Source organism: Nuphar pumila, chromosome 11 (genome assembly GCF_984573655.1).
Source record: "Nuphar pumila chromosome 11, dmNupPumi1.hap1.1, whole genome shotgun sequence".
Lineage (NCBI taxonomy): Eukaryota > Viridiplantae > Streptophyta > Magnoliopsida > Nymphaeales > Nymphaeaceae > Nuphar > Nuphar pumila.
This window is the reverse complement of record NC_143259.1, coordinates 77977580-78265937: the sequence shown is the minus strand read 5'-3', so window position 1 is coordinate 78265937 and position 288358 is coordinate 77977580. Positions and strand designations below refer to the sequence as shown.

General features: G+C 40.0%; 1 protein-coding gene across 4 annotated transcripts; it reads left to right on the top strand.

The window, feature by feature from the left end:
- Positions 1-46666: 46666 nt before the first annotated feature.
- Positions 46667-262206, top strand: LOC149822440 (vacuolar acid trehalase). Of its 4 annotated transcripts, XM_089981480.1 has the most exons (8): positions 46667-46880; positions 47979-48052; positions 69278-69319; positions 117862-117903; positions 192467-192550; positions 232193-232280; positions 261683-261780; positions 261863-262206. In XM_089981480.1, the coding sequence occupies exons 1-8, from the start codon at positions 46709-46711 to the stop codon at positions 261887-261889; spliced, it is 627 nt and encodes a 208-aa protein (XP_089837606.1). In that variant the 5' UTR covers positions 46667-46708; the 3' UTR covers positions 261890-262206. The 4 variants fall into 4 exon arrangements, with proteins under 4 accessions (XP_089837606.1, XP_089837607.1, XP_089837610.1 ...); XM_089981481.1 differs by lacking the exon at positions 117862-117903; XM_089981484.1 differs by lacking the exon at positions 192467-192550.
- The last annotated feature ends 26152 nt before the right edge of the window (positions 262207-288358 follow it).

Below are 288358 nucleotides of genomic sequence, written 5' to 3'. Positions count from 1 at the left end.
TTTTATATAAGCCCCTTTTCTTATTTTTATTTTTTTCTAAAGAAATCTTTCGTTATGATTTTATTCTTCTGCATTTCTCTGTCATCGTAAGGCATTAGAGGCATGATTGACCTGCATATAGCAGGATCAATCTACCTCTTGCTACAATCTTCGGTTTATGGTTTATTTTTCTCCTTTGATTCCTTTGATTTGCTTTTATTTCTCTCGTCTTGTTCCCATTGACGCACATCTTGTAAACTCGATTCACATATAGCAAATCGGATTACACAGTGCAACAGTAAGGGAACAAATGGTTCCAACAATTTTCCTCCTGCTTCTGTAAATTCTATATTCATATGCTTTATATTTGCGTTACAATTCTATGATTATGCTCTACAATCATTTTTTTTAGTTGTCTCGTATCTTTACATTTCTCATTTTTCTGCAACTTGTACAAGATTTATCATCTTGGATTAATGTTTATCTTGCTTCTTCTACTTCCATTATTACCATTTGATCAAACAGTAGATTTGTAAACTCACTAGTTTCAGATCTGTTCATTTTTATGTATCCTTTTAGTTATTTCGTTTGATTAAAGTTGTTTAATCCCTTCTCGTCTCATGATTTTCTTAGTTGATTTTGCCCTGGTTAGGGTATCACCTGCAAAATCATGTTTATTCAGATATGATTTCCCTTTTAAAACTCCCTTTGGTTTAATCTTTGATGCTTGCATTCATGCTTGGTCATCTCATATCCCATTTTACTATTTTTTCAATCTGCATCGTTTCAGCATCTCTTTTTGGTTTTAAGTCATATTTGTCGTTTAATTTATGTTACATTTATATTCTGTTCACTTTTTTTTTTTGAGAAAAGGGGGGGGGGGGTATGACAGTGTTTCATCCCTGCATTGGTTCTCTCTCTGATCAATTGGTCATTTAATCCTGAGATTTGAGTTTTGTTTTTGTGTGACTTTCTCTTGAAAGTCAGTTCATGGCTTTACTTCCCCTGACCACTGTTGAATCCTCTAAACAAGAGGATCTCCTTACTGTTATTGAGGTGAGGTATTATAAAGGCGATAGAGGTTTTGATCAGTTGCCTCTGAAAGCAATTTGATGCTTATCCAATTGAAAAATCCCATGTATCCCCCTTTGCATTCAGCTTCTTTGCTTTTGCTATGTCACTACAGTCACGAGCACTTGCACAGTTCATTTTCCATTTAATTGGATTCTATCAGCATACCATTTCCCATGCAACAGTCTAGATGTCGATCCCGACCAGCGATACATAACGTTGTTGGCAATCTCCTCAAAATTTTCCAGTCACTAAATTCTCATATCTATGAGAGGAAGATGCCCTTTGATGATCTTGCTAGGTTCCTTGTGAGATACCAGTACTTTGCGCTTTATCCTGTGATGTGTTTTTGGTAGGCTCAATCTCTTTGCAGAAGGCACTTGCATTCATTCTGTCCAAGAAAATGGTGCTCAACGGGGCGGGGAGCTCTTGGAGATCATGTTGTTCTAGATTTGGTACCTTTGTCTGATCTCATAATCACCAAGTTAGAAGCAAGAGATGCCAATGGGGCTCCTGGAAATCTCTGGTGGGAAGCTTTTAACATCCATGGCTGGGAGTTGGTAAGGTTTTCATATCTGGCTGGTACTGTCCTTTTCTGCTCTGTTACTTTTTTTTTTTACCAGGAGTTTTGAATGATGAAATGTTTGTAGGTAAAATATGCCAAGGGATGTTTTTCTTAAAAGATTTTGTGAATGGAATCCAGGAATGATAAGTTATAAAGTTTGGTAGAGAATACGTTAAGTTGCAATTGCCCTTGTTTGCTGAATTAGAACTTCATGTTTTGGTACCTTTGATAATGAGCATATTGCCATCTTAAGTTTAAGCATGTAACTTGTTATAATACAGACTGGGTTCCTTTCATTTTGTCTTGTAATTTTCCTTCTCGTAAATATTTATTTCGTTATTTTAAAGTCATCCAAGGTAATTAATTTTCATATGAAGGCCATACATAGGTATGTCTGGCACCTTTATCCGGTTAGAAGTCAAGGAACAAGATGTGAATAATTGGTAGTTCTCATTGCATGCCATCTGTAGGATATACATTTCACTATAGGCAGGTAGGCAATATATAGTAAGGAATTATACCCAGATCCCATCCACCAATGAAGCATCAGTGTACAAGCCTATGAGAAAAGATGATTTTTTGCAAAAACTGTGAATAAAGCATTAGTTGATGGATACAGACCATATCCAAACTCTGGTGCTTTTTGAAATCAACATGGATCGATTTTCTCAATTTACTGAAAGGACAAGATCTACACTATTCATACCCTTGCCATCTACCTATATACCCCTTTCACTTACCTCTTGATTCCACAGCAACCCTCCTGCTAACACCTTGCTACATGGCACATCATTACAATACTGTTGCACCTTTCTTCACAGTACAACCTCCCTTCACATTAACCCAATATATACCTTGCTACATCCACCTTACATATGTATATTTTCCTGCAAATACTTCCAGTCACTGTGTGTCATACTACCACATTGCTACAGCCTCATTACAGCCACATTATTCCACCCCACTACATTTCTACTATGCATTTCCCCATATTCTGCATATATAACCCCTATGCCACACCTTCAGATACACTATGCACCTATGCACACTCCACCACTCACTAGGTATAAATTTCTCCATTAGCTCAGGTACATCATTTTAGTATTACACTTCCATTTAGAGGGTACATGTATATTCTAACTAACTCAGGATATCATTCATACCTTTCAAACAAGCCTACTTCAGGTTCATTATTACTTTAGGATATTACATTTAGGATGTTACATGCATATTGTAATACTCACTCAACATATGATTTGTCATTTACATTGCATTTTCATTAGTATAAGATATATGATTGAGTATTTCATTAGTTACATCTTAGGTCCAATGTGATATATGTGAATTGTTTTCTATATATATCTTGTGCTAACTTGAATTTTACAGGGATTAGATAGAAATTGTTTTCTTCTTCTTAGTTTTAGAATTTGAATTTCAATCCAAGTCAAAACTTGTAATAACTCGATATTAATGAGAACCTTACATGTCTAGCTTAAATTAGAATGTATGAGCATCGTAGATATCATAAATTGCTTGTTTTATACTATTTTCCTCTTTTATTTCAAAAATTCACGAAGGGAAACACGAATGGCATGTGCACCATTTTAATAAAAGGTGATTAAATCCTAAGTTGACAATTTGCATCAATGGTCATAGTTAAGATGTGAACAAAACTTAGGATTTTCATCTTTTATGGAATAACATTGGATCCACGCTGGATCTCTTTTTCAAAAATCATCATATTTTTCCAAATATTTTCCTCCTTTATCAGAGTTTAACTTAAAATCAACTCAAAATATATATCAATGGCCATAGTCAGGATATATTGAGAGTTAATTTCATTTTAAACTCTATAAAGGCACCAAAATGTATTTTATTCTTCAAATGAATTTAAATACGATTATTATATAATACATTTTATGACCATTGTCAAGGATGTATTATATTTTCAATCTTATTTCAATTTATTTAAAGAATGAAATATGTTTTTCAAAAACCAAAATTTCAAAAATCTTTAATTCATTCATCATTTAGGATAAAATTACATCATATTTTCAAAAAAAAAAAATTTCAAAATTCAAATGATTCTGAGATGATTCTTCAAATATCTTCTTCACTTCTCAAATCAATCTTCAATTCTTATAAATTCAAATTCATCTTTCTATTCTCAATTCTATCTCATTTCAAAATTCAAACTTCAAATTTCAAAAGTCCAATTTGACTTTGAAATTTCAAATTCACTTTTATATTCAAAATTCAATTTTCAATTCAAATTCAATTTCAAAGTTCAATTCAACTTTGAAAATTCAAATTCATTTTTCATTTTCAGGATTCAATTTCAAATTCAATTTAACACTCTAGATCAAATTTCAAAGTTCAATTTAACTTTCAAATTCCCAGATTCATCACCTAATTTCAAAAATTCAAGTTTTAAAGTCAAGTTTTATTCTTTATTCTTCAATTCAGGTTCCCAAATCTTCCGGATCATCTTATGATTTTAGAATTCAAGCCTGAATGCAAGATTTATTCTTTATTTCTCAAAATTCCAAAATTCTAAGTCTTAAATCAGACTTTAAAAAATCAAAACTTGGTATTCACTCTGAAAATCGATTTTTTTCTAAATTTCATCTCCCTTTCAAAATCGAGTTAGGATTTCACAGATCCAATTCCGAATTTCATCTGAATTTTCAAAAATCCAAATCCCATTTTTTGAAATCCATTTCCCATTCCAGATTTCGGATCCAATTTCATATTGGATTCCGAATTTTAAATCCCATTCCACCTTGGATTCAAATTTTAAAATCCAATTCCATTTAGGATTCCAGATTTCGGATTCAATTCCATCTTATATTCCAGACTTTGGATCCAATTCCATCTAGGATTCTAGATTTCAAATCCAGTTCCATTTCTAATTCCAAACCCAATTCCATTTCCAAATCTCACATTGTTTTTTCAAATCTAGATTCTGATTCCAACTCTATTTTCAAAATTCACTTTTCCCAAGTCTAAATTTAACCTCCAAATTCAGTTCTTTTTTCAGGTTCTGAATTTAAATTCAAGATCAAAAATCTCTTTTCAAAATCGATTCTTGAAAATTGATTAAAATTCAAAGTTCATTTTAAAACATTGAAATTTCATTCTTACTTCAAATTTTACCTTAGTTCCTAATTCTCATTTTTCTCTTCATTTCTTTAAATCTAAGAGCTATTTTCCAATCTTTGATCATTCCAAAACTTAGAATTTCAAGTCTCTTCTTCTAGATCTATTTCAAATTCTGAGTTAGATTCAAAATCTAACTTTTTCAAACCAATTTTCAACCCTTTGAATCATTTCTTCACTACATTATCAAATTTATTTCAGAATCACTTGAAAAATCCCAGAATTTCTAAACTATTTTCTCAAAAGCATACATTTCTGCATTTGCATTGCACAAGCATGATTCTCTGTGCATCTTTAGACTTAGAATAAATTCTTAGACAATATTTAGGCAAAGCAAAAAGGCATAAATTTGATCCTTGGTTCGATTACCCGTGGTAAAGGCGCCAGGAATGGTCGAACCTCGTACCGACTAGCGAATCCTGTTTCTCCATTTTCCTGCAAATTTTCCAAATGGAGGCGAGTAATTTTCAAATATTTTCAAAATTAAGGTCAAGTGAGACCTTTGCAAAAGAGTTCCACTCTCTTGTTTCTTTTTTTCTCTCCCTTCTTTTTTATCTTTTATTCTCCTTCAAAAAGGGAATAGAGGCTAGAAAGGCAAAGAGAAGGAAAAGAGGAAACAAGAGAAAAAATTTTGCAATGATCACAGATTTGGCGACCGTGATGGGACTCGTCTTCGTCCGGTTGGATTTATGCCTTTGCTTTGATTTTATCTAAGTCTTTATTCTACAAATGTCAACTTCATTTTCATGCAAACCTTAGGAGCCTAGACTCTGTCCTAGCTGACATAATGCATATAGGATCCAAGTATGGTTTGGTAGGACCATATTGAGGAGATTATTGCATGTTCACTTAGACTTAGGTTTGAAATACAACTCTCCTCAATTCTAGGGATTGAATGCAAACAATATATGCAAGTGTGTGATTCTCTTCATTTAAATTCTCTCTCTTTAGGACTTTCATTAGAGCCATTTGATTTATTGCATGTTGAACATGTTTTCGAAAACATCCCTACCTATATTGTCTCGGTCTTCACATTGCTGGGTTGTCTCACTAAACCATAGTTCGGGAGAGAGCCTCACAACTAGACCACTTATTTGGGTTAACGCCCCCCTACCACGTACTTAAGGGCCATAGTCCGAAGTATATCGGTAGGTTCTCAAGGATGTTGGGAAGCCATTACCTTAGAACCGAAGAAATATTTTCTATGCCACGTACTTCGAGCTTCGGCTTGAGTATATCGGCCTACCTTGATTGGAATCAGATGACCTGAACCATAGAGTTAGGATTAGGGGTCTTACAAGCCATTTTCAAATATTGCATTTAGAGTCAGCTTTAGGGAGTGTTGTTTGTGCATCCTTGTTTGTACGACTATGATTATGTGATGTCTTGTATTTCTCTATATATCATTTTTTTTCGAAACCCTGGGTATATTATTCAAAATTCCCACTTATTTTTAGAAACCCAGGTGTATATTTCCTTTCCTTCTTCTGATTTCTTCAATTCTTTTTTATCCTGTTTGCAATTTTTTAAATTTTCGAAATTTACCATCTATTTTCAAAATTTTCTTCTATGTATCTTCTAATTCTATTCCATGCCTTTTTTTTCAATAAAAATCTCTTTTCAAGAGATGTCCTTTTCAGTTGGTTATATTCTAAATTGTTTATTTCTTCTCACGGAGAAACAATACGATTGTCGTACCTACCGTGCAGACTCAATCCCTAATAATGGGATATCTTTTTGTCAATTTGATTTCTTCTTTTATCAAAATTTCCCCCAAAATCTTTCTAAAAAGTCCCACTCTGTCCTACAAAGAGCATTTGGCATTGTCGGATGGTTTAGACAAGATCAAAGACCACACCACTCTAGCACCTCAGTTACAAGCAAAAAGTGAAAAATGGATTCTCAAAAGTTTGCCAGAGAAGAAGTTCAGGATAGCAAGAATGAGATTGATCCCGCTATATATCGGTTGTTCAAAAAGATTATGGTTGAGATATTATCTGAGCAAGCTGAAGCCAGTTTCGGAAAAGCTCCCACCAAAGAAGAGGCATCTGTCGCCTTCCCAATGAACAAACACAGCAATAGCAGTGCAGGAAGTTCCAAACCCAGCAGGGCCAACAGTAAAGACAACCCGAGCAATCAAAGCAGCAATTTGGAGGAATCTAGAGGCTAGAAGGGAAAGTTCGGCAAAACCCAGGACAGACCGCTTCAATCTAGTCCTCAGCAAAATGGCAAGAATCAGGAGAAGCCGAAGCGCAAAGACTGGAGCAGGGATCGAGACTTCACTCCTTTAGATAAGCCGCTCGACAAAATTCTAGAGTACATGCTGACCATGGGATTAGTCAGGCTCCCAAAAGCCACGAGTCCTCCCATGATCATGGGAAGATTCAGCGACTAGTCCTGCAAATTCTATCGAGCAGTGGGGCATGACATTGATCATTGTTTCGTCCTCAAAAATATTGTCCAAGATTGCATTGATAAAAATCTCTTTCTTGAAGACGAAGAAAAAGAGCATCCGGTGGTCTTAACTGAGCAAAGTCAGTCCAACTCCCAGAAAGGGGTCAGCACCCAACAGAAGTCAAGCAAGCCAAAGAAAATAAAGCATGATGGTTGGGGTTATGATCGCAAGTTTACCCCTTTAGGTCAGCCAATCGAGAAAGTTCTCGGATACCTGCTTGTGAAGGATATGATCGAACTCCCAAGAATTGTTGATCCTTCTGTCACTATGGGAAAATGGAAAGAGTGTTTCTGCAAATTTCATCGAGCAAGGGGGCACGATACAGCGCGTTGCTTTGTCCTCAAAAACATCATACAGGATTACATCAACAAAGAAATTTTGGTACCAGAGGAAGAAGAGGAGCAACCTGCAGTTCTGACCAAGACTTTTCCGGACCACTCAGAAAATTGATGTTGCCAAAGTTTTTTGTTTTCTTCCTTTTTTTACAGTCACCTTGTAGAGGCAAGTCAGCCCCAGTCTTTTGTGACCTTTGGTCAAGTGCTTGTAAATATACAATCTCTTGTTATTAGCTTTGCTTATCACAAGCAATGTCAATTTTCTTCATATCTTTGATATCAAATGCTTCTCTCTTTTGCCATACTGGGCATTTATTTTTAAAAATTATATTTTCATTTCAAGAATCTTCCTTGCCATCGGCTTCTAGTAGGCCACATTAAACTCTTATTCTTTTCAGAATGAAGAACAATCCCAACATCATTCATGAGAGAAATAAAATTACCTATGAGGGTTTTTCAAAATTGTGAAATTTTGAAAATTTTCTGCAAAATCTTTGTTATGATCACCAAGGGTTCAATATTTTGGTTCAATCTTTTTCAAAATCAAACATCGCGGTGTTCTTCTTTCCCTAAATTGGTTTTGAACCATTGTCTTTGAAGGGGGCTTAGGTTTATACCCTTATCCTGATTGGGAGGAAAATGGAATACTTCTTTGAATGAGGCTCAGGTTTATACCCTTATCCTGATTGGGCAAAAAATGAATGGAATGATGGAACCTTCGAATTTTGCACAATAACTTCGATAGGGGTTTTGCAAAAGGAAGGAAAATGGGGTCCCTAAAGCTTGAAAATGGATTGATTTTGGGTGTCTCATTGCTGAGACTAAATAGCTTTTGAAATTGCCTTTTGCGAGAAAATGATTGGTGGTTCGACCTCGAACCGAAATGGGACTGTCTATGGTGGGACAGTGGGGAAACAGGGAAGTGTGCAAATTTGAGAGCTCACACTCTCAAAGAAGGGAAAAAATCAAGTCCTTAAGAGGGATTTAAAATTAGTGTCAGGATGTATCAAAAACGGACATCAAGCTCTCACTTTACGCCAGGATAGCTAGAAAATATCATCAAAATGTTGACAATTTTGTTGTTGATTCAAAATATTTGAAAATGATGCATATCGTTGCAAAGGTATTCCTTCTTTTCTACCTGAAGCATAACCTCCAAACGAGCTTCACTTCGTAGAATCAAGATTTTGGAATCCAAATTGCTTGCAATTGACCTTCTTTAAGGAAGCCATCCATTTCCTTGATATGAACAGGAAAGAGAATTTGATATTATGAAAAGCAATTGATGATAGGATATTGATAATAGAATTTCACAAATTTAAAGAGGATTCTTGATAGATTTGGTAGCTTTGATATCCTGAGTGCTTCTCTCATGATAATCTTTCTGCACTCTTTTGGCTTTCTTGGGTTTTGGTCATATTCTCCTTCATTTTGAAGATGTTCTGACTTTTTCTCTCTTTCTTTTTCCTCTCCTGCTCTCTTTTGGAAGGGTACGTCACAAACTCCTTCAACTTGGAGATGTTTTGATCCTTCTTGGACGATGTTGGCTCATGGGTTTAGAGATCTTTGGATGATAGCTGAAATTAAATATCTTTTAGGGATTGTCAAGAGGTTCATCGCAGATGCCTTCATCTCGACAGTGCTTTGGACTTTTCCTGAAAGGATCCGTCACAAACTCTGTCATCTTCGAGATGTTTCAAATCTTCTTTGGCCCTGGGGGTCTACTCGCTTAATTCACCTTCATCTTGGCGACAATTGAGAGATCCCTTTTGCGGATATTTAATGGCAACTTGGGTGATTTTGAGGAGACAGGGCTTGGGTGAATTCTCTCTTTTTCTAACGCTCAGGATATTTCCACTGTCTCATCTTTACAAGAATAATCTTTAGAGATGTGTCATAATTGCGATCAATATCAATCATCTATGGTCTTGCGATAACGTTGAATCTTCTTTTGTGACCATATCGAGGATTTATCCTTCATCCTTTGTTTGGCCAATAGAAAGAATTTGAATTTCGAATCTTTTTTCGCAAAAGCTTCACTCTTTTGGAAGTAATGCTAAAGGTAAACCGAGATAGAGATTTGTGCAAAAAAGACACTGAAATCAACGAATAATTTGATTGACGAATTGACAACATGTTCTTGAAATCCTGGGTGAAAGAGAGCGTTTGAGGTCCGGCTCGACACATCCGTGACGAAAATTCTCCTCTCTTTTTCCCCAAAAAGAGAGACTCAGGCTTAGCCCTTACCTGAATGGGAAATAGGAAATAATCCTCTCTTCCCTGAAGAGGAGGTGTTTGCAAAACGAACTTTCGAAGAGAAATTAAGCTTTCGTCAAAGCTCCCTAATATTAGGCTTCTCTTATGAAAGGGGGCCGATAATAGTGAGGTCTGAAAATTGGGTCATGAAAGGATCGAGTCCGTCACACTCTCCCTGGAAAGCGGGTCCTTCATGAGGAAAAATGGCCCAGTAGAAAATTGGGTGGGCCACAAGAAAAGCAAGTCTTCGTTGAGCCTCTCCCTATAAAAGGGTTCCTTGTGTGAAATTGGAAATTGTTTTGCAAACGGTTCACGAAGACGCGAGTTCCTTCAAACTCTTCCTGAAAAGAGGCTAAGTGAACGAATTGGATAGCATGCGAAAAGAACGAGCTCCCTCGAACTCTCCCTAAAAAGGGTCTCTCGCAAGAGAAAATGATTGAAATTAGATATTGAAATTGATTGACCCAAAGGTTGAAATTGGAAATTGGAAAATTGATTGTTTGGAAATTAGATGACCCGAAGGTCAAAATTGGATGACCTGACGGTCGAAATTGAGAATTTGGTTGACCAAAAGGTCAAAATTGTGTGACCCGAAGGTCAAAATTGAGAATTGGTTGACCAAAAGGTCGAAATTGTGTGACCCAAAGGTCAAAATTGAAAATTGGTTGACCAAAAGGTCGAAATTGTGTGACCCAAAGGTCGAAATTGAGAATTGAGTGACCTGAAGGTCGAAAATTGGAATTTGAATGACCTGGAGGTCAAAATTGAGAATTTGGTAATTGGAATTGAGAATTGAAATTTTGAAATTGGAAATTGGAAATTGGGTGACCCAGGGGTCAAGATTGGAGAATTGAATGATCCGAAGATTTGAATTGAAAATTGGTGGGCAAAATATCAAATTTGAGCAATTGACAAACCCTAAGGATCGAAATGACTTGGATTAACAAAGGAGAATAAATGGCTCGAGTCGGAGCTCGAATAAAGTAGAGAGATCACGAGTCGGAACCCGGATCAGTAAAGGAGATTGAAGAGCTCGGGTCAGAGCTCAAATAAGGTAAAGAGATCACGAGTCGGAACCTAGATCAGCAAAGAAACATGAAGAGCTCGAATCAGAGCTTGAATAAATAAAGAGATCTTGAGTCGGAACCCGGATCAACAAAAGAAAGTGAAGAGTTCGAGTCAGGGCTCGAATAAATAAAGGGATCTCGAGTCGGAACCCGGATCAACAAAAGAAAATGAAGAGCTCGAGTTAGGGCTCGAATAAATAAAGAGATCTTGAGTCGGAACCCGGATCAACAAAAGAAAATAAAGAGCTTGAATCTGAGCTCGAATAGGGTAGAGAGATCACGAGTCGAAACTCGGATCAACAGAGGAAAATGATTTAAGATAACACCCGAGTCAGAATTCGGATCAGCAAAGGAAAAAGTAATTTAAAGGAAAACCCGGGTCGGAACTTGGTTTTTTGAAAGAAAACATAGACTTACTTGGAAATTGGATTTGAAATGATGTCAGTTCGAGCACTGGATTTTGAAATAATACCAGTTCGAGCACTGGATCTTGGTTCAGTATTAATTATTGTTTTTCGATTTTGAATAACAATTAAGAGTTGTGATGGGAGTGTTTGTTGAAATCCCAATACTAACCAAATTGTTATTAATGCAGTTGAATGCAAATTGATGCACATGAATGCACAAGTGTGTGTAAATGAGGAATTTTTCTTCTGCTTGCATACAGACTAAAATTTTAAAAATGCCCCAGTGTAACTGGGAAAAGAAAGTTTGATCATTATTTGAAGAAAATAGGAAGATTACAAAGGAAGAATAGATGCTTCAAGTATAGAACTTTTTCAAATGTCGAGCATTAATGGGATCTGGTAATTCTACTCCATCGGCGTTGATGAGTTGATATGAGTTGCGAGGTAATGCTTCTTTGACGACATATGGACCTTCCCAATTTGGCGACCATTTGCCGCCAGGATGATGCTTGAGATAAGCAGTGGATCGAAGCACTAAATCATTGACTTTGAATCTCCTTTCGATAACCGACTTCGTGTACTGCCTGGCTACTCTCTGGCGATAGGATTGGGCATGCTCTGCTGCTTTTAGCCTTCTCTCATTGAGCAAATCTAGTTGTACCAGTCGCTATTGCTGGTACTGATCAAGAGGTAATTCTAAAAGTGATGCAAATTTCAAAGCGGGCTTCTGAACATGTAGCAGCAATACTACTTCTGTTCCATAGACCAATTCTGATGGAGTAGCATTCGTTGGTGTACGAATGGTGGTCCGGTAGGCCCATAGTGCATCGTGAATCTTCCCATGCCAGTCACAGCCTGTTTCCATAGTTCGCTCCAAGATACGAATTAAGATCTTGTTGGTGGCCTCTGTCTGACCATTCCCTTGAGGATAATATGGAGCGAAAAAATGATGATAGATCTTGAACTTTGAGCAGAATGTCTTCATCTTTTCATTCTTAAAATGACTGCCATTATCTGACACGATGTCATGCGGGATGCCGAAGCAGCAAAGGATGCTCTTGTGAATAAAAGAGACCACGTGTCGGCCTTCTACTGTGCGCAGAGTGATAGCTTCTACCCATTTGGTGAAATATTCTGTTGTGGCAAGGAAGTATTTGCGGTCATTTGAAGCAGAAGGAGTGATGGGACCTACGACATCGAAGACCCACATAGAGAACGGCCATGGAGAAACAACAGATTGCAAATATGTTGCTGGAGCATGAATAGAAGGTGCGTGTATCTGACATTGAACACAATTCTTCACAAAATAATAGCAGTCTTGCTGCATGGTCTTCCAATAATAACCTGCTTTGACGATCTGCTTGACAAGGGTTTGGTAGCCGACGTGGCCACCACAAATGCCTTCGTGTGCTTCTCGCACGACTTCTTTGGCTTCGTCTTCGTCTAAGCATCTGGAATACTCTGCATTGAATCCACGACGATAAAGAACGTTGGCCAGGAAGAAATATCAAGTAGACATACGCTGGATTGCTCACTGCTCTTTCTTTAAGAGTTCTGGAGGAAATTCGCCGGTTTCTATGAAAGTTTTGATGTTGTAATACCAAGGCTTTTTCTTTTGCTCAGCTTGGTTTACTTGTTCTGTTGGAAGGAAGGCAGGTTGGTCAAGTCTGCCAATTTCGAAGGAACGACAAGATTCTCCATTCTTGAATGCCATAATAGAGCCTAAGCTGGCTAGACTATCAGCCACTTGATTAAAATCTCTCTTGATATGAAAGAGCTGAAATTCTTTAAACTTGCTGACAAGAGCTGAAACGATTTTCTGATAGGGAAAAAGCTTTTGATCTTTGACTTGCCATTCGGCTCGAACTTGATTGACAACGAGTAATGAGTCATCGTAAGCATGCACTCTCTTGACATTGAAGTCTAGTAGAATCTTTAGACCTTGAATCAGGGCTTGATACTCAGCCATATTATGGGTGCATCGAAAATCTAATTTGAGGAAAAATGAAATCATCTCTTTCTCAGGAGTGATTAATAAGATTCCAATGCCTATTCCAGCCATATTTTTTGAACCATCGAAAAATAAATTCCAGATAGGATACTGCTGGATATTGCATATTTGTTCATCAGGGAGGTCATCTTCGGCTTTCACTTCTTCTGCCAAAGGGAAGTCAGCCAACTGATCTGCAATTGCTTGTCCTTTTATTGATTGCTGCGAGACATATTCTAAGTCATACTGCATCAGTAAGACTTGCCATTTGGCAACTCGTACACTGAGGAAAGGTTGCTCTAAAATGTACTTTAGAGGATTGAGTTTGGACAAGATTTTGACTTCAGATGCTAGCAGGTAGTATCTTAGCTTCTGACACATCCATACTAGAGCTAGGCGGGTCTTCTCTATTTGAGAATATTTCTTTTCATAGTCTATGAAAGTCTTACTCACATAATAAATGGTGTGCTCTATCAAGCTGCTTTCTTTATATTGTGTCAAGAATCTGCCGCATGCGACTTAATTTACTGAGATATATAGCAAAAGAGGTTTTCCCAATTCTGGTGGCTTTAAGATAGGAGGATTGAGGAGATACTTCTTGATCCGATCGAACGATTGCTAACACTTTGGTCCCCATTCGAACTTCACTCATTTTCTGAGCAAGTGATTGAAAGGCTCTCATCTCATTGCCAAGTTGGAAATAAATCGCTGGATCGATTGCATGCATCCCTGAAGGCTACGCAGTTCTTTGAGATTCTTCGGGGGTGGCATATCAATGATAGCCTTTGCTTTGGCTGGGTCAACTTCAATTCTCTTTTTGCTGACCAGAAAACCCAACAATTTGCCTGATACAACTCCAAAGACACACTTTTGCGGGTTAAGCCTTAATTTATAAAGGATGAGTCGCTTGAACACTTGGTCAAGAGCTTCGAGGTGATCTTCTTCCTCTTTAGATTTCATGAGGATATCATCAACATACGCATCCATGATTTTGCGCATCTGATCGTGAAAGATAACAGTCATTGCTCGTTGATATGTTGCTCTAGCATTCTTGAGCCCAAAGGGCATAACTGTATAGCAGAAAGTGCCCCAAGGCGTAGTGAAGAAAGTTTTGGATTGGTCGCGGGCGGACAACTTAATCTGATTGTAGCCGGAATATCCATCCATGAAAGATAACATGGCATGTCCTGCCGTGTTGTCGACTAGAAGATCGATGCTTGGAAGTGGATAATCATCCTTTGGAGTCGCTTTATTGAGGTCTCTGAAGTCTACGCAAATCCTTACTTTGCCACTTTTCTTTGGAACAACTACAATATTGGTTAACCAATCTGGGTAATCAATAGTCCGAATGAATCCTGCTTTAAGCAAATCTTCAAGTCCTTCCTTGACTTGTTGTTCTATTCTAGGATCCGTTTTTCTCAATTTCTGCTTAACTGGCTTAGCATCTGGCTTCAAAACGAGGCGGTGTTCGACCAATTTGGGGTCTAAGCCTGGCATATCTTCATATGTCCATGCGAACACTTCTTCATGTTGTTTGAGGAAATTTGTGAGCCTTTCCTTCTCTTTCGGGCTCAAACTGGTTCCGATCTGGAGAATTTTGGGATTCTCCTCTGAACCGATATTGACGTCTTCAGTTGGATCTTGTACTAAAGGAGATGGTTCATTCTGCTTCTGAACTGAGGCGAACTCTGATAATTCCTGAAGAGACCGATCATATTCTGCATAATCGTCTGACTGCTTTGCAACCTTGCATTCTTCGGTGCTTGCTTTGACTCGATGAATTGCTGCCGACTTCTGGAAAGCCTTTGGATTGAGAACGAGCTTCTTGATTGCTCGGGAAGACATTCTGAAATTTTGGATAAGAAATTGGATTCAGGAAAACTCGTCCATCATACGACAAACAATCATTTGAAAAGAATCATGCATAAAATGACATTGAATTATAAAATGAAGAGATAGACGGAGAGGAGACAGATGGCATCCAGATAGACAAAGGAACTTGAAATGTTATTGATTTTTTAATGGATCCAGAACATTAATAAAATGAGACATTTATTGAAAAGAGTGGAAAGAAAATAATGAATGGCTCTCAATGTGCTCCTTTGACAAAACAGTCTTCTTTGGTGAGCTTCCGCCGGAAAACTGTAAACACCATAAATTTTCATTCACCTCTCCAACATTTCCACCAAGCATCAGCATCCAGCATCTGAAATCGTAGATGGCAAAATGGTCATTTTCTGAGCCCGAACCTTGCAAAAGTCTAAATTTCATCTGCAACTCTCAAAATTTCTCTATTTTTAGCTCAGATGTTCAAAATTTTATTCCTGACAGAAGACAGGAATCTCCAAGTCTTGGTTCAAGATTATATTGCAGAAGACATGGTATTGCATATCATTGCATGAGCATCTCATAGCACTGCACTGCACAGCATGTCATTTCGAGGTCCAGAACTCTTGATTTCAAAATTTTCAATCCAAATTCGAGTTTCAACTCTTTTCAAAATTGATTTCAAAACCCTGGGTCTTCAAAATTATCAATTCTTTCCATTTTACCCCCATGACTCTAAATTTCAAAATAGTTTCTCAAGAAAACAATCTGGATAGTTTTCAATATGGATTTCAATCACTTCACCTCAGATTTTGCCCCTTTGTCAAACTATTTCAACTATCATTCTTTTACAAAATCGCCCTACAGGGGCCAACTCTTTTTAAAAAAAATAATTTTTTTTGTTTTATCAATTAGTCCAGATTTTATGAAAATTCCAAAAAGCGGTTGTTGTCTTGTCCTTATTTCAATAAAGAAGCAATGTGGGACCCACACTGAGGTGGTGTCACACAGGCTTTTTCTTTTGAAAAACCTGAATTTTGGAAAACCCAAAAAATATAGGAGCCTTGTCCTCTGGATTGGCGCCACTTGTCTTTTCTCTTTCCTCCCATTTATCTGCCAAGTGTCAGTGTGGGGCTACCTTAAGAAGCCGCCACATGTCATTAGACATCCTCCTCATTCCATGCCACGTGTCAGTATCCACCCTGCGCCATGTGTCATTCCAAGGTCACCCTGAGAGGCCAAGTGTCATGTGTTGTCCTATCCAGAAAAAGTAAAACTTGTCTCCTCTGAGGTGGCGCCATTTGAAGTGTGTCTCCTGCAGATGACACGTGTCAATCTCTCCCTCCTTCAGAAAAGTAGACTGACACATGTCTCTCCCTACTTTTCTCAGAAAAGTAGGAGACACGTGTCGCTCCTAGCTTCCTCTAGAAAAGTAGGGTTGTCTCCTTCTGAGGTGGCGCCATCTGAGGTATTCTCTCCTGTAGCAAATGACACATGTCATTCTCTGCCCTTCTCAGAAAAAGCAAATGACACATGTCATTCTCTGCTCTTCTCAGAAAAAGCAAATGACACATGTCATTCTCTGCTCTTCTCAGAAAAAGCAAATGACACATGTCATTCTCTGCTCTTCTCAGAAAAAGTAAATGACACATGTCATTCTCTGCTCTTCTCAAAAAAAGCAAATGACACATGTCATTTTCTGCTCTTTTCAGAAAAAGCTAAAATTCAAATATTCAAATCCTCCCAGAGGTGGCGCAAATCCTGAACTTCACCTTTTCTATTTTGTCTGAGATGGCGCCACATGGCTTGGAACTCCTTTTCCTCCCTCTTGCCACATGGCACTGTAGGAGCCACCCAGGAGAGGCGCCACATGTCCACCCTCCATTCCTCCAAAGCCAACCCCATTTGAATTTCAAATCTCCCTCTAAGGTGGCGCCATTTGAGAAGACTCCTCCAGACAGCTGACACTTGTCAAAAGCATAATCATCCTGAACTGCCACATGTCCAGACCTCCCTACAGCAGAAAAAGCAGAAATTTGAACTCCTCTGAGGTGGCGCATTCTGCTTCTTTCATTCCTGTCCTTCTGACACGTGTCAAGAGCTCCTCAGAGTTGGCGCCACATGGCATGCTCCTACTATTTCCAACTTTACACCTCAGAATCTCTTTGAGGTGGCGTCATTCCATAGCCCCACTTGGCTTCATTTCTTTTTATTTACTTTATTTTTTTAATAAAAGTAGCCTCTGAGGTGGCGCCATAGGAGGACCTTCAGAAAAGTAGGAGTTTGAATTTCAAACTCCAAGATGACACCCTCTGAGGTGGCGCAATTTGGGAGCTTCCTGCAAAGAAAATCAAGCAAACCCCAATTTTGAAAATTTTCAAATTCTGCTGAGGTGTCTCACCCACAAATTTCCCATTTTATTTTCTCAAAAAAATCAAAATAGCACCCTCTGAGATGGCGCCACATGGAGGGCTCAGATTGAGCCTGTTTGAAATTCAAAATTTTCAAAGAATGCTACAAATACAAGTGCTCACGCCCAGCTTGGGGAATCCAATTTTGGATTTTGAACTTCAGCCTAGATCCCTTTTAGAACTCAAGGGTATTCTTGGAATTCATGCCCCCCTTGGGCTCAGTGGAGAAGGTGTAGTGAAGCACATACATTGCTCGTGCCGTGGCCGATTTGACCCAAGCATAGGTCGATCTTCGTGAATCATTTGAAGCTCGGATCGAAGGATGAAAGAAGCCGTGGGTAGCCATCCATTTCAAGAGTTTCAAAGCTGCATAAAAACACAAGGTGCACCTCCTTTCCTCTTTATTTCATAATATCATGATTTGATGTGTATTGTCGCTTGAAGAAAGAGCTCATCCGAGGGATGGATTGAGCTATTCTCACAAAACGACGTATATCAAAAAAATATAATTATGATTCCTTGATGATTTTTAGCATGCATGCATTTAGCTAAATTTAATTTGTATTTTATTTCATTAATTTAGCATGTTTCATAAGTTAATTAGGTTTAGTTTGGCATTTATTTTAATTCTGCTCAGTTTCAGTAACTCTCTGTTTTTGTCAGTCAATCCACACGTCATTTCATGCATTTAATTTTCGTTAAAAATTTTAAACAAATTGTGGTATGCGCCCTTGGGTGTCCCTAGAAATGTTCCAAAAATTCGAAAGGATTTGAATTTGTTTATTGTGATAAACATTCAAAATGATAAGTCGGGTTTTGTTACCCGGGATGCGTTTTAAAAACTCATTTCTGACTTGTAAAATCGAGATCGCTCTCGTTGAAGGTCTGCTTTTCGATCCGAAAGATGTTCTGAACTCGAGATGATGTCTAGTTTTTAACATGATTTTCTCAGATTTTTCAGATTTTTTTTTATGTTAGACAAAAATCCGAGAGTTCGGGACACGTGTCAGAGCCTGATTTGGGCCTCTGAGATTTTGGATCGACTTAAGGAGATGGGTTCGCTTTGGGTATTGCTCCAAATCCAAATCTGTAAAAAATGAATGTTATGTTCGAGATGTTCTCTCTTTTCATCTGAAAGCTTCTGATTTTTAGAACAGTTTTAAGATCTGTTTCGGATTTTTCTTGTCAGTCCTATGTTTTGTCACATTTGTCTGTTTTGTTGCTTCAGGCATGAAAAGTTGTAGTTTTTATTCATGTTTCTGTTGATCAAATTCTGAAGTCATAAACATGAAAGTTGTCCCTGTATGTGTTGTGAGTAGCTCAGTTAAATATCAGAAATTTTTATGACTGTTTTCTATTGTTTTAGCATTTTATATTAGATTAGGTCAATTTTACCTCCGTCAGTACCAAATGCCCGTTACCGAACTCACCGTAGTTCAAATCCCAAGGTTGTAAAAACCAAAAATGTTCAATTTCGGGTCCTTTAGCAGTCTGCAAAATATCCGAGGTTTCTATGGTGTAATGTTTGCATTATCATATTAAGCATTGTATTTAGTTCGGGTCCATAGGCGAAATTCGTCCATTTTAGGATTTTCTTTAAATTCTAGTATCTAAACCATGTCATTTCGTGAGTTTTAGCATTTTAGGCTGTTTGTCAGGATAGGTAGATGCTCTATACTGAATTTGACAGCATTTGGAATTTATTTGAGGCTTGGTTTAGCCATAATATCAAAACAGGGCCCCGCGGGACCCAAATCCAAGCGAAAAACAAGCGAAATTCGTTATTTTGGATAAATTGCAAAATGTCAAATTCTGATTTTACAGTCTTAATGTGTTTAGCAGCATGTCATAATGTCTCATACTGCATTTCATCATCATTTGATTCAATTTGAATTTCAAAATCTCAATTTTACCAAAATTTCCTTCAAAAACCCTGATTTTAAAGGTATAACTTTAATATTAGGGGTATTTTGGTAATTTTGACCCCAATTTCGAATTTCAAACTATTTTCTACTGAATTTCTTGCATTTTCATCATTTCAAATATCAAGGAAGCATGAGAATAGAGTTTACATCCAATTAAGTCCAATAATTTTACAATATTATTGGAAAATCTTGGAAAAACTCACATATTTGAGCTAACCTTGTTTCAAGTTTGGCAGAGACATTCAAAAGAAGGAGCTGAAGTCTGCAATTTCTATTTATTTCATTTATTTAGTGATGTAATAATGTAAATTTTGGAATAAGAGATTTAATTTTCTGCTTAGACTATGATGCATATCATATAGTTTGAATTTATGCAATATCCTGTTTATGTGATTCATGCACATTATTTCAAAAGTACTATGGATGTACACGAATGGCACGTGCACCAACTCTTAGGGAGTTGATGAACTCGGTGGAATCCATATTTACGGCCCTAGTCGGAATATGGACGAGACCCAGATCCATTATCTTTCTACTAGTCACATTGAGCCTACACTCTTAGGCTATCTTAAAATGCACATCATATTTCTAATATTTTTAAAGTATTGTGCATTAAATCAATTAAACTCTGAACATATTCATGGCCACAGTCAGAATATGTGAAGGATTTATTTTGACTTAATACACATTTTTCCAACAAATTTCTTAGAAAATCTTTCAAAGTGCATTCATTCACTCATATCATTTGCATCATGAAATCATTGGTTTTCTCGTGATTTTCTTAAAAAAGTTTCATTCTCAAGAAATCGATTTCTCAAGAAACTCTAAGAATTTTTCAAAATCGGTTTTTCAAAGTCAAGTTTTTTCACAGTTTTCCATGGAAAAGGTTATTTTCTCAAGATTTTCAAAAGAAGTCTCTCACCTTTCTCAAAGATCAAAATCGATTTCCAAGTATTTCAAGGCTAAGATTCTCAAGATTTCAGTTTCCCGAGTTTCAATTCTCCCTCTCCAAAGAATTTTCCAATGAATTTCAATCATTTTCCAAAGAAAGCTTTCAAAACTTGAAGCTTTTCCTGACAAGCATTTTTCCTTCAAACGTTTACCTTTTTCTCAAGAATTCTTTCCATTTTCTCAGGATTTCCATCATTTTCCTAAGAAAAATCTCAAAGTCTGAGTTTTTCTGAGAAGTGTTTCCCTTTTCAAATGTTCACCTTTTCTCAAGAATCACTTCTATTTTCTCAGGATTTTCATCCATTCATGATTTTCCCACATCTTCATGAACTTTCTCGTGATTTCAAAACCTCTTTCACATGAGTTTTCCTGAGAAATTGATTTCCATCATTTGCCTTAGAACTATTTCCAACTCCAAAACCTTTTCTGAGCATACATCATGTCTTTTCAAGTTACATTTTACAAAACTTCATAGTATATGCCTGAATTCTTTGTGCATTTAGGATAGAACATGATTTTGGTAATTTAGCTAAGTCAAGCACAATTTTGGTCCTTGGTTTGATTACCCCTGTTAAAGGCGGCAGGAACGGTCGAACCTCATACCGACAGGTCGAGCCCCATCCCATGGATTTTCCCACAAATTTTCAAAAACGGAGGCGAGTATTTCAAAACAAATTTCCAAAATCCGGTCAAGTTTGAATCGCGAAAGCATTTCCCTCTCCCTTTCGCAAGGTAGGGAAGACGGGAAAAATTTTGCGAGGATAACAGGTTTGGCGACCGTGATGGGACCTGTCCATGTCTGGTCAAAATTGTGCTTGACTTAGTTTAATTATCAAAACTGTGTTCTCAAAATGTCAGCTCTTTACTTTCTAATATCATGCGAACCTAGGAGCCTAGATTCTGACCTAGCTGACATTGACTGCATATAGTTTAGGCATGGTTTGGTAGGACCAGATTGTGGAGATATTTTCATATTCACATAGACTTAGGTCTAAATACAACTCTTCTCAATTTAGGATCTGAATGCAAACAATGTATGCTTCTTCAAAGATTTTCAAAATCTATCTCTCTAGGATTTAGAGCCCTCTATTTCTTGCATGTGATCATTTTTTTCAAACCTCCCTTACCTATCTTTACCCAGTCTTCACGTTGTTGGGCTCTCTTCCAGAACCCTAATTCGGGACAGAGCCTCACAACTGGGCCAATTATTTGGGTTAACATCCCCCTACCACGTATCGCGGGCCACAGTCCGAAGTATATCGGTAGGCGCTCAAGGATGTTGGAAAACCTTACCTTAAAACCGGAGTTGAGATTATATTGCACGTACCTCGGATTTCGATTCGGGTATATCGGCATAACTGGATTGGACAAAGATGATCTGAACCTAGAGTTAGGATTAAGGTCCTACAACTGTTTTCAAAATGATGCATCTAGAGTCAGCCTTTAGGGAGTGCTGAATGTGCATAAATGTTTGTGCAGGATGTGATTGTTTGTATGCTACCTCTATTTTCTTATATTTTTCCAAAATATTTTTAAATACCCATATTCTCATCTTTTTCCCTTTATTTTCTCAAACCCTGGATGATTTTCCCAAATGTCCAATTTCTTTCAAAACTCCAGGTGGTTTCCATTCTCCCGTTCTACTGGATCTCGGATTTCCAGCCTTATTCTGTTCCTGCCTGCAAATTTTTGAAATTTTAGATTTTGCTCATGTCTTCAAAAACTTCTTTTTTGGTACATCTTCCAAATTTTATCCAAAATTTTGTTTGTCATTTGCTTCCAAGATTGCCTGATCCCATCATTTGTTTTTCTCTCAAGATTGTTGCTTTCAAAATTCTTTTTTCCATCATGCTAAACATCCCACGTGGTTCTGCAGAGGGCATTGGCGTGGTTGTGTGATCCAGACGAGATCAAAGACCGCGCTACTTCAGCATATTAGTTACAGACAGTGAGTGAGAAATGGATTCTATAAAGTCTGTCAAAGATGGAGCTCAGACCATCAAGGAGGAGATTGATCCCGCTATATATCGGTTGTTCAAAAGAATGATGATTGAGATATTATCCGAGCAAGTTGAAGCCAATTTCAAAAAAGTTTCTGTTAAAGAAGAGGCGTCTATTACCATCCCTATGAGCATCATTGGCGACCATAATAGCGGAAAAGGTTCTAAACCCAGCAACAACAAAAACAGAGGCAATCAAAGCAGCAATTTGGAAGAGCCTAAGGGTCAGAAGGGAAAGTATTCCAAAATCCAGGATAGACCTTTTCAATCCAGCCCTCAGCAAAAGAAAAAAAATAAAGAAAAACCAAAGCATGGAAACTGGAGCGGCGATCGAGATTTCACTCCTATAGACGAACCACTCGACGAAGTCCTTGAATACATGTTGATCAAGGGATTAGTCCGACTCCCAAAAGCCACAGATCCTCCCACCATCATGGGAAGATTCTTGAACCAGTTTTGCAAATTCCATCGGGCAGTAGGGCATGACAATGATCATTGTTTTGTCCTCAAAAACATTGTGCAAGATTGTATTAATAAGAACCTCTTTGTTGAAGGTAGAGAAGAAGAACATCCAGTAGCCCTAACCAAGCAAGTTCAGTCCAGTTCCGAGAAAGAAGTCAACATTCAACAGAAATCCAGCAATCCGAAGAAGATAAAGCATGACGGTTGGAGTTATGATCGCGAGTTTACTCCTTTAGGTCAGCCAATCGAAGAAATTCTTGGATATCTGCTCGCGAAGAATATGATCAAACTTCCAAGGATTGTGGATCCTCCCATCACCATGGGGAAATGAAAAGATTGTTTCTGTAAGTTCCATCGAGCAATGGGGCACGATATTGAACGCTGCTTCGTTGTCAAAAATATTGTACAGGACTACATCAATAAAGAATTTTTGGTGCCGGAAGAAAGAGAGGGACGCTTTGCAGTCCTGACCAAGCCTTTCCCAGATCACTCGAAAGGATGACAATGACAATGCCAATGCCTTCTCATTTTGTCATATTTATTTTTGTCAGGACAATATAGTCCTAGTTGTTTTCCTTTTTCAAGTTGTCATCCCTTTTAAGGCATCAATAAAATCATCAACTTTTCTTATTTAATTATGACATTCTTCTTTTGGTTGTTCTATTTTTTTTATTATTCTCTCTTCCCCATTACACTGGGGCATCTTTTTGAAAATTTGTTTTCAAACGTTCTGTATGCAGGCAGGATCAAAATAAAATCCTTCACCATTCATTTGCACTTCATTTGCATTTCATGTGCACGTGCATTGCATTTGCATTAACTATGCATTTCCCATTCAGGATAAGGGATAAATCCTGAGACTATGAATGATTTCCCATCTTAATCATCAATCTCTGACTCCAATTTACAATCTCTGTTGATTTTTCCTCAAAATTCTTCAGATAGAATCCTCTTTTCAAAAATCCAGTCCCCGCACTGACAATTTGCAAAAGTTTGATCCCCTAATCGGGTTCTCTTCTGAAGATCTGAATTCAGATCCAAGCTCCTTTTCTTTTAAACTCCAACTTTCGAGTTGGTCCATATTTTTCTTTTATTCATTCGGGTTTCGACTCGAGATCTCTCTATTCATTTGAGCTCAGATTCGAGCTCTTTATTTTCTTTTGTTGATCCGGGTTCCGACTCGAGATCTCTCTATTCATTCGAGCTCAGATTCGAGCTCTTCATTTTCTTTTGTTGATCCGGGTTCCGACTCGAGATCTCTCTATTCATTCGAGCTCAGATTCGAGCTCTTCATTTTCTTTTGTTGATCCGGGTTCCGACTCGAGATCTCTCTATTCATTCGAGCTCTGACTCGAGCTATTTATTTTCTTTTGTTGATCCGGGTTCTGACTCGAGATCTCTCTATTCATTCGAGCTCTAACTCGAGCTCTTCATTTTCTTTTGTTGATCCGGGTTCCGACTCGAGATCTCTCTATTCATTCGAGCTCATATTCGAGCTCTTCATTTTCTTTTGTTAATCCGGGTTCCGACTCGAGATCTTTCTATTCATTCGAGCTCAGATGCGAGCTCTTCATCTTCTTTTGTTGATCCAGGTTCCGACTCGAGATCTCTCTCTTCATTCGAGCTCAGATGCGAGCTCTTTATTTTCTTTTGTTGATATGGGTTCCGACTCGAGATCTCTTTATTCATTCGAGCTCAGATTCGAGCTCTTCATTTTCTTTTGTTGATCCGGGTTCCGACTCGAGATCTCTCTATTTATTTGAGCTCAGATGCGAGCTCTTCATTTTCTTTTGTTGATCCGGGTTCCGACTCGTGATCTTTGTATTTTATTCGAGCTCTGACTCGAACTCATTATTCTCCTTTGATGATCCAAGCCATTTCGATCCTCAGAGTCTGTCAATTGCTCAAATTTGATATTTTGCCCTCCAAATTTCAATTTAAATCTTCAAATCAGGCAATTCTTCAATTCCGACCTTCGGGTCACCCAATTTCCCATTCTCAATTTCAATTATCAATTTCCAAATTTTCGACCTTTGGGTCACTCAATTTTCGACCTTCGAGTCACTCAAATTCCAATTTTCGACCTTCGGGTCACTCAATTTCCAAATTCTGACCTTCGGGTCACTCAATTCTCAATTTCGACCTTCAGGGCACACAATTCTGACCTTTTGGTCAACCAATTCTCAATTTCGACCTCCGGGTCATTCAAATTTCCAACAATCAATTTTCCAATTTTTAATTTTGACCTTTGGGTCAATCAATTTCAATATCCAATTTCAATCATTTTCTCTTGCGAGAGACCCTTTTTAGGGAGAGTTTGAGGGAGCTCGTTCTTTTCGCATGCTATCCAATTCGTTCACTTAGCCCCTTTTCAGGGAGAGTTTGAAGGGACTCGCGTCTTTGTGAACCGTTTGCAAAACAATTTCCAATTTCACACAAGGAACCCCTTTAAAGGGAGAGGCTCGACGGAGACTCGCTTTTCTTGTGACCCCCCCAATTTCAGTAAGACTACAACCTTCAACGAGCTTAGTCTACAAGTACTAAATATGTAATAAATAAATACATGAACAAATGTCCAAAACCCCCCGACGGTTTTCGTACCCTTACTCGCACGGTAAAGTTGATTGTGCAAGTGTGTGAGCATAACAACACCCCATGCCCAGTTGTCAACTTCAGCTAAGTCTTCCAGGAACTGCAGCCACAAGTAACTTATTATCGAACCAGAACAATAAAAAAATAAAGTCCAAAAAGATAAAGAAGAAAGTCGCGCAACTCTTGGTCAGCCGCTTCAGATACACATGCAGCGGACCGACCTTCCCATTTATTATGGAAAAAATGAACTTTCATCGATGAGGAATTGCTTCAACCAGAAATACACTCACGTTATTCCTCCATCGACTATCCTAGAAGAGTCGTGCACTTGTCCCTTGGGTTATAGTTTGAATCTCGTGTTAGGACAACACTTTCATGGCACTTAAGACCTGTAATCCGTGCCACATCTTCTAAGGTCATGGTGATCTCAAAATCCCCAAACTGGAACGTGTTCGTCTTATGGTTCCACTTATTGACCAGGTGGGTCATGGTGTTCCTGTAATTTTCAAAATAATGTTGGTCCAGAAGGCCGTCGAAGTGCATTTTTCGTAATCAGTCCTTTTGATATTCACTCAGCTTTCTGTACCACGACAGAACTACAGGCCACTAACACCGACCTTTCAGTTTTTCACCTACTGCTTTGCTTCTCTTCTGACCTGCTTGTAACATAAAATATCAAATCAAAATTAGTCTCATTATATATAGTAATCGCTATAAATAATAATCGCTATATATAATAATACCTATCACAGTAAATCGGGCCGAGTGGAGCGATTTGCGTATCAAATCACTTTTAACAAACATCATTTCATTTGCTCGTATCATCGCTATACGATTTAGCAAACTTAAGTATAAATCGTGGTAACCTCATAATCGCTATATATCGTAATCGTTGTCATCATAATCGCTATCATAGTAATCGTTGTCATAATAATCGCTATCACAGTAATCACTATACATAGTAATCACTATACATAATAATCGCTATATAAAGTAAACGCTATCGCAGTAATCGCTATACATAGTAATCACTATACATAATAATCACTATCACAGTAATCGCTATACAGAGTAATTGTTATTCTAGTAATCGCTATACATAATAATACATACAATAGTACATCGCGATATACAGTAGCGATTAACGTACCTTGGTTACACTTTTCTCCTCTTCATTCCCTCCCTTCCTCTGCTTTTGTACTTCTTCCTTCCTTCGCTTATTCACATCCATCATCTGCTTTTTCCTTTCCCTTTTCTTCTCTTCCTCCTCCTGCTTCTTCCTTTCTTTTTCCTTCTCTACCTCATCCTCCTTCTTCTTCCTTTGTCTTTCCTTCTCTTCCTCGTCCTCCTTCCTCTTTGTAAACAACCCAAATTTTTCTCATTCATTTTCAAATACACCCCTCATGCAGTGCCAACTCTGGTAGGTCAGTGTAGGAGTCCAACCCCAAGTTTGTGTCAGAAAACTATCATTTTACCCACTTTCATTAGGAAAATTATCATTTTACCCCTAGGTCATTCCAGACCCCAGTCAGTCGGAGTCAACCAAGCTCATTGGTCAGCTTAGAACAGTTAGAATGTCAGTCATTTTAAGCCCATCTAAGCTCACGATGAACCAATCATTTCCATTTCTGACCATTTCTGCCAAAATGGGATCATTTCTTCATAAATGAGCTCATTTCTCACTTAAATCCAAGCCAATTATCTCTGAATCAGTCATTCCCAGTTAGTCATATTCCCTCGAGTCTAGCTTAAGTTCACCAGGAGTTCAAGTGCTCCAGTTTCAGTTCAAAACCATTTCCAAGTGTCTAGGAGCCCATTTCAGCTCTTTCAGCTGAAATTGAGCTGAGTCTAGTCAGTTGAGATAGTATTCGAGCTTCAATTTTTGTTATCTCAGTATTACCGATCTTTATCCCAACTCAAACCCAGCTCTAGTCTGTAATTCATTTCACTCCAGCGACCATTCTGCACCATTTCTCTAAAAATGGTAGCTTTTCTTGAAAATTTATTCGGGGAGTTCAGTTGAGTCAGTGTCTTGACAGTCCAGTTGAGTTTTGAAACTCTAAAACCCAGCTTAACCTAGTTCATTTTAGTTTAAATCAGTTCAAACCCAAATTTTCAGTGTCACTCTGGCCAGGTAGAGCCCGAAAACCATTTCTTGAACCATTTTGCAAATTTTATCAATTTTAACACTTTTTGAACTAGTACGAGTGTCAATCAAAGTCCAAAATCCAAAATTCTTCATTCAGGGTCTGCATTTTGCATAGCATTTCATGTCATTTCTCATCATTTCATATCATTTTTCAGCATTTCATAACATTTCATTTCATTTTCCAGATCTAGAACTCCAGTTTTATAAATTCCAATCCATATTGAGTTTTAAAAGTTTTCATAAATCAATTTCAAACCTTGGATTTCCAAAATTGATAGTTTTACCCCCAAGATTCTAAATTTAGAAATATTTTCTCTAGAAAAACAATCCGGATTTCTTTCAAACTTAATTTTTTAAATTCTACACTGAATTTGCTTCGCAACAGGGTATGAAACTTTAAATTCTGAGCTCGTTTCAAAAACTGTCAAAAATATCTCATTTTATCTGGAAACTTTCTAAAAAGACTATTCTACCCCTATGATTCTCAAAACGAATTTCAAATTTAGAAAGTGAGCCCACTCTGTGATGGCTCCTTCATTTTCATTTTAAAATAAAAATAAATAAATATCTTTTCCTTTTTTCTGTTTTCTTTTCTTTTCTTTTCTTTTCTTTTCTTTTTTTTAAATTTGTTTATTTTTTTATGAGAGGAGGTGGGACCCACAAGGGGGTCGACCCCCCTTTCCCCCTTCTTTCCTTTTTCTTTCTCTCTTTCTCTTTCCTTCTTCTTATTCCTTTCTTTTCTTTCTTCTTCTTCCCTTTCTTTCCTTCTTCCCTTCCCTTCCTTCCTTTCCCTCTTTGGTCCAGCCCATTCACGTACACTCATTCCCCTTTTCATTATCCTTTAAAAACCCTAAGTCTATTCCAATTAAAACCTAAGTTTCCTGGTGAAAAAAAAAAGAAAAAAAAGAGAGGAAGACCTCATAGTGGGCTCTCATTCTCTCTCTCCCAAGGCACATACGGTGGAGTCTCCTCTCTCAACCCCTTTAGCTCTCTCTCTCTCTCTCTACCTCTCTCATTCTCTCTCCCTCACCATAGTAGAAACACCTTCAGCCTCCTTCTCCATTGCTTCAACCACCACTTCAACTATCACTTCAACACCACACCACACAGCTAAGGTTCAGCCTTTACCACCGACCTCCTCCTTGGCAGCATCTTGGCCCAGCCGGTCCAACCGTGGAGCAGCCCGTCTCCTACGGTCAGCATAGCCTCCAGTAACATCAAGGTTGCAGCCCTCCACCGGTAGCAGTCGTCAACCACCAAAGCTTGCACCATAGCAGCTCCTTTGTTGCAGCCATCAGCACTTCCAGCCATTGTTGCAGCAACTTCAACTACAGCTACAGCCTCACCACGTGCAATAGCCGTTCCCCTTCAACTGTTGCAGCGCCACCTCTAAGACCCCCTTTTCCAAGGTAAATACAAGATGAAGTTAAATAAAACTGCATTCATGATGGGAAAGGATTTTGCTTTATGGATCCAAACAATAGGAAATCTCAGTTTTGTCGTGGCAAGGCATTGCAAATGAGGCGATCCATCCGCTGAATGGATCGAATCCCTCATTTCAATAGCCAACATTAAATAAAGGTTATATTTCCCTAGTCATTTTGATTTTAGCATTATCTCATGTAGAGTGCATGTCTTAAGTTTTGTATTTGGCTTTATTTTCATTCATAGTTATAGGTTTTTATCTCGTATGCACAGTTTAGTCATTATTTCATGTTTAATTTTTTGTTAATAAATCCTGAAATTTTTGTTATGGATGCATTTGTTTGTCTGTGATTTACAGCTAAAAACTTAGTTTAATTTGGGTCCTATATCTTCATTAGAAAATTCATAGATAAAATTGAGTCTTGAACACTCCAAAAATTCCCTATTCTATTTTAGCAGACTTGAACACCCGAAATCTCCCAAATGGACAATCTAAATTTTCCTCTAAAAAATACAATGGATCCCTTTTAAAATCTATTGTTTTTTAGTATTTTTTTAGATTTTTATAATAAGGTTTAGTTTTTGCTAAAAATCGAGTTTTTTCAAAACCTGTAAAAATCTCAATTTTTCCTTGTCAAGGTCTACACCGACCCTAACCCACTGTGATGCTTCAACCTGTAGGTTAGATGTCAAAACTTATAATAGTGAACTTATTCCTCACTGTTCCCTCTATCATTTCCTAAATTTTGAGAATTTTAAGAGCATCTCAAGTATTTTTCCTAGAATTAATTTCCCTGTCTGTTAAATTCCAATGTCTGAGAATTACAGAGATCAAGATCTCTGATAATCCTCTGCTCTCTCCCAAACCATAACCTGAATTCTAATACTGTAAAAAAAGGAAATTTTCCTCTATTTGTTAGAGACATTTTTTCAGAATTTAAGTCATTTTCTTCACTGTTTTCTATTTTTTCCATAATTTTTTTCGAAGTCTGTCAATCTGCCCTAGATCCTAGAGTCGTCGGATTCCGATCCGACTTGCTGGAGCTGTCAAGCTCCGACCATAGGTCAAAACCAGAATCTAGAAAAGGAAAAAAAAATTGCCTAACTGTCCTCTGTCACCCCATAAAGTTTGGAAATTTTTATGGTAGTTTAGTACCCAAAATTTAGTTTAGAGTTAGCATTTTAGGCAAAATCTTGATTTTTAGGATTTCTAGCTAATTTTCCATATTAAAAAATATCAAAAAAATATATTTTCAAGTTCCATTCTGTTTTATGGTTAGTATAGGTGTCTATGCCAAATTTGGCTCAATTCCAAGTTTATTTATCTTGTATGTTAGTTTACTTTTAAATTCAGAAGAAAAAATCAGGCGAAAATCAAGTTAAATTCAATAATTTGTGATATTTTTGCCATTTTAAGGTTTTTATCATGTAAATAAGCATGTCATGTCATATTAAGGTTAATTGCAGCCTCATTTGCATTTTAATTTCCTATTTTTGCAAAATTTATTTCAGAAAACCCTAGTTTCAAGGCCATAGTCTTGTTATCAGGGGCATTTTGGTCATTTTGACCTAAATTTCTAAATTTTAATTTTTAATTCTCTAAATTTTCATGTGTATCATCATATTGCATCATCTTATGTTTAATTTTATTTCATTTGATTTTCAAATTTTCAAATTTTACAAAAATTCTTTCAAAAAAACCCTGATTTCAAGGTCATCAAGGGTATTTTAGTCATTTTTACTCTAATTTCGATTTTTCAAGTTTATTTTCAAATTTAATTACTTATTTCTCATGTTTATATCAAAGGGAGGTATGAATTTGGGTTTATATCTGAATAATATCTGATAATTTCCTTTTTGGGTAAATTCAGATAAACCTACATTTATGTGCTAACATGTTTTCTTGTTTTGCAGAAATATCCAGGAAGAAGACTTTTATTTTCTTTTATTTCAATTCAATGTAATGTCAGAAGTAATAATTTGGAATAAGAGTTATTTTTTAGCTTAGAATAGGACTGCATTGCATATAGTTTAATTTCTGAAAATTTCAATATCTGATGTATCATTCATGCACATTTTTCTCAAAATCACTATGGTTGACATGAACCGTATACAAGTTCTTAGGGAGTTCACGAACTTGGTGGAATTCGTATTTTTGGCCATAGTCAGAATATGAAGGAAACCCAGATTTGTGATCTTCGTATTAGCCACATTTAGCCTCCACTCTTAGGCTAACTTAAAAAATGCACTGCATTTCTCAAAATTCCAAAAGGATTTTCTCAATTCCTCAATGAAATATCTTTTAAATTCATATTCATTCATTCAATTTGCATCATTTTTAAACTCTTTTCCCAATTCCATTTTAGAGAAATTGATTTTCCCAAAAATTTCCTAGTCTTTCTCAGGATTTGATTTTCTCAGAACTCTGAATTTTCAAATGTTATTTCAAAGTATTTCCCAAGTTTAAATCATGATTTCCCAAGGTTTTCACATTCTCAATTTCATTTTAAAATCCCAAAATTGATTTTCCCAAAAACTTTGAATTACTTCTGAAATTGATTTTCCCAGAATTCTCAAATCCTATTCAGAAACCGATTATCTTAGAAAAAGCAATTCCAATCTCAAAAATCGATTTTCTCAGAGTTTCCATTTTCCTTAGAATCCATTTTCCAATACAAAGTCTGATTTTCAATGAAATTCAATGATTTTCTCAAGAATTCCATTTTCAAGCACTTTTTCAGTCATTCTCCAAGTACATCTCAATTTTTTAAAGCAAACATTATATTTCTCAAACTTGCTTCTTCTCAAAATTCTATAGCACATGCTTGATTCTTTGTGCATTCTAGGAAAATAGAACATGATTTAGATATTTGAGTCAAGTCAAAACACATAATTGATCCTTGGTTCAATTACCCATGGTAAAGGCGCCAGGAACGGTTGAACCTCGTACCGACAGGCGGATCTCATTCCACAGAATTTTCTCGCAAATTTTTAAAATGGAGGTGAGTAATTTTCAAAACCAATTTTCAAAACTTTGGTCGAGTTTGACTCGCAGAATCATTTCTCTCTCTCTCACAAAGGGAGGGGGGAAATTTTGCGATGATAACACTCTTCCTTTGCCATTTCTTCTCTTCCTCGTCCTCCTTCTTCTTTCTTTGTCTTTTCTTCTTCTTCCTTTGTCTTTTCTTCTCTTCTTCGTCCTCCTTTTTCTTCCTTTGCCTTTCCTTCACTTCCTCATCCTGAATCTGCTTCCTTTACCTTTCTTCTTCCTTCTTCTTCAATTGTCTTTGCTTCTCTTCCTCCTCTCCTTATTTTTAATTGTCTTTGCTTCTCTTCCTCCTCCTTCTTCTTCTTCAATTGCCTTCGCTTCTTTTCCTCCTTCTTCTTATTCTTCCTTTACTTTTTCCTCTCCTCCTCCTACTCCTCTTTCTTTTGCCTTCGCTTTTCTTTCTTTTTCTCCTTATTCTTCCTTTGCTTTTCCCTCTCCTTCTTCTCCTTTTGCCTTAGCTTCTCTTCCTCCTCCTTATTCTTCCTTTGCTTTTCCTTATCCTCCTCCTTCTTTTGCCTTGATTTCCTTTGCTTTTTTTCATTATCCTCCTCCTTCATTTGCTTTTGCTTCTCTTCATCATCCTTCTTCTTTTTCATCTTTACTTCTTTCTCATCATTCTCCGTTGGATTATCATCTTCAATATCTCACGGATTAGGCTTTGCTTTATACTTTACCAGCAATTGCTCCCTTTCTTTATCAATCTCAAGTGTCATTATTCTGTAGTATGCTTTTAATTGCTCATAGAAATCATATTGTTCGACAATTTCATCGAGTCATCCCCTCTAACATCAAAGTGTTTTGCTCTTACGAATGTAAGCCATTGGTAACCTGCTGTAGGACCCGCGGATTTTTCTAAGAAATTCACTGTTTGCATAGAGTTGAGGTGTATACCTTCGTATGTTTACAAGGTTGTAGCACGCATAATTAAATATTAATCGAACTAGGCTTTGAATTTCGGATCATAATGAGCGAGACCCGAAATCGCGTAAGTACAATATATGAGTAAGAAGAGCCCAATTCTGGATGAATTAACCTCTGAAAACTTAAGGGTAAGTGCATAATATATGTATTTAGTTTGTCCTCGAATTTGGGACCTATACGATGAAAAAACACCGTCAGTGCATGTGAATTACTGAAAATTACATATCGATAATACGTGAATCGTAACGAGAGTATTTATCGCAAATGATAGAAAATTTCTTAAAGGAGCTTTGAGCATTTCATGTCAATCAAGAATTTGAAAATGAGTATATGATGTGTTGAAGTCAAATTTTATTTTAAAATCATTAAATGAGCATTTGTTTTTACAATATTACATTATCGTTTTTGGATCTAGAGATGACCCAGACCCATGGACAACCCAGACCCTTTCTCCGCCCTTATAGGTGGACGCTTGTGGCCATGAGGACCAGCTGGTCAATGGTTGACCAGTTGGGCGGTGGCAGGGGTGTAAAAACCCCAACTTTGATTTGAATCCCAGCCATGGGTTAGCCAAGTGGGCGGCAACCCATGGCAGTTTTGAAAAGTTTTTAGTGCAGCCAAAAGGGTGCACATGCACTGGTTGTAGGGGGCGGCAACCCTAGTACATCCCCTATAATTTAGCCAAAACGTTAATGGCATTTTAAAACCTCAAGGAGTGGCATTTTTGAAAGATCTTTTTAAAGTTTTGAAAGGAGGTTTTTGATAGGAGGAGTGAAAGGCTATGGGGGCATGGATCACCCCAGCCCTCCATCTTATCTAGGCTAATCCTAGCCACCCATTTGTTTAACGTAGGTATTTATACCTTTAAGAAAGAGAGAGACCCATTTTTGGCGATTTTCTTGGAGTCCATCTCTCTCTCTTCTCTTGCTCTCCACTCTCTTCTCCTCTCATTCTCTCAACCGTGGGACTCCACCATTGGAGTCGTGCTCCTCCCTTGAGCTTAGGTGTAGTGGTGGGTACCAAGCCGAGACTCCCTTCTACACCACGAGCTAAGGAGCGTGTTTCCTTCTCTCCCGTTTTGGCACGCAACGAATGTGAGATTTCCTCCTTCTTCCACTAGCTCATTGGTATTTCATTTTAAAAATATAAGTGCGGTCATGTTTTGCATATGAGTATAGCATTTGTTTCTGCAATCTTTTCTTGGGTTTATGTTTTTATACTTATTTATGTTGGAAGGGTTGGACATAGGCGTGGTCTGCTGGTTTTTTTGCAACTACCCCACTCAGCGGAAGGGTGGCAGCAACGCTGCCATCTTTCGCTGTTGTGTTCGGGTGGTGGTTCGGGCTTGCACCTAGCCGAACCTTCCATCTCTCTTTCTCTTTCGGTCTGTCTCAGTCTGAACCAAGTTACCTTGGGCACCCTGGTTTGTGCACAGGGCCCAGTCAGGTTGGAGTGACTATTGGAGTGCCCAGATCGACGACCGAGTGATGGACGCACTCGGTTGACCCTGTAGCGCTGGTGCTTATACACTAGGCGTTGGCACTTTGTGGCAGGCGCTGGCTGCAGTGCCCTGCCCCTTTCTGTTTGGTGCGACCAGCACCCTAGCTGGTCTGGACACCTTTGTCCAGACCAGTGCTCAGGGCCTGAGCATGGGCTCAGGTATGTACCAGACCTGAGCCAGACGCTGCAACACCTGAACCGAGCCCAGTTCAGGTGGTGCATGTCGAATGCGGATTCGAGTAAGTCTGGACCGAAAGTCCAGACTTGCTGCCAGTTTTTCTAGGGACCATCAGGTCCATTGGGTGGGTCTGGATCTTTGTCCAGACCAGCAACTGCGGGACCCAAGGGTGTGGTAGCCCCCTTGCGCAGGTCAGTTGGGAGGTGTCTCTCCCAAAAACCTTGCTAGGTTAGCCAGCTGTGGTGTTTTGGTTGGCGGCCTGGGCTATGGATGTTCAGTTCACTGCCGGAGCATGGCCTTGGGGCAAACCTTTTTGGATTATTATTACAGCTATTTGGGGCAGCATGCTGCTGGCCTCCCTCCTCGTTATCTTTGTGGTTTTCCCATGTTGTTGCCTCAATAGCCAGTTTATGCATCCCCAAGCATTGCTCCTTTTTGCATCAACTTAATTTAGCATACGTTTTCTCCTGTCGTCATGGAAACGTGTATATACATATATATATATATATATATATATATATATATATATATATATATATATATATATATATATATATATATATATATATATGTATAATTCTCGTGTGCACATTATGCCACTTGCGTGCATCATAGTTAGCACTTTACGCAAATATGTGGTTCGCGAAATATGTAAAGCAAATTAACCTTTATGAAATGATATGATTCAAGAAAACGAGGAAGCCATTGGCTTAATGATCTCGCACTTAATTGGAATTATTTGAATGCACTGGTTTGACAATTCAGACACTATGTTTCCCATTAGGTGTCTATGCCACTTGACACTTACACATTTTCTCAGTGCGCATTAGTTTGGTTTCGTGTTTATGGTAAATGCTCGATTGCATGATAACATGAGATAATGACTTGTGATGATCATCGATGTCGTATTTGCTATGTCGATGCGGTTGTTGTACTCATGTCTTTGAAGACTTATAGGAAGTTGGAACTCCTTGGCGAGTTATCTTGGGCAACTGACCCACCCAGTGAGACGAGCTCACTAAAGATAACAACGTAATGTTACTTACACTTTTCTTGCTAAGTGAACCTCGTGCAATGTATGTTCTAGAGAGGCTTTGCCTTAGATTGTTAGTTCTTATTGCGATTAAAGACTATCACAACTACACTTAGTTCCTCTCTTTAGATATGCTAAATGGCATCACTACAATGCACATATATGTATGCACACACTGTTTAAGTTATTCTACCTGCTTCAGTTATGGTTAAGTTCCCTTAACTCGTTAATTACAATAATACGTTTCTAATGCCTATTGTGATCAAGATGTTAGTGTTGTATACTACCGTGGCTAAATGTTTCTAATTGTCTTATCATAACGCACATTGTTTCATAGGGTTACATTATTGGTTCTCATACTTGTCACAACATGCACATATATGTCCACTTGTATCTATGCACAGTTCACAATACCTTATCTCTTCTGCATGACAAATTCCATTGGGTTCTTACATTGGTCGATTATGTTCTATGATGCATGTCTTGTTATAAATGCTATGAATTGTGCAAATGGATTGTTGTGTCTTTTCTCACCAGCTCGCAAGAGTACTGACCCCGTTTTATGGGGATACAGGTGTTTGCTTCTAGGTGTGCGATGGAGCTCGATGTGCGGCGAAAGATTTGAACCCACACTTCTAGAACCTCAAGATCTTGGCAATGTTTTTGTAAAGGGAATTGTTGTACTATTTGTGAAATGTGATAAATAAAAGATGTTTCATATCCTTCTTGTTTACCCTGTGATCCACCCAGAGTTTTCCACTTGTTTTTTCCTTTCTGGTCTTTTTCCCGCTTTGCGCAATGTGTTTCAAAAAAAAATTACTTTGAAAATCTAAAGGATTTTTCGAGTTGGAAATTCTGGGGCGTCACATTTGGTATCAGAGCCATGTTTTAGAAGTGTGGTTCAAGTCTCTGCACGCATCGACCATCGCACTGTAAGTATGCTTAATTTAGTAGAATTGTATTTTTGTTGTTTAATTGCTTCTCCTGCACGTTTAGATCAAATTCTATGATATTTCGGGTGTCATCCGATGTGAGACACAATTTCGTGTTTAGGCCTTGTATATCTGGCATAAGGTATTGGATATCGGAACCAAGGGGTTTATTTACGCTTATAGATATAGTTTCCCAAGCTAATTTGAGTTGACTCCTGCGAGAGTTGAAGTTCTTGACTGAGACCTAGGGAACTACTTGCGTAAGTTTGCCCTTCTCGTTCCACATTGTGTTGATATAGACGATTGAATAATCGTAGCGACGATCAAAACTTTTACACTAATCGTGTTAAAAACTATGTAATTTGATATAAATTATCGTGTAAGGCTCTAAGCGAGTGTTTTCCCTCTTTTCCAACTTGTTGGAATTGTTCGTGACTCTGCCTTTGATGAAGGGTATCTTTTTGGATATGACCTTTTTGGACAGAAGGCTAAAGCCTTGTCTGTATCAGTTGTGCCTCTGTGTCTCCCATTGGAGGATACTGTTGATCCCCAGTTGGTCTTAGTAATGAGAACACATACGATGTTTTGCCCGTAGCATGTTGCTATGTGTTGTCGGTGATGGCATTTGACTCCTGAGAGGGTCGTATTTTGGGGATAGCGTAACATCGATCTTCAGAGTGTTGTTGCTCTTGAGAGAGCGTTGCGGGGATTTTTGTTTTCCCAACCACTGTCGGGAGGATTGTGATAAGTTGGCTCGGGTGGTGATTTCTGGTAGTGCCAACAATGCCGTTAGAGTGGTGATTTTCTGACGATGCTATTGGGGTGATGATTCCCTAATGATGCTACTGAAGTGGTGATTCTTCAGTAATGCCGTTAGGGTGGTGATTCTCTAACGATGCCATTAGGGTGGTGATGCTCTAATGATGCTACTGGAGTGGTGATTCTTTAGTAATGCCACTAGGGTGGTGATTCTCTAGCGATGCCATTAGAGTGGTGATTCTCTAATGAAGGTCGTTGGAGTGGTGATTCTCCAGTGACATCGTTGGAGTGATGACTCTTCAGTGATGCCGTTAGAGTGGTGATTCTCTAACGATGTCGTCAGGGTGGTGATTCTCTGACGATGCCATTAGGGTGATGATGCTCTAATGATGTTGTTGGGGTGGTGATTCTCCAGTAATGTCGTCAGGGTGGTGATTCTCTAACGATGCCATTAGGGTGGTGATTCCCTAATGTTGTTGTTGAAGTGGTGACTCTTCAACAATGCCGTTAGAGTGGTGATTATTTAATGATGTCGTCAGGGTGGTGATTCTCTGACAATGCCATTAGGGTGGTGATTCCCAAATGATGTTGTTGAAGTGGTGACTCTTCAACAATGCCGTCAGGGTGATGATTATCTGACAATGCCGTTAGGGTGGTGATTCTCTAATGGTGCCATTAGAGTAGTGATTCTCTAACGATGCCGCTAGGGTGGTGATTCCCTAACGATGTCTTTTGTGTAACGATTCTTTTTGTTTTGTTGTGTTAGAGTGGTGATTCTCTAACGTTGGTTGTCTAGAATGGTAACTTTCTAGTGATAGCGACCTCGTGTGTGTCACTTGAGGTTGTTCGAGGAACGTGTTTATATGTCGTGTTGTTGCACGATTAAGTTATAGTGTATTTTGCTTGAATTATGTGTAGTGTGCCCGATGATTTTTGAATGATTGTTGCGATTATCATTTAACAAGCATGGTTGTCAGACCTATCGATTAATTATTATTATGTCTTTTTGTCATGATAGATGACTTGGAAGACCAGATGCAACAATATTATGGGCACTGTGAGCAACCTTGCAGAGATTGTGCAACAACAAGTGGTTGCGATGCAACAGATGGGTGCGAACCTTCAACACGTAGCCCAAGGTGGGCAGAACATAAGTACGGTTACCTATAAGTGTTTCATGGAATTGGATCCTCCTGCTTTTGTAGGCAAGACGGACCCTGAAACTGCGGAGTCATGGATACGTGAGATAGAACGTATTTTTCGCGTTTTGGATGTACCAGAGGAACTGAAGGTGAACTTCGGTACCTATCGTTTGAAAGACCACGCTGAAAAGTGGTGGGACACGATCTCATCAGTTAAGTTCAAAGACACGAATGTTACGTGGGATGAATTTGTCAAAGTTTTTAACTCGACATATTTCCTAAGCATGAACGAAGTAAGAAGATGCAAGAATTTTTGGACCTGCAACAGGGGACGACGACCCTGTCTGACTATATTACTAAGTTTCGTTGTTTGGAGCGATATTGTCCAAATGTTTACGTTGTAGAGAAAGAACGAGCAATGAAGTTTGCTTCTTGGTTTGAGGCCTACTCTGAGAACCAAAGTGTTCACTAGCGAGCCAAAGTCGCTCGAGGCGGCTATTGAGGTAGCTACTCTATTGGAAGAAGACCAAGCCGAACAACAGACTAAGGTTTTTGCGATTGTGAGTGAGAAGAATCCTAGTAGGAAGGAGCCCTCGCCACCTATTAGAGAGCGGAAGTGTCGAAAAGTGCATCAGAACCGCCAACAAAGGCAATCCCAGCGACCGAATGTTCAGCGGAGGTGTCGACGATGCGTTAAAGATCATCCTCTTGGAGCTTGTCCTCTCTATGATGGCAAGTGTTTCAAGTGTGGACAACCGGGGCATATTGCCAAGTTTTGCCCAAGAAAGTCTATTAAAGACTTAGTTGTTGCCGATTAGGCGCCGTCAGAGGAGCTCTGACCATTTTTGTCGTTGTTTGATGTTTTGTGATTTCGCGGATGAAATCCTTTTTAAGGACAAATTTTTCTAAGAAATTCACTGTTTGCATAGAGTTGAGGTGTAGCACGCATAATTAAATATAAATCGAACTAATCTTTGAATTTCGGATCATAATGAGTGAGACCCGAAATCGTGTAAGTACAATATATGAGTAAGAAGAGCCCAATTCTGGATGAATTAACCTCTAAAAATTTAAGGGTAACTGCATAATATATGTATTTAGGTTGTCCCCGAATTTGGGACCTATATAATGAAAAAACACCATCATTGCATGTGAATCACTGAAAATTACATATCGATAATACGTGAATCGTAACAAGAGTATTTCTCGCAAACGATGGGAAATTTCTCTAAGGAGCATTGAGCATTTCATGTCAATCAAGAATTTGAAAATGAGTATATGATGTGTTGAAGTCGAATTTTATTTTAAAATCATTAAATGAGCATTTGTTTTTACAATATTACATTATCGTTTTTGGATCTGAAGATGACCCAGACCCTTTCTGCACCCCTATAGGTGGACGCTTGTGGCCATGAGGACCAGCTGGTCAATGGTTGACCAGCTAGGCAGTGGCAGGGGTGTAAAAACCCCAAGTTTGATTTGAATCCCAGCCATGGGTTGGCCAAGTGGGCGGCAACCCATGGCAGTTTTGAAAAGTTTTTAGTGCAGCCAAAAGGCCGCACATGCACTGGTTGTAGGGGGCGGCAACCCTAGAACATCCCCTCTAATTTAGCCAAAACGTTAATGGCATTTTAAAACCTCAAGGAGTGGCATTTTTTAAAGATCTTTTTAAAGTTTTGAAAGGAGGTTTTTGATAGAAGGAGTGGGCGGCTATGGGGGGCGTGGAGCACCCCATCCTTCCATCTTCTCTAGGCTAATCCTAACCACCCATTTGTTTAACCTAGGTATTTATACCTTCAAGAAAAAGAGAGACCCATTTTTGGCAATTTTCTTGGAGTCCATCTCTCTCTCTCTTCTCTTGCTCTCCACTCTCTTCTCCTCTCATTCTCCCAACCATGGGACTCCGCCACCAATTGGAGTCGTGCTCCTCCCTTGAGCTTAGGTGTAGTGGTGGGTACCAAGTCGGGACTCCCTTCTACACCACGAGCTAAGGAGCGTGTTTCCTTCTCTCCCGTTTTAGCATGCAACGAATGTGAGATTTCCTCCTTCTTCCACTAGCTCATTGGTATTTCATTTTAAAAATATAAGTACGTTCATGTTTTGCATATGAGTATAGCATTTGTTTCGATTCATGCCTTGCATGTAGCATGATCTTTTATTTCGGTATTTCTTCCTCATATGCTGCGATCTTTTCTTGGGTTTATGCTTTTATACTTATTTCTGTTGGAAGGGTTGGACCTGGGCATGGTCTGCTGGTTTTTTTGCAACTACCCCACTTGGTGGAAGGGTGGCAGCAACGCTGCCATCTTTCGCTGTTGTGTTCGGGTGGTGGTTCGGGCTTGCACCTAGCCAAACCCGCCATCTCTCTTTCTCTTTCGGTCTGTCTCAGTCTGAACAAAGTTGGTTCAGACTGGACCTTGGGCACCCTGGTCTGTGCACAGGGCCTAGTCAGGTTGGAGTGGCCATCGGAGTGCCCAGGCCGACGACCGAGTGTTGGATGCACTCGGTTGACCCTGTGGCGCTGGTGCTCATGTGCTAGGCGCTGGCACTTTGTGGTAGGCACTGGCTGCAGTGCCCTGCCCCTTTCTGTTTGGTGCGACCATCACCCTAGCTGGTCTGGACACCTTTGTCCAGACCAGTGCTCAGGGCCTGAACATGGGCTCAAGTCTGTACTAGACCTGAGCCACCCAGTTCAAGTGGTGCATGTCGAATGCGAATTCGGGAAAGTCTGGACCGAAAATCCAAACTTGCTGCCAGTTTTTCTAGGGACCATCAGGTCCATTGGGTGGGTTTGGATCTCTGTCCAGACCAGCAACTTCAGGACCCAAGGGTGTGGTAGCCCCCTTGCGCAGGTCAGTTGGGAGGTGTCGCTCCCAAAAACCTTGCTAGGTTAGCCAGTTGTGGTGTTTTGGTTGGCGGCCTGGGCTATGGACGTTCAGTTCACTGTCGGAGCATGGCCTTGGGGCAAACCTTTTTGGATTATTGCTACAACTATTGGGGGCAGCATGCTGCTGGCCTCCCTGCTCGTTATCTTTGTGGTTTTCCCATGTTGTTGCCTCAATAGCCAGTTTATGCATCCCCAAGCATTGCTCATTTTTGCATCAACTTAATTTAGCATATGTTTTCCCCTGTCATCATGGAAACGTGTGTATATATATATATATATATATATATATATATATATATATATATATATATATATATATATATATATATGTATGTATATGTATGTATAATTCTCGTGTGCACATTATGCCACTTGCGTGCATCCTAGTTAGCACTTTACGCAAATATGTGGTTCGCGAAATATGTAAAGCAAATTAACCTTTATGAAATGATATGATTCAAGAAAGCGAGGAAGCCACTGGCTTACTTATCTAGCACTTAATCGGAATTATTTGAATGCACTGGTTCGACAATTCATACACTATGTTTCCCATTAGGTGTCTATGCCACTTGACACTTACACATTTTCTCAGTGCGCATTAGTTTGGTTTCGTGTTTATGGTAAATGCTCGATTGCATGATAACATGAGATAATGACTTGTGATGATCATCGATGTCGTATTTGCTATGTCGATGCGGTTGTTGTACTCATGTCTTTGAAGACTTATAGGAAGTTGGAACTCCTTGGCGAGTTATCTTGGGCAACTGACCCACCCAGTGAGACGAGCTCACTAAAGATAACAACGTAATGTTACTTACACTTTTCTTGCTAAGTGAACCTCGTGCAATGTATGTTCTAGAGAGGCTTTGCCTTAGATTGTTAGTTCTTATTGCGATTAAAGACTATCACAACTACACTTAGTTCCTCTCTTTAGATATGCTAAATGGCATCACTACAATGCACATATATGTATGCACACACTGTTTAAGTTATTCTACCTGCTTCAGTTATGGTTAAGTTCCCTTAACTCGTTAATTACAATAATACGTTTCTAATGCCTATTGTGATCAAGATGTTAGTGTTGTATACTACCGTGGCTAAATGTTTCTAATTGTCTTATCATAACGCACATTGTTTCATAGGGTTACATTATTGGTTCTCATACTTGTCACAACATGCACATATATGTCCACTTGTATCTATGCACAGTTCACAATACCTTATCTCTTCTGCATGACAAATTCCATTGGGTTCTTACATTGGTCGATTATGTTCTATGATGCATGTCTTGTTATAAATGCTATGAATTGTGCAAATGGATTGTTGTGGTTGTTTTCTCACCAGCTCGCAAGAGTACTGACCCCGTTTTATGGGGATATAGGTGTTTGCTTCTAGGTGTGCGATGGAGCTCGATGTGCGGCAGAAGATATGAACCCACACTTTTACAACCTCAAGATCTTGACAATGTTTCTGTAAAGGGAATTGTTGTACTATTTGTGAAATGTGATAAATAAAAGATGTTTCATATCCTTGTTGTTCACCCTGCGATCCACTCAGAGTTTTCCACTTGTTTTCTCCTTTCTGGTCTTTTTTCCGCTTTGCGCAATGTGTTTCAAAAAAAAATTTACACTGAAAATCTAAAGGATTTTTCGAGTCGGAAATTCTAGGGCGTCACACCTGCACAACACAAAAACATTGTTGTAAGATTTAGCAAACCTATGTACAAATCATGGTAACTTCATAAATCATAAAAACACATAGTTACACGAAACTCACCAAGACGGCAAAGGGTGCTTCAATGAAAGCAAACACCGATAACGATTTTTTGTGGAACGTTTTGGGGGAAATATTGCGAGGAGCTCCTTTTGTTGCAGAGGAGTTTAATGCTTATGGGACCCACCAAAGATTTTATAATAAAATAACATATACCTTTAAGTGGTTTAACAAACCGAGGAGTTTAATGTCATAGTATAACGCAAATCGATGATCAAATATCATACAAATCGATATGAAATTCATGTTGATAGCTTATAAATCAATATACACAATCAGCATACAAATCGAGGGTTTAGGGTTAGGGTTTAGGTTTAGGGTTTACAATTGAGGTCTAGGGTTTAGGGTTTTAGGGTTTTAGGGTTTGGGGTTAGGGTTGTGGTTTAGGTTTAGGTTTAGGTTTAGGGTTTAGGGTTTAGATTTTAGGGGTTAGGGTTTAGGGTTAGGGTTTAAGTTTAGGGCTTAGGTTTAGGGTTTAGGTTTTAGGATTAGGGTTTAAGGTTGGGGTTTAGGGTTTAGTAATATATTAAGGGTTTAGGGTTTAGCGTTAGGGTTTAGTAAGATATTAAGGGTTTAGGTTTAGGGTTTAGGGTTTAGGGTTTAGGATTTAGGTTTAGGGTTTAGGGTTTAGGTTTAGGGTTTAGGGTTAAATTCATGTTCTTAGATATTTGTAGTATGTAATTAAAACTTGTGCGTGAGGAATTTACACTATAGCGACATGATGTGACCATTTGTGTATTCAAATAGTTGTTCATTTAGCAAATTTTATGGAAATTGCTTCAAAGCGTCGTACCTGTAATTAAATAATTGTCACATGAATCGCTGTTGTCAACAAGTATAAATCGCTATTGCATCAAATGTATAAATCATTCCTGCTTTAAACGTACAAATTGATGCTTCGAATGTACAAAACAATGTAGAAATCACATCCTTCATAAGTACATATCGGTGTAACGTTTAGGCTTCAACAGTAAACATCATTGTACGATTTAGCAAGCTTGAGTACAAATCTTAGTAACTTTATAAATCATAAATCACTATTGTATTAAATGTATAAATTGTTGTTGCTTTAAATGTATAAAACATAAATCGCCTCAACGATTTGCCTTTGTTACGAAAATATGTGTCATTCATTTAGAAAGGAAACGTCATTTCACATCTCGCTTATTGTAAAAAATCAATATACCTTGTGAGACCTGGATTCCGATTGACGATTTATGCGATTTACGCAGTGACCTTTATGTCGGCCACAATGATTTGCCTTTGTATAGAAAATATTGGAATAATATAACGCAAATTGCGGTTATAGTAATATATCATCAATTTGCGAGATATTGTTTTATTTGTTAATATTGATTTGTAAGCTATTATGCTGAATTTTCGTATCGATTTGTAATATATTATGCGATATGTATATCGATTTGTAACATATTATGTGTTTGCTAGTGTCGATTTGTAAGATATTTGTATTATGATATTGAAACATGTGCGTACGGCATTTACATTGTTGCGTGATTGCGATAGTGATTTGCGTATTCAAATTGTTGTTCATCTAGCGATTAAAATTGAAATCACTTCACAGCGTTGTAGTTGTCATTAAATCGCTATCACGTGAATCACTATCGTCAACACACATATACGATAAGTCATTTCTTTATTTGGTACGGTAAATAACAACTCGATGCATAGTATAGTGCGATGCAACTGACGATCATGACATATAACATGAAGAATGATGTGCATGTAGATTTAATTTTGCATGGTCGTCAAGAAGAAATCCATTTGCCACATAAGTGCACGTAGTTTTCATTCTCCTCCTCCTCCTTCCTTTGCTTTACCTTCTCTTCGTCATTCTTCTTCTTCTTCATCTTTAGTTATTTCTCATCTTTCTTCGTTTTCTTTTCATCTTCAATATATGATGGATCAGACTCCGCATAATAAATATCCAACAATTTGTTCTTGTCTTTTTCATTCTTAATGTTCATTATATTTTGGTACTTTATATAACCCTCATATATATCGGATTTCCATATAATTTTTCCAAGAGTCATCCCCTCCAACGATACAGGTTTTTTTGTCTTACGAATTGCAGTCATTGCTAACCTGCACAACACATAAATTTAACTGCATCATTATATGTTGCAACCGCCTCCCCAAGTATATATTATTATAAATTATCGCATTCGTTACACAATCACCAACATTACAAATTGTCGCAATATTTGGCTTCATAAGTAAACATCGTAGTACGATTTAGCAAAATTAAGTATAAATCGAGGTAACTTCATAATTACACATCGCTATTGCATCAAACGTATAAATCGTTGCGGCTTCAAACGTACAAATCGTTATACAAATCACACCCTTCATAAGTATATATCATTGTAAATCGTAAAACATAAATGTATAAATCGTGAATCATAAATCGCTACTGCTTTAAACGTATAAATCATTGCAGCATCGAACAAATCGCTACTGCATTAAATGTATAAATCATTGTTAAATTCAAACTTACAAATTGTTGTAGAAATTTAGCCTCTATAAGAATATATCGTTATAATGTTTGACCTTTATAAGAATAAATCGTGCTAACTATTTTTCGATGCCCAGAAAGTGGATAGGTACAAATCGATTTGTTTCAGTATGAAAATATGTGTTATTTAGCATGAATAGTACAACCAATTGTAAGATTTAACATTCAGATTTACAAATCGATTTATTTATATAACGAATCCTTACATAAAACTCAACGAAAGACACAAGTTTTGCTAATCCGACAGTGAAGGAGAAACACCTAGAAGGTAGATGCAATCGATGGTGGCAACAATGCTCCAATTATGCTTCGACGACAGTAGATGACAAAAAGGGGTGCTCCAACGGCAACAGACGATGACAAAGGGTGCTCCTGCGGCAGCAGACGACGTCAAAGGTTGCGTCGTCAAAGAAAGCTCCTGTTACAACAGATGGTGCATCGTCAAAGGGTGATCCAGAACATTTAGGGTGACATAATGCGAGGAGTTTCTGTTAAAGCAAATGAGTTTACTCCTTAGGGTGAAAACGATGATGATTTTATCCTTTACTCAAAATGTCATTTTATTGTGCTGATGGCGAAAAAAGGGTACTTAAGTCTTTGCAAATACACCGGACTTTGATGCTAAGTGATGCTGACACATATGGGGAAACGAGCTCCACATGCTTACATAGGTGGCGCTATATAACCTGTTTCTACGTTGTATAACTGGTGTGTCTGCCTAACCCCAGCAGTGAAAAGATCAGGTACAAACAAATATTTGTGCATTAAACACCTGATCACCCTCCATCTTGAAGACAGGGGTGGGGCCCAAGACCTGATGGAGGGAGTCGGGTGCTTAATGCACAATTATTGTGCAATCATATTGCACCCGATCCGGACTCACCCCAGCTGGCCTTTAAATAAAAAAAACCCCACTGTATCAAACATATATCCATAGATCTAGAGATAGCTTCGTTAGTCGTGGGCACGAGGACGATGGCTTCTGCTGCGAGATTCAGCGTTTCACATCAGGGGTTCACTGCCACTCACTCAAATGGCGCTCGTCTCCCACTCAGGCTTCCCAAGCCACCACCCTCCTTCATCTCGACGCACCATAGGGCGAACAGATTGGTTGTGGTTCCCCATCGCCTCGGATCGTCGTCGCAAGGTCTGCCATTTGCTTACGCTCTTGCTCTTCTCATACATAACTTGCTTATACTATTGCTCTTATCATACATGGCCACCTCCATGGTTTCGCACCTCTCTCTCTCTCTCTCTCTCTCTCTCTCTCTCTCTCTCTCTCTCTCTATCTCGCGCTCGCGCGCGCGCTGTAGTTCGGCGTCGAATTTTACATTTTGAAACAATGACAATTTCGTGTGGAGAGGATGGTGGTCTTCTTTAAAACAGTTAACCGTTGTCTTGTTCTTCTTTTGTATGAGCCATCGAAACCATTCAAGAAGCTCTAAGGCTCTGTTTGGGAGACTTGCGCGGTTGAGATGGAAACACCAATTTCATTTGTTGCCAAGATATGGTTTTGCGAAAAATGTGGTGTTGAGGATGGAGTTGCCAAAAACGTCCTCTTGTGAATGGTGTTGAAATGTGGTGTTGGGTATGTCAACTCCATTCCCAATGCAGCGTTTTGGCAACACCACTTCTCCCAAACAGCAGAGAGCACGAGAGCGTGAGATTAACAAGGAAAAACCTGATATATTCTATATTCATTACCTTTCTGAGTGCCTAACTCTTGCACCTGATGAAATATAAGGAACGTCAAGTCCAATGTTGGAAACCATTTATAACCTGCAGAAAAAATTGAGCCGTTTCGATGGTTTGGGCAGAAAGTTTCCTCTATCCATCACTAGATGAAAAACTAAAGTTATACTTTTAATATTCTAAAAGACCCAAATCATTAGAGAGCGAGAGATATTGGGTTCTTCCATTTTCTAGAGACAAAAAATTAACTTGAGCAGAAAGTTTCCTGCCAATACATCACTAGATGAAAAGCTAAAGTTATATTTTTAATATTCTAAAAGGTCCAAATCATTCCTGTCCTTTAATTTAAATACTCCATTAGGAGCTACAGTTTGGCTAGTGTGTATATGTATATAGAGGTAAAACATACACGTGAGAAGACCCAATAACTCATTTGTTAAAATCATATAAGCTCTCTCTTTCTCTCATGGAGTTGATATTGCACAATCTGTTGTACTTTGCTAGAAAATTTATCCTTCTATTTCTCATTAGTAGTTTATGTTCAATGTTTCAGAGCTTTCAAGTGAGCTGATTGAAGACCCGAAGTTTGTTCCATTGAATGCTGATGATCCAATATATGGTCCACCTGTAAGCAGAATTTCACCATTTTGATCTACATAACTTTATAGTAGATCCGTCATATTGATTTAGTGTAGAATGTTTGCAAACTAGTTTTGGTAATCTAGGATTTTTTGCAAAGCCACAGGGCAAGTGTCATATGAAAATCACATTAGTGGAAACATAAGGTTTTATGCATTTTTTTACTTCTGTTTTTGTCTTATTGTTGAATAGTGTTTTACCATCTCCCCAATTTGTGCACATCTTTTTATGCACTTGATCAAACAAAATGCTTTATTTTGAATTCTCTACATGATTGATGGCTGTAATATTAATGTGATTCTTTATCTGATATCTAGCATTGCTTCTTTATCTGATACTTGGGGCTTCTAGTCTTCTGATTTGCAATTCCTTTCAGCGTCAACTACATCCACTCCATCCCAGCAACTTTCAAGAAATGGTTAGAATTTATCTAAATCCGTTGCGATCATAGGTTGCTAGATAAAATTCTATTTTAATTTGTCCAGCTTGACTTTGTTTTTCTTGAATTTTTTTTATCTTTTGGGCTCATGATCCACATGATTGGGAGTTGTTTCATTTGCATTTACAAACCTTTGCTAAATCATGATTCATCATGTTTGTGACTCTTGTCTTTATTTCTAGTGCTTCATTTGTTCTTTTTAGGACTTAATATTATTTTTTCTGCCTTCACATGTTTCAATTTGTTGGATTTTTTATATGCCATCATCGTAATTGTGAAGTGTCACCTCATCTGCATAGTTTCAGCTTTCCAAGTTATGCTGTTTCATTTAATTCCTGACTAATGCTACACCATGTGTAACTTTCTCGTCTCTGTTGCCATACCCACTGTCTTCCATCCCACTCCGCCTTTTCTTGGCACCCTGGACTTGTATCATCCTGGGTTGCATGTTTTGCTAGGCTATCCTCTCCCCCATTAACTGGAAGTCCAGAATCATGGTTGCAGCACAAAATTGATCAAGCTCTTGAAGAGTTGCATAAGAAGGTAGAATACGGGAAAAACAGTGTCTAGTGGTTTGAGAGGTTTTTCTCTTGGAAGACAACAAATCTGGCAGTTCATATGAGTGTCTCAAATAAATGATTCATAACAATGAGGTTTATGTAAAATTCTAATAGCCTTATTCACCTCCCATTCACATGCTATTCAATTTTTTGACAAGAAAAGTCTAGAATGAAATGGTTGTGCTGTTAAGAGATTTCAAATACCAATCATCAATAAAGCAAAAGAAAACATTGTTATGCACTGTAGTTAAAGTGCTAGGTGGTGTCTAGTTGTCAAACCCCATAAAGCCTAGTTGGCACCCAGGTGACATCTAAGCATCAACTAAGAACCCAAACATTTTTTAAAATAATAATGCAATGAAACTAAGATGATAGCATCAAGTTAGATGCTATTTGAAATATGCAAGAAACTGAGTTTTAGGGCACTGGAATGTGGTGGTGAAAGAAGGTGGGAGAGAGAGTAGGCACCTCCAAACCAACTTCCAAAATTCTCATTCATTATTCTTCTATTACAACTTCATTAGGTTTATATCCCCCCCCCCCCCCCCCCCCCCCCCCGCCCTAAGACTGATCTACACATTATGCCCAAAACATGGACTTTTTCCAAATTCCTTAAGATTCCCTTCATTGTGGGTGTCAAATGTCTGTTTCCCATACATTTCAACCCATGCCCGAGATCGAACTTAAAACCATTATACATTTTCATTATCTACTGCTGTCAACTCCACCCCCCTTGAGACACACCTTGTCCTCAAGGTGTGTAGAAGCAAAACATTGCTGATGCAATGAGTCAGCTACAGCGAGGGTTACTTGCACACATCTTATTCTTTGCAGCACATCTCTCTTGAAGGAGACCAGGAACATGAAGGGCATGGTGTTGCTGGGTTCCACGAGAAGTGGGGGAAGCCAATCCTGCAATAGGGAAGTGTGAGTGAGGAAAGACTCCAACCTGAGCACCATATGCCCTTGCTACACTACCCATTCTTGGTAATTGCATGTGGTCCACGAGTTGGCCATTTGCAATTGCTGCTGACCACACATGGTCACTGTTTTGATGCTTACAACTTCATCAGTACTACTGTCAGCTTTACCTCCCGGTTGTTGCTTCACCCAGGTGAGAACTTTTTGGGTAAAATCAATTGATGGGAACAATATTGTGCATCTTGTAGCACCTTGGAGCCATGTAAGGCTTGAACATAGCAAATTTAGAAATAATTTCCTTTGCTTCTCAACACACAAATGGTAAGTTAGAGTCATAGCAACATTTAATGAAGTATAAATTGTTTTAGCACATTTGAGGTCAATATCTGAAGTTAGCAGAGAATCATAAATTGATGTAGAAATTTCTGTTAGGTATCCCTTCCTGGTATATTTATCTTTTCATCAGGAAAAAGCCTCAATTGCCAATCTGTAGTTTGGTATTCCTTGTCAGTAGTTACTCCATAGAAGTGGCTTAACACATACTCCAGACTGTTCCTCTCCAGCTGCAAAACCTTTGAAGTTTTACACCAATACATATCCATGAGACTTTAAGATAAGGAGTGTCTGAATGACAAGAATGGGCCCATTGATTCCTGAGAGTACAACACCTAAAAAGACATTCATCTACATCTCTACCTCCGTGATTGTGTAAAGGAAGAAGAAATCTTCTAGCATGAACCAAATGTCCACCAACAATTCCAAAGTGGACTAGAACAAATGCCAACAACGGCACACTCACAAAATGCTCTAAAGAGAACACACTTCACAAATGCCTCTAAGGGCTTGCACAAAAGATAAAAAATATTAATTTATTGGATCATAAACATGCAAGATGTATAACATTGAATGAGGGGGATAACCCCTTTTTATATACACATGAGGGTCTCAAATAGACACGTTGGAGCTACTCCAATAGCTCTATTTGTAGCCGTTAGACTAGCTCCAACGGCTATTTAAATCTGGTCAACATTGTGTTGACCAGTCAAACCTAATAAAAAGAAAGGGAAAATATATTTACAAAAATGTATATTTAAAAAAAAATATATATATATATATATATAATGTAAAATCCAAGAATTTTCTAAGCATTTCCATGATTATTTATAAACAAAAGTGGAATTTCTACCTAAATATGGTTGACAATTTAATTGATATTTAAAGTGCATTTAAGTTATTTTTGTGGCATTTAATTGTTGAATATATTTAAATTGACATTATTGGTTAATTATTGGTATAATGCCATTTACTAGTTGATTATATTTAAATTAACATTTGACTTGTTAATTATATTGGCATTTAAGTGTAAATAGTTGTTAATTTGCCATTTTCTCGCTAATTATGATTTAAGTGGCATTTATTAGTTAATTGGCAATTATTTTGCTAATTTTATTTAATTACTATTTGTTTTATTATATTTAATTGGCATTTAATTGTTAATTAGATTTAATCATCATCTAAGTATTAAGCATATTTAATTGACATGGGTGGTACATTTATTTAAATTGACATTTTAAAATTTGTTAGGGAAATTAACAATTTTAAATTGAGGATTTATTTGCCCAATTGGGGTTTTTGGACCCACTTGGACTTGGACCACTTGAAATGGGTCCAAGTGGGGGTCTGATTTTTTTAGAACTCTATAAAAGGTTATAGAGAGAATCAAGGGATGGAGAGGGACATGGTAGTGGCCAAGTGGGCCAAGTATTGGGGGAATATGCCAAGAATATTTTTTCTACTACCTCCACTATCTCATTTCCCTTGGCCGACCTCTCTTCTCTCCCTCCATTGTGTAGAACCTTCTAGAAAATTATAGAAGATTCCCTCCTCCACTCACATGGGCTATAAATAGCTCCTCACCCCCCTTACTCTCTCTCTCTCCATGAGTTTTGGAAGGAGGCCCTCCCTCCTTCTCCCAAGTTTCTCTCTACCTCACCTTGTTCAAAAGTTGAAGTAGGAGGACTCTCTCAAGCTCCCTCCCTAGATCGGTTTTGGAGAAGAGGACTTCCATTGCCCTCTCTCTCTCCCATTGTTCATCTCTTTTCTCTCTCTTGGTTTTGAGAAAAGACTCCATTAGAGCTTGGCTCTCAAGCTCACACTCTCTCTCTCGCTCAAGGTGGTGAAGGAGGCTCTCACGAATTAGAGAAAGGCCTTATCTCACGAAAATTGGGGATTTCTCTCTGTTAAAAATCCACCTGTACCTGCATTGAGAAAGAGAGAGAGGGAGAGACGAAGAGAAGAAAGCAAGAAGGGGTCTGTGCCTGTCACGATTTCTATATTGAAATCGTGACCTAAAATAATTCATTTATAACTTTACTTTACACAGGTATGGATCCGGGTCTGGTGTATTTAGACCCAATTAAAAAGAAGAGAGGTATAACGTATACTGTACACAATCTTTACATGGATCGGGTCAGATCCTTTTGCACCTTTTTCACCCCCCTCAAGTTGATCATGGTTTTGGATCATGAACAACTTGCCTTTAAGCATCCAAAAATGATCCTTTGTTAACTCTTTGGTAAATATGTCTACAACTTGTCTTTCAGTACTGATGAATTCAGGCTCAATCTCTTTTTCTTCAACCTTCTGTCTCACAAAGTGTTGGTCAATCTCAATGTGCTTAGCACGACTGTGATGTACTGGATTGAATGACATGTTGATAGCACTTTGGTTGTCACATAGCAAGGTAGTGTGGGAGATCTTTTCTCCTACTTCAGTTAGTAGATGCCTGATCCATGTGACTTCGGCGGTAGCAACAACCATAGATCTATACTCAGCCTCAGTGCTTGATCTAACGATAGCCTTTTGTTTTCTACTGCTCCAAGAGACTAAATTTTTTCCAATGAAGACACAATATCCTGATGTAGATCTTCGTTCGTCAGGATCTCCTGCCCAGTCTGCATCATAATATATAGTAAGTTCGTGCTCATCTTTGCCATATGACTGTGGTGAATATATCAATCCATCCCCAATAGTCCCTTTCAGATATCTAAGGATCCTCTTGACCGCTTCCATATGTCCAGTACGTGGCGCATGCATAAATTGAGACACTTGATTGACTGAATAAACGATGACAGGTCTAGTGAATGTGAGGTACTGTAACATTCCTATTATGCTTCGATACCTGGTGGGGTCATCACATAGATCTCCATCATCAGCGCTAAGTTTTTGACGAAGCACATTGGAGTTCCTAGAGGTTTGCAGTCTTTCATGCCTGCCTTGCTGAGAACGTCTACGATGTACTTATGCTGAGTGAGTGTCAAGCCATGAGCCTGGTTATTAACTTCTACACCAAGAAAATAACGTAGAACTCCAAGATCTTTCATTTTGAACCTCTGACCTAGTAAGTCTTTTACTTCTTGAATATGGGCTCAAGAGTTTCCTGTGATGATAATATCATCGACATAAATTAATAATAGAGTGGTCACAGTCTGACTTTTAAAAATAAATAATGAGTGGTCCAGCATGGAACGTAAAAATCCATGTTTCTGAATCTCTAGCGAGAAGCTATCAAACCAAGAGCGAGATCCTTGCTTCGGACCATAGATAGCTCTGTTTAACCTGCACACATGGGTTTTACAATTTTGCTCTTGATATCCAGGGGGTTGCTCCATGTATACTTCCTCCTTTAAATCTCCATGTAAGAATGCATTTTTCACATCAAGCTGACTCAACTTCCATCCATGTTCAACAGTTAGAGAAATAATAATTCGAATTGTTCCCATTCTTACAACCGGACTAAAGGTCTCATCATAGTCTTGCCCTGCTTCTTGAGTGAATCCTTTTGCCACAAGCCTTGCCTTATATCGTTCAGTGGTTTCATCTGGCTTGTACTTTATTTTGTAGACCCATTTGCATCCGACAACATTTTTGTCAGGTGGTCTGGGAACAACTTCCCAGGTTCCACATTCATGCAAGGCTTGCATTTCATCATTCATGGCTTCTACCCATTTGGTAGAAGTGGTTGCCTGATAGTACATAATGGGCTTATCTTCCTTATTGAGGGCAGTTAAAAAGAGTTGAAGATCCAAGGAGAAGTTGTTATAGCTAGCCCACCTGTCAATAGGATGTCGTATGCGGTTTGATTTTCTAACCTCAAGAGTATAAGAAGGTGCCAGATTGGCGACTGAGACATGATCTGAATGGCTTGATGCTATCGGTCTTTGTCTAGAATAGACAATGCCTTTGTATCTGCCCGGTACTTCCTCTGCATTCTGTGATCTCGACGTCCCAGGGTTCTCAAACATTTCTTCTTCTTGTTGCACGCAATCTGAGGAACATGCTTCATTGGAGCCAACAAAAAGTTCTGAACTCAGCCAAGGATAATAAACTTCAGTTGGCATGTTCATTGCGTCAGCTTCGTGATCAAAATTTTGTTCATCGAAGACAACATTTCTTGAGGTTCTGATGCGTTTGTTGGTGGGATCATAACACCTATGTCCTTTGTAGTCATCTGTATATCCCACAAACCTACATTTCTGGGCCTTGTCCTGAAACTTATTTCTTAGGGACTGATCAATATGCACATAGCAAACACATCAAAAAACACGCAGATCATGATAACTAGGATGAGCTCCAAAAAGACCTATAAGGAGACTTATTTTCCAGAACAACCATAGGCAGTCTATTTATCACATGTACGGCAGAATGGAAAGCTTCTGTTCATAGGTTGATGTGAAGATTACTGTCATGAAGCATACTCATGGCACTTTCAACGATATGCCTATGTTTTCATTCAACAATCCCATTTTGTTGAGAGGTGTGAGGGCAGGACACCCTTCTTCCTATTCCGTTATTTCGGAGAAAAGAAATAAAATCACGGGATGAGAATTCTCCACCTCAATCACATTGGAAAAATTGAATGGACTCAGAAAATTGATTTTTGACCAAGGAAAGAAAATTTTGAAACAAAGAAAAGACTTTCGACTTATTTTTTATGAAATATATCCAAGTGTATCGAGAATAATTATCAACAAAGATTAGATAGTATCTGCTCCCAGATCCAGAGGCAATCGGGGCGGGTCCCCATACATCAAAACAAATTATTTCAAAAGGTTTTGAAGCTCTCTTATTAATGGAATGGAAAGACAATACATGACTCTTGCATGAAAGACAACTGGAACACTTATGACTGCTCTCATCCCCATTGAGACTTTCTTTTGGAATGAGATTATTAGAGACAAGTTTTTCAATAAAATGACTCCCACAATGAGAAACAAGATGGTGGGATCCATCTCCCATGACAATCTTACTTTTTCCAAAATAAGGAATAGGGTTAGAAATTTTACCTACATCGCCTGTCACATGAGTCGCTGCCCCTGAGTCGACAAACCAAGTGCCTTCGTTACTCTGCTTCAATTTCAACTCTGACAAGGCAGATATCAACAGATCTTTAATCTCTCCACTGTCTCTGGTATTTGTGAATCTTCTTTTAGTTTCTGTCTGTGGACCCTTTTCTTTATTCTCTAAATTATGCCAACAGTTCGCCTTGATATGCCTCTTTTTGTTACAAAGGCAGCAAGTCGGGATGAATCTTGGTCCCTGCGCATGGGTTAACATGTTTGGAGTGAGAAGCAGACTACGCCCTCCATATCCACTTCGCCCTTGTCCTCCTCATCCCAGTCCTCTACCATAAATCAGGCCTGTGGCAAAAACTTCTTGAGAATTTGGGTGAATGTGCGTTTCTTCATAGAATCCCTTCAGAGTCATTTCATACTAAGAAGACCACATGGAGCACTTGAGGCTAGTTTTTAAGGTACAACGAGAGACTCTACGTAAAGAGGTCAAAGTGCTCATTTGCCCAACCAAAAAGACTTTTCTTAGGGCATTGGATCAATTTGGCTCGTAACTCATCAAAGGTAGGAAGAACAGGAAGGCACAATAGTGAAGTGACTATCATATTGTAGTCACATCCCAATCCACTAAGAGTTTGTTGCACCATGTCATTGTCACTTATGGCACATCCTATAACTGCAAGCTGATCTGTGATGATCTTTATCTTGTTTAAATATTCCATGATGGTCATGGAGTCTTTTCTTAACAACTGAAATTCCTTTTTCAGAAAAACCATCCTTGCTTGAGAAACCTGCGAATACGTCTGAACCAGTCGTTCCCAGAGTTGTAGTGCCGTATAATTGTCGGGAATGGCAACAAGGACCTCTTGAGACAGAGTTGAGGTGATGTATGCAACAACTGATTGATCTTTCCTTTCCCAATTGAGAAATTCTATATTTTTGACATACACGATCAAACTCGCTCCTTGATCATCTTTCTCTTCTCTCAGAACAAATTCTGGTGGGACTGGGGTGGTTCCATCCAGGTGACCTAAGAAACCTTGGCTCCTTATAAAAGGAATGATTTGTCTCTTCCAAATCAAGAAGTTTGAGGTATTCAACTTTTCAGAAATGAGTTGGTTGAGAAAACTTAAAGAAATATTTGATTGAGAGGAATAAGGATCCATAGAGAGTGAAATTCATTAAGAGTGTTCACGAAGTGCAAGAGTTTTTACGAAATGCTCAACCTTTTTTTTTGCGGTTGTCAGATTCAGAGAATAGAGAGACTGAACCTTTTTCTATGCACTCCAGAAAACTGATATTGACGTAAAAAAAATCATATCATGTAATGATAAAAAATCAGTTTAATAGTGACTTAAAGATATTTAGAACTGATTTCGGAGGAGAGTATCTCTTAAATGAATTCAAGAAGTATCTTGAAGATAGTGATATTGTTCATCAAAGGTCATGTCCTAAAACTCCTCAAAAAAATGGGTTGGTCGAAAGAAAACATAGGCATATCATTGAAACCACTCGAACTCTTCTTCTAGCTCAAAATATTCCAAAAAACTTTTGGGCCGAAGCAGCTCTTGCATCCTTCTATCTTATCAATCGTTTGCTATCTAGAAATTTGGGTAAAATCTCTCTTTTTGAAACACTATATAAAAGGAAACCAAATTCTAACAGTTTGTGAATTTTTGGTTGCAAATGTTTTGTTGACGTTTTTGGAAAATGAGAGTGGTTTTGAAAAGAATGATTCTCATCACGAAAATGTTGACTATTCTTTCCTACTTGACCTATTATCTAGTAATGATGATATGTCTAGTGATGATGAAATATCATCAAACCATGATAATGATAATGATAATGATAATGATAATGATAATGATAATGATAATGATAATGATAATGATAATGATAATGATAATGATAATGATAATGATATTAATGGCTTCAACTCACCTAGTACTCAAGAAGACAGAACAACAAATGACCCTATAACCTATTCGCGTAGAGATAGAAATACTTTCAGAAGTGTAATTGAGCAATATATTGATTCTATTCCCACACATGATCCCAGACGATCTGAAAGAAATAGGAAGCCTCCAACAAGATTTGTCTCTTTTGACTCATTTTCTTCTAAATATAAAGCTTGTCTTAGTACCATTCATTCTTATTTTGAACCAAGAAATTTTGAGGAAGCCAAAAACTGTGTCGAATGACAAGAAGCTATGGAAAACGAACTCAAAGCTCTTAGGAAAGCTAACACATGAGAATTTCAAACTCTAATTTCTGGAAAGAAAACTATAGGTTGTCGTTGGGTGTTTAAAGTTAAGACTAAGAGCGATGGATCTCTGGAGAGGTATAAAGCTCGCTTAGTTGCGAAATGATATTGTTAAGAATATAGAATTGATTATAAAGAGACATTTGCACCCGTAGCACGGATGGTTATAGTCAGATGTCTCATCACTATTGCGTCTATTAAAAAATAAAATATTTTTCAAATGGATGTTAAAAATGCTTTTTTAAATGGTGATCTTAATGAAGAAGTTTATATGGATGCCTCACTAGGTATGAAAGTTCCTAAAGATAAAGTTCTCCGTCTTCGGAAAACTATCTATGGTTTGAAACAGGCACCCAAACCTGGTATGACAGATTTAACAATGTTATGTTAGAAAATGAATTCTCTTCTTGTTATACAGACACTGTATTATTTATTAGAAAATCCAATGCAGGTATTGTGATATTACTGTTATATGTTGATGATATGTTAATAACAGGTGATGATGTCAAAGGAGTCAAGGATATCAAATCTATCTTGATTTCGAAATTTAAAATGTCAGACTTAGGGTTTTTGACATATTTCCTAGGAATTGAGATTGTTTACTCCCAACGTGGTTATTTTCTATCTCAAACTAAACTGACTTGTGAGATTATTGACAGGTCAGGAATCTCAGATGAAAAAATTTGCGAAACTTCTGAAATAGTGGGATAAAAATTAAAGATCGATGGCAGAATTCTTCTAACCGATCCTACTCCTTATAGACAACTGGTAGGCTTGCTAATGTATCTTAGCATCACTTGGCCTGATTTGTCACATGCGATCCATATTGCCAGTCATTTTCAACATGCTCCCACAACGGTTCACATGAGTGTCGTTCTTCGCATCATCAAATACTTAAAGAGAACTGCAAATAAGGGAGTATTTTGGTCTTCATCTTCTGAATTAAAGTTAATTGCCTAGACTGATTCTGATTGGGGAGGTGACCCGAATAACCGTCACTCCACCACAGGTTTCTGTGTTTTCTTAGGTGAATCGTTGGTTTCTTGGAGGTGCAAGAAACAACAAAAGGTCTCTTTGTTCTCCACCGAAGCTGAATATTGAGTCATGACATCCACAACCATGAAGATTGTATAGATTCGCCGTCTTCTCAAAGACATGGGAGTCTATATTAAATAACCAATAAAGTTATGCTACGACAACAAAAGTGCAATATATATTGCCAAGAATCATACTTTTCATGAACGCACGAAGCATATAGAGATGGATTGTCACTATTTCAGGGAAGAATATTTGAAGAAGGTCATTGATCTTCCATATGTGACGTCTGAGTACCGACTAACTGATTTCTTCACTAAGGCTCTTTGTTCGCCTAGATTTCATTTCCTTCTTGGCAAACTTGCGGTTATCGCACTGTAAGTTTGAGGGGGGGTGTTAAAATGTAATCCTTAATTTCGTAATATGTACGTGTATATATATACATATACATATATACTATGTATATATGCATACATCTCTCTCTCTCTCTCTCTATATATATATATATATATCTTTTTTTCTCTTTATTACCCGAAAAGGTATTTTTGTAATTTCCTATTTTATGCATATTCCATTTGGAATATGATTGTATTTTTTTATTCTTTTATTTTTCTCTTTTCTTTTTTTTCTTTTTCGTGGTTTGTGTCGCCTAGGAAGGCTCCCCAAAAAGTCGTTGGGGAGCCTCCAACGGTCACAAATGTGATCGTTGGGGGCTCCCAACGACTCCTTTGGGAGCCCCCTAGGTGGCTCCTCTTGTGTTGTATAAATAGGGGACTTCCCCTTGTATTTTGTTAAAGCTTGTGAGCTCAAGCTCTTGTCACATTTTCAATATATTTTCCTTTTCATGCCTTTGTGCATGATTATATATTTTTATGCCTTTGTGCGTATTTGTTCAAGTGTTATTTGAGTGCCTTTATGCACATCTCTTGTGAGGTATTTGTGCTTGTATGCGTATTGTCTTTTCGTAGACATTTTTACAAGATGCTCAAATGGTTAAAGGCACCAGATCATACTGAATGGGTTAGGAACATATCTAAATAATGAATAATGTATCTACTTGGAATGGGTAGTGTGTGTGGCCTACTAGTATTGGGCACGCTTGGTGGAATATAAACCCTATAATAAAGAGGTCTTAATAACTCATTCAGAACACAATCTACTTGGAGATAGCATGTGGTACAAACTCTGAGAGTCAGCGTTGTTAATATGTTAAGTGAGAATATTGCTGAATCGCGACTCACTTGGTCTTTAGTTCTCGGGTGTTAGGAGACCTGAGACTATCGAATATTATCTTGGGTAGTAGATTCCCATGACTACTGAAGGTAGTATACGATGCATCCTAGTTTGTATGATATCTATGCGAGGATTCTCTTCGATCACTGCCCCCCCCCCCCCCGCGCATTTAGTTTTTGATTCAGTTAAACACTCGAGAAATATAAGAGACATAGCATAATAAACACCCTTGTCTCTTCTGTCTCGAGTAGTTCCATGAGAGCCCGATGAAATGAGTAATAAAGAAATACAAAGACCTTATATATGATTTGTTTTATTTTTCTTAAACTAAAAACATATTTTGAAAAGCTTCTGTCCATAGATTAATGGGAAGATTACTGTTATGAAGCATACTCATGGCACTTTCAATGATATGTCTATGTTTTCGCTCAGCAATCCCATTTTGTTGAGGGGTGTGTGAACATGACACCCTTCTTCCTATCCCATTATTTTGAAGAAAGGAAATAAAGTCACTAGAGCTGAACTCCCCACCTCCATCACATTGGAAAAATTGGATAGACTCATAGAATTGAACTTTTACTAAGGAAAGAAAATTTTGAAACAAAAAGAAAACTTTCGACTTATTTTTTTATGAAATATATCCAGGTGTATCGAGAATAGCTGTCAACAAAGATTAGGTAGTATCTGCTTCCAGATCCAGAGGCAACTGGGGCGGGTCCCCATACATCAGAACATATTATCTCAAAAGGTTTTGAAGCTCTCTTATTAATGAAATGAAAAGGCAATACATGACTTTTGCATAAAAGACAATTGAAACACTTCTGACTGTTTTCATCCCCATTGAGACTTTCTTTTGGGATGAGATTATTCGAGACAAGTTTCTCAATAAAATGACTCCCACAATGTCCTAATCGACTATGCCATAAGAAAGACTTATTACATTCAGAAATACTAAAAACATTTGCAAAAGAGGAAGAACATGACTCTAATGAAGACTTCGAATCTAGATGAGCAGGGGAGACAGAGCTTATTCAAAGACATACATATTGCCTCGTCTCTTTCCTTCAGCGAGTGTTTCTTTCGTGCGAAGGTCCTTGACCTGCACAAAGAAGGGAGTGAATTCAACTGAAGCATGATTATCATCAATAAGTTTGGAAACAACGACAATATTTTTCTTGATGTTGGGAGCATGAAGAACATCAGAAAGTTCAAGGGTGAAATATGACATGGGAATGACAGTTTTTCCAACATGAGAAACAAGATGGTGGGATCCATCGCCAGTGACAATTTTACTTTTGCCAAAATAAGCAATAGGGTTGGAGAGTTTACCTGCATCACCAGTCACGTGAGTTGCTGCCCCTGAGTCAACAAACCAAGCACCTTGATCATTCTGCTTCAATTTCAATTCTGACAAGGCGGATATCAACAGATCTTTAATCTCTCCACTGTCTCTGATATTGGTGAAATTTCTTTTGGGTGTTGTCTGTGAAGCCTTTCCTTTATTTTCTGGATTGTGCCAACAATTCGCCTTGATATGCCCCCTTTTGTTACAAAGGAAGCAAGTGGGGATGGATCTTTGTCCCTGTGCATGAGTCATCATGTTCGGAGTGGAGAGCAAACCACGTCCTCCGTGTCCACTTCGCCCTTGTCCTCCTCGTCCTCTTCCTCGACCGTAAGTCACCCCTGTGGCAAGAATTTCTTGGGAATTTGTATGAACATGAGTTTCTTCAGAAAAACCGTTCAGAGTCATTTCGTACTGAATTAATTTAGCTCGTAACTCATCAAAGGTAGGAAGGGCAGGTAGACACAGTAGTGAAATAACGATCATATGGTAGTCAGATCCCAATCCACTCAGAGTTTGTTGCACCATATCACTGTCACTTACGGCACATCCTATAACTGCAAGTTGGTCTGTGATAGTCTTCATCTTGTTCAGATATTCCATGATGGTCATGGAATCCTTTTTTTAGCAACTAAAATTCTCTCTTGAGAAAAACCATCCTCGCCTGTGAAACCTGTGAATACGTCTGAACCAATCTTTCCCAGAGTTGCAGGGCTGTACAATTGTCGGGAATGACAACAAGAACCTCTTGGGACAGTGTAGAAGTGATATATGCAACTACTGTCTGATCTTTCTTTTCCCAGTTGAGATACTCCATATTTTTAACATACACAATTGAACTTACCCCTTTGTCATCTTTCTCTTCTCTCGTAACAAACTCTAGTGGTACTGGAGTGGCTCCATCCAGGTGGCCTAAGAGTCCTTGGCTCCTTATAAAAGGGATGATTTGTCTCTTCCAGATCAAGAAGTTTGAGGTGTTTAGCTTTTCGAAGACAAGCTGATTTAGAAAACTCGAAGAGATGCTCGATTGAGAGGAATGAGAATCCATGAAGAGAAAGGAGGGAGGAGAAAATTAGCAATAATAATCACGAATTGAAATGCTCAATTTGTTGCCAAGAAGGGTACTGGTCACCATTTTTTTTTGCTTGGCTGTCACTTTTCAAGAGATTGACGATCTGACTCTGTCAGATCCAAAAAAAAATTTTCCTTTCCTCCTTTTTATAAGGCTTATGTTTGAAGTAATAAAAAAATGAACAAATAGCCGACTGTTTTCTGAATACCAAATGAGACAGTGAGAAAAGAAAAGATAGAGACGCTGGTTAGTAATGAAAAATGCCTCAGATCTGCTGTAAAGATGCGATCAGATCTGGATATATCAGACGAAAAAGGAGGAGAGCTGAATATTTGAGATATTTCCAAGTACAAACAATCAGACCAAAACAGATCGACTTTAGGGACTCATGTGAAACGTGAGTCCACCAGAAAATCAGGGAGAGAAACGAGGGATGAGGGAACTGATCCTTTTGGATGTTCCAAAATTTCACGTTACCGTGATGAAATTAGGGATTTCACGTGAAACGTGAATCTACAGAGAGGAGATAAAGGAGAGAAACACGGTTCACGTTACCGTGATGAAATTAGGGATTTCACGTGAAGCGTGAATCCACAGAGAGGAGAAAAATACGAGAAATGAAGAACACGAGAGAGATAAAACCTCAAATCTCTAGTTCTGGTTAAACCCTTCTTTGAAGCCCCTTCGATCTTCGATCCTGGATCTCGGCTCTGATACCATGAAAGTTCGAGAGGCACCTGTGAAAAGAAGAAAAAGGAGAACAAAGGGTGCGGCTGTCATGATTTCAATCAATGAAATCGTGACCTAAACATTCTATTAATAAGTGTAAATGAATCAGTATGGGTCTGGGTCTGGTGTAATGTCCAGACCCGAAAGACCCAAAATAAATAAAACATACAGACTGTACATACAATGGACTCGGACCCGGGTCTTACTATTCAGAATACATTTTTTCAGACTAGTCCAAAAAGAACCCAACAACTTTATTGGGTTTTTGACCAAATAGTCCCTATAAAATTAGAAAAGGACAAAAAGAACAAAATAAAGTAAAAGTACTAATGTACCCTTCATGGGCACACTCTATTACAAGGATTAAAATGACTAAAATACCCCTAATGAGTATTTACCTATTACATCATTATAAATATATATATATATATATATATATATATATATGTGTGTGTGTGTGTGTGTGTGAATACATACAAAGCATATATATACGTATAACTTAACACTCTCCCTCAAACTTACAGTGTGATATACCAGAAGTTTGAAAAAAAAAAAAATCAGTAGGAAGGATCCAAGTCTTCAAGTGTCTTCAATGAAAATCTCTATCTTTATGACATTATTGAATTTCGCAAATACATGTCTTCAAATGTCTTCATTGGTGATCATCCCCAAACGCCTTCATCGACTATCTCCATCTTCATGATGCATCAAAGATATTCATTTCTCAATCCATCACATCTTTAAGAACATGTAGAGAGAACAAAACAAAGGTCCCAACTACACAAAAAAAGGTATTTTAACCAAATAGTTTGAAGTTTCAAAACAAATATATATATATATATATATATATATATATATATTTTGAATAAGAATAACACTCACGTAGAATTTTTCAAACAAAGTAGCAATAATTTTTAGACAATCATTAAGAAAGATAAGATGAGCATACCTCAAAGAGAATTTTTTATGAAATCAATTTTAGACAATCATAAACTCAAAATCAACATATTTTTTAAGAAAACATAAATATTGATCATAAGAAAATTTAATCACTAAAGAACATATAAATTATCAAGAAGAGATAAACAATCATGTATTAATAATATCTCAATTTTTTTTAGAAAAACACTTCAAATAAAACAAATCATCAATTTATACTAAAAACAATATGCATATAAAGTCTAACACTTCAAAAAAAGAACCCGAAAAGAAGAGTTAATTAAATTTATGCATACAACAATGCGAACAAGATAATCAATATGAAACATATATATACAAATTTTTTTAATGCACATAATAATGAATGAGAGCAATCTCATAAATCACAACCCATTAGAATTCACTCACATAGCAAGAAAAATGAATAATGTGCAAAAGAAAACCCCAAATAATATATCCGAGAAGAAGTCCTCTAATCTCTCTAATACAATAAGGAATGACGAGAGACAATCTTTTACCAACGTTCCTAATCTTTTAGCATTCAACACATTAACAAACAGTATTGGCTTCTTAACCCATGAGGGAAACGAAGACAATTGTATTGTAACAAGACTCAAGGTCAAAATGATCAGCTCTTAATGATGGTTTTCCATAAGTGTTATCAAGACCAATCAACTTTTTACATAGAAAATTTGCATCTTAATGGTTTTATGAAAACAAATGGAATGGTAAGGAGCACATTAGATATCTATCACAAGTCATCTAATGCTCATAACCATTAGTGCAAAGACATCTGAAAAATCATAGCAACGAAAGGGAATAAATGTTCTAGAACTATGGAAATTTGATTAATGGGTTTAAGTACATGGAACCAAATAATAATCTTTAAAACATATATATGTATGTTATCAATAAAATGCATGGAATTTTTATCAATAAACATTTTTTTTATACAAGGAAAAAACAAGTAGTAAAAGTTCGGAAATTTCATGGAGAGATTTTAAAAATCCCACAAATATCAAGAAATAATATTTTGCAAATCTCAACAATAGTTCGACCACCGCAAACAATTACTTCACTAGATGTCCAAACCTCAAAATTAAAGTGTATCAGCTACTAGAACAAGTGCACAATCAAAATGCCATTTATGGGCTTAACAAACACACAAAAGGTGTGAATAACCAATAGGTGCACATAAGTGACATAACTCACCACATTAACAAAACATCTCGTCTACATAAAATGATACTTAAATAAGAGACAAACCTCAACATTTAAGTGTAGCAGCTATTAGAACAAGAGCATAATACAAACATACAAAAAGTATGAATAACCAATGGGTGTACGTAACTCACCACAAAATAACATCTCTTGTCTACATAAAATGACACTTAAATAAGAGACAAACCTCAATATTGAAGTGTATCAACTACTAGAACAAGAGTATATAATACATACAAAAAAGTGTAAATAACCAATGGGTGCACATAACTCACCACAAAATAACATCTCTTGTCTACATAAAACGATATTTAAATAAGAGGCATAATAAGAGAGAACACACAAGGTAAGAGAGCTTGTAATGAAAACAAACTAATGTCACTAAAAATAATAAGGATATCAATTTTAACAATCTTTCGAAACACCATAGTTTCAAAAATAGATAGCCATTACAGATAAACATGATTATAAGCATCCAACATAATAATAATGGCCAAGTAAACAAATGAGTAATACAATACACTCATAGAACCAGAGATCAAACAACCGTCAGTTAGATTCGAACTATAAGCCAACAATCTAAACTAACAAAAATGAGGTGCACACAACTCACCCCAACAAACATGTCTAGTTCAACAAAGTCAACATGGATCCAGAGGCCAATCAACTATCAATCAGATTCAAGACAAATGACAACATGTCACTCATAAACCTTGAGAATCTAGACTGATAAGATGACATGAGGTGCACACATAACTCACCTCAGCTGCTAACCCTGATTCAATAACAAGGCAAAACAGAAATGAAATCTGTGATGGACAAACAAATGTCATAAAAAGACAATACATACTCACAAAAATCAATTTCCAAATAATAGTAACCAATTTAAAAAAATAAATTTTCAAATCAAATCTAATAAAAGTAGATAAAACCTTAGAACGAATATAATACAATCATATGTACAACAATATGTCAATCGATGCAATCATATGCATGGTCAATACGAGCAAGTCTACTGTCTACTATGAGACAACAAAGACATACAACATTAAAGAGGGCCAAAACATATATAAAGATTTTCAAAGAACCATATAGGAAACCAAGAGCATACACAAGTACAACTAATCATGGATACTCATAAAAATAAGAAAATTCATGTATATGTAATAATCTTAATAACTTAAAGCCGTATATCATATACAAAAGCTACGAAGAATCACCTAAGATATGTATAAGAACACATTTAAGCATATATGCAAGTAATATATTTCTCTAATGCAAGATATATATGAAAAGTAACATATGATACATGGCATAATTATCCACAAGGGCCACAAAAGAAGGACCAATAATAACATAACTATTTTTAATAATTTTAAAAACATTCATAAAAGTGAATAACTCCCATAAGAAGAATTCATGCTCAATACCTTATGTATAAGGATCATATATCAATATCAAAAAAATATTTCTTCAAATTTAAAAAATAATAAAGTATCCATGATCACTAAGATCCTAACCACATAATTTTTTTTTAATATTTCATAAAATATTTTATGTTTCACATAATAATACATCAAAGCAAAATCTCATAAAACATACTTGTGAAAAACACAACAAACCATTTTAAAATAAATATTTTAAATTATTTTAAAGTACTTGACAATTTAAAAACAAATAAATTTCAATATAACAATAAATACGAACATGGTTTCACATTTATAACCATGAAGTATTCGAATAAAGCATCTAAATGCCAACAACACATGCTTAAGAATACTAGATTTATAGATCATATGTATACATATAAAACAAGTTCAGGAATCTATGATTCAAACTAGATCTCATAAAAGCATGCGCATATATCATTTCATAAGATCAAACAAATTTTATAAACCTTATAAAACATTTAATAAGAATAAATCCAACAATAATTTTGAAAAACATTTAAAGATTAGTTTTTAACAAAAATAACCAATAACTTTTCAAAGATAAGAAAAAAAAGTGTTTTCTCATGCATAATGCATGAGATAGATAACTCAAGTAACACTAAAGATTTAAGATATATACCGGGTCAAGATTTTCCTTGAATCCAAGCCACATAACGATCACAAACCTTCACAAAGCATAAACTTGAACCAAAGAATCTCAAGACCCAAAAGGCAAAATGCCAAGAAAGATTTATTGGCTCTCATACCATGTAATGAAATATGTGAAAATACAAAACAAAGGTCTCTAAGGGCTTACAAGATCATAAACACAAAGTGCACATGCACAACACAAGTCCAACTAAGGGACAATACAAGAGCACAAAGGCACTACACAAGCACTAAGTGCATTCAAGACAACAAAAAATTTAAAAGAGGAACACACAAACATAAAATATATATATATATATTATTGAGCATGAATGCTTAAGAGAAGCATTAAAGAACAAGAGGGGGGTTCACCCCTATTTACACACAACAGGTAGTCTCAACTCTATTGACTAGTCAACTCTATGTTGACTAGTCCAAAAAGAACCCAACAACTGTATAAAAACAGAAAAGGACAAAAAGAACAAAATAAAGTAAAAGTACTGATGTACCCTTAATTGGCACACCCTATTACAAGGACTGAAATGACTAAAATACCCTTAATAAGTATTTACCTATTACATCATTATATATATATATATATATATATATATATATATATATACATACAAAGCATATATATGCATACAACTTAACAGTCCTATTGCATGGTGCCTCTATAAAAGCATATCTTTCAACATCAGCATTCTGTTTCTCCTTGTTGTCATGCAAAAACTTCGATTTTTGATTTCTGTGATAATTTGATGCTATGAGAAGCAACATAGATGATGAAACCTTAGTTAATGTTTTCAGTGTGATTATCTCCATGCATCGAATCTGAAACATTATGATTATATTGAGCATTCTTGGTAGTTCTTTTACCAAAACGATGTACACTGGAAGTAGTTGGATTTGAAGAACAGCACCCTGCAACATTACCAACACTAATTTTTGTTGCTTGAAATATTTGCTCCACTGGTTCTACTGAAGTTTGATACTCCCTTCTCAATCTATGGCTTTGCTTCTTTATATTTTTCCTTGAATCATATAAATTCCTAATGATCAAACCAGATTTGGACTAAGTCATGCCTTGCACTTTTGAGTAGCAATTATCAAACTCCGAAAGTTCTATAGCATTGGTAGTACTATTGAACACATCTGATAACTCTTTTGCTTTCAGGCATAATTGGAAACTTCTTTTTTGGACATTACTGTCAATTGCTGGCGTTTTTTCTCATTCTTACCACCTTGTACTTTTGTCTTTCTCCCTACTTTACTGCCATTTTCCCTTTCTGTTTTTTGTTTTTCAGATGTTGGGTGTATAATCCAAGACTCTAGGCTCCTGTCTATTTTTTACAGGTGTCACTTGCACATAGGTTGCACACCTTTATGAGTGCAAAATATGTGAAATGCTTTTTCTAAATGCATTTGTTGCTGATCATTCTACATCTCCAAATTAGGGATGTATTCATGATGGTGCTGTTTTAGTGGATTCATGCTTTCTCTACTAAGGTCTGGTCTAGCATCAACTGACTAGAAGATGACATTGTGCGTCAAAATAAGCTTAATTTAGTCTTCTTAGTTCCATTGGATGGGCAAAAGATTGTTTTTTTTCCCCCACAGTTTTCCAATCTTCTTTTGTCTTGCAAGTACTTTCTTGTAGGTATGAATATTTTTCACTCTTTCGGGGAGAAATGGTGCTTATTAATGAAAAGACATGGAATCTGAATTCTCTCAGTCACAACTAAGTTTCAGAAATCATGATTTTGAGATGCATTATTTCAAGTTGTTAGAATTTAAAGCTTCCTTTTCAGTGTTTCTTTTAACTTGCACGACAAAGAGGAACTTCCAATTTGCTAAAATAGATGCTAAAATGAGAATGCCTGATCGATCGGCCTGGTCACCCGTCCTCACCTCCCTTTGCTTCCATTCAAGCATTCAGTTTATTTGTGGTTATTCAAGAATTACTATTATATGTCAATTCAATGTCAGTTTATAAATTTTCAGTGACACATCATTTTGTTGTCTTACAGGCTTTGTTACTGCTTGGATTTGAACTTGAGGAAACAGATAAGGTAATGCTTTTCCCAATATTTTGTGTGTGTGCATGTGTGTGTGTGCATGCATATATCTATATATCTATATATAACAGTGGATGGGTAGATCGTACACTGTTAGTCGGACGCATGCAATCAGCGGTGGGCATTTTTTTAAAGTAAAAAAGACATTTAGCGGCGGTCAATGACTGCACTAATTCCCCTTTTTTGTGCAAAATCAATGCGCAGGGGCGCGTTCGACAATAAACCTGTAATAACCACGATTTTTAAAAACTTTTGTGTTATGGGCCTGGGATCCACCTTTCGGATCCAGGATCCATATGTAAATTATATCATATTTGAAATATATATATATATGTAATTTAATAAATTAATAAAAAGATTTATAAGAATATGCAAGGGATCCATAGTTGGATCCATTTGGACCCAGCTTATGGATCCACTTCGCAATGGGTTGCGGGTCCAAACTTGTGGACCCTAATAATCAGGTGAACATGCAGCGGGTCCCGGGTTCGGACCCGAGTCATGTCCCCTGTAGCAGGTAGGTAACGAAAAAATAAATAAATAAAAGTTAATTTAAAAGCAAGGAAAGCCCTTAGACCCAGGTCGGACCCGACTCGGATCCGTAACTCGGTAGGGTTTTTAAAACCCGATATCGGGTTACTGTTTTTTTTTTTTTTAAAAAAGGGGAGTAAGGCAAGAATCGTGCCCTAGGCACGATTCCTGCTGTTTCCAGGAAGGAAGGAAGGGGGGGTCGGCAGGCGTAACCGAAACCCCACGCCTCTCGGCAAGAGGGGGGTTTCGGAGATAAAAGGAAGGTGGAAGAGGGGGGCCTCACCCTCTTCCCTCGTTTTTCTCTCTCTCTCTCTCGTGTGGGCGAGCATTGGGGAGGTGGAGGTCGCCGAAAAACCGCAGCCACCAGCAGCCACCAACAGCCACCGCAGCCACGGTAGGTACCCCTGTCACAACAGCCGCAAGGGACGACTTCAGCCGGCCCTACCCACGCGACTGCATCTTTCGATCGCCGGAGAGTTCGCCGGAAAATTCTTCAAGAGGTACGGGTTTCCCTCTTGATTTCGAGTGAGAAAGAGGGTGCAGATTTGCCTTCCATGGAATATTTTAGGAAAATCGTTAGAGGGGCAGATTTGGGGGTTTGAGGCGTCGGAACCCCAAATCGTCAGATTTGTGAAATTTGATGCTATGGGTTTTATTGGCACCTGTTTGGGTGGGTTGAGGAGGCTATTGAAATCAGTTTTGTGGCTGATAGGCTTGTCTAGCAAAAGTTTTCTCCAGGACCGATAGTCTAGTAATCTGATTTTCAGTTTTCTGTGGTATCGAGTTGCATATGTTGAGATTGTGTGGCTGATTTTAGCATTGTTTTAGCATAAGTGGTGCTATTACTGTGTTTTGTAACTATGTGCAACACTTGGTTGAGGCATCTTTCGTTTCATGTATGCTTCTTGATACCGACTGTTCATACCTGTACTACAAAAAGGTTCTCTGTTGTGTGCACAATTTGTTATATGTTTTCTATTATGTTGGGAGGCCTTTCATGATGTGTGATGGAGAAACCTTTCCAGATTTTGGTTTTGCTGGGGCAGAGGAGTTTGAGGTGTCTATCGTTTGCTTATGAGAATTGGTAACTTGCCCTCAGCATAGTAGGTTGCTATCTGGAGTGCTTTAGTCCATCGTACATAAAATACCTTGATAAGTACAGAGAACATATACCTCAGTTGAATAGTAACTAAAAGTTCATGACTCCACTATGCATTTGAGATGTCGAAAAAAAAAATATATATATATATATATATATATATATATATATATATATGATAACACTCAAAAAGATAATGTGCATTGACCCAATAATCAGTTTATGTTTGTGCATATTGCGTGCCATCTTCTGGCCACATATCAGCATGATTGAATTAGTCTTGGTGTTCCAGGACATAAGATGATGCAGCATGATCTGTAATATTCACTAGGTGTTGGAGAACAAAGCAGACCTTGACACTTTTTCTTCATGAGTCAATGGCAAATCCCCTTAACTATCCATTTGAGATGCACAACAGATACATCATGTAACACCTTTTCTGGTAAGACCAGACCAGAAGACCTTAAAAGAAGTGTCTTGGAAATTTTTGTTTTTCATGGGTTTGTTTGTCCTATTAACAGATTTTCTTTTCACAAACTGTTGAAGTCTGTCTCTAATGGCTAACAGTAGCTGCCTCTGACACATTCAATTTTCCAAATGCCTAATGAATGCTTCGATTCAAGTGGTTTTCATGAGGAGTTTCAGTGCTTCACTCATTTCAGGGAATATTACTAGAAAAATAAAGGTGTTCATGTATATTTACCAATGATTTTCTATGCCCATACTTCATATTTACAAAGGAAAACCTCACTTATAGGTATTATCCACTACAAGCCAAGCACCAACTCTTCTACAGGTAATTGAGATTCTTTGCATGACATGTCATTAAGGAATTGGTTTGGGTGCATGAATAAAATGTTACACGAAAAAAAATAAATCATTTATCTATCTCTATCAAAGTTCACCAGCCTGATCTGAACCCCCAACCGAGTTTTTGCTGAACTCTAGCCAACAGGGTTGGCTAGGCTTGGTAAGAAAAAAAAAATATTACGTGTATACTTTAACACTTAGTGTTATTTTGATTCTAGAGCTAGATCTTTAAAATTGCAAGTTAAATTTCCAGATTTAGTTATATGCATGTAGGGTAATTTTAATACATGTTATGAATGAGATTGTCCATGTGCTTTGATTTGAGCTGACATGCCCAAGTATTATGTTATCGAAAAATTTGTTTAAGTGCATATATATACATGAAATCGATGTGTGTGTAACAGGTACAATACTGCTTGAATGTCCACATGTACTTATGAATCATAAATGAATGCATGTGTATGAAATGATTTCATAAAAGCACATGCACATGAATAGTGAACTCATGCTCATCTTTAAAATTTGTCATACATATGCATCAAAAAGCAGGTGCAAAATTAGGAAGAGAGGCATGTGATTGATGATTTTTGCTTATGAATGCATTGATGGTCAATTGGATCATCAGGGGCTGGGTGAGCCTCGAGAACCAGTTGTTCTCTGTTTTAGTTATTTTGATGCATTGCAACAAATCTGATGTGATAGTATTGTTACCGCACTGTTCTATGTTGTCACGGGCTGTGGTCCCGTGAAAAGCTTAGCATGCTGATGTGCAAGCTTATATTATTAATTCTGCATGTAAATTGCAAATGTAAAAGAGATGAATTAATAATCAGATAAAAGAAAGTAAAAGAACAGTGTAATTCACTTTCTCCTTGATGTCCCTGCTTTAGCGTGGGAATCTTGGATGTTGCGGTTTGGGGAAAACCGTGAGGATACAAAAAAACTCCGTGTGCATTGTTGCCCCTGAACCCGATATTGAGGTTCTTCTCCTGGCCAAGGTTTTAGGGAGAGTCCGCCACTTTTCCTGGGGGTGGTGTGTTTTGACACAGCTGTTGTTATTTGGTATACCAATAAAGTGGCGCCAGTGGATGCTGTTTAACATGGTGTCCCCGACTTTGGATGCTGTTTTCCAAGGTTCCGATAGATGGTGCTGTTTCCTGATATCGGTCGAGGGCTAAGTGTGGAACCCGGTAATAAAATACAAATTGTGTGTTAAGCTACCCCGGGAACCCTACTTCACCTCGGGGACTGTACCCGTTTGGTGTATCCGCGGGCAATGATAAATTAAAAAGAGGAACTTAAAGATTGTGTGCATTTAATAGGACATGCATATGGAAAGAGGGGAGCTTAAATGAAAGATAATATGGGTTCATGCATTATACATAAATCATGCATATTCTTGCTCTGCATTAGTTCATGCATGTTTACCCGTGCACTTGGTTGTTATATATTAATCATTGCATGATGTTGATCTCTTTTGCCTTCAAATGCCTTTATTGATTAAATTATAATCACTGTTACTTACTTAGTGTTCCCTCATGCTTAATGTTTAATTTATTGTTGCATAACTGGTTAATTGCCTTATAATTTGGTTATAATTGTATCCTTCTAAAATATCACATGGATCTTATTTATACTCTTTTTCTTATTTGATTTATTAGGGAAACCTGTACGCAGAATTCTTCGGATTTCTGACCATCTTCTTTTATTGGTTTTTCCCAGACGCAGGTGATCAGTGAAATGGACTCCCTTCTAAGGGGATACGAGGGCCACATTTGTTTCAGACGACTTCACTTACGGACATAGTGGCTCTACTTTTGTTTTCTTTTAGTTCTTATTATTTCCTGCAATTTGTTATTTCACTTTTAACCTTGAATATAAGACTCTTATTGATTAATTAATAAAAGAGTACAGTTGGTTGGTTATGGATGATAAATGTAAGTTTGGTTGTGGTGTTTAGTTATCCAATTAAAATTGGAAGTGTAAGGACCCCAGGTCTCTGGGAAGTTTTCCGCAACTCTTAGAAAATTTTTTTTTTTTCGCATTTTTCAAAGGTATGAGTTGGGGTCGTTACAAAACCCGTTCAACATTATGGGTTTTCCTATATATATATATATATATATATATATATAAGGTGGCAGCTGCTAACCACTTTTCTAGCTAACCGGCCTAATCGGGCTTTTGAAGTTTTTATCATGTTTTCCTTAAATTTGACCGTACATATGTGTTTTAAATGCTTGATATATAGGAATCAACTCTTGGATCATCCTATTCCAATACGGTTTAAAAATCGACAGTCTAAGAATTTCATAAATATTCAAGGCTTAAAAATCATGGTATTAATGAAAAAAACATTGTCAAAGGGTCGTTCCCTAGTAAATTATCCATGTTGAACACATCTATACAATCCGGTTAAAGGAAACATGGGAAAACCTTTTAAAACCTGGTTAGTTGGGTGGTTGCCTAGAAAAGTGGTTAATTGCTACCACCTTCTCTCTCTATCTCTCTCTATATATATTGGTCTTTGTGTATGTATTGTGTATACATACTTACATATGTAGATGCGTGTAACGACCCAAACTGACCCTCGAAAAATAGTGATTTTTTTTAAACAATTGCGAAAAACCTCCCAAGGACCAGAGGTACATCACAAATTTAATATATCCATTTCATAAATCATTCCATGCATAAAGTCAATTAAAAACAATAATTGAACTTCAATTATTTAATCAATAAATCAAAAAGTTCTAAATTTAAAATTGGCTCAATCTAATCCTGCACACATGTCAGAACTTAAGCCACCAAGTCACAAAACCTCGAGTGTAACGACCCCAATCCATACCCTTTGAAAATGATGAATAATTTTTTTTTTCAATGCAGAAACCTTCCCAGAGATCCGGGGTCCTCACAGTTCCAATTTCCATTGGATAGCTCAACCATTACAAACGAAGTTGCAACCATTATCCATAAGAACCAAACTAATTCCTTTATTAATGAACCAATAAGAGTCTCATACACAACTCAAAAGTGAAGTAACAACTGCAAAAATTAAAAGAACTAAAAGAAGCAAAAATAGAGCCACTCTGTCCCTTGCTGAAACTGACAAGCGCAAGTATGACTCTCATCCATCCCCAGTAGCCAGTCCGGCCTCACTGTTCACCATGTCCTGTGAAAAACCAACAAAGTAGGGTGTCAGAACCGAAATTCTGAGCACAACTACTTCTAAAGAAACCAGGTGAGACAAAAAACATGGATAAGATTCCATGCAATGATTTGAGTGAGTGCAAATATAAAATTTGCAGCATTCAAATATCCATACCTACCAACAATTACATATGCTCACCAGTCAAGAACAATAAAGCAGTACCATATATCAAGAACTAAATGACCAAACCTTGCAACATGATTTCAAGCAAGTAAATCATATGCTACCACCAAATCATGTCATGATATAGAGAATGATTCGAACATGCATGATCTAATGCATAACAAGAAAATGCATGATTCTGTGCAATGCATGATTCCTTTTTTGTTATCTTTCTTTTAAGTTCCATCTTTTCATATGCATGCCCTATTAAATGCACACAACTTTAAGTTCTTTTTTTTAATTACCGTTGCCCGCGAATACACCAAACGGGTACAATCTTCGAGGTCAGGTAGGTTCCCAGGGTAGTTTAACACACAATTTGTATTTTATTACTTGGTTCCAACTTAGCCCTCGACCGAATTACCTTCGGAACATTAGACCTCGACATCTAATGTCGGGGACACAAGGGACACCCCACGCCAACAAGTGCCACTTCCTTGGTACCATAACAAACTCACAGCTGTGGCCAACACACCACTTCCGGGTAAAGTGACGGACTCTCTCTAAAACCGTGGTTAGGAGAAAGAACCTCAATATCGTGTTTAGGGGACAAAATTACAGCACACAGAGTTTTTGTATCCTCACAGTCTCCCCAAGACCGGATCTCTAAGATTCTCATACTCTAGATGAGATATCCCAGAATGTATATTACACTGTTCTTATTATATTTGTATTAAAGTTAATTCTTTAAGTTTGCAACACCATATGCAAAAGTAAAGTGAAAACCCGCATCCTCCCTTGCGGGGGCCTTTTCGGGACTCCAGCCCGTATAAACCAGTAGAACAGTGTAGTAATGTGCCAAACCATCTTATGTGGTTTTAGTCATGCAGTTAAAAACATATGAGAAAGAAAACCAATCCCACGGCTATCCATGCCGGTGATGTTCCATTTTAGGCCATCGATGCACCACATAATAAAACCAAATTAGTGTTTCATTCGTAACACTAGGCCAAAGAGCCAAAAGCATGTGCACTTATGCAATCATAAACCCAAACATATGCATGTCATTGCTCATTCATATGCATTTCCACTATGTTGTGTTACCTACATCACATACGAGTATTAACCAATCCATAGTTTCTTTAAGTGTGAGTGCACAATTCAAGTATTCTTACCTAAGAAGAATTATCAATAACTGGATCATGCTCACATTTATGAGTACCATAATCATAACAATAACAATTACATAACCTTCTTAGAAATGACATTCCAACCTGTTCTTGACACCGATATATAGGTGTGCATATGTTCTAAGATTTCCCTTTATTCATATCAAGACTTATATCATACACAATATTTATAAAAATTTGGAACATATTTTCATTAAATCTGATTCATAACAGTCAAGTGAAAGCATAAACCTCCATGGCAAGTGTTTACATACAATCCAATACACAAGCTTTTAAATAACACATGGACTCTAGACAAAAGTATAACGTTCAGTTAGAGACGACAAAGCAATTTACATTACATATAAAATTTCAATTTTATGTGTCCATCCTCCCTAAAGAGTGTAACATGAACACTATTATACACATCTGAAAATTTTCAGGTTATGTTTCAATGATCTCACGCTGCATCTTACAAATTTTGAGCTTAACCACACTCAAGCACCAACTTATGCCAATAGACAACCTACAACAAACATTAGGTAATGCATGCAAGATCCTGTCAGACCTTAATAGTTCATGAACCTAGCAGCAATGTGTCACACTATTCATGCTTTAATGGTTTAGGATTTTGTATATTCATTTATGAAAATAGGAAATCCGATTAACGTCATTCAGCTAACTACGAAAACATATGGAAATCAGCCATGCTAATAGAAATCAGGACATGTGTATATATATAGCTGGAACACAGTCAGCTGGAACACATACTGACTTTTAGTAATTCAAACATCGAATGGTGCTGCATCATCAAACCCATCTATTCCCTGTTTCAGTATACACAACAGTGTTCCATTTTGAGGATAGCAAGATTTCAAAAATCAATTAACAAGAAATTGCCTATATGCATATCATCACATTGTCCCTTTTGATATCAAAATAACCAATATCAAACCGAAATTATGACTTCAAATTTTGGAAATCCAACATTCAGTCCAGCATACAATGCTACATTATGGAAACAACACATTAAGATTTTTGCAGTAAATTTATGAGACCAACTTACTCCATTATCAACAACAACTACAAATCCCAAACATTCTTTATGAACTTGATTTCCAAGATTTCAAGTACTCAGATTCAATTACAGCACATTTCAGGTAAGTAATGATATCAAGACTTAACTCCATACACAAGATCAACTGATTGCATGACTTTAAAGTATCGTTACCCTAGCATATCCAAGCATAGAACACTTGGCAGAGAAAACAATGGAAAATCTCATGGTATATTCTACAATCTGCCATTAATGGGTTATATAATTTTTTTTAAAATCTCCATATTCGAATATATCCCCTCATCCTACCTGTGTTCGTCAATTCATAGCTAGGAAACCCCCCATCCGTGATCCTTTAGGCAACCGAAACCCCCAATCAGTCGATGTGGGTTTTTTGGAAGCCATAACCCCCACCCCACTTTCAGGTTAGGGTTATACACGAGAACCCCCAAAATCTGGGTCGCAGCCACAGAAAAACCCGATACCGTACCATCTGAGGCTTTCCGGCAGCCAAAAACCCCACCTCTTAAATCACTACCCGAAATCGAACTCAGGTTCGATCCCTCACCCAAAATCCAAGAAGCACCGTACCTTTTTGAAGCTTTTCCGGCGATTGGTGGCTGCAATCGCGTGGGTAGGGCCGCGGCTGACGCTTCTTGCTGCTGCCGTGACAGGAGTACTCGCTGCAGTCGATGATGGCTGTTGGTTGCCGCAACTCGCCGGCGACTTCCTTTCCTCCGGCGCGCGCACAGAGACAGAGAGAGAGAGACGGGGGAAGAGAGAGTGCCACTGAGTGAAGAGGGCAAAACCCTCTCTCCACTCCCCTTTATCGCGAGACACGGGGTTGGTTACGCCCTGCGTAACCCCCCTGCCCCTTCTGTTTCCAATTCTTGAAAACAAGAATCGTGCTCTAAGCACGATTCTGTTTTATGCCCCCCCTTTATAAATGAAATCCGGTCTGGGTCCAAACCCGCGACCCGCGACGCTGGGTCCATTTTAAAAATGGACCCGGTTTGCCTACAAGTGACAGATCCTCGGTTGGATCCGTTTGGATCCAACTGTGGGTCTGACCTTATATACTAAAATTTATTTATTTTTTTCTTATAAATACTATTAATTATTTATTTAATTAATAATTAATATTATAAGTAAAATTTAACACCCCCATTGGTGGGTTAGTTACGGATTCTTTTATGGATCCGATTAGGGTAACAGATCCAAGGCCCAAATTTAGAAAAATGCCCATTATTTTCAAATAAATTTAATCAAATGAATTTTTAAAAATTAAGGTTATTACATCCCTACCCCCTTAAAAGAATTTCGTCCGCAAAATTAAAAAGTACTAAATGTGAGTAGTACCAAAATCAATTATCACACGAGTCCTAATGATTGATAACGAAGAAGATACCTTAGACCAGATCAGTCTGATCGTCCTGTGTAGTAGTCGTAACAGGATAAACCCTCCAGTTAGTCCTCCGCTGACCTTGTTGTGGCTGAGGTATCTGTTGCTGCTGCAGTGGTTGTTGTCCTTCCTGAGCCGCTGGCTTGTTAGGACAAAAAGGAACAATGTGTCATGGTTGCCGACACTGATAGCAAATTCCCTTGAACAACGGGCAAAAACCTAGTTGATGGTTCTTGCCGTATTTACGACATGTTAGCGGGGCCTTTCCTTGTTGTTGCCCATTATAGGTCCGCTGCTTCTTGCCACCCTGAGTCCTTCCGCCTGTAGGTGGGTCCCTCTTTCCGCCCGAAGCATCTCCTCCATTTGTGTCTCCCTTTTGTGATACATTCCTAGACATCTTCCAGTCCTTGGTTAGACCAGTAGCCGACTCAATCGCATCGGCCAAAGTAGTAGGTCGACTCGTTAGGACGCGAGTCCGTAGCCCATCCTTTAGTCCATGCACAAACTTCGCCGCCCTCGCTTTCTCATTCTTGAAGAGGTTCGGACAGTACCTCTCGAGATTCCGAAACTTGGTAGTCTACTCTACCAGACTCATGGTTTCCTGAGTCAGATCAAGGAACTCTCGTTGCATCTGTTCCTCGGCGTAAGAAGAAAAATATGCATCCAGAAACTCTTCCCTGAACGTCTCCCAAGGGATCTCGTCCCAATCGGCGAACTTCACCCTTCGCAGGGTGTCCCACTACTTCTTGGCATCGCCCTTCAGACGCTACGTGCCAAAAGGTGTCTTTCTGTCTTCAGGAACAGATAGGACGTCGAACGCCCGCTCAATCTCCTCAACCCAGTTCTCTGCTGCCTCTGGGTCTGCCTTTTCTGAAAAAGTTGGCAGATCCAACTTCAGGAACCTTTCAAATGAAACGCCGCCCGTGTTTGAACCAACTTCAACAGGAGGATCACGCGCAGCTGCCTGCGCCGCCTGCGCTGCTTGGGCTGCCTGAGACACCTGTGCCGCCCGCATAGCTTGTGCAACCTGCAGAGCCTGAGCAGTTTGAGTTGCCAAGGCCGTCATAGTCTCGGTCAAGGTGTGTATGGCCTCCATCATAAAGTCCTGTTCATGCCAGTTTGCGGGAGCAGTAGTAGAGGACGAAGCACCTCTGCGGGTATAATGCGACATCTACAACACACATCCTTTCTACAAATTAGACTCCTACTGATCCTACCCCCTTAAGGTTGATCACGAACAATAATCGTTCATGTAATCACACCAAAGAATATTAAACCATAATCGCAATCAATCACACAAAATTCACATACTTTAAGTAAAAGTATTAAATAGCCATACCAGTGAAGAAGACTGCTCTGGAGGACGAGTCACACTCGTCGACGCTTCAGGACAGGGCTCATATACCAAAAATAAAAATTTAATAATCAAAAGATGACAAAATTGCAAGTCTTTGTGGTGGGCTCTGATACCAAACCTGTAACGACCCCAATCCATACCCTTTGAAAATGATGAATATTTTTTTTTCAATGCGGAAACCTTCCCAGAGATCCGGGGTCCTCAAAATTCCAATTTCTATTGGATAGCCCAACCATTACAAACGAAGTTGCAACCATCATCCATAAGAACCAAACTAATTCCTTTATTAATGAACCAATAAGAGTCTCATACACAACTCAAAAGTGAAGTAACAACTGCAGAAATTAAAAGAACTAAAAGAAGCAAAAATAGAGCCACTCTGTCCCCTGTTGAAACTGACAAGCGCAAGTATGACTCTCATTCATCCTCAGTAGCCAGTCCAGCCTCACTGTTTACCATGTTCTGTGAAAAACCAACAAAGTAGGGTGTCAGAACCGAAATTCTGAGCACAACTACTTCTAAAGAAATCAGGTGAGACAAAGAACATAGATAAGATTCCATGCAATGATTTGAGTGAGTGCAGATATAAAATTTGCAGCATTCAAATATCCATACCTACCAACAATTACATATGCTCACCAGTCAAGAACAGTAAAGCAATACCATATATCAAGAACTAAATGACCAAACCTTGCAACATGATTTCAAGAATTAAATCATATGCTACCACCAAATCATGTCATGATATAGAGAATGATTCGAACATGCATGATCTAATGCATAACTGAAAAATGCATGATTATGTGCAATGCATGATTTCTTTTTTGTTATCTTTCTTTTAAGTTCCATCTTTCCATATGCATGCCCTATTAAATGCACACGGCTTTAAGTTCACCTTTTTAATTACCGTTGCCCGCAGATACACCAAACGAGTACAATCTCCGAGGTCAAGTAGGTTCCCAGGGTAGTTTAACACACAATTTGTATTTTATTACTGGGTTCCAACTTAGCCTTCGACCGAATCACCTTCGGAACATTAGACCTCGACATCTAATATCGGGGACACAAGGGACATCCCACGCCCACAAGTGCCACTTCCTTGGTACCATAACAAACTCACAGCTGTGGTCAACACACCACTCCCAGGTAAAGTTACGGACTCTCTCTAAAACCGTGGCCATGAGAAAGAACCTCAATATCGTGTTTACGGGACAAAAGTACAACACACAGAGTTTTTGTATCCTCACTGTCTCCCCAAGACCGAATCTCTAAGATTCCCATACTCTAGATGAGATATCCCAGAATGTATATTACACTGTTCTTATGATATTTGTATTAAAGTTAATTCTTTAAGTTTGCAACACCATATGCAAAAGTAAAGTGAAAACCCGCATCCTCCCTTGCTGGGGCCTTTTCGGGACTCCAGCCCGTATAAACCAGTAGAACAGTGTAGTAATGTGCCAAACCATCTTATGTGGTTTTAGTCATGCAGTTAAAAACATATGAGAAAGAAAACCAATCCCACGACTATCCAGGCCGGTGATGTTCCATTTTAGGCCATCGATGCACCACATAATAAAACCAAATTAGTGTTTCATTCGTAACACTAGGCCAAAGAGCCAAAAGCATGTGCACTTATGCAATCATAAACCCAAACATATGCATGTCATTGCTCATTCATATGCATTTCCACTATGTGTGTGTTACCTACATCACATACGGGTATTAACCAATCCATGGTTTCTTTAAGTGTGTGAGTGGACAATTCAAGTATTCTTACCCAAGAAGAATTATCAATAACTGGATCATGCTCACATTCATGAGTACCATAATCATAACAATAACAATTACATAACCTTCTTAGAAATGACATTCCAACCTGTTTTGACACCGATATATAGGTGTGCATATGTTCTAAGATTTCCCTTTATTCATATCAGGACTTATATCATACACAATATTTATAAAAATTTGGAACATATTTCCATTAAAACTGATTCATAACAGTCAAGTGAAAGCATAAACCTCCATGGCAAGTGTTTCGATACAATCCAATACACAAACTTTTAAATAACACATGGACTCTAGACAAAAGTATAACGTTCAGTTAGAGACGACAACGCAAGATACATTACATATAAAATTTCACTTTTATGTGTCCATCCTCCCTAAAGAGTGTAACATGAGCACTATTATACACAACTGAAAATTTTCAGGTTATGTTTCAATGATCCCACGCAGCATCTTACAAATTTTGAGCTTAACCATACTCAAGCACCAACTTATGCCAATAGACAACCTACAACAAACATTAGGTAATGCATGCAAGATCCTGTCGGACCTTAATAGTTCATGAACCTAGCAGCAGTGTATCACACTATTCATTCTTTAATGGTTTAGGATTTTGTATATTCATTTATGAAAATAGGAAATCCGATTAACATCATTCAGCTAACTACGAAAACATATGGAAATCAGCCCTGCTAATAGAAATCAGGACATGTGTATATATATATATATAAATATATATATATATATATATACACAGTCAGCTGGAACACATACTGACTTTTAGTAATTCAAACATCGAATGGTGCTGCATCATCAAACCCATCTATTCCCTGTTTCAGTATACACAACAGTGTTCCATTTTGAGGATAGCATGATTTCAAAAATCAATTAACAAGAAATTGCCTATATGCATATCATCACACTGTCCCTTTTGATATCAAAATAACCAATATCAAACCGAAATTATTACTTCAAATTTTGGAAATCTAACATTCACTCCAGCATACAATGCTACATTATGGAAACAACACATTAAGATTTTTGCAGTAAATTTATGAGACCAACTTACTCCATTATCAACAACAACTACAAATCCCTAACATTCTTTATGAACTTGATTTCCAAGATTTCAAGTACTCAGATTCAATTACAACACACATTTCAGGTAAGTAATGATATCAAGACTTAACTCCATACACAAGATCAACTGTTTGCATGACTTTAAGGTATCATTACCCTAGCATATCCAAGCATAGAACACTTGGCAGAGAAAACAAAGGAAAATCTCATGGTATATGCTACAATCTGCCATTAATGGGTTATATAAATTTTTTTAAAATCTCCAGATTCGAATATATCCCCTCATCCTACCTGTGTTCGTCGATTCCCAGCTAGGAAACCCCCCATCTGTGATCCTTTAGGCAGCCGAAACCACCAATCAGTCGATGTGGGGTTTTTGGAAGCCATAACCCCCACCCCACTTTCAGGTTAGGGTTATACACGAGAACCCTAAAATCTGGGTCGCAGCCATCGAAAAACCCGATACCGTACCATCTGAGGCTTTCCGACTGCCAAGAACCCCACCTCTCAAATCACTACCCGAAATCGAACTCAGGTTCGATCCCTCACCCAAAATCCAAGAAGCACCGTACCTTTTTGAAGCTTTTCCGGCGATCGGTGGATGCAATCGCGTGGGTAGGGCCGCGGCTGACGCTCCTTGCTGCTGCCGTGACAGGAGTACTCGCTGCAGTCGATGATGGCTGTTGGTTGCCGCAACTCGCCGGCAAATTCCTTTCCTCTGGCGCGCGCACAGAGACAGAGAGAGAGACGGGGGGAAGAGAGAGAGCCACTGAGTGAAGAGGGCAAAACCCTCTCTTCACTCCCCTTTATCGCGAGACGCGGGGTTGGTTACGCCCTGCGTAACCCCCCTCCCCCTTCTGTTTCCAATTCTTAAAAACAAGAATCGTGCTCTAAGCACGATTCTGTTTTACGCCCCACCTTTATAAATGAAATCGGGTCCGGGTCCAAACCCGCGACGCTGGGTCCATTTTAAAAATGGACCCGGTTTGCCTACAAGTGACGGATCCTCGGTTGGATCCAACTGTGGGTCCGGCCTTATATACTAAAATTTATTTATTTTTTTCTTATAAATACTATTAATTATTTATTTAATTAATAATTAATATTATAAGTAAAATTTAACACCCCCATTGGTGGGTTAGTTAGGGATTCTTTTATGGATCCGATTAGGGTAACAGATCCGAGGCCCCAATTTAGAAAAATACCTATTATTTTCAAATAAATTTAAACAAATAAATTATCAAAAATTGAGGTTATTACATCGAGTCCTCCAACCAGCCAGTCCCACGCATCAGTGAGCCTCTGTGCTTGTAAAACAATTTTACAAAAACGGGTAAGAACCGAAGTCCTCATATGAATTCCTCTAAAAATCCAACAGTAAAGAAAATAACATAAATTGAATCATGTATAAATTTAACAAGAAATCACAAGCAATAATTTACCAAAACTAACATATCTTTCAAGCATTCAACAATATCATACTAAATCAAATATTAAAAAATGCATGGAACTAATGCTGAAGAGTAAATGATGCATGATTCAATACACATAAATGAATAACTTCTTAAGTTATTTATCAGAGTTGCTTTTGCTTGCATGTCCCTATTAAATGCACACAAATTTAATTTTTACTTTTCCTTATAAACCCACGAATACTCAAAATGGGCACAGTTCTCGATGTTCAAGGTAGTTTTCAATTATATCTTAATACACAATTTGTATTTTAATTACTGAATTTCACACTTGTACCCCGACCAATATTAGGAATTCTCACATTCTATCGGAACATTAGGAATCCTCACCTAATGTCGAAACATCAATGAAAATCTTCAACCATTGATGCCACTTTCTTGGTATACCAATAACTACAGCTGAGTCAACAACATCACCCCTAGGCAAAGTAGCTGAAAGCTCCACAAAACCATAGTCGGGAACATGAACCTCACATCGGGTTCTTGGGGCTACAGTTGCACACAGAGTTTTAGTATCTTCACTGTCCCTCATGACCGTTTTCCAAGATTTTCACACTATAAAAGGGACATCAAGGAAAAACAATATTACACTGTTTTGGTCTCTTTTACCATTTTAATCAATTTTAAGTTTTTTACTCAAGAACAATTATGCAAATCCATATGCAATAACAAAGTTTAGGGCCCTTGCCTTAACAATTCAACAATGTAATTAATTTTGGAAAAACAATAATTTGTAGAAATCATTTTACAATATATAAACAGTTTCAATAGCACATGAGCAACACATGCTCCTGGCTTACATAGGCCCCACAGTGGTTCACACATAACCACTAACATCTCAAAATAATTCATGCCATTGCAAAATTTTATTGAACATAAACACACACAAATGTACAAATTTATGTTCACAATGCACATTCACAACACAAAAAGAACCCACATTTGACCAAGCACATACACATGCATATAGAAAGCTTGCAGACCTATCTATTTATAATCAGATTTATGCATATGATTAGCAAACATGCAAACAGTCTACTCAAGATCAGATTTATGCATATGATCAGCAGTCATGCAAGCATCTATTTATGGTCAGTTTTATGCATATGATCAGTTGACAACAACCTGACCTATTTATGATAAGATTTATATAAATGATCAACAGACTGCAAACATGCATATGATCCGATTCATGCATATAATCAACTGACAACAAAGTATCAACTACCTATGATCAGATTCATGTACAGGATCGATTGACAAAAAAGTCAACCACTCATGACCAAATTCATGTACATGATCGGCTGATAGAAAAGTCAGCTACTGCGACCAGATTCATGTACATGATCGGCTGACAAAAAAGTTAGCTACTACAATTAGATTCATGTACATGATCGATTGACAGAAAAGTCAGCTACTGCGATCAGATTCATGTACATGATCTGCTGACAGTAAAATGAATATATTTATGATCAACTTCATGCACATGATCAGTGAACTAAAAAATACATATGTTATTGCTCAGGTTCATGCACATAATCAGCTAACAACAAATAATATATGCTTATGGTCAGATTCATGCACATGATCAACTAACTGCAGAATACATATTTATGTACAGATCCATGCACATGATCGACTACTGAAAAATACATATATATGCACCAAGTTCATGCACATGATCGACTACTGAAAGATATATATGATATCAGATTCAAACACATGATCGTCAGACTGATAACCATATATATATATATATCATATTCAAACATATGAATCAGTAGACTGATTCAACCTGAATTTCGCTAGAATTTAAAAGTTAAAAATAAAAAAATTCTCAAACTATAATTGGCTCATCTAGGTCTTTTCAGTGGGCTCTAGGCCATGCCCAGACCCAACTGACATCACCTATAAAATAAGATATTTTCCCATGATTTTATCAATTAAATTAAATATATAATTTAAAAATTATATTTTTTGAATTTAAAAGTCATTAAAAAATACACGATATTACACCTATGAGATCTATGTTCTGAAATGGATCTAACTATGGTCTTAGATCAATTTCGCTTCCAAATTTTGCTTGAATTTAACCTAAATTTAAAGTAATTTTTGCTCGAATTTAAAGGTTAAAAACAAATAAATTCACAGATTTTTTTCTTAAAATATTTAGATCTTGTCAGTGGGCTCTGGACAATGCCCAAACCCATGTTGACGTCAACCCATATTTAATTATTTTCCATAATTTTGTCTTATTAAATATAAATATTTAATTTAAAATTATATTTTCAGGCTTAAAAATTATGAGATATTACAATGCTTATTCTTTAGAATGTATTTTAGGCTTCTTGTAATTTTTGTATTTTTTATTTTCCTTTTATTTGTTAGTTGAATTTTCTTTAAGGGTTCATTTTTATCTTTTTGTTCTAGCCATTGGGCTAGTCCAACCGCTATCTCAACTAGCCATTGGACTAGCCCAACAGCTAGTTGAGCTCTCTTCTTTCCCTCTCTCTATTGTATAAATATGGGGTGTTTTCCCCCCTTTTATGCCATGCTTCTCTTTATTAGCACATGGAACAAATATGGGGATATGGATCCAGTAAAAGATCCATATCCGATACAACACATGCATGTTTTGTAGTTTAATGTAATATGAATTACTAATACAGGGCAGTTTCGTCCTTGTAAAATATTGTAACCCTATTAAGTTAATGATGTATTAGTGCTGCAGTAACCAAGAAAGTTTTGGGCTGCCGATTTCCCATGAAGAGCTCTTTCTCTCTCTCTCACTCTCTCTTCCCCATCGTTTCCTTCACCAAACACGACTGCTCAAGGCAGTTTTCACATGGTATCAGAGCACACTGTATATCTGGGCATAAAAGGACCTTCCTCAGGGACGTGAAAAGCTAAGTTCTCTTCCTCGACATCAGTCCACGTGAACTAGCCAAGATCTGCTGCAGCAAAAGCCGAGTTCTCCGCGTTCTCTTCAGAATACGTGAATAAGGTATTTCTCAGGGACGTGAATCAGATCTTCTCCTCATTACTGCAGAAAAATGCCAAGTTCTCCTCGTTCTTTTCAGAACACGTGAATCTGGTCTTCCTCAACAACGTGAATTAGTCCACGTGAATCAGGTTGTCTTCCTATTCCCCTATTCCTTTTCTGTCATCGTCGGCTACATGATTTGTCCCCTGCACCTTTTCTTTTCCAGTAACGATTAGCTATCTATATCGTAGATTTGAAAGACATTCAGATCTACTGTGTGTGTTCCAACTATTCTGAAATAAATTCAGATCTTCACTCGTTTCTTGTATTACACCTTGTTTCATGCACAACAGTTTTTTTTTCTCTCCTAGTTCACGCAAAAAAAAGGGGCCAAGTTCTTATTCCTCGTGACTTCATCACCTTTTCTTAATTCACACACAACAACTGCTGGTCACGTTTTCTTCTCCATTCATTCACAATTTACACAAAAGGCTGAGTTCATTTCTTTTGGTACCACTTTCTGTCATAGATCATAAGCTGCATCATTTTATGATAGCAGTCTGGATTGTTTCTGTCATAAGATGCGTCACTTTATTCTTTATTTTCAGCCACATTTCTCTGTCTGTCATAAGCCTACAAATGGATACTTCAGGAAATTCTGGTCTTTCTTCTAATTTCCTAGGGCAGCTAGTTTCTTAAAACTGAATACAAATAACTATTTGACTTGGAAAAGGCAGATTACCCCCTTTATTCGCAGTCAAGATCTTTCAGGTCACTTGGATGGCTCCACTCCAATGCCTCCAGAATTTGTCACAACCGAAGCAAAAGAGGATGAAGGAATGTCAAGCATCATTCACAATCTTGTTTTTATTGCTTGGATGAAACGTGATCAGGCTCTTGTCGCGTACATCACTTCCACACTGTCGCAAGAAGTTTTGGTTTCTATTCCTGATGATTGCACATCTAAAGTATTGTGGGAGACTTTAACTCAGACCTACTCTCAGATATCAGAGGCTAAGGTGTTGTTTCTCAAGCGTGAATTTCAGCTTTTAAAGAAGGGAGCAATGACCATTATTGAATTTTTAAACCAAGTCAAAAGCATCACAGATCAATTAGCCATTGTTGGATATCCAGTGTCAGATAAAGAAAAGGTGCAACAAACACTGAATGCCCTGGGATCAGAGTATCATGTACTTGTCACTTCTTTATTATGCTTGCTTTCGTTGCCCAGTTTTGAGGAATTACGTGCTAAACTCTTCCAGTACGAGATGTCTTTGAAAAGCATATTTGATGCTTCAGCAGAGCAATCATCTACGCATGAGATTCTTGTCATAGGGACATTTGCTAATCGTGCACGAGGAGGGCGTGGTAGAGGCAGGGGAGCCCAAATCCAGGGAGGATGTAGATTGCTACCTACTCCAAATTCCACTGCCAGCTTTTCAAAGAATGTTCCCACATGCTACCAGTGTAACAAACGAGGTCACATCAAAGCCAACTGCTGGTTCAACCCACAAAATTGTAATAGAAAACAAAATAATAGAAATGTTGCTACATCAGGAACTGCAGGTACTTTTCAGGTCAGTGATGATGCTAAGGATCTTCTCTTATCTGTTATGGCCAACTTGAATCTGAAACAAAACGATGATGGAATATGGTATGTAGACTCTGGGGCAACAACTCATGTCATTGGCAATGCAGGTAAGTTTTCTACTTTGACTCCCTATTTTGGCAAATCTAATATTGTAACTGGAGATGGGACTCACCACCCTATTTCAAACATAGTCAACGTCCTCATCCCTTTGTCCGAGTCTTCCTACATTCCTTTATCTGATGTTGTTCATGTACCAAACATTAAGAAAAACATTGTTTCTGTTTCTAAGCTTGTTGACTCTACCAATTCATCTGTGAAATTTACTCTTACTTCTGTCTTTGTCAAGGATCTTCAAACGAAGGAGATGTTCGCTAAAGGAGAGCGACGTGGCAACATGTATATCTTCAATGAAGATCCATCCGCCAGTGTTCTGAAGCTCAAGTCTGATCATGTCTCCAAAACCATTCTAAGTATATCCAAATGTAATAAGCCAGATCTTTGACATTCTCGTCTTGGTCATTGTAGTCAAGTCTTTATTGAAAAATTAGTGTCTAACGGTTTCCTTTCAGAGTCTATTTCACCTTTGTTAAAAGACAAAGTATGTCCCCGTTGTCAGGTCTGCAAACGTCATGTACTTCCTTTTCATCAAATAAATAAAAGAGCTTCCATGCCTTTTGAGATAATATGTTCTGATGTTTGGGGCCCAACTCCCAATCCTTCTTCTTCTGGAAGTAAATATTATGTATCCTTTATTGACAATTTCTCTTGTTTTACCTAGATATTCTTTATGAAGCACAAATCAAAGGTTTTCCTTATTTTTCGTCATTTTTATGCCTATGTCAAAACCCAATTCTCTCAAAATATTCGAACTCTCCAATGTGATGGAGGTGGTGAGTATTCCTCAAAAGAATTTTTAGATTTTCTCCAAGATAATGGGATACATCGTAGAATTTCTTGCCCGTATACTCTACAACAAAATGGAATTGCTGAACGCAAACACAGACACATTGTGGAAAGTGCAATGAGTATGATGCATGGTTGTAACTTGCCTATTGGACTTTGGACAAAAGCTTTTCATACTGCCACTCATGTGATAAATCGCCTTCCTATGCCTATCGTTGAAAATCAATCTCCCTATTATGTTCTCTTTGGTGTACATTCTGATTATGATGAATTACGAGTTTTTGGATGCACATGTTATGTACATATCGATAAATCCATGAGAACTAAATTTCAGGACAAAGCCTCTATATGCCAATTTGTAGGCTATGTAGATGAACACAAGGGTTACAAATGCTATGATCCTGCCAGTAAGAAGATCATAATCTCCAGAATTGTTGTTTTTGATGAAAATAGTTTTCTGGGAAATAAAGCTGATCACAATCGTAATCATATTGATGCAGCTGCTAATTGGTATGATCCATGGCTCAACGCTGAGCTCATTTCACACGTTGTAGAACATACTATTCTGGCTCCTGAAAGCATACATGATGAGACGACTTCAGATAAGGCATCGGAAATAGGATGTCTGAGATACAAAAGAAACGTTTATACCCGGACATCCAAAGAGCAGATAAATATACCTGCTAGAGAACATTTGGCGTTGGCTAGGGTTGGCAATCGGGTCGGGTTGGCGGGTCAACCTGACGGCTTGGCAGGTCAGCTTACCTCAACTTGAACCCGACCCGTTTATTAAATGTGTCGGCTGTGGCAAACACGAACTCGACCTGTTTATTAAACGGGTAACCCGACACGACCCGCCAACCCATTTAATAAACAGGTTGGGTCGGGTAAACGAGTTGGCGGGTTGGCGGGTCGGGTTGGTGGGTTGACCCGCCCGCCTAACCCGTTTATTAAACGGGTCAGCCGGGTTGGCGGGTTGGCATACCTCTAACACGAACCGGACCCATTTAATAAACGGGTTAGGCAGGTCAACCCATTTATTAAACGAGTTAGTTTAAGTCCAACCCGAACCCGCCTAAGAGACGGGTTGGCGGGTCGTGTCAGGTTTTGCCACCCCTAGCGTTGGCCAATGACAGAGAGGCACCTAGAAGATCAGGCAGGATAATGCATCCTATTGAAAAATGGGTAAGTTATGACAACTTTTCTATGGATTTTCAGATCTTTCTATCCAAGATTGAAAAACACGAGGAATCACTTGGATTTTGTCAAGCTATTCAATCTAATAAATGGATTGAAGCGATGAATGAGGAGATCGAGGCACTTCATGAGTGTCAAACATGGGAGATAGTTGGTCGTCCTCCAGATAAGAATGTTGTTGGCTCAAAATGAGTATATAAGATTAAATACAAACCGGATGGTAGCATTGAACGATACAAGGCACACCTTGTTGCCAAAGGTTTCACTCAAGAATATGGCCAGGATTATGATGAGACATTCAACTCAGTGGTGAAAATGGGAACTATTCGTATTGTTCTTGGCCTTGCAATTGAACATGGATGGACCCTTAGTCAGCTTGATGTTAAAAATGCATTCCTTCATGGGGATTTAAAGGAAGAGGTCTACATGGAGCAACCTCAAGGTTATGCAGAAGGGAACCCAAAAAAATATGTATGCAAATTAACCAGAGCATTGTATGGTTTGAAGCAAGCCTCCAGGTCATGGTTTGAAAGCTTCTCTTTAGAAATTCAGAAGTCAGAACCATGATTTCTTTTGTTCCCAACAAATCATTCTATATTCATAAACAGGGATGAAACCACTATGGTTTTCTTACTTATATATGTTGATGATATCGTGATCACTGGTAATGCTCCAGATCATATTCAACAAATCAAAATTTTACTAAGTATGCGATTTAAAATGAAAGTTCTGGGGGAACTAAGATATTTTCTTGGTGTAGAGGTGGACAGACAGGATGAAAAAATGCTATTAATTCAACACAAATACACTCTTGACCTTCTGGACAAAGTAGGAATGACAAATTGCAAACCTCTGCCCACACCCAGTGTTGTCAATCAAAAACTCAGTCTTTGTGATGGTGAATTATATCCTGATGCAAGCAAGTATCGCAGTTTAGTGGGCATGCTACAATACCTCACTTTCACTAGACCAGACATTGTCTATTCTGTAAATCAAGTATCTCAGTTCATGCATGAACCGAAAAATGGACATATGGATGCTGTCAAACGCATTCTTCGTTACTTAAAAGGCACGGTCGGTGATGGACTTACATATGTACAATCTTTATGGGGAACAACAAAACATGACATATTGGCCTATACAGATGCAGACTGGGCGGGGGATCCAGATGAGAGGAGGTCTGTTTCAGGATACTGTGTTTTTATTGGAGGAAATCTTGTTTCATGAAATAGCAGAAAACAGAAGGCAGTGGCGAGATCTAGCATAGAGGCAGAGTATAGATCCATGCCAGCCACCACTGCAGAAGTGACCTGGATTAGGCATTTACTTTCAGAGATGGGAGAGAATATCTCAAGTTCAACTCTTATGTGTGACAACAAAAGTGCTATACAAATTGCGTTCAATTCTATTCATCACAGTCGGACTAAGCATATTGAGATTGATCAACATTTCATCAGACAAAAGATAGCAGACAAAGAAATTGAATCGATCTATATGTCTTTAGAAGATCAAGTCGCTGATATGTTCATAAAGGGCCTCACAAGTAACCGTTTCTGGTATCTGAAGAACAAGTTACACATGGTTCACTCCCATGCGCAACTTGAGGGAGGGTATTAGAACATGGAACAAATATGGGGATATGGATCCAGTAAAGGATCCATATCTGATACTGCACATACATGTTTTGTAGTTTAATGTAATATGAATTACTAATACAGGGCAGTTTCGTCCTTGTAAAATATTGTAACCCTATTAAGTTAATGATGTATTAGTGCTGCAGTAACCAAGAAAGTTTTTGGGCTGCCGATTTCCCAAGAAGAGCTCTCTCTCTCTCTCTTCCCTATCGTTTCCTTCACCAAACACAACTGCTCAAGGCAATTTTCACACTCTTAAGCATTTTCTATCATTAAAATTAATATTCTTTTATATATTTTATGCTCTTGTCTGTGCTTTTAGTGGCCCTTGTGATATTGTGATACTTTTTGTATTTACCCATAGTGGCTTGTGTATTTTGCCCATAGTGGCTTTTGTATTATTCTGCTCTTTGATTTCATTACATGACATCAGAGCAAATAAGATTCTTTAATCCTATTTGCTTTGTATTTTGAGGAGTCTCTTTTTCTTTATGTTCACTCTTGCATCTTCCTTTCTGGTTCATGAGAATGCTTTTGTGTCCTCCATCATCATCTTCATGGTCGAAGGTGAATCAAAGATCGAGCTCTCATTCAAGTTGAATGATTTAAACTACTTAATGTGGGCTGCCGCAATTGAGAACCATCTTAAGTGCCAAAAGTTATTGGGATATGTAAGTGGAACTACTTTTGAACCCAAACTCAAGCTCACAAAGATTAGAAGGTGACCAAGTCAAGGCGATTGATGGTGAAGAAAGAGAAAAGGCGATTCAAGAATATCAATAAAAAAATGAGAGATTGGAAAAGTGAACACTCTAAAATCTTGGCGTGGTTCATAAACAATGTTGAACTTAAAATTTATGCTGATCTTGCCAAATTCAAAAAGGAAAGTGAAGCATGGGTATTCTTGAAGGGGATGTACAAATGAAAAAACCATTCCTGCCAATATTTTGTACCAGAGAAGGTCCGGTCAACAAGGCAAGGAGATGTGAGTGTATGTAATTACTATAATGTTTTATCTCCTTTATGGGATGAACTTACTCTTCTTGAACCTCAATGGGAAGGAACCACTATTGAATTAAGACAAAGACAAATAAAAAAAATACTTTTTCCAATTTTTTTATGGACTTTGACCAAAATTTGAATAAGTTCAGGCATATTTACTTTATCGATCCTCTCCTCTTCCTCTAAATGATGCTTTTGTGGGGATTTGCCAAGAGACTCGTCTTGGCATGACTAAGGGGATGAGGTGCACGTGGTATCAAGACGGGGCAGTAACATGAAGGCTTACAAGCCTCCACACTTTGGTAGGCAAAACAATGGAGGAACAAGGGAGATCATTTTTCAATTTTATAATGAGCTATGACATATCAAACTGGATTGTCTTAAGCTAAAGAAGAAGGTGGCCTCCGTTGGAGAGAAATCTACCAAATCGAGTGATGATGCAAGCAAGAAAGGCATTGCTCAATTGGAAGAAGCTCTACGACACTTCATGAAGGCAAATACTTCATCCACATCTGGTGTTATGGTTTCATCCTCTTCTCCCTCCGATATATCCTCTTGAATACTTGATTCGGGTGATTCTTTTCACGACACCTAATTCATTCATTCTATTCAACAAATGCACCAATTCTCACTCATCTTTTGTTTTAACCAGGGTTACCGGAAGCGCCTAGCTAAAAGGGGAAGTGCGCTTCCCCGAAGCGCGAAACGTCGCGCTTCCGAAGCGTGGGGGGAAGCGTCCCCCTTTTTTGGGAAGCGTGCTTCCCTTTAATGGGGGACGCGTTTCCCTTTAATGGGGGACATGCTTCCCTTTAATGGGAAGCGCGCTTCCCATCACGCTTCCCCCTCGCTTCCCCCACGCTTCCCCTGTTTTTTTCAATTTTTTTGTATTTTTTATTTTTTATTTTTATTTTTTTCGCTTCCCCCTCGCTTTCGAGACGCTTCCTAGGTCGCTTTCGAGACGCTTCCCGAATCGGTCCTAAGTGGTCCCACGCTTCCTAAAATTTTGAAAGTGCCTCGCTTCCCGCTCCCGCTTCCCGTATCGCTTCCCGCTCCCGCTTCCTCAACTGGCAACCATGGTTTTAACAATAGATGAAACTTCTTTAGAAATCAAAGAAATTGAAAATTTGGAAAAGGTTTTAAAAGATTCTAAAAAAAAATTATGCCTAAAATTGAATTTAAATCTTTTTTCAGTTTCTCGAATTTTCAATTATGGATATGGATTTTCCTTCTCATCTAAGGATTGTTTTGTGCAAGATGGGTGAGGCTATAGGAGAAGAGATCTCTATTACATGGAATTTTTGTTTTTTCCTCTAAATATGTGTAACTATGTTCAAGTTAAAAATATTGTTACTTGGCACAAACTTTGATGGGCATCCAAGCCCTTCAAAGTTGTTTTTCTTTTTTTTGGAAAAAAATTGTAATAAAAGGGAGTCTATTTGTAATAATTGCATCCTTGGTAAAATGCAAGCTTTTCCATCTTCAAATAGAACTTTTGTTTCAAAAAGTCCCTTTGAGTTGGTGCACTTGAATATATGGGGATTGGGGTGTCCATGGGTTTGGTTTGGTTCGGATCTCGGTGAAACCAGGCTTGGACCAGATTTTCGGGTATGGTATCGGGTCTACTATAAGAGAAACCATACCCGAACCCAATAAGAACTACATGAACCAGACCCGGACAATACCCAGTAAAATAATATTTTTTATCATTTTCACATTGAAAAATTGCGGGTCTTAATCAGAACTCGGGTCGGGCCCGAGTCTGGTATAAAATTTCACAAACTATACCGGGGTCCATGTATTAATCAGACCTTCAGGTCCGGACCCGGGTCTTAATCAGGTCTTCTTATTTGTTACCATACCCGGACCCTATAGGGTTTGGTCCGGGTTGAGTCCGGGTAAACCAGGCCCATTGACACCCATAATGGGGACTCACTTTCATCATGTCAACAGGAGGATATTCTTATTATGTTATTTTTATTGATGACTACTCTAGATATGTGTGAATCTACTTGGGTTTAAATCAGATTTTTTTTTTCATTTTAAGGAATTTCACGTGCTTGTTAAAAATCAATTTCAAACCGATACTTCCATTCTTCGTTCCGATTCGGGTGGAAAATATATGTAAAATGATTTTCAAAACTATTTGAAATAAAATGAGATTTTACACCAAAAGTCTTGTAAAAAACTCTTCAACAAAATAGTCTTGCAAATAGAAAACATAGGCACATAATTGAGACAACTAGAACCCTACTTGTTTCAAAAAATGTTCCTATGAATTTTTGGGTTGAAGTTGCGCTTACCACTATTTATTCAATAAATAGGATGCCTTCCTCTTCACTAAAGAATATTTTACCTATGGAAAAATTGTTCAACATAAAAGATTAAAAGTTTTTTTATATAAGTGCTTCTTGAGTTTTCAAGAAAATGACAAAGTCTCATCAAAGTGATTGAATGTGCATTTATTGGTTATAGAGAAAACCAAAAGAGCTATAGATGTTATGACCTAAAAAATGATAAATTGTATGTTTCTAGAAATGTAACATTTTTTTAAGACGAAAATGGATTTGATAAAGATAAACCTAAGGAGGAAGTAAATTACTCTTTCTTATTTGATCTTTTACCTAAGGAAATGAAGCATCTAGTTCAAATGCTTGTGAAAATGTTGAATGTGTTGATGATGATATTTCTAGTGATATGATTAACAATGTTTCTCTTTATAATTTTAATAATGAGGCATCTAATGTGAACTTCATTGTTTATACCCAATGTGAAAGTGAGGATTAACCATGTGCATTGGAAAAATAATCACAAGATCAATCCTTAGAAAAACCTACACCTATAGAAGGGTCTAACCTTAGAAAATCATGGTGCATTCCTAGACCACCTAATAGGTTTGTATCATATAAATCTTTTTCTCCAAATTATAGAGCTTGTTTAATGGCAATTCATGCCTACCATGAACCATCAAACTATTGTGAAACCAAGAACGATCTCCAATGGATAGATACAATGAAATTAAAGCTAGATTCCCTTTATAGCGCTAACACTTGGGAAATTGTAACTTTGCTCATAGGAAAAAAGGCCATAGGTTGTAGGTGGGAATTCAGTGTTAAAACCAAGAGTGATGACTCCCTAGAAAGATATAAAGCTAGATTAGTTGTTAAAGGTTACTCACAAGAATATGAGATTGACTATGAAGAGACTTGTGCTCCCATATCTAGGATGACTAGTGTTAGAACCTTGATAGTATTTGCCATTATTAAGTAGTGACCCTTGTAAGAATACAAGTTCTTTCAAAGATGTTCACTAAATCACCAACAATGGACACTCAAAGAGTTCCACTAAAAATACCGAAATGAACACTCAAAAGAACCACAAAAAGGGTTCACACACAAATACCCACTAAATGGGTTTAAGAACAAGAGAAAAATAATAAGTTTATTAATTATAATCCACACAAAAAACATACATTGAGTGGGGGCAATGCCCCATATTTATACACAAAAGAAAAGGGGCATATAGAAAGTTGTTGGGCTCCCAACGACTCTATTTTAGAGCCATTGGGAGTCCAACGACTCTTTTTGTATTGACTAGTCAACACTTTGACTAGTTTAATACAAACAAAAAACAAACTAAAAAAACTAAAAAATAAAAAACCTAGTTACTAAGTTATATTTATATTTTTAACACTCTCCCTCAAACTTATGGTTGGATAACCGAAAGTTTGTCCAAGAGAAAGTAAAATCTAGGAGCTGTGAGAGGTTTGGTGAAGAAATCTTTCAATTGATATTCTAAAGTAACATAGGGAAGATCAATAATGTCGTGTAGGAATTCCTCTCGTGCATAGTGACAATCTATCTCAATGAGTTTAGTTCGTTTGTGAAAGGTCTAGTTGCTGGCAATGTAAATGGAACTTTTGTTGTCACAGCATAGTCGTGATGATCCTTTACTCTGAACACCCATGTGATCCAAAAATCTCCTTATTCAGACTACTTCCATAGTGGTTGTAGCCATGACTGTATTTTGCTTGTTGATGAGAGATAGACTTTTTGTTGCTTCTTGCACCTCTAAGAAATCAACGATTCACCTAAAAATACATAAAAACAAGTAGTTGAGTGTCGGTTATTTGGATCTCCTTCCCAGTTGGCATCAATGTATGCAATTAAATCTAAAGAAGAAAAAGCAGACAAGAAAAGTTCTTGAAAAACAAAAGTTTTAATATATCTAATAATGCGCAAAACAACTCCCATATGAACAGTGGTAGGAGCATGCTGAAATTGGCTTGTTGTGTGAGCTGCATGCGCAATATTAGGTTTCGTAATTGAGAGATATGACAGTGGCTCAACAAGTTGTTTGTAAGGTGTTAGATTTTTAAGCGGTTCTCCATCATCAATCTTCATTTTGACATTGACAACTTCAGGAGTATCGATTTTCTTATCATCTGAGATACCAGACCTGTCAACAATATCTAAATTCAATTTAGATTGAGTCTGCAGATAACCTCTAGAAAAATAAGCAACTTCTATACACAACAACAACAACAACAACTACGCCTTCATCCCAAAACCATTGGGGTCAGCGATATGAACCAAAAAAGAAATTCATTTGGGGTCTTCCACATGAATCCTTTTCCTCCAATCATTTCTATCCAATGCCATGTCCTCGGTGAGGTTCAAAGCATTCATATCTTTTCCTATCATCTCCATCCAAGTCTTCCTAGTCCTACCCCGACCTCTTTTAACTAATATATTTTCCCATTTCTCCAACCTTCTAACTGGAGCATCATTAGGCCTTCGCAACTTCTATACCAAGAATTTTTTTTAAAAAACCCAAATTAGTCATTTCAAAATGTGTTTTGAGAAGCCTTTTAATGTTTTTAATTCCATGTTTATCACTTCTAGTGATAATCATATCGTCCACGTAGAGGAGAAGGATAATAATACCTGCATCAGAAATCTTAACAAGAAAAGTTGTGTCAGTCAGACTAGATTGAAAACCAAATTCAAGCATAACTTGACTAAACTTGTCATATCAAGCCTTTGATGCTCATTTAAGACCATACATGGCCTTATCTAAATGAAGAACTTTTTCTTTAGGAATAACTATGCCAGATGACGGTTCCATATAAACTTCTTTAGCCAAGCTTCCATTAAGAAACACATTTTTAACATCCATTTGATATATAGGCCATTTCTTTACAGAGGTAAGAGCTACTAAGGTTCTAACTTTAGTCATTCTAGCAACTAGAATAAAGGTTTTCTCATAGTCTATTCCATACTCTTGAGAATATCTCTTGGCAACTAATTTAACTTGTACCTTTTAAGTGTTCCGTCACTCTTAGTTTTTACTTTATACACCCATCGACAACCTATAGGCTTCTTTTCTGGTGGAATGTCTTGAATAGTCCAAGTATTCGCCTTTTCTAAGGCATTTAATTCCACTCTCATATCTTCTACCCACTCAAGATGTTCCTTTGCTTCAGCATAGTTGGAAGGTTCTATGTAGGAATGTATTAATGCAATATAGGCTTGATACTTAGGTGGAAAAGGCTTATAGGATACAATTTTTTTAGGGATTTTTGACACTCTAGATGACCTTGTTTGTATCTCCTCCTGTTTTTTATTACTGGTATATTTTTCGAGAGCACATAGATCTTCTAAATTACCACGCCTAGAATATTGAATACAATCTTGATCTTTATGGGATGATTCTTCACTTATCACATCATTTTTAACTTCTTGGTCTTTATCAATATCACACTCACCAATCTTTGGAATTAAATCCAACAGAAAAAAATACTCATTTATTAACTTGGTTTTCTTAGTTTCAAAAATACTTTCCTTTAAAAAAAAAACATTCCTTGACACATATAACCTTTTATTTTAATTATTTGCATATCTTAGAAAAACACACGAGAGGAGAATGAAACATTACATCCATGGTCAAATAATTGAGAAACAAATAAAAGATTCAAGTTAAGTTTATGAATATATCTAATTTGTAGAATATAAAATCTTTTTGAGTTTTGAGAGATGTTTTCAAAATTTTCTATTCTTTTTATCTCAAGAGATGTTCCATTGGCGGTGAAAACATTTGACCTTCTTGAATTATAACATTCAGATAACATATCACTATTTGATGTCATATGAAAAGAGGCACCTGTGTCAAGAAGCCAAAGAGATTTATCAGGATCGAAGACGCCAAAGGAAGAGACCGCGACTCCAGTGGATGAAGATGCTCCTTTGAGTAGAGGTTGAAGAGCGTTCATTAATTGTGTTAAGGGCATGTTTCCAATGGATGCTTCTCTTTGTTAAAAATGTAATTTTTATGTACATATATATTAGTATATATATACATATATATTATATATATATGTATACATATCTCTATACATACATATACATATATATATATTTATTTATTTTGATCATAATATCCGAAAAGGGTATTTCTATATTTTCCCATTTTACATAAATACAACTTAGGAATATGATTGTATTCTTTTTATTTTTTATTTTTTCTCTTTTACCTTTTTTCTTTTTTGTGGTTTTCGTGCCACCTTAGAAGGATCCTTAAGTCACAAATGTTATCGTTGGGGGCTCCCAACGATTCCTTTGGGAGCCCCTAAGGTGGCTCCCCTTTGTGTGTATATATAGGGGTGATCCCCCTCTAGCCTTGGTGATGCAGCGAGGAGTGTGATATTTTCACAATAACGGGTACCCACGCTGCTACTCATCGATCGACTGTCAAAACACCTTTGATGCAGTGGGAGGATCGGTTTGCACGCCCCCTGGTGATGGCTGACGAGACACGACTCTGTCTGGGCTTTGACGCGATCAGGGAACCGCGATGTTGTGTTTTCGATGAGCACCGCTTGTAGTCGCTGGGTCGGTGAAGAAATATTTGATGTCTCGTTAAGGGCTGCCTTTGGCAGCACTCTGATGCAGTGGGCAGGAATTGGCAGTACAACACTCGAGTGAGGGATGGAGAGTCACTATCTTCACGTCGTGCCACGCACAACAACGACCAATTGAATACCACCGACCCAACACTGTAAACTTTATTTCAATGTAAGTTTGATTGAACAAATAGCTGAATTGAAATGATGATTAAACAAACTAACGACAATGCAAAGAATCTAATAAAATTAAACTATGACAGGAAGAAGACAAAGAGGAAAAACAAAAGACTGCAGGGGAAAACAACTATTAACTAACAAAAAATAAAGAATGACAGTGCGTTGGGAAGGAGGAAGAATAAAATGAAACTGACAGCAATAGGCGTCAGACTGTAAAGGAGAACAATAAAAAAAGGAAAAGAAAACTGTTGAAGAAATGAAGAAAGGAAAACTGCGGCTATGCTTTTTTGAAAAATTCTCTCCCCTGCGCACGCAACCCTAGAGAGGTTTTAAAGGCTTCAATTGGGTCTGGGTCTTGGGTCTGATTCTCGGACCCAGAACTACTCCTAGGCACTGCTGGATCGTGGATGTCTCGAACCTGCTCTGCATCATTCTCCTCTGGTTGGAAAAAAGTCGACTTGTTATCACCACAATATGCATATAACTCTGACACATTGACGATAGGTAATATATTTCGATATTCTTGGACGATTCCAAATTAAAGCCTGTAGATTGGTTTTGAAATTGATCATCTATACCATCTCTTATGGCACCCCACGAAAGCACAAGCTGAATTTTTGTCCCTCCAGCACGCAGTCTTAAGGGTTTGGCTAGAATCCCAACAATACAAGCATGCTTACCAAAAACTAGACCACCTTGTGAAAACTTCACCATATCTGCCCCGAATGCATAGTGGCTCTGCTCACCGTCCATAGAGAAATCCCCGTTCAGGATCTTGTTCCCAAAAGCAAACCCAAACGGCTTCAAAAGATCAATTATTGCTGGAGTGTTCAATGTATCGTTAAGAGGCCCGTCATTCCCAATTGTCGAAACCATAATAATATTATTTGCAGTTAACTCCCAACCCGTTTCGACCAATGGAAGTTCTAAATAATCAGGTCCACCAATACACAAATTTAAGACGTCCATATTTGTTGAAATGGCATAATTGAATGCATCAAGAAACCATGATGGATATGACACCACCTGCTGGATGGTCGCGCGACCGACATCCCTGCGCAGGCCTGCCTCAATGTCATCTGGTTGCACATCGGGACCCTGCAGGCCCGACCCACCTTGTGGCGCGAGCTCCCCGGCGCGAGGCCATGAGCCCAGGCCTGGGACAAGACCCAGCGTAACGCTGTGGTCCTGCAGCTCGGGCCCAACCTGCGAAGCAGTCGCAGGGGCTCGCTGCCATTGCTGGGGTGCATTCGCACCTCGATAGTTCAGTTGGAGGGTACTTGGACATGGGCGACCTAGGGTCGCTGCTGATTTGAGATGGAGGGAAGGTACCGGATGGGTAGAACTGCCGCAACCTGTATCCCCGTGCACGGTTTCCTCAACGCCTTCTCGTCACGCCGTGTGTTGGAGCGTCATCGGGGCTGGATCGATGACAGTAGTATCAACAGGGTTAACCGCGCGCGCGCCTAACTGGTTCAATTGCACTGCGTGCACATCTACCTTGGATTCCAACACATCCATCCGTGCTTCGACCCCATCCATGCGCTTCGACAGACTGACTACCTCCTTTTCTAGGGATATCATATCTTCCTGCATCTCTGTCAACTTGTTGAGCATCCGCTTCATGATCTCCTCTTGCGCCTTTTCGCTCATAGGACCGTTTCTCGCTTCTTGCGTCATGCCGTTGACGAAGGAGGAGGGGCTGGGATCTGATACCATTTTGATGCAGCGAGGAGTGGTATTTTCACGATAACGGGTACCCACGCTGCTGCTTGTCGATTGGCTGCCAAAACACTTTTGATGCAGTGGGAGGATTGGTTTGCACGGCCCCTGGTGATGGCTGACGAGACACGACTCTGTCTGGGCTTTGACGCGGTCAGGGAACCACGATGTTGTGTTTTCGATGAGCACCACTTATAGTCGCTGGGTCGGTGAAGAAATATTTGATGTCTCGTTAAGGGCTGCCTTTGGCAGCACTCTGATGCAGTGGGCAGGAATTGGCAGTACAACACTCGAGTGAGGGATGGAGAGTCACTATCTTCACGTCGTGCCACGCACAACAACGACCAATTGAATACCACCGACCCAACACTGTAAACTTTATTTCAATGTAAGTTTGATTGAACAAATAGCTGAATTGAAATGATGATTAAACAAACTAACGACAATGCAAAGAATCTAATAAAATTAAACTATGACAGGAAGAAGACAAAGAGGAAAAACAAAAGACTGCAGGGGAAAACAACTATTAACTAACAAAAAATAAAGAATGACAGTGCATTGGGAAGGAGGAAGAATAAAATAAAACTGACAACAATAGGCGTCAGACTGTAAAGGAGAACAATAAAAAAAGGAAAATAAAACTGCTGAAGAAATGAAGAAAGGAAAACTGCGGCTGTGCTTTTCTGAAAAATTCTCTCCCCTGCGCATGCAACCCTAGAGGGGTTTTAAAGGCTTCAGCCGGGTCTTGGGTCTGGTTCCCGGACCCAGAACTACTCCTAGGCACTGCTGGATCGTGGATGTCCTGAACCTGCTCTGCATCACTTGGTATGATTTTGTAAAGTCCCTCTTGGGATCCAATATAATGAAGTTGATATTTTTTATGCTCTTGTGCGTTTGTATGCGTGCCTTTGTGCACTTGTGAGAGTTCTCTTTTGTGCCTTTCTGCACACTTCGTGTTTCTAGCATTGTGTTTATACACAAAATCTCTTTTTATAGAGATTTTCACATGGCATCGAAGCTTGGTTTGAAAAAGGAAGGATGTGTGTTTGAGTGTCTCGAAAAGCGTGCCTTCAAGTTTTTTGTGATTGACGTGGAGACTTATCTTCATCCAATATTTTAGAAGCTTCCTACAACAAGTAAGATCTAAAATCTTATTGCGGTACGTGATTTTTTCTCTATTCTCTTCTCTCTAATCGGCGAAAAAGACTCATTTCTCTCTTGGCTTCAAGTTGAATGACTCAAACTATCATCTTTGGGCCGAAAACATGGAAGCTCATATGAATGGTAAAGGTCTTTGGGGATACGTTCTTGGTTCTATACCGGAACCCGAACCAAAGATTACTTTGGTAGAGAAAGGTGAAATTAAAATCCTCGAAGGAGAAGAAAGAAATAGAGCTCTTGAAGAATATTCCAAGAGACATGAGGAATGGAAAATGAAAAATTTCAAGATTCTTTCTTTGATTTTTTCATCGGTTGAAACTAAGATCAATGCCAATATTCTTAAATTCAAGAAAACATCGGAAGCTTGGCATTATCTTGAGAAAATGTACACGTCAAGAGACTTGTCTCACAAGTACTATTTTTAAAAAAGGGCTTTGAGCCTTTGACCCCTCAACAAAATGAAATGTCTATAAGGGAATATTTTGCGGAATTATCATCTATATGGGATGAACTCGCTACGCTTGAGCCTAAATGGAGTGAAGCCATTGAGCTTAGATACAAACAATTGGAAGAAGACCATTTTTTCAATTTTTTGAATGGGCTTAGACCCGAGTTCGAGCAAATTTGGTCCGCTCTTCTCTCCTCTTTTGTTTCCCCCTCGCTTGAACATGTCATTACAAAGCTAAGTGGGGATGAAACGCGTATGAATACTAGCTAAAACAATCCTAGTGTTCTTGCAACTTCAACTAATGAAGAAAGTGATGCCGTTTCAAGACCGAGGAACAATGTTCGAACTTATAAGCCTCACTTCAAAAATCAAAATCAAGGATCAAGTGGTCAAGGAGGGAGAAAGGACTACAACAAAATTATGTCATTTTTGTAAGGAACCAGGACACATCAAACCTATTTGCCCTAAATGGAAGAAGCTGCTTGCCATGGTCACCACATCTCAAAAGGAAGAAAATGTGACTCCCTCGATTGGAGCCCTTTCTCTACATCAGATTGTGGAAGCGCTTCAACCACTTCTTAAGGGAGCTGTTTCTGGAGCAGCTATATCTACCTATTCTTCTCCTGGTAAGACCTCTTGGCTCTTAGATTCAGGTGCCTTTTTTCATATGTCCCCCAACATATTTCTTTATCCGATTTTTTAAAGAATTCATCACCATCTTTTGTTTCAAGTGCCGATGGCATTTCTCTTGAAATTAAAGGAACTGGAAATTTTGAAGAAAAATGTTTTTTTATTCTTAAAATTACATTTATTCCAAAACTAAATTTAAACTTGCTTTCTGTCTCTCAACTCTCGGACCATGGATGTGATAAAATTCTCATCTGATAAATGTTGGATACTGGATCGCCGGTCTGGGAAATTGATTGGAGAAGGCTCTAGAAAAGGAAATCTTTACTATGTGGACTTTCTTTGAATTTCAAAAGATTCTTTTTGTAATATGCTGTATCACAAAGACATTAATGTATGGCACAAAAGACTTGGCCACCCAAATGTAACAAAAATTTTGTATCTTCCGTTTGCTAAACACTTATCTAAAGAAAATTTTGTTTGTAATGATTGCACACTTGAAAAAATGAGAAGTTTGCCATATTATCAAAGATTCATGTTTACTACAAAACCTTTTGAATTTGTTCATTCAGATGTTTGGGGACCGACACCCATTATTTCAAAAAGGAGGGTTCTCTTATTATGTTATATTTATAGATGATCTCTCTAGATTTACTTGGATATATTTCTTCAAATATAAACACGAGGTTTTTGCAACATTTAAATCTTATCATATGATGATTAAGAATCAATTTGACGAAAATTTAAAAATTCTTAGAACCGATTCTGGGGGAGAATATATTTCGAATGATTTTAAAAGTTATCTTGAGAAATATGGGATAATTCATCAAAAATCCTGCCCCAAAACACCCCAACAAAATGGTTTGGCCGAAAGGAAACATAGGCACATTATTGAGACAACTAGAACCCTGCTCATTTTCCAAAATATCCCTAAACGATTTTGGGCCGAAGCCGCCCTTGCATTTGTCTATCTTATCAACTGTCTTCCATCTAAAAAATTGGATAAAATTTCACCATTTGAAATTTTGTATAAAAGAGACTCTGATTATAGTAGGTTAAGGGTTTTTGGGTGTATCTCCTAAAGCCATTCCATGTGCCTTGGGTATTCCAAGACTCAAAAAGGATTTCGGTGTTACGATATCAAGAATGATAAATTATGTATCTAGAAATGTAAAATTTCTATAAAATGTTAGTGGGTTTGAAAAATATGAATCTCATGAGGAGAATATAGATTATTCCTTCTTATTTGATCTATTGTCAAGAGATGATGACATCAGTGATGAGGAATTCACATCAAGTGAAAATGAAGTAGAAGAGAATGACAATCCTCCTCAGCCTTTTATCTATCATGAGGCTGATGATAGATCTTCTAGGGAGCCTGTTGTTTACAGACATAGAGACCAAAACAATTTTAAAAGTACTATAGAGAAATATAGTGAGCCTAGTGAAACAATCATTTTGGGTGAAAGTTCTCAAAGAACTGAGAGAAATAAGAGACCTTCTAGATTCATATCTTATGACTCATTTTATCCCAAACATAAAGCGTGCCTTAGTGCCATACACTCATACGTTGAGCCCAAAATTTTTGAAGAAACCTAAAAGATGAATGAATGGGTAGAAGCCATGGAAAATGAACTAAGGGCTCTTAGGAAAGCTAGAACATGGGAGTTTCAGGATCTTCTTAAAGGAAAGAAAAGTATAGGATCTAGGTGGGTTTTTAAAGTCAAAACCAAGAGTGATCGAAGTCTTGAGAGATATAAGGCGTGTCTAGTTGCTAAGGGATATGGACAAGAATATGGGGTAGATTATGATGAAACGTTTGCCTCTGTTGCTCGAATGGTTACAGTTAGATGCCTTATTACCATCACATAGAACATTTATCAAATGGACGTTAAAAATACTTTCTTAAATGGAGATTTAAATGAAGAAGTTTATATGACTGATCCTCTTGGAATGGATTGGCCTAATGGTAAAGTTCTCCGTTTACGAAAAGCTCTTTATGATCTAAAGGAAGCTCCCAAAGCTTGGTATGACCGATTTAACCGTTTAATGATAGAAAATGGATTTGTCTCATGCTATACTGACACTGCCTTATTTGTAAAGAAATCTGATGCAGGAATTGTAATCTTGCTGCTATATGTTGATGACATGTTAATTACAGGTGATGATATCAAGGGAATTAAAAAAATTAAGTCTGCACTAACTGAAAAATTTAAAATGTCAGACTTAGGTTTTCTGACATACTTTCTGGGCATTGAAGCTGTCTTCTCTCGTAGAGGATATTTTTTATCCCAAACTAAGCTTGCTTGTGAGATAATTGACAGGTCAGGCATTACTGATGACAAAATTTGTGAAACACCTGAAGTTGTTGGATCCAAGATGAGGATCAATGATGGGATTATCTTGGACAATCCTACTCCTTACTGACAGATGGTTGGGTCATTGATGTATCTTAGCATCACTAGGCCTGATATATCTCATGCCGTTCACATTGCAAGTCAATTCCAATATGCTCCTACATCGGTTCACATGGGTACAGTACTTCGAATCATCAGATATATAAAGGGAACAACAAATAAGGGAGTATTTCTTTCTTCATCCTCTGAATTAGATTTAATTGCATATACTGACTCTGATTGGAGAGGTGACCCTAATAATCGTCACTCCACCACTGGTTACTGTATCTTTTTAGGTGAATCGCTGGTCTCTTGGAGGTGTAAGAAGCAACAGAAGGTCTCTTTGTCCTCCACCGAAGCTGAGTATAGCGCCATGACATCCACAACCATGAAAATAGTATGGATTCGGCGTCTGCTAGAAGATATGGGAGTTCATATTCTAGAATCGACAAAGTTATGCTGTGACAATAAGAGTGCGATATACATTGCCAAAAATCATATATTCCATGAGCGCACGAAGCACATAAAGATGGACTGCCATTATGTTCAGGAAGAATATTTGAAAAAAATCATCGACCTTCCATATGTGACATCGAAGTATCAACTAGCGGACTTCTTCACTAAGGCGCTTTGCTCCCCTCGGTTTCATTTTCTTTTGGGCAAACTTGCGGTTATCGCACCGTAAGTTTGAGGGGGGGTGTTAAAAATGTAATTCTTATGTATGTATATATATTAATATATATATATATATAAATTAGTATATATGTATACATATATATTATATATATGTATACATATCTCTATACATATATACTAATTTATATATATATATATATATATATATATATATATATATATATTTTGATCATAATACCCGAAAAGGGTATTTTTGTATTTTCCCATTTTATGCATATTCCACTTCAGAATATGATTGTATTCTTTTTATTTTTTATTTTTTCTCTTTTTCCTTTTTTCCTTTTTCTTTGATTTTTTTTGTGGTTTTCGTGCCACCTTGGAAGGCTCCCCAAAAGAGTCGTTGGGGAGCCCCCAACGGTCACAAATGTGACCGTTGGGGGCTCCCAACGACTCCTTTGGGAGCCCCCAAGGTGGCTCCCCTTTGTGTGTATATATAGGGGTGATCCTCCTCTAGCCTTGGTATGCTTTTGTAAAGCCCCTCTTGAGACCCAATATATTGAAGTTGATATTTTTTATGCTCTTGTGCATTTGTATCCGTGCCTTTTTGCACTTGTGAGAGTTTTTTTTTGTCTTTGTGCACACTTCGTGTTTCTAGCATTGTGTTTATACACAAAATCTCTTTTTATAGAGTTTTTCACACACTTAACTCCTGTGGAGGTCCAACAGAGGCAACCTTCTTCTCCTAGGGTTTCTTCAATTTAGGACAATATGTTTTTACATATCCCGGTTCACGACAATAGTAGCAAATAACTTTTTTTCATACTCATTGTCTTGCTTCTCATCATTTGGCCTTCCATAGTGTGGGGCTTTGTAGGTACGAATATAGTTTTCCGCTCTAGATACGTCTAGAACCGAGTCATCATCACACTTTGAGATTATCTTTTTAAGCCTATTTTCCTCCATACTTAATTCTTCTATCGTATCTTCTATCAAAGGGACTTTCCCTTAATGAAGAAGAGCAGATTCGGTGGAAAAAAATGCTTTGTATCTATTTGATTTTGACGAAGTTCTATGTCTTCCGAACAATGTCACTTTGGTTCAAGAAGAGCCAACTCTTCCCATAATTCGGACAAACTATTATAGTATTCTCTAATGCTTTTGTCCCCTTGAACCATATTCCGTATTTTATCTTGTAAGTTGCACACAACTGCAATATCTTTAAGAGAGTACATTCTCTTAAGATAATCCCATGCATTGTTTGCATGTTCGAATTTAGCAAGACTTGAACACTTCTTGATGTCGATGCTACAAATGAGCCAAAACATAATCTTGGCATGTCCCATTCTCCATTCCTTCAACTTTTTCTCATAAGTGGTTATTGCCTTATTTTTCTCAATCTATGTAAGAGGTACCTCTTTCTTACCTTCTACTTTGGTAAGGATTAGTTTAGGTTCCGGATCAGTCCCATCTACTAATTCTCATAACCCTTTTCCCCATATAAGATGCTTTATAATTGAAGCCCATGTTACATAGTTAGAATCGTTGAGCCTAATGGGTTTTATGGTGACATTATCGTTGTCATTCATTTTCACAAGGGTGAAAAAAGAAAGGAGAAGAATAGAGAAGGAGAAGAGAAAAGAATAAGAGTAATAGTGGAAGTCACGAGCACTTTACCATCACGCAAATGCTACCAATCACGAACACTTCGAATAGAAAATATAAGAGAGCTCTAATACTTTCGAATTTGGAGTGACACACTTCTCAATGTTCTGAATACAATTTCAGCTTGATCTCCACACTCTGATACCATATAAGAATACGAGTTTCTTCAAAGATGTTCACTAAATCACCAACAATGGACACTTAAAGAGTTCCACTAAAAATACTTAAATGAACACTAAAAAGAACTACAAAAAGGGTGCACACACAAATACCCACTAAATGAGTTTAAGAACAAGAGAAAATTAATAAGTTTATTAATTGTAATCCACACAAAAAGCATACATTGAGATTGAGTGGGGGAAATGCCCCATATTTATACACAAAAGAAAAGGGGCATATACAGAGTCATTGGGCGCCGTTGGGAGTCCAATGACTCTCTTTGTATTGACTAGTCAACACTTTGACTAGTTCAATACAAACCAAAAACAAACTAAAAAAACTAAAAAATAAAAAACCTAGTTACTATGTTATATTTATATTATTAACAACCCCATTTATTAGTTAGATGTTATAATGCATTTCTTAACGACGACCTTAGTAAAGACGGTTTTATAATGAGAAAGGTAAGGTTCTAAAACTTAGAAAGCTTTATGTAGCTTTAAACAAACTCCCAATGTTTAGTATGATCGTTTTAGTAAGATAATGAATGATATATATGTTTCTTGCTATATTGACACCGCTCTCTTTGTTAAGAATGCAAGATCTGATATAATTATTTTATTATTATATGTTGATGATATGATTATCACTTGAAGTGATAAGAAGAGTATTAATGATATTAAAAGTATTCTTAAAAGGAATTTTAATATGTTTAACCTTGAGTTTCTAAGCTATTTTTTAGGTATTGAGATTGCCTATTCTCCAAGATGATATGTGTTGTCTCAAATGAAATTGGCATATGAAATTATTGCTAGATCAGGTCTATAAGATGATAAGTTAAGGACAATGATGGTGAAGAAAGAGAAAATGTGATTCAAGAATACCAATAAAAAATGAAAGATTTGGAAAGTGGACACGCTAAAATCTTGGCATGGTTCATAAACGATGTTGAACTTAAAATTTATATTAATCTTGCCAAATTCAAAAGGAAAGCGAAGCATGGATATTCTTGAAGGAGATGTACACACAAAAGACCTTTCCTGCCAATATTTTCTCCAAGAGAAGGTCCAGTCAACAAGGCAAGGAGATGTGAGTGTATGTAATTACTATAATGCTTTATCTTCTTTATGGGATGAGCTTACTCTTCTTGAACCTCAATGATAAGGAACTACTATTGAATTAAGACAAGGACAAATAAAAAGAACACATTTTCCAATTTCTTCATGGATTTCACCCGAAATTTGAACAAGTTCAAGCATCTTTACTTTATCGATCCTCTCTTCATCTAAATGACGCTTTTGAGTAGAAACTCATCTTGGCATGACCAAGGGGACGAGGTGCACGCAATGTCAAGACTGAAAAAGGTGCAAAGGATCTGACCCGATCCATGCAACTCTTTTTACATTAATTGGGTCTGGATACACCAGACCCGGACCCATATTGTAATGTAAACTTAAATACACAAGTTTAGGTCACGATTTCGTATTACTGAAATCGTGACAGCCATAATCGATCTCTCTCTCTCTCCCTCTCTCTCTCTCTTCTCTTTCTCAACGCAGGTGCAGAGGAAAACTTTCATGGTATCAGAGCGTAGATCTATCTAGGGGTTGAAGAAGATTCCAAAGGTGCGACAGATCAAAGGTTTGAGGATTCGTTCATCTCCCATCTTCTTTTCTCCTTCAGATTTCTTTTTCTCTACCTCCATTCCCAATCTCCATCTCTCGTTTTCTCCCTTTTTTGTTTTTTTCAGTCTTTTCTTTTCTTTTTAGTGGATTCACGCCTCACGTGAATCCCTAAGCTGTTCACGAAGAGTTCACGTGAATCCTGGTTCACGATAACCCTGTACATCAAAGAAAGGGAAAAGCTCGTTTCACGTGAATGTCCTGTTTCACGTGAAACACTAAGATTAAATCATAACCCATTCAATTTTTTTTCTACGTATCCCTTCTTCTACTGGGCTGGATATCCAAGTATGATCGTGCATTTCGGGCAGACCTGCGACATCAAATCTGGGATTCTAAACCCTTTTGATGTCCAGCCTGCTGTGTCACATTCTCTTTTGATTCGATTCTCATTCCTTTTGCTCTCTTTTGTCATTTCTCGTATCATATTTCTTTTGACTGTTACGAGTGGGATCCACATTGAAAATAGAGTCTGAATTTTTTCCTTTTCTCATTGCTTCCACATTGAAAATACAGTCTGAATTTTTTTTTCTCATTGCTTAAATATCCGACCTTACAAAAGGTAGAAGATATTTTCAATGTGGATCCCACTCGTAACAGTCTGAATTTTTTCCTTTTCTCATTGCTTCCACATTGAAAATACAGTCTGAATTTTTTTTTCTCATTGCTTAAATATCCGACCTTACAAAAGGTAGAAGAGGAAACTTAGTCCTTCTGACAGCCTTTGGTCGCCAAATTTTTTTTGAGTTTCTCAGTCGTCAAAAAAAAAAAAAGACGATCAACAAACCTCTCTGGCTGCAGACTGAGCACTCTGTGGATACTCTGGTAACACAAAAAGGGGTTCTTTTTTTTTTCTTGTTAAAACTCTTTTCTTCGTGGATCTTCATTCCTCTTTATCCAATCTTTCTTCAAGTTTTCTCACTCAACTCGTTTCTGAAAAGTTAACTACCTCAAACTTCTTGATTTGGAAGAGACAAATCATTCCTTTTATAAGGAGTCAAGGTCTCTTAGGTCACTTTGATGGAACCACTCCCGCTCCACTCGAATTTGTTACGAGAGAGGAAAAAGACGACAAAGGAGTAAGTTCAATTGTGTATGTCAAGAATGTAGAGTACCTCAATTGGGAAATGAAAGATCAGTCGGTGGTTGCATATATCACTTCCACCTTGTCCCAAGAGGTCCTTGTTGCAATTCCCGACAATTGTACTGCTCTGCAACTTTGGGAAAATTTGGTTCAAACATATTCACAAGTTTCGCAGGCACGACTGGTTTTTCTCAAGAGGGAATTTCAAATGCTGAGAAAAGATTCCATGACCATCATGGAATATCTAAACAAGATGAAGACTATCACAGACCAACTTGCAGTTATAGGATGCGCGGCGAGTGACAATGATATGGTACAACAGACTCTGAGTGGATTGGGATCCGACTACAATATGATCGTCACTTCACTATTGTGTCTCCCTGCCCTTCCTACCTTTGATGAGTTGCGAGCAAAATTGATTCAGTATGAGATGACTCTGAAAGGGTTCTCTGAGGAATCTCACATTCACACAAATTCTCAGGAAGTTTTTGCCACAGGAGTGACTTATGGTAGAGGACGAGGACGAGGAGGACAAGGGCGAAGTGGACACGGTGGGCGTGGTCTGCTTCCCACTCCAAATACGTTAGCTCATGCGCAGGGATCAAGATCCATTCCTACTTGCTTCCTTTGTAATAAAAATGGGCATATCAAGGCGAATTGTTGGCATAATCCAGAGAATAAAGGAAAGGGTCCACAGACAGAAAACAAAAGGAAGTTCTCAAATAGTGGAGACATTAAATATCTGCTGATATCTGCCTTGTCAGAGTTGAAATTGAAGCAGAGTGATGAAGGCACTTGGTTTGTCGACTCAGGGGCAGCGACTCATGTGACAGGTGATGCAGGTAAGATTTCTAATCCCATTCCTTATTTTGGAAAAAATAAGATTGTCACTGGAGATGGATCCCACTATCCTGTTTCTCATGTTGGAAAAACTGTCATTCCCATGTCATATTCCACTCTTACTCTTTATGACGTTCTTCATGCTCCTGACATTAAGAAAAATATTGTCTCCGTTTCCAAACTTATTGATGATAATAATGCTTCAGTTGAATTAACTCCCATCTCTGTGCAGGTCAAGGACCTACGCACGAGGGAAACATTCGCTGAAGGAAAGAGACGAGGCAATATGTATGTCTTTGAAGAAGCTCCTTGTCATGTTGTTCGCCCTGTCCACCTGAATTCAAAGCCCTCATTAGAGTCGTGTTCATTCTCTTCTGCTAATGTTTTTAGTATTTCTGAATGTAATAAGCCATTCTTATGGCATAGTGGGTTAGCACATTGTGGGAGTCATTTTATTGAGAAACTTGTATCTAATAATCTCATTCCAAAAGAAAGTCTCAATAGGGATGAGAACAGTCACAAATGTTCCAGTTGTCTTTCCTGCAAGAGTCATGTATTGCCTTTTCATTCCATTAATAAGAGAGCTTCAAAACCTTTTGAGATAATCTGTTCTGATGTATGGGGACCCGCCCCAATTGCCTTTGGATCTGGAAGCAAATACTATATAATATTTGTTGATAACTATTCTCGATACACTTGGATATATTTCATAAAAAATAATTCGGAAGTCTTCTCTTTGTTTCAAAATTTTCTTTCCTTTGTCAAAAATCAATTTTCTGAGTCCATTCAATTTTTCCAATGTGATGGAGGTGGGGAATTCTCATCCCGTGATTTTATTTCTTTTCTTCAAAATAACGGAATAGGAAGAAGGGTGTTCTGTCCTCACACCCCTCAACAAAATGGAATTGCTGAACGAAAACACAGGCATATCGTTGAAAGTGCCATGAGTATGTTTCATGACAACAATCTTCCCATCAACCTATGGACAAGAGCTTTCCATTCTGTCGTGCATGTGATAAATAGACTGCCTGTGGTTGTTCTTGAAAATAAGTCTCCTTATCACTGTCTTTTTGGAACTCATCCTAGTTATTATAATTTGCGTGTTTTTGGATGTGTCTGCTATGTGCATATCGATCAGTCCCTGAGGAACATGTTTCAAGACAAGGCCCAAAAGTGCAGGTTTGTGGGATATGCAAATGACTACAAAGGATATAGGTGTTATGATCCAACCAACAAACGCACCAGAACCTCAAGAAACATTGTCTTTGATGAACAAAATTTTGATCACGGAGCTGACACAACGAATATGCCAATTGAAATTTACTATCCTTGGCTGAGCTCAGAACTTTTTGCTGGCTCCAATGAAGCATGTTCCTCAGATTGTGTGCAACAAGAAGGAGAGGTGTTTGAGAACACTGGGACGTCGGGGTCACAAAATGCAGAAGAAGTACCGGCCAGATACAAAGGCATTGTCTATTCTAGACAGAGACCGACAACATCAAGCCATTCAGATCATGTCTCAGTCGCCAATCCTGCGCCTTCTAATACTCTTGCAGCCAGAAAATCAAACCGCATACGACATCCTATTGACAGGTGGGTTAGTTATAACAACTTCGCCTTGGATCTTCAACTGTTTTTAACTGCCATCAATAAGGACGAAGAGCCTATCATGTATTATCAGACAACCGCTTCTATGAAATGGGTAGAAGCCATGAATGATGAAATGCAAGCCTTGCATGAATGTGGAACATGGGAAGTTGTTCCCAGACTACCTGATAAAAATGTTGTCGGATGCAAATGGGTCTACAAAATCAAGTACAAGCCAAATAGAACCATTGAATGATGTAAGGCAAGGCTTGTCGCAAAATGATTCACTCAAGAAGCAGGGCAAGACTATGATGAGACTTTTAGTCCGGTTGTAAGAATGGGAACGATTCGAATAATCATTTCCCTGGCTGTTGAACATGGATAGAAGTTGAGTCAGCTTGATGTAAAAAATGCATTCTTACATGGGAATTTGAAGGAGGAAGTATACATGGAACAATCTCCTGGATATCAAGAACAAAATTGTAAAACCCATGTATGCAAGCTAAAAAGAGCCATCTACGGCCTGAAGCAAGCATCTCGCTCTTGGTTTGATAGCTTCTCGCTAGAGATTCATAAACATGGATTTCCACGTTCCATGCTGGACCACTCATTATTTATTTTTAAAAGCCCACCTGCGACCACTCTATTATTAATTTATGTCGATGATATTATCATCACAGGAAACTCTGCGGACCACATCCAAGAAATAAAAGACTTATTAGGTCAAAGGTTCAAAATGAAAGATCTTGGAGTTCTACGCTATTTCCTTGTTGTAGAAGTTGATAACCAGGCTCATGGCTTGACACTCACTCAACACAAGTACACCGTAGATATTCTCAGCAAGGCAGGCATGAAAGACTGCAAACCTCTGGGAACTCCGAGTGTGCTTCATCAAAAACTTAGCGCTCATGATGGAGATATGTGTGATGACCCCACCAGGTATCGTAGCATAATAGTAATGTTACAATACCTCACATTTACTAGACCTGATATTGTTTATTCAGTCAATCAAGTGTCTCAATTTATGTATGCGCCACGTACTGGACATATGGAAGCAATCAAGAGGATCCTTAGATATCTGAAAAGGACTATTGGGGATGGATTGATATATTTACCACAGTCATATGGCCAAGACGAGCACAAAATTACTGTATATTGTGATGCAGACTGGACAAGAGATCCTGACGAACGAAGATCTACATCAGGATATTGTGTCTTCATTGGAAGAAATGTAGTCTCTTGGAGCATTAGAAAACAAAAAGTTATCGCTAGATCAAGCACTGAGGCTGAATATAGATCCATGGCTGCTGCCACTGCCGAAGTCACATGGATCAGGCATCTTCTAAATGAAGTAGGAGAAAAGATCTCCCACACTGCCTTGCTCTGTGACAATCAAAGTCCTATCAACATGTCATTCAATCCAGTACTTCACAGTCGTGCCAAGCACATTGAGATCGACCAACACTTTGTGAGACAGAAGGTTGAAGAAAAAGAGATTGAGCCTGAGTTTGTCAGCACTGAAAGACAGGTTGCAAACATATTTACCAAAGGGTTAACCAAGGACCACTTTTGGATGCTTAAAAGCAAGTTGTTCATGGTCCAAAACCATAATCAACTTGAGGGGGGGTGAAAAAGGTGCAAAGGAACTGACCCGATCCATGTAACTCTTTTTACATTTATCGGGTCTGGATACACCAGATCCGAACCCATACTGTAATGTAAACTTAAATACACAAGTTTAGGTCACGATTTCGTATTACTGAAATCGTGACAGCCATAATCGATCTCTCTCCCCCTCTCTCTCTCTCTTCTCTTTCTCAACGCAGGTGCAGAGGAAAACTTTCAAAGACGTTGGAGTAGCATAACACTTACAAGCCTCTACACTTTGGTAGATACTACTTTCATATAGATGGAGGTTCTCTGACCCTCAAATGATTGTCATTTGACGTCTATGAATTGCTTATAGGGGTAGGCATCGGGCCGACTCGGCCCAGCCCGCTAATGGACAGGGCTGATCGGGCTGTTGACCAGCCTGGCCCGGTCATTGGCTCGGCCCATCAATGCTGGGCCGGGCCAAAGGATCGGTTCAGGCCGGGCCCGTTGGCCCACGGCCCGCCCATTAGCCCATGGGCCTAATCGGGCCAGGCCGGGCCTATTGTGTAATATATAATATTATATATAATATAATGTATATTATTTATATAATGTATTATATTATATATTATGTATATTATGTTATATATATAATGCATTATAAATTATGTTATATATATTGTATATAATATATAATAACGGGCTGGCATGTGTCGGCCCGCTTTGGGCCGAGCCATGGCGGGCTGGGCCGGCCAGTGCCCACCTCTAATTGCATAAGTAATGACTTGTATTTGACATAGTATCACTGTATGCCATTTTTGATGAACTCTTTGTTAAAATATATCTCTAAAACCAATGTTGTAAGTATATATATATATTTATATATATATTTATATATATATTTATATACATAGAGATACATATACATATTCTAAACATATGTATACATCTCTCTCTCTCTCTATATATATATCTTTTTATTATTTTACACGAAAAGGGTATTATTGTAATTTCACATCTTGCACATATTCCACTTGGAATATGTTGTAATCTTCTTTTTCTTTCTTTTCCCTTTATTCTTATTTTTTATTTTCTTTATTTAATGTCACATTGGGGGTTCCCCCAATAGAGTCGTTGGGGGCTCCCCAACGACTCCTTTGGGAGCCCCCCCATGTGGCCTTTTGCATTTGTATAAATAGGGGTGTTCCCTCCTTTGTTTTGTAAGCTTGAGAGCCTCAAGCAATTTTTTTTTATTGAAGTGCATGCCTTAAGTGCATGTTTGCTCTCTTTTGTGTATTTTAGGTATTTGTGCAAGTGTCGTGTAAGTGCATTTGTGCACTTTTTCAAGGATTTGTGCTTGTAGCCTCTTAGTAGGCAATTTTACACTCTTAGCAGGCAATTTTACACTCTTAGCAGGCGTGATTTGTAAAGGGCTAAAACATGTAGGTTTTTGTCTATTTCATTGCTGCCTTGCAGATAAAAAAGCTTCTACATGAATTAGATGGTGAATTTCTGAAGGTAACTAGATAAAACTTTTACTTGCATGTTTATGTCATTCAATGTTTGTACATGGTTCCTTCATACTGTTGCATTTCAATTTGATAAAATATAGCAGCTTCATGTTGGTAATTTTGAGAAACAAAAACAAAAAGAAGAAACTAACTATGCATAATTCTAATGACAAGTGTTGAAGTATATTTTCTAACTATATTATTTTACACACACATATATATATATATTTATATATGTATATATGTATATGTATATACGAAGGCTAGATTTATCCACTTGGGCAGAGAAAGACATTTATGTCCAGGATGCATAAGATTTAGACAATGTTCCAACCCATGGTATAACAATTATTTTGTAACTTTTATCAATGATTGCTCTATAATACTATATGCATGTGTTTGTTTTATGAACAGAAAATATGAATCTTATTGGAACATCCACCATGAAAGCAAGAGAACACAAAAGCACAATAAAAAAAAAATTAGGAGGAATTATGCCAAAACTTCATTAGCAAGAAAGAAGGAAAAGATACAACATTCAGGGGTCAACTGTAATAACCTCAATTTTTGATAATTTATTTGTTTAAATTTATTTGAAAATAATGGGTATTTTTCTAAATTTGGGCCTCGGATCCGTTACCGTGATCGGATCCATAAAAGAATCCGTAACTAACCCACCAATGGGGGTGTTAAATTTTACTTATAATATTAATTATTAATTAAATAAATAATTAATAGTATTTATAAGAAAAAATAAATAAATTTTAGTATATAAGGTCGGACCCACAGTTGAATCCAAACGGATCCAACTGAGGATCCGTCACTTGTAGGCAAACCGGGTCCATTTTTAAAATGGACCCAGCGTCGCGGGTCACGGATTTGGACCCAGAACCGATTTCATTTATAAAGGGGGGGGCGTAAAACAGAATCGTGCTTAGGGCACGATTCTTGTTTTCAAGAATTGGAAACAGAAGGGGGAGGGGGGTTACGCAGGGCGTAACCAACCCCGCGTCTCGCGATAAAGGGGAGTGAAGAGAGGGTTTTGCCCTCTTCACTCAGTGGCTCTCTCTCTTCCCCCGTCTCTCTCTCTTTGTCTGTGTGCGCGCGCCGGAGGAAAGGAAGTCGCCGGCGAGTTGCGGCAACCAACAACCATCATCGACTGCAGCGGGTACTCCCTGTCACGGCAGCAGCAAGGAGCGTCAGCCGCGGCCCTACCCACGCGATTGCAGCCACCGATCGCCGGAAAAGCTTAAAAAAGGTACGGTGCTTCTTGGATTTTGGGTGAGGGATCGAACCTGAGTTCAATTTCGGGTAGTGATTTGAGAGGTGGGGTTCTTGGCTGCCAGAAAGCCTCAGATGGTACGGTATCGGTTTTTTCGGTGGCTGCGACCCAAATTTTGGGGGTTCTCGTGTATAACCCTAACCTGAAAGTGGCGTGGGGGTTATGGCTTCCAAAAACCCCACATCGACTGATTGGGGGTTTCGGATGCCTAAAGGATCACAGATGGGGGGGTTTCTAGCTGGGAATCGACGAACACAGGTAGGATGAGGGGATATATTCGAATCTGGAGATTTTAAAAAAATTTATATAACCCATTAATGGCAGATTGTAGCATATACCATGAGATTTTCCTTTGTTTTCTCTGCCAAGTGTTCTATGCTTGGATATGCTAGGGTAACGATACATTAAAGTCATGCAAACAGTTGATCTTGTGTATGGAGTTAAGTCTTTATATTATTACTTACCTGAAATGTGTGTTGTCATAAAGAATGTTTGGGATTTGTAGTTGTTGTTGATAATGGAGTAAGTTGGTCTCATAAATTTACTGCAAAAATCTTAATGTGTTGTTTCCATAATGTAGCATTGTATGCTGGACTGAATGTTAGATTTCCAGAATTTGAAGTCATAATTTCGGTTTGATATTGGTTATTTTGATATCAAAAGGGACAGTGTGATGATATGCATATAGGCAATTTCTTGTTAATTGATTTTTGAAATCTTGCTATCCTCAAAATGGAACACTGTTGTGTATACTGAAACATGGAATAGCTGGGTTTGATGATGCAACACCATTCGATGTTTGAATTACTAAAAGTCAGTATGTGTTCCAGCTGACTGTGTATATATATATATATATATATTTATATATATATATACACATGTCTTGATTTCTATTAGCAGGGCTGATTTCCATATGTTTTCGTAGTTAGCTGAATGATGTTAATCGGATTTCCTATTTTCATAAATGAATATACAAAATCCTAAACCATTAAAGAATGAATAGTGTGATACACTGTTGCTAGGTTCATGAACTATTAAGGTTCGACAGGATCTTGCATGCATTACCTAATGTTTGTTGTAGGTTGTCTATTGGCATAAGTTGGTGCTTGAGTGTGGTTAAGCTCAAAATTTGTAAGATGCAGCGTGGGATCATTGAAACATAACCTGAAAATTTTCAGTTGTGTATAATAGTGTTCATGTTACACTCTTTCGGGAGGATGGACACATAAAAGTGGAATTTTATATGTAATGTATCTTGCTTTGTCGTCTCTAACTGAACGTTATACTTTTGTCTAGAGTCCATGTGTTATTTAAAAGTTTGTGTATTGGATTGTATGGAAACACTTGCCATGGAGGTTTATGCTTTCACTTGACTGTTATGAATCAGATTTAATGGAAATATGTTCCAAATTTTTATAAATATTATGTATGATATAAGTCTTGATATGAATAAAGGAAAATCTTGGAACATATGCACACCTATATATCGGTGTCAAGAACAGGTTGGAATGTCATTTCTAAGAAGGTTATGTAATTGTTATTGTTATGATTATGGTACTCATGAATGTGAGCATGATCCAGTTATTGATAATTCTTCTTGGGTAAGAATACTTGAATTGTGCACTCACACACTTAAAGAAACCATGGATTGGTTAATACCCGTATGTGATGTAGGTAACACACACATAGTGGAAATGCATATGAATGAGCAATGACATGCATATGTTTGGGTTTATGATTGCATAAGTGCACATGCTTTTGGCTCTTTGGCCTAGTATTACGAATGAAACACTAATTTGGTTTTATTATGTGGTGCACCGATGGCCTAAAATGGACCATCACCGGCCTGGAGAGTCGTGGGATTGGTTTTCTTTCTCATATGTTTTTAACTGCATCACTAAAACAACATAAGATGGCTTGGCACATTACTACACTGTTTTACTGGTTTATACGGGCTAGAGTCCCGAAAAGGCCCCCGCAAGGGAGGATGCGCGTTTTCACTTTACTTTTGCATATGGTGTTGCAAACTTAAAAAATTATCTTTAATACAAATATAATAAGAACAATGTAATATACATTCTGGGATATCTCATCTGGAGTATGAAAATCTTAGAGATCCGGTCTTGGGGAGACTGTGAGGATACAAAAACTCCGTGTGCTGTAATTTTGTCCCCTGAACCCGATATTGAGGTTCTTTCTCCTGGCCACGGTTTTAGGGAGAGTCCGCCACTTTACCCGGGAGTGGTGTATTGGTCACAACTGTGAGTTTGTTATGGTACGAAGAAAGTGACACTTGTGGGCGTGGGGTGTCCCTTGTGTGCCCGACATTAGATGTGGAGGTCTAATGTTCCGAAGGTGATTCAGTCGATGACTAAGTTGAAACCCAGTAATAAAATACAAATTGTGTGCTAAACTACTTTGAGAACCTACGTGACCTCGGGGTTTGTACCCGTTTGGTGTATCCGCGGGCAACAGTAATTAAAAAGAGGAACTTAAAGCTGCGTGCATTTAATATGGCATACATATGGAAAGATGAAACTTAAATGAAAGATAACAAAAAAGGAATCATGCATTGCACAAAATCATGCATTTTCCTGTTATGCATTAGATCATGCATGTTTGAATCATTCTCTATATCATGACATGATTTGGTGGTAGCATATGATTTACTTATTGAAATCATGCTGCAAGGTTTGATTATTTTCAAAGGGTATGGATTGGGGTCGTTACATCTACCCTCTTTATGTACTAAAATACAAAAATTGTTGACCTCTAACCTCTTGATAGATTACATTGATACCTCTGATAAACAATAATATGTACACTTAATGCGGGATAGCACATAGCTAGTAATACACATGATACATCTATATTACACTATTCAACACTCCCCTTCAAACTTGAGATTATGAAAGAGGAACCATCCCAAGTTTAGAAAGGAAAGATTAAAAGTGTAACAAGGTCAACTTCTTGGTGAACGTATCTCCAACTTGCTCTTTTGTGCCAACATGCTCTAGAGCTATAACTCTATCGTCATAAGCTCTTTTGGTAAAGTGACAGTCAATCTCAATGTGCTTTGTTCTTTCATGAAATTCTAGATTCTTGGCAATATAAATAGCATTCATATTGTTATAATACAGAGGTGTCCTCTCAAAAACTTTCATTCCAAGTTCTTTCAAAAGCCATTTGATCCATATGTTTTCAGTAATAGCTTGTGTCATAGCTCTATATTCTGCCTCTGCAATAGACAAAGCAACTTGTTATTGTTTTCTATCCTTCTAGGAAATCAAAGAGTTCCCAATGAACACATAAAAGCTAGTAGTAGAGAGACAATCCCTAGTCGATTCTCCAACTGAATTAGAAGGCTCTAACATCTGTAGAGGACAAGGAAGAGAAGAACATCTCGAAATGCATAGTGTTTCTCACATACCGAAAAATCCTAAGCACAGGTGCAATATGTACTTGTGTAAGTGAACTCATAAACTGACTAACAACATGCACCACATAAGTGATGTCTAGTCTAGTGATGGTCAAATATATCAAGCTGCCCACCAATTTCTCGTATACCACAAGATGTTCAAGCTTCTCTCCATCTGAACTTCTCAACTTGTATTCATTTTCATAGGAGTATAAACCCTTTTGGAGTCATCTACCGACCTCGCCCTACTTAGAAGATCTATTGCATATTTATGTTGTGACAAGAAGAGTCCTCTTCTGGAATACACAACCTCAAGACCCAAGAAATATTTCAAATATCCTATATCTTTCATCTTATGTATACCAGTTAGCCTGTTTTTGGTATCAACTATTTTCTGCACATCATTTCCTCTATGGCCAATCCCAATCCACTTTCCGAAATAGCTGATCCTGTAACGCCCCAAAATTTCAACTTGTGATTTCGAAAACAATATCGAAAAACCTTTCAAAGATTTAAAGTTTTCACTTTTAAAAGCGATAGCGGAAGACATTTAGAAAGGACCAAAAGTTAACAAATCCTGTGTACGTTAGCTGAAAAACCATCATTTTACATGAACAACTACTTAAAGGAATTGAGGAAATAAAACAATAGATCATTAATAAAATCTGCAGTTTATTACAAAATGAGCAATTTTCCAATGTCCAATAATCTAAAGAAAAAATCCAAAAACTCAGAGCCAAGACGCCAGCAGAAAGAAGAGAAATCTTGAGCCATGTTGCACCACGCCATCGGCCGCTTGTGAAGTCCTACTAATCACCTGCCCATGAAATGGGTCAGTTTCATAACAAACCAGTAGGTGCACGAATAGATAAAGTAAAATAAAATAAAGCAGGACATTCATGAGATAAGCAGTTTATCAAAACGACAAGTATACTTGTAATCTATTCTATCAAGTGTAACATATGTAAAGAGCTATTGTTTGAAACAGGTATACCGACAACATTTCAAGCAGTATAAGTCTTAGTCATCTACAACTATTTCAAAAGAAATATTCTTTAAGTTCTGATATTAACTGGCCTGTGGGTACACACAGACGCGAAACGTAGAAACAACCGAGTCCGATCCGGGAGTTTATTATGTCAGGTGTTTTCGTTAACCCGGATGGCTGACTGAGTCCGCTCCTAAGAGGACGGTCAGTGACCAAGAGAGCAAATCCCTAAAGGCATTCATGGCCTATGGATGCATCCAACTTCTGCAGAAGTACCTGAGAGTTACCACCTATGATAATTTATGGTAATCTCAATTCCCCTCACTCCGATGACTGGGGAAGCCGAGTCTTTTGTCCCCGTGGGGTGGTTGTTAACAACCTGTCCATCAGAGTTTTTCTACCATCCATCCTCTTCCTTGATGAACCGTGAAGGTCGAATGGGCACGACGGGGGTTTCTTAACCACCGCTTCATTCTACATGCTCTGGTCTGTTAGGCCCACTCGAGCATCTTGCCTGTGAAGGCGAGTTGTCAACTTTTATGTGATCTCAACATTGTGCTATATGTACACTTCGAGGTTGCCACAACCTCATTTTCCAAACATCGTAACACCCAGGGACGTACTTGTGCAAAAGTACGATCGTACCTACCTGAAGGCACGACTACGATGAGAGGGCAACATATAAGGTCCTGTGATTCTTTTATTCCATACATGACATGTATTGCTCTTTGAGCATTTAGTCTCTGGAGGTCGAAATTATTTCATTTATATCAATAAAGTCTTGATTGTCCACTTTGAAGTACTCAATGACCTCTCGCACTATTTGTACCGTACCTTTCTTAAGGTTCGGTTACGATAGCGATTTTCGTGGGTTTCTCGATGGATAACCCATCACAATATTTTATAAAATCAGTAATATACTTGGCATGTTCAACTACTAAGAAACAAGAAGTCTCAGACAAGTCCTCGGATCGCTGTGGATCCAATCATTTCTTCCGAGTAACCAACTCGGGATACACTTAGTTGCATCTAGCAACGCATAACTAGCTCGCAAGCTTTATAAGCAAACATTCATTCTCGAGGAGTCAGCCTTGCACGAGGAAACACCTCCTCTCAAGCTTTTAGTGTTTGTACCCCATTTTACACCTTTCCAAAAGGACAACATGTGGCACGTACACCTGCACACCCTACGAGGCTTTCTTGGGGGCGGCTACAAGTTTCACCATGTAATAACAATACGACATCTATAGTAAAATCATAACTGTGAGCAAGTACATAGACACAATCATAGGCATTTTTGTAAAAATGAGTCCACCCGTATTCTATACATTAAGCATGAAATTCCAGAGGAATAAGAACGAGGAAAACACTAACCAGACAATCATAAGTTAAATAATTCTTCAAGTAAGTAGGTATGTAAAATAACAATTCTATCTCAGAAGTCTTATATTTTATTTCTTTCATCCAAAATCCTCGTGCGACTTTCACCTACCTCGGGATGTTGTGTAGCTGCATGCGTCTACGAGTGTAGATAATACGAGGGTCGGGCCGCGGAGCACGTACGGGACCCGTTGAGTAAATCTGCAAGAGTGTGAGAGTTATTATGACATATTTGTGAAAAAGAACAGAAGGGCAATGGTAAGACCTGACTTGTCGGCAGAATCTGATGAGTGGCAGGGTCAAGGCTCCTGCTCAATAGGGAAAATAGAACGGTAGTGGCCCAAGACCTCTGCCCGACCAAACGGCGAACAACAGGGGCATCGGCCCCTGCCTGACCAAACAACGAATGACAGGACAACGAAGAACAGGGGCCTTAGCCCCTGCCAGACAGAGCAGCAAATGGTAGGGGCTTCGGCCCTTGCCTGCCAAAACAAACGAAAGCAATAAATGGCAGGGGCCTCGGCCCCTGCCTCACGAGAGTAACAAATGGCACAAAACTGGATGACAGGGGCCTCGGCCCCTGCTTGACGAAAACACCGAATGGCAGGGGTCTTCGCCCCTGCCTGAAAAAATGGTGAATGGCGCGGACCTTGGCCCTTGCCTGATAAAACAACAATGACAAGGGGCCTCGACCCCTGCCTAACAACAAAGAATGGCAGGGGCTCGACCCCTGTCTAATAAAACAACTAATCGGCAGGGGCTTCGGCCCCTGCCTGACGAAAACAACAATTGGAAGGGGCCTCGACCCCTGCCTGATAAAGCAACAAAGAGTAGGGGCCTCGGCCCCTGCTCGAAGAGACGACATTATGCAGGGGTCCGAGCCCCCGCCTGTCATTCAACGAGTAAGAAGGGGGGCAGCCGACCTTCCGCCGATAGCCCACAAGGGAGAGAAGGTGTCGCAGGGGCCGCCGCTCCACCCCCTCCCCCTCCTACCGGCTCGCCTGACAGGGAAACCCCAGGAGAGAAGGGGAGACGACAGGGGCCCCATAGGCCACCTGTCGGGCCTCTGACCTACACAGAGGGAGTGGGAGGGCATGGCAGGTGCCGTGCGCCGCCTGTCGACCTTCCGACAAGCCCTTATGGAGAGGGAAAAGAAGGAGGGCACAAGAGGGGCCATTGGCCTCCCACCGAGATGACAGAGAGGGAGGTGAAGGGAGAATAAGGGCGGAAAAGGGCGTACCTGGGGGAAGGATCGATGGCATTGGACGGCGTCGTCGGTCGGCGATGCTGCCGCGCTTCGGGAACGAGGGGATGGTCGGCACGAGGAGAGCGAGGAGGAGGCTCAAGAGGGAGGCGTGCCTCCCCTTGCCCTCCTGCAGTGCTCTTAAAGAGCTTAAGGGGGGTGAAAATCGGGGAAACCTCGATTGGTTTCCCTTATCCGGTCGAAGGCGCGGGTGGGGTGCGACGCTCGGGAATAGGATTTCTTAAAATCCTCTTCCTGAGTCGGCTTTTGAAACCCTAACGACACGGGCCTGGGTCGGGTCCAGACCTGACCCGGCCGGGGTCCAGACCTGACCCGGGTCCAGACCCGAACGGCCAGGGTCAGTTAACTTTTTTTTTTAAACCGTGGGTTTTACATCCTACCCCTCTTAAAAGAATTCCGTTCGCGAAATATTTATTGCCTTCAAGAATCAAAATACGAGTCAGGATATTTTTCCCTGATATCGTTCTCAGGTTTCCAAGTACATTCGTCAATTCCATGATGTTTCCACCGAACCTTTAATGGTCTTTGATCTAAGCACTTGGTCACGACGATCGACGATCTCCACTGGCCTTTCTTCAAATGTCAAGTCCCCTCTAATGTTCACATTATCATAATGAATGATGTGCGATGGATCGTGAACATACTTTCTTAACATGGATACATGAAAAACATTATGGATCTGAGCGTATTGAGGAGGTAACGCCACGCGATAAGTTGCTTCTCCATTCCGCTTCAGGATTTCAAACGCTCCGACGTATCTAGGACTTAGCTTTCCCTTTTTCCCGAACCGAAATACGCTCTTCGTCAGAGATACCTTAACAAAAACCATCTAACAAATTTCGAAGGTAAGCTCTCGTCGGCGTCTATCTGCACAACTTTTCTGCCGACTCTGAGCGGTACAGAGTCATTCTCGAATCATCTGCACCTGCTGAGTATAATGTTGCAAGACTATAGGTGCCTCCAATCTTCGTTCGCCAACCTCGTCCCAGTAGACAGGTGATCGGCAGAGCCTCCCATACAAGGCTTCGTATGGGGCCATCCCGATGCTGGCGTGATAACTGTTGTTATACGCGAACTCCGCCAAACTAATATGGGAATCCCACTCTCCCTTCCAGTTCATTATACAAGCTCGAAGCATGTCTTCCAAGGTCTGAATCGTACGTTCTAACTGCTCGTCTGTCTGAGGGTGAAACACAATACTGAATTTCAACTTTGTGCCCAAAGCCAGCTGAAGTTGTCCCCAAAACCTCGAAGAGAATCTAGGATCACGATCGGAGATAATCAAGACCGGAACACAATACAGTCTTATAATCTCTCTAACATAGAGATCAACGAGACTATCTAATGACTGGTTGAGACGGATAGGTAGGAAGTGAGCAAACTTGGTGAGTCTATCGAGAATCACCTAAATTGTGTCATGCTTCCTCCGCGTCCTCGGTAGACCGACTACGAAGTCCATGGTGATATCCTCCCACTTCCATAGAGGGATCTCCATCTGCTGCATGACCCCACCGGGTCTCTAGTGTTCGATCTTGATCTGCTGGCACGTCAAACATTTCGAGACATACTCAGCCACGTCTCGTTTCATACCGTTCCACCAATAACTCCGTTATAGGTCCTTGAACATCTTCATGCCGCCAAGGTGAATGGTGTATCTAGACTTGTGGCCTTTCGCAAGAATTTCATCTCGTAAGACCGGGTCATCAGGAACCCAAATGCGCTCCTTTAGACAAAAAGGTGTATCTGCCAGTATCGCTTGAGCCTTCAACTTCTCGTAGCGTGCATCCGTCTTCTGCCCATTGATGATCCTAGCTAATAGTTCAGGTTGAGCAACAAGATGGGATAAACCGATTGAACCTTTAGTGATTGCGAAAGGTTCCCAAGAGGCTAGGTCTTCGACCAACCTCCATCTAGCAAATAAGGCATTAATCAAAACTTCAGGTGCTTTGCGGCTGAGGGCGTCATCTATGACATTCGTCTTTCCTGGGTGGTAGGAGAGGGTGATGTCATAATCTTTGAGGAATTCTAGCCAACGTCGCTGCCTCATGTTTAATTCTTTCTACGAAAATATATACTTAAGGCTCTTATGATCGGTGAATGCCTCGAACTGCTCCCCATACAAGTAGTGTCGCCATATCTTCAGTGCGAACACCACCGCAGCTAACTCTAAATCTTGAGTTGGGTAATTCTTCTCATGGGTTTTAAGTTGCCGAGAGGCGTAAGCGATCACTTTCCCATTCTGCATCAGCACGACCCCTAGGCTTGACCAAGAGGCATCAGTATAAATCACGAATCCGCCTTTACCCGAAGGTAAGATCAAAATAGGAGCACTGGTAAGTCGCTCCTTAAATATCTAAAAACTCGCCTCGCACTTCTCGTCCCATAAGAATCTAGCCTCTTTCTTCAGCAACTTCGTCAGGGGTAATACAATTTTTGAAAAATCTTGAATAAATCGTCTGTAATAACCAGCTAATCCAAGAAAACTCCTGATATCACGTGCGTTCTTCGGTTGCTGCCAACTGAGTACCGCCTCAACCTTTGCAGGGTCCACAAACACTCCTTCCTTAGAAATAACGTATCCCAAAAACATAACTTCTTCGAGCCAGAATTAATATTTAGAGAACTTAGCATACAAACGTTCATTTCGCAGGGTCTCCATCACAATGATTAGGTGTTCCCGATGTTATCAACTTTTTGAGTACACCAAGATGTCGTCGATGAACACGATCACGAAGGTGTCCAAAAATGGCTTGAACACCCTATTCATTAAGTCCATGAAAGCTGTAGGGGCATTGGTCAGTCTGAAAGGCATGACTGTGAACTCATAATGTCCGTATCTCATCCGAAAGGCCGTCTTAGAAATATCTTCATACCTAATTCTGAGTTGATGGTATCCAGACCTAAGGTCGTTTTTTGAGAAAACTTTAGCCTTTTGTAACTGATCGAACAAGTCTTCGATACGCGGCAGTGGCTACTTGTTTTTTATCGTGGCCTGGTTGAGCATTTGATAGTCGATGCACAATCGCAAGGTCTCGTCCTTCTTCTTCACAAAAAACACAAGAGCTCCCCAAGGAGATATGCTCGGGTGAATGAATCCCTGATCCAACAACTCCTACAACTGCTTCTTGAGCTCTTCAAGCTCAGCTGACGTCATCCTGTAAGGTACTTTAGAGATTGGCGTCGTACCTGGTAGCAATTCAATATTGAATTCTACCTCAGGAGACGACAGAAGTCCCGATAGCTCTTTTGAAAATACGTCAGGATAATCGCGAACAACATCCAACTCACTGATGGGAATAGGCATTGAATCCGATTGGATAACACTGACCAAAAAGGCAGTGCTTCCCTTCCACAAGAAGTTATGCACCTTTAACGCCGAGTTCATCCGACTCGCTCGCACCGATCTCGGAATTCTGAATTCTACTCTCGGAGAGCCTGGAGGTGATAAAACAATCTTGCCGTTACGGCAAAAGATCTTGGCATGATACTTGTGCAACCAATCCATGCTTAGGATGACGTCAAATTCTGTCATCTCAAGCAGGATGGCACAAGCAGGCAAGTGTGGCGCTGCCATAACTACGTCCAACTCAGGTATATAAGTGGTGCAAACTGTGTTCTTTCCCATAGGGTTATACACGTCTAACACATTGTTAAGTGGTTTTACAGTTATATGCAATTGTTCTAGAGATTTTTCTAAAACAAACGAGTGTGTGGCATCACAATAAAAAAATGCAAAGGCTGCTTGACCAGCAAGAAGAATTGTAATGCCCCAAAATTTCAAACTTGTAAATATTTCAGAAAAACAGACAAGAGACTAAAAAGAAATCTCTTTATCTCAAACATGGTTTATGAAATCAACGGAAGACTATTCCTTTGTTAATTTCAGAAAGGCAAACTGACAACTTTGGGCGCGTTAGTTAAAAGAACCAAAGCGCACAACTCATGCTACTTACAAACACTTGGAAAAGCCATTTTCATTTAAGAAGTTCTCTAAATAGTACAAAATTCAGATATCCCAAGGAAAATCCGTTACAAAACCCAAAACATCCAGGACGCGAGCTAAGAGCAGGAAGAAGAACGTCTTGGAGCCATCTTGCCATCGCGCCATCGCCTGTGGTGTACTTAATCATCACCTGTACCCATAGAATGAGTTAGTTTTGCGAAAAACTAGTAGGTGCACAAGAGAGACTACAGGAAACTGAATTATGTACATTTAATTCAGCAGCTTACACAGTTTAAAGCATATATGCAGTCAAACATGTAAGCAATGCACGAGGTAAAATAGTGCAAGCGCGTAAGTAGTACAAGCGAATAAGTAGTGCAAGTGAATAAGTAGTGCAAGCGAGTCAGTAGTGCAAGCGAATTAGTAGTGCAAGCGAGTCCGTAGTGCAAGCGAATAAGTAGTGCAAGCGAGTCAGTAGTGCAAGCGAATTAGTAGTGCAAGCGAGTCAGTAGTGCAAGCGAATCTCACGACCCAACGACCCGTGTGAACAAACTTTATGTTTCGATATTACTAGCCTACGGGTATGCGCAGGCAAAACGTTGAAACAACTTAGACTAGTTCAGGCGTCTGTTATTCTATGTATTTTTCAATAACCCGAATAGCTAGTTGAGTCCGCTCCAAAGGGGCGGCTTTAGCCGAGAGAGGATTCCCCAGAGGAGGCAGTGTCGAAGATGCATCCAACTTCTGCAGAAGTGTTGAGATAACTATTGTAGCCCCTTTCCCCTTAACTCTAATGACTGGGGATGCCAGATCATTGCCCGTGGGGTGGTTGTTAACAACCTGTCCATTGGAGTTTTATACCGCTATGTCCTCTCCCTTGACAGAACAAGTAGAAGCAAATGGGTGCGTTAGGGGTTGCTTAACTAATGACCCATTCTATGCTGTGGTCTTTAAACCACTCGAGCATCTTGCCTGTGAAGGCGAATGTGAGGCCATTTATGTGATTACAACATTGTGCATTTACACTGTTCGAGGTCGCACACACGTCTCATCCGATCATCTTAGTACTAGACGTGTCGTGCATGACTACAAATACTCTAGGATGAACGGGGTATAGCTTCTCAATAGAAGCCTCAACAGGAGTGTTTCACAAAGATGTAAAGTTTATCAACTTTACTTTATCTTTTGAAACAACAGTACCTTGTGCCAACATTATGCATGCGATTTTCTAGAACCTCATCCGCTATCAGGGTATCTACATACCTCGCATGACTCGATACCGGCCTCGATAGACGGGATACAGGTTTCTTAACAGAACCCCTGCTAAGTAGCTCGCTCGAACCCCAACTCGTCTGCAGGACTGCATACTCGAAGAGTCAGGATCCTTGCAAGGTATCCCTCTCCTTAGACGAGGATGTAACGCTAGCTCCCAACTCAACTCTCGTCGCAAGAGAGAGAGTGGTAAATGCCTCCTTGCATCCTCCACGAGAATGCCTTTAAGGCATACGAAAAGAGCAAGAACCTGCACGTCATCTACAATAGCAATATATAACCGTGAATTTTATCAGATAAACAAACTTGAATTTCATATTCAGAAGCTGCTACACAGATACTTTCATTGTTTTATTTTTATATCTAATTGGATCTTGGATGTCCTGCTCGGTAGGATCTTCGATGTCGGATCCTTAAAATACTATTTGGATCTTCGATAATTGGATCCTGACAAATACCTAATAGTAGATTTTAATTTTTGGTTCAGATCCTTGATATTGGAATCTCGATATCATGGTTAAATTTGATAATGGTTCCAAAACTTATGATGTGGATCTGCAAATTTATAATCAGATCTTAAAGGAGAAAACTTTATATAAGATCCATAATAGTTTATTTTGGAGCCATATTCATCTATTGAAGATTTGGATCCAAATTATATCATTTGGATCCATAGTTTCAATTGTGTAATGAAGAGAAAAGTTTCAAGATTCTGGATCCATAAAGGGTCCATATTTATGTATAATATCATAAAAATAAAATAAAATAATAATTAACATAACTTATATATATATACCAAAGTTAATAAATGGATCCACAGTTGGATCCATCTGGATCCAACATGCGGATCCATATTTCGGGCAAGTTGTGGATCCGCACCATAGGTGAGTCGCAGATCCAACTCTTGGTTGGATATCGGGTCTTGGACCCGGACTCGAGCCCGCTCCACATACGTAAGGAAAAAAAAAATATATATCGTAATATAAGGCAACTCGATTGCCCGATAAAATGAAGGTGGTTAGGGTTCAGAGTGAACCCTAACCCTCGTAAGGGGGAAATCACAAAGGGGCAACGGAGGGGGGGGTGCGCAGCTGCCGCAGGTGAGGGTAACGGCCCTCCCTTTTCGGGCAATTTTCTACAAAGGCCCTCCCGTTTCTCTCTTCCTCTCACGCTCTCTCTTTCCCTCTCAGCTGTGCCCTCGCTTGTTGCGGTATCCCACCCATCCCGTCGCCGACTCCTTATTATTCTAATCGCCGTCGCCAGCAACCTCACAGGGCAGCCCAACATCGACGACGTTGACCCCTCTTTCAGAGGAGCGAGTGTAGCCGATGGCAATTCCGAAATCAGGGCTGTTGGAGGAAAGGGTGGTCGGCAACACCTCCATCCATGGCATCTCCGAGGAGAAACACCGAATTAGGTAGGATTTCTGTAGCTTTTCCTGTAGCTATACATATGCTCGGGTGTGTGCGTGGGAAACCAAAAAGGAAAACCCCAAAATCAAACCCTTGGGATTTAGGAAAAGGGTTTCAGTGTTTTTCATGCGTGGATGTCCCGTATGCACGATATTGCGATGTGAAAAGTTTCTTTATGAGATCTCGATTTTCCTGTCGATGTTTCCATGATTCAGTAGAATGATTGTCTCAAGTACTTTATGAGAAGTTACTCAGTTATTCGGGTGGACTTAGTTTTGAACAATAGTCTAGAAAATATGCCATAAGGCTTGCTGATATGCTTGCTCACATATAATACGAAATCTGTATCATACACATAGGTTGAATCTGTAGAGTGACACTGAAAAAAAAATATATATATATATACATTTATTTATTTATTTATTCAGTGTTCTTAACATGGATTGTGGGGGGTATGGAATTTTGACAGAAACTGGTATGGATGGGGTTTGATGACAACGAAGTTTGTATGCACTGATTGAAATCGAATTCTGTTTGAACTCCAAGATCCAGGAAGTATTGTTCTGTTGGGTACAGGGCAGCTACCATTCCGTTGTTGTTCCTCTTGTCAAAAATCAATAACTGCATTATTGTAAGTAGCCAGAAAGATGTGGTACGGTCTTATCATAAACTGAATATAATGTCAATTTCTGTTCATGGGTGTTTATATATATGATTGGCAATATGAGAAGTCTGTCTTCATTTTTCACATACAAAGTCTCAGTAAACTTGCATATTCAAAAACACATACAAGGTATTATTGAAGTATTCAATTGCATTAGGTATGTTTAGTTTTTCTGCATTTGATGAAGCACCAAATATGTTCGGATAACGAGTGAGAACTTGGGCTTAGTTGCTAAATGACCATACAAACTCTTTAAATGCTTTTAGCAAACCTATTATTTCATAGGATGGCCTCCTCACATTGTTTCCTTCCTCGTTCGATTAAGTGGTGATCCTTGGTTCTCATTGATTAATTATGTGTTTGTTTTCCCTATGGAATTTCTGAATTTCTCATTAGTAAAGAAGTGATGTTTTAGATGTAGAGGTCAGAAGTTCTTGCTTGCTTTGCTATGCATGTAAGATTTATAATAAATGTCGGTTGCGGTTTGTGTTCTGAAAAGGGGGTTGCATAATCCCCTCGATATCATGATGTTGTAATAGCAAAGAAATAGTTGCATTTATATCCTATGTGGTTCTTGATAATATAGACAATATATAGATGTATCAGCGTTATGACTTAATTAAGATTTCCTTTTCAATTGAGTTCTGAAAATCAGTCTTGACTAACCCTGTTAGAGGATGTCAAGCACTCGGTTACAATATACATAATCTGAGTATTGGTCCGAAAAGTAGTCCTCGTTGGCTGAATGAAAACTATTGTTCAGGTTCTAATATGGTATGACACAGGTCAGTATTCCAAATTCTTAAATTTTTATACTTGTCACATGTTCTGAAAGTGTTAATACTCGGAGTTTGTACGATTATTTCTCCGTTTAAGTACCACAGATTATGAAATTGTAATATTCAAAGCATGGCATGTTCGGAATAGTTTCTCTATGATTAATGCAATTGCATATTATGATGCTATTATGTTTTATATGAAATTGCATAGTAACCTGATGCTCATTGCCTAGTTAGCTGCCTAATTGATGATAATATTCTGTTTCGTAGGAAGTTGCTTACTAAGCTGATACTTAGTACCTTTTTAGATGCATATTAAATTGTTAGTCGAGTTGATATGAGTTGCATATGAAATTGATATATGAAAATGATTTATAACACTTTTGAGATTACATGGCATGGTCCGTATATGAATAAGGTCTGCATAACTAAATGGATACCCGATATGGGTACTCGGACTATTAGCTTGTATGCTATGGCAATACAACTGATGAAAAACTTAATATTAAAGGTTGAGTGCCTGACTGGTTTAAAGGTATCGGGGCATCGGTGCTTGACGGTTTAAAGGTACCGAAACACTTTGAGTAATAACCATAACATTGATGAGAAACTTAAATTTAAATCCTGTGGCCTGACCGGTTTAAAGGCACCGGGGCATTCGTGCTTGACTAGTTTAAAGGCACCGGAGCACTTCGAATGGGTTATGCAATTAATATGACAAAGGATTGGGACTGTTCTATACACCTTGGTAAAATGACTAAGGTTGGGAATTCTACTGCTGTGGTAGTAGAAGGAAGTTGGGGAAATGCCCTGTACTTCGGGAAACAAATTAAATGAAAAAGATTAACCCACTCAGATTCGGGCTTACCTTGGAGAGGGTAGGTGGTACAAAACTCTGGGGACATGTGTTTGTTTTCAAGCGTAAAGTGACTCGTTGGTCCCAGTCCTCAGAGTTGGGGGACCCGGACTACCAAATGTGTCCTAGGTGGTAGCTTTATGTTCTTCTACAGAAGTTAGGGATGCATCCTGTTTTGGTTTTGGTCTTTGGGAGTTTCTCTCGGTCACTGGCCGCTCCCTTGGGATTTCAGTCACAGTTAGAATGTTCGGGTTAATAAAACAACTTGGAATAATATACCCCCAAACGTTCTCTTCTGTGATGGTTGCCTCGGCCCGTGTGTACCCGCGGGATAAGAAAAGATAAACATCAATTAGAACATGTTAGGTATCACAGTGAGAGGAGTTACTAGGGAGACATATTTATATTCTCCCAGCATGTTCTGAGCTTGTGATAAAATGACATCCTGCAATATGTAGATATGAGATAATCAAATGCATATTACGATTACTACATGTATGTTATGCATGACTGTTATTGTTGTTGTAGAATATGTTTTAATTGCTTAATGCCTTACTTGCTTAATTGTTGTCTTTGCGTAAAATGCTTTAATTGCTGCATAATCTGCTTACTTGCTTAGATATATGTCTGTTACTGCTGTTACATAGCCTTCTTTGTGTGAGTCTTAATAGGCTGAAAATTCACACACGACAACCACATCACATACTTGACACATGATATACCTGTAAGAAAAATTACAGTTTTCCTACTTAGACGTGGTAGTCTAATTCCAATCAATTTACTATTTTTCAGGTAAAGACTAGGGTTTATGAGCGGCTGCGGGATGAGGCATCGGATCGAGATTTTTGGATTTATTGTTCCAGGGATCGCTTGAGTTTATTGTAATTTTTAACTGTTCATATCATTTAAAACTCTAATGTTATTTTTCATTGATATTAAAATAAAATGAATGTTTTGGGTTTTATCTCCACGGTAATGTTCCAGAATGTTTAACCCCATAATATTACTTGGAAACCACTGTTATATAAAAAAAAGTCCTCTTAAATTTGGGTTAAAAATTTGGGGCGTTACAAGCAAGGCAATACCAATACATATGCAAAAGCAAGAGCCTAGGCGCAGAGCGCGACGTAAGGTAAAGGCAGTAAGCAGAAGTGCAACGCTAAACCTCGACGCGATGCGTGACGGCAAGTAAAAATTGATAGAAGGTAAAGGGCAAGGATTGCGAAACCGCATCCTTGAGTGAAGTGCATACTCGTATAAATATATATATATATATTTGTATATATATATATTCATTTAATGATCGTTTTTAGTTTAATTGAACTTAATTCAATTATCTAAGTCTTCCGTGCAATCTTCCCCTACCTTGGAGAGTTACGAGCTTGCTGGCGTCTGCGGATGTACACGATTGACGGCTCGGGTCGCGGAGCGCGAGTGAGATCCGTCGTAGCTGCAAATATGCGATATTAACATGCAAACCCAGACAAAAGCAAAAGCAAGGCGAAGACTCGACTTCTCCAATACATAGGGCTGGGGCCAACCGTTCCAATTGACTCAAAAAAAGGATGGGGCAGGGCCAAATGACCCTTGTCGCTAAAGAACAGGTGCAGGGGCCATCGGCCCCCGCTGGTTATTTTTAAAAAGACAGGGGCCTTCGGCTCTTGTTGGAAATCTTAAACAAAAAAGAAAAAGAAAAGCAGGGGACCATCAGCCCCTGCTGGAAAAGTACAAAGGTAGGGGCCGATGGCCCCTGCTGGAACAACAAAAAGGGCAGGGGCCGATGGCCCCTGCTGGATCAGTAAAAGGGGCAGGGGGCTTCGGCCCCTGCTGGAATAGCAACAACAACAAAAAAAAGGGCAGGAGCCGATGTCCCCTCCCAGGAAAATGAGCAACGAGAGAGAGACGCAGGGGCCAATAGCCCCCCTGCGACCTTTGGGAGAGGAGGGGCCAAAGGCCCCTATCGATTTGCTTAACAGGATAGGAGACAGGGACCAAGGGTCCCAGTCGGTGTTAAAATACATATGTAATCTATATATATATATATTTATATATATATATATATTTATATATATATATATATATATTGTCTAAATATACCCACTAGGGGTATTTTAGACATTTCACAAGTACCCGATATGGGTACTTGTTATTTTGCTTTTCTTTTTGTAATTATTTTGCACCTTATTTTTATATTTTTTGTTTTTTTATTTTTAGCCACATAAGGGGCCCCACCATGGAGTTGATGGGGCCCCCCAACGGTCACATTTGTGACCGTTGGGGGCTCCCAACGACTCCATGGGGAGCTCCCTAGGTGGCTCTCCTTTTAAGGCCTAAGGCCACCCCTCCTCTCCTTTTTTTGTGTATATATAGGGGTGAACCCCTCTTGTATTCTTCACTCTTGAGAGCTCTCTCTCTTTTCAATAAGAGACATTTATATTTTTATGTTGTGTTGTCTCTTGTGGGTTTGGGTGTTAGCCCTTTTATTTGTTCATTAGTGGATATTGCAAGTGCTTAACACACTCTTTGTTTTTCCGCATATTTCATTACATGGTATCAGAGCCTTGTGTATACTCTTCTTCTTAATATAGCTTGTTGTGTAGCTATATTTTTTTCTTGTTATATCTCTCTTCGTTTTTCCTCTTGTGAGTGATTAAATGGAAGAAGAACAAAAGATTGATCTTTCCTTCAAGCTCAATGGTTCCAACTACATGATGTGGGCCGCCGCCATGGAGAACAACCTCAAAGGTAAAAAACTTTGGGGATACGTTATGGGCATCATTCCGGAACCACAACTCCAACTAACTAAGATGGATGGTGATCAAGAAAAAGCTCTTGAAGGAAATGCTCGCATGAAGGCCATTGAAGATCACCAAAGTAGAAGATTGGGAAAGTAAGCATGCCAAGATTCTTGCTTGGTTCATGAACAATGTAGAGCTTAAGATTTGCGCCAACATTGCTAAATATCGGATAGCTAACGAAGCATGATTCTTTATGAAAGATATGTTTACTCAAAAAGACCTTGCTCGTCAATTCTTTCTTCAAGAAAAAATCCGGACTATCAAGCAAGGGGAAATGAGTCTAAGGGATTACTTTAGCACTCTTGGACCTTTATGGGATGAACTATCCTTACTAGAACCAAAGTGGGTTTCTAGTGTGGATGTAGAATTAAGGAGAGAACAAATGCAAAAATAGCACTTTTCCAATTTTTACATGGGCTTAGGCTCGAATATGAACAAGTTAGATCTTCCCTTCTTCATATATCTAAGCCTCTTCCCTTAGAAGATGCCATAGCCGAAATATGCCAAGAAGAAACTCGTCTTGGCATGATTAAAGGAGGAGATGAAGTTTTGGCCGTATCAAAACCTGGCAACCATATGAAACCTTACAAACCTCCACATTTTGGAAGGCAAAATAATTTTAATGGCAACTATAGAAAAGCCATTTGCCATCATTGTCAAGAACCGGGTCATATAAGACCTAATTGCTCTAAGTTGAATGAAGCACCTAAAAATAAGGTTGCTTCCGTTGAAGAAGCTACTCAAAAGAAAGAGGAAACCATCAAAGGGAAGGAATCTTTTTCTCTTGCTCAACTATCGGAAGCACTACAAACTCTACTCAAGATACCATCAACGTCGGGTGCCGCCATAGCTTCTTCCTCTCTTCCAGGTATGTCTTCTTGGATCCTTGACTCTCGAGCTTCCTTTCATATGACCCCGCTTGAAAATGAGCTTTCCGATTTGTGTAATAACTATAAAAACTCCTATGTTTCAACTGCCGATGGTACATCTTTACAAGTAAAAAGTTTTGGAACTTTAAACTTTTCCAAAGATTTCTTTGTACCAAACGTGAGAGTTGTGCCTCAACTTAATTTAAATCTCCTCTCTGTTGCTCAAATATGTGATCATGGATGTGAAATCTCTTTCTCAATTGATGATTGCTCTATACAGGATCTCCGGTCTGGGAAGCAGATTGGGCAAGGCCATAGGAGGGGAGATTTCTATTATATGAGCAACTTAAAACTCCTCACCAACTCTTTTTGTAACCATGTCCAAGATAAAAATATTGAAATTTGGCATCAAAGACTTGGACATCTAAGTTTCTCAAAAATGTACTCCTTTCCATTTGGAAAGAAATTTTGTAATGAGAAACATTTTGTTTGCAAGAGTTGTATTTTTGACAAAATGAAATCCACTCCTTTTCCAAACCGAACTTTTGTGTCCAAAAGACCTATTGAGTTAGTCCATTCGGACGTTTGGGGTCCTTCCCCGGTCATGTCTAAAGGAGGGTACTCCTATTACGTTACTTTCATTGATGACTACACTAGGTATGTGTGGATCTACTTTCTCAATTTAAAATCCGAAGTCTTTGACTTCTTCAAAAAATTTCATATGATAGTTAAAAATCAATTTTCAAGTAATATCTCTACTCTTAGATCCGATTCGGGTGGAGAATATTTATCAAATGAATTTCAAAATTATTTAGAAGTGAATGAAATTTGTCATCAAAGATCGTGTCCTAGGACTCCCCAACAAAACGGCTTGGCCGAAAGAAAGCATAGACACATCATGAAAACCACTAGAACACTCCTTATTTCCAAAGGAATTCCAAAGAGTTTTTGGGCCGAAGCGGCCTTAACCTCAACTTACTTAATAAATAGAATGATATCTTCATCCTTACAAAATACATCTCCATATGAAAAACTATTTGAAAGAACACCCGATTTCAATAGATTAAGAATTTTTGGGTGTAAATGTTTTGTCCTTACACATAAAAGGGACAAATTATCTCCTAAAGCGATTGAATGTGTTTTCTTGGGATATGGAGAAAATCAAAAGGGTTTTAGATGTTTTGACTTGAAAAATAACAAACTCTATGTATCCAAAGATGTAACCTTTTTGGAAAATGAAAATGGTTTTGTGAAAACTAAAGATATTGACGAAAGTGAATATGCTTTTTTATTTGATCTTCTCTCTCAAGAAGATGAGACTCCTCAAGAAGAGGAAATCTCTAATGAGTCTTTGAATGACCTAGAGGATATTCCTCTTGACAATGTTGTAGATGAAAGTGATAGACCAATCCAAACCTATGTTAGGCGTGGTCAACAAGCTCAAATGAGCGCCTTAGAAAAATACTCTCAAGGATCCAACATAGAAGAAACCTCTTTAAGGAGATCCGGTCGAATCTCCAATCCTCCTAATATGTTTGTTTCCTATGAGTCCCTAACTCCTAGGTATAGAGCGTGTCTAATTGCATTGCACTCTTTTCATGAACCTTCACACTATAATGAGGCCAAAAACATTCCCCAATGGGTTGAAGCCATGAACTTAGAGCTTAGTGCCCTTGAAAAGGCAAAAACTTGTGAAATAACTTCGTTACCCACTAGAAAGAAATCAATTGGATGTAGATGGGTCTTCAAAATTAAAACTAAAAGTGATGGTTCATTAGAACGTTATAAGGCCCGGTTAGTAGCTAAAGGATATGCTCAAGAATATGGTATAGATTATGAAGAAACCTTCGCACCTGTAGCTAGGATGACTAGTGTTAGGACTCTTATCGCCATTGCGTCAGTCAAAAAATGGCCTATCTATCAACTAGATGTTAAGAATGCTTTCCTAAATGGCGAATTAAATGAAGAAGTTTACATGGATCCCCCACCAGGAGTATGTATTGGTAAAGATAAAATTCTCAAACTTAAAAAAGCATTATATGGTTTAAAACAAGCCCAAAGGCTTGGCATGATAGATTTAGTAATGCAATGACAAGTTTGAATTTTCGTTCATGTTATACTGACACTGCTTTGTTTGTGAAAAATACAGGGTTTTCAATATTTATTTTACTACTTTATGTTGATGATATGATCATCACTGGAAGTGATGAGCAAGGAATTAATGATATTAAGAAAGTTTTAAAAGAAAATTTTGACATGTCTGACCTTGGTTTCTTAAGATATTTTTTAGGAATTGAAGTGGCGTACTCTCCTCGAGGGTACATTCTCTCTCAGATGAAACTTGTTGCTGACATTTGTTCCAAGTCTGGTATCTCCGATGATAAGAAGATAGAAACCCCTGAAGTCATCAATGCGAAGTTAAGATTGGAAGATGGAACACCTCTCGAGGATCCTACTCCCTATCGGCAACTTGTTGGATCGCTAACCTACTTATCCATCACTCGGCCAAACATAGCTCATGTCGTCCACTCAGTCAGTCAGTTTTAACATGCACCTACAACCGTGCACATGAGTGCAGTCTTAAGGATCGTCAGATACATCAAAAACACCATAAAAACACCATAACTAAGGGAGTTTTTCTTTCCTCCTCCTCATCACTTGATTTAATTGCTTATACTGATGCGGATTGGGGAGGAAATCCCAATGACCGAGTCTCAACTATGGGTTTCTGTGTTTTCTTAGGTGACTATGATTTCTTGGAAATGCAAGAAGCAGCACAAAGTATCCTTGTCCTCAACGGAAGCGGAATATCGTGCTATGGCCACTACAACCATGAAACTTGTATGGCAAAGAAGTCTTCTCAGTGATATGGGCATTGTCATCTCTACTCCTTCGAAGATGTGTTGTGACAACAAAAGCGCAATTTATATCGCAAGCAATCACACATTCCACGAGCGTACTAAGCATATTGAGATGGACTGCCATTACGTACGTGATGAATTTCTAAGAGGAACCATAACACTTCCTTACATCACATCCGAGTACCAGTTGGCGGACTTCTTCACTAAAGCCCTTGCTACTCCTCGTTTCTTGTTTCTTCTTAACAAGCTTTCGGTCATATCCTCGTAAAGCTTGAGGGAGGGTATTAAAATACATATGTAATCTATATATATATATATTTATATATATATATTGTCTAAATATACCCACTAGGGGTATTTTAGACATTTCACAAGTACCCGATAGGGGTACTTGTTATTTTGCTTTTCTTTTTGTAATTATTTTGCACCTTATTTTTATATTTTTTGTTTTTTTATTTTTAGCCACATAAGGGTTCCCACCATGGAGTCGATGGGGCCCCCCAACGACTCCATGGGGAGCCCCCTAGGTGGCTCTCCTTTTAAGGCCTAAGGCCACCCCTCCTTTCCTTTTTTTGTGTATATATAGGGGTGAACCCCTCTTGTATTCTTCACTCTTGAGAGCTCTCTCTCTTTTCAATAAGAGACATTTATATTTTTATGTTGTGTTGTCTCTTGTGGGTTTGGGTGTTAGCCCTTTTATTTGTTCATTAGTGGATATTGCAAGTGCTTAACACACTCTTTGTTTTTCCGCATATTTCATTACAGCCGGTTCCTTAGAGGAATAGGAGGCAGGTAGGGGTCTCGACCCTCCCTGGTAAAGTCAAAAGGGCAGGTAGGGGCCCCAAAACCCCCTGTCGGAACGCTCCTCATAGGCGGCAGGGGTTTTACCCCTGCCGACTTGTCGGCAACAGGTGGGGTTAAAACCCCTGTCGCACGACCCTTCTCCGTCGTAAACAACCGACGGGAAGGGGCTTTGCCCCCGCCTGTCGATGACAGGGAAAAAAGGAGAAAAGAGGGAGAAGAGGCGACGAAAGGGAAGAGAAAAGGGGGAGAAAGGCGTACCTGGTGGTCGCCGGCAGGAAGAGGGTCGATGATGTCAGTGGCTGTAATAACCTCAATTTTTGACAACTAATTGTTTAAGTTTATTGGAAAATAACAGGTATTTTTCTAAATTTGGGCCTCGGATCCAAATTTCAGATTCAGGACCCATAAAGAGATTTTTTGAATAAATTTACCTCGTAAATTTGATATGTATGTATAAGTACAATAATTTTTAATTAATTAAATAATTCAGAGAATAATTATTTAATAGGGGTGCGTAGATGGGTATGGGATCCATATACCGGATCCATATACATATATATATATATTAATATATCTATATATATATGTATAATAATAAATAAATAAAATTTTAATTTTTAAAAGTTAATCCGAGGATCCACAGTTGGATCCAACTTGTGAATCCATATGGTTTGGAGTCGGGTTACGGGTCTCGGGTCCGGATCTGAGCCCCACCCTGTGTAACAACCTTTTAAAGAAAAAAAGGGCAACCCGATAAGGGTTGCCCGATAAAGCCATAACAGAACAAGAAAGGGGGGCAAGGGGGGGGGGGGGGGGGTTACGCAGGGCGTAACCGACCCCACACCTCTCGGTAGAGGAGGGGTTTTGGAGCCGATAAAAGGAGGAGTGGAGAGAGGGTTTTGCCCTCTTCTCTTGAGCTCTCCCTCTTCCCCCGTCTCTCTCTCTCTCTGTCAGTGTACGCACGTCGGAGGAAGGTCCTGTCGCCGACAAAGCTCCGGCCATCCTCAACCAACAGGGGCTTCGTCTGTCACGGCAGTGAGTGGAGCAACACCAATCGACCCTACCCACGCGATTGCAGCCTCCGATCACCTGAAAACCAGCGAAATAAGGTACGGTGCTTCTTGGATTTTGGGTGAGGGATCGAACCTGAGTTCGATTTCGGGTAGTGATTTGAGAGGAGGGGTTCATGCTGTCGGAAATCCCTAACCCTTAGAGTTTGGGGATTTCAGAACCCTAGTTGATTTGTTCGGGGTCTAAATTTTTGTCGATTAAGGGTTTTCGATTTGGGGATTCTCAGTTTTCCTGATAGAAGGGGAGGTATGATGCATGTTAATCTCTGTTTGGGGATCTCGTTTGGGGTGAAATCCCAAACCCAGAATCACAGTAAGACCTTACTGCAAATTTGTCACTGTGCTACTGTGCTCCTAAAAACTGATTCTTTGCTAAGTGGGACTTTAAATGAGAACTCTCTGGCATGTGTAAATCTAAAGTTTTGCAATTTAACATAATGGATTTTTTGTTATTATATATCCTTTATCGAGTAAAATCTGTGAGTATATCTGTCTGTTTTAGAATCATGTTAGCTGAAATCGTGATGATATATGATGAACTGCAAATTTATGGTTTAGAGTCCGATCCAGAGACTAATATGCATGAATGGAACTCACATGCTTGTTTTGAATTTCTTTATGAAATGTTTTTGTTGGTGCGATAATGTAAACCCCACGTTTCTTTAAAAAAAAATATTGTATTGGACCCGGGCCTGGTCGGGTCGGGTCCAGACCTGACCCGGGCCTCTTTTCATTAGGGTTTTAATAACCGACTCAGGAAGAGGATTTTAAATCCTCTTCCCGAGCCCCCCCCCCCCCCTTCCACCTTCGTTTTCGGAAGGATTAGGGAAACCCATCGGGGTTTCCCCTTTCATCGCCCCCTGGAGCCTTTAAGTTCAACGTGGGAGGGCGAGGGGAGGCACGTCTCCCTCTCGAAGCCCTTCGCTCCCCCCGTGCCGACTTCCTCCTTCCCTGCGCACGCCTCCAACGCTGCCGTCGCTGCGACCCACGCCGACGCCGGCCACCGCCTCCCAGGTACGCCGTTCTCCTCCCTCTTCTCCTCTTCACCCCCCCTCTCTGTCACCTCGCCGAGAGGCCGACAGGCGGCGCGCGGCCCCTGCCGAGCCCTCCCGCCTCTCTTGTGCTCATCGAAGGCCCGACAGGTGGCCTGCGAGGCCCCTGTCGTCCCCTCTTCCCTTCGGGGGTGCGCCGGAGTGCCGACAGGGGACCAATGGCCCCTGCGACACCCCTCACCCCTGTGGGTGATAGGGAAACTGACGGGAGGTCGGTTGCCCCTGTCACCCCCGTCCCGAACCCTCTCTTTCTCTCTGGCAGGGGTTAGTCCCCCTGCCGCCTCTCGATCACCAGTAGGCAGGGGCAATGCCCCTGCCGCTTCCTGTTTCCCGGCAGGTAGGGGCTCGCCCCCGCTACCTCTGGGGTTTTGGCACGCAGGGGTAATGCCCCTGCCGCCTTTCTGTCTCGGCTGACAGGGGCAATGCTCCTGTCGCCCTTTGTTTTGCTGGACAGGCAGGGGCAATGCCCCTGTCGCCCTTTGTTTTGCTGGGCAGGCAGGGGCTAGCCCCCTGTCGCCCTTTGTTTTGCTGGGCAGGCAAGGGCTTGCCCTTTGTCGCCCTTTTGTTTTCCCGGGCTAGGGATATCCCCCTGCTGCCCCTTGGTTCTCAGCGCGCAGGGGCTTGTCCCCTTGTCATTCTCTGTTCCGCCTGGCGGGGGCCGAAGCCCCCCGCTGTTTATTAATTTGTTTGGCAGGGGCCGAGACCCCTGCCTTTCAGTGTTGGCAAGCAAGGGGGCCGAGACCCCTGCCATTTGTTGTTCTGTAGGAAGGGGCCGAAATCCCCGGTCGCCTAATCCTACCCTGGTCCCCGTTGCATCATAAAATTTTATTTATCATAATTGAATACTCACACCTTTGCAAGACTTTGCATCGAACCCCGCTCTAGCTCCGCGACCTGAGCCTCGTATCATCTACACTCGTAGACGCACGCAGTTGCACGACATCCCGAAGTAGGGGAAAGTCGCACGAAGATTTTGGATGAATAAAATAAAATAAGACTCCTGAGATAAAATAGTTATTTTACATACCTGCTTATCTGAAGAAGTATTTAATTTATGAATTGCTAGTTAGTGTTTTACTCGTTCTGTTTCTTTTGAAACTACATGCTTAGAGTAAACTCTATGGGTAGACTCATTCTAGAGAGAATCGAGTAGTTTAATTGGTATACCTGTTCACCTGTAGGACTTCTTGACTTGTGATTGTCTGTCCTGCATGCTTATCCTTTTAAAATTACATACTTAATGTAAACTTTGTGAATAGACTCATTTCTGGAGAGAAACCCACTGCAATTACTATTATAACCGAACTTTAAGGCAGGTATGGTATAAATTTGACCAGAGGTCATGGAGTACCTTGAAGTGGGAACTCAACACTTAATATAGATGAGATAATGTCGGCCTCTACAGGCCAATTGCTCAAAGAGCAATACATGTCATGTATGAACCAAAAGAATCATAAAACATTATATGATACCCTCTCATCGTAGTTGTACCTCTAGGAAGGTACAATCGTACTTTTGGACAAGTACGCCCCATGTGGGTTACGATGGTTGGATGATGAGGTTGTAGGAATCTTGATGCGTGCATTTAGCACAATGCTGTGATCACATAAATGGTGACCATTCGCCTTCACAGGCAAGATGCTCGAGTGGGTTTGATAGACTAGAGCATGTAGGATGGGGCGGCGGTTAAGAAATCCCCGTCGTACCCATTCGACCTTCACGGTTCATCAAGGGAGATGATAGATGGTACAAAAACTCCGATGAACAGGCTCTTAACAACCACCCCACGGGCAAAAGACTCGGCTTCCCCAGTCATCGGAGTTAGGGGAATTGAGAATACCATAAATTATCCTAGGTGGCAACTCCCAGGTACTTCTGCAGAAGTTGGATGCATCCATGGGCCACGCATGCCTTTGGGGATTTACTCTCTTGGTCACTGACCGTCCCCTTAGGAGCGGACTCAGTCAGCCATCCAGGTTAATGAAAACACCTGACATAATAAACCCCTGGATCGGTCTCGGCTGTTTCTACGTTTTGCGTCTGTGCGTAGCTACATACCAGTTAATATCAGAACTTAAAGAATATCTTCTTGAATAGTTGTAGATGATTGAGACTTACACTGCTTGAAATGATTCAAACAATAGCTCTTTGCACATGTTACACTTGTTAGAATAAATTATAATTGTATTGATTGTTTTAATATAATAACTGCTTATCTCATGAATGTCCTGCTTTATTTTCATTCTACTTATCTGTTCATGCACCTACTGGTTTGTTATGAAACTGACCAATTTCATGGGCAGGTGAGGAGTAGGACTTCACAGACGGCCGATGACATGGTGCAATATGGCTCAAGTTTATATTCTTTCTGCTGGCGGCTTGGCTCTGAGTCCTTTTGAGTTTTCTTTAAATTATTGAACTTTGGAAAGATGCTCATTTTCTAATAAACTGCAAATTTTTAATCTATTGCCTTATTTCCTCAATTCCTTTAAGTTGTGGTTTATGTGAATGATGGTTTTTCAGCTAACGAACCCAGGATTTGTTGACTTGTGCTCCTTTCTAAATGTCTTCCGCTGTCGATTTTAAAAGTAAAAACTTTAAATCTTTGAAAGGTTTTCGATAATGTTTTCGAAATCACAAGTCGAAATTTTGGGGCGTTACAACTTGGAATTAGAGCCAGATCAGAAATAGGTGAATCTTGACTATTGAGCATCCCATCGCGCTGTAAGTAAGTCTTTGATATTTTATAGCATGTTTAGACTAAATTATATTCTTGCTTCTATTCGTAGTACCGTCCGAGAGATGGATCCATTTGCTGGTTCTAGTAGTAGTCACGGTAGGGGCACGCGTAGGTTGCGTGGCCGTTCCGTAAGGGAAAGGGGCGGACATGGGATGTTCGGGGCTGGTTACTGGGCTAACCGCCCTCCTCTACCCATTTTTACGGATGATCAAGGCTTCCCACTACCGATCGCCTACCAAATACCCTTGGCAGCAACGTGGGCTGAGGTATACGCTCGGGAAGGTGGATTCGCACCTTCGCATGTTCGGGTGCACCATCAGACACCACAAGAGTCATCGGGAGATTTTGTTCCCCCTGAGTTAGCAGAGGAGTGCATATTCTGTGAAGAATTAGGGCACACCATGGATGCTTGTCTCCACAAGGCCGAGCATGACGGCGAGATCGCAATTTCGACTGCAGGCGACCAACCGCCACCTTCAGCAGATCCTGTGGGCGGTGTATCACCCACATACACGCCTGCAACTGATTTGTCAAGTTATAGTCTTGGCTCACCGGAATATACTCCGGCGACGCCCCTCTACGGACAGGAGACCTCCTACGGGGAGCCACTTTCCTTCACCCCTAAGCGCAGATTCAGGTGCATAGGCAATAAAAGGGAATATCTTAGGAAGTACTCTAGTCGTCCCTAAGGGGAGGTAGCACCTACCCAGTTTTGTTGGAGTCTGTGAACTCATTTATAATTACGGAATAGAACTTTTGTTTATGTACCAGCACAACTGGATTCTAAATAAATGACTTTCGTAATAAAGATCTATATTTTTTGCCTTTGCTTCTATACTTATGTCTGCCTGTGCGTCTTCAGTATTTTTGACTCTTAACCTTGGTTGCTTTTTAAGGATGACGGGAAACTCAGGCAACAACATGGCTGATGAGTTGCGTGAGCAGAGGGGATTCATGATGGGTACCCTCAACTCCTTGGCAGAGGCAATTCGTAACCAGGGTCGTCCCCAGCAGGATCTGGGTTCTCTTGTTGGGAATACACCAACCGCCACATATGAAAAATTTCTGAAGCTTGACCCTCCTACCTTCTCTGGCAAGGTTGACCCTGACTTGGCAGAGAGTTGGGTCAAAAAGGTGGAACGGGTGTTCCAAGTGTTGTCCGTTCCCGACGATAAGAAGGCGATGTTCGGGTCCTTCCGATTGAAGGACGACGCTCACGAATGGTGGGACACTACTCGGGAGGTGCAGTTCCCAGGTGCTGAGGTGATTCCTTGGGAGGCCTTCCGGAGAGCTTTTCTTGGAAACTATTTCCCTCCGCATGCGAGGGAAAAGAAGAAGGTGGAATTTCTGGAGCTGTGCCAAGGCAGCTTAAGTTTGAATGAGTATATCGCCAAATTTCAACGGTTGGAGCGCTACTGTCCTCACCTATTCGAGGATGATCATAAGAAGTTCATTCGCGGACTGAAGGAAGGACTCAGGCATAGGGTTCTCACCAGCATGCCCGCGACTTTTTCTGTGGCGGTGGCAGCAGCCACCCTACTGAACGAAGATTGGGAGCGTTCAGAGTGTTTAGGCGAAAAAGCCACCTGTGACAGGTGGTGATCAAAAGAGGACCTATTCCGGCGGCCCAGGGCAGCGACCACCATTACCAGTGAAGACTGAGGGAGGGAAGAAACAGTTCCCTCCGGCAAAGCTCCAACGACAGCATGGCCATCCACCGCCCAGACAACTGTCTGGAGATAACTGCCTCAGGTGCAAGAGGCCTCACGTAGGACAATCTTGTCCGCGGGACACTGGCGGATGCCTGTAGTGTGGCAAGATGGGCCACTTCATACGTGACTATCGAAAGAAAACAGCATATGACCTCAAGCGAACCAGCAACATATCTCAGCCTCCTCGACCACCTCATCAGCAGCAGCAGCGAGCACAACCAAGCAGTGTCAAGGAGCCGGGTCGAGTTTATGCAGCCACGGTCGAACAATTGACAAAAAAAATCTCGTTCAAGGTACCATTCTTGTTGCTGGTCAAGCAGTTTTTGCACTCTTTGATTGTGGTGTCACACACTCGTTTGTTTCAGAAAAAATTGTAGAGCAATTGCATATAATTGTAAAACCACTTGACAATGCTTTAGACGTGTATAACCCCGTTGGAAAGAACACGATTTGCGCCACTTACATACCTGAATTGGACGTAGTTGTGGCAGAGTGGCACTTGCCTGTTGTGTTATCCTGCTTGAGATGACAGAATTTGACGTCATCCTAGGCATGGATTGGTTGCACAAGTATCATGCCAAGATATTTTGCCGTGATGGCAAGATCGTTTGATCACCTCCAGGCTCTCCGAGAGTAGAATTCAGAATTCCCAGACCTGTGCAAGCAAGTCGGATGATCTCGGCGCTAAAGGCGCAGAACTAGTTACAGAAGGGACGCACTGCCTTTTTGGTTAGTGTTATCCAATCAGATCCAATGCCTATTCTCATCAGTGAGATGGATGTGGTTCGCGATTATCCCGACGTTTTTCCTAAAGAGCTGTCGGGACTTCCACCATCTCGTGAAGTAGAATTCAATATTGAATTGCTACCAGGTACGACGCCAATCTCTAAAGCACCTTACAGAATGGCGCCAGCTGAGCTTAAGGAGCTGAAGAAGCAGTTGCAGTAGTTGTTGGATCAGTGATTCATTCACCCAAGCGTATCTCCTTGGGGAGCTCATGTGCTTTTTGTGAAGAAGAAGGACGGGACTTTGCGTCTGTGCATCGACTATCGAATGCTCAACCAGGCCACGATAAAAAACAAGTACCCATTGCCGCGTATCGAAGACTTATTCGATCAGTTGCAGAAGGCTAAAATTTTCTCGAAAATCGATCTTAGGTCTGGATACCATCAACTCAGAATTAGGAATGATGATATTCCTAAGACGGCTTTTCAGACGAGATACGAACATTACGAGTTCACTGTCATGCCGTTCGGACTGACCAATGCCCCAACAGCTTTCATGGACTTAATGAATAGGGTGTTCAAGCCATTTTTGGATACCTTCGTGATCGTGTTCATCGACGACATCTTGGTGTACTCAGAAAGTTGAGAGCAACATCGGGAACACCTAACCATCGTGTTGGAGACCTTGCGAAAGGAACGTTTGTACGCCAAGTTCTCTAAATGTGAATTCTGGCTCGAGGAAGTCATGTTTATGGGACACGTTATTTCTAAGAAAGGAGTGTGCGTGGACCCTGCAAGGGTTGAGGCTGAACTCAGTTGGCAGCAACCAAAGAACACACGTGATATCAGGAGTTTTCTTGGACTAGCGGGTTACTACAGAAGATTCATTCAGGATTTTTCAAAAATTGCGTTACCCCTGACGAAGTTGCTGAAGAAAGAGGCTAAATTCTTATGGGACGAGAAGTGCGAGGCGAGTTTTCAGTTATTGAAAGAGCGACTTACCAGTGCTCCTATTTTGACCTTACCTTCAAGTAAAGGCGGATTCGTGATTTATACTGATGCCTCTGGGTCAGGCCTAGGGGCTGTGCTGATGCATAATGGGAAAGTGATCGCTTACACTTCTCGACAACTTAAAATTCACGAGAGGAACTAACCAACTCACGATTTAGAGTTAGCTGCGGTGGTGTTCGCACTGAAGATATGGTGGCACTACTTGTGTAACGACCCCAACTCCTACCTTTGAAAAATGCGGAATATTTTTTTTTTTTTAAGAGTCGCGGAAAACTTCTCAGAGACCTAGGGTCCCTACAGTTCCAATTTCAGTTGGATAACCACACACCACAAAGCAACTTACATTTATCAATCATAACCAATCCACTAAACTCTTTTATTAATGAATCAATAAGAGTAATATGTTCAATGTCAAAAGTGAAATATCAAATTGCAGGAAATCAGAAAAACTAAAAGAAAATAACAGTAGAGCCACTCTGTCCGTAAGTGAAGCCGTCTGAAACAAATGTGACCCTCGCATCCCTCAGAAGCGAGTCGACTTCACTGATCACCTGTGCCTGGGAAAAACCAATAAAATAAGAGGGTCAGAAATCCGAAGAATTCTGCGTACAAGTTTCCCTAATGAATCAAATAAGAAAAAGAGCATAAATAAGATCCATGTAATATTTTGAGGAATACGATTATAATCAATTCCTAAGTCAATTAATCATTCATGCATAATTAAACATTTAACAAGAGGGAACACGAAATATGTAACATTGATCACAACTTAATCAATAAGACAATTAAATGTAAAAGAGTTCAACATCATACAATGATCAACATAAACAACCAAGTGAACAGGTAAACATGCATGAACTAATGCATAGCAAGAATATGCATGATTTATGTGCAATACATGAACCATTTATTATCTTCCATTTAAGTTTTTCTCTTTCCATATGCATGTCCTATTAAATGCACACAATCCTTAAGTTCTTCTTTTTAATTTATCATTGCCCGCGGATACACCAAACAGGTACAATCCCCGAGGTCAAGTAGAGTTCCTGGGGTAGCTTTACACACAATTTGTATTTTATTACCGGGTTCCAAACTTAGTCCTCGACCGATATCAGGAAACAGCACCATCCATCGGAACCTTGGAAAACAGCATCCAAAGTCGGGGACACCATGGAAAACAGCATCCACTGGCGCCACTTTCTTGGTATACCAAAACAAACTCACAGCTGTGACTAACACACCACTCCCGGGTAAAGTGGCGGATTCTCCCTAAAACCGTGGTCAGGAGAAGAACCTCAATATCGGGTTCAGGGGCAACAAAACGCACACGGAGTTTTTGTATCCTCACGGTTTCCCCTAAACCGCAATATCCAAGATTCTCACGCTAAAGCAGGGACATCAAGGAGAAAGTGAATTACACTGTTCTTTATTTTCTTTTATCTGGTTATTAATTCATTTCTTTTACGTTTGCAAATTTACATGCAGAATTAATAACATAAGCTTGCACATCAGCATGCTAAGCTTTTCACGGGACCACCGCCCATGACAACATAGAACAGTGTGGTAAAACAACAAATCTCACATTTGATTTGTTGAAATGCATCAAAATAACTAATTCAGAGAACGACTAGTTCTCGAGGCTCACCCAACCCCTGATGATCCAATTGACCATCAATGCATCCATAAGCAAAAATCATCAATCGCATGCCTCCATGCATTATTTTTCACATGCTTTTCAGTGCACATTCGTGTATGCAAACTTTCTAGATGTGTGTGGAACAATAAACTCATAAGCATATGCACGAGTTCACATATATCCAAGCTAATTGCATGCTTCTATTTACGAATCATGTCTGCAAGGCATGATGGTTTTTGGTCTTTACATACATAAGAAACGACTACGCATTACTACCATGAACATGCATGTTATAAACAACCTAGACATGTGTGCAGTGTCATTCTCTGGCACAAATTAAACCAAGTGTAAACCCATCAACCCAATACAAACACTCATGCCATTATGATCATATAATAGCATATCAATTTCATTATATTCATGCACATGGAAATCCAATTATGCCATACAGTTCGGGTAACCCATTACATACTAAATGCAAGCAGGTGCAAATTTCATTCTGTTGCATGCATAAAGATATTTCAACCAAACTTAACGAAATCCGAAAATTTAATCCCATGACAATACACATTCCTATATATTTTTTTTTGCTACGCATGCATTTGAACCCAAATCCTGAAATAATAAAATGCTAAAGTAAATCATATAAGTTAACACATGTGAATAAAAGTATTGAATTACATGCACCTTGCAAAGTCTGTAGCTTTTAAACGCACAAAGAAACATATATATATATATATATATATATATATATATATATATATATATATATATATATATATATATCCCACTTGGCAGGTCTGTCAGGGCCGGCACCAGTCCAGCCGAGGTCTGGACTGGGCCTGACAGAACCCGACATGTCCATCCGAACCACTTGCAAAACTAATTAATCCCCCTTTTTTTTTTTCTTGTGTAGTGCCTATCTACAGCCAGCAATCGGGGTCGGCGACGGTTGGGTTTCAAGGGTTTGTGCAGAAGACTATATTAGAGACTTGGTTTATTCACAGTTAGGATCACCATAGGAAATACATGTATACTTTTGTTTTAACCTGCTTAAACCTGAAAATTTCTAAAGTGAACCCATGGTCGTCGATTTTCATTCTTGGTATCACACAGAAGCTGCTTACTATACTTTTGCTATTTTAACAGTGTGTAAGAAGAAAATACCCAAGGTACACACGTGAGTCTTGGGTTTGGCAATTGAATCATAATGAAAAAATTTCTGTTATGTACTGAACACGGATGAACACTGAATCCTTCAAAAGAAATCGAACAGACAATGCACTTAACATAGATCACAAACTGTTATTAAACTTAATACACCATTTACATATAACAAGTGGCTGTAATTACTTAACCATTAAAATTGTAACATAAAGCCTACAATCAATATTCACCATCATTTTCATCAAATCTAAGCTTGCTGCACCACCAAAAAAAAATTCCTATCTATATGAGATTCAGACGTTCCTTGGTTGATGCTAAATTCGAAAATTTGAATTTCTGTCTGAAATGGTTATTATATTTTATTTTATAATTTTTAAAGTTTCGGTAATCGAGTTGTTTATTCAAAAGGATCCTGTCAGTGTATACCTTCCTCCCTAAGGTCAGAGAGTCGTAGTTCAATAACCCGAAACTCCACCCATCAACGATCCGAAATCCCCAAAACTGTCGATTTGGGGTTTCTAACACCTCAAACCCCCAAATCTGCCTATCTCTAATGATTTCCCTAAAATATTCCATGAAAAGCAAATTTTGCACCCTCTTTCTCATTCAGAATCAAGAAGGGAACCCGTACCTTGTTCGCTGGTTTTCCGGCGATCGGAGGTTGGAGGCACAATCGGCTGGAGCTGCTCTTTGTTGCTGCCGTGACGGGGAGATCGCTGGAGGTCGGCAATGGTGGACGTGGGCTGCCGCAGCTCGCCGGCGACCTCCTCTCACCCAACTCGACAGAGAGAGCGATAGAGAGAGAGAGAGAGAGATCGAGGGAGAGAGGGATGAGGGAAGGGAGAAACGAGGGAGATGAGGGGAGAGGGTGAGACCCCCCTCTTCCACCTCCCATTTATCGCCGAACCCCCCCCCCCTTCTTGCCGAGATGGGTGGGGTTTCGGTTACGCCTGTGTAACCCCCCCTCTTTCCTGTTTTGCTAGGGTTTTATCGGGCAACACTTATCGGGTTGCCCCTTGCCTTTAAAAACTTACAGGGGCGCGGCTCGGGTCCGGACCCGAGGCCCGTAACCCGACCCCCACTATATATGGATCCATCAGTTGGATCCGAATGGATCCAACTGTGGATCCTCGGATAATTAAATAAAAATTTAAATTTTATTTATATATATTCTTATTATTATTATTATTATTATAGATATGGATATAAAGACCATTTTATGGATCTTAGATCCATATGCTGGATCCATTTGGATCCAAACACGGATCCAACCTTAAATACTTGGTTTTTCTTTTCTTTTCTTTTCTTTTCTTTTATACTATTAATTATTTATTTAACTATTATAAGTATAGTTTTAATACCCCATTGTGGGTTATTTACACGTTCTTTTATGGATCCGGTAACAGATCCGAGGCCCAAATTTAGAAAAATACTCGTTATTTTCAAATAAATTTAAATAAATAAATTACAAAATTTGAGGTTATTACAACTTGTATGGGGAGCAGTTTGAAGCATTCACCGATCATAAGAGCCTTAAGTATCTATTTTCGTAGAAAGAATTGAACATGAGACAACGACGTTGGCTAGAATTCCTCAAGGATTACGACTTTACCCTCTCCTACCACCCAGGAAAGGCGAACGTCGTGGCTGACGTCCTCAGCCGCAAAGCACCAGAAGTTTCGATTAATGCCTTATTTGCTAGATGGAGGTTGGTCGAAGACCTAGCCTCTTGGGAACCTTTCGCAATCACTCAAGGTTCAATCGGTTTATCCCATCTTGTTGCTCAACCTGAGCTACTTGCGAGGACCATCAATGGGCAGAAAACGGATGCACACTACGAGAAGTTGAAGGCCCAAGCGATTCTGGCAGATACACCGTTTCGTCTGAAGGAGGATGGAAGTATATGGTTGAAGGCGCGCCTTTGGGTTCCTGATGACCCGGTCTTACGAGATGAAATTCTTGCGGAAGCCCACAAGTCTAGATACACAATTCACCCTGGTGGCACGAAGATGTTCAAGGACCTACAACGCAGTTATTGGTGGAACGGTATGAAGCGAGACGTGACTGAGTATGTCTCAAAGTGTTTAACGTGTCAGCAAATCAAGATCGAGCACCAGAGACCTGATGGGGTCATGCAGTAGATAGAGATCCCTCCATGGAAGTGGGAAGATGTTACTATGGACTTCATAGTCGGCCTACCGAGAACGCGGAGGAAGCATGACGCGATTTGGGTGATTGTCGATAAACTCACCAAGTCTGCTCAGTTCCTACCTATCCGTCTCAACCAATCGTTGGATAGTCTCGCTGATCTCTATGTTAGAGAGATTGTGAGACTGCACAGGCAAAATACCGAAGAAGCACAACAAGACATAAGCATACAGGGCAAAATATAGATCTTTATTATGAAAGTCATTTATTTCGAATCCAGTAGTGCTGGTATACAAGCAAAAAGTTCTATTCCATAATGATAAAAGAGTTCACAGACTCCAACAAAACTTGGTAGGTGCTACCTCCCCTTAGGAACGACTAGAGTACTGCCTAAGATATTCCCTTTTATTGCCTGTGCGTCTGAATCTACGCTTAGGGGTGAAGGGAGGTGGCACCTCATAGGAGGTCTCCTTCCCGTAGAGGGGCGTCGCCGGAGTATATTCCGGTGAGCCGAGACTATAACTTGACGAATCAGTTGCAGGCGTATATGTGGGCGATACACCGCCCACTAGGTCTGCTGGAGGTGGTGGTTGCTCACCTGCAGTCGAAATTGCGATCTTGTCATCGTGCTCGGCCTTACGGAGGCAGACATCCATGGTGTGCCCTGATTCTCCACAGAAAACGCACTCCTCTGCTAACTTAGGGGGAACATAATCTCTCGATGACTCTTGTAGTGCCTGCTAGCGCACCAGAACATGCGAAGGCGCAAATCCACTTTCTCGAGCATAAACTTCAGCCCATGTTGTTGCCAAGGGTATCTGGTAGGCGGCCGGTAATGGAAAGCCTCTGTAAAGGTGGGTAGGGGAGGGCAGTTAGCCTAGTAACCAGCCCTGAACATCTCCTGTCTGTCCCTTATAGAACGGCCACGCAACCTACGCGTGCCCCTTCTGTGACTACCACTAGAACCAGTAAATAAATCCATTTTCGGACTGTGCTACTAATAGAAATAAGAATATAATTTAGACTAAACATGTTGTAAAATGTCAAAGACTTACAACGTAATGGGATGCTCAATGGTCAAGATTCGCCTCTTTCTGATCTGACTCTGATACCAAGTTGTAACCCCCCAAAATTTCAACTTGTGATTTCGAAAACATTATCGAAAAACCTTTCAAAGATTTAAAGTTTTCACTTTTAAAAGCGACAACGGAAGACATTTAGAAAAGACCAAAAGTTAACAAATCCTGGGTACGTTAGCTGAAAAACCATCATTTCACATGAACAACTACTTAAAGGAATTGAGGAAATAAAACAATAGATCATTAATAAAATCTGCAGTTTATTACAAAATGAACAATTTTTCAATGTCCAATAATCTAAAGAAAAAATCCAAAAACTCAGAGCCAAGACGCTTGTGTCATTTCCAGAGTTGCTAGTTGAGGAAGCGGGAGCGGGAGCGGGAGCGGGAGCGGGAAGCGGGAGCGGGAAGCAAGGCACTTTAAAAAAAGTAGGAAGCGGGGAAGCGTTGGACCACTTAGAAGAAAATTATCAACCGTCTCAGAAGCGACTTAGGAAGCGAACCGGAAGCGAGGGGGAAGCGAAAAAACAAAAAAATAGGGAAGCGAGGGGGAAGCGTGGGAGAAGCGCGCTTCCCATAAATGGGAAGCGCATTTCCCATAAATGGGAAGCGCATTTCCCATAAAAGGGAAACACGCTTCCCATAAAAGGGAAGCGCGCTTCCCAAAAAAGGGGGACGCTTCGGAAGCGTGACGTTTCGCGCTTCCCTTTTACCCTAGGCGCTTCCGGTAACTCTGGTCATAGCTCTATATTTTGCCTCTGCAATAGACAAAGCAACTTGTTATTGTTTTCTACCCTTCTAGGAAATCAAAGAGTTCCCAATGAACACAAAAAAGCTAGTAGTAGAGAGACAATCCCTAGTCGATTCTCCAACTGAATTAGAAGGCTCTAACATTTGTAGAGGACAAGGAAGAGAAGAACATCTCGAAATGCATAGTGTTTCTCACATACCGAATAATCCGAAGCACAGGTGCAATATGCACTTGTGTAAGTGAACTCATAAACTGACTAACAACATGCACCACATAAGTGATGTCTAGTCTAGTGATGGTCAAATATATCAAGCTGCCCACCAATTGCTCGTATACCACAAGATGTTCAAGCTTCTCTCCATCTAAACTTCTCAACTTGTATTCATTTTCATAGGAGTATAAACCCTTTTGGAGTCATCTACCGACCTCGCCCTACTTACAAGATCTATTGCATATTTATGTTGTGACAAGAAGAGTCCTCTTCTGGAATACACAACCTCAAGACCCAAGAAATATTTCAAATATCCTATATCTTTCATCTTATGTATACCAGCTAGCCTATTTTTGGTATCAACTATTTTCTGCACATCATTTCCTCTATGGCCAATCCCAATCCACTTTCCGAAATAGTTGATCCTGTAACGCCCCAAAATTTCAACTTGTGATTTCGAAAACATTATCGAAAAACCTTTCAAAGATTTAAAGTTTTCACTTTTAAAAGCGACAACGGAAGACATTTAGAAAAGACCAAAAGTTAACAAATCCTGGGTACGTTAGCTGAAAAACCATCATTTCACATGAACAACTACTTAAAGGAATTGAGGAAATAAAACAATAGATCATTAATAAAATCTGCAGTTTATTACAAAATGAGCAATTTTCCAATGTCCAATAATCTAAAGAAAAAATCCAAAAACTCAGAGCCAAGACGCCAGCAGAAAGAAGAGAAATCTTGAGCCATGTTGCACCACGCCATCGGCCGCTTGTGAAGTCCTACTAATCACCTGCCCATGAAATGGGTCAGTTTCATAACAAATCAGTAGGTGCACGAATAGATAAAGTAAAATAAAATAAAGCAGGACATTCATGAGATAAGCAGTTTATCAAAACGACAAGTATACTTGTAATCTATTCTATCAAGTGTAACATATGCAAAGAGCTATTGTTTGAAACAGGTATACCGACAACATTTCAAGCAGTATAAGTCTCAGTCATCTACAACTATTTCAAAAGAAATATTCTTTAAGTTCTGATATTAACTGGCCTGTGGGTACGCACAGACGCGAAACGTAGAAACAACCGAGTCCGATCCGAGAGTTTATTATGTCAGGTGTTTTCGTTAACCCGGATGGCTGACTGAGTCCGCTCCTAAGAGGACGGTCAGTGACCAAGAGAGCAAATCCCTAAAGGCATTCATGGCCTATGGATGCATCCAACTTCTGCAGAAGTACCTGAGAGTTACCACCTATGATAATTTATGGTAATCCCAATTCCCCTCACTCCGATGACTGGGGAAGCCGAGTCTTTTGTCCCCGTGGGGTGGTTGTTAACAACCTGTCCATCAGAGTTTTTCTACCATCCATCCTCTTCCTTGATGAACCGTGAAGGTCGAATGGGCACGACGGGAGTTTCTTAACCGCCGCCCCATTCTACATGCTCTGGTCTATTAAGCCCACTCGAGCATCTTGCTTGTGAAGGCGAGTTGTCACCATTTATGTGTTCTCAGCATTGTGCTTAATGCACGTTCGAGGTTGCAACAACCTCATCATCCAAGCATCGTAACACACATGGGACGTACTTGTCCAAAAGTACGGTTGTACCTAGCTAGAGGTACGACTACGATGAGAGGGAAACATATAAGGTCCTGTGATTCTTTTAATCAACACATGACATGTATTGCTCTTTGAGCATTTAGTCTCTAGAGGTCGATATTATTTCATTTATATCAATAAAGTGTTGATTGTCCACTTTGAGGTACTCAATGACCTCTCACACTATTTGTACCGTACCTTTCTCAAGGTCCGGTTACGATAGCAATTTTCATGGGTTTCTCAATGGATTCATCACAATATTTCATAAAATCAATAATATACTTGGCATGTTCAAATACTAAGAAACAAGAAGTCTCAGACAAGTCCGGGGATCGCTGTGGATCCAATCATTTCTTCTGAGTAACCAACTCGGGATATACTTAGTTGCATCTAGCAACACATAACTAGCTCGCAAGCTTTATAAGCAGACATTCATTCTTGAGGAGTCAGCTTTGCACGAGAAAACACCTCCTCTCAAGCTTTTAGTGTTTGTACCCCATTTCACACTTTTCCAAATGGACAAAATGTGGCACGTACACCTGCACACCCTACGAGGCTTGGCTGGGGGCGGCTACAAGTTTCACCATGTAATAACAATACGACATCTATAGTAAAATCATAACTGTGAGCAAGTACATAGACACAATCATAGGCATTTATGTAAAAATGAGTCCACCCGTATTGTATACATTAAGCATGAAATTCCAGAGGAATAAGAACGAGAAAAACACTAACCAGACAATCATAAGTTAAATAATTCTTCAGGTAAGCAGGTATGTAAAATAACAATTCCATCTCAAAAGTCTTATATTTTATTTCATTTATCCAAAATCCTCGCGCGACTTTCCCCTACCTCGGGATGTTGTGTAGCTGCGTGCGTCTACGAGTGTAGATAATACGACGGTCGGGCCGTAAAGCACGTACGGGACCCGTTGCGTAAATCTGCCAGAGTGTGAGAGTTATTATGACATAGTTGTCAAAAAGAACAGAAAAACATTGGTAAGACCTACCCTGTCGGCGGAATCTGATGAGTGACAGGGTCAAGGCTCCTGCTTAACAGGGAAAATAGAACGGTAGTGGCCCAAGACCTCTGCCCGACCAAACGGCGAATAGTAGGGGCATCGGCCCCTCCCTCACCAAACAACGAATGACAGGACAACGGATGGCAGGGGCCTCAGCCCCTGCCGGATAGAGCAGCAAATGGTAGGGGCTTCGGCCCTTGCTTGCCAAAACAACAGACGATAGGGGCCTCGGCCCCTGCCTGACGAAAGCAATAAATGGCAGGGGCCTCGGCCCCTGCCTGACACAACAGCCAACGGTAGGGGCCTCGACCCCTGCCTCACGAGAGTAACAAATGACAGGGACTTCGGTCCCTGCCTGACCAAACCGGTTCACAAGGGCCTCGGCCCTTGCTTGATGAAAACACCGAATGGCAGGGGTCTTGGCCCCTGCCTAACAAAATGGTGAATGCCAGTGACCTTGGCCCTTGCCTAATAAAACAACAATGAAGGGGTCTCCACCTCTGCCTAACAACAAAGAATGGCAGGGGCTCGACCCCTGTCTGATAAAACAACTAATCGGCAGGGGCTTCGGCCCCTGCCTGACGAAAACAACAATTGGCTGGGGCCTCGGCCTCTGCCTGATAAAGCAACAAACGGCAGGGGCCTCGGCCCCTGCCTGACGAAACCAAGAATGGCAGGGGCCTCGGCCCTTGCCCGAAGAGACGACATTATGCAGGGGTCCGAGCCCCCGTCTGTCATTCAACGGCTAAGATGGGGGGCAACCGACCTCTCGTCGATCGGCCGATAGCCCACAAGGGAGGGAAGGTGCCGCAGGGGCCGCAGCTCCCTCCCCTCCCCCTCTTACCTGCTCGGCTGACCGGGAAACCTCAAGAGAGAAGGGGAGACGACAGGGGCCCCGTAGGCCACCTGTCGGGCCTCCAATCTACACAAAGGGAGTGGGAGGGCGCGGCAGGTGCCGTGCGCTGCCTGTCGACCTCCCGACAAACCCTCAAGGAGAGGGAAAAGAGGGAGGGAACGACAGGGGCCATCGGCCTTGTGCCGGCCTCCCGGCGAGATGACAGAGAGGGAGGTGAAGGGAGAATAAGGGGGGAAAAGGGCGTACCTGGGGGAAGGATCGACGGCGGTGGTCGTCGGTCGGCGGTGCTGCCGCGCTTCCGGAACGAGGGGATGGTCGGCACGAGAAGAGCGAAGAGGAGGCTCGAGAGGGAGGCATGCCTCCCCTTGCCCTCCTGCGGTGCTCTTAAAGAGCTTGAGGGGGGCGAAAATCGGGGAAACCCCGATTGGTTTCCCTTATCCGGTCGAAGGCGCGGGTGGGGTGCGGCACTCGGGAAGAGGATTTCTTAAAATCCTCTTCCTGAGTCGGGTTTTAAAACCCTAACGGCACGGGCCTGGGTCAGGTCCAGACCCGACCCGGCCCGGGTCCAATAATTTTTTTTAAACATTGGTTTTACAGATCCTGCATAACACAGTCAAATGGAGAAAATATGACATTACAATTATATTAGTGATTTGGCTAATAGAAATAAGATTCATGGCTAACTAGGAGACATGATAGACTTGTTAGATGTTCAATTTGCAATTATGGTAGGAATTTGAAGAAATACAACTTATTTTTGAAGCTGGCATAGAGGAAGCATTTACAGTGCGAAAAACATCATTGCGAGGTTGACAATTGGTTAGAACATACTCATGAGCCATCATATGACGAGACACCTGAGTCTATCAACCACTCTAATGCACAATCTGAGATACCTGCAAAGGCAGCACCAGAGGAAGAGGGGGCAATAGCTGACTGAGCGAGGAGTTGCAGTTAAATAATATGTTGCTTTTCTAAAAGTTGGAGCTGACTACCACCTGACTACTCTCAGGATCTCTCAGCAGGAGAAACAACAGGTTGAACACCAACATCAACATGGTCATCCTTGGGCTTAGTACCCTTACTATTAGGGGATTGTGGATAAGCTCCACCTCTCTTTTTCTTTAGAACTGGACAAGAACTTTTCATGTGACTAAAGCTCTTGCAATAGTGATATTAAATAGAGCTTAAGTCACCTCTACTTCCAGCTCTATCACCAGATCTACTATCTGACTATGGAAGAATAATTATTACTAAATCACCAAGAGGATATGTGCCAAGAGACTTCATCTCAGTCTCTTCATCAATCAACTCTGCCAATGCATGAGTCACCGAGGGCAAAAGTGGCTTATGAAGTATGACACTTCTCACCCCATCAAACTCAGGGCAAAGGGCCATAAGAAACTCTATCAATCTGCTCTTTGCTAATCAACCACATCTACACAGGCTTAGAAACCGTTGCACTTCTCGTACTTTATACACTTTTTCACATTTACTATGCCCTTTCATAAGAGCAAGAGTATCCCAAACTCTTTGCATTTCTGAATAGAATTCTTCTACATATTTGTTCCATTGCCTCATTGCTCCAACTTATTGCACGAGTTGCTATTGTTTGGCACAATTTTCTTGTTTGTATACTTTCTTGAGATGCCCCCAAGTTTCTTTAGCTTCTTGGAATTTGGACAAATTCACTCTGAGTCTTTGCTCAACCGACCCTACTATCCATGCCTTGACCTTTGCATTATTTACAATCCACTCTTCTGTCAACTTGTCGTAGTTAGGGTCAATTGTCTTGGGTTTCATTTTTTAGTCATCCAAGTATCCTCCAAGCCCTTTTCCTACAATTATTGCAGTCATGAAGTTAGCCCAATATACATAGTTTGTCCCATCAAGCTTCACCGGGACGAGTTGATGTCCTTCCCCCCTTCTCCATATCTCACTACAACCCCCAAAGTACAATTATGTTGCACACAAACACCAAAATGCCAATCAACATAGAGAATACTGAACAAGCACAACTATGCAGTCCAAAGATGCAAGTCTATGCAAATCAAGTAGTCACAACAAAAGAACCAATTCACCAATTGCCAAAAGCACCCAAATAATGCTTATCTCATATGCAATAACTTCTATGCTTCTATTTGATCAGGCTAAAGAGACAAAAAGCATGATAGAAGTAAACTTCACAAAATCCATGAAGCCAAAGAAGGGACTACAACTATCACCTATGAGAAATCCCTAAAAAATGCCTCAAATCTCACCTAAACACTAAAGTATCTGCTTAAAATTGCTTTTATCACATCTCTATGTAACGACCACAACTCATCCCCGTTGAAAAGTATTTTTTTTTAAAACAATTGCGGAAACCATACTTGGAGATCCGGGGCCTTATAGACATAACACAATCCAAACCACAAGGGTTCTTATATTAACCCAACAATCAACTAATTAACTTTATTCATTAATAATTAAAGTTTAAGAACATAATCAAATAAATGTCAATAATAATTGAGCCACACTGTCCCAAAGAAAATGTCAAAAAGTAGTCACGCAGCCTTGTAAGCCCCATATAGCAGGCGTCCTCATCACTGGGCTTCAGGGCCTATGAAAAACATAAAGAGCACAGGATCAGAATCAAAGATCCTGAGTATGAATTTCTATAAAGATACAAATTGGCAAGAAAAACATAAATCAAATTCATGTAACATTTTTAGAGGAACACGACTATAACTATCTCATCATCCAAATAACCAATCATGCATTTAATAACAATTAGCATGTAATAACGATATCTCACATGGAATGAAAACAAGTAAAGATTCATGAACTAATTGCAGAACAGTAGATATGCATGATAGCAATGCACATGCATGAGTAGCTTATTAAATTCTTATCAGAGTTTTCTTTTGTATGCATGTCTCTATTAAATGCACACAATTTTAGTTTCACCTTTCATTAAAACCCGTGGATATTAAAAAAATGGGCACAACAATTCTCGAAGTTCAAGATAGGTTTTCAGTTGTAGCTTAATACACAATTTGTATTTTATTACTACGTTCTACATTTGACCCTCAATCGATATCAGGAATCAACATCATTCATCAATACATTAAAAATCATCTAATCTCGGGACACCAGTAAAATCAACATCCACTGATGCCATTTTCTTGGTATACCAATAACAACAATTGTGTCTACACACCACCCACAAGCAAAGTGGTGGAAAGTCTCTAAAATCGTAGCCGGTAGGCCACCGACCATATCGGGTTCGGGGGCACAATCGCACACAAAGTTTTAGTATCCTCACGGTTCTCCAAAACCACCATCCATGATTCCTACATTGTGGAAGGGACATCCAGGAAGAAACATTAATTACACTGTTTTGTCTCTTTTATCTTTTTATCAAAAGACATATTCTTTTCAAAAGATTAGTTTTGCAAATCAATATGTAAAACACAACACGGAACCTTTGCCCGTTACAAAATTTAACAGTGCAATTAATTTAAAAATCAATAGTTTCAAATGAAGTTTGCAATGCATAAAATAAAAATTAGAGCAACACCTGCTCGTGACCCTCATGGCCTACAGTGGTTCACATCTGACCACTGGTGCATCTTATGCAAAAACCACAGTGAACATATGCTCACACAATTATCCAAACATGTCCATAAATGCACAATACAAATGTACATGAATAAACAATTTACATATACATATAAACACATGCTTTTAATATACATTTTTTTTTCATGATTCATCTCATGTATAATATGCAGACGTGCACATGATCATGCCGATGCAACAACAATGTAATTTCAAAATTCACGTGTTCACTATATGCATTTTTAAGCTAGCACAAAACTCAAGTTCATGAGCATATGTAAACAACCACATCTTTATCAAATTCGGGCATAGTCGGGTTACTAATCAAAACATACCGAGCTCGAAGCTATGCTGCCCGTACACGGGACAACACTAAGACCTCATTGGCAATCGGCTGGGCTTAGGCAAAACCATCCTAGCCTCAACCGATAACCAAATGCAGTATCATATTGATTTCTGCACATATGTAGTGTCTATTTACGACACTTAACCATATAAAAATTTTGTGACATTTTATGACACATGAACAATCACATAAAAGCATAATCAGTCACATAACATGTTTTTAGTAACATTCATAAGGCATGACAGTCCTGTAAAAGTGTGCATAACAGTCATATAGAAGCATGCATTATGTAACATTTTATAAAGCATGAATAGTCTTATCATGACATACATGAACAGTCACATGATTATGTATTTAACCAGTCCGATAATTTGTCATGTAACGGGCTGAAAATCAACTATATGACAGGATGAAATTTTTGTTATGAAACAGGCCATAAATTGACTAGCTGAAATTTTTGTTATATAACATGCCATAAATTGGCTAGATGACAGGCTAAAAATCTGCCATATATCAGGCTAAGAATTTGGTCATGTACAGGTCAAAAAATCAGCTATATAATAAGCCAAAAAAAATCAAACTTACGACAATTCGTGTGGCAGCAACAAAACAAGTCACATTCAATCTAACCGTGGCAGCATACATAATCTTAACTTAAAGTTCAAGATGAAACTTTAAAGGTGGTTTTGATGCTGGCTTGAATGGCAACATCAAACAATCGGCTGGCCAAAAACCCACTGACATCAGCCCCATTTCATCATATTTTTGTTTGTTTGTGTTTGAGTCTATCCCAGCTGACTGCAGTCGGCTGGGGTGTAACACATGAGATCTGCCCAGGGCTTGACAGGCTTATAAACTGCTCAGCCGACTGCAGTCGGTTGGGCATGACAGATTATAAAATATGCTCAACTGCTTGCAGTCGGATGGGGCTAGGCATATCAATGTCTCGTATTTTTTTTTGAACCCTGCCCAGCTGACAACAGCGGAAATCTTAATGACACTTTAAAAAAAAAATTGTTCCAGACGTAAGGGTTATTCCAAAATTAGATTTAAACCTTTTTTCAATTTCTCAAATTTCCGATGATGGGTGTAAAGTCTTCTTCTCATCTAAGGCATGTTGGGTGCAGGATCTCTAGTCAGAGAAGCTGATTGAGCAAGACCATAAAAGAGGAGATCTCTATTATATGGACTTTTTATGTTTACCCAAAAAATCTTTTGTAATCATGTCAAAGATATGGATTTAGATCTCTGGCATAAAAGATTAAGACATCCAAGTATATCCAAATTATCTCATTTTCCATTTTTGGAAAAATTTTGTATAGATAAAGATTTTGTATGTGAAGATTGTATACTTGGTAAAATGAAAATGATACCTTTTGGATCAATAACTTCCTCATCTAGTGAAATCTTTGAATTGGTGCACTCGGATGTATGGGGTCCCGCTCCTGTTATGTCAAAAGGGGGGTATTCATATTATGTTACATTCATATATGATTTCAGTAGACATACTTGGATTTTCTTCCTTAAACTTAAATCTGAAGTTTTTACGTGTTTTAAAAAATTTCATAACCTTGTTGTAAACCAATTTAAAACAAATATTAAAGTCTTCCGCTCTGACTCAGGGGGAGAGTTTCTCTTAAATGAATTTTAATCATATCTAAAAACTCATGGAATTTTACACCAACGATCTTGTCCAAGGACTCCTCAACAAAATGAAATTTCTGAAAGAAAGCATCGTCACATTATTGAGACTGCTAGAACTCTTCTTATCTCAAAGAATATTCCAAAACAATTTTGGGCCGAAGCTGCATTTACCGCAGTATACCTAATAAATAGAATGCCTTCTCAAGTCTTGGAAAACAACTCTCCAATGGAAAAACTTTTTAAAATCTCTCTCGACTTGAAAAGACTAAGAGTATTTGGATGTAAGTGTTTTGTACTTCTAGAAAAATATGACAAACTCTCCCCCAAAGCCATAAAATGTGCCTTTCTTGGATATGCCGAGAATAAAAAAGGCTATCGATGCTATGATCAAACAAATGATAAACTTTATGTGTCCAGAAATATCACTTTTCTTGAAAAAGAAAACATATTTGATTTTGAAAAACCCAAGGAAAAAGCAGAGTATGCCTTTTTATTTGATTTACTACCTAAATCAAATAATGAAATTGTTAATGATGTTGAAAATATCGAGTCTATTAATGACTCTAGTGAAGATAGAGAACCATGCCAAAATCTCTTACAGTATTCTAGACGAAGTATTGGGGAGCATCCGTGTGCCTTAGAAAGATATAATCAATTAACAAATATCGAGGAAACTAGTGTTTGGAGATCTAAACGGATCCATAGGCCTCCAGATAGATTTGTATCATATGAATCTTTTACTCCAAATTATAGAGTTTATCTTCTAGCTGTCCATGCATATCATGAACCATCTAACTACAATGAAGCTAAAAACATAGACGAGTGGGTAGAAGCCATGAAGATAGAGTTAGATGCTCTACATAAAGCCTATACCTGGACTATTCAACCTCTTCCCAAGGGTAAGAAGACTATAGGGTGTAGATGGTTCTTTAAAATCAAAACAAAAAGTGATCGGTCCTTAGAAAGGTATAAAGCACGATTAGTTGCAAAAAGATACTCCCAAGAATATGGAATAGATTATGAGGAGACATTTGCTCCAGTAGCTCGTATGACCATAATTAGGACTTTAGTTGCAGTAGTGTCCATTAGAAAATGGCTTATTTATCAATTAGATGTTAAAAATGCATTCCTGAATAAAATTTAACTGAAGAAGTGTACATAGATCCTCTCTCCGGTTTGACTATTGAAAAGGGCATGCTTCTTCGACTTCAAAAGGCTTTGTATGGGCTTAAGCAAGCTCCTAAAGCATGGTATGATCGGTTTAGTAATACCATATTGAAATTTGGTTTTAAATCTTATTACACTGACACTGCTTTGTTTATAAGATCTACAGGTACCTCTCTTATTATTCTTCTCTTGTACGTTGATGACATGATCTTTACTGGCAATGATCAAAAGGAAATTAAAGAAATTAAAGTTATGCTTAAAAAATCTTTTGATATGACTCATCTTGTTTTTTTGAGATATTTCCTAGGCATTGAAGTGGCTTACTCGCCAAGGGGATACATTTTATCTCAAATCAAGTTTGCAGCAGATATAGTTGCACGTTCGGGAATCACTGATACAAAGTGTGCGGATACACCTGAGATGATAAATGCAAAAATGAGAGCTGAAGATGCAGTACTATTAGATGATCCAACACCTTATAGACAACTTATCGGATCACTAATGTACCTTTCTATTTCTAGACCTGCTATTGCACATGCTGTACACAATGCCAGCCAGTTTCAACATGCGCCCACATCAGTTCACATGAGTGCCGTGTTGAGAATAGTTCGATACATCCAGAAAACTATTTCTAAAGGGATATTCCTATCATCTTTCTCATCTTTAAATCTTATTGCTTATATTGATTCTGACTGGGGAGGAGATCCCAATAACCGTCACTCAACAACTGGTTTTTGTGTTTTTTTAGGTGATTCTCTTATTTCTTGGCGATGCAAGAAACAACAAAATGTGTCTTTATCTTTCATTGAAGCTGAGTATAGGGCAATGGCTACAACAACCACTGAAGTTGTTTGGATGCGAGCATTACTCTCAGATATGGGAGTTGATATTTCAGAGCCTTATGCTGCGACAACAAAAGTGCCATATACATTGCCAACAATCATACCTTTCATGAGTGAACAAAACACATTAAGATGGATTGTCACTATGTTCGCGAAGAACATTTGAAGGGGACTATTACATTGCCATATGTTCAATTTGAATTTCAGATTGCAGACTTCTTCACCAAAGCTCTTCCTTTGCCTAGATTTTTGTATCTTTTTAGCAAACTTTCGATGATTTCACCGTAAGTTTGAGGGGGAGTGTAAAAATTAAGTGTATACAAATACCTGACAAGGGTATTTCTGTCCTTTTATTTAGAACAATCCACTAGGGACTGAAATGTAATTTTTTTATTTTCTGTTCACTTTTTACTTTTTCTGTTTTTTGTCTGTACATGTCAAATTTTTTTACTGTTGGCGTTGGACTGCCTCCCAACAGTCATAAAAATGACTCTTGGAAGGCAATCCAACGTCTGTTGGACTGCCTCCCATTCATTAGGTGAGGCTCTATAAATAGAGCCTCACCTCTCATTCTTGTATGCAATGCTTTTCAAAAGCATTTTTGTGTTTATAAAACTCTCCTTTGGCTTTAAGCCTTGTGAGATTGTTATTGGTCCATTAGTGACCATTTTATATTCATGCACTTGTGTACCCTTTCATTGGCGTTGTAATAGTGCTATCTTGTTTGATTACAGGTTTGCACAATTAAATGGATAAAGTTTGGTTAATATACCTTTTAAGGTATGAATGGTTGGGGATCTACTACTCCAGTAGTAGGAATCAAATTTTGGGGAAACTTCAGTGTCTTTTAACGATTGGGTTCAAACCGGGGAAAACCCGGATACATCGGGAAATATAAATTAATAAGTAGAGCAACCCATTCAGACTCGGGCAGGGTAGGTGGTACACAACTTCGAGGACCTGTGCTTTTAGCTTCGAGCGACAATGGCTCTTTGGTCTTCAGTCCTTGGAGTTAGGGGACCCGGACTACCAAATTTTGTCCTAGGCGATAGCTCCATGTTCTTCTGCAGAAGTTAGGGATGCATCCTATTGTTTGGGCTTTTGGGAGATTCTCTCGGTTACTGACCGCTCCCTTAGGATTACAACCTCAGTTAGAAAGTTCGGGTTAATAAAGCACCAATGCATAATAAACCTCTGAATGTTCTCTTCTCTTACAGTTGCCTTGGTCCGCATATACCCGCTGGATAATTCAAGAAAAACATTAAATTAGAACATCTTAGGTATCACATTTGAATAGGTAATGACAGGTTTGCAATTTTACGCTTAAACCGTTACTTTTAATATGTAGTCATTTACATTACCATGCAATAACTTTGTATGACTGTGAGATATTGAATTCTGCTATTGATTATACCTGTTAGTTAACATTTTATAATTGTTGTTGTCGTAACGTAGATCTTTACTATTTTTCTTTGTATATGTTGAAAATCTCGCACGGCACCCACATCACATACTTGACACATGATATACCTGCAAGAAAAATTGCAGTATTTACCTACTTAAACAATTGTAGTCTAATTTCAATTATCTTACCCTTTTTCAGGTGAAGAATAGAGTGTCAAGAGCGATTGCGGGATGGGGTGCTGATCAAAATATTGATTTATTGTGTTCCTGGAATATCTTAGATTAAATTTCAATTTATTAAGCATTAATGTTATTTGAAACTTTGATGTCATAAATCTAATTGGAATAAAATGAATGATGTTGCTTGATCACTTCTGTAATGCGCTTGAATGCTTAACCCAATGAAATGGTTGTTTCCGCTGTGATAAAAAAAATCCTCTAAAAATTTGAGTTAAATTTTGGGGTGTTATAAATCTACTAGGGACTTTGGATATTTTATCAGACCTCCTAAGGTATATCTCACTTATGGATTGATTTTGCATATACTTATCAAGTGCACATGAGTGTTCCTCATTGTTTCATTGGGAATAAGCTTTAATCTCACCAACATCTTTGGGTTTGTTAATATCACTATCACTACCAACAATGTCTAGAGAAACAAAAATATCATTATGATCATTTTCATTAGTATCGGGTTTATTAGTGATGCAATCAATATTACTCTCACACAATTCATCAATACTTGATGATTCATTTACTTCCTTAGGAAAAGAATCAAATAAGAAAGAATAATCATTTTCTTTCTTCATTATTTCTTTCTTAAAACCATTCTCATCTTCAAGGAAAATCACATTTCTCGAGATATATAATCTCATTTTTCAAATCAAAATATTAATAACCATTTTGTTGTTCCCCCTAACCAAGAAATACACATTCATGTAAAAGTATCTTCAACAAGATACTATGATCAAGACCTTAATATTCTTGATGATAAACACGTGCACATAAGAACTCTTATAACACTTGTGCACAAAAGCACAACCCACTAAATCTAACAAATGCACAAAGGAATAAAAGAATAAAAAAACACTTTATTAATCACTTGGGCTTTGACCCAAAGCATTCCCATAATATAATAGAGGGAGGCCCTTTATATAGGGCAAGAGAAGACCCTTGGAGGGGCTCCCACATAGTCGTTGGAGCTCCTCCAACGGTCACAAATATGACCGCTGGGCGGCCCAACGACTAGTGGTGGGCCCCCCAAGGTACTTGAGTACATTGAAAAGAAAAAAAGAAAAATAGGAAAAATAAAGAAAAGAAAAAGGAAATTACAAAAAGCATAATCAAGAATTGAATATGCGTAAAATGTGTGAAAAGACTAAACTACCCCTACGACTAATAATAAATAAATATATATTATATATATAATAGGTAGATACATATACATATATTATATATATATATGTATTACCTTATATATATAAAATATATATTGGACTACAAGATTCGATTACATAATTTAACACCCCCCTCAAACTTAGGGCAAGATGATCGAAAGTTTGCCAAGGAGGAAATTGAACCGCGGAGCACACAAAGCTTTGGTGAAGAAATCTGCCAACTGATATTCTGATGTTACATACGGAAGATCTATAACTTCTTTCAGATACGCTTCCTGAATATAGTGACAGTCCATCTTAATGTGTTTAGTCCGCTTATGAAAAGTATGATTTTTGGCAATGTATATTGCACTCTTGTTATCACAACATAGCTTGGTGGGCCCTTCTATTGTGATCCCCGTGTCTTCTAATAGCTGATGAATCCATACAATTTTCATGGTAGTAGTCGTCATGGCATGATATTCAGCTTTTTTTCAGGATAGAGACACTTTTTGCTGCTTCTTACATCTCCATGAGATCAACAAGTCTCCTAAAAACACACAAAAACCAGTGGTGGAGTGACGGTTATTTGGGTCACCTCCCCCGTCATAGTCAGTATAAGCAATTAATTTTAATTTAAAAGAAGAGGATAAGAACACTCTATTGTTTAGTGTACCCTTTATATATCTCACAATCCGCAAAATGGCACTCATGTGAACTAATGTTTATGTATGTTGGAACTGACTTGCAGTATAAACTGCATGAGAAATATCTGCTCTAGTAATACTCAGATACATCAATGATCCCACAAGCTGTCTGTAAAGGGTGAGATCGGAGAGAGAAATGTCATGATCAATCTTCATTTTAGCTCCTACTATAGCAAAAGTTTCACAAATTTTATCATCCGTAATACTTGACCTGTCAATAACCTCAGATGCAAGCTTAGTTTGAGACAAAAAATACCCCCTATGAGAGTATGCCACTTCAATACCCAAAAAATAAGTTAGAAATCCCAAATCAGACATTTCAAATCTATCATTTAAATTTGATTTTATACTTTTCCTTTTTAGTATCACTTTCGGTTATTAGCATATCATCTACATACAAAAGCAAAATGACAATTCCTGCATTGTTTTTTCTAACGAACAAAACAATGTCAGTGAAATAAGATGAAAACCCATTTTCTAATATTACAGAGTTAAACCTATCATACCAAGCCTTGGGGGCTTGTTTTAAACCATAAAGGGCTTTTCGAAGGTGAAGCACTTTCCTTTTGGGAGTCTCCATTCCTGGTGGAGCATCCATATATCTCTTCATTTAAATCACCATTTAGGAAGGCATTTTTAACATCCCTTTGATAAATGTTCTATTTGTTAATTGAGGCAACGACGATGAGGCATCGGACACTGACCATTTGGGCCACAGGGGCAAACGTTTCTTCATTGTCAATCCCGTATTCTTGACTATATCCCTTTGCAACTAACCGAGCTTTATATCTCTCAAGAGATCCATCACTCTTAGTCTTTACCTTAAATACCCATCTGCACCCTATTGCTTTCTTACCCTTAAGAAGAGCTTGAAATTCCGAAGTTTTTGCTCTGTTGAGAGCTGAAAACTCACATTACATTGCTTTCAGCCACTCATCATTTTTTTTTGCTTTTTCGAAGTTCTTTGGTTCTACATAGGAATGAATGACGCTAAGACAGACTCTAGGTTTAGGAGTAAAGGAATCATATGAGATGAACCTAGAAGGCATTTTTCTATTTCTCTTAGTTCTTCATAGATTTTCATCATTTGTTGAATTGGAACCACTAGGTTCAGTGCATTTTTCAATCGCACTCCTAAAACTGTTTCTATCTCTATGGGTATATGTTATAGGGTCTCTCGATGCCCCTTCATCACTATGTTGGGAGATAGGAGGATGGAAGGGAATATCTTCTTCACCTTCTTTATCATTGGCCTCATTAGGAGTGAGTTCATCATCACTATCATCATCATGAGCTAATAATTCAAATAAAAAGGAGTAATCCATGTTTTCTTTAAAAGGTTCACTTTTTTCAAAACCATTAACATTTTCCAGAAAACTCACATTTTTGAAAACATATAATTTATCATTCTTAATATCATAACAACGAAACTCTTTTTGGGTTTCGGAATATCCAAGAAAGGCGCAGGCAATGGCTTTCGGTGAAAGCTTGTCGTTTTTGTCAGTAAGAACAAAGCATTTGCAACCGAAAATTCTCAACCGACTATAGTCGAGTTCTTTGGTATATAACTTTTCAAAAAGCGAGATATTATTCAAGTTTTTCGAAGGTAGCCGATTTATTAGATAGACAGACGCTAAAGCAGCTTCAGCCCAAAAACCTTTTGGAATGTTTTGAGAAATAAGTAGAATTTGAGTTGTCTCTATTATGTGGCTATGCTTTCTTTCGACTAATCCATTTTGTTGAGGGGTTTTCAGATAAGATCTTTGGTGAAGAATACCATGACTTTCAAGATAATTTTTGAATTCACTTGAAACGTATTCTCTACCTGAGTTGGTTCTAAAAATTTTTAGATCCCCATTGAATTGATTTTTAATCATCATATGATAGGTTTTAAAAGTCGAAAAAACTTCATATTTGTGTTTAAGAAAATAAATCCAACAATATCTCGTGCAATTGTAAAAAAAAATGACATAATATGCAAAACCTCCTTTTGACAAAACAGGTGCCGGTCTCCATACATCCGAATGGACAATTTCAAAAGGTCTTGTTGTAAACATAGATCTTTGACAAAAAAGTAATTTTTTCATTTTCCCAAGTATACAATCGTTACAATTGAAATCACTTTTACATAGACTTTTAACAAAAGGTAAATGAGATATTTTTACAATATTTGGATGTCCAAGTCTCTTGTGCCACACATTAATATCTTTCTGTTGGACAACATTACAAAATCAGTTCTTTGGAATTTGAAGAGAATCGACGTAGTAAAGATCACCCTTCCTAGAGCCTTTCCCAATCAACCTTTCGGACCGACGATCCTGTATCCAACATTTGTTAGATGAAAATTTTATATCACACCCATGATTCGAGAGTAGAGAAACCAAAAGTAAATTTAAGTTTAATTTAGTTATAAATCTAATTTTTAGAATAAAAAAACCTTGTTTTTTAAAATTTTCAATTCCTTTTACTTCTAGAGATGTTCCATCCGCGGTTGAAAGAAAGGATGGGGAGCGATTATTTGAGTAATCGGAAAAAGAACTCGTACTTGGGGTCATGTGAAATGAAGCACCCGAATCTAAAAGCTACAATGTCTTACCAAGAGGAGAAGAGGTTGACATGGCGGCACCGAAAATAGCCCCTTTGAGAAGAGGTTGAAGAGCATCCACAATTTGTTGCAATGAGAGAGCTCCATTTGAAGATGATGTGCACTCTTCCTTTTGAGGTTGAGATGTGGTAGCCATGGTTAGCAACTTCTTCCATTTTGGACATATTGGCTTGATGTGCCCCAGTTTCTTATAAAAGTGGCACAAGAGCTTGCTATAATCCCTCTTTCCTCCTTGACCGCTTGAACTTTGGTTATGATTTTTGAAATGAGGAGGCTTGCAGGTTCTTAAATTGCTCTTCGGTCTTGAAACGACATTAACACCTTCATTTTCTTCATTATTGGAGGTGTTGCTAGAACACTTGGGTTATTCTTACTTATACCCATACGTGTCTCTTCCCCACTTAGTTTAATAATTACATCTTCAAGATAGGGGAAAGTGAAGGCGGATAGGAGAGACGATCGGATTTGTTCAAATTTGGGCTTAAGCCCATTCAAAAAATTGAAAAAACAATCTTCTTCTAATTGCTTATGCCTAAGCTCAATAGCCTCTCTGCTCCATTTGTTAAAATATATATATATAAATATATATATATATATATATATATATATGTGAAATACCGATAGGGGTATTTTGGTTATTTCACATAGTTGTTTTAGAAACAACTATTTTCATTAAATAGGATATTTTTATCCATTTAATTTTTTTCTTTTTTCTTTTTTAAATTGCTTTTTTATCTAAGCATTGGGGGTCCCACATGTAGTCGTTGGACCCCCCAACGGTCATAAATATGATCGTTGGGGGCTCCAACGACCATATATGGGAGCCCCCAATGGCTCCCACTTCTCCTTTTTTTGTATAAATAAGGGGTTCCCCCTCTCTTGTATTTTATGGCTTTTAAAGCCCTCACTCAATAAAGGTCCATATTTTTTAAGTGTTGCCTCTTTGAAGGCTTTTTGTGTTGTCCCTTAGTGGACCATTTCGATATTCCCCATTGTGGGTTCTTGGTTGACCACTATTGGACCGTGTGAATGCATTAAGCATTCTTATTATACATTTTCGCATACTTTCTAACACCATTTGGGTTCAAGCATGGCAAGCTCATCCCAAATGGAAGACAACTCCGCGAAATACTCTCTAATAGTCTTTTCGTTTTGTTGAAGGGTCAATGCCCTTTTTTGAAGATAGTATTTGTGGGACAAATCCCTTGAAGTGTACATTTTTTCAAGGTATTCTCACGCTTGAGAAGCTTTCTTGAACTTTATAATGTTGGCATTGATTCTTGTCTCCACGGACGAGAAAATCCATAAGAGGATTTTGAAGTTACTCGTCTCCCATTCTTCATGTTTTTTGCTATAATCTTCAAGAGCCTTGGCTCTTTCTACTCCTTCAAGAATTTTTATTTCTCCTCTGTCTATCAAGGTGATCTTAGGCTCCGGTTCGGGAATAGAGCCTTGTACATAGCCCCAAAGCCCTTTTCCTTTAATATGCGCCTCCATATTTTCGATCCAAATGTCATAGTTGGAGCCATTAAGTTTAAAGCCGAGAGAGAAATGGAAGTCTTTTTCACCCATTGAAGAGGAGAAATGAGAAAAAAAATACGTACCTCAAGAGATTTTTAAATCTTTCTTGGTGGAAGAATCTTCTAAAGTATTGGATGAACGAAAGGATCCACTCCAATCACCAAATATTTGATGACACGTTTTTCAAGGCACCAGAAAAATGTAAGAATCCGCACGATCTTTCTTTCTCCAACCTCGCTCTGATACCATATAAAGGTATCTTCAACAAGATACTATGATCAAGACCTTAATATTATTGATGATAAACACGTGCATTGTAATGCCCCAAAATTTCAACTTGTGATTTCGAAAACATTATCGAAAAACCTTTCAAAGATTTAGAGTTTTCACTTTTAAAATCGACAGCGGAAGACAATTAGAAAGTAGCACAAGTTAACAATTCCTCGGTATGTTAGCGGAAAAGTTTCATTTCACATGAACAACTACTTAAAGGAAGTAAGGAAATAAAACAATAGATTATTAATACAATCTGTAGTTTATTACAAAATGAGCACTTTCCCAAAGTCCAAAAATCTAAAGAAAACTCAGAGCCAAAACGCCAGCAGAAAGAAGAGAAATTTTAAGCCATGTTGCACCACGCCATCGGCCGCTTGTGAAGTCCTACTCATCACCTGCCCATGAAATGAGCCAGTTTCATAACAAACCAGTAGGTGCACGAATAGATAAAGTAGAATAAAATAAAGCAGAACATTCATGAGATAAACAATTTATTACATTAAAACAACAAGTACAATTGTAATATATTCTAGCAAGTGTAACATATGCAAAGGGCTATTGTTTGAAACAGGTATACCCACAACATTTCAATTAGTATAAGTCTCAATCATCTACAACCATCTAAAAAGATATTCTTTAAGTTCTGATATTAACTGGCCTGTGAGTACGCACAGACGCGAAACGTAGAAATAGCCGAGTCCGATCCGGGGGTTTATTATGTTAGGTGTTTTTCATTAATCCGGATGACTGACTGAGTCTGCTCCTAAGGGGACGATCAGTGACCAAGCGAGTAAATTCCCAAAGGCATTCATGGCCCATGGATGCAATTAACTTATGCGGAAGTACCTGGGAGTTACCACTTAGGATAATTTATAGTAATCCCAATTCCCCAAACTTCGATGACTGGGGAAGCCGAGTCTTTTGCCCGTGGGGTGGTTGTTAACAACCTATCCATCGGAGTTTTTGTACCATCCATCCTCTCCCTTGATGAACCGTGAAGGTCGAATGGGCACGACAGTGGTTTCTTAACCGCCGCCCCATTCTACATGCTCTGGTCTGTTAGGCCTACTCGAGCATCTTGCCTGTGAATGCGAGTTGTCACCATTTATGTGATCTCAGCATTGTGCTTAATGCACGTTCGAGGTTGCTACAACCTCATCATCCAAGCATCGTAACACACATGGGACGTACTTGTCCAAAAGTACGGTCGTACCTAGCTAGATGTACGACTACGATGAGAGGGCAACATTTAATGTCTTGTGATTCTTTTAGTTCATACATGACATGTATTGCTCTTTGAGCATTTGGTTTGTGGAGGCCGATATTATTTCATTTTTATCAATCAAGTGTTGATTGCCCCCCTCGAGGTACTCACTGACCTCTCGTAATATTTGTACCATACCTGTCTCAAGGTCTGGTTACGATAGCAATTTTGTGTGTTTCACGATGGATAACCCATCACAGTATTACATAGAACAATAATATACTTTGGCATGCTCAATTACTAAGGAACAAGACATCTCAGACAAGTCCTGTGATCGCTGTGGATCCAAACATTTCTTTCGAGTAACCGCTTCGGGGTACCAATAATTGCATCTAGCAACACATACTAAATCATAAGCTTTATAAGCAGGAATTCATTCTCGGGGAGTCAACCTTGCACAAGAAAACACTTCCTCTCGAACTTTTAGTGCTTGTACACAATTTCGCACCTTTCCAAAAAGGGCAAAATATGGTACGTGCACCTGCACACCCTATATGGCCTGCCTGAGGGTGGCAACCAACAAGGCATCTACAGTAACTTACAACAATGAGCAAGTACAAAGACACAATCATAGGCATTTCTATAAAAATGAGTCCACCCGTATCGCATACATCAAGCATTAAATTCCAAGGGAATATGAACAAGGAAAACCCAAAACAGACAATTACAAATTAGATAATTCTACAGGTAAGCAGGTATGTAAAATAAACCATTCTATCTCAGAATCCTTATATTTTATTTCATTCATCCAAAATCCTCGTGCGATTTTCCCTTACCTCAGGATGCTGTTTAGCTGCGTGCGTTTATGAGTGTAGATAATACGAGGGTCGGGCCGCGGAGCGCGAACATGACCCGTTGCGTAAATCTGCAAGAGTGTAAAATATTCAATTATGCTAATATAATTAATGGTGCGACGAAGGCATGGGTAGGATCCCTACCAAACGAGTAAGCCTAGGCAACAGATATATCACCCCTATTGGCCTCTTAGAAGGACCAAGGATGGCAGGGGCTCGACCCCCGTCGATCCACAAGGGTAGGTTTAGGCGATAGGGGACCTCGGCTCTTGCCTGCCAAAATAGCGAATGGCAGAGGCCTCGGCCCCTGCCTGACAAAGAAGCGAAGGGCAGGGGCCTCAGCCCCTGCCTGACACAGTAACGTATGGGAGGGGCCTCGGCCCCTGCCTGACAAACATTGAATGATAGGGGCCTCGGCCCCTACCTGAAAAAATAGCCGACAGCGGCCTCGGCCGCTGCCTCACGAAAGCGACAAGTGGCAGGGACCTCGCCCCCTGCTTGTCAACACTGAATGGCAGGGTTCTCGTCCCCTGCCTGACAAAATAATAAATGGCAGGGGCCTCGACCCCTTGCCTGACAAACAAGTAATGGTAGGGGCCTCGGCCCCTGCCTGGCACAATAGTAAACGGCAGGGGCCTTGGCCCATACTCGACCAAATAAGGAATGGCAGGGGCCTTAGCCCCTACCTGACAAAACAATAGATGGCAGGTGCCTCGGCCTCTGCCTGAAGAACCGACGAATGGCAGGGGACTCGGCCCCTGCCTGACAGAGTCACGGTGACAAAAAGGGAAAAAGAAATGCATGGCACAAGGGGAGCGGAAGGGTGAGACAAGGGAACAACTGACCTCTCATCGATCGTCCGATAGCCCACTGGGAAGAGAGTGTGCCGTAGGGGCCACTGGCTCTCCGGCAACCTCAAGAGAGAGAGGGAGACGACAGGGGCCCATAGGCCACATATCAGCCCTCTGATGGACACTGAGGAAGAGGGATTAGAAGACGGGGGAGGAGAAGCGGGAGAAGACGTACCTGGGGAAGGATCGTCGGCGGTGGCCGGCATCGTCGGTCGGCGTCAGCATTGGTGTCGTGCATAGGGAATGAGAGGATGGTCGGTACGAGGTGAGCAAGGAGGAGGAGACTCGAGGGGGGAGGCGTGCCCCCCTTGGATGCTCTTAAAGAGCTCGGGGGGGGGGGGGGAGGGGAAAAGGAGCAGTGCGGGCGGTTGCAGCGCACAGGGGAAAGGGTTTTCTCAAAACCCTTTCTCCTGTGTTGGGTTTTTAAAACTCGAATGAGGACGGGCCCGGGTCAGATAATGATTTTGTTTTTAACAGTGGGTTTTACATCCTACCCCTCTTAAAATAATTTCGTCTGCGAAATATTTATTGCATTGTAGAATCAAAATACAGGTCAAGATATTTTTCCCTGATATCGTTCTCAGGTTCCCCAAGTACATTCGTCAATTCCATGATGTTGCCACCGAACCTTTACAAAGGAATTGGTCTTTGATCTTAGCACTTGGTCACGACAATCTCCACTGGTCTTTCTTCGAATGTAGAGTCCCCTCTAATGTCCACATCATCGTAATGAATGATGTGTGATGGATCGTGAACGTATTTTCTCAACATGGATACGTGAAAAACATTTTGGATCTGAGCGTACTGAGGAGGTAACGCCACGCGATAGGTTGCTTCTCCAATTCGCTCCTGGATTTCGAACGGTCCGACGTATCTAGAACTTAGCTTTCCTTTTTTTTCGAACCGAAATACGCTCTTTGTCGGAGATACCTTAACAAAAACCATTTCTTAAATTTCGAAGGTAAGCTCTCGTCGGCGTCTATTTGCATAGCTTTTCTGTCGACTCTCAGCGGTACGGAGTCATTCTTGAATCATTTGCACTTGTTGAGTATAGTGTTGTAGAACTATAGGTGCCTCCAATCTTCGTTCGCCAACCTCGTCCCAGTAGACAGGTGATTGGCAGAGCCTCCCATACAAGGCTTCGTATGGGACCATCCCGATGCTGGCGTGGTAACTGTTGTTATACGCGAACTCCGCCAAACTAATATGAGAATCCCACTCTCCCTTTCAGTCCATTATACAAGCTCGAAGCATGTCTTCCAAGGTCTGAATCGTACGTTCTAACTGCCCGCCAGTTTGAAGGTGAAACACAATACTGAATTTCAACTTTGTGCCCAAAGCCAGCTGAAGTTGTCCCCAAAACCTCGAAGTGAATCTAGAATCACGATCGGAGATAATCAAGATCGGAACACCATGCAGTCTTACAATCTCTCTAACATAGAGATCAGCGAGGCTATCTAATGACTGGTTGAGACAGATAGGTAGGAAGTGAGCAGACTTGGTGAGTCTATCGACAATCACCTAAATTGCGTCATGCTTCCTCCGCGTCCTCGGTAGACCGACTATGAAGTCGATGGTGATATCCTCCCACTTTCATAGAGGGATCTCCATCTGCTGCATGACCCCACCGGGTCTCTGGTGTTCGATCTTGATCTGCTGGCACGTCAAACACTTCGAGACATACTCAGCCACGTCTCGTTTCATATCGTTCCACCAATAACTCCGTTGTAGGTCCTTGAACATCTTCGTGCCGCCAGGGTGAATGGTGTATCTAGACTTGTGGCCTTTCGCAAGAATTTCATCTCGTAAGACCGGGTCATCAGGAACCCAAAGGCGCTCCTTCAACCATATACTTCCATCCTCCTTCAGACGAAAAGGTGTATCTGCCAGTATCGCTTGAGCCTTCAACTTCTCGTAGAGTGCATCCGTCTTCTGCCCATTGATGATCCTAGCTAGTAGTTTAGGTTGAGCAACAAGATGGGATAAACCGATTGAACCTTTAGTGATTGCGAAAGGTTCCCAAGAGGCTAGGTCTTCGACCAACCTCCATCTAGAAAATAAGGCATTAATCAAAACTTCAAGTGCTTTGCGGCTGAGGCGTGAGCCATGACATTCGCCTTTCATGGGTGGTAGGAGAGGGTGAAGTCGTAATCTTTGAGGAATTCTAGCCAACGTCGTTGCCTCATGTTCAATTCTTTCTGCGAAAATAGATACTTAAGGCTCTTATGATCGGTGAATGCCTCAAACTGCTCCCCATACAAGTAGTGTCGCCATATCTTCAGTGCGAAAACAACCGTAGCTAACTCTAAATCATAAGTTGGGTAATTCTTCTTGTGCATTTTAAGTTGCCGAGAGGCATAAGCGATCACTTTCCCATTCTGCATCAGCACGACCCCTAGGCCTGACCCAGAGGCATCAGTATAAATCACGAATCCGCCTTTATCAGAAGGTAAGGTCAAAATAGGAGCACTAGTAAGTCGCTCCTTCAATAACTGAAAACTCGCGTCTCACTTTTCGTCCCATAAGAATCTAGCAGCTTTCTTCAGTAACTTCGTCAGGGGTAACGCAATTTTTGAAAAATCCTAAATGAATCGTCTGTAGTAACCAGCTAATCCAAGAAAACTTTTGATATCACGTGCGTTCTTCGGTTGCTGCCAACTGAGTACTGCCTCAACATTTAGAGGGTCCACGAACACTCCTTCCTTAGAAATAACGTGTCCCAAAAACATAATTTCTTCGAGCCAGAATTCACATTTAGAGAACTTGGCATACAAACGTTCCTTTGGTAGGGTCTCCAACACGATGATTAGGTGTTCCTGCTATTGTTCTCGACTTTCTGAGTATACCAAGATGTCGTTGATGAACACAATCACGAAGGTGTCCAAAAATGGCTTGAACACCCTATGCATTAAGTCCATGAAAGCTGCAGGGGCATTGGTCAGTCCGAAAGGCATGACCGTGAACTGATAATGTCCGTATCTCGTCCGAAAGGCCGTCTTAGGAATATCATCATTCCTAATTCTGAGTTGATGGTATCCAGACCTAAGGTCGATTTTCGAGAAAACTTTAGCCTTTTGTAACTGATCGAACAAGTCTTTGATACGAGGCAGTCGGTACTTGTTTTTTATCGTGGCCTGGTTGAGCATTTGATAATCAATGCACAATCGCAAGGTCTCGTCTTTCTTCTTCACGAAAAGCACAGGAGCTCCCCAAGGAGATACGTTGTGGCGAATGAATCCTTGATCTAACAACTCCTGCAACTGTTTCTTGAGCTCCTCACGCTCAGCTGGCGCCATCCTGTAAGGTGCTTTAGAGATTGGCGTCGTACCTGGTAGCAATTCAATATTGAATTCTACCTCACGAGACGACAGAAGTCCCGATAACTCTTTAGGAAATACGTTGGGATAATTGTGAACAACATCCAGCTCACTGATGGGGGTAGGCATCAGATCCGATTGGATGACACTAGCCAGAACGACAATGCATCCCTTCCGTAACTAGTTCTGCGCCTTAAGCGCCGAGATCATCCGACTTGCTTGCACAGGTCTGGGAATTCTGAATTCTACTCTCGGAGAGCCTGGAGGTGATCAAACGATCTTGCCATCACGGCAAAATATCTTGGCATGATACTTGTGCAACCAATCCATGCCTAGGATGACGTCAAATTCTGTCATCTCAAGCAGGATAACACAACAGGCAAGTGCCACTCTGCCACAACTACGTCCAATTCAGGTATGTAAGTGGCGCAAATCGTGTTCTTTCCAACGGGGTTATACACGTCTAAAGCATTGTCAAGTGGTTTTACAATTATATACAATTGTTCTACAATTTTTTCTGAAACAAACGAGTGTGTGACACCACAATCAAAGAGTGCAAAAACTGCTTGACCAGCAACAAGAATGGTACCTTGAACGAGATTTTTTTTTGTCAATTGTTCGACCGTGGCTACATAAACTCGACCCGGCTCCTTGACACTGCTTGGTTGTGCTCGCTGCTGCTGCTGATGAGGTGGTCGAGGAGGCTGAGATATGTTGCTGGTTCGCTTGAGGTCATATGCTGTTTTCTTTCGATAGTCAAGTATGAAGTGGCCCATCTTGCCACACTACAGGCATCCGCCAGTGTCCCGCGGACAAGATTGTCCTACGTGAGGCCTCTTGCACTTGGGGCAGCTATCTCCAGACGGTTGCCTGGGCTGTGGATGGCCCTACTGTCGTTGGCGCTTTGCCGGAGCGAACTATTTCTTCCCTCCATCGATGTTCACAGATAGTGGTGGCCGCTACCCTGGGCCACCGGAATGGGTCCTCTTCTGATCACCACCTGTTGCAGGTGGCTTTTTCGCCTGTACACTCTTTGAACGCTCCCAATTCTCGTTCAGTAGGGTGGCTACTGCTACAGCCACAGAAAAGGTTGCGGGCATACTGGTGAGAACCCTATGCTTGAGTCCTTCCTTCAATCCACGAATGAACTTCTCAGCCCGCTCATGATCATCCTCGAATAGGTGGGGACAGTAGCGCTCCAACCGTTGAAATTTGGCGATATATTCGTTCAAACTTAAGTTGCCTTGGCACAGTTCCAGAAATTCCACTTTCTTCTTTTCCCTCGCATGAGGAGGGAAATAGTTTTCGAGGAAAGCCCTCCGGAAGGCCTTCCAAGGAATCACCTCAGCACCCTGAAACTCAACTTCCCGAGTAGTGTCCCACCATTCACAAGCGTCGTCCTTCAGACGAAAAGACCCGAACATCGTCTTCTTATCATTAGGGACAAACAACACTTGGAACACTCGTTCCACCTCTTTGACCTAACTCTCCGCCAAGTCAGGGTCAACCTTGCTAGAGAAGGTAGGAGGGTCAAGCTTCAAAAATTTCTCATAAGTGGCGGTTGGTGTATTCCCAATAAGGGAACCCAAAGCCTGTTGTGGGCGACCTTGGCTTCAAATCGCCTCTGCCAAGGAGTTGAGGGTATCCATCATGAATCCTCTCTGCTCTCGCAACTCATCAGCCATGTTGTTGCTTGAGTTTCCCGTCATCCTTAAAAAGTAACCAAGGTTAAGAGTCAATATACCGAAAAAGCACAAGAAGACATAAGCATAGGAGCAAAGGCAAAAATATAGGTTTTTATTACGAAGGTCATTTATTTCGAATCCAGCAGTACTGGTACACAAGCAAAAAGTTCTGTTCCGCAATGATAAAAGAAGTTCACGAACTCCAACAAAACTTGGTAGGTGCTACCTCCCCTTAGGACCGGCTAGAGTACTGCCTAAGATATTCCCTTTTATTGCCTGTGCACCTGAATTTGCGCTTAAGGGTGAAGGGAGGTGACTCCTCATAGGAGGTCTCCTGCCCGTAGAGGGGCATCGCCGGAGTATATTCCGGTGGGCCAAGACTATAACTTGATGAATCAGTTGTAGGCGTGTATGTGGGTGATACACCGCCCACTGGTTCTGCTGGAGGTGGTGGTTGCTCGCCTGCAGTTGAAATTGCGATCTTGTCATCGTGCTCGGCCTTGCGGAGACAGACATCTATGGTGTGCCCTGATTCCCTACAGAAAACACATTCCTCTGCTAACTCAAGGGGAACATAATCTCCCGATGACTCTTGTGATGCCTGCTGGCGTACCAAAACATGCGAAGGCGCGAATCCACCTTCTCGAGCATACACCTCAGCCCACGTTGTTGCCAAGGGTATTTGGTAGGCAGCCGATAGTGGGAAGCCCTGCTCATCCGTAAAGGTGGGTAGAGGAGGGCGGTTAGCCTAGTAACCAGCCCTGAACATCCTCTCTTTGCCCCTTCCCCTTACAGAACGGCCACGCAACCTATGCGCGCTCCTACCGTGACTACCACTAAAACCAGCAAACAAATTCATCTTTCAGACTGTACTACGAATAAAAATAAGAATATAATTTAGTCTAAACATGCTATAAAATATCAAAGACTTACTTACAGCGCGATGAGATGCTCAATGGTCGCGATTCACCTCTTTCTGATCTGGCTCTGATACCAAGTTGTAACGCCCCAAAATTTCAACTTATGATTTCGAAAACATTATCGAAAAACCTTTCAAAAATTTAGAGTTTTCACTTTTAAAATCGACAGAGGGAGACAATTAGAAATGAGCACAAGTTAACAATTCCTGGGTACGCTAGCAGAAAAACTTCATTTCACATGAACAACTACTTAAAGGAAGTAAGAAAATAAAACGTTTATTACAAAATGAGCACTTTCGCAAAGTCCAAAAATCTAAAGAAAACTCCTAAACTCAGAGCCAAAACGCCAGCAGAAAGAAGAGAAATTTTAAGCCATGTTGCACCACGCCATCGGCCGCTTGTGAAGTCCTACTCATCACCTGCCCATGAAATGAGCCAGTTTCATAACAAACCAGTAGGTGCACGAATAGATAAAGTAGAATAAAATAAAGCAGAACATTCATGAGATAAACAATTTATTACATTAAAACAACAAGTACAATTGTAATATATTCTAGCAAGTGTAACATATGCAAAGGGCTATTGTTTGAAACAGGTATACCCACAACATTTCAATTAGTATAAGTCTCAATCATCTACAACCATCTAAAAAGATATTCTTTAAGTTCTGATATTAACTGGCCTGTGGGTACGCACAGACGCGAAACGTAGAAATAGCCGAGTCCGATCCAGGGGTTTATTATGTTAGGTGTTTTTCATTAATCCGGATGACTGACTGAGTCTGCTCCTAAGGGGACGATCAGTGACCAAGCGAGTAAATCCCCAAAGGCATTCATGACCCATGGATACAATTAACTTATGTGGAAGTACCTGGGAGTTACCACTTAGGATAATTTATAGTAATCCCAATTCCCCAAACTTCGATGACTGGGGAAGCCGAGTCTTTTGCCCGTGGGGTGGTTGTTAACAACCTATCCATCGGAGTTTTTGTACCATCCATCCTCTCCCTTGATGAACCGTGAAGGTCGAATGGGCACGACGGGGGTTTCTTAACCGCTGCTCCATTCTACATGCTTTGGTCTGTTAGGCCCACTCGGGCATCTTGCTTGTGAAGGCGAGTTGTCACCATTTATGTGATCTTAGCATTGTTCTTAATGCACGTTCGAGGTTGCTACAACCTCATCATCAAAACATCGTAACACACATAGGACGTACTTGTCCAAAAGTACGGTCGTACCTACCTAGAGGTACGACTACGATGAGAGGGCGACATTTAATGTCTTGTGATTCATTTAGTTCATACATGAAATGTATTGCTTTTTGAGCATTTGGCCTGTGGAGGCCGACATTATTTCATTTATATCAATAAAGTGTTGATTGCCCACCTCGAGGTACTCACTGACCTCTCGTAATATTTGTATCGTACCTGTCTCAAGGTCTGGTTACGATAGCAATTTCGTGTGTTTCACGATGGATAACCCATCACAGTATTACATAGAACAATAATATACTTGGCCTGCTCAATTACTAACGAACAGGACGTCTCAGACAAGTCCTGGGATCACTCTGGATCCAAACATTTCTTTTGAGTAATCGCCTTGGGGTACCAATAATTGTATCTAGCAATGCATACTAAATCATAAGCTTTATACGCAGGAATTCATTCTCGAGGAGTCAGCCTTGCATAAGAAAACACCTCGTCTCAAACTTTTAGTGCTTGTATACAATTTTGCACCTTTCCAAAAAGGGCAAAATGTGGTACGTGCACCTGCACACCCTACAAGGCCTGCCTGAGGGTGGCAACCAGCAAGGCATTTACAATAACTTACAACAATGAGCAAGTACAAAGACACAATCATAGGCATTTTTGTAAAAATGAGTCCACTCGTATCGCATACATTAAGCATTAAATTCCAAAAGAATATGAACGAGGAAAACCCAAATCAGACAATCACAAATTAAATAATTCTACAGTTAAGTAGGTATGCAAAATAAACCATTCTATCTCAGAATCCTTATATTTTATTTCATTCATCCAAAATCCTCGTGCGATTTTCCCCTACCTCGATATGTTATGTAGCTGCGTGCGTCTATGAGTGTAGATAATACGAGGGTCGGTCCGCGGAGCGCGAACGAGACCCGTTGCGTAAATCTGCAAGAGTGTGAAATATTCAATTATGCTAATATAATTAATGGTGCGACGGGGGCATGGGTCGGATCCCTACCAAACGAGTAAGCCTAGGCAACAGAGGTATCACCCCTGTTGGCTTGCTAAAAGGATCGAGGATGGCAGGGGCTCCACCCCCGTCGATCCACAAGGGTAGGTTTAGGCGATAGGGGACCTCGGCCCCTTCCTGACCGAACAACAAATGGCAGGGGCCTTGGCCCCTGCCTGCCAAAATAGTGAGTGGCAGGGGCCGGCAGGCAGGGGCCGAGGCCCCTGCCTGACACAGTAACATATGGCAGGGGCCTCGGCCCCTGCCTGACAAACATTGAATGATAGGGGCTTCGACCCCTACCTGACAAAACAGCCGATAGGGGCCTCAGCCCCTGCCTCACGAAAGCGACAAGTGGCAAGGACCTCGACCCCTGCTTGTCAACACTGAATGGTAGGGGCCTCGGCCCCTGCCTGGCACAATATTAAACGGCACGGGCCTTGGCCCCTGCTCGACCAAATAAGGAATGGCAGGGGCCTCAGTCGCTGTCTGACAAAACAAGGGATGACAGGGGCCTCAGTCGCTGTCTGACAAAACAAGGGATGGCAGGGGCCTCGACCCTTACCTGAAGAACCGACGAATGGCAGGGGCCTCGGCCCCTGCCTGACAGAGTCACGACGACAAAAAGGGAAAAAGAAATGCATGGCACAGGGGGAGCAGAAGGGTGAGACAGGGGGACGGCCGACGTCTCGTCGGTCGTTCGATAGCCCACTGGGAAGAGAGGGTGCCGCAGTTGCCACTGGTTCTCCGACAACCTCAAGAGAGAGAGGGAGACGACAGGGGCCCGTAGGCCACATATCAACCCTCTGATGGACACAGAGGAAGAGGGATTAGAAGACGGGGGAGGAGAAGGGGGAAAAGACGTACCTGAGGAAGGATCGTCGGCGGTGGCCGACGTCGTTGATCGGCGTCAACATTGTTGTCGTGCACAGGGAACGAGAGGATGGTCGGCGCGAGGAGAGCGAGGAGGAGACTCGAGGGGGAGGCATGCCCCCCTTGCCTTCCTGCGATGCTCTTAAAGAGCTCGGGGGGGGGGGGGGGGGGCGATAATCGGGGAAACCCTCAAGGGTCCAGTGGAGGAGGGGGAAAAGGAGCGGCGCGGGCGGTTGCGGCGCACAATGGAAAGGGTTTTCTCAAAACCCTTTCTCTTGTGTCGGGTTTTTAAAACCCGAACGAGGACGGGCCCGGGTCGGGTCCGGACCCGGCCCGGGTCCGATAATGATTTTTTTTTAACCGTGGGTTTTACATGCACACATGCACAATAAGAACTCTTAGAACACTTGTGCACAAAAGCACAACCCACTAAATCTTACAAATGCACAAAGGCATAAAAGAATAAAAAAACACTTTATTAATCACTTGGGCTTTGACCCAAAGCATTCCCAAAATATAATAGAGGGAGGCCCTTTATATAGGGCAAGGGAAGACCCTTGGAGGGGCTCCCACATAGTCGTTGGAGCCCCTCCAACGGTCACCAATGTGATCGTTGGAGGGGCCCAACGACTAGTGGTGGCCCTTCCAAGGTACTTGAGTACATTGAAAAGAAAAAAAGAAAAATGAGAAAAATAAAGAAAAGAAAAAGGAAATTACAAAAAACATATTCAAGAATTGAATATGCGTAAAATGTGTGACAAGACTGAATTACCCCTATGACTAATAATAAATAAATATATATTTTATATATATAATATGTAGATACATATACATATATTATATATATGTATATGTATTACCTTATATATATAAAATATATATTGGATTACAAGATTCAATTATATAATTTAACAATTCAATGGCCTTTAGAGACAACTTATCATTTCTTTCACAAAGTACAAATCATTTGCAACCAAAATCCTTTAGTCTTTTAAAATCTGGTTCAATTTCAAGAAGTTTTTTTAAGGAAGAGATGTTTTTCAAAGTGGAAGATGACATTCTATTTACTAAATAGACCACACTTAGAGCAACTTCGGCCCAAAATTTTTTTAGAACATTTTTGGAAATGAGTAAGGGTCTAGTGGTTTCTATGATGTGTTTATGTTTTCTTTCGGCAAGCCCATTTTGTTGAAGGGTTCTTGGACACGATTTTTGTTGTGAAATTCTATTTTCTTTCAAATAACATTTGAACTTATTCATTTAACAAAAATTCACCTCTACTAGTGATCCTTCTCCAAGTAACTTTTAGATGAGAAAAAGATTTCATACCCATGATCGGATATTTGATAAACAAAAAACAAATTTAAATTTAGTTTGAGAATAACTCTTACTTTTGGAACAAAAAGATTTTTGGAATTATTTTTTAAATCCCCACTAGTAATTTCAAGAGGAGTGCCATCAACGACACTAGAAAAATTCCCGTTGCTACGACAATCGGATAATGGGGATGCATTAGGTGTCATGTGAAAAGAGGCTCCTCTGAGTCAAGTATCCAAAGTGACATACCTGGAGGTTGCGAAGATGAAACCGCAACACCCGATGTTTAAGTAGAAGTAGAAGTCTTCAAATATTATTGTAAAGCCGCAACCAATTGTGCAATAGAATGATCTTTAAGTTCTCCTTTGTTGGCATCACTACTTGTTTTGGAGGAGTCTCCAACAAAAGCTACTCACTTTGGTGCAAGCCGACTTTATGTGTTCCGGCTCATTGTAAAAGTGACAAATGATTTTTCTACCACTTTCATAGTTTTGCTTTTCAAAGTGATGAAGCCTATATATTTTAGAGGTTTCCTTAGGTTTAAAAGGGGCAAGAACGGTGTCACTAATTATTTCTTTGTTTTTCTCATTTAGTCTTTCCTCTTCTATACTTAACTCCGTAAGAGTCTCGTAAAGAGATGGCATCTTGGATTTGTGAAGCAACATCATCCTTACCCCGTCAAATTCGTGCCTTAGACCATTGAAAAACATAAAGAATTGTTCTCTTTTTAATTGTTCTTGTCTAAAGCATAAATCCGCATAGGTTTCACACTTAGGCTCTAGGTGAGTTTCCTCCATAATAGGGTCATCTTGTTGTAGTAATCACGGATGGTTTTATTGCCTTGTTTTATTGACATCATCTTCTTGTGGAGATTCCACCAATGAGCCATGTTTTTCATAGTATACATGTCTCTTAGGAATTCCCACACTTCCTTGACCACTTTAAATTGGGTCACACTATATAGAATGGAGGGGACAACCCTACTTACAATCCATGCGAGAATCTTTGCATTGTCCATATGTCTTTTTTCAAACTCAAAAGTGGCAACAATCTTTTCGTTTTCTTCAAGGAACTTCACATTCCCATCCACAATCTTTGTGAATGAGAGTTGAGGCTCCGGTCCATCTCCCTCAACGTACTTGATGAGGCCTTTGGATATAATATGATTTTCTATGGTAGGGGTCCACATATGATAGTTGGAATCATTCAAATTGATAGGCACGATGACACGGACTCCTCCATAATGAGCAAGAAAGTAGATGAGAGAGAGTTGATGAAGATTGGAAGCTTTGGCACATTTCCAAAGACAAAGCTCGATCACTGCATAGGTCTCCAATAGAATCAAGAGCCTACTGTCTTTGATACCATGTAATGAAATAAAAATAGGTGTGCACACATACACAAGTCCACTATGGGACACACACATAAGCCACTAAGGGCTAGATAGCAACACTCAAGAGCACACACAAGTCACTAAAGGGCTACACTCACAAAATCTAAAATATAATTTGATTAAATCTAAAAATGCTCAAGAGAAGCATGTATTAGTGGAGGGGTTTCACCCCATATATATATATATATATATATATATATATATATATAAGGGGAAGAGTGAGAGACAGCTAGCCATTGGGGCTAGTCCCATCGGCTAGCTAGTTATCCATTGGGCTGTTCCCAATGGCTAGCACTAACTAAAATGCCCCATATAAAAGGGGAAAAATACAAAGAATAAAATATAAAAAAAAGAAAAAAGAAAATCACATGATATCCTAAAATACATTCTAAATATATATATAACAAATCTCAGTTTATTTTAGGCTTTCCTAATATCAGAAAAAATATCAAAGATCAAATGACTATCCGGGAAAGAAATCATGCAAGAAATTTACTTTTGAGGGAAAGAAATCATGTAAGAAATTTACTTTTCTTATTTTCGCAGCATAGATCGTCTCTGCTTATTTATTCACCAAAAATATGTCCAGTTCAAATATTTTTGCCTCGTTTACAAGTGGATGTTTGTTGCCTTGCTACTTTATCGTAAGATATATAAAATTCTGTTTTGTGGATATTTTACATCATTTTTGTTCTCAAATAACCTTTGTTTGAGTAGCATGGCTTCCCATGATACTGTTTACTCTTGTTTTCTTCTTTTAGTAATTGGAAAGACACTTTTCCTAGGCCATGAAATATGGAAGTCATCACTTCTCTTTACAAAGAAATGTTTTGTTAGAATCTTCAAGTGTATATTTAGCAGCTAAGGTAGACTTCTCTTTTTTTCCTTTAGAAAAGGGAATAAGTTTTTTCTCTTCGGGCATTGGGACATGTTAAATTACACCCTGTCTTTTGCCTGATTCATCTTTTGAAATTTTGTTGTTTTCATTATTGCTAGTATTTATCTGCATCCCTCTTCATGCACGATAGTTTGATTCTTAATGTGTGATAGCTTGAATACTTGTATTGTCTTTTGTTATAGGTAATTCATTGTACAACAGATATGATCAGTTGCTCATTATGGGAAGCAATGAATATGGAACAACCCATATTAGAGAATGTGAAGGTGATGTCCTATTTTTTGTAGTTGGTGCATCTTTGAGTAGTGACATACAAGTAGTAAGTTTTTTTGTCAACTTTTATTTATAATCTTAGTCATTGGTGCCCACTCTAAGTTTGCGGCAGATAATTTAATTCTTGTTATATTAGGTAGATACATTTGGTGGCTTGTATTGTATTCTGTGATTTAGTTGAACTGGTTGATTTGGGAACAACTTCACTTGCTGCAGTGTGTTTTTATGTTTTGATGCCTAAACATTATTATGTGTTGTATGCACACACGTGCATCATGCTCTTAGACAACCAACACATCAACAGTTCATCAAGATTCTAAATAAATGAAGATGCAGAATGAAGAGCTTCTAAGAATAATGTGTCTATGTTTAACTTTGCGGAAACCTTGAAAGATTCAAATGTATATTACTATTAGAAAACATTAATGATGAACTTAGATTAAAAGCAATTATTTAAACCAGGAAAACACAAAAATTCTCATAAATGTCCTGCATTCTATTGCCTAAGACTGGATGGGACTTTGTAAATTTACTGGATGTTAGGTAGCCTCTGAAAGGATGAACATCCTTTCTAGTCATAATAATTAAGCACTTTATTCCCAGGTGGAATGATTACATGATCTTTATGAATATGAATTCACTCAAACCAATTTAGTGTAGAAAAGGATATCCTCCTAAATATGTAACGTTCCTAAAAAATCCAACCTTTTAAAACTTTCCCAAACTCTAAATTTTGATAAAAATTTAAAACTTTTTATTTATATAAACAATTCACATGGTCCCTAAAAGTAATATGCCAACAAGTTCATCTATGGCCATATTTCAACCGTTCTAAATACTAGACGGCTTACCTGAGCGCAAGCGCGAGTGTATATTAGCCTTCTAGTATCAGATCCAGTACGAAATTATCCATATACACAACTTGATTGGGACTATTACTTTAAAGGTTTTTCACATGTGAAAAAGGAAATGCGGAAGGCAAAATGTATCAAGATTTAAGATAATTGAGGAGTTACATCAAAATCTAAAATTCTAAACCATATGCAAGACATACTAGGAATGAAATGACAGAATTTTAAAATGCTCTCATTCCAAAAAGATTACACTTCTTTAAATGTAAGGTTTCAGACAAAAAGTAAAATTTACACAAGTTTTTAACTTTGAACTTTTGCCTGATCCCTCCAGGAATCATACTAGGTAAGAGTGGAGCCTTCAGCCACGCAGCAACCCGCGCTTTGCTTCAATCCTCCACAAGGTTATCTGAAAATATTATAGGGCATCAAACACATGCCCATAGGAAACCAAAACTAAACTTGAAGAATGCAATTCAAGTTAAAATAATACAATCAAGTGAAATTTCCATCATTAGAAATGAGAGTCAAGGGAATCCACATCATAATAAGAACATGATATTCAATCACATAAACCATCATTCATTGCATGGCATTCATAATCACATTGCTCGTATGCATGGAAACATCAAAGTCATTCTCATTTTAATTCATGGCATTCAATTTCATATTCATTCCTATACATGATAATCATTTGCATAAATGAATGAAACTAACACTTTATAGCATACTCTAAATTGAAGTAGAAGTGCAATATATCATGTAATGCTATCATTCACTTTCTTTATGCTCAAAAGAAAACATGCTCATGTCTAACTTATGACTAAGGCATGCATTAACTCAAATACATATTCACATGTCATTTATCAGAATATTTATGAACTTTGTAATTCAAATATCAAAATGGAACAGGTCCTATCTTGACTCTTTCTGTGTGCCTCGCACACACAAGCACCTCACGTGCATCAACCAAGCTATCGGCTTGTCATAACAGGTCAAATCATATGACCAAGCATACATATCTTTTTTATTCACATGTAACAAAATTCATATGCGATAATCATGTCAACTTAAAACTCTTTGCATGTTTACAAATGATTGTGCATATGGAAGCAGTTATCGTAAAAATCTAATTAATTGTTTCTCTTGTTATTCAAACCCATCTGGTACAAAAGAGGGTATAGACATCCAGAAACAACCATAGGAGTATTCATTATTCAATGTATTTTTTATTACCCTCCTATGGCTTAACTGGGTCTTTCCCTAGCGATTCAACCCTACAGTGCAACGGTTGAGAGAACAGACTCATGGTCCCAGGTCTTGGCCTACGCCAAACTAAAATCGCCGACGAAAAATTGGGCATGCATCCCTAACTCTACAGAGCTGTGGTACTACCACCTATGACTCACTAGTAGACCTATCCTCTAACCTCCGTGGGACGGGGACAAGAGACACCTTTAGCCCTCAAAACACATGTCCCACGAGGCTTGTACCGCCCTTCCGTCTCCCTGGAGGACACGAGATCAGAATGATTCCAGCCATCTCAGAGAACCCAGCCTTGCCAGCGCCTCAAAATGGACCCATGGTTCTTGTTAAATTATGTAATCAAATCATGTAATGTTATATATATTTTATATATATAAGGTAATACATATACATATATTAATATATATGTATATGTATCTACTTATTATATATATAAAATATATATTTCTATTATTTAGCTGTAGGGGTAATTTAGTCTTTTTTCATTTTTGCGCATATTCATTTCTTTAATATGTATTGTATTTTTTCCTTTTTATTTTTTCTCTTTTTTCTTTTTATAATCAATGTACTTTGTACCTTGGGGGCCCCACCACTAGTCGTTGGGCCCCTCCAACGGTCACATTTGTGACCGTTGGAGGGGCTCCAACGACTATGTGGGAGCCCCTCCAAGCCCTATATAAAGGTCCCTCCTCCATTGTATTTTCTAAGGCTTTGGGATTATAGCCCAAGCTTGTGTTAGTGGAACTTATGACTTTTGGGTTCGTATTTGTGCATTGCGTGCACAAGTATTTCAAGTATTCTTGTTGGGTGTTTGTATACACATTTATTTTCAAGAATACTGTAATATTGTTCGTAGTATCTTGTTGGAGATAATTTCACTATGTCACACGGACTCGGCTAAGGAGGTGCCGCACCCGAGTCGACACGCCCCGACACGGGTGCAGACTCGGGTGCGGCTTCGGACTCGGCCCGGATTCGGTCAACGCCGAGTCGGACTCGGTCAACGAGTCCAGGCCGAGTCCGTCCACATTTTGGACTCTGTCAACTTTGACCGAGTCCAAAAATGTGCTTAAAAAACCAATTTTTTATATTTTTTATTTAAAAATATATATATATATATAAACTATGACAGTGCTGCAGTCACATACTGTGACTGTGCTGCAGTCACAGACTGTGACTGTGCACAGTCACACTGTACAGTGTGCACAGTCACAGTGCTGTGGACTGTGCACAGTCACAGTCTGTGACTGTGCACAGTCACACAGACTGTGCTGTGGCATTTTAAAAATAAAATAAAATTTTATATATATATTTTGCCGAGTCCCCGTGTCCAAAAATTTTAAAATTGTGCCGCACCCGTGTCGCACCCGCACCCGCACCCATGTGACATAGTAATTTCACATGGTATCAAAACCTCGTTTGAAGGAGGATCGTGTGTTTCTTCTCTTTTGAAGTGCCTCGAAAAAAGTGCCTTCAAGCTATTGGAGTTTGGAGTGGATCATCTCCTTCGGGCAATATTTTAGAAGCCTCTTTTATCAAGAAAGAGTTGAAAAGCCTTCAAGGTACGTATTGTTTCTCATAATCTCTCATCTCTAATGGGTGAAAAAGACTCCCATTTCTCTCTTGGGTTCAAACTCAATGAGTCCAACTATCATGTTTGGGCCGGTAACATGGAAGCTCACATCAAAGGAAAAGGGCTTTCGGGCTATGTCCAAGGCTCGATTCCCGAACCGGAACCCAAGATAACTTTCATAGAAGGAGGAGAGATAAAAATTCTTGAAGGAGATGAAAGAACCAAGGCCCTTGAAAAATATACGAAAAAACATAAAGAATTGAAAATGAGGAATTTTAAAATCCTCTCTTGGATATTTTCATCTGTAAAAACGAGAATCAATGCAAATATCATAAAGTTCAAGAAGGCTTCTTAAGCCTGGGGTTATCTTGAGAAGATGTATACTTCTAGGGATTTATCCCATAAATACTATCTCCAAAAGAGGGGGCTAACGCTTCAACAAGGAGAAATGTCTATTAGAGAGTACTTTGCCGAGCTCTATTGTATTTGGGATGGGCTTGCTATGCTCGAACCCAAATGGAGTGGTGAAGCCATAGAGCTTCGTCACAAACAATTGGAAGAAGATAGATTTTTTAATTTTTTGAATGGGCTTAGGCACGAATTCGAACAAATCCGATCTTCTCTTTTATCCGCCTTTTCTTCTCCCCCTCTTGAAGATGTATTAACTGAGTTAAGTGGGTAAGAAACTCGGATGTGTATAAGCAAGAATACCCCAAGAGTATAAGCATGATAAAATCACATATACAGTTTTTTTACTGCCTTTGAACACATGCGCACGATAGAATCACATATACAATTTTTTTACTGCCTTAGAACACATATGAGCATGGTAGAATCACATATACAGTTTTTTGACTGCCTTAGAGCACATATGAGCATGGTAGAATCACATATACAGTTTTTTTGACTGCCTTAGAGTACACATGAGTATGATATAATCACATATACAATTTTTTGCCTCCCTTAGAACACATATGAGCATGATAGAATCACATATACAGTTTTTTGACTGCCTTAGAGCACATATGAGCATGGTAGAATCACATATACAGTTTTTTTGACTGCCTTAGAATACACATGAGCATGATATAGCCACACCTTCAAATAATGAAAATAATGAAGGTGTAAATGCCGTTTCAAGACCGAAAAAAAACTTAAAGACATACAAGCCTCCTCATTTCAAAAACCAAAATCCAAGTGGACAAGGAGGAAGGAGGGACTATAGCAAGCTTACTTGCTACTTTTGTAAGGAACCAGGGCACATCAAACCCATGTGTCCAAAGTTAAAAAAGCTTCTTGCCATGGCCACTACATCTTAAGAGGGCCCGTCATCTTCAAATGAAGCCCTCTCTCTTCAACAAATCGTAATTGCTCTTCAACCCCTTATAAAAGGGGTCACTTCCTGTGCGGCCATGTCAACCTCCTCTCCCCCCGGTAAGACTTCTTGGCTTTTGGATTCGGGTGCTTCCTTTCATATGACTCAAAGTTTTAATTCTTTTTCCGAGTATACAAAAAATCCCCTTCCATCATTTGTTTCAACCGCGGATGGAGTCTCTTGAAGTAAAAGAAATGGGTAACTTTGAAAAACAAGGATTCTTTATTCCAAAAATTAGATTTATACCCAAATTAAACTTAAATTTACTTTCTGTTTCTCAACTTTCGGATCATGGGTGTGATATAAAATTCTCATCTAACAAATGTTGGATACATGATCGCCAGTCCGGGAGATTGATTGGGGAAGACTCTAGGAAGGGTGATCTTTACTATGTCGATTCCCTTCAAGTTCAAAAGAATCATTTTTGTAATGTTGTCCAAAAAGATATTAATGCATGACACACAAGACTTGGACATCCAAATATTGTAAAAAATTTCCATTTGTCTTTTGTCAAAAGTTTATGCAAAAGTGATTTCACTTGTAATGATTGTACACTTGGGAAAGTGAAAAAATTACCTTTCTTTCAAAGATTTATGTTTACAACCAGACCGTTTGAAATTGTCCATTCTGATGTATGGGGTCCGACACCAGTTTTATCAAAAGGTGGATTCGCTTATTATGTTATTTTTGTTGACGATTATACGAGATATTATTGGATTTATTTTCTTAAACACAAATATGAAGTTTTTTCAACTTTTAAAACCTATCATATAATGATTAAGAATCAATTTAATGGGAATCTCAAAATTTTTAGAACTGACTTAGGTGGAGAATACCTGTCAAATGATTTCAAAAACTACCTTTGAAATTATGGTATTCTCCACCAAAGATGTAACGACCCTAATCTAGACCCTTTAAAAATGCGGAATATATATATATATTTTTTTCTAAGACTTGCGGAAACCTTCCCAGAGATCTGGGGTCCTCACAGTTCCACTTTCCATTGGATAGCCCATCCACCACAAACGAAGTTGCAATTATCATCCATATAATCCAACTAAAACTCTTTTATTAATGAGTAAGAAAATTTCAAAGACAAGGTTTTCTTCAACTGAAAGTAAAGTAACAATTGCAGAAAATAAAAGAACTGAATGACAAAAGAACAAGCCAATCTATCCTCTACTGAAGCTGACAAGCCCAAGTGTAACTCATCCATCCCCAGATGCATGTCCAACTTCACTGTGCACCATTTCCTGCGAAAAACCAACAAAGTAGGGTGTCAGAACCGAAATTCTGAGCACAGCTACTTCTAAAGAAACCAGGTGAGAGAAAGAACATGGATTAGATTTCATGCAGTGATTTGAGTGAGTGCAGATATAAAATTTGCAACATTTAAATATCTATAACTGCCAACAGTTGCATATACTTACCAGTCAAGAACAGTAAACAGTGTCATAGATCAATAACTAAAAAATCAAACCTTTCAGTATGATTTCACAAAGTAAGTCATATGCTACCACCAAATGATATCAAGAATGATTCAAACATGCATGATCTAATGCATAACAGAAAAATGCATGATTATGTGCAATGCATGATTTCTTCTGTTATCTTTCATTTAAGTTCCATCTTTCCATATGCATGCCCTATTAAATGCACACATCTTTAAGTTCCTCTTTTTAATTACCGTGGCCCGCGGATACACCAAACGGGTACAAACCCCGAGGTCAAGTAGGTTCCTAGGGTAGCTTAACACACAATTTGTATTTTATTACTGGGTTCCAACTTAGCCCTCGACCGATATCAGGAAACAACACCATCCATCGGAACATTAGACCTCAACATCTAATGTCGGGGACACAAGGGACACACCACGCCCACAAGTGCCACTTCCTTGGTTCCATAAACTCACAGCTGTGACTAACACACCACTCCCGGGTAAAGTGGCGGGCTCTCCCTAAAACCGTGGCCAGGAGAAGAACCTCAATATCGGGTTCAGGGGCAACAACGCACACGGAGTTTTTGTATCCTCACAGTCTCCCCAAGACCGGATATCCAGGATTCTCATACTCCAGATGAGATATCCCAGAATGTAAATTACACTGTTCTTATTCATTATATTTTTAATTAAGTCCATTTCTTTAAGTTTGCAACACATATGCAAAAGTAAAGTGAAAACCCCGCTTCCTCCCTTGCAGAGACCCATTCGGGACTCCAGCCCGTACAAATCACTAGAACAGTGTAGTGAAGTGCCAAACCATCTTATGTGGTTTCAGTGATGCAGTTAAAAACATATATAAAAGAAAACCCAACCCACGGCTCTCCAGGCCGATGATGGTCTAATTTGGCCATCGGTGTATCGTATGCAAAAATCATAACTTGCAATGTATGCAATTATACCAACATAATTCCAAATGCACATTCATTCATACCATTTTAACAATGTACATGAGCTTTCGCAGTCATATGCATGTGTAACCATTCATGTGTAAGTGCTTTCATGTAATCACTTAACACACATACATTCATCCATAGTTCATAAGTACATGCGAACGTTTATGCACGATTGTGCATGCCAAACACACATCAATTTCATGTATGTACACGTATTTGGAAACTGATTCATAAATGCACGAAAATCAAACATGTCGCATAAATGTAGGCACAAGACTTTTCATTCATAACATATGTTAACATCCACACACCTGAACATAACCCGAATCTAGAAATTGAGTTTTTTTTTTTTTTAAAGAAACTTGCACCCAAGTTGACAGTCCAAGTACCCGCATCAGGTACCCAACCCATATGATATGCAGAAGATAACATCACAAAGTATATTTAACTATGGATCCATCCTTAAGAACATCAATTTGTTCAATTATACCTATCAATTTATTTTACATGAGGCAACCGTCATGCATCAAACACGAAACTGATCATTAGGGAATAGGCCACTCCATGGACATTTTATCATAGCTAATGTGCAACTTAATCCAACATTTGAACATTCCATAAGGTACGCACTTTGAATATAAGAAACAGTGCATTTTAATATGCACTTGAACCCAAACAATTATGAAAATATGCAGTTTAAGAAAGATGCAGACCCTTCACATGGAAATAAACCCATTTTCTTTATGAACAAATCAACTAACATAAGCTTCAAGCATAAGGTTGAAAATCGGTAAAGATTACCACAATTTAGACAGAGCCCTATTTTCATCACCGTATTGATATATGTAGAAAAAACAAGAGAGTAATATGTATGAACACGAGTTTGAAATTAGAACTCCAAATCCTCCTGCACAGATTAGATATAAATAAACAACCAATCGAATTATGGCTGTGATTTCTTTCCCTTTTTTTTTTTTTTCTTTCACATCTCAACCAATACCCTGTATACCAATTGTATAAATGGATTTGACAACTATATGTTCTTTCACAACAATAGGATAGACTCATATCCTGGCACCATCGATTTCACAAGGAGGATATAGGTAAACAAAATGTAGTAATATAACCCAAAAAAAATATTAATCTCATTCATCTAATCATGAATTCTGGGTGAAACGTAACACAGAACCCTTTTCAAAAACCATGGTTTCTGCACAGATCAAAGCCTCAAGCACGAGAATAGAATGCAGCAGAAAAATCATATTCTAACAATCCGCAGTGAAACTCCTACCTTGAACCGAAAATCCCAAAAATTTATTTGATTTCTTTACACGAAAGCACCATCGTTGTATCCTTAGGAAAACTCCTCAAGATTTTTGAAACTCCTTGATTTGAGACCGATACAAACTTTGGAACAAGATACACACACAAAATCATAGTAAAACCCTACTATCCGAAACCCGGATCCATTTAGATTTAATAAACCCCAAATCCCCCTTTCATTATTCGAAAACCCCCTTTCATTTCAATCGATTTGGAGCCTCACCGTAACCCCCTCAATGCTTGGACACCGGACACACCAAAACAAGAAAAGTAACAGTAACCCCTACAAATCGACTAATTTGGGGTTTTAGGTTTAGGGTTGATGTAAACCCCAAATCCTACCCTCAAACCCCCACATGGGATCGAACCTATGTTCGATCCCTCACCCGAAATCCCAGAAGCACCGTAGCTCTTGAAGAGTTTTCCGGCGATCGGAGGCTGGAGACGTGAAGGTCGAGCTGCTGGTGTCGCTCCACGCGGCTGCCGTGACCGAGGAGCCTCGTCGGAGGTCAGTGATGGCTGCTAGTTGCCGCAGCCCGTCGGCGACCTCTTCTTCCTCCGGTGCGCGCAGGCAGACAGGGAGAGCGAGAGAGACGAGGGAGAGAGACGAGGGAGAGAGATGAGGCTGAGTGAAGAGGGCGAGACCCCCTCTCCACTCCCCTCCTTTATCGGCCCCAGGCCCCTCCTTTTTTGCCGAGATGGGGGAGGTCGGTTACGGCCTGCGTAACCCCCCTGCCCCCCCCTTCCATGTCCTGCAAGGGTTCTATCGGGCAACCCTTATTGGGTTGCCCTCATCACTTAACAGGGTATTAATATGGGGTGGGGCTCGGGTCCGAACCCGAGACCCGCAACCCGCAACCCGGCCCCAAGTCAAAATGGGTCCACAAGTGGATCCAAATGGATCCACTGTGGATCCTCGAATTAAATTAAAATTTTAAAATTGATTTTTTTTATTTATCTATTATTATCATTAAATCGAGGTTTCAACTAAATAAATCCTAATTACCCCCCCTTTATGGGTCCTAGATCCGTACTGTGGATCTAGGCCCAAATTGCAAAATTTGAAATATTTTCTAATAAAAATCTCGGGTTTTACAAAAGATCTTGTCCAAAAACCCCTCAACAAAACGGGTTAGCCGAAAGAAAGCATAGACATATAATAGAGACAACCCGAACTTTGTTGGTCTCTCAAAATATCTCAAAAGGTTTTTGGGCTGAAGCTGCTCTTGCATCTGTTTATCTGATAAATTAGCTACCCTCTAAAAACTTGAACAATATCTCGCCTTTTGAAAAACTCTATACTAAAGAACCTGACTATAGTCGATTAAGAATATTTGGTTGTAAATGCTTTGTTCTTATTGATAAAAACGATAAGCTCTCACCTAAAGAAATTCCCTGTGCCTTTCTTGGATATTCCGAAACCCATAAGGGGTTTCGTTGTTATGATATCAAGAATAACAAGTTGTATGTCTGCAGAAATGTGAGTTTTGTGGAAAATGTTAATGGTTTTGAAAAAGGTGAATCCTGTGAAGATAACATGGATTATTCTTTCCTATTTGAAATGTAAGCTCATGATGATGACAATGAGGATAGTGATGATGGTTTTACTCCTAATGACATCAACGAAAATGAAGATAGTTCCCCTCCTCTTCCCTTGGTACCTCAACATAGTAATGAAGAAGATTTAAGAGAACCTATAACATATATCCATAGAGATAGAAGTAATTTCAGGAGTGCTATTGAAAAATACAGTGAACCTAGTAGTTCTAGTTCAACAAATGATGATCTACGAAGAATTGAGAGAAGTAGAAGAGTACCCTCTAGGTTTCTCATTTGATTCTTTTTCACCCAGATATAGGGCTTGTCTTAGCGCTATTCAATCTTATTTTGAACCAAGGAATTTTGAGGAAGCTAAAAAATGTATAGAATGGCAAGAAGCTATGCAAAATGAACTCACTGCTCTTTGGAAAGCAGAGACATGGGAATTCCAAACTCTACCTATTGGAAAGAAAACCATAGGTTGTCGTTGGGTATTTAAGATTAAGACTAAGAGCGATGGATCTCTGGAGAGATACAAAGCTCGATTAGTTGCTAAAGGGTATTGTAACAGCAAAAAAAAAAATGTTTTGATTCGGGCCGGATCCGGATCCGACCCGAACAACCGCCTCTCGCTGTCTTTTAAGACAACGAGGCAGGCGGGAGGAGGGTTACGAAACCCCCCTCACCGCCTTTCCCCTCTGCTCTCTCGTCTCTCTCCCTTACCCTCCACCGTCACCGACGCCGGCGACCCCCGACAACCCGCCGCCACCGACATCGGCGATCCCCTTCCTTCCGGCGAGCTTCTCTCCGGCGACCACCAGGTACGCTTTTCTCTTCCCTTTCGCCGCCTCTTCTCTCTCTTTTCTCCTCTTCTCCCTGTCATCGACAGACGGGGGCAAAGCCCCTTTCTGTCGGTTGCTTACGACGGGTTTTTTAGCCCCACCTATTGCCGATAGGTCGGCATGGGTAAAACCCCTGCCGCTTGTGAGGAGGGTTTCGGCAGGGGGTTTGGGGCCCCTGCCTGCGCTTTTGTCTCTACCAGGGGTAGGGGGTCGAGACCCCTCCCTGCCTCCTGTTCCTCTAAGGAAACCGACAGGGGCCTTTGGTCTCTGTCCCGTTTCCCTGTTAAGCGAATCAACATGGGCTTTTGGCCCCTGCCTCCTCTCCCAAGGGTCGCAGGGGGGCCATTGGCCCCTGCGTCTCTCTCTCTCGTTGCTCATTTTCCTGGCAAGGGCCATCGACCCCTGCCCTTTTTTCATTTTCCAGCAAGGGCCGAAGGCCCCTGCCTTTTTTTTTTGTTGTTGTTGCTATTCCAGCAGGGGCCGAAGGCCCCTGCCCTTTTTACTGTTTCAGCAAGGGCCATCAGCCCCTGCCTTTGTACTTTTCCAGCAGGGGCCGATGGTCCCCCGCTTTTCTTTTTCTTTTAAGATTTCCAACAGGGGCCGACCCCTGTCTTTTAAAAAAATAACCAGCGGGGGCCGATGGCCCCTACACCTGTTCTTTAGCGGCAAGGGTCATTTAACCCTGCCCCATCCTCTTTTCGAGTCAATTGGGACGGTTGGCCCCAGCCCTATGTATCGGAGAAGTCAAGTCTTCTCCTTGCTTTTGTCTGGGTTGCATGTTAATACCACATATTTGTAGCTACGACGGATCTCACTCGCGCTCCGCAACCCGAGCCATCAGTCATGTACATTCTCAGACGCCAGCAAGCTCGTAACTCTCCAAGGTAGGGGAAGATTGCACGGAAGACTTGGATAATTGAATTAAGTTCAATTAAACTAAAAACGATCACTAAATGAATATATATACAAATATATATATATTTATACGAGTATGCACTTCACTCAAGCACGCGGTTTCGCGATCCTTTCCCTTTACCTTCTTATAGTTTTTACTTGTCGTCGCGCATCGCGTCGAGATCTTGCGTTGAACTCCTTCTTGCAGTTTTTACTTGCCGTCACGCATCGCGTCGAGATTTAGCATTGCACTTCTGCTTACTGCCTTTACCTTGCCGTCGCGCTCTGCGTCTAGGCTCTTGCTTTTGCATATGTGTTGGTATTGCCTTGCTATTGCAGATGACGTGCAGGTTCCTGCTCTTTGAGTATGCCTTAAAGGCATCCTCGTGGATGATGCAAGGGGCGTTTACCACTCTCTCTCTTGCGACGAGAGTTGAGTTGGGAGCTAGCGTTACATCTTCGTCTAAGGAGAGAGATACCTTGTAAGAATCCTGACTCTTCGAGTATGCAGTCCTGCAGACGAGTTGGGGTTCGAGCGAACTACTTAGCAGGGGTTCTGTTGAGAAACCTGTATCTCGTCTATCGAGGCCAGTATCGAGTCATGCGAGGCATATAGATACCCCGATAGCGGATGAGATTCTAGAAAATCGCATGCATAATGTTGGCACATGGTACTGCTGTTTCAAAAGATAAACATTACGTCTTTATAAAACACTCTTGTTGAGGCTTCTATTAAGGAGCTATACCCTCTTTCATCCTAGAGTATTTGTAGTCGTGCACGACACGTCTAGTACTACGATGATCGCATGAGACGGTCGTGCGACCTCGAACAATGCTAAATGCACAATGTTGTAATCACATAAATGGCCTCACATTCGCCTTCACATGCAAGATGCTCGAGTGGTTTAAAGACCACAACATAGGATGGGTCGTTAGTTAAGCAACCCCTAACGCACCCATTCGTTTCTGACTGTTCTGTCAAGGGAGATGTCAGCGGTACAAAACTCCAATAGACAGGTTGTTAACAACCACCCCATGGGCAATGATCCGGCCTTCCCAGTCATTGGAGTTAAGGGGAAAGGGGCTACAATAGTTAGCTCGACACTGCAGAAGTTGAATGCATTTGTGGCACTGCTTTTGAGCCTCTAGGAAATCCTCTCTCGGCTAAAGCCGTTTCCTTTGGAGCAGACTCAACTAGCTATTCGGGTTATTGAAAATACATAGAATAACAGACGCCCGAACTAGTCTCAGTTGTTTTTACGTTTTGCCTGCGCGTACCCGTAGGCCAATAAAGTAACGCCCGTGAAAAAACAAAAAAAATCTCGTCCGACTCGTGTCAGACACGTGCCCTGCACGTGTCGGACACGTGTCAGGGTCTGGACCGTTGTGTCAGGCTCAGATCCGGGTCCGAACCAGACCCGAGCCTGACCCGACCCTGGTTTCTCGAACCTTCGAGCGGCTGCATCTTTAAAAAGATGCAGGCTCAGTCAGGCGAGGGGTAAAACCCCCCCTCGCCACTCTCTCTCCTCTCCCATCTCCGTTCCTCCCTGCGGCCACCGACGCCGACGACTCGTCGCCGGCCACCACCCTTGTCTCGGCTGCTGCAGGCATCGACGGCAGCCGTCGGCCATCTCCCCCTTCGATCTGACATCGGTGACTCGTTGTCGGCCACCGCCTTCATCCCGATTGCGGCAGACATCGACGACGACCTTCGACAACCGGCAACCTCAGCTACCGACGACCTCTAAAGCTTCGGTTTCCCTTCTCTCTTCATCGTCTCACACCCTCTGAGCGAGTGTCGGTGATCGAAGCCGCCGACCACCACTGTCTCCCCTTCTGCCGCCATCGACGATCGAGGCTGCCAACAGTCGTGTCGGCGATCTTCACTTGCGGCAACCCTCATCGGAACTCCGGTGAGCCCCTCCCCGATCATTGCCTTTCTCTCCTTTTGCCGCTGCCGACGACCACCTTCTTCTCCCTCTTTTTGCTGTGAGCGGTGACCTCCGACGACCTGCCGGCCATTGACGTTGCCACCTTTGCCGAGGCAGCTCTGTCGACAGTGGCCCTCGACCCTCGGCGACCTCCGACTGTCGGTGATCGTCACCTTCTTCGCCTCTCAGCGATCGTCGCCACTCTCCTCTAGCCATCGACCTGCTGCTGCCGCCTCCGGCCTCCATCGTGCTGACAACCTCGTTCCTCGACGACTCCTCCATTGCGGTCTTTCGAGGTATAAACCTCTTCTCCCCTCTCCTTCTCTTATGTGTTAGGGTTGATCGACAGGGGGGGGGCTGAGCCCCTGTCGTCACCTCTTGTCGGCAGGGGATTAACCCCCCTGCCTTCCTTTTGGGAGTCAGTCGGCAGGGGGCTCCACCCACTGCCTCTTTCTGTCTCGGCAGGGGGCTCTGTCCCCCCCTGTCCTTGTGCCTGCCTGCAGGGGGCGAAGATCCCCCTGCATTTGCGTCCCAGTAGGGGGCGATGCCCCCTGCTTTTGTTGTTTCCCGGTAAGGGGAGAGGCTCCCCCTGCCCTCTTTTGTTTCGCTGCAGGGGAGGGGGGTATCCTATTGCTTCTCGGCAGGGGGTTCGGCACCTTGTCTCTTGCGTTTTGCCGGCAGGGGGCTCTATCCCCTTGCCATTCCTTTTGTTGGTAGGGGGCTCTGTCCCCCTACCATTTGCCTTGTCGACAGGGGGTTCCTCCCCCCTGTCCCTTTTTGTGCTTTTGGGCAGGGGGTGAGGCTCTCCCTGCTCTTGATGTCACAGCAGGGGGCGGAGCCCCCCTGCTCTCTTGTTCCTTCTCGGCAGGGGGTTCTGTCCCCCTGCCTCTTGCGTTTTGCCGGCAGGGGGCGAGGCCCCCTGCCTCCTGCGTTTTGCCGACAAGGGGCGAAGCCCCCCCTGCTTTCCTGTTTTCGAGCAGGGGCTTGCCCCCTGCGTTTCATTGTTCTCCGACAAGGGGCTTTGCCCCCTTGCCTTGTTCTTGTTGTCGTTCCCAGCACGGGGCTGCACCCCTTGTTAAAATATGTATATATATATATATACATATACTTATATATATATACATTCGTATATATATAAGTATATATATACATATATGTATATATATACAGTTTCCCTTTTCTTGAAATACCTGATAGGGGTATTTTTGTAAAACCACAATGTAACCTTTTCTTTTTTACTTTTTTCTTTTTTTCTCTTTTTTCTTTTTCCTTTTTTCTTTTTTATTTTCTCCTTTTTGTAAGACTACAAGGGCCCCGCACATGTAGTCGTTGGGGCCCCAACGGTCAGATTTATGACTGTTGGGGCTCCCAACGACTACATGGGAGCCCCTTGTGGTCCCTTCCTTTAGACTCCCTCCTCCATAAATAGAGGAGGTATTCTTCTCTTGTATGCAATGGGTTTTCACCCTTGTCTTCCTTTCTTTAATAAATCCAACTTATGACTTTAAGTCATTTTCTACTTTTGAAAGTTTTGTGTGTGCACTTTTAGTGTTTGTGTTTTTGGCTCTTGAGGTCACTCTTAAAGAGTGCTTTTTACTCCATTGGTGCTTCCGCCTCTTTTCATTACATGGTATCAGAGCTCGGTTGGTGATTGAGCCTCTCTTTATTATGTTGGAACGTGTGCCTCTCAAATTTTAAGAAGAAAGGAAGGATATTTGGTGCCGATGGAACATGATTCTAAAGTGGAGCTTTCTTTTAAGCTAAATGGGTCCAACTATCTCATGTGGGCCTCTGCGATGGAAAATCATCTAAGAGGTAAGAAACTTTGGGGTTTTGTTATGGGAACTACTGCCGAACCCTCTCTTGTTCTCACTAAAATCGAAAATGAGGTTGAAAAAGCTTTAGATGGCGATGAGCGCATCAAAGCTATCAATGACCATCAATCCAAAGTTGAGGATTGGGAAAGTAACCATGTCAAAATTTTGGCATGGTTTATGAACAATGTAGACGTTAAAAATTGTGCTAATATTGCCAAATTTAGAAGGGCCAATGAGGCATGGTTTTTGCTTAAGGGTATGTATACCCAAAAGGATCTTGCTCGACAATTTTTTTGTCAAGAAAAAATCCGTTCTACCAAACAAATGGATATGAGTGTCCGGGACTATTTTAGCTCTCTAACCCCTCTTTGGGATGAACTTGCTCTTCTTGAGCCTAAATGGGTGGCTCCAGAAGATATTCAGTTAAGAAGGGAACAAATTGAAAAAGAGCACTTCTTTCAATTTCTTCATGGTCTTCGCCCAGAATTTGAACAAGTTAGGGCATCTCTTCTCCATAGAAGCAAAGCCATACCTATTGAAGACGCCCTTGCCGAAATATGCTAAGAGGAAACTCGACTTGGCTTAAGCATTAAGAATGATGAAGTTTTGGCCGTTACTAGGCCCGGATCAAATGTTAAAGCTTATAGACCTCCTCACTTTAACAAAAGTAGTAATGGGCCTAGAAAGGGAATAATATGCCATTATTGTAATGAACCGGGACACATTAGACCGGTTTGTCCCAAACTTAAAGGAAAAGTAGCCGCGGTTGGAGAAAATTCTCCAAAGAAGGAAGAAGAAAGTGCCAAAGAGGGAGATATCAAAGAGACTCTTAATCATATCTCCAAAGTTCTCCAACATCTTCTCAAGACTTCTTCCTCAACATTCGGAGCCGCCATCGCCTATTCTTCATCACCTCCAGGTATGTGGATACTAGACTTCGATGCTTCTTTTCATATGACATCTCATAAAAACTCTCTTTCAAATGTTTTTTCCGAACCCATATCCTCTTATGTTTCAACGGCCGATGCAACATCATTGAAAATTGAAAGTATTGGAACACTTGATTTTAAAAATTCTCAAAAATTTTTCGTTCCTAAAGTAAGAATCGTTCCAAAAATTAATTTAAATCTTTTTTTCGTTTCTCAAATCACCGATCATGGATGTCAAGTCTCTTTCTCACCTAAAGATTGCACCGTGCAGGATCTCTAGTCAGGGAAGCTGATTGGGCAAGGCCATAGAAGGGGTGATCTCTATTTTATGGACTTTTTGACTCTTCCATCTAAGTCATCTTGCAATCTTGTAAAAGACAAAAGTATTGGAATTTGGCATGAGAGACTTGGTCATCCAAATTTTGTAAAAATGTCTCTTTTTCCGTTTTTGAACAATACTTGTAAAGACAATCACATGACTTGTAAAGATTGCATTTTTGGGAAATCTAAAGCTAATCCATTTTCTCAAAGAAGTTACTTTACCACTCGACCATTTGAACTTGTTCATTCCGATGTGTGGGGACCTTCCCCTATTTTGTCTTAAGGAGGATTTTCGTATTATGTGGTCTTTATTGATGACTTCACTCGATTCACATGGATTTACTTCCTAAGTCGCAAATCCGAAGTTTTCTCCTTCTTTAAAGAATTCCATGCAATGGTTAAAAATCAATTTTTGGGAAATCTATCTATTCTTAGGTCCGATTCGGGAGGTGAATATATGTCCAATGATTTTCAAAGCTATTCAAAAAAAATGGAATTTGTCATCAACGTTCTTATCTCAACACTCCGCAACAAAATGGTCTTGCGGAAAGAAAGCATAGACACATAATAGAAACTACAAGAACGTTATTAATTTCAAAAAATATCCCAAAATCCTTTTGGGCTGAAGCGGTTCTAACCTCAACATATCTTATCAATAGAACCCGTTCATCCTCTTTGAAAAATCTTTCTCCATTTGAAAAATTTTACAATGTCTCCCAATTATAAAAGACTAAGGATTTTTGGATGTAAATGCTTTGTTCTAACTCATAAAAATGATAAACTCTTTCCTAGGGCTATTGAATGTATTTTCTTGGGATATGGCGAAAAACAAAAAGGTTATCGATGTTTTGACATACTAAAAAACAAACTTTATATATCAAAAGATGTCACATTCCTAGAAGAAGAAAATGGTTTTTCGCACCAACCAAATGAAAATATTGATTATTCCTTTTTATTTGACTTATTGCCTCAAGAAAACATCATAGATAATCATATTAATCCTACTGAACCTCTTAGTGAAGATCATTTTGAACATCCAAATGATGATCAAAACTTAGAAGAAAATGTTTCAAGACAAATACAAGTCTACTCTAGAAGGAATGAAAGAAATCCTCCTTGTGCCCTTGAAAAATTCTCTCAAAGTGAGTCAATCGAAGAGACCTCTCAAAGAAAATCAAATCGTATTTCCAAAATACCCAATAGATTTGTTTATTATGATTCTTTTTCTCCTAACTTTCGAGCATGCCTACTTGCTCTTCACTCCTTTCATGAACCATCTCATTACAATGATGCTAAACAATATGCTCATTGGAATGAAGCTATGGAACTAAAACTTAATGCTCTTAAAAGGGCGCAAACTTGGGAAATCATTGATCCTCCCAATGGCAAGAAACCCATTGGATGTAGATGGGTTTTTAAAGTAAAAACTAAGAGTGATGGTTCATTGGAAAGATATAAGGCTAGGTTGGTAGCCAAAGAATATGCCCAAGAGTATGGGGTAGATTATGATGAAACTTTTGCCCCAGTTGCTCGAATGACTAGTGTTCGAGCTCTTATTGCTATAGCCTCTGTTAAAAAATTGCCAATCTTTTAATTTGATGTCAAAAATGCCTTTTTGAATGGTAATTTAAATGAAGAAGTTTATATGGAACCGCCTCCAGGTATGAATTTAAATGGAAAAATTTTGAAATTAAAAAAGGCTTTATATGGACTTAAGCAAGCTCCTAAAGCTTGGTATGATAGGTTTAGTAATGTATAAATCAATTTAGGATTTTCTTCTTGCTATACTGACACTGCTCTTTTTGTTAAAAGGACAAATGACTCCATTATTATGCTTCTGCTGTATGTTGATGATATGATAATCACTGGGAATGACAAAAAGGGAGTAAATGATGTAAAGTCTATGTTAAAAGAAACTTTTGATATGTCTGATCTTGGATATTTTAGATATTTTTTAGGAATTGAAGTGGCTTATTCCGCGCGAGGATACATCCTATCTCAAATGAAATTAGCTGCAGAAATTTGTACCAAATCAGGAATATCTGATGAAAAGAAAGTTGAGACTCCCGAAGTTATCAATGCGAAACTGAGACTTGAAGATGGTGTTCTTCTTGAGGATCCAACCCCCTACCGTCAATTAATCGGATCCCTCACCTATCTATCCATCACACGTTCAGATATAGCTCATGCGGTTCATGCAGCAAGCCGGTTTCAACATGCACCTACTTCGGTTCATATGGCGGCCGTAATGAGAATTGTGCGATACATCAAAAATACTATATCCAAGGGACTGTTCTTATCCTCTTCCTCATCTCTTGACTTAACTGCTTTTACTGATGCTGACTGGGGAGAAAATCCCAATGATCGTATCTCAATAACGGGTCTTTGTATTTTTTTAGGTGAATCTCTCATTTCGTGGAGATGCAAGAAGCAGCAGAAGGTTTCACTGTCATCCACTGAAGCTGAATATCGGGTCATGGCAATGACAACTATGGAAATCGTGTGGCTCAGGAGTCTCCTTGGTGACATGGGCATCCCCATTTCCACTCCCATCAAGCTCTGCTGTGATAACAAAAGTGCGATATACATTGCCAGCAATCACACTTTTCATGAGTGGACCAAGCATATCGAAATGAATTGCCATTATGTTCGAGACGAATATCTCAAAGGGACTATCTCATTACCATATGTTACTTCAGAATATCAACTAGCTGACTTCTTTACCAAGGCGCTCCCAACTCCACGATTTATGTTTCTTCTTAGCAAACTTTCGGTCTTCTCCCCGTAAAGTTTGAGGGGGCGTGTTTAAATATGTATATATATACATATACTTATATATATACATTCGTATATATATAAGTATATATATACATATATGTATATATATACAGTTTCCCTTTTCTTGAAATACCCGATAAGGGTATTTTTGTAAAACCACAATATAACCTTTTCTTTTTTACTTTTTCCTTTTTTTCTTTTTTTTCTCTTTTTTCTTTTTTATTTTCTCCTTTTTGTAAGACCACAAGGGCCCCACACATGTAGTCGTTGGGGCCCCAACAGTCGGATTTATGACTGTTGGGGCTCCCAACGACTACATGGGATCCCCTTGTGGTCCCTTCCTTTAGACTCCCTCCTCCATAAATAGAGGAGGTATTCTTCTCTTGTATGCAATGGGTTTTCACCCTTGTCTTCCTTTCTTCAATAAATCCAACTTATGACTTTAAGTCATTTTCTACTTTTGAGAGTTTTGTGTGTGCACTTTTAGTGTTTGTGTTCTTGGCTCTTGAGGTCACTCTTAAAGAGTGCTTTTTACTCCATTGGTGCTTCCGCCTCTTTTCATTACACCCCTGTCTCGTGTTCTGACAAGGGGTGTTCCCCTCCTGCCTTGTTGCAACAGTTGTGGCAGGGAGCCTCTGCTCCCTCCCCTGCCTTTCTTTGTGCTGGCAGACAGGGAGCTCCTGCTCCCTGCCTTTGCTGTTGCTGCCAAGCAGGGCTGAGGACCTTACCTCTAGCTCTCTTGTCTGTGGGATGCAAAGTTCTTGCATCTACCTCTTGCAGGCAGGAGGTATTGCTGCGTCTGTTGCTTCTCGTTCATATTACGGCATATTCTAACGATCTAAGCTCTTCAGGTTGAACGGTGGATCCAGCTCGCCTTCGTGGCTCGAGCTTGCGCTTACCTACGCCGTTGGCGTACGAGGACTCGCAACCCCTTAAGGTAGGGGATTCTTGCTTGAAAGGACAATGAATGAATAAATGCTAAAATAAGGAAGATAACTAAAAGATGATGATATATGTATACATATAATATATATACGTACATCTTTACCTTCAAGGATGCGGTTTCGCGATCCTTGTCCTCTTTACTTTCTCGCACTTTCCTTTCTATTGCCGCCGCGTTATACGTGCCTAGGCTTTCCATTCCTATCTTTACATTTCATGTCTTTTAACTCAAGGACGCGGTTTCGCGATCCTTGTCCTCTCTACTTTCTCGCACTTTACTTTTCTGCTGCCCCGCGCTTTGCGCCATGGCATTTACTTGCTTATGTCTGCCTTGTTCTCTAGGATGCAAATCCTAGTCCTTCTTTACGTTCTTGCATTTTACTTTCTTGCATTTACTTGTTGCCTCGCGCTTTATGCGCCTTGGCCTTGCTACTTGCTTTACTCTCCGTACTTTACTTCCCTGTGCTGTCGTGCTTGCTCTTGCACTTACCTTTTGTATGTGTTCGTCTTTACCTTGTTGCCGCACTTTGTGCATATGCTTTGCTCGTGTATATATTCTATCTCTGTCGCATGCTTTTTTACTTGCTTACGCTTATCGTTTAATTGGGGTGCAACCCCATGCCTCGTGAGTCGTCCTTTACACTTGCGTAGTCAATCTAGGATCTCATACGTCACGAGTTGCTTACGTAGTTGTCTGCTTGTGCGTTACGATGATCGAGGTATGATCTCATACCTCGTGTGGAGCTCTAGCGTTCTACCCTCGCGGTGTAGCTTCGCCCATCGAGTCTTGCCCCTCGATTCGCCATTGTATTAGTATGTACACGGGTTTGTCTCTTGTCAGCTTGCACTCCCTGAGTGCAGCTTCGAGTGTATAGTGTATATCGTTTCACTTGTCTTACAAGCCACAACACACACTTATGCACTTTGGCTCTCCAAAGACATCGTCTTAGGTGCAAACCTATTTTCAAGATGTATAGCTTCGTAAAGCAGAGATAGCAGCTGGATCTCCTAAATCGATGTATTTGGGAGAGGTGTGTTACAACCTCAGTTCGCCTATCCGATACAACTCAGATAACCTTGTTTAGGAGCCTGTACATGAGTAGGGCGGGGATCCTAGCGAGGTACTTGCGCCATCGCTAGATCGGCGTTACCTCGCCTCTCATGCGAGACCTAGTTTCTAGGCTTTTTGGTTCAACCAAGATTGTAGCGCCTTCCTTCTTTCGTGAAGGTATTGTTGAATCTCTTACGAGGGATCCATGTTCCTCCTATTGTAGTTGTACCCTTAGTCACGTACGATATGTATGGACTACGAAGAGCAGGACGAAAGGTCTGTAGTAACCTCTAAGCGTATATTGACACATTAAGCTAATCCTGTTATGTTGTTTTCGCTTAATAGGCAGAATGTTTGCGATTGTCTAAAGGACCCGAGCACGATAAGTGGGAACTTGAATGAGTTCACTGTGGGTTCTGTAAAGCAGAAGTGTTGGGATTTCCTGTAAGAGATCCATGCCCCTCTCATCGTGGTTGTACTTTTGAACAGGTACGTTGCGTACTACGATGAGTAGGATGAGAGGTCTATGTCTGCCTCGAACATGCAATGGCATGTGTTTAAGATCACAAGAGTGATGTTTCTACCCTCACTATGGATTGACTTTTTTCATCGTGGTTGTACATTTGAATAGGTATGTTGCGTACGGTGGTGAGTAGGATGAGAAGTGTATGGTTGCCTCGAACGCGCAATGGCGCGTATAATTCACCTAAATAATAATCATGCGTCTTCACAGGCAAGATGGTCGATTGGGTTGAAAGACCAGAGCATATAGAATGAGACGACGATTAAGAAAACCCTCCGTCATGCTTATTCGAACTGGTTCATCAAGAGAGAGGATGAATGGTACAAAACTCCGATGGACAGTCATTAATGGCAATCTCGGGCAAAAATCCGACCTTCCCCAGTCATCGGAGGTTAGGGGAATTCCTTTAGGCCACTTCTGCAGAAGTTCGGATGCGCATCCAGTTGGGCCTTTGTTTTGGCCTTTGGGGATTTACTTGGATCCATTATAAGTCACGTGGAAACCACGATAGTGCAATTTGGATCCATAGTTCCAAATCATATGATCGAAACTTTGGATCCCTGGATCCAGATTTAGTAAGGGGACTTACAAAGCCGAATGGACTTTGGATCCATAATAAGTTAGTAGGGATCCATAATAATGTAACTGAATCCACTGAATTTTATTAGGGTTACATTTTAAAAACTTAAATATCTAATAAGTTAAACATTTTAAAACGGGTCCGGATCCTCTGGTGGATCCGGATATGCCCAAACCTGGACCCCGCTTTGATGGGTCGCCGGTCACGGGTTCGGTCAAACCAAACCCGCAACAGTGGTGCGTCAAAAAGGTAAACATGAAAAAGGGGTTTTAAGTTAAAAGGGGGTGGGGCTGCTATAGGCCCTGCCCGATAAGAAGGGGCATTAGGGTTCTCTCAGAACCCTAACGCAGGTTGTATCATGTAGAGGAGGGGGCAAAGATAGTGCGCAGCCGCCGGTGTGGGGGTAACGACCCTTCCGTTTCGGGGGCCACCATCCTACAAAATCCCCCCCGAGTCTCTTCCTCCCGCACTCTTCCTTTCTCGTCTCTCTCTCGGTTCTGCACTCCCTGCGTGCGACTGAGCCGGCGCTGGACCTTCTCTCTCTTTGCGTGCAATGTCGGTCGACGACGGTACTACCTCCCTCTCGTCATTGCTGTCGCCGCCAGCTACCTTCCTGCAACTTTCTCCCCTTTTTCGAGCTCGGGTGACATCGCCGCCATCTTCGTTTCCCTTTTTTTTTTCAGCAGCCCCACCCGACGACGACCCTCCTCTCGTTACATTCCATTCTCACACTCGTCGGTGAGCAGGAGTTCGGCTGCACCTAGATTCACTGCAGAACGAGAGGGGAAATCATCAAACAAGGTAGGATTTTGTCTCTTCTTTTGGGTATTATATGGGTCAAGCATGGGCTGGGGGTTGCTGTAAATCCATAGTGGATTGGGAGTTTGGGCGGGGGGGGGGTTGTAATGCCGGGAAATTCCATAACTCCGGATTTTCGACAGCAAGAATGGCCGCAATTTTCTTATTTTCTTGTGGGGGTCGAAAGCCCCAAATTTCTTGGATTTGGGGTTTTCGGGTTTTTAAAAGATTGGGGAAATCCATCTAGAATAAACTGTTCATCGTTTTGCTGAAGTATGGGTGATACTTCGCGTACCAGAAGAATGTGTATACCGTTTCATATCACAATCTAGGTTTAGAAAGACTGCAACTGGTTTGGATGAATCCGTTTCATTGTTATCTTTTTTCTAATTCTGAAATTAGATGGCAATGTGGTCCATATTATCTATGTAGCTGTTGAATTGTTTTACAGTAATATGTGAAGCTTGACATTTCATTTTAACTGATATCTATACAAAAGCAGTCAACGGTACTGCGTGTGTTATACAAATAGTGGTTTTGAATACATTATTCTGTAACGTATGATAAATAAGTCTAACAAATAAATACAATGCCGTCACTACTGGCAGATGCCTGTCATTATTGTCAGATGTGTATAGAAGATTAGGTTCTGTTTTGATAAAGAAAATCATTCTACGACCTTACTTGAATAGGATCTGTTCTATCGATTGTACAATTGTATCCTTAAGTCCTAAGGAGACAAAGTTCCAAGTTTGGGGGATGAAACAAACAATCTCAATGGATTGCCTGTTAGGTACATAGCATAGGTCAACCATTGTTTATACTTTAAGGACAGTGAAATGGTAGAAATTATGTTTTAAATGTATTGCAAATGCATTCTGTAGTTGACGACTGCTATATAATGAAGGTCTGGATCTTATTTGAACAACCATGGGAGTGATTGATATAGGTGTTTATTAGGTGGAATCAACCTTTTTAGTTACCATGTTATATGCTGATCAATTAATATTACTTTTATACCCTATTATATTCTGATTACTATACCCTGTGATACTTTGACTAACATTCACAACACTGATTTTAGTGCAACAATATGACCTGCTTTCACCATCTCGATTTTTATTGCACCATTACAAATTGCTTTTACAGCTCGGATTTTCTTGAAACAGTAAGAATTGACTTCACTTGATTACAGTAACATTGAGTATGGGTTTTATATTAGGTTACACCAGTCTGTTTACCTTCTCTATTTGTGAATATTTGAGTTACATTCTCTTGTATGGCTTGTTCAGTTGATATTGCAATAGGCTGTTAAATATGTTGTTCAATATGCTATAGCATATGAAGTATAGTCTAACTTAGTAGGATATTACATTGAAAACAGGTGAGTGCATGCTTATTGAAATTATATCCTACACTGAGAGTTTTATTCCAAAGTGTCTCTAAGGATAGAATCATGAAATCATGTAAACTTGAAATGTATATGACAAAAGATTATTGCTGTACCCAATTGGTGTTGGGCTTCAAATTGCATTCTTCTGGGTTACTATAGTGTTGCAACTGATTTACATGAAATACCATGTGCTTCAACTGTTTTTTTTTTTGTCAGAAAATGTATGATTTGTTTTGCTTATGCAACATGTATTCGGGGAAGTGTATATTTAAGGCTTAATCTCATGTTATCTGTGTTTGAGGAATGAGGTTGTTATATTGATTTCAAATATATGATGGCACACTTATTGACATATGAACATGTGCCTTTCCGCGAGGCAGATACTTGGAAAAACCTTGCCTAATGGACTATAGTGGATTGATCACCCGATACAGGTACTCAGACTATTAGCTTGTGTGTTATGACAATAAAACTAATGAAAAACTTAATATTAAAGGTTGAGTGCCTGACTCGTTTAAAGGTGGGGCTTGTGTGTTTGACTGGTTTAAAGGTACTGAAGCACTTTGAGTGGGTTATGCAATCAATATGACAAAGGATTGAGACTGTTCTATACACCTTGGTAAAATAACTAAGGTTGGGATCTACTGCTAAGGTAGTAGAAGGAAGTTGGGGAAATGCCTTGTACTTCGGGAAAGAAATTAATTAATGAAACCAACCCACTCAGATTCGGGCTTACCTTGGAGAGGGTAGGTGGTATAAAACTCCGAGGACGTGTTTATTTGTTTTGAGCTAAAATGACTCGTTGGTCCCCAATCCTCGGAGTTGGGGGGGACCCGGATTACCAATATGTCCTAGGTAGTAGCTCTTTGTTCTTCTGCAGAAGTTAGAGATGCATCTTGTTTTGGTTTTGGCCTTTGGGAGGTTCTCTCGGTCACTGGCCGCTCCCTTGGGATTTCAGTCTCAGTTAGAATGTTCAGATTAATAAAACACCCTTGAATAATATATCCCCGAACGTTCTCTTCTGTGATGGTTGCCTCGGCCCGTGTTGTAACGACCCAACTCATCCCCTCGAAAATGCGGATTTTTTTTTTCTAGATGTGAAAATATTCCCAGAGACCTGGGGCCTTTACAGTTCCACTCACCGCTGGATAACCACACACCACGATAGAGCTTACACTTATCTTCCAAACCAACATCAAACCATTATTCATTTATTGAAAAACTGATAAACATGTCTAGAGACATTTGCATAATGAATTTTTGAAAGTGCAACATCCATTAATTGAACAAAAAAGGAAAACAAAAGTAAAGCCATGATGTCCCTCTAAGATTTATCCAGCAAGTGCGTAGCACCTCTGACTTGCCCAGACACCAGTCACTTCACTGAGTTCCTGCTCCTGTGAAAAACCATAAAAAGGAGGGGTCAGAAATCCAAAGGATTCTGCATACAGATCCCTCTAATGAAAATAAATGAGCATAAAGAACACAAGTACAATTGTATGCAATTCTCCTTGAGGAAAAACAATTATTACATCTACTCAGTCCAACTTAAGCATCCATGCAACATCATTTAAGTATGCATAAACTTTAATCAATAACAGGTATTCACTTTGAGTAAGCAGGGTATTCTACATACATTAAAGAGTAACCATCACCCATCAACAACATATATCAGGGAAAAGAAACAGACCATGCCTGATCTAATGCATAGCAAAATTATGCATGATATATGTGTAATGTATGAACACCTTATTTTCTTTTATTTAAGTTCATGTTTCCATATGCATGCCCTATTAAATGCATACAATTTTAAGTTCCTCTTTTTTAATTCCATCGCCTGCGGATACACCAAACGGGTAAAATCCCCGAGGTCAAGTTAGGTTCCCAGGGTAGCTTAGCACACAATTTGTATTTTATTACTGGGTTCCAACTTAGCCCTCGACCGAATCACCTTCGGAACATTAGACCTCCATATCTAATGTCGGGGACACAAGGGACACCCCACGCCCACAAGTGACACTTCCTTGGTACCATAACCTCACAGCTGTGACTAACACACCACTCCCGGGTAAAGTGGCGGATTCTCCCTAAAACCGTGGCCAGGAGAAGGAACCTCAATATCGGGTTCAGGGGACCAAATTTAAGCACACGGAGTTTTTGTATCCTCACAGTCTCCCCAAGACTGGACTTCTAAGATCTCCATTCTCCAGATGGAAGATCCCAGAACATAAGTTACACTGTTCTTATTAAAGTCAATTGTTTAAGTGTACAACACCATATGCAAAGGTAAAATGAAAACCCACATCCTCCTTTGCGGGAACCCTTACGGGACTCCAGCCCGTGAGGATAACGGGAACAGTGTAGTAGTGTGCCCTACCAACTTGTGTGGTTTGAGTGATGCTATTAAACATATAGGAAAAACAACCAAGTTCACGGCTCTACAGGCCGTGATGACCCATTAGGCCATCAATGCATCACAACAATAGCAAAAATAGTGTTTTATTTATAACACTAGGCCAAAGTGTCAAAAGCATGCAACCATAAACCCAATTATAAGCATGTCATTTTTACATTCTCACTACGTGTACTACCTCCATCACATATAGGTATCCATCAAAACGTATCTCCTGCAAGTATGTGCACGTGAATAAACCCCGCAATTTCGCATACTTATGTTAAGTGAGACATCAATAGTCTAGTAGAAGCATGATTATACAGTTTACATGTATACTCATAACTTTGCTCATTTCCATCAAAATGTGCATCTATTAAAAAAACTCACACTCCTCCTGTCAAACCGAAAATATATCACTGAAGGAGGGAGGCAGGAATTAAATATATTATATATATATATATATATATATATATATATATATATATATATATATATATATATATATTTTATAACACATCCAGCCCAGCCGACCTTGTCGGCTGGGTCTGACAGCATATGCACAGGCCCGGTCTGGGCCTGTGTATGCTGTCAAGACCTAAACAGCATTGAGGAAAAATCCCCTTTTTGAAATTATGTATTTATTTTATTATATATATATATATATATTCTATGGCATCCGACAACCCCTATCTTATGCCTACACACACGACACACCCAAGTGAGAAAAACTGCATTCAATGATACTCTGCTTCCTACACCCTTATGGCTACCAGGCTCTTTATCAGCCGTAGGACATTCAACAGTTGATTTGACTACATGCCACAACCCCTTTTCAATGAATGGCATTTCTTTAATGTCTCACAACTCTTCTACAGGGAGCAGTCAAACCCAGGTAGGTATCTTCTTATGTAGTAACTAGTTTGCCACAACTATCCCATTTTAAAAGAAAACCATAGAATCTGGTTTTATCCCAACCCTGAGCACTAGACAGGTAAATCTTGCTTCCACATAATAGACCTCTCACATGCCCTTTTCCAAGTAAAACAGAAGCGATCAGTGTTCCTACTTACAGGGATTAACATAACATGTAGTATTTTAACTAGCTTGGTGGAATGAAAATGTACGTGTTACATGGTCCAAATCTAGCAGATAAAAAAAAACTGTAGATCAATCTAATCTTCCAGACTCAGTGAGCAAAATTTAGAGTGAGCAAATTTCATACCAAATCCGGTTTTCAGTTTGTACGCATAAAAATCATAAATCATTATTATCCATCTCTTCCCTGACAGCCGTTGACAACAAAGCATAAAACTACAACCTTCTCAAAACAATAGAATATGCAAGATCAAAACACAGATCAAGTAATCCATATTATGCATACCAGTCAGCCAACTTAGATCATTACAGTATATATATAACTACGCAGGATGATAAAATAACACGCCCCTTCTTAGAATTGGCAGTACATAACTACGAATCACAAACTTATACCAAATGAACTGGTCTATTAAAAAAAAACTGAATGTAGCCGAACCAACAAGGATTTTGGCGACCTTAGATTTCAGCAATCATAAGCCGAATCATCCATAACACACTGTCCAGCACTCTTCAATGGGGTGAGCAGAGGATAAAGGAATTGGGGTTCAAAAATTCAATACGTGTAAAAGAAAAGCCCTCTTTATGATAACCAGTAACCCCACCGAACCAAGGTTCTGCACAGACTTAGTCCACTCGACAATACAATCGACCCTACTCCCTTGGGTTTAATAAACCACCAAACCCTTTATTCTGTTTCCATCCAAAGAAAAAGGGCACAAAATCGAACCGGGGTTCGATTGCTCATTTATTTCCACGAGAGGAGACCCGTACCTCTTACGGTGGTTTTCCGGTGGCCGGAGACGGCTGTCGCAGAGGGGTGCCGACTGGTGACGCTCCTTCCAACTGCCGTGAAAGGGGATGCTCGAGGGGCTCTTGATGCCTACGGATGGCTGGTAATGGGCTCCTTCCTCTGGCCTGCGCACACACAGCGAAAGAGAGAGAGAGAGAGAGAGAGAGAGAGAGAGAGAGAGAGAGAGAGAGAGAGAGAGAGAGAGAGAGAGAGAGAGTTTTTTGGGGAAACAGAAAGAGCGAGAGGGGGAAACCAACCCAAGAACCCCCCCTGCTTTTGAAAGGGATAGCCCGGCAAAGTCGGGGCCGAACTTCCCGCCGGCGGCTGCGCCTCAAGGCCTCCTCCCCTTTCTCCCCCATGCGATACCGTTAGGGTTCTCTCTTAGAACCCTAACCCCTGTGTCCCTCTTTTGCTCCAGACCTATCGGGCAACCCTTATCGGGTTGCCCATTCTTCTACTCTTTTTTTTTTTTTTTTTCGTTTAAGATTTTATCGGGCAACCCTTATCGGGTTGCCCCTTACTCTTATAAGCCCTGTTACACAGGGCTCGGCTCGGGTCCGGACCCGAGACCCGCAAGCCAACCCCAATGATATGGATCCACAAGTTGGATCCAAATGGATCCAACTGTGGATCCCCAGATTTAACCTTATAATAAAAAAAAAATTCTTTTATGATTTTTATTTCCTTTTGGTTGATACTATTTATACTACTTGCCCCTTTATGGGTCCTAGATCCGAAATGTGGATCTAGGCCCAATTTGCATATTTTTTGAAATATTTTGTAAGATAAACAAAAATTTAGTAACAACATTTTTCGGTTTTTACACGTGTGTACCCGCGGGATAAGATAATAGAAACACTATTTAGAACAGTTAGGTATCACAGTGAGTGAAGTTACTAGAGAGACATTTTTATATTCTTTCAGCATGTTTTATATTCTGAGTTTGTGATGAAATGTAATCCTGAAATGTGTAGATTTGAGATAATTGAATTCATATTGTGGATGTTACATGGATGTTATGCATGTTACTGTTATTGTTGTTGCAGAATATGCTTTACTTGCTTAATTAGAACTGTTGTATAATCTACTTACCTGCTTAGATATATGTGTCTGTTATTGTTGTTATATAGTTTGCTTTACGTGCTATTGTATATGCTAAAGATTTACACTTGACACCTACATCACATACTAGACTCATGATATACCTGCATTAAGAGTTATAATTCTTCTACTTAGACGTGGTAGTCTAATTCCAATCAATTTACTATTTTTCACGTAAAGAATAAGGTTTATGAGCGGCTGCGGGATGAGGCATCGGATCGAGATTTTTGGATTTACTGTTCCAGGGATCGCTTGGATTTATTGTAATTTTTAACTGTTCATATCATTTAAAACTCTGATGATTTTCATTGATAAATGAAATGAAATAAATGTGTTGGGTTTTCTATCCACCGTAATGTCTCGAAATATTTAACTCTATATTATTTCTTGTTTCCGCTGTTATATAAAAAAAATCTTCAAATTTTGGGTTAAAATTTCGGGGCGTTATAGCTATGGTTGCCTATTTAGCACTATGATCCTTTCTGCTCTTGTAGTTAGCTGGTTGCTTTACTAGAGTTTTGCTTACTCTACAACACTTTTGGTTAGATCTGCTAGTCTTGCTTGTTTCTGCTTGAGCTAGCGTTTATCTTGCTTATTGCAGCCTTTGTTCTTTCTTGTCCTTTGCACCCGTACTAGTCTGTTGTGAGACTGACCCATTTCATGGGCAAGTGGTGAACAGGTTGAGACAACTTGCGATGGCATGATGACGCGATACATTCAAGGCAATGCTCTTTCCTGACGTGGCGCTCCTGGGGACCCTTTTGATAGATGTGGTATAAAGTTTCTTTGAAAGCATCTCTTTTGATTGGAACTCTGGATTTCTAAAACTGTATTACAAAAACGTGGTTCTTCTTTTCATTTCAATAAAATATATATTTGAACTGCAAATCGGTTTATAAGGGGCATTTGCTTCTGTGTTGTAATGCGCCCAAGGTTTAGGGACTTGCTGTTTTGAACCTGATCTTCCGCTAAACTTCTGTTTTAAACTCTGATAAATGATTGATTTCAAAGTTTCAACCTTTTTCATAAAAGGTTTCAAGTCCACGATTTTGGGGCGTTACAGCTTTTGGTATCAGAGCAACAGGGAAAGTGGTAATCCTTGATCATCCGCCATCTGCATCGCACTGTGAGTATTATTTCTTTTAAATTATTTTGCATTTATTTTTAATTAAAGAATGTGTTTTTGCTTAGATGTCGTTCAATGAACTGATCAAATCTATAGACGCATTGACCAGAGCAGTTGAGCAGCTCCAAGCGATGGTCCAGAACTTGGATCATAAGGTTGATAGGTTGGTTTGCACGAGCACCAATCTAGAGCGAGGTGTTGGCTCTCATGTTTTATCCGGTCCGATATGCCTTCGGGACCCTGATGGTTGTAACTTTTGCGGAAATGTGGGTCATTCTGCTGAAGAATGCCACTTTAAACAACATTGTGACAAAAAGTCTGCCAAAGATAGTGCTGACAACAAGCGTCGACCTGCTAAAAGACAGAAACTAAGTGAAGGAGATGAGCCTCAACGACTGTTAAACCCAAAATGTTTGAGATGCGATCGTGTTCACCGTGGGCAGGCATGTCCCCGAGACTCTGGTGGATGCTTTTATTGTGGCAAAATAGGCCACTTTATCCGTGATTGTCGCATAAAGAAGGTCGATGACCTCCAACAAATGAGCAGTACACCCCAACCTCCTCAGCAACAGTAACTAGAACACATAGAAAACCTCGAATAGACACTTCTATAGTCTTAGTTTAAGACTTTTTGTGTGTTTTGTTATGTATTTTTGTTAAGTAAAAGCTTATCAATGGAAGTTAGTATGACTTTGGTGTCTCTGTGATCTTAATGATTATGATGCTTGTGTAGGTAAATGACATGTCACGCCTACAACTGATTAGTTTTTGGGTAGTTGACTTGTTACGCCTACAGATGATTAACTTTTAGGTGGTTGATTTATATGCCTACAAATCATTAGTTTAGATTATTTAGATGTATGACACCTCACCTATAAACAGTTAGTTTTTTATGATACATCACGCCTACATAACTGTGTTGTAGGGTTTCACATTATGATTGGTTGGGTGATTATATCATCTCTGTATAGCATGATTGACGAATATCATGAATATTGGACTAAAATGTCTTGTAGAATCATGCGTGTGTTTCACGTTGAAATGGTCGAATGCGATGTGCTTCGAGGTAAGAATTGCGAATGCATATGAGGGTGGAATAATTTGAATTGTCATATTTGCACATATAACTTAAATCCTGTAAATTTATTGAACTACGTAGGAGTTACGTAAGACGAAGTCAAGTTGATTCATAATATGTTATTGGCGTGTTTTTGTGTATAGAATTCATGCTTTGCTTGCGCATGCTTTGAGGTCCTATTTGAGGATGTATTGTTCCTTGTGGCAATGATAGCTTCAGTATGATGTGATTGTCATGCCACTTGAATAGAATTGTTGAGAGCATGCGATGAATGTTTATATTCGATGTATGATTATGGTTCATGGAACCTTGTTGGAAGAATGTGTGATTCTGTGTTTTGTTCTGCCATGTGAAGTGATACGATGCATATTGCTGATATATATGCTTATGCTCATTTTGGTGGTTGCTGGCCCCGAGTGCGGTCAATTGTTCTGAGCAGTCGATTGTATTGATGCATGTATCACTGTGTATGGTATCTGTTGAGGATCTGATCCCCAATGGATTATCTGCGAGGGGGGTGTATGACCAAGATCAGGTGACCCGACTAGAGTGGTAGATTTATGTGATGATGTGCACTGTCCAAGATTGGGTAGCCGCGAAGACGGTGAACTGTGAGGAAGTGGTGTATGGTCCAAGACCAAGTATACCATCTAGGGCGGTAATTCTTTGTGAGGTCGTACATCTTCCCAGACCAGGTGATCCGGTGTGGATCTTGTTGATTATTAGTGGCTATCGACCCGGTGAACGGTCATTTGTGTTGATGCGTGTATCACAATGATTTTCATTGGATATGGCCTTTGTTAAGGATTGGGTTCCCAAAGGATTCTCTGTGACGGTAGGTATGACCAAGATCTGGTAATCCGACTAGAGTGGTAGAATCCCTGTGAGGATATACACTGTCCAAGAGCGGGTAGCCGCGTAGACGGTGAACTGTGAGGAAATGTACTTTCCAAGATCAGGTATACCATCTAGGGCGGTGATTCCTTGTGAGGTCGTACGTTTCCCAGATCAGGAGGTCCGGTGGGGAACTTGTGTGATTTTGATTTCCATGAAAAGTTATGGTGAGCCATGATGATCTTCTGATATTGATTGATATAGCCAGTTATGAATCTATAGATTTGGCTTTCTGTTTTAGCATAATTATATGCCCAACTCAAATGTGAGAATCAGATCTTTATTGATTTTAGATTGTGATTATGTTTTGGACCTTCTATGTAAGGGTGGGCTTTTATGAAAATAGATTGTGTTTATTCATGACACAGAGTCTGTTAGAAATTTCGTGTAAAAACCGAAAAAAAAATTTATTTGACTTGGATTCGGGTCGGATCCGGACCCGACCCGAACCCAACTGAGGCACCGCCTCTCTTCTACTTGTAAAAGACGAGGCCGAAGGGGAGGGGAGGTTCTCGAAGCCCCCTTCCACCCCTTCTGCTCTCGTCTCTCTCTCATTTTCGTCAGTTGCCTCGACTGCCATCGTCGGCAGGCACAGCCACTGGCAACAACATCGCCGGATCCCCCCCCCGTCGGCGAGAGTCGCTCCTCTCCCTGCTGCGACCCCCCCTCCGACGCTGCCGCCGCCGCCGCCGGCGACCACCAGGTACGCACCTCCCCCTCTTTCGTTCGCCACTCTCTCTCTCCTCTCTACCTCTCTCGTCTCTTCTCTCCCTCACCTCTCTGTGTGGCCACGGGAGGGGTCAAACCCCCCTCCCTGTGCCCCCTTTTAGCAGGGGAGGGGCACAACACCCCTCCCTGCTCTCCGTTACAGTAGGGGAGGGGGGGCTGAGCCTCCTCCCTTTTCTCGTTACGGCAGGGGAGGGGCTGAGCCCCCTCCTTTGAACTTAATTCAATCGTCCAAGTCTTCTGTGCAATCTTCTCCTACCTTGGAGAGTTGCGAGCTCGCTGGCGTCTGCGGATGTACACGATTGACGGCTCGGGTCGCGGAGCGCGAGTGAGATCCGTCGTAGCTGCAAATATGCGATATTAACATGCAACCCAGACAAAAGCAAAAGCAAGGAGAAGGCTCAACTTCTCAGATAGATAGGGTTGGGGCCAACCGTCCCAATTGCCTTGAAAAAAAAAAGAAAGGATGGGGCAGGGCCAAATGACCTTTGCTGCCAAAAGAGGGATGTAGTCAATGCGAGCAGATGACCCATGTTTACTAGGAATTCCTTGTTGGAGACCAACAATTGTAATGATTTGTCCCCATCACGATGTAACTTCCAAAGATTTCCCGGGCCTGCCGGCCAAGGGTATAGGCTCGCGCACAAAGGGCAGGGGGCCATCGGCCCCTGCTGGCAAAGAAAAAGGCAGGGGCCGATGGCCCCTGCTGGCACAAGAAAAAGGCAGGGGCCATCGGCACCTGCTGGCAGACAAAAAGGCAGGGGCCATCGGCCCTTGCTGGCACAACAAAAAGGCAGGGGCCGATGGCCCCTGCTGGACAGACAAAAAGGCAGGGGCCGATGGCCCCTGCTGGCACATCAAAAAGGCAGGGGCCATCGGCCCCTGCTGGCACATCAAAGAGGGGACAGGGAGGAGGGGCTCGGCCCCTCCCCTACCGTAACGGAAGTCGCAACTCTCCAAGGTAGGGGAAGATTGCACAGAAGACTTGGACGATTGAATTAAGTTCAATTAACTAAAAAGAGACCATTAAATAAATATATATATATATATATATTTATACGAGTACGCATTTAACTTAAGGACGCGGTTTTGCGATCCTTGTCCTTTACTTTGCCGTTGCGCATCACGAACAGGTTTTGTGTTGCACTCGTGCAAAGGTTCTGCGTTGCACTCATGAATGTTCATAACAAATTTGTATTCATTTTCATGCATGACCCTATCATGTCATGATTTACTTTACATGCTCACATGCATGATTCAATTTTTTAACATGATTGCATGCATGGTTTAATCTCAATCATATTTAACATAAAATGCAATAACTTGAACTATTATGCAATCTTCAACTTCTTACACCCATCACAAGGATATTTAGAAAGATGAAATCACATTCACAAACACGATACATTTAACGATACATTTATTTTAAGCATGTTTTCATGATACAATTTTACATGAAAAGCATAATCAAATCGAAAATAACTTCATGCAAGTATGGATAGTCATGTCAAACATAATAATACATTTGATCATTCATACCACAACAATGTCAAACATATACCTGCAACAAACACACTCTAATATCTCCCTAACTACAAACATGACTAGCATGGTCTCCGAACTACAAAAATAAGAGCACTTCTATTCATATACATTCAAATCATGCTCAGCATGATCTCCAAACTCCAGTAAAATAGTCATAAATATCCACAACTAAGTGAGTGTGTGAGCAGAACAATGTTGCATCCAAGAAAGTAAATAACCTACGGTGCGCTTGCACCACTTACTTACCACGAGTATTTACCTGATTTGCATGCTTTTGTATTTACATTGTTTTTTTTTTTTCTTTTTGCATGGCATTTTTAGCCGCATGCGATGCTTAGCACTAAGCATTGCGCAATTAACTCAGCTACGCACTTGCAATGCACATTTATATAGGCAAAATAATGCAATTCTAACATTTAGATTTCTATCACACAACATGAATAGCATTCTAAAACTGGTGCTGCAATGCCCGTGGAGCTGCACCACGCGACGAAAGGTAAAACAAAACTCAAGATCCTGAAAGTCCAGTGCAACCGTCACACAACACGATCTACTCATCCCTCTCACAAGGAAAGAACGCTACAACTGCACACATAATGATAAATTCTAAATGCGCTTTCAGTCACAAGCGATAAGAATCAAAACACAAATCAGTAAACCGATTGGCGAAAGCCTCGAAGCGACACACTAACAAGTCCAAAACAGATTTGGACGGCCGTGTGGTGCAGCTCCACGGGCTGCACGCTGCCCAATGCATCACCCCAGTGATGGCACGAACACCGAGATATTCAATTTCAACGAAATATAAATATATACTCATTGGAACCAAAACTAAACCAAAGGGACAAAACAAGAACCGATAACGCAAAGGATACCCTTTGCTGTCATGCACAACATCCCTGTGTGATTCCCAATGTTGGGAATCGGGCACACAAACCGAGAAAACAATAAAACAAAATTCTACTAGCATAAAAAAAATCAAAGACTAAGCAACTCCAATGCACAGATGCAGCTCAACCCATTATCAGCATGAGAAAACGAGATTTGAGAAAACCCTGAATAGGGTCATGCGGCGAAGGCAAAAAGTAACCCAAGGGCAGTTATACGAAGTAGGGAAAACTCCCCGATTGGGGCCATTTTTTCGGCAATGATAGAGGTTCGACCACTTATGGTGGCTCGAATTCTACCCAGATCAGTGAAATCAAACCCAAAAAAAAAGACAAAAATTACGATTCACCGGCATGCTTTGCTTAACAGAGACGAAAAAAAGAATATGGACATTCGGAAAAGGGTAGTAGTGTACCAAAAATCTCGGCGTCGGTGGTGGATACACAGGGAAACGCAACGGCAAGGGGTGGCCAACACAGTGATCGACAACAATGAGTGGTGGCTGCCTCCGGTCGATGCTCGGATAGAGGGGAATGCGACGACAGACCAGAGAGGGGAGAAGAAGAAAGAAGGGGAAGAAGAAAAAGAAGGTGAGGAAGAGGGTGTCGGTCGGCGTGGGTTGGCGACAACACCACTCCGATGGTCTGCAGACGAGCGAGGCTCTCTCAACCACGAGGTTGATCAGGCGGAGGAGATGGGGTTCACGGTGATGGCACAAATGGTGGTGTCGGTACACTGCGGCTCCAGTGATGGTTGACGGCGATGGCATCCGGTTCCGATCAACTACAGACAGGGAAGGGGAGAATGCGTCATGGCGGGTCACGATGGTGGTGACGGGAGACCCAGGTGGTGGCGACGAGACACGACACCGCTTTGGTCAGTGCTCAGACGAAAAGGGGAAAGAGAAAAAGGTGAGGAGAGGGGTCGGCTGGGGGTGTCAGCGACGATGCTGCTTCGGCGCGGCTGCAGATGGGGAAAGGCAAAAGAGAAGGAGGAGGTGGCACCACAGACGGGGCTCACGACGGTGAGAGAGATGAAGTGAGGGAAGGAGGAGGTTAAGGAGAGAACTCAGGCGGCGGGCGACTGTGTGCGAGGAATTAAACAAAAAGGGAAGGAAAGGGGCTCACATTAGGGTTTTACGGGTGAGGAGGGGTGTTTATCGGGTCCGGATCGGACCCGCCCCAAAATGGCATCCAAAAATAAATAAATAAAATTATAAAATAAAATAAATTAAATTAAAATAAAATAACAAAACTCAAAACCAAAAATAGAAGAAAAATCTAGCTAAAATTGTTTAGAAATTAATAATCTAATTTTTGACAAAAATTGTGTTCTAAAACAATAATTCATCCCGTTAAAATGTGTTTTTGTAAGAGCTTTTATTACCAAATTACCCTTTTTAAGAAGTTATTCCAAAAATCATTAAAATGGGTCTTGTTAAGTTCGAAACCCCTATAAAAATGTCCAAATGGTTTTAGGACTCGTTAAAATGATTAAACTGAATGTTTTAATAATATTTTATTGACCGCAATGGTTAAAATGACCATTTTACCCTTATTTGTTAGAATAATGGAATTAAGCATATAAAATGCATCAAACTTACCATAACTGATATAAACACATTTTTTACTCGAAATAAGGCAATTCCTTTATTTATTTTCTTCTTAAAAATTTACAGGTTTTACAGTGAATAACCAATATACTGGAAGAAATGTCCTTGAACAATCTGTTGTTCCTCTCTATCCATGTGAACCATTACGCAGAATACAGCCACCATTTCCAAATTCTTCTCCATTTGTGAGAGCTTTCAAACTTTGACTGGGGCAATTGGGGGATCTCTATTGCACAAATCACATCTGACTTCCAGTCTAAGTTCTGGCAACCCCAACTTGGGCAGCCTTTGAGAGTGAGCATTACCAAAATAAGTGGAATGAATTACTCATCACAACTTATTTAGGTTTTCTTGGGCCTTGATGTAAACCCAAGATCAGCTTTACAAGTAAAATCTACCAAAACTACAATCTATCTAATGAAAAATGAGAAATTGAGGGAAAATGCAGGAACTAAGAAACTGGAAATTAAAGGAAAGAAAGTCATTATAGCTGTTTGACTAGTCTAACGGCTAGCCTTTGGCCCTCTTTGGATATATATAGGGGACTTCTCCCCATTTGAATGTTATGCATTTTCTTATGCGCATTTGAGGTTAATAAAAATGATTGTTTTTAATATTGTGAGTGTGTGCTCTCTTGCCCTTGGTATTTTGGTTATTGCCTTTGTTGGCTTGTGAAGTTTACCCCTTTGTGGGTTTGTGATCTTTGTATTCTTGAATCCATCTCATTACAAATATTATATTCTAGAGTAAATAAAAGCATGTAAATTCTCATTTAATATTATAATAAAAAATCCCTTGAAATGATTCTTTAATTATCTTGAATTGGAGAAATTGAGGAATGCCAGCATGCCCTTAAGGAAGTCAGAATTCTCTAGATACCTTTGTTCAGATAACCCTTTTTGCCCCAACTATATTGCCTCAAGTGTAGCTTTCTTACTATAAGAATGGAACTCTCACTACCTAAGCTTACTACCTGACCATCATTACATATCTAAAGGGAGTGTTCTTGTGATGCGTCTTGGTGCAGAAACTAATTTATCTGTTTAGTGTCTCAAAAATGTACTCGTGTGATAAACTGTACAGTTTTATCAGCCTTTATTCATGTCAATATCATAGATACTTCATAGTTCAATATAGAAATTACAGTAGGTTCATATTACTTTTAGGATTTTCTTTTTGATGTCCTTCCACTGGTGCTTGAGCTTTTAACTGGTGTATTGACTTGTTATAAAATTTGACACCAATGTCTGATGGTGACCAAGGTTGCAAAGTCTCTCCCAAGGATATGCTTTTTGTCTGGACTAACTGGAGAAGAGATGATGATGTTTATTGATTCTTTCCCAGAAACAGGTAAAATATGTTGCCTTTGATCTTTCAGATATTTGTGATAGACTTTACTAGCTTGAGATCTTTATGAATCCTCAAATAATGCTGAACTGATAATTGTTTGTTTCAGGCTGTGTAAGAGATTTTGTGTTTACTAGTCATGGAGTGCATATTGTGCATCTTGCTGTCATTGATCACAATAATCATTAAAGTCTACACCACATTAATTTGTAGGCTTTGGAGAAATATGTGGGGAAGGTCATTTTGGGAGAAATTATAATAGAAATACTAGACAATCTTATCTAGAAGAAGTACTATTTTTAGAGTTCATACCATAACGTGAGCCTAGTATTAGTGCTTTTGTTACTGGATAAAATATTACATGCCAAAGCACAAAATAGACTTCCAACAAAATAAAGAACTTGTTCAATAAAAAAAGGTCTAGATTAATATAAGAAAAAGTCTATATACTTCATACAAAGCAAATGTTACTGTTTGCATATTGCTATAGATTTCCTAGTTATATGTCTTAATGTTATACCCTTCGGATTGTCCGATGTAGAAGGTTCGGAAGGATCGTACGGTAAGTTCGGATTTGAGACCGACAAATACTGTAATTTGAACCCAACGGACTCGAGAGGATCAAACCTACAATTTTTGGGTCATAGGACTTGTGGGTCTCGTGTCTGGGGTACTGAACCCTGGTTGACACGGTGGGGAAGATGTCTGAGGTTTCTTGTGTCTGCAATTGAGGTGAAACGGGGTCAAACGACTAACCGAGTAGGTGCGATTTGGGTTCAGTTAGTGATTCGGCTAGGACTTTCGGTTTAGAACTGAAAGGGCCTAGTCCACGAGTAACACCCCAAGATTTAAAACCTAGAAAACACGTAAAACTTTTTTTTTTGTATGGCAGCAGAAAGACAACCTTTTTTACTCCGATTGAAAACCTCAGACGGGTTATAGATTTGATCGATAACAGTAGGACAAAGAAACACTTATAAATGATTTAGATCAAAATCAGGATATTTTCATTCCAAAATGAACCATAAAGTTTTTACAAAATTAGTACAAACAGGTACTCAAAACTCCAATTCTTGGGAAAGGACAATGGCTGGCTCTTGGGAAAGGACAATGGCTGGCTCTCGATGCCGCCACAACTTCCCGCTACCCTCCTGCAACTATTTAGTACCTGTAATTTGTAAGGGGTTCAATATCCACAAGCCCCCAATAGGAATACAATAACATAATTGCATAGAAAGAGGCATACAAGAAATGACACTATTTTTTTTTTTATGTAAATAACAATTTTTCAGTGCAGTCAATAACTGAAACATAACAGTTCAATATCATATGCAATAATCATATTCATGTGTGATCATTCAATTCATGCATGACTTACATGTTCAAGCAAAGCGTTCTCAGAAAACATGGATAACTTACACTTCTTTCAATTATGCTTCTTTCTTAGATGATGCATGTTACTTCAATATATGCACAATACACTTTTTGTTTCTCTTTCACAATACTCTGTGGGTACAACATAGACAATGTCTGAATTAGAGGCCCGACCTAAGGGGTACATTCAATCAATTGGTAGCTTATTACCCTGACCTTGCTCATCTTTTCCTGTTTTTGGTATAGGATGACAGTATCGAAAGAGAGCTCCTACTACCCCCAACTTGATATATCAAAATTTCTTTCAACTGAAACAATCCCACTACCAACCCGCGGCACCAGTGGTAGCTATCTCCTATCTCTGTGGCTGGGGAAGCAACCCTTCATGCTTAACAATATCCCACAAAGCCTAGTGTACTACTTGTCCTCTCATTGTTACCTACAAGAGAATTTACATATACATTCTTTATTATTTAATTCTTTTAACATACATGCATAATTTACATATTTTCAAGAACATATGATTACAATTAACCAATCATAAGGTTCTCAACCCCTATCCGGGGCACTTAACACATATCGGTCCAGTTTACTATGTACAAGGTTAGAAGCCACTCGTACAAGGTCAGGAGCCACTCATTCGGGCTCGAGCCATCATAAAATAACAATAGCATAACAAGTTTTGCAATACATACATACATCATTCAATATGCATTTCATCATTCAATCATAAGCATAAATATCATGCTAACATGCGTTATAAATCCAGATTGTATTTATGCATCAAAAAACTGGTTTTCCATTTATACACAAGCTTTAAGACAAATATGATTGTGTAATAATTAAGAAATATGCATATTAAAAAGCATGAACTACATACATACATCTGTTCGTAAAATTCTAAAATACACTCGTCGGAATATGTTCATAAACTTGAACATATACATATTTTCATTTGAAACATATTTGGAATTCTTGTGTATAGAAAGTTTTGAAACTTCTTGCGCACATACATAATTTTGCTCGTAAAAATTCAATGGTTTCATAAATATACCTTTTTTTTCGTAAAACGTGCAACATCAATTTTTAAAACTATATATATATATATTTATATATATATTTGCTCGTAAAATTCAATGGTTTTGTAAATATACCATTTTCTCGTAAAGTGTGCATTATGAACAATTTTTTGAATATATATATATTCATTTAACTTCACACGTTCGGAAATCCAACATTTCAAATAACCTAAAACTATACATGTATGTAAGTTGTCGTAAACTTACCTCATGAAATGTGCGGCCTTATGAGAAATGGAGAAATCCCAAAAATACCCTTGGGGATTCTCCATGACGCGGTTCATACTTTGCCAAAGATCCGGATATGAATAGGACACATATGCTTGCCTCAGTTTTCAGTCTGATGATAGTGGTGAAGAACAAGGTCATGGCGAAGGCGGCACCAAAGCGGTTCAGCAGAACCGAAGAGGAGGAGGATCCAGCTGAGCCAAACTGTTCAATGCGGCAGCAAGTGGGAGTCTGCTGGAAACAAAGAAAGGGGAGACATGAGTGGTGTAATGGTGGAGAGACAAGCATGAAACGATAAAGTGTTTGCCCTGGCTGAAAGTGGTCGGGTTCAAATCCCACCTCATATACCAGATTTTTTTTCCAAAAGAGCTTTTGAAAATTTGCCAAGCTCGAATAGGCCAGTCTTGGCTCGAGCTTGGCTCGTCTGCAGCCCTAATGTTTGCAATACAAAGGATCCCTACCGTCTACAAAATAGTTCTCAGAATAAGAAGGAAAGCACAATAAGGTTCACCCTCTTTAGAAAATGGACTCCTGAATTGACCAACTTAATCTACATGTTGAGATCCTTTTCCCCAAGAACAAGATTTGTATAAATTCCCACCTCTTACTTTATGACAATAATCAGCATAAAATGATAACCCAAATTTAAAATTAAAACTAGAAGGCACAGTTTGTGCGTATCATCCACCACAGACAAATCACAGGAGATACCAAAGAAAGTGCATATAAGAAATTTGTCCATTAATCTATTGCAGAAACCACCACTATTTCCTTCAATCCACACAACCCACCATTCTTTCCCTAAAAACACATAATGGTTCTGTCCAACCATTTGATTCGATACAAGCATAAGCACTACAGATCTATCATTACTTCATGTGTAAACCAATAAAACAGGAACCAAAATAATAAACTAGGGACCAAAATCAATTTCAATTGTTTTGGTAGTGAGGAAAAGGATGCAACCGTTACAAAGTTTTCTGAGGAATCAGATCGATGAAGGACGAATGAACCACCGATTGAGAGAGAGAGAGAGAGAGAGAGAGAGAGAGAGAGAGAGAGAGAGAGATGGACAGTGGCTGTTTGTAGTGGAGACTGATGGTGGGTGGCACATGGTGGCCACGGTGGTCGTGAGTGAGGGAGAAGGTGGGGGAAAGCGACAGTGATGGTGGTCGGTGGTTTACCCCACCGTTAAAGGGGGCAGGCACATGGGTGAAAATCAAAAGTGCGTGGGAGGGGTTTTAAAGTTTTAAGTTTTTTCAAGAGAGGGAAATTAAGGGGAAAACCAAAATTTTCATTTTGGTTTTAAATTTTGAAAGCGATGTACGCATTTGGTTTTAGGGGAAAAATCCATGAACTTGGATTTGGATTTTGGTGAGACCCATTTGGGTCTCATCAAATCCAAATCAACCTTACTAATATTATATATATATGTGTGTATATATTATTTTAATTAGATTTATTTGGGTCCCGAGTGGACCCAAATCCTATCCATACAAGTGAGATACGTTTGGGCCTTAGGTGGATCCAAACAAGTTCATTTTACTTTCATGGGATCCATTTGGGTCTTAAATGGATTTGAAAGCCTTATTTGCGTATTGGGATCCAATTGGGTCTCCAAATGGATCCCAAATATCTTTTTCTTAGTGGGATCCATTTGAGTCTCCAAGTGGACTCAATATCTAATTTTCATAATGAGATCCATTTGGGTCTCCAAATGGATCAAAAATACTTTTTACTTAGAGGGATCCATTTGGGTCTTTAAATAGATCCAAAACTCACTTTACTTAGTGGGATCCATTTGGATCTCCAAATGGATTCAAAACACTTTCTACATTAGAGGAGATCCAAATCCCTTCTAGGTCTGGTCTAAACCCCGATATGGGTCTAAACTCTTCCCAAATCCATTTGGGTTGACCCGAATCATATGGAGATCCAAATAATTCGCCAAGATCTCATAAGTTCCTCAATTAAACATTAAATAACTCGAATAAATGTCAAAATATTACCGATAATGAATTTTGCTAATTAATCAACCAGTAATTTTCTAGAAAAGCGATATTAAACCAGAATAATTTATAAAAATTATTTTTTCATTCATTTCGCGATTCTGAAAAATTTGTGAACTTTACACCAGGGGTTCTAGGGTAGCCTAGGGACATGTATAAGGGTTTGATATACGTTCTAGGGCTCAGGGATGACAGGCTAGGTCATGGAAGAGGCTAGTGCGATCGAACAAGCCAAACTGTGCATTTGGTTTTGGTCTTTCGGCTCTGGGAAACTGGTAGGGACTTAACTAGGGCTGATATTAGTACCTAGGATGTGTTTGAAGGTTTGTAGAAGGTCCGATGAATGCCTCACATATTCAGAGGAATGAGCTCACGATCTGTAACGAGATAGCTTCGACCAGGGTGTCTCGGGCTCTCGGGGGAGATGTCGACCAAACTAGGGAGGCCCTGGCCTTCACGTCTACCAGAGAGAGATCAGATTGGGAGACGTGAGAGAGAGAGAGAGAGAGAGAGAGAGAGAGAGAGAGAGAGAGAGAGAGAGAGGCATCCAAAGATAGAGACTTGATAATCAATAAACTCCATTCATGCTTAAGGGGGGTCTCTAGGCCTCTTTATCAGTGTTTTAAAACTCGCCGAGTCAACTCGGCTGACTAGGCTCGGCTCGGCCCTCCAGCGAGTCAACCCGGCAAGGCAAACTCGGTTTGCCAAAACTCGGGCTTGACTCGGCCTGACTCGGCTTGACTCGGCATGACTCGGGCGAGTTCTGGGATGTTTGAAATTTGTTTTTTGAGTTTCAAATGGTAATGATATATATACATATATGAAGTCTACTGTTTACTGTCTGTACAATCTAGTTGAAAAATCCTAGGTGCAAGTTGTATCTAAGCAATCTGACCTCATATATGTGTTCAACATGGTTTATTTGCTAGGAATCACACCTTTATCATATTTTTTTATGTAAAAATATGTTTTTTTGAGTCATGAAATTTTGGCATATTGTAGGCCATTGATTTGTGAAGCCCTTGAGAAACTTGCTTACATGTTGACAAACTATTTAAAAAAAAAATGTGTTCTAATAGATTGTATGTACAATTGACTGTGTAAAAACATACATTGAAAAACTTACTCTATTGGCAAAACCAGGAGATTTTTGTATGCATTTGCTTTTGTCAAATAAAAATGGTCTATTTTGCAGTTTCAGACCTTGTTTACCTCAAAATTGGGATTGATATGAAAAATCAGATAAACTGTTGAAATGGAGAACCAGGTCTTGAGTAAGGCTAAAAGAGTCTAGTACTTTCTGCAAGCTGATGAAATGGTTTGGGAGTCGGGACTTAAACTAGCAAAATTAATGAATTTTTGCTTGTCGTGACCAACTGTTCTACATCTAATAAACTTTTAATCTTTAAACTCCCAGATTTCTGTGGCACATGACAAATTGACTGTCAAAGTGCTTGTATAGATATCAAATTCAATTATTCAAGCAAACCTCTATAGCTCTTTGCAGTTGTTTTTATATTCTTACAGACATTTGGAGACTATGTTTACTCAAAAACATGGTTTCAGACAAATTATATATTGTTTTTCTTTTAAAATCAAAAGTTAACAAAACCCGGTCCGAGTCACCGAGTTGACCCGCCGAGTCATGAGTCAATAAAGGACGAGTCGAGTTCCGAGTCACGGGTTTTAAAACCTTGCTCTTTATATAGATAAGAGGTATGAGGTAGAGTCTGCATTTATTTAATAAAATCAAACTAACTCATAAACCCAAAACACCCTCTAGTTTCCCAAAAATATATCCTACTAGGCAACCAGCACTAAACTAAAATAGGAGACTTAGTGGACATGTGTTTGGCTCTCTTCTCTCTTTCAAGTTGGTGCCCCCTATGGGGCCCACTGGCTAACTCTTCTTGATTCTGATGTGGACATGTGTCTGGCTCTTCTCCACCTTAGTATGGACATGTGTTCATTGATTTTTTTCTAAGAAATGAGCCATGTCACCTCCATAGGTCTCACTTTGACTTGGGATGCACCTTGGCTTGTTGAGGTGGCATATGGATCCTAGAACTGGATCTCCTCTTGAGTGTGGATCTCTAGTTGGACTTGGATCAAGAACGACTATTGAATCATGATTCATACAAACTCGACCCACTTTTTTAAATGGACCAAATACTAACATCCAATCTCATAGACCTGCTACACTTGCTCTATTGGAGTAAGAAATTGAAGCATCAAATCCAACTAGAATCAAAAGAACAACAAAGTAAATCGGGGCCGATTCTAGATCATAACAGACCACCATGCTTCACACCACTTTGCCCCCAAAGTGGAGGAGATCAAAGCCCAACTGATTTTATGCTCCACTAGGATAAAACACGAGGTTTTTATCAACCCCATGCATTCTGGAGACTCTGCGGTTGCTCTTTTGCTATTTTATAACCACTGGATCTTTGACTCATCGAGAAAGTGCATCAATGACTTTGTTCTCCATGCCCTTCTTGTATTGGATCTCGGGGTCATATTCCATGAATTTTGTGACCCACCTTTGTTGGCTGACGGTGATGGTCCTCTACCCCAACAACTACTTGAAGCTCGGTGCACACTCACATCACACTAATCTTGTCTAGATTGGCTTAAACTCCTTGGCCGTAATACGTACTGAGACCCATGCCCACCTTCAAGGGTATCTTATGGTCTTGGGACCATCTAAGTGGCAGCCCATGTGGCTCATCAAATACATCAAAAAATTCAGCCACCGACTTAGACAAATCGGTAGGGACATCCGTGAGAATCGGGGCAGTTTTTTGCTTTACCGCTTGGGCGATGAGCAAGTGGGCACATTGGGTGCCATGCAACGACTTCAAAGCCCCTCTTAGGCATGCTTTCTTTGTTGTAGGGAGTCTTATGGCAGTGAGAACAACGTCCCCTTCATCCTTTCAAAATGACATCTCCATCGCGGAGAAATCTCATGCTACTTCTCCCACCGTCCGTAGCCAAGGCACACCAATAACTACGTCCACACCACGGATAGGTAGGACGTATAGATACACAACAAACTCAGCTCCTTGGAGATGCAAACATATCTCCGGGTAGACCTCTACACACTTGAGGTGTGACCCGTTTCCAACCATCACATCAAAAATGGGATGCTCTTTGTATTTACACCTGATTTTTTGAACTACACCCTCACAAATGAGGTTATGTGTGCTCTCTGTGTCAATAAGAACTTTCACATCTTGGGTGCATAGGAAGTCGTGCATTCGCATGAAGTTGGGTGTAGGGGCGCCCGATAATATATGATAGGGGTTGTCATTAGCAAGGCTCCTCGTTTGCTTGCTCGTCTGGTAGTTCATCATCCTCGGAGTTGGTCTCTACCACTTAGAAGATGTGGTAGCGCTCGCACGTATGACCCTTAAACCACATTTCGTTGCAGTTGAAGCAAATACTCCACCTTATGGGCTGACGTGACCCCCTTGGGCGCGTCCAACTTGGATGGCCCATCCGAAGAGCGTTCATGGAAATAGTTTGACCGATTCAGCCTCCGCAATGCTTAGAGTTGCCTTTGCTTCTCATCATTGAGCTTGGCCACCTTATAGGCCTCTTCAGAACTACTCATGACTACAGCTAAAACCTCAATATGAAGGTTCTCACCCAACCTGCCGATACATGACCCGAGCAAGGTATCTTCATCGACTTAGGACAAAAGCATCCACAAATTCTCAAACTTCATTTGGTACTTGTCCAAGTTGCTCCATTGCTTGATATTTTTTAGCTTCACATGGTGATTGAGCAGTATTGTGGGCCCAAACCTCTCTATAATGAGCTCAACAAAATCAGCCCAAGAGGGATTTCCCATGTACGATGTCCAACCATTCATACCATGGAAGGGCGTCACCTTCAAGGTGGGCGACCACTTCGGCAACACGTGCATCTTCTGGTACATTGTAGCAGGTGAAGAAGTGCTTAAGTTTGAATATCCACTCACGTGTATTTTCACTAGGAAAGGGAGGAAGATCAAAATGAGGTTTCTTGCCCATACCCTGCTCGTGCTCGAGCAACGACTCCTCGAGAATCGATTCGTTTAGCTCCACCGACAAAAACGAAGCCCCACTTGCCTTGTTGCCTAGGAGTGTTGAGCGGGATAGCCTCTAAGCAGTTTCCTTGCTCCACGCTCGCTTGACATTGTAAAAAAAGTTTGGCTTGTGTCTGTTCGGCAATCGCCTGGGCTTGTTCGGCATGCTTGTGAATCTCCTATATCTTATCAATGTTAGACGTTTGTGGCTGCTCCATTTGATCAAGTTCGCTCTGATACCAACTTGTTACACCCTCTAGATTGTCCAATGCATAAGGTTCAGAAGAAGGACTGAAAGGTAAGTCCAAAGTTGAAACAGACGAATACTATAGTTTGATCCCAACGAACTTGAGAGGATCATGTAATGAAAATCATGGAGGCACCAATAATCAAAAGATCTCTTTGAAAGAGTCAAACCAAGAGCCAAGAACACAAGCACGTAAAGTGCATAAATAACCCACTAAGGGCTGAAGAGCCTAAAAGGCAAGAGGATATTATTGAAGAGAGAGACAACTTGGGCTGAAAAAGCCTATATTTACAAGTGAGAGAGCTCCTCTATTTATAGAGGAGCCAACATATTAGAGAGGGACCACAAAGGGGCTCCCTTCTAGCCGTTGGGAGCCCCAACGATCATAAATATAACCGTTGGGGCCCCAACGACTAGATGGGTTGGGCCCCTTAGTGGTCCAAGTATAATGAAATAAAAAAGAAAAAAGGAAAAAATAAAAGGATAAAAAAGAAAGAAAAAGATAAACTAAAAACAAAAAGTACAAAGTAATTTACCAAAATACCCCTATCGGGTATTTGGATGAAAAAGGAAATATATGTATATATATACATATATACATATACTTATATATATACATACATATATATATAAGTATATGTATATATATATATATATTTATATATACATATTTTAACACACCTCAAACTTTTCGGGAAGAAGACCGAAAGTTTGCCAAGAAGAAACATAAAACGCGAAGTCGGAAGAGCTTTGGTGAAGAAGTCAGCCAACTGATATTCTGAAGTAACATATGGTAGTGTGATGGTTCCTCTGAGTAATTTGTCTCGAACATAGTGACAATCCATTTTAATATGCTTGGTACGCTCGTGTAACGCCCCAAAATTTCAAACCTTTCAGAAAAACAGACAAGAGACTAAAAAGGAATCTCTTCATCTCAGAGATGGTTTACGAAATCAGCGGAAGACTATACTTTTGTTAATTTCAGAAAGGCAAGCTGACAACTTTGGGCGCATTAGCTAAAAGAACCAAAACGCACAACCCATGTTACTTGCAAACACTTGGAAAAGAACCGCTTTCATTTAAGAAGTTCTCCAAATAGTACAAAAATCGGATATCCCAAGGAAAATTCATTACAAAAACCCCAAACAACAGGACGCGAGCTAAGAGCAGAAAGAAGGACGTCTTGGAGCCATCTTGTCATCGCGCCATCGCTTGTGGTATACCTAATCATCACCTCTACCCATAGAATGGGTTAGTTTCGCGAAAAACTAGTAGGTGCACAAGAGAGACTACAAGGAACTGAATTATGTAAATTTAATTCAGTAGGTTACGCAGTTTAAAGCAGATATGCAGTTAAACAGGTAGCAATGCACGCAGATAACTAGTGCAACCGCGTAAGTAGTACAATCGAACAAGTAGTGCAAGCAAACAAGTAGTGCAAGCGAATAAGTAGTGCAAGCGAGTTAGTAGTGCAAGCGAGTCAGTAGTGCAAGCGAATCGGTAGTGCAAGCGAGTCAGTAGTGCAAGCGAATCGGTAGTGCAAGCGAGTCAGTAGTGCAAACGAATCGGTAGTGTAAGCGAATCAGTAGTGCAAACGAGTCAGTAGTGCAAACGAATCGGTAGTGCAAGCGAATCAGTAGTGCAAGCCAGTCGCACGACCCAACAACCAATGTGAACAAACTTTATGTTCTGATATAACTGGCCTGCGGGTACGCGCAGGCAAAACGTAGAAACAATTGAGACTAGTTCGGGCGTCTGTTATTCTATGTATTTTCAATAACCCTAATAGCTAGTTGAGTCCGCTCTAAAGGGGACGACTTTAGCCGAGAGAGGATTCCCCAGAGGCTAAAAAGCAGTGCCACGGATGCATCCAACTTCTGCAGAAGTGTTGAGCTAACTATTGTAGCCCCTTTCCCCTAACTCCAATGACTGAGGAAGCCGGATCATTGCCCGTAGGGTGGTTGTTAACAACCTGTCCATTGGAGTTTTTGTACCGCTCTGTCCTCTCCCTTGACAGAAAAACCAGAAGCGAATGGGTGCGTTAGGGGTTGCTTAACTAACAACCCATCCTATGCTGTGGTCTTCAAACCACTCGAGCATCTTGCCTGTGAAGGCGAATGTGAGGCCATTTATGTGATTACAGCATTGTGCCTTTAGCACTGTTCGAGGTCGCACGACCGTCTCATCCGATCATCGCAGTACTAGATGTGTCGTGCACGACTACAAGTACTCTAGGATGAAGGGGATATAGCTCCTCAGAAGCCTCAACAAGAGTGTTTCACAAAGATGTAAAGTTTATCTACTTTACTTTATCTTTTGAAACAGCAGTACCTTGTGCCAACATTATGCATGTGATTATCTCGAATCACATCCGCTATTGGGGTATCTACATGTCTCACATGACTCGATATCGGCCTCGATAGACGGGATACGGGTTTCTCAACAGAACACCCACTAAGAAGTTCGCTCGCTCCCGACTAAACTCTTGTCGCTAGAGGGAGAGTGGTAAATGCTCCTTGCATCCTCCACGAGGATGCCTTTAAGGCATACGCAAAGAGCAAGAACATGCACGTCATCTGCAATAGCAAGGCAATACCAACACATATGCAAAAGCAAGAGCCGAGGCGCAGAGCGCGACGGCAAGGTAAAGGCAGTAAGCAAAAGTGCAACGCTAAATCTTGTCGCGATGCGTGACGGCAAGTAAAAACTGATAGAAGGTAAAGAGCAAGGATTGCGAAACCGCATCCTTGAGTGAAGTGCGTACTCGTATATAAATATATATATTTGTATATATATATATTCATTTAATGGCCGTTTTTAGTTTAATTGAACTTAATTCAATTATCCAAGTCTTCCATGCAATCTTCCCCTACCTTGGAGGGTTACGTGCTTGCTGACGTCTGCGGACGTACACGATTGACGGCTCGGGTCGCGGAGCGTGAGTGAGATCCGTCGTAGCTGCAAATATGCGATATTAACATGCAAACCCAGACAAAAGCAAAAGCAAGACAAAGACTCGACTTCTCCGATATATAGGGCTGGGGCCAACTGTCCCAAATGACTCGAAAAAAACGATGGGGCAGGGCCAAAAGAGCCTTGTCGCCTAAAGAGGGATGTAGTCAATGCGAGCAGATGACTCACGTTTACTAGGAATTCTTCGCTGGAGACCAACAATTGTAATGATCTGTCCCCATTACGATGTAGCTTCCAAAGATTCCCCGGGCCTGTCGACCAAGGGTATAGGCTCGCGCACAAAGAGGCAGGGGGGCATCGGCCCCTGCTGGCAAACAAAAAGGCAGGGGCCGATGGCCCCTTTTGGCGAACAGAAAGGCAGGGGCCGATGGCTCCTGCTGGCACACAGAAAGGCAGGGGCCGATGGCCCTTGCTGGCAAAAAGAAAGGCAGGGGCCTATGGCCCCTGTTGGCAAAAAGGAAGGCAGGGGCCGATGGCCCCTGCTGGCAAACGAAAGGCAGGGGCCTGTGGCCCCTGCTGACAAGAAGAAAGGCAGGGGCCTATGGCCTCTGCTAGCAAAAAGGAAGGCAAGGGTCGATGGCCCGTGCTGGCAAACGAAAGGCAGGGGCCTATGGCCCCTGCTGACAAAAAGAAAGGCAGGGGCCATTGGCCCCTGCTGACAAAAAGAAAGGCAGGGGCCGATGGCCCCTGCTGGCGCAACTAAAAGGGGCAGGGAGGAGGGGCTCGACCCCTCCCCTGCCGCAGGGAAGAGGGCTCGGCCCCTTCCCTGCCGTACGGAAGTAGGGGGGAGGCTCCGCCCCTCCCCTGCCGTACGAAAGCCGGGAAGAGGCTCAACCCTCCCCTCCCTGCGTAACGGAGAAACGAGGGGGAAGGAATGAGAGAGAGAAAGAGAGACGGAAAGAGAAGAGGAAGAACGTACCTGGGGAGGCTGCCGAAGAGAAGCCCGTCGGAGTACGCGTGTCGCCGATGGCCGCGGGTCACCTGCGTCGGCGACAATGGACAAGCGAGAGGGAGAGAGTCGGGAAGAGACGAGAGGGTGGGAGGCTGTGAGGGGGTTTCGTAACCCCCCCCCCCCCCCCCCCTCCCCCTGCATCACTGTCTAAAAAGGTAGGCGAGAGGCGGTGGTCTGGGTCGGGTTCGGATCCGGCCCGAACCAAGACAATTTTTGTTTTTCGCTACATCCTACCCTCCTTAAAATAATTTCGTCAGCGAAATTTCTAATACATAATTTGCTCAAAATACAAGTCAGGGTATTTATCCTTGACATCAGACTCAGGCTCCCATGTACATTCATTAATTTCATAGTCTTGCCAACGTACTTTTACAAGAGAAATCGTCTTCGATCTCAGCACTTGGTCTCGACGATCAACGATTGCCACGGGTCTTTCCTCGAACGTCAAGTCTCTTTGGATATCCACATCATCATAATGAATGATGTGCGATGGGTCGTGAACGTATCTTCTCAGCATAGATACGTGAAAGACGTTGTGGATCTGAGCGTACTGAGGAGGCAGCGCAACGCGGTAAGCCGCCTCGCCGATCCGATCCAGGATCTCAAAAGGTCCGACGAATCGCAGACTCACGTTGAGAACACTCGCTCTCTACGTCGACGATCGGCATAACACTTCTGCCGACTTTGCGCGGTACACAGACGTTCCCTGATCATCTGCACTTGCTGAGTATAGTGTTGTAGCACTATAGGTGCATCTAGCATCCGTTCACCAACCTCATCCCAATACACAGGTGATCGACAAGGCTTCCCGTACAAGGCTTCGTACGGGGCCATGCCGATACTCGCATGATAACTATTATTGTACGCGAATTCTGCCTATCCGGTATGAGAGTCCCATTCTCCCTTCCAGTCTAATATGCACGCTCGCAGCATGTCCTCCAAAGTTTGAATCGTGCGTTCAGATTGTCCATCGGTCTGAGGGTGGAAGGCAGTGCTGAATTTTAGCTTTGTGCCCAAGGCCAACTGTTGCTGCCCCCAAAACCTGGAGGTGAACCTCGGGTCACGATCGAAGATGATTGACACAAGGACACCGTGCAATCTCACAATCTCCCTGACATAAAGGTCTGCCAAGCTGTCCAACGACTGACTGAGCCGTATAGGGAGGAAATGCACCGATTTAGTGAGTCGATCCACGATCACCCAAATCGCATCGTGTTTCCTCCGCGTCCTCGGCAAACCAACGATGAAGTCGATCGTGATGTCCTCCCACTTCCATTGTGGAATCTCCATCTGCTGCATCACTCCGCCTGGTCGCTGATGCTCGATCTTAACCTGTTGGCAAGTCAAGCACTTCGAAACGTACTCGGCTACGTCCCGCTTCATTCTATTCCACCAATATCTGCGTTGCAAATCTTTGAACATCTTTGTGCCGCCCGGGTGAATCGTGTACTTGGACTTGTGGGCCTCAGCGAGAATCTCATCTCTCAAAATAGGATCTTCTGGCACCCAGAGACGATCCTTACGCCATACACCTCCTTCCTCACTCAGTCGGAAGGGGGCATCGGTCCGCTGCGCTAGAGCCTTCAGCTTTTCGTACTGCGCATCGGTTTTCTGACTGACAAAGATCTTTGACAATAGCTCAGGCTGAGCTACCATGCTGGAAAGACTGATCGAAACTGGAGTGACTGCAAACGGTTCCCACGATATCAGATCCTCGATCAGCTTCCACCCCGCAAATAAAAAATTAACGGAAACGCTGGGAGACTTGCGGCTCAGTGCGTCGGTCACAACGTTCGCTTTTCCTGGGTGGTAGGACAAGGTAAAGTCGTAATCCTTGAGGAATTCTAGCCAACGTTGTTGCCTCATATTCAGCTCCTTCTGCGAGAACAAATATTTTAGGCTCTTATGATCTGTAAAAGCCTCGAACCGCTCCCCATACAAATAGTGCCGCCATATCTTCAATGCGAAGACCACCGCTGCTAACTCCAAATCATGAGTCAGATAATTCTTCTCATGTATTTTAAGTTGCCGCGATGTATAGGCGATCACTCTATCGTTCTGCATTAAGACGCAACCCAAACCTGTCCTAGAAGCGTCGGTGTAAATCACGAAGCCGCCTTGACCCGAAGGTAAGGCCAAAATAGGAGCAGTCGTAAGACGTTCCTTCAACATCTGAAAACTGCTCTCGCACATGTCATCCCACACGAACTTAGCTTCTTTCTTCAGGAGTTGCGTCAAGGGTAGAGAGATCTTAGAAAAGTCCTGGATAAATCTTCGGTAATACCCAGCTAATCCAAGAAAACTTCGAATGTCACGAACATTCCTCGATTGCTGCCAACTGAGTACAACCTCGACTTTCGCTGGATCCACGAACACACCTTCCTTGGAGATGACATATCCCAAAAACATGATCTCCTCGAGCCAAAACTCGCACTTAGAGTACTTAGCGAACAACCGCTCCTTTCGCAAGGTTTCGAGAATAACTCTCAAGTGCTCACGATGTTGCTCCCAGCTATCAGAATACACCAAGATGTCGTCGATGAACACGATCACGAAGGTGTCCAAGAAGGGTTTGAACACCCTATTCATGAGATTCATGAACGCTGCAGGAGCATTAGTGAGTCCAAAGGGCATGACCGTAAATTTGTAATGCCCATACCTGGTCCGGAAGGCCGTCTTGGAGATATCATCTCCCTTAATTCTGAGTTTATGGTACCCAGATCTAAGGTCGATCTTTGAGAAGATCTTGGCCTTCTGCAACTGATCGAACAGATCATCGATGCGTGGCAACGAGTACTTATTCTTTATTGTCGCCTGGTTAAGCATTCGATAATCGATGCACAACCGCAAAGATCCGTCCTTTTTCACGAACAAGATGGGAGCTCCCCAGGGCGAATGAATCCCTGATCCATCAACTCCTGCAATTGCTTCTTGAGCTCTCCGAGCTCGGCTGACGCCATCCGATATGGAGCCTTAGAAATTGGCGTAGTACCCGGCAACAACTCGATGCTGAACTGCACCTCGCGAGGTGGAGGAAGGCCTGGCAATTCCTCCGGGAAGACGTTTGGAAAATCTCGAACAATCTCCAAGTCTCCCATCGGGACTCGTGTCGGCTCGGACTGGATGACACTGACCAAAAAGGCAGTGCATCCCTTCCTCAGGTAGCTCTGTGCCTTCAGCGACGAAATCAACCTCCTCGCCCGGACGGGTTTCACGATCTTGAATTCCATCTTGGGCATTCCTGGTGGAGATAAGACAATCCTGCTATCTCGGCAGAAAATCTTGGCATGATACTTGTGCAGCCAATCCATGCCTAGGATGACGTCAAATTCCGTCATCACTAGCAGGATAGCACAAGCCGGTAAATGCCGATCTGCCAAGACTACGTCCAACTCTGGTACGTAGGCCGCACAAATGGTGTTTTTCCCAATCGGGTTATACACTTCAAGGGTTTTATGCAAGGGTTTTACAGGTATGTGCAAAAACTCGGCAAACTTTACTGAAATAAAAGAGTGTGTGGCACCACAATAAAAAAACACAAAAGCCGCTTGGTTAGCGACAAAAAGGGTACCTTGCACTAGGTCGCCCTTGGTCAACTGCTCGGCCTTGGCTGAGTAGACGCGTCCAGGCGCCCTCCTTTGACCGCTAGCCTGCGGTTGCGGCGTCTGATACTGCTGTTGCGACTGTGGTGGCCGAGGGAGCAAAGGTGCTCCGCTGGTCTGCCTGGAATCGTCAGTCGCCTTTTTACGGCAATCACGGACGTAGTGGCCCATCTTGCCACAATACAGGCATCCGCCTGTGTCGAGCAGGCACGCCTACCCAAAGTGAGATCGCTGGCATCTGGGGCATACACTGCCAGCCTGCTGCCTGGTTGGAGGGTTGCCTTGTGGTCGTTGACGCTTCAAAGGAGGATATTGTTTCCTTCCTCCTTCGCTCTTTACAGGAAGGAACGGTCGTTTGCCTGGGTCGCCATAAGGTGTCTTCGGCTCACCACCCGTAGCGGGTGGCCTCCTGCCCTGAGCACTCTTAGTGCGCTCCCAGGCTTCACTCAGAATGGTGGCGGCAACAACTGCCGCAGAGAAGGTCGAGGGCATGCTCGTTAGGACCCGATGCATGAGTCCCTCCTTGAGCCCCCGAACAAACTTTCCTGCTCGCTCACGATCATCCGCGAACAAGTTGGGGCAGTAGGGTTTCAAACTCTGGAATTTGGCGATGTAATCCGTCAAACTCGAATTGCCCTGGCAGAGCTCCAAGAACTCCACCTTCTTCTTCTCCCTCGCGTGAGGCGGGAAGTAGTTTTCCAAGAAAGCCTTTCTGAAAGCTTCCCAAGGAATGGGCAAAATTCCCGAAAACTGCACACCTCGGGCCATGTCCCACAAACTGCGGGCATTCCCTTTTAGCTTGAAGGTCCCGAATAACGTCTTCTTGTCATCGGGCACTGACAAGACCTCGAACACTCGTTCCACCTCCTTCACCCAGTTATCGGCCATGTCTGGGTCGGGCTTGCCGTCGAAGGTCGGGGGGTCAAGCTTCAGAAATTTCTCATACGTCACTCCAGTATGCAGGATCGGCTCAGGAACGGGCGCTGGTTCCCTTTGGGAACGAATCTGGTCTCGCATAGCCGCTGCCAGGGAACCTAGGAAATCCATCACGAATCCCCGCTGATCTGACCATTCGTCAGCAGACCCTTCGTTCGAGTTCCTTGCCATCCTTAAAGTAAACAAGGAATACCAATAATTAGAAATTTTAGGAAGCTCTAAACAAGCAAAAACATAAGTACTATTCATGTTTAACATGAGTAGTTTATGTAACCCCAGCAATGTTGGTACATAAGCAAAACGTGTAAAGCCACTTAACTTAACAATGCAATGTGCACCTACTAAGCAAGAGGAAAAATATACTCACAGCGCGATGCAGATGCTCAATGGTCAAGAATCCTTGCTTCCCTTAGCTCTGATACCAAGTTGTAACGCCCCAAAATTTCAAACTTTCAAACCTTTCAGAAAAACAGACAAGAGACTAAAAAGGAATCTCTTCATCTCAGAGATGGTTTACGAAATCAGCGGAAGACTATACTTTTATTAATTTCAGAAAGACAAGCTGACAACTTTGGGCGCATTAGCTAAAAGAACCAAAACGCACAACCCATGTTACTTGCAAACACTTGGAAAAAAACCGCTTTCATTTAAGTTCTCCAAATAGTACAAAAATCGGATATCCCAAGGAAAATTCATTACAAAAACCCCAAACAACAGGACGCGAGCTAAGAGCAGGAAGAAGGACGTCTTGGAGCCATCTTGTCATCGCGCCATCGCTTGTGGTGTACCTAATCATCACCTCTACCCATAGAATGGGTAAGTTTCGCGAAAAATTAGTAGGTGCACAAGAGAGACTACAAGGAACTGAATTATGTAAATTTAATTCAGTAGGTTACGCAGTTTAAAGCAGATATGCAGTTAAACAGGTAGCAATGCACGCAAATAACTAGTGCAACCGCGTAAGTAGTACAATCGAACAAGTAGTGCAAGCGAGTTAGTAGTGCAAGCGAATCAGTAGTGCAAACGAGTCAGTAGTGCAAGCGAGTCAGTAGTGCAAACGAATCAGTAGTGTAAGCGAATCAGTAGTGCAAACGAGTCAGTAGTGCAAACGAATCGGTAGTGCAAGCGAATCAGTAGTGCAAGCCAGTCTCACGACCCAACAACCAATGTGAACAAACTTTATTTTCTGATATTACTGGCCTGCGGGTACGTGCAGGCAAAACGTAGAAACAACTGAGACTAGTTCGGGCGTCTGTTATTCTATGTATTTTCAATAACCCGAATAGCTAGTTGAGTCCGCTCCAAAGGGGACGGCTTTAGCCGAGAGAGGATTCCCCAGAGGCTGAAAAGCAGTGCCACGGATGCATCCAACTTCTGCAGAAGTGTTGAGCTAACTATTGTAGCCCCTTTCCTCTAACTCCAATGACTGAGGAAGTCGGATCATTGCCCGTAGGGTGGTTGTTAACAACCTGTCCATTGGAGTTTTTGTACCGCTCTGTCCTCTTACTTGACAGAACAACCAGAAGCGAATGGGTGCGTTAGGGGTTGCTTAACTAACGACCCATCCTATGCTGTGGTCTTCAAACCACTCGAGCATCTTGCCTGTGAAGGCGAATGTGAGGCCATTTATGTGATTACAGCATTGTGCCTTTAGCGAGGTCGCACGACCGTCTCATCCGATCATCGCAGTACTAGACGTGTCGTGCACGACTACAAGTACTCTAGGATGAAGGGGATATAGCTCCTCAGAAGCCTCAACAGGAGTGTTTCACAAAGATGTAAAGTTTATCTACTTTACTTTATCTTTTGAAACAGCAGTACCTTGTGCCAACATTATGCATGTGATTATCTCGAATCACATCCGCTATTGGGGTATCTACATGTCTCGCATGACTCGATACCGGCTTCGATAGACGGGATATGGGTTTCTCAACAGAACACCCACTAAGAAGTTCGCTCGCTCCCGACTAAACTCTTGTCGCTAGAGGGAGAGTGGTAAATGCTCCTTGCATCCTCCACGAGGATGCCTTTAAGGCATACGCAAAGAGCAAGAACCTGCGCGTCATCTGCAATAGCAAGGCAATACCAACACATATGCAAAAGCAAGAGCCTAGGCGCAGAGCGCGACGGCAAGGTAAAGGCAGTAAGCAAAAGTGCAATGCTAAATCTCGTCGCGATGCGTGACGACAAGCAAAAACTGATAGAAGGTAAAAAGCAAGGATTGCGAAACCGCATCCTTGAGTGAAGTGCGTACTCGTATATAAATATATATATTTGTATATATATATATATATGTGTGTATATTCATTTAATGGCCGTTTTTAGTTTAATTGAACTTAATTCAATTATCCAAGTCTTCCATGCAATCTTCCTCTACCTTGGAGGGTTACGAGCTTGCTAACGTCTGCGGACGTACACGATTGACGGCTCGGGTCGCGGAGCGCGAGTGAGATCCGTCGTAGCTACAAATATGCGATATTAACATGCAAACCCCGACAAAAGCAAAAGCAAGGCAAAGACTCGACTTCTCCGATATATAGGGCTGGGGCCAACTGTCCCAAATGACTCGAAAAAAAGGATGGGGCAGGGCCAAAAGAGCCTTGTCGCCTAAAGGGGGATGTAGTCAATGCGAGCAGATGACTCACGTTTACTAGGAATTCCTCGCTGGAGACCAACAATTGTAGTGATCTGTCCCCATTACGATGTAGCTTCCAAAGATTCCCCGGGCCTGTCGACCAAGGGTATAGGCTCGTGCACAAAGGGGCCGGGGGGCATCGGCCCCTGCTGGCGAACAAAAAGGCAGGGGCCGATGGCCCCTGCTGGCGAACAAAAAGGCAGGGGCCGATGGCCCCTGTTGGCAAACAGAAAGGCAGGGGCCGATGGCCCCTGCTGGCACACAGAAAGGCAGGGGCCGATGGCCCCTGCTGGCAAAAAGAAAGGCAGGGGCCTATGGCCCCTGCTGACAAAAAGAAAGGCAAGGGCCTATGGCCCCTGCCGGCAAAAAGGAAGGCAGGGGCTATAGGCCCCTGCTGACAAGAAGAAAGGCAGGGGCCTATGGCCCCTGCTAGCAAAAAGGAAGGCAAGGGCCGATGGCCCCTGCTGGCAAACAAAAGGCAGGGGCCATAGGCCCCTGCTGAGAAAAAGAAAGGCAGGGGCCATAGGCCTCTGCTGGCAAACGAAAGGCAGAGGCCATAGGCCCCTGCTGACAAAAAGAAAGGCAGGGGCCATAGGCCCCTGCTGGCAAAAAGAAAGGCAGGGGCCGATGGCCTCTGCTGGCGCAACTAAAAGGGGCAGGGAGGAGGGGCTCGACCCCTCCCCTGCTGTAGCAGAGAGCAGGGAAGAGGGCTCGGCCCCTTCCTTGCCGTACGGAAGTAGGGGGGAGGCTTCGCCCCTCCCCTGCCGTACGAAAGCAGGGAGGAGGCTCATCCCTCCCCTCCCTGCGTAACGGAGAAACGAGGGGGAAGGAATGAGAGAGAGAAAGAGAGACGGAAAGAGGAGAAGAGGAAGAACGTACCTGGGGAGGCTGCCGAAGAGAAGCCCGCCGGAGTACGCGTGTCGCCGATGGCCGCGGGTCACCTGCGTCGGCGACAATGGACGAGCGAGAGGGAGAGAGTCAGGAAGAGACGAGAGTGTGAGAGGCGGTGAGGGGGTTTCGTAACCCCCTGCCTCGCTGTCTAAAAAGGCAGGCGAGAGGCGGTGGTCTGGGTCGGGTCCGGATCAAATTTTTGATGTAGATTGCAGAAATGAAAAACAGTTATCAGTTTTCAAGTTTAAAATCTTTAGCAAAGCTAGCAAAGATGATGGTAGCAACTCAAAAGCACATTATATTTTCTCATGTGTATCTATTGATTAAGTTGGCATTAACTTTGCCAGTTGCAACAAGTGTTGAAAGAGCATTTTCAGCTATGAACAATATCAAAAGTCGTCTACGTAATAGAATGAGAGATGAATGGATCAATGATGTTTTGGTTACTTACATAGAGAAGGAGACATTCAATACCAACAGTGATGATGCAATTATGAATTGTTTTCAAAATATGAAAAATAGAAGATGTCAGTTGTAATTTCATGAATTTAGTTGTTTGTATTTCTTAAGTGAACAATCTTTATTTTAGTTTAAAAGTACAATTTAAAGTTTTATCTTATTATGTTCATAAATTTAGTTGTTTGTGAACTGACAACTATACAAATTTTTTTTTTCGCTACAACTCGTGGAATGTATGATTGCTTGTGATGTAGATTACGCTCTTGTTATCACAACACATCTTGGTGGAAGAAGAAATGAGGATACCCATGTCACAGAGGAGACTTCTAAGCCACGCAATTTCTATAGTTGTCATCGCCATGACCCGATATTCAGCTTCAGTTGATGATTGAGAAACTTTTTGCTGCTTCTTACCTCTCCACGAAATGAGGGAATCTCCTAAAAAAATGCAAAAATCAGTAGTTGAGATTCGATAATTGGGATTTCCCCCCAATCAGCATCAATATAAGCAGTTAATTCAAGAGATGAAGAAGAGGATAAGAAAAGCCCTTTGGAGATGGAGTTCTTGATATATCGCACAATTTGCATTACGGCCGCCATGTGAACTGTAGTAGGAGCATGCTGAAATTGACTTGCAGCATGAACCGCATGAGCAATATCCGGACGGGTGATGGATAAGTAAGTAAGGGATCCAATCAATTGCTGATAGGGGGTAGAATCCTCAAGAAGAACGCCATCCTCAAGTCTTAACTTTGCATTTATAACTTCAGGAGTTTCTACTTTCTTTTCATCTGAAACTCCTGATTTGGTTCAGATGTCTGCTGCTAATTTCATTTAAGATAGAACGTATCCTCGAGGAGAATACGCCACTTCAATACTTAAAAAAGATCTCAAAAACCCCCAAGGACGCAAGGTGACCTTGCTTTTTTCAGGGTAAGAAGGGGTAGAGAAAATGCCTCGAGTCAATGCCCGAGTACCAGGCGCTACGGCGCTGAAGTAACCCATGCCATACTCCCAGGAAAAGCTCGAACGACCTTCAACAAAAGGGTACCTGTACCCGAAATCGTCACAGGTGGGTAGGTAGAGAATACCTAGGGGCGCGAGACAACTCTCTCTAAAAGTCAGACATATCAAAAGTTTTCTTTAACATAGTTTTAACATCATTTACTCCCTTTTTGTCACTTCTAGTGATGATCATATGATCAACATACAGAAGTAGAATAACAATGGAGTCACTTGTTTTCTTAACAAAAAGAGTTGTGTCAGTATAATAAGAGATAAAACCCAAATTGATTAATACATTACTAAACTTGTCATACCAAGCTTGCTTAAGATCATATAATGCCTTTTTTAATTTCAAAATTTTACCATTTAAATTCATGCCAGGAGGTGGTTTCATATAGACTTCTTCACCCAGTTCTCCATTTAAAAAGGCATTCTTGACATCAAGTTGAAAAATGAGCCATTTTTTAATAGAGGCTATTGCAATAAGGGCTCGAACACTAGTCATTCGAGCAACAGGTACAAAAGTCTCATCATAATCCACTTCATATTCTTGGGCTTATCCTTTGGCTACCAACCAAGCCTTAAATCTTTCCAAAGAACCATCACTTTTAATTTTTACTTTGAAAACCCATCTACATCCCCCAAGTTTGTGCTTTATTAAGTGCATTAAGTTCAAATTCCATTGCTTCATTCCAATGAGCATATTGTTTGACATCATTATAATGGGATGGTTCATGAAAAGAATGAAGAGCTAATAAACAAGCTCGAAAATTTGGAGAAAAAGAATCATAAGATACAAATCTATTAGTTTTTTTACAAATACGATTTGATCTTCTTTGAGAGGATTCTTCTAACGATTCGTTTTGAGGGAATTTTTCAAGGACACAAGGAAGATTATTTTTATTTCTTCTAGTATAAACTTGTGTATGACTTGTTATATTTTCATTTAGATTTTCATGTAGATCATGTTGCTCATCATTTTGAGGTTCAATATGATCCTCAATGGCAACTTCAAGAGGATTAATAGTTTCAACATGATTATCCATGCAATTTTCTTGAGGTAACAAGTCAAAAAAAAAAGAATAATCAACATTTTCATTTAGGTTATGCGAAAAACCATTTTCTTCTTCTAGAAAAGTGACGTCTTTTGAAATATAAAGTTTGTTATTAGTCAAAACAGCGGTAACCTTTTTGTTTTTCGCCATATCCTAAGAAAATACATTCAATTGCCCTTAAAGAAAGTTTATCATTTTTGTGGGTTAGAACAAAACACTTACATAAAAAAACTCTTAGTCTTTTATAGTCGGGAGGCATATTGTAAAGTTTTTCAAACGGAGACAGATTTTTCAAAGAGGACGAGGGTGTTCTATTAATTAAATATGTTGAAGTCAGAACAACTTCGGCCCAAAAAGATTTTGGAATGTTTTTAAAAACTAATAGAGTTCTTGTTGTCTCTATTATGTGTCTATGTTTTCTTTTCGCAAAACCATTTTTTTGCGGAGTGTTAGGATAAGAATGTTGATGAAAATTTCTATTTTGTCTCAAATATTTTTGAAAATCATTGGACATGTATTCTCCTCCCGTTTCAGATTTAAGAATGGACAGGTTTCCTAAAAATTGTTTTTTAACCATTGCATGAAATTCTTTAAAAAAGGAGAAAACCTCAGATTTACGGTTTAGGAAGTAAATCCATGTAAATCTAGTAAAATCGTCAATAAAGACAACGTGATATGAGAAACCTCCTTTAGATACATAGGAGAGGAACCCCATACATCGGAATGAACAAGTTCGAACGGCCGTGTTGGAACATAATTTCTTTGAGGAAATGGGATAGCTTTAGATTTCCCAAAAATGCAATCTTTATAAGTCATGTGTTTGTCTTTACAAGTATTGTCCAAAAAAGAAAAAAGAGACATCTTCAAAAGGTTTGGATGACCAAGTCTCTTATGCCAAACCTCAATACTTTTGACATTTACAAAATTACTTAGATGGAATAGTCAAAAAATTCATAAAATAAAGATCGCTCCTCCTATGGCCTTGCCCAATCAGCTTCCCTGACTGAAGATCCTGCACGGTGCAATCTTTAGGTGAGAAAGAGACTTGGCAACCATGATCGGTAATTTGGGAGATCGAAAAAAGGTTTAAGTTAACTTTTGGAACAACTCTTACTTTAGAAAAAAAAAATTGAGAGGATTTCAAGTAAAGTGTTTCAATTCTTTCAATTTTTAAAGAAGTCCCATCAACCATTGAAACATACGCAGATATAGGGTCGGAAAAAACATTTGAAAGAGATTTTTTGTGAGATATCATGGAAAAAGAAGCACCGGGGTCTAGTATCCACATACCTGGAGGTGATGATGAATAGGCTATGGCGGCTCCAGAAGTTGATGTTGAAGAAGTCTTGAGAAGATGTTGGAGGACTTCGGAAATTTGGCAAAGAGTTTTTTTGATATCTTCGCCATTGATATTTTCTTCTTCCTTCTTTGGAGTGTTTTCTCCAACCGCGGCTACCTTTCCTTTAAGTTTTGGACAAACCGGCTTAATATGTCCCGGTTCATTACAATAGTGACAAATCACTCCCTTTCTATACCCATTATTTTTTAAAAATGGGGTGGTCTATAAGCTTTTACATTGGTTCCCGATCTAGTGACGGCCAAAATTTCATCATTTTTAAGACTTATGCCAAGACGAGTTTCCTCTTGTCGGCAAAAGCATGTTCAATAGGTAAGGCTTTACTTCTATGAAGAAGAGATGCTCTAACTTGTTCAAATTTTGGCCTAAGCCCACAAAGAAATTGAAAGAAATGCTCTTTTTCAATTTGTTCTCTTCTAAGCTCAATATCTTCCGGAGCTATCCACTTGGGCTCAAGAAGAGCGAGTTCATCCTAAAGAGGGGTTAAAGCACTAAAATAATCACAGACACTCATGTTCGCTTGTCTAGTAGATCTTATCTTTTCTTGACAAAAAAATTGTCTAGCTAGATCTTTTTTGGTATATATACCCTTAAGGAAGAACCATGCTTCATTGGCTCTCCTAAATTTAGTAATGTTGGCACAATTTTTAATATCAACATTGTTCATAAACCATGCCAAAATTTTGGCATGGTTACTTTCCCAATCTTCTACCGTGGATTGATGCTCATTAATGGCTTTGATGCGGTCATCACCATCTAGAGCTTTCTCAACACCTTTTTTTTTTTAGCTTTAAGGTGGGTTCAAGAGTGGTGCCCATCACAAAGCCCCACAACTTCTTACCTTTTAGATGATTTTCCATTGCCGAAGCCCACATAACATAGTTTGCGCCATCAAGTTTGAAGGAGAGCTCAACTCTTGATTCATGCTCCATTGACGACAAAAAGGATAGAAAATGAAGAACCCCAAAGATCTTTCAAGAATATTGAAAAGGCCAAAGCTCTGATACCATGTAATGAAAATCACGGAAGCACCAATAATCAAAAGATCTCTTTGAAAGAGTCAAACTAAGAGCCAAGAACACAAGTACGTAAAGTGCACAAATAACCCACTATGGGGTGAAGAGCCTAAAAGGCAAGAGGATATTATTGAAGAGAGAGACAACTTGGGCTGAAAAAGCCTATATTTACAAGTGAGAGAGCTCCTCTATTTATAGAGGAGCCAACATATTATAGAGGGACTACAACGGGGCTCCCTTCTAGTCGTTGGGACCCAACGACTAGATGGGTGGGGCCCCATAGTGGTCCAAGTACAATGAAATAAAAAAGAAAAAAATAAAAGGATAAAAAGAAAGAAAAAGAAAAACCTAAAAACAAAAAGTACAAAGTAATTTACCAAAATACCCCTATCGGGTATTTGGATGAAAAAGGAAATATATGTATATATATATTTATATATACATATTTTAACAGATCGAACCTACAATTTTTGGGTCATGGGACTTGTGGGTAACGTGTCTGGGGTATTGAATTCTGGTTCACATGGTGGGGGACAGGTTTGAGGTTTCTCGTGGTTGCAATTGAGGCAAAATAACGAGAAATAGGGTCATACAACTAATTGGGTATGTGCGATTTGAGTTCGGTAAGTAGTTAGGCTAAGATTTTCGGTCTAGATCTAAAAGGGTCTGGTCTAGGGGTTCTAAGGTGACCTAGGGACGTGTCTAAGGGTCTGATATACGTTCTAAGGGTCAAGGTTGACAGGTTGGGTCGTGGAAGAGGTTGGTGGGATCGAACGGGTCAAACTATGCATTTTCTCGAATCGGTAGGGCACGGTTTCGGTCTTTCGGCTTTGGGAAATAGGTTGGTACTTAACTAAGGTTGAGATTAGTACCTAGGATGTGTTTGAAGGTATGAGGAGTACATCACATGTTCAAAAAAATGAGCACACGATCCGCAACGAGATTGCTTCTGTCGGTGTGCCACTGCAAAGCCGCATTGTCTGGGTGCAGGAAGAGCTCAAGCTCTTCAGCGGAAATGTCGACCAGCCTAGGGAGGCCTTGGTCTTCACATGTACCAGAGAGAGATCAGAGGGGGAGAAGTGAGAGAGAGAGAGAGAGAGAGAGAGAGAGAGAGAGAAAAAGACTTCATTCATGCTTAAGGGTCTTCACTGGGGTAGAGTCCATATTTATTTAATAAAATCAAAGTAACTCATAAACCCAAAACACCCTCTAGCTGCCCAAAAATATATCCTACTAGGCAACCAAAACTAAACTAAACCAGGAGACTGGAGTCATATCTTCAATTGGACTTTTCACACGCCTTAAGTCCTAAAATCATAAAACAATTAAGAAAACATGCCTTGGCTGGACTCTACACTCTTGTGGGACGTTTTTGGGGAGAGGGAGACGTCCCCCACTCCTTCCAAGTTGGCGCCCCCTTGTGGGCCTTGCTGGCTAACTATCTTTGATTCTGATGTGGACGTATGTCTGACTGTCCTCCACCTTGTTATGGACATGTGCCATTGATTTTTCTTCTAAGAGAAGAGTCATGTCAGCAGCCATGTCACCTCTATGAGCCTCACTTTGACTTTGGATGCCATCTTGGCTTGCTGAGGTGGCATCTGGGTCCTGGATCTCCTTTTGGGTGTGGATCTCTAATTGGACTTGGATCAAGAATGACTATTGGATCGTGATTCGTATAGACCCAACCCACTTTAAATGGACCAAATTCTAACATCCAATCGCAAAGACCCAATATAGCTGCTCGATTGGAGCAAGAAATTGAAACATCAAATCCAACTATAATAAAAAGAACACCAAAGTAAATCGGGGCCAATTATGGACTGTAACACTTAACAATATTTTGTTAAGTCTGTATCAAAATGGTCTTTGATAAATATGGGTTTTTAATCTTCACTATCCTAAGATTTCGGAAGCACCACACCTTAGCAGTTTCATTCCTATGCTCTGATGATGTTTTGTTGCCTCCTGTTTTGGAACTCAATGGATGGTAGTGCTATTTATTGTTGTAATTCTTGGTGCTTGAAACTATAAGTAATCGCATTGTGGTTGATGGTTGTTCATCCCCCTAAACTTCCTAGTGAATAAAATACATAATCTTGGCTTAGTAATCAAGAGTGGGGACTTGGGAGCATGGGAGCATTATAGGGTGCATATATGCATGCATATGTATGTCTTTTATGAGTGTTAATTACTTGTGATTATCATTTTCAGATTGGATTATCCACCTATCCCTAGTGTACAGATTTACATCTATGCACACAATAAAATTTTTATGCATATATATATATATATATATATATATATATATATATATATATATATATATATATATATATATGTCACACGGACTCGGCTAGGGAGGTGCCCCACCCGAGTCGACACGGGTGCGGCTTCGGACACGGCCCAGACTCGATCAACGCCGAGTCGGACTCGGTCAACGAGTCGAGGTCGAGTCTGTCCTTGTTTTGGACTCGGTCAACGTTTACTGAATAAAAAAATATCCATTTTTACGGCAAAAAAAAGATCTTTTTATATATTTTTTTTAAAAATATATATATCTACATATATAGCATGTCCAATTTGCAAAGTTTATAAAAACACTCATGCTGGTGCCAAACTTTACAGGACAATATCCACATATATGCACACAGGATATATTATATATATATATGGCCGAGTCCCCATGTCCAAATTTTTTAAAATTGTGCCGCACCCGTGTCGCACCCGCACCCATGTGACATAGACATACATACATATGTACATGTATATAGATGTGTTGCTAACATCTACCGTTTAGTAGATGATAACAAGTTTGCAAAAGCTTTTTGCCCCTAAGAGATCTTTAGATCCTAGTGACTTTATTTGATCATCACCCAGGGCATTTTATTGTTTTTAATAAAAAATAGACGTCATTTACATAAAAGAATCTTTACCAAGTACTGCTGCTAAAATTACTATTATTGTTTACGAAAAACACATTGTGGGATTTATTAGTACTTGATTATTATGGGATTTATTAGTACTTGATTATTAAAGTTACGTACTTGGATGTAATCATTCTTGATACGGAAGCATAGATTGAAAGTTATTTTTTTAAGGTTATATGTTCCTCTTATCTATTTCTACCTTGTCTCATCCTATTTTGTAATTAAGAAAAAACTAAAGTAATTCCTTAACTCTCTCTCTCTCTCTCTGAATTGTTAACTATAACTACTATAATTGTTTTGCTAAGTTGGCAACTATGATAAACTTATCTTAAAGCTTTCTGTTATACATTGTCTCTCTTAATCCTTTGTATCTGTTTGGCAATTGCAAACTAGAGCCCTTCCTTCAGATAGTCAAAACTTACATGATGGCTAATGGTTTTTAGTAGTAATAAAGCATTTTCATTATGACACTGACCCTAATTGAGGTAATATTTGTGGAATCTGCAACAATTTACTTCTAAGATATTTTAGTTGCACCTTGAATTGTCGGGAAAGTTCTAGGTTACCTTTGTCATCATTTTGTAGGATTGGATCCTACCTTGTTTGCAGCACTTGTGCCAAACAGTGCAAACAAACCACTGTCAGAGCTAATTGAGGAGATTGTAGGGGACCATGAAAGGCTGGTGAGCTTTCATCTTGACTATGTACTGATGCTGCAATTCTTTTCCATTTATTGACATTAATAGTTTAACTTTGATTTTGTAGAGTGCTAACCAGTCAAATCAAACTTGAGAATTTCTATTCAAGAAGTGAAGTTGCTCGTTTAGTTGTTTGACCCAAGAGCCTCCATCCACATTCATTTATACTGCACGATGGATGTATACTTGCGCTTTTTTTTCTGATAAGATATAATTGACCTTAGTTGTGTAAAAGAAAATGTAGATTCCATGATGCTCTTCTTTGGAGAAGATGTCAGATGTATTCATAAAGCTAAATAGAAATGCTGCTAGAAAATTGCTAATGTATACCATTAGAGAGAGCTCACGAGAATTTATGATCTAGAAAACATAAACAACACTCATCTACCAGTTTAACAAGTTAACGTTGAACAATGGCAATGGTTCTGTGAGAGAATGTGTCGCAGCTACTCTCTCTCTCTCTCTCTCTCTCTCTGTATATATATATATATATATATATATATATATATATATATATATATATATATATATATAACCGACTTAAAAAAAACTTGTCAAGCTTATATTCAGATTTTTGCTACTGTGAAAAATCCTTTAAAACCATGATGGCCCAACTTAGACTGCAGAGATACGCAAGCTCGATCCGGTTACAACTTTACAGTCTACACAGTGGGTCAGGTTTCAAAATTAGAATATTTGGGTGCATTTGTTCAATCTTAAACTTTGAGATCAGAGGATTAAATATATGGAAAATGACTCCTGTATGGCAAAATGACATGTTTTCTGAAATGCCCTACAATTTTTAAAATACACCCGATGTCTAAAATCGCAAATAGCCAACTTTGTTAGGACCTTTTTGCCCTTCACATGTGTGAAACTTACGAAGTTTGTGCGATATATTGCTTTACTCATCAAGTATCGCAAACTCCCACTTAAAAGATAGTCTGCATTGTTTCTTTGCGGACATCACGAAGTTCACATAATCATATTTGTGAACATTCTATTAAACCCAAACCTCAAAACTTTGTAAATGTCTGATTAAGTTCGTATATATATTATGAAATTCACATAAAAATGTGTAAACTTGTTAAAACTGAATCTCATAACCTTGCAAATATCTTACTTAATCTAGAGATACTTTACGAAGTTTGTATTAAAATCTATTTAAGTTAAACTGACTAAATGTGCATACTTTCCGTAATTGAAATCATAGAAATTTTGTAAGTATTACACTAAATTTGCATACCACATAATAATATTTGTGATTTTCTTTGTGGTGGAAACTTCGCAAACTAACTTCGCATTCGTAGTGCGAAGTTTACACAACCAAAATCTGTGAACTTAAATTGAAACCTCTTGAAACTTTACATACATATATTCATTTCATTCATTAAAAAATGAACAATCTTATACATATATTTATTCATCATTTAAAAATAAACTTGCTCATATATATATATATCATTCATTAAAAAAATGAACATGTTACAAACATTATAGTACATAGCTAAAAAAATGATTGTATTGTACAACAAAAATGATGCATTTTCAAAGATGCTTTCAATTTACCAAATTTGCCAAATAGATAATTCTATAGGTTTCCATTTTTTTTAATGCTTTTACCCCTTGCATTTGCGAATTTTTGATTTTTGCAGGTCATGATGCTAAAAGTGGATGAACCCACGAAACTCGTCAAAAAAAATCGCATATAAGGTTACGATGTTCAAAAAAAGATTATAAAATTTTAAAACACTTGCAAAACTTGTGAAATTATAAAAGATTATCACATGAGGTATTGCGAAATTACAAAAAACTTGCAAAAGGTCTTACCTTGCAAATTTTCAAATGAGTATCATCGGGGTATTGCAAATTTTTTTTCTTGCAAAATTCTTTTCTATATAAATGACGCTTTATTTTTCTACCTCTTATTTGCATATGGATGCCTTATTTTCGCAACACTAGAGTTTTTATGGTCCTTAACCCCTTATTTACATATGAATGTCCTATGCGGATGTAATTTTGTCAGAATGAATATAAACTTCGATGTCATTTGGATGTAAAGTTCATTCATGGTTGTATTTAAAAATTTTGTTGTAATTTTGCATGTAAGGTTGACCGAATTTGTAGTTATGTTATGTTTGTAGATGATTTTAGTTGTAAATTTTAGTTTTGTTTATATGTATTGTTAAATTGTTAAACAAGCAGATTTGTTCTGTAACAGTAAAATGTAAAGAAAATTATCGCATAAGTAAAAAAATTACATCTTTTGAAAGAAATTCTCATACATGCATGTGAATTTATATATGAAATATGCAGGTATATGTGACATTTTCTTTCACAAAATGAAGTCGTTCATACATTGCATTCATTTCATTCTTTCATAAAATAAAGTCACTCTTACATTTTGTATTCATTTCATTCTTTCACAAACTGAAGTTACTCATATATTAGATTCATTTCATTCTTTCACAAAATAAAGTTGCTCATACATTTTATTCATTCTATTATTTCACAAAATGAAATCACTCATACATTGCATTTATTTCATTCTTTCACAGAATGAAGTTCATACATTTTGCATTCATTCTATTTTTTCACAAAATAAAGTCGCTCATGCATTGCATTCATTACATTCTTTCACAAGAATGATGCTTCTCATTACCTCTTTAATGAGAAGAACACAAAGTATGTGCAGAAGTACCTTCATCTCTTCGGCCTCAAGAATGCCAAATTGCACCGTATCTTTGATAGGGAGAAAACACAGTATATCATCGTTGATTCTACATTCTTTGTTGTTCTCTTGATTTTTCCTATCCCACCCATACCATGTGATGGAATGAACATTGACTATGAGATGCATCGACTCTACATCATCCTTATCCAACACATCTTTTCAGCTATCATAGTTCGTTAGAGCGGATGCCTTCTTCATCATCATCCTTTATGTTCTCTATAATGAGAATGCATGACTCACGAACAACTTGTGAACTTTTGGTTTCCTATTTCACTCATACTATAAGATCTCACTGTTGATGCTTTTACCAAAAAACTCACTATCGATGAAGTGTCATCGATCCTTTTACCATCGATGCTTTTACCGTAAAAACTCATTGTCGATAAAGTGTCACTGATCTTCTCACCGTTGATGCTTTTACTGAAAAAACTCATTGTCGATGAAGTGCTTCCCATGCTTTTATCGAAAAAACTCATCGTCGATGAAGTGTTGCCCATGATTTTACTGAAAAAACTTAGCATCGATGAAGTTTCGCCCATGCTTTCAGGGTTTACCACCACTGGTGAACCGCTATTGATAAACTTTCGTTGACGAGAGATTTTCGCAAAGCCTGAATGTTGTCAAAATGTTATTGGAATGTCATTGGAAGATTGCTGGACAGATTGTTGTAATGACCCCAAATTCACCTCCCTAAAAATACATTTTTTTTTAAAAGAAGTGAATTGACTCCTGGACCAATCTATGGTCATTCTTCATCTGTACCAAGCACTAGAGGGACTGCCTGAGCGTAAGCGCGAGTGTGTCTTAGCCTCCTAGTACTAGGTCCAGTATGAAACCACCAAAGACAAGGCCCTTTGTCAACCATCTATTTCAAATTATAATTTAAAATGAAATTATTTAAATCATAATTAAACTTAATAAACTTTAACTTTAAGTTAACAAGTTTAAAAACAACCCCAAACGTTTAAAACCCAACAACCAATTCATAAATATTACTACTCCTAGCAAGCCAATTGTGCCATCATGCTGCTCAGTTAAGCCTCACCATCTAAAAAATATTAAATTAATAGATGAGAAGTCACAATTCTCGTACGAAATCTCACATTATTCAATAAGAATAAAGCATAATCGAAGGGTAGGTACGAGCATGCCAAAAATGATGATGTGATCAGGGGAACTATAGATATTGAAGATGATGTGGATGAATTGTTGGATTACATTTATATGGAGACACACATGTCTTCTAACCCCGACCAATCTTCTACTACACCAGGTGCAACAAACAATGACAACAAAGAGAGATTGTTTGACAAATTGTGTGACATGTATCAGCGTGAACTTTATTTAGGATGTAAAAAGTTCTTAAAGCTCTTTTTCATCATTAGGCTACTTCATTTAAAAACACTTTACAATTGAAGTAACAAGTCATTTGATACGTTGATTGACTTGTTAAGGAATGCGTTCCCTCAGTGGGTCAGCATGCCAAAGTCATTTTACGTAGCAAATAGATACAAAAAAGACATGGATTTTAACTATGAGAAAATACATGCTTGCAAGAATGATTGTGTGTTATTTTGAAAGAAAAATGCTAATGTTGATGAATGCTCGAAGTGCCACACTGCAAGATGATACTATGAAGAATGTCATGATGGTAAGCATAAGAGTTTACCTCAAAAGGTTTTGTGATACTTTCTGATTAAGCCCAGGTTGAAACGATTGTTTATGTTAAAAGATACTGCAAAGGCATTGAGTTGGCACAAGAAAGAATGTGTCGATGATGTGATTCACCTAAGGCATCCAGCTGATTCTATAATTTGAAAAGAGTTCGATAAAGAACATAGCTGTTTCGTGGCAGATCCCCACAATGTATGACTTGGCTTGGCAAGTGATGACTTCAACCCATTCAGAACTATGAGCATATTGTATAGCATGTGGCTTGTAGTGTTAATTCTCAATGATTTGCCCCCTGGAGGCATATGAAATCACCATTCATGATGTTGTCACTGTTTATTTCAAGACATAGGGCACCTAACAATGAAATAGATGTCTATTTGCGGCTGCTCATTGAAGATATGAAAGAATTGTGGTACCACGGGTTGCATAGTATGATGCATCCACAAATCTGACATTTTAGTTGCATGTGTCACTCTTGTGGATCATAAATGATTTCCTTGCATATGCAAACCTATATGGGTAGTCTACTAAGGGTAAACTTGTGTGTCTTTTGTATAATAAGGATACATAATACAAATAGCTCAAGTTTGGCAAAAAGACATGTTACGTGGGACATCAACAATACTTACCTCGAGATCATCCATGGCGAAGGCCAAAAAAATTATTTGATGGCATTGTTGATAGTAGGATAGCACCGAAAGAATTATTTGGATATGAGGCATAAATTATGCAATTGGCATAACTTCTATATAGACCGCTTGGAAAGGATACAAGAATGTTGAAACGTAGCGAGATCGAGTTGAATTGGACCAAGATATGTATCTTATAATAATTGCCTTACTAGTTGACATTGAAGTTAAGGCACAACTTACATGTGATGCATATTAAAAAAATGTATGCGATAATGTGTTAAGTGTACTGCTAGATCTTAGAACAAAAGACAATAAAAATACACAAAAAGATAGTCTGCCTTGGTACATGTACATATATGCCAGTGGCAACGTTCACATTGGTAGGACCCAAGAAGATAGTCTGCCTTCGTTGGCTAAAAGAGGTAAATTTTTCTGATGGCTACACATCTAACATCAGTTGTTGTGTGAACGTTAATGTAAGACCCGCAATTTTTCAGAAAATATCTGAATAAAATTCATGAGGCATTTACTGCTAAAAATGACATTTTTCTCAGAATGCGAAACGAATCAATTCCTGCGAGCCAGTTACACTTAGGATATTCGTCGAATCGCGAATATATGCTCAAACACTCTAGAAGCCATAACTTCCTATCTGAACAAAATCAAAGGATTCCTGCGAGCCAACTTTCTTAGTGGCATCAATACGAAGATAATGGCGTACTCAGAATTTTTCGTAAAAAAAATCGCCGAAAACCCGAAATTCTTGTGAGACCCACGGAAATATGGGTGGGACCCACAGAAATATTTCTCAGAAAATATTCTAGAAGATTTTAGAATATTCCAGCACCTTCCAGAGCCTTCCAGCTCCTTCCAGCACCTTCCATGGAAGGAATTTCTTAAAAGCCAAGGGGTAAAGAGGGGATTCTGAAACTTGGGGCCCAAGTTTCAGAACCTATAAATAGAGGACCCCTCTTCCTTTAGAAAATCGCCAACCCCTCTCTCTCTCCTCCTTTTCCAAACCTCCCCTACCTAGCCTAGCCCACCTGAGCCCACCTGACCTGGTCTGAGCCTGCCTGACTTAGCCTAAGCCTGCTTGACCTGGTCTCAGCCTGCCTGACCTGGTCCTAACCCACCTGACCTAGGTCTGAACCTACTCGACCTAAGTCTGAACCCAGTTGACTTGACTTGAACCTGGTTTGGTTCAAAGTCAAAGTCCAAGTCCTTTTTCGTCCGAAGTTCAAAGTTGATCCTTTTTCGAAGTCGAGCCTCGTTCGAAGCGTTTGAAGCAATCAGAGTCGTTTCTTCCTCAAATTGAAGTAAGTTCGCTTCATTAAACCATCTCTCTCAAGTATTTGATTGTTTGTATATAGCATATACTTTCTGAAGTAGTATCTTGCTTTAGTTCTTGGTTGAGCCCTCTAGGACACTTCGGTGTTCACGCGCTCGCCTCGTAACTATCGTCGGATATATATGTTCGAATACGCAGTATATGCGTTCTTCAAAATAGTATCTCACCCTAGTTCTTGGTTGAGCCCTCTAGGACACTTTGATGTTCACTCGCTCGCCTCGTAACTATCGTTGGATACAGATCTACGTGTATATCTGCTGATTCTGCCGACGCGTCTTATATCGCACAGGCTATGTAATTTACCTTTGCTGTCGCGTCGTATGATGCCAAGGTTCCCTGCTTTCTGTACTTCCGATTAAAGCACTTCCGATTATGCATTTACTTACGCCGTCGCGTCGAACGATGCCAAGGCTCCTGCTTTCTGCAATGTATTTACTTACGCCGTCGCGTCGAACGATGCCAAGGCTCCTGTTTTGTTATATATGTAGAATATTTCGTTCAGTTACACACCCTGAACAATAGTATATGCATTTCCTTTACGCCGCCGCTGTATAAAGCATAGGCTTCTGCTTATATTACATATATGGCGCGTAAGTGAGCGTTCAAATGAAGATCAAATCGCCAATGCGATTCCCTTACCGCTCCTCGTGCAAGATTCTGCTTGACGAATGAAGCCCCTATTGGAAAGGCTTCGCCTTTTGGCAAAATGCGCTTTACGTAAAGACTAAATCAATTACGTATGGCCTGGCTATGGCCCAAGGTTCCTGTAGCCTTGATGGATGCAAAGTACGCACAACGGTGCGCATCCATTTTCCGAGTTAAGCGTAGCGATTTCCCACCAAAGAGGGGAGATGCCGCTGAAATGGATAAAAGAAAACGCACGCTTTCTCCGTTAAAGAGAGGAAGTGCTGCTAAAATTCCTGAAGGGCTAAGAATAGCTCAGAAAGAACGTAGCAGAAGTGCTACCCAGTTTATGGAACGCTTTTTACGATGTAGAGAGGTTCGTCGCACCACTGCCGGTAGAGCAGAGAAGGTGTCCACAGAATGGTTGGCAGAAGAGCTGCCAGAACCAGTTAAGTGGCACAATGATGTCCCTTGTTGGAACGATGTCAGAATGACTCGTCTCTCTGACACCTGCAAGGGCATCATACTTGTAAGAGCCGTTGCGCCAAAGTAGTGGTAGCGCCTTGACAAGGTCCTGAGCTCGTTGCGTAAAGATACGCCGAGTAGACGATCCGTAGAGATCGAGTCATGTGCATGCTCATTAAGAATTATCAGACAACCAGACTCCTAAGGGCCGCTGAGCCGGAGTGTGTTGTTTCCACCGAAAGAGGTGAAGTGCTCGTCAAGGCCGAAGTGCCGAGAGCAGAGTTAAGCATGCATATGAATAAAACCTTTGTTCCACGGTGAAAACCGTGTGGTTGATTGGGGTCGGGTACATACTTCTCAAAGGCTGCCCTATAGGCATGCAATGTTCGTCAAGTAATTGTAAGACCGGCAGGCCCCTTTCAGAATTTCTCACCGAGGAAGACGGTGATGGCGCAGCCTTGAGTGACATATATTTCACCCGAACCTGATAGAGTTCATTGATGGCCTTCGTCACTCAGAGGTTTGGAGGTCGTGGTTATCCTTAAATATCTAAGGATTGAACCCAACTACTGCAGTAGCAGAATGCATTCGGATACCTAGTAAGGATCTCTTCCGGTATGTTGTACCGTCCTACTAGGGGGATGGGGTCAACAGGCCTCTGGGGTATCTAAAATACATAGAATAATCAACCTCCAGATCATCGCGTTGTCGCCCAAATATGAGTCCCCTAAGCCCAGGGGGAGGTGCAATTATCGAAACAAAGCATTAGCTTAGGTACAGCGCTACTTTGAATGTATGAGTGGATGACGTTGTTGAGTCAGTCCTGCATAACCTTTGTGAAGGTGTCATGGTCGGTATACTATTGGACCGATTGGGAAAGAACCCCATTGATATCCGTACGACTAAGTGAAGCTCGGAGAGCTGTCCTTAGATTCGTAGGATACGGATGTGCCAAGCATAAAGGCTTGAGCTAGACATCCATTCGTGACTCTGAGGAAGTCAAGGCTAAGTCGTAGAGACTTAAGAGGTTATTCTAACTCACAGCCCTAAAGAGGCTTATGCGAAGTCATGACGACTTGCGTGGATGTTCAACTCATAGCCCTGATGAGGCTTTTGCGATATACGCTAAGTCATGGAGGCTTGAGCGTCGTATTACGAACTGTGACCCTGAGTGGTCTATGCATTTACTTGAGTTGAATAGATAGGTGTTTGCCTACTTACCAGACCATCAGTGGTTCTGACCCCGTTTTATGGGGATTTCAGGTATTGAACCTGCGTGGCGATATGCGGAGCAAGGCGGCATCGAGTTCCAGGGTTTCTCTAGACAGAGTTGTACTGCTTCCTTTTTATTGAACCTTCACTGCTTTTCTAAGCAGTAGTGTTGTAATAAACATGTGCTTTCGATAAAATGGAACACTTTCGTGGTCAATGAGTTGCTTGGCCACATACCTGCAACGTGCTTGGAGTTTTCTAAAACCGACGACTCATTATCGTCTTATTCCGCTGTTAAAAGCTTTTTAAGTTCCGCTGCAAAGAAAAAAAAAAGAAATTTATGAAAATTTTAACTTAGCTTTGTTTTGGAAATTCGGGGCGTTACAGAATTGGTATCAGAGCAAGAGTCTGAGAAACCTGGTTCGAGATCCGTCTTGTCCACCATATCGCACTGTAAGTATATTTTGTACTTCTTGTTCTGATCTGGTTGCATCTTTGTATAGATGGCAACTCACGACTCCCGAGGATACTGCTATCGTTGCGGGATCATGCACGATGAGTGGGTATGCCCAAATGAAGTCCAAGATTGTCAATATTATGGCGAAGGAGGGCATTCCGCCAACGAATGCCAAATGAAACATACCGCCGATATGGGTCGACAGGGATCGCTTGGTCTTAGGGATGAGACCTCGCGTGTTAGTGGGCCACATTACTCCAGTAGAGGGAGTAGCCGTACTCCAGCAACTTCTGATGAACTACCGTCTCTGGTAGGATTTGACTTGAACTTCCTTGAGGGATTTGGTCAATCGCAAGGCTATCAACAGGCATCATGTACGCCTAGCTTGCACAGTTGGGAGGAGGGATGCAACAACTCCTTCTATAATCCCATTATGATTTCAGATTCCTCGAATCAAAGTACTATTATATGGGGGAACAAAGCGGCTTCACCAACGCCGAGTCTGAATGGCCAGGAAGAGGGATACAACCTATATCATCCCGTTATGGTCTCGGATTCCCCGAGCCATGATGCCACTGAATGGGCAAGTGGACCGGCATCACTGATCTATCCACAAGAGTCGCTTGAGAGTGCGGAAGTGCCGCCCAAGCCAAAGCTAGTTGTGCCTGCACCAAGGCAATGTGGAAGTAAACGATACTTCAGGTTCTTTGGGTCAAGAAAGAAATCCAGTTCCTAGAAGAGACTGGTAGTGTTTTGGAGTCAATAGACTCATGTACCTAGTTTCTCAACGCCTAAAAGTCTGCCAGTGCGGCATGACGTTTTGTTTAAGGCGATGCTTGTGTAAATGTGATGTATATTAAAGTAAATAAAACTTTGCTTCGATATATACATTGTGAAACTAAAACACGTTGTTTGTATGTGGTAGATAAATGGCTCCTACGACGAGGAGAACCATACCAAGCGAGGAGTCCCATACTCAAGGATTTCTGCTGGAAACACTCAACAATTTGGTTACTGCCATTCGAGAAACAAGGCCAGAACCAGTCGCACCTCGAAGCGAAAACCTTGGTGGAATAACCTATGAAAAATTCTTCAAGCTCGATCCACCAGTCTTCGCCGGTAGAGCCGATCCTGAACTGGCAGAAAGTTGGGTCTAAGAGACCGAACGTGCCTTCCTGGTGCTGGGAGTACCAGAAGAAAGGAAGACCAACTTTGGCACGTACAGGCTGAAAGACAACGCACGAAAGTGGTGGGATACCACTAAGATTATCTAGTTCTCAGAAGTTGAAGTCATTTCTTGGACTGACTTCCGGAGAGCTTTCATGGATAATTACTTTCCATTACACTCCAGAAACAAGAAGAAGATGGAGTTTCTGGAATTGGAGCAGGGTGGCATGAATCTGATTGACTATACCACCAAATTTCAAAATCTTGAACGGTACTGCTCCCGGTTATTTGAGACCGACCAAGAAAGGGCCGACAAGTACATCAATGGACTGCGAGAAGGGCTAAGGTCACAGGTTATCACCAGCATGCCCCAAACGTTTCAAACGGCTGTGGCAGCAGCTTCAAAAATACAAGTGGATTGGGAGCGATCAAAAGTGATCATAGCAAAAAGGCCCATAGTTGATGGTGGAAACAAGAAGAGAATGTTTCCAAGTGGCCAGGGTTCACGACAACCCTTTCAGAAGAAAAGGTTCCAAGGTGGGAACAACACTCAACAAGTTGTAAGGCCAAGGCAGAACATGGCTCCAAACAACCTGCAGTCCAACCCAAACTGCCCAAAATGCCATGTTAATCACACAAGAGGACCATGTCCACGTGACACAGGTGGATGCTTCTACTGTGGCAAAGTGGGCTACATTGCAAGACAATGCAGGAAGAAGCTTATTGATGAGCAGAGGAGGAATGCCGGATCTGCCGGACCCTCTCAACAAGTACCACAACGAACACTAGTCCAACGACCCCCACCTAGAGTAGAACAAAGGCCTGCTGCAGGTCGTGTATACGCTGTAACGACTGAACAAGTCGAAACCGGTGACCTCATTGAAGGCACCGTACCTGTTAATGGACATGCAGCTTACGTCTTGTTTGATTGTGGTGCTACTCATACGTTTATCTCTGACGATTTCACCGAACAACTCCACGCCTCGGTGCAACCGATTGATAAAATGATCGAAGTATATAACCCGTTGGGTTCACGCACCAAATGTATCCGGTGTGTGAAAAATTTGGATATTGAGATAGCAGGGCAACACTTGCCTACTGACGCCATCCTGATCGATATGATACAGTACGATGTCATTCTGGGAATGAATTGGTTGGCTCAGAATAATGCCAAGATTCTGTGCCGCGAGGGCAGAGTAATTCTATCTCGACCCGGATTGCCTAAGATGGAATACCGGTTATCCAAACCAGTTCCACAAAAAAGGCTCATATCAGCACTTAAGGTACAAAAATACCTTAGGAAGGGTTGTGTGGCCTTCCTGTTGAGTCTCTCGGTGGAAAAATCCAACGACCAACCCCTTGAGAGTTTGGAAGTAGTGCGGGAGTTTCCCGATCTGTTTCCTGAGGAATTGCCAGGACTTCCGCCACTTCGTGAGGTTGAATTTGGAATTCAATCCTTACCTGGAACAGCGCCAATATCCAAAGCCCCTTATCGTATGGCACCAGCTGAACTCAGTGAGTTGAAGTGTCAGTTGGAAGAACTGATGGAACAAGGGTTCATCCGACCAAGTATATCACCATGGGGAGCCCCGGTACTATTTGTAAAGAAGAAGGATGGATCCCTTCGGTTATGCATCGATTATCAGATGCTTAACCAGGCAACCGTTAAAAATAAGTACTCGTTGCCTCGGATTGAGGACTTATTCGATCAACTCAGAACAGCGAGAGTGTTCTCCAAGATCGACCTCAGGTCTGGATACCATCAGCTCAGAGTTAAGGAGGAGGATATACCTAAGACTGCCTTCAGAACGAGATATGGCCATTATGAGTTCGTAGTAATGCCCTTCGGACTTACTAATGCGCCTGCTGTCTTTATGGACCTGATGAACCGAGTGTTCAAGCCATACTTAGACACTTTTGTCATCGTCTTCATTGATGACATTCTCGTGTATTCAGAGAATGAGGAACAACACAAGGAGCACTTGAGAATCGACTTGAAAATCCTTCAAGATAATCAGTTATATGCCAAGTTTTCAAAATGTGAATTCTGACTAGACAAAGTAATGTTCCTTGGCCATGTGATCTCCAAAGATGGAATTGCAGTAGATCCTGCGAAGGTCGAAGCTGTGATAGACTGGAAGCAGCCAGAAAATATCACTGAGGTCCGCAGCTTCCTTGGACTTGTCGGATATTATCGGAAGTTCATACAAGACTTCTCCCGAATCGCCGTACCGATGACAAAATTATTGAAAAAGGGAGTCAAGTTCGAATGGACTGACCAGTGTAAGGAGTGCTGTGAGGTTCTCAAACAGAGGCTTACCACTGCCCCTGTCCTTACCTTACCTGCTGGTCAGGGAGGCTTCGTGGCTTATACCGATGCCTCGGGAACAGGTCTGGGTTGCGTATTGATGCAGCATGGCAAAGTAATCGCCTATGCATCCCGTCAGTTAAGAATTCATGAGAAAAACTATCCAACCCACGATCTTGAGCTTGCCGCGGTAGTGTTCGCACTTAAAATATGTCGACACTACCTTTATGGAGAGAAATTTGAGGTCATGTCGGACCATAAAAGCCTAAAATACCTCTTTTCTCAAAAGGAACTCAATATGCGGCAACGGCGATGGCTGGAATTCCTCAAAGACTATGAATTCACGCTTTCCTATCACCCTAGAAAAGCGAATGTTGTAGCAGATGCCCTTAGTCGCAAGACTGTTGGCACTCTGGCCAGCCTCACCGGACAATGGAAGCTGATGGAGGATTTTGTCAGTTGGAAGCCATTCCTGGCTGACCCAGGAAAGATTCGATTGTCATGCCTGACAATCCATATCGAGATCCTCGATCGCATCGTAGCCGAATAGTTCAAGGACCCCCAGTACTTGGAATTAAAAGCTTGTGCTGCAAAAGATGACACTTTCTTCCATTTAAAAGAGGATGGAGGAATATGGATGGAAGAAAGAATTTGGGTTCCAAATAACCCTGAGCTAAGACAGGAAGTACTCCAGGAGGCTCATAACAGCAAGTACACCATTCACCCTGGAGGTACAAAAATGTTTCGGGACTTACAGAGAAAGTACTGGTGGAGGGGTATGAAACGTGATGTGGCTACATTTGTCTCAAGGTGTTTAATCTGCCAGCAAGTAAAAATTGAGCATCAACGACCTGGTGGAAAAATGCAACGGATCGAGATTCGAGAATGGAAATGGGAGGGCATTACGATGGATTTCATCGTTGGATTGCCTCGGTCCAAGAGACAACACGATTCAATATGGGTGATCATGGACAGACTCACCAAGTCTGCTCACTTCCTGCCGATCAACACTCGATACTCAACTGAACGGTTGGCAGAGATCTACATTCGGGAAATCGTTAGACTCCATGGAGTGCCAATTTCGATCATATCCGATCGTGACCCGAAGTTCACCTCTCACTTTTGGGAGCAGCTTCAAAGAGCCCTGGGGACGAAACTCAAGTTCAGTACAGCATTCCATCCCCAAACAGATGGGCAATAAGAACGAACCATACAGACTCTTGAAGATATGCTAAGAGCCTGTATGCTAGAATGGAAAGGTGATTGGGATTCCCACCTAGCGTTGGCTGAATTTGCTTATAATAATAGCCACCACGCTAGCATTGGAATGGCACCGTATGAAGCCTTGTACGGGCGACCGGGGTGAAGTGAGTGAGCGAACCTTGGACTCGCCCATAGTGTTGCAGCATTATACTGAGCAGGTCCACATGATCAGGAAGAAGCTACTCACTGCTCAGAGTCGACAGAAGAGCTACGCCGATCAGCGGCGTATGGAACTCACTTTTGCGGTTGGAGATAAAGTTTTTATCAAGGTCTCCCCAACCAAGAGTGTGTTTCGTTTTGGAAAGAAGGGGAAGCTCAGCCCCAGATTCGTTGGTCCCTTCGAGGTTTTGAGCCGGATAGGAGAGACCGCCTACAGAGTAGCATTGCCGCCGCAGTATACACAGATACACAACGTATTTCATGTGTCAATGCTTAGAAAATACGTTCACGACCCTTCCCACGTCATCCAACATGAAGATATTGACATCCAGGAGGATATGACGGTGGAAGAAAGGCCAGTAGAGATCATGGACCGACGGGAGCAAGTGCTAAGGACAAAGGTCATTCCACTTGTCAAAGTGAGATGGCAATATCACGGAGTCGATGATTGCACTTGGGAGCCCGAATCGGATATGCGGGATAAATATCCTGAACTCTTCACCTTGTACTCTTAGCTGAATTTCGCGGACGAAATTCCTTTAAGGGGGTAATGATGTAAGACCCGCAATTTTTCAGAAAATATCTGAATAAAATTCATGAGGCATTTACCGCTAAAAATGGCATTTTTCTCAGAATGCGAAACGAATCAATTCCTGCGAGCCAGTTACACTTAGGATATTCGTCGAATCGCGAATATATGCTCAAACACTCTAGAAGCCATAACTTCCTATCTGAACAAAATCAAATGATTCCTGCGAGCCAACTTTCTTAGTGGCATCAATACGAAGATAATGGCGTACTCAGAATTTTTCGTAAAAAAATCGCCGAAAACCCGAAATTCTTGTGGGACCCACGGAAATATGGGTGGGATCCACAGAAATATTTCTCAGAAAATATTCTAGAAGGTTCTAGAATATTCCAGCACCTTCCAGAGCCTTCCAGCTCCTTCCAGCACCTTCCATGGAAGGGATTTCTTAAAAGCCAAGGGGTAAAGAGGGGATTCTGAAACTTGGGGCTCAAGTTTCAGAACCTATAAATAGAGGACCCCTCCTCCTTTAGAAAATCGCCAACCCCTCTCTCTCTCCTCCTTTTCCAAACCTCCCATACCTAGCCTAGCCCATCTGAGCCTGCCTGACTTAGCCTGAGCCTGCTTGACCTGGTCTGAGCCTGCCTGACCTGGTCCTAACCCACCTGACCTAGGTCTGAACCTACTTGACCTAAGTCTGAACCCAGTTGACTTGACTTGAACCTGGTTTGGTTCAAAGTCAAAGTCCAAGTCCTTTTTCGTCCGAAGTTCGAAGTTGATCCTTTTTCGAAGTCGAGCCTCGTTCGAAGCGTTTGAAGCAATCGGAGTCGTTTCTTCCTCAAATTGAAGTAAGTTCGCTTCATTAAACCATCTCTCTCAAGTATTTGATTGTTTGTATATAGCATATACTTTCTGAAGTAGTATCTTGCTTTAGTTCTTGGTTGAGCCCTCTAGGACACTTCGGTGTTCACGCGCTCGCCTCGTAACTATCGTCGGATATATATGTTCGAATACGCAGTATATGCGTTCTTCAAAATAGTATCTCACCCTAGTTCTTGGTTGAGCCCTCTAGGACACTTCGGTGTTCACTCGCTCGCCTCGTAACTATCATTGGATACAGATCTAGGTGTATATCTGCTGATTCTGCCGATGCGTCTTATATCGCACAGGCTATGTAATTTACCTTTGTCGTCGCGTCGTATGATGCCAAGGTTCTCTGCTTTCTGTACTTCCGATTATGCATTTACTTACGCCGTCGCGTCGAACGATGCCAAGGCTCCTGCTTTCTGCAATGTATTTACTTACGCCGTCGCGTCGAACGATGCCAAGGCTCCTGTTTTGTTATATATGTTGAATATTTCGTTCAGTTACACACCCTGAATAATAGTATATGCATTTCCTTTACGCCGCCGCTGTATAAAGCACAGGCTTCTGCTTATATTACATATATGGCGCGTAAGTGAGCGTTCAAATGGAGATCAAATCGCCAATGCGATTCCCTTACCGCTCCTCGTGCAAGATTCTGCTTGACGAATGAAGCCCCTATTGGAAAGGCTTCGCCTTTTGGCAAAATGCTCTTTACGTAAAGACTAAATCAATTACGTATGGCCTGGCTATGGCCCAAGGTTCCTGTAGCCTTGATGGATGCAAAGTACGCACAACGGTGCGCATCCATTTTCCGAGTTAAGCGTAGCGATTTCCCACCAAAGAGGGGAGATGCCGCTGAAATGGATAAAAGAAAACGCACGCTTTCTCCGTTAAAGAGAGGAAGTGCTGCTAAAATTCCTGAAGGGCTAAGAATAGCTCAGAAAGAACGTAGCAGAAGTGCTACCCAGTTTATGGAACGCTTTCTACGATGTAGAGAGGTTCGTCGCACCACTGCCGGTAGAGCAGAGAAGGTGTCGACAGAATGGTTGGCAGAAGAGCTGCCAGAACCAGTTAAGTGGCACAATGATGTCCCTTATTGGAACGATGTCAGAATGACTCGTCTCCCTGACACCTGTAAGGGCATCATACTTGTAAGAGCCGTTGCGCTAAAGTAGTGGTAGCGTCTTGACAAGGTCCTGAGCTCGTTGCGTAAAGATACGCCGAGTAGCCGATCCGTAGAGATCGAGTCATGTGCATGCTCATTAAGAATTATCAGACAACCAGACTCGTAAGGGCCGTTGAGCCGGAGTGTGTTGTTTTCACCGAAAGAGGTGAAGTGCTCGTCAAGGCCGAAGTGCCGAGAGCAGAGTTAAGCATGTATATGAATAAAACCTTTGTTCCACGGTGAAAACCGTGTGGTTGATTGGGGTCGGGTACATACTTCTCAAAGGCTGCCCTATAGGCATGCAATGTTCGTCAAGTAATTGTAAGACCGGCAGGCCCCTTTCAGAATTTCTCACCGACGAAGACGGTGATGGCGCAGCCTTGAGTGACATATATTTCACCCGAACCTGATAGAGTTCATTGATGGCCTTCGTCACTCAGAGGTATGGAGGTCGTGGTTATCCTTAAATATCTAAGGATTGAACCCAACTACTGCAGTAGCAGAATGCATTCGGATACCTAGTAAGGATCTCTTCCGGTATGTTGTACCGTCTTACTAGGGGGATGGGGTCAACAGGCCTCTCGGGTATCTAAAATACATAGAATAATCAACCCCCAGATCGTCGCGTTGTTGCCGAGATATGAGTCCCCTAAGCCCAGGGGGAGGTGCAATTATCGAAACAAAGCATTAGCTTAGGTACAACGTTACTTTGAATGTATGAGTGGATGACGTTGTTGAGTCAGTCCTGCATAACCTTTGTGAAGGTGTCATGGTCGGTATACTACTGGACCGATTGGGAAAGAACCCCATTGATATTCGTACGACTAAGTGAAGCTCGGAGAGCTGTCCTTAGATTCGTAGGATACGGATGTGCCAATCATAAAGGCTTGAGCTAGACATCCATTCGTGACTCTGAGGAAGTTAAGGCTAAGTCGTAGAGACTTAAGAGGTTATTCTAACTCACAGCCCTGAAGAGGCTTATGCGAAGTCATGACGACTTGCGTGGATGTTCAACTCATAGCCCTGATGAGGCTTTTGCGATATACGCTAAGTCATGGAGGCTTGAGCGTCGTATTACGAACTGCGACCCTGAGTGGTCTATGCATTTACTTGAGTTGAATAGATAGGTGTTTGCCTACTTACCAGACCATCAGTGGTTCTGACCCCGTTTTATGGGGATTTTAGGTGTTGAACCTGCGTGGCGATATGCGGAGCAAGGCGACATCGAGTTCCAGGGTTTCTCTAGACAGAGTTGTACTGCTTCCTTTTTATTGAACCTTCATTGCTTTTCTAAGCAGTAGTGTTGTAATAAACATGTGATTTCGATAAAATGGAACACTTTGGTGGTCAATGAGTTGCTTGGCCACATACCTGCAACGTGCTCAGAGTTTTCTAAAACCGACGACTCATTATCGTCTTATTCCGCTGCTAAAAGCTTTCTAAGTTCCGCTGCAAAGAAAAAAAAAAAGAAATTCATGAAAATTTTAACTTAGCTTTGTTTTGGAAATCTGGGGTGTTACAGTTAACGATGGTAAGATGGTGAGAATGAAGAGTCATGATTGTCATGTTTTCGTTCAATGCTTACTACCTATTATAATTCATGGATTTACCAACAAACACATTTTTACAACTTTTTCTGAGTTGGGCATATTCTTCAAAGAATTGTACACTAGGACTTTGAAAGTAGATGTCTTAACCCGCATGAAGGACAATATAGCTTTAATTTGTGCAAATTGAAAAAGATATTTTCCTATCTTTCTTTGACATCATGGTGCATCTAGCAATTTATTTACCTCAAGAGGCTGAGCATGCAGAACCTGTATAATTCCATTGGATGTATCCAATTGAATCATATCTTAAGAAACTTAAGTGTTTTATAAGGAACACAGCATGTCCAGAAGGATCAATTGCAGAGGCATATATCTCAGATGAATGGTTGACTTTTTGTTTCATGTATCTACGTGGAATTGAAAGAAGACATAACCGTGAAGAGTGTAATTACGATGGTTTGCCGATTGAAAACCCTACAAGTTTATCTATTTTCTCTCAATGAGCTTGTGGGTTAGGAGCCTCTAAGTTGATACCACTGAATGATGTTTCTCTAGCTAGGGCTCGATGGTATGTACTAAATAATTTCACATAAATTCAGGATTATATTAGGTATGTTTTTCCCTGAACTTCCTTAAGTAAAGTAGCATATATAGTTTAGTTGTTTTTTCATATCTCATATATTTTTAATGCAATAAACATAAAGGGGAGATTGCAAGAGAGAGCCCTGCTACAAATGTTGAACGTAAGCATCAAGAGGAGTTTAAATCTTTGTTTAAGGTTTGCATACATCAGCCTATTAGAGGAGAGGTTAGTCAACAAGTATGCGCTCTTGCATATGGCCTTGATTATGAGGTCTTTAAGTTCTCAAGTTGTATTGTGAATGGGAATAGGTTTCATACAATATATCATGAAAAATATTGTCGTTACCAAAATAGTGGTGTTGTTGTTCCATGCTAGAATGATACAAACATCATTGACTATTATGGTGTTCTGACATATGTTTATGTTCTATGCTATACAAAAGGACATACAACATTTTTATTCAAATGTGATTGGTTCGACACTCGGTCTCGTACGAGAATAAAACAAGACACTTACTTTACAAATGTGAATCTATCTGGAACATGATATGATAATCAACCATTTATTTTAGTGTCTCAAGCTACACAATGCTTTTACCTTCCTGATACCAAATTGGGCAATGATTGGCATGTGGTGCAAAAAAGATCTCCAAGACACATGTACGATGTTCTTGATATAGTAAGTGAACACGAAGATGAATTGACATAGTACACTGAAGATGATCATGATATTGAATTTGATGATGAAGATGTTAATTCATTAAATATTCAGTATGATGACGAAGAGTCACCATTACATAGAGATGACGTTAATCTGGTTGAAATATAAATTGACCCAATAGACACCCATCATGAAGTGAAAACAAAGGGAGATTGGACCAACGATGACACATCTTCCAATGGTCAAGAAAAAGGTGTATCTAGGCTCGTGGAGACATACTTTGATGATGAGAATAAAAATTCTACTGATTTAAGTGCAGACTTTGATGATGATCCAGATTGATGGGGCATGTATACTTTCTTAGAAAAATAACATGTTTTTTTCTTTCTTCATATACTTTGTATCTGATGTCTATCCTCATCTATATTCAGTTGCATATTTTTTGTTGTCTGTTTAATGTCCACATCTTATGCTTTTGTTACTCTTGTGATGATTTTATTGTGGCTCTTTATTTTTACTGTATTATGTTTGTTGGTTATATAATTGTAGGTTTTGCTTGTGTTTTTTAATTAGGGTTTCTAGACAAACAACTTGGAGTTGTATGTCAAATCTACTTTTTTGGTTAAGTTCTTAGTGTCAGATCCTCATTATTAGCTCAAATGTGCATCAACTTTCTATGCATTTAACCTTACAACATTGTTTATACCTTTAAAAGTCGGTTAGGTAAATTATGCTTAGTCATATCTTCGTTGAGTTATCGTGCTATTTGTTTGAACTGTTGTCAAGCTCATTTCAATATTTTTGAGATTGAAAGTATTTGATTCATCTGAATGTAATCATTTGACGGAACATCATTCTCTCTCTATATATATAACTGTGTATAAATTGTTATTTTGTTCATCTAATGTCATTTTTTTAATGAGAAACAAATGACAGGAGGGTGGAGACGATTTGTGCAAGGTTCACAGTGCAGGGTGGCTGTTGCGAGTACTCTGATGCCTTCTGTCACTTACCTTGGCGACAAAACATAGGGTCGGGGGACATCAACATCTTTTTATAATGAGTCAGACAATGATCTTCCTCCAGAGGCATTATCCCCTAACCATGATGCATCGAGTAGTGCTGCATGTAAGTGGTCCTTTTCATGTTAATTATGTCTTTTTTTTCATATATGTCACATTGATTCAATCTATTTTAACCAAATGTACCTATCCGTGCAAGTACGCCATCTAAGAGGGTACCTCAGGGCAAAAATATGTGCATGAGGTTTGCACTATTGAGGCAAAAAGGCCCTATCCCACTTAGTATCTCAGATGGATCATTGGCAGCGGAGTGCCCAAACACTCTTATATTTGTTGATCGAATGACATACATTGTGCATGAGCATGCATAACATTATCATATATCCTAGAAGAAGGTGCCCAAAGTACATAAAAAGGAGTTGTAGGACTTGATAATGGTAAGTATCATGCCCTATTGTAGTAGTACCTATATTTTTTGTTTTAACAAAGTGTATCGGCCCTCATCTCCTAGCTGTTTTGTTAAATGTTTTAGTCTGACTTTATTTTGGACATGAATCAATTAGAGGACAAGAAAGCCTTGAATGTTCAATTCGATCGAGCCTATAGAGAGATCCACCATGATTACAACAATATCTATAAGGGATATGTTACTAAGGATGAAGTCAAAGCCAATGTTTCAAAGCATATTTTCAATGTGCAGTGGGAGGATATGCATAACAAATTATTCAGCGATCCAAAATGGATGATATATATAACTAAGGGTGTCAACCAGACCCATCCCGAACCAAACCCTATAGGGTCCAAGTATGGTGATAAATAAGAAGACCCGATTAAGACCCTGGTCTGAACCTGAAGGTCCGATTAATAATGGACCCGTGTATAGTTTGTGAAATTTTATACTAGATCAAGACCCGACCCAAGTTTTGATTAAGACCCACACATTTTCAATGTAAAAATGAAAAAAAATATGGTTTTGTCGGGTATCGTTAGTGTTTGGTTCATGTAGTTCTTATTGAATCCATGTATGTTTTTTCTTATGGTAGACCCAATGAGACCTGAGTTTGGACCTGATACCATACCCAAAAATCTAGTCCAAGTCTGGAAACCTGGGTACAAACCAAACCCGACCCGTTGACATCCTTATTTATAACAATTGATCTTCATTTTATTCAGGCCAAATATGAAAGAAACAAATTCAATAGAGTTGGATTGAAGGTCAATCATACTAGTGGGGTAAAATCATATATGCAACATCGAAGGGAGAATATACAATCATTTGATTTCATAGGTGTATAATAGAAATAAGCTCCTAGACAACCTATGTATTATAATTGGATGATTAAAGAGTCGATTCCCACTAGGAAAAACATGTAGATCACATTGTGTATAGGACCAAAATCCTACCCTTCAAAAAACTTTTATTTGAAAAGTGATTTTAGAAAAAAAAATTCTTTTGAAACATAACTTCTTTTGAAAGAGATGTGGGGTTGTGATCGTTGCAAAAAAAATTCCTTTTCCTTTTTCCTTCTTTTCCTTTCAGCCTTTTTCCCTTTTTGAAGGGGAAAAAGAAAGAAAGAGAGAAAGAAAGAAGGAAGAAAACTCTTTTGCAAGGTCTCACTTGACCTTTATTTGAAAAATTACTCGCCTCCATTTTTGAAAATTTGCAGAAAAAAAATGGAGAGACGGGATTCGCTCGTCAATACGAGGTTCAACCGTTCTTGGCTCCTTTACTAGGGGTACTTGAACCAAGGATCAAATCAACACCTTTTGCTTTGCCTAAATTTGTCTAAATGATTACTCTAAAATCCTAAATGCACATTGAATCATGCTTGTGCAATGAACTTTGAAAATGATGATTTGAAATATGATGCATGCTTTTGAAATATTTCAGAAATTTGGATTTTTTCAAATAATTTTGAAATAAGTTTGAAAATATCCTTTGAAGAAATGATTAAGAGATTGAACTTGATTTGAAAAATTGGGATTTGAATTCAAAACTTGGATTTTGAAGAGAATTTGAGATTTGAAAAGGAAACTTAAAATTTGGAAGTTGAAATCATAACTGAGATCAAAGATTGAAATAAATTAAAATTTGAATTGAAGAAGGAGGATTTGAAATCGAAAATGAAATTTGGAAAAGAATGAAATTGGAAAGTGAAAGATTGAATTTTGAAACTAGAATTTGGAAATGGAATTTGAAATTGGAAGATTTGAAATTAAGATTTGGAATAGAAGTCTAATTGAAATCTGGCTTTGAAATTGAAATTTAAAATTGAATTTAGGAGTTGGAAATTGAAATTTAAAGCTAGAATGGAAATCAGATTCAAATTGGGACTTTGGAATTGATTTTGAAATTCGATTTGAATGTTGAAATTAGAATTGGACTTGAAAATTGGATTGGAAATTCAAGTTGGAACTTTGATTTGATTTTGAAATTGAAGTTTAACTTTGAACTTGGAAATTAATTTGGAAATTGAAATTGAATTTAGAATCTGAAATTAAAATTGAACTTGAAGCTTAAGAATGAATTTAGAAATTGAAAATTTGGAATCTTGAAAATAAACTTTGAAGTTGGATTCCAAAATTGAAATTAGGATTTGAAGTTGGACTTGAAATTTAGAATTGAAATTGAGCCTTGATTTTGAATTTAGAATTTAAAAATGGAATTTAAGTTGAAATATAGAATTCAGAAATGTGGAATTCATAAAGAAGAATTGAAAATTGGAGAATTTGGAAATAAAATTTAAAACTGAATGGATCTGAAAATAAAAGGATAAATTTAAAATGATTTTGAGTTTTAGAAAAAAAAACTGTGTTTTTGAAGATTTATTTCAAAATCACTTGGAATCGTGAAGATGATTTGAAATAATTTGAAAATGAATGCAATTCTATCCTAAATAATGAATGCTTTGAAATTTATTTAAAGATTAGAATTTTAAAGCAAATTTCATTCTTTAATAGAATTGAAATAAGATTAAACCATAATACATTCATGACTATGGTCACAAATATATTATAATATAACCTTTTTATTTAAATTCTAATAAAGAATAAAATAAATTTTTGTGCCTTTATAGGATTTAAAAAAAAATAACTTTTAATATATCCATGACTATGGAAACAAATATATCTTGAGTTAATTTATATTTTAAATTCTGATAAAGGAAGAAAAAAATATTTAGAAAAATATGATAAAAATCAAATGTTATTCCATAAAAGATAAAAATCCTAAGTATTGTTCACATTTTGACTATGGTCATAATTGTGAATCATTTACTTAGAATTATTTACCTCTTATTAGAAAAGTGCACATGACATTCGTGTTTCACCATTCATGAATTTTTGAAATAAAGACAAAAATAAAATGAGATGTCACAAGCAATTATGAGAACTATATGCTTATTGTAATGCCCTAAAATTTCAAACTTGCGAACCTTTCAGAAAACAAGCAAGAGACTAGAAAAAATCACTTTCCTTCAGAGTTTGTTTATGAAATCAACGGAAGACCGTCCTTTTGTTAAATTCAGAAAGGCAAGCTGACAACTTTGGGCACGTTGGCTAAAAGAACCCAAACTCACAAAATTCGGATATCCAAAGGAAAATCCGTTACAAAACCCAAAACGTCCAGGATGCGAGCTAAGAGCAGGAAAAAGAAGTCTTGAAGTCATCTTGCAATCGCGCCATCGCCCGTGGTGTACCTAATCATCACATGTACCCATAAAATGAGTTAGTTTCATGAAAAACTAGTAGGTGCACAAGAGAGACTATAGGAAACCGAATTAAGTACATTTAATTCAGTATGCTAAGCAGTTTAAAGCAGAAGTAGTGCAAACATGTAAGCAGTTCAAGCAAGTAAGCAGTGCAACTGTAAAAAATGTAGCATGACGATTCATTTGATCGTAAACTATGAACTACCATGCAACTAACTTGATTTCGTTCCTAGAACGGGGTCTCTGCATTTAATCATTATCAGGACATCATTTGTCGCTCTCACTATTTCTAACAAACTCTTTGTCCTGAACAACCTTAATTTATTCCAATCTCTCGAGGCCTTACGTGGCCAACTATCACCTGTTATGACTCACCTAAGGCATCATACTTTCTTAGAAAAACCCACCCTTCCATAGAAGGTCCAAAACATGATCATGATCTAAAATCGCTAAAAATCTGATTCTCACATCAGGGTTCAGCATGAATCATGCTAAAGCAGAAAGCCAAAACTATAGATTCATAAGTGGCTATTCTAAACAATCTTGGAAGATCATCACAGCTCACCATAACTTTTATGGTAATAAAAAACACAAGTTCCACGTCGGATCACTAGTTCTTGGAAAAAGTACGACCTCGCTAGGAAATTACCGCCCTAGATGGTAGACCTGGTCTTAGATCGTACACTTCCTCACAGGAGTTCACCGTCTTTACAGCTACCCGTTCGTGGATAATGTATATCCTCACAGAGAATCTACCACTCTAGCTGGTTACCTGATCTGAGAAAAGTACAACCTCACAAGGAAACACCGCCCTAGATGGTATACCTGGTCTTAGATCATACACTTCCTCACAGAAGTTCATCGTCTTTGCGGCTACTCGTTCATGGACAGTGTACATCCTCACAGAGATTCTATCGCTCTAGCCAGGTCACCTGGTCTTGATCATACATACCCTCACAAAGAATCCTTTGGGAACCTGGTCCCCAACAAATGCCATATGCAATAAAAACTATTGTGATACACGCATCAACACAAATGACCGCTCTCAGGGTCGATAGCCACTATAATAATCAACAAGATCAACGCCGGATCACCTAGTCTAAGAAATGTATAACCTCACAAGGAATTCCACCCTAGATGGTATACCTGGTCTTGGACCATACACTTCCTCACAGGAGTTCACCGTCTTTGCAGCTACCCGTTTGTGGACAGTGTATATCCTCACAGAGAATCTACCACTCTAGTCGGTTACCTGGTCTTGATCATACACGTTCTCGCAGATAATCCTTTGGAGATCAGGTCCTCTACAGATACCATACTCAATGATACATTCATCAATATAATCGACTGCTCCGAACAATTGACCGCTCTTGGGGTCAGTAGCCACCAATATGGGAACAAGCATGTATATCAACAATATGCATCGTATCACTTCACATGGTAAAACAAAACACAAGATCACCTATTCCTCTAATAAGGTTTCATATCCATGAACATATTATCGCATACTACCAACATTTCTTATCACATGGCATATCAATCACATCACATAGAAGCATATAATACTACGCATCGTATTATTGCCACAAGGAACATTGCAATGCTCAAATAGGACCTCAAAGCATGCGTAAACGACATATGAGAACACGCAGATATGGCAATCTAGCTGATTCTATAGGCGAAGAGTGACTAACTCTATCTGACAGCCAAACAAAACAACTAAATAAGACAAACACTCATAACAATGCTCGTAAAACATATAATTACCATCAAATGGCTCACTCCATCAGCAAGTAATTAAATTAATCGTAAGGCACAAACTATTGCATCACAAGCAATTCATAAGCTACACATGAAAACAATCATACGGTAGCAGTTATATCACAATATGTAAGCAGCTTATAAGACAAACGGCTGCATCGGTCCTAGTTGCCACTAGTTCATAGATTACGAGCTGTATACAATCACATCAATCATAAAAGATGCAAGCCAACAAGTGCTACGTTATAACAAACACCAAGCAGTTTGACCAAGGGGTAAAGTAAGTCACATGCTAATATGTAGAAAATGGCATAATGCTATTATTATAAGCATTTAACTAATATGAAAAGCTAGTTATTGCCCAGCAAAGAACTGCGTAAGCTGTTTAACCAACTAGAGTAACACCTTGACATGCATGCATAGCTCAACGAGTAGCATACTGAACTACCGAGCAAGCAAGCAATCAACCAGTGTGAACAGACTTTATGTTTCGATATTACTACCTGCGGGTATGCGCAGCCAAAACGTAGAAAAAACTGAGACTAGTTTGGGCGTCTGCTATTCTATGTATTTTCAATAACCCGAATAGCTAGTTGAGTTCGCTCCTAAGGGGATGGCTTTAGCCGATAGAGGATTCTCCAAAGGCAGGTAAGCAGTGCCATGGATGCATCCAACT

What these genes read in the sequence shown, in the direction of transcription:
- LOC149822440 (XM_089981480.1), top strand. Translation starts at nt 46,709, where the DNA reads ATGGCTTCTGCTGCGAGATTCAGCGTTTCACATCAGGGGTTCACTGCC. An exon ending in CCATATTAGAGAATGTGAAG is followed by an intron (nt 192,551 to 232,192) that starts GTGATGTCCTAT and finishes ATGGTGACCAAG; the next exon opens with GTTGCAAAGTCTCTCCCAAG. An exon ending in TAGGGGACCATGAAAGGCTG is followed by an intron (nt 261,781 to 261,862) that starts GTGAGCTTTCAT and finishes TTGATTTTGTAG; the next exon opens with AGTGCTAACCAGTCAAATCA.